At 37.9% G+C, this 284,632-nt stretch overlaps 5 protein-coding genes and 1 long non-coding RNA gene across 15 annotated transcripts; 3 read left to right on the forward strand and 3 right to left on the reverse strand.

Moving 5' to 3' along the window:
• The first annotated feature begins 13,479 nt into the window (after positions 1-13,479).
• Positions 13,480-26,980, forward strand: LDHA (lactate dehydrogenase A). The gene is made up of 8 exons (XM_081281755.1): positions 13,480-13,636; positions 15,809-15,958; positions 17,878-17,995; positions 19,735-19,908; positions 20,362-20,535; positions 21,238-21,355; positions 25,559-25,682; positions 26,281-26,980. Exons 2-8 carry the CDS (start codon positions 15,833-15,835, stop codon positions 26,443-26,445), a joined length of 999 nt encoding a protein of 332 aa, XP_081137881.1. The 5' UTR covers positions 13,480-13,636; positions 15,809-15,832; the 3' UTR covers positions 26,446-26,980.
• A 5,134-nt stretch (positions 26,981-32,114) lies between these two features.
• LOC308642632 (L-lactate dehydrogenase C chain) lies at positions 32,115-68,189 on the forward strand. Of its 2 annotated transcripts, XM_081281756.1 has the most exons (8): positions 32,115-32,442; positions 32,522-32,656; positions 39,183-39,300; positions 50,015-50,188; positions 52,235-52,408; positions 56,784-56,901; positions 60,452-60,575; positions 66,171-68,188. In XM_081281756.1, exons 2-8 carry the CDS (start codon positions 32,531-32,533, stop codon positions 66,333-66,335), a joined length of 999 nt encoding a protein of 332 aa, XP_081137882.1. In that variant the 5' UTR covers positions 32,115-32,442; positions 32,522-32,530; the 3' UTR covers positions 66,336-68,188. The 2 variants fall into 2 exon arrangements, with proteins under 2 accessions (XP_081137882.1, XP_081137883.1); XM_081281757.1 differs by lacking the exon at positions 50,015-50,188 and having other exon boundaries at positions 66,171-68,189.
• Positions 68,190-81,910: 13,721 nt separating this feature from the next.
• Positions 81,911-148,678, reverse strand: TSG101 (tumor susceptibility 101). Of its 2 annotated transcripts, XM_081278743.1 has the most exons (11): positions 148,512-148,678; positions 141,868-141,952; positions 139,553-139,618; positions 137,339-137,502; positions 129,675-129,801; positions 129,493-129,585; positions 125,324-125,390; positions 112,421-112,512; positions 85,374-85,576; positions 83,560-83,799; positions 81,911-82,239 (listed from the first exon to the last, which is right to left on the reverse strand). In XM_081278743.1, exons 1-11 carry the CDS (start codon positions 148,551-148,553, stop codon positions 82,150-82,152), a joined length of 1,269 nt encoding a protein of 422 aa, XP_081134869.1. In that variant the 5' UTR covers positions 148,554-148,678; the 3' UTR covers positions 81,911-82,149. The 2 variants fall into 2 exon arrangements, with proteins under 2 accessions (XP_081134869.1, XP_081134868.1); XM_081278742.1 differs by lacking the exon at positions 129,493-129,585.
• Positions 148,679-148,748: 70 nt separating this feature from the next.
• LOC308640827 lies at positions 148,749-222,152 on the forward strand. Of its 3 annotated transcripts, none has more exons than XR_014020358.1 (5): positions 148,749-148,893; positions 155,220-155,364; positions 214,652-214,740; positions 216,944-216,981; positions 217,824-222,152. It is a non-coding gene; the product is annotated as an uncharacterized lncRNA (long non-coding RNA). The 3 variants fall into 3 exon arrangements; XR_014020359.1 differs by lacking the exon at positions 148,749-148,893 and adding an exon at positions 148,940-149,046; XR_014020360.1 differs by lacking the exons at positions 148,749-148,893; positions 155,220-155,364 and adding an exon at positions 201,564-201,701.
• On the reverse strand, positions 155,237-201,619 carry UEVLD (UEV and lactate/malate dehyrogenase domains; the record flags this gene model as incomplete). Of its 6 annotated transcripts, XM_081278737.1 has the most annotated exons (14): positions 201,459-201,592; positions 197,529-197,641; positions 195,286-195,368; positions 194,119-194,203; positions 191,278-191,343; positions 187,714-187,877; positions 175,916-176,051; positions 174,513-174,631; positions 170,306-170,408; positions 162,782-162,952; positions 161,595-161,768; positions 159,364-159,421; positions 156,030-156,153; positions 155,237-155,404 (listed from the first exon to the last, which is right to left on the reverse strand). In XM_081278737.1, exons 4-14 carry the CDS (start codon positions 194,156-194,158, stop codon positions 155,237-155,239), a joined length of 1,323 nt encoding a protein of 440 aa, XP_081134863.1. In that variant the 5' UTR covers positions 194,159-194,203; positions 195,286-195,368; positions 197,529-197,641; positions 201,459-201,592. The 6 variants fall into 6 exon arrangements, with proteins under 6 accessions (XP_081134863.1, XP_081134862.1, XP_081134864.1 ...); XM_081278736.1 differs by lacking the exon at positions 197,529-197,641 and having other exon boundaries at positions 201,459-201,595; XM_081278738.1 differs by lacking the exon at positions 195,286-195,368.
• SPTY2D1 (SPT2 chromatin protein domain containing 1) lies at positions 222,146-242,057 on the reverse strand. Its single transcript, XM_081278744.1, has 6 exons — positions 241,897-242,057; positions 230,257-230,371; positions 227,611-229,149; positions 225,741-225,912; positions 223,981-224,058; positions 222,146-222,970 (listed from the first exon to the last, which is right to left on the reverse strand). The coding sequence occupies exons 1-6, from the start codon at positions 241,954-241,956 to the stop codon at positions 222,877-222,879; spliced, it is 2,058 nt and encodes a 685-aa protein (XP_081134870.1). The 5' UTR covers positions 241,957-242,057; the 3' UTR covers positions 222,146-222,876.
• Between the last annotated feature and the right edge of the window lie 42,575 nt (positions 242,058-284,632).

Genomic DNA, 284,632 nt, shown 5'->3' on the forward strand with positions numbered 1-284,632 from the left:
AAGATAGTCATTTTTAGTGGGAATAGGAATCTGGGAAGCTGGCATTTCCTAATATTCCTTGCTTCAGCACCTTGCTTACATCCTACCTTCCATAGTGCCTGGTATCCTCCAATTCCTGAGCTGTACAGTGCTCTGCAAGGTAAATCAGCTCACATCTCTTCCCTGTCTCCCTCTGTAGGCCCTTGAATTCACTCTAGTATCAGTCACTGCTGATGCAACTTTTGTAAAGTGTTGTTGACAGAATTCATCTGCTGTTGCCTCCTCTTCCAGTCTCTCCATCTTTATGTGATTATACTACTGTATGTTCTTTTCCAATCACTTTAGTGGGGTTTGGGGAAGAAACTAATTTAAACATGAGTTCAGTCCAGCATATTCACCAGACATCTATTAGCACTGAATTTTGGTGATGTTTTACTTTAGTGTTTAGGTGAATGCTCATCATTTCATGACTGGAGGCCATAGGAAGGTTGGTCTAAACTGATATCACCCAAAGCCTTAGCTAGCTCATGCTTCTTCCCTTAACCTAAGCATGTCACTATGATTCCACTAAGTTTTTAACTAGTCCAGTCTTTCTCTAAGTGTGGTTGTTGGCACACCTTCATGGGGTTGAAAGTATAAATGTCAGATGTATATACATTTTTTATTTGTAAAATCTATGTTTTGACCAGGGTATAGCTCAAGGGTAGACTACATGCCTAGCGGGAACAAGACCCTGGGGGTTCAATCCCCAGCACCAAAAACACATAAATAAATAAATACACACACACACACACACACACACACACATATATATATATATATTTACACACATATACACAACACATACACACGCACATATACACATGTTTAATTTTTTTTAAAATATATAACTGGTTGGTTTGGGGATGTGGCTCAAGCAGTAGCGCGCTCGCCTGGCATGCGTGTGGCCTGGGTTCGATCCTAAGCACCACATACAAACAAAGATGTTGTGTCCGCCAAAAACTAAAACAAATAAATAAATATTAAAATTCTCTTTCTCTCTCTCTCTCTCTCTCTCTCTCTCTCTCTCTCTCTCTTTAAAAATATATATATATGGCATATTAGGGTCATATTTGGCTAAAAATTAACCTAAGTAATTTTTTTAAAGTGTTAGGTTGAATAATGGTATTGGTACTGTTCAGGAATGGCAAACATTATAAAAATGCCTACACTTTGGCAAACACTAATTCTGCTGAGAAGCAGCTACATGATTCAGAAAAGAGACTTTAGAAGCACATTTCTTTCCAAACAGCCCTGGGATTTGTGCTCTTCCTGCCACCTGGTCCCTTAGCCAGAATGGAACCTATAAGGATTAAATGATATAGGCCTCTCTGTTTGTTTCTGTGGAATGAATGTAGAAATGCTCTGCTCTCATCTGAGCTGACTGGTGACAAGAGGTTACTTGTAGATGGTGTGGACTAGAAAGCAATGCCACCTTTCTTAATGCTGCCTGTTCACCTCCAGGGACCTCACTTCCTTTGTACCTTGCACAGCTGCCCTGAGAGGCAGGCTGAGGATTATGGGTGGGACTGGTAATTAATGGTTACCTGGAGTGTTGACTTCTTAGCCTCAGGGAGAGCAGCTGGTTACTCTCCTGAAGCAGAACTGCTCTGACAAGGCAGCTCCAGGCCATCTCTCTTTGGTTGGGCTCCTGAGAGTGTCCAGGGTAGTGTCTTCAATTCAACATTCCAAATTGCCCCAAAGGGACTTTTATATAAGGGAAATAACATTTATGAGCACCTACTGGGAGCCGTGGCCTTCACATTTAAGCCTCACAACAACCTATAAACTACTCCCCGAATTCTCTCAGTGAGTGGCAGAGCCAGGAATCAGACTAAGGGCAATGTAAGGCCAAAGAAATGAACTGTGGTGGGAGAAAGACAATAAGAAGGCCTATTCCTGGAGCCTCCTGGACAGGAACAGCCTTTCTGAATCCACGCAAGGGACAGAGACCAGCCATTGCGTAACACCCATGGGTTTTTTTTGTTTGTTTGTTTGTTTTGTTGTTGTTTGCGTCCTCTCCCCCAGCTCTATACTGAGGATTGAAGCCAGAGGTGCTTTACCACTCACTGAGCTACATCCCCAGCCTTAATAGTTTTTATTTTGAGACAGGGTCTAGCTAAATTGCCCAGACTGGCATTGAACTTGGGATCCTCCTCTCAGCCCCCCAAGTAGCTAGGATTACAAGCATGCACTGCCACATCTAGCAACACCCATGTATTTTACATTGTAGACTAGAATCACCAAAAGGAGCAGAAACTGGTAGCCCCTCCCTGACCAGCCTAATCCTGTGTATAACTGACTGCAGTACTAAGTAATAATGCATTCCTCTTTTAAAAAGTGTGTGTGTAACAAAAAAAAAAAAAAAAAAAAGTATGTGTGTGTGTGTGTGAGCAGACCTCCCTAAGGAGCAAGTCAGGGCTACACTTGGATACAGAGCCAAGAATTCTGCTATCAATTATAATCCAACATAGATGAAACAAGCTGTCAGGACAGTGACCACAAATGCCTCTTCTCTCCAACTCATTTCCTGCAATAGGATATGGTTTATTGAGCAATTACTTTGTGCCAAATGCTTGTTTGCATTAAACATTTCACAGATATGTAAGACATTTAATGTTAAATGAAAATGGTTAAAGTTTGTATGGTTCTCAATTCTAAGGCTTCCATGGTGTGTTGGCTGTTGCCTGGACTCTCTTCCTGAAGGACAAGGCAGTACAGCTGGAGGTCCTGCTGTCTGTTCCTCCTTGTCCCTTGGAGATGTGAGGAGCATCCCTCCAAGTGGTGTGAGAAAAAGGGGGGGGATGTCTATATTCTGAAAGGACTGGACAAAAGACAGAAAGATAGGGCCTCCACAAAGGGATCCCTCTAAGCTCTGTGTCCTCCCAACCTTACAACTGGGACTTGACACGATTGCACATAAACAGGCCTGCAGGAGCTGTCCAGATGGTCACTTGATCCCTGGCACATTCCTGGTGCTCAGTTCAGTGAGAGAGCAGTTCCATGCCATGCAGTGATGCTTCCTGTAAACCTCATTGATTTTCTGCTTGGTCAGATTTGTGAGAGCCCTCTTCAGCAAAGGCCTGGCAGTTTTCTTGGGAGCCTACTGAGAAGCATTGTTCTTGTTATTAGAGACAGTAGCCACCTCTAGTCTCCATAAAAGGAGCCTGCCCAGCTGCCACCTAAATTTCATGTATTTGTGTGTGTGTGTGTGTGTGTGTGTGTGTGTGTGTGGTGTTTTTTGTTTGTTTGGTTTGGTGCTGGACATTCTATCAGTAATTTACATCCCCAGTCCTTTTTATTTTTTTATTTTGAGACAGGGTCTTTCTGAGTTGCTTACAGCCTTGCTAAGTTACTGAGGTTGACCTCAACCTTGTAATCCTCCTACCTCAGCCTCCTAAGTCACTGATATTATACTCTGACAGCAATTCACAGAACTTAAGGCTTTGTTTCCAATGTCCCACTCTCATTGCCCTGCCAAATTCCTTTGCTTTTTATCTCTCTTTGTTTTTATTATGCAGGTTATTATTCTGTAGACACAAATCCTTCTCCCTACTACTGTTCTACAGAGTCTTCCCCAGTTTGACACCATTGATTCTGCATCACAGAAAAAAAAAAAAAAAGTTGAACAAAGACCAACTCCCTTCTGAGATAGGGAAAAGAAGTTGAATGGGAAAAGAGGAAACACCCAGTGAACAGGGAGGCTGTGAACTCTCCCCTGGTACAGGATTTACACAGTTGAATTTTTTTTTTAATGTTTTTCTTTAGTTGTCTATGGACACGATAACTTTATCTATTTATTTTTATGTGGTACTGAGGATCGAACCCAGTGCCTCACACGTGCTAGGTGAGTGCTCTACCGCTGAGCCACAACCCCAGTCCTATCGTTGGAAGCAGAGGAGATGGCATGGAGGAGTAAGAGGAGCAGGAGGTACTACTGCCAGGGCCAGTTTATATTTGGACTGGTTTTTCTCCAGGAAACAGAATCTCTCAGAAGAAGAGATCTCTTTACCCCCACCCTGCCCTGCTCCTCCTTCTCCCTTTGAAGAACCAACAAGGGTGAAGTTTGGCTTATATGCTCTCTCTCTCCCTCCCTCTCTCTCTCTCTGGCTTTTGCTGACCACCCTCCGGCTCTTCAATTCCACATTGACACTGATAAACAGTCCCCCTAGTTGACAGCCTGCCAGCTCCTCAACTACCCCAGGGACTATTATATGGGGGAGGTAGCAAAAAAACTACCATTGATGTCTACTGTTTGCAATCAATTTCCTGTACCCCACCCCCTCTCCCACCAGCCCAAGAGAGCAAAGTCTAAAGCCAACTAACAAAGTGGAATTTTCAACTTTCACCCCTTTACCTGAAAAATTTTTAATGTTGGAGCCCCACAGCCTACCCTCAGGAATCAATTCCACACTGTGGGGACAGGGCAGGCTCCAAAGAAGGAGCTTCCTGGCCTTCCCCATTTTGGACCTTCCTCAAAGAACTCCCACTGGCTCTGAAGCCTTCCAGGGAAGCACATCTGGGCTAGCTCCTTAAACTTGGGGCAGGCCCATAGGATACATTGGGTCTTTTGCAGCAGCCAGCCTTCCTGGGTTCTGCAAGGGAGCCCTGCAAGCTCTGGATCAAAGCAGGAAGGCCGGAAATTGTGGCCTCTTGTTACCATAGAGATGCTGGCATAGCCTGTGCCCATTTGTGGTTGACAGGCAGCCTCCTTTGAGAAAGGGGGAGGTGGAATTTGGGTGCTTGAGAACCAGCTTAGCCTGAGGAGGGGGGCAGTCGGGAACACCATGAACTTACAACCCCAAGGATTAGTGAGGAAGCTGATGCTGGCAGGTTTCCATTGAGTTGGCCTTTGGCTCTTGCTGATACTGCAGCTTTAATGACTGGGGTGTGCCTCAGGCAGAGTGAAGACTCACTGCCAAGCTGCCAACCCCAAGCAAGAGGCTGCTGGAAGAAGCTCCGGTACAGTGGAAAAAACCCAGGAGTCAGAGACTGACAGAAGAGCCACACCCAGAGGGCCAGGGAAGAGCCCAGGCATGTTGAGAAGGGGCAAGGAACAGGGTGCAGAGGAGAGCATAAGACTGGGTGAGAGGGTCTGGTCCCCTAGTCACTATTACTGAAACACTAAAGGACCTAAGAACACTGCCCTTCTCTGAATTCTGGGGTCCCGTCCTGTGTCTAGTGTCTTCCCTATGAAGCAGGGGCAGGTATGATGCTGGCAATCTCCCTCTGATTTGGTGAGTAAAGGGCCTAGGTTTTGAGGACCTCCAAGGCTTCCATCCCTCCTGTGATTAAAACTGGAGACTCAGCTAAGTTTAGACAACCTGATGCTGCCAGTGTGTCTGTCCAAAAGGCCGAGCCCCGCCTTGCACACACATAGGTCATACCAGGCTAACGCCACACCAGGGACAGGAAGGCTGACCAGACAGGGCTCTGAAGCACCCTTGTGGCCAGGTGAGCTGTCTGGAAATCCCTGCCATGTGTGACGGTCCTGGGGAGGTTTGGTCACCTTTGCCCTTAGATATCCTGGGAGCAAAAGGCGAACAGCTTACTATTCTCCCAGGCTGTGAAGAGGAAAGACTAGAAGAGTGGTTTACGGGAAGAAAAGCAAGCCTGGGAACCTGAAATCCACCTGCTTTTCAGCTGTGTGGTCTGTGGAAATTAAATGTTCTGTGCTTTGGTAGTCTTGCCAGTAAAATGCAAAAATTCCTGCTCTGCTTTCCTCTGCTGGCTGGGGTAAAAATGCCATGAAAGAATGGATGGGAAAGTCACCATAAGCCATTCACAAATGAAGGACTCAGTGAGCTTTATGTGGCTTCAGGACGAGTCTTCTCCAGGTCTTTACCAGTCCCCACAACCTGAGGTCCCTGCTGTGGTGGTGTTCTGGGAGCTACCCTTTGCTCCTCTCAGCAGAATTTAAGGCTTCTGGAGCCAGAACCCTTCTGGTCCCAAGAGAAAAAGACAGGGGCCTCTGAGCAGGCTCAAGTAACTGGGCAGAAAGCTTCCTGGTCCAGCAGAACCTGCTTTCTAAGATGAGTATTAGCTAGATGAGTGTTGTATAAATAATCTAAAGGAAATCCAGGGCCCGTAGGCCTGCCAGCCAGCATACACACAGCTCAGACCTCATTCCCTTCCCTTTCCAGCCTCAGGAAATGACAAATAGGCCTCTGTGACTTATTCATACCTTCAATTGGCTTTGATCCTTTCAGAATTTCTCAGGAAATTGCCCTCCTTTCTTTGAGCTAGGGCTTGGGATATAATTCTCCATTTGGTAGGAAAGGTTTTAAAGAATCTACATAGGATTCAAAGAGTGATGGTCTTTGTTATTGGAAATCTGCTTTCTTTTTTTCCCAGGTTTTAAAAATAGATTTTATTTTTTAAAAGTTAATATGTGCATTACAGGAAAAGGAAAAACACAAGCAAAGAAAAAAATTCATCCAGTCACAAGCAGCTTAGTTGGATGTGTTCCTCCAGGTCGTGCATATACACACACAACATCCCATTTTGTGTGATTGAGATCATAGTGCACATCATGCTTTTCTACATATCATGAATATTCACAAATTCAAAATACCAAAGCTACAGAGTATTTTTGATAACAAAGAATACACTACAGCATACATTGCTGATGGGACTGCAAATTGGTGCAACCACTCTGGAAAGCAGTAGTGAGATTCTTTAGAAAACTTGGAATGGAACCACCATTTGACCCAGTTATCCCACTCCTCCTAATATATGCAAAGGACTTAAAAGCAGCATGCTACAGTGACACAGTCACATCAATATTTATAGCAGCTTGATTCACAATAGCTAAGCTCTGAAACCAATCTAGGTGCCCTTCAGTAGACGAATGGCTTCTGGAGCCACAGCCCCTCTAGTCCCAAGAGAAAAAGGCAGGGGCCTCTGAGCAGGCTCAAGTAACTGGGCAGAAAGTTTCCTGTTCCAGCAGAACCTGCTTTCTGAGATGAGTGTTAGCTAGATGAGTGTTTTGTAAACAGTCTAAAGGAAATCCAGGGCCCGTAGGCCCTGCAGCCAGTATACACAGCTCAGACCTCATTCTCTTCCATTTTTTCATGACACCTTTACCCCAGCCAGCAGAGGAAAGCAGAGCAGGATTTTTTGCATTTTACTGGTAAGACTACTAAAGCACAAAGATAAATGTGGTTTATCTACACAATGAAATGTTAGCCATAAAGAAGAATTATGGCATTTGCCAGTAAATGGATGGAACTAGAGACTATCATACTAAGTGAAATAAGCCAATCCCCCCAAAACCAAAGGTCAAATGTCCTCTCTGATATACAGATGCTAACACACAATAGGGAAGGGAGGGAAGAACAGAAGATCATTGGATTAGACAAAGGGAAATGAAGGAAAAGGAGGGGGGATGGGAAGAGGAAAGACAGTAGAATGAATTGGACATAACTTTCCTATGTGCATATATGAATACACTACCAGTGAAACTCCACATCATGTAAAACCACAAGAATGGGATCCTAATTAGAATAAGTTGTACAACTCCATGTATGTATAATATGTGAAAATACACTCATGTATATCTAAGAAGAACAAAAATTTAAAAAATAATACATTATACCAACTCAATCTGTACAAAAAAATGCAATCCTTTCTTGGGTACTTAGAAATCTGCTTTAAAAGCTCTGTGAGATTGTCTTTCTTTCTATTTTTTTCCCCTCCATTTCTGGGGATCAAATCTAGGAATGTTCTACCACTGAGCTATGTCCCTACTTTTTCTTTTCTTTTTTTTTTTTCCACTTTGAGACAGAATCTCCCTAAGTTGCTGAGGCTGGACTTGATCTAGTGATCTTCCTTCCTCAGCCTCCTGAGTCACTGGGATTACAAATGAGTGCCACCATGCCTGTTTTCCTTTCCTTTTCTTTCTTTTTTTTTTTTTGTTTATTTTTTTGGTACTAGGGATTGAACCACTGAGCCATATCCCTAGCATTATTATTATTATTATTATTATTATTATTATTATTATTATTTTGAGACAAGGTCTTACTAAATTGCTTAGAGCCTTGCTAGGTTACTGAGGTTGGCTTTGAACTTGTGAACTTACTCCTGCTTCAGCCTCCTGAGTCACTGAGATTACAGGCATGTGCCATTATGCTTGGCTTTTTTTCTTCTCTCCTTCTCTCTCTCTCTCTCTCTCTCTCTCTCTCTCTCGTTCTAAGGATCAAACCCAGTGCCTCCCATATGCTAGGCAAGGGCCCTACCATTGATCCACATTCCCAGACCACTGTGAGATCATTTATATTTACAAATTTAATACCCCACAGTGTCTTTGGAATTTTGGAAACTGTTTTAGAATTAATGTGGGGAACAAGAAGATGACAGGCATGAGTTCATGTGGCTGTGAGTGGGGACAGCCCTTTGATTGTTTCCCACTATTCCCAGGAATACCCCTAATCATTTTCCAAAATGGGGACAACTTTGCCTTTAAGTCCTGAGCAATTTTAGAAATGAAGGTGAGTGTGGAGGCTTGACTCATAGACTTGGAGCCTTTTTGCAGGTTAGAATTAGAAGGAAAGAGACCCCTTTATGTATACTATGAGGCTACACAGGCAATGTGACTGCCACAATGTTATCCAGGGATCCATGACAAAGCTGGGGCAAGATCCTAGGTCTCCTGACCCCAGGTCAGTGTCCCTTCTCCATCAAGCTGCCTGCTCTTCTTTGTTAAACCATGCCCATCAACTGTCTTGCTACCCAAAGTGTCAGGAAAAAAAAAAAAAAGGCTGTTACAGTTTTCCATGGTCTTCCCCTGCTGTGATCAGACAAGGAACACTCTCTGATATGGGGCCACACTGAGCATTGAAAGGGCCTTAGGACTCCCTCTGCAGCACTGATTTCAGGGGTCCTCAGTTTGGAAGTCACTATGTTCTGGTAACAGTCTTTGCCTGGGAACCTGTCAATGGGATGGGAAGTATGAGATCCAGTACTCCCAGGAAAGGATGGAGAGGAAAGGGCACAGCAATTACTACTTTCCTGGGGTAGGAAGCTTCTGGGAGGGAATCTGAGATGAATTCTCTTAAGGAATGGTGAATGAACTCTCGAGAAAGGACAAAAAGTCCTAGCCCAAAGGGAAGCAGGCAACATCTAGCACCTGAGGATGTGCCCTGCCTGGCGGAGCAGAAGGGGAAGAGGGGAGGTAGCAGGGTACCCAGAGATGTTACCAGGAGAGCTCAAGCGGTTTGGGTGGAGGATTCTGGCCTCATACCCATCATCTGAGGGATGGATGAATTGGGGGTGGGTGTTGGGGTGAAGGTGACATAAAGTAGTTTTCCAGGAACAGATACTGCTCTCTTGCCAGAGAGAGGAACCTCTACTTTGGCAAGTACACAGCACGCCCTGGTCTGTCAAGGACAGAAGGAATGAGGTTATCTGCATCTTGGGTCTTGCAACTCAGAAAACCCATAGGCTTTGTAGCCAAACAAAAGGTGAAATAGAACAGGCTGACTGTGAGTGTTCAGAGGGGCTGTGGACCAGGGAGCACTGGGTCAGTGCAGTGTATGTTCTGTACAGGTGCAGCTGGAGCTGTTTAGGTTTTACACATCACGTATATATATGCTGGGTAATATCACAAAAAAGATGTCCTACTTTCCATGACCTCTCAATCACCCTGCTTTCATCCTTTCTCTCCCATTCTCCAAAAACTTCAGTGACCTCCATAGACCATTAAACACAACACAACAATAACAACAACAAAACCTAACATATAAACAAACAAAAACCTTCACCCGTAAGCCATAGGCTTTGTAGTCAGTCAGCCCTGTTTAAAGTTCCAGCCCAAATCATTTAGTAGTTGGCACAGTCTTGGCAAAATCAGGACTTTCTCTGAGCCTTGGTTTCCTTATCTGGAAAATGGGAATAGTTGTGGCTACTTCAAAGAATTAAGAGAAAGAGGAGTATGGAGATTGCTTGGCTTGCTTCCTGATACATTAAGGGGTGCTTAGCAAATGGTATTTGTTTATTTGTTTGTGGAGTCAAATAGCAGTTGTTTGCATAAGAGGAGGGATGCTGCCCTTGTACTGAACTGTGGTTGGGTATCTTAATTTAGGGGAATGAAGACTCATTGATTAAAAAATTATATATAGGGGCTGGGGATGTGGCTCGAGTGGTAGCGCGCTCGCCTAGCATGCGTGCGGCCCGGGTTCGATCCTCAGCACCACATACCAACAAAGATGTTGTGTCCGCTGAGAACTAAAAAATAAGTATTTAAAATAAATAAATAAAAAAAATAAAAAATTATATATAAAAATGTTTTCTTAAGGAGGCTGGGATTGTGGCTCAGCAGTAGAGTGCTTGCCTAGCAGGTGTGAGGCTCTGGGTTTGATCCTTAGCACCACATAAAAATAAAAAAATAAAATAAAGATATTAAAGAAATGTTTATTAAGTCATTTCTTACTGTTTAAATACCTTTACAGTGTTGGGCCATTCTCTACAATTTAAGGCTAATGATGCTTATATCAACTTTTTCTATAATTTTTTTGGGGGGTACTGGAATTGAACTCAGGATCATTTGGCCACTGAGCCATATCCCCAGCCCTATTTTGTGTTTTATTTAGAGACAGGGTCTCACTGAGTTGCTGAGTGCCTTGCTGTTGCTGAGACTGGCTTTGAACTCTCAATCCTCCTGTCTCAGCCTCCAAGCCGATGGGATTACAGGCGTGTGCCACCATGCCTGGCTTTTTTCTACAATTTAAAAAATTAAAAAAGGGGGAAACAGAACCCCCACCCAACCCCACAAAATCTCACAAAATTATTTTAAAATATTTTAAAAATTGCTATATTAAAAGTCTTGCCAGGGCCTCCAGATATCAGCGTAGTTAGGCTGTGGGCCACAGCATGCACATTGTGTGTATGCTGCTAGATTAATTTGGTCTGCACCTATTGCTTCTGACTACTACTGGAAGTCACAGAGAAAAACAGCTGAAAATGGAATATTGTGCCCTTGATTGTGCCCACCACAAAACTGTCTTCTTGGTCTGCTAAAGGAATGGACTGCACATCAGCATTTGCGATAAGATGGCTCTTGACAAGTATCCTAGTAGTGGCGTTCCAGAACTGCACTTTCTCAGTAGAGCGGCCTAGTGTGTCTTCACAGGACCTCCCAGAGCTGCCCGACCTCCAGGTAAAATTTCTCACCTATCTTTCAGTGTAATTCCACTCTCTTTTTTCGACCAGCCTCCTCCCAGCAACTGTGGTCACAGTTTACAGGTAGGCGGGGCCCGCCCTACTGAATTAGGACATTGTTGCAAAGACTGGGGAACCAAAGATACTGTTAAAATCTGTCTTGTCCTCAAGGGACCTGGAGCCCAGGTCTCAGGGCCTCCTAGAGTGATGAAAACACTGTTGGAACATCCTAGAGAGATACCCTGCTTTCCTGGAGCTGGGGGTAATTATACTTTCAAAGCCAAGAAACCTACAACTACGACTTTTTCTCAGAGATGGCACTGAGCTTCCCGTTGGTGCCATAGAATGCAGGAAAGAAGTAGGCCCATCCACCACCTGGAGGGGCTCACCCTCTGGTAGGGGAGGAGAGCCCCATCCCTCTCTATTGTGAATCTTTTGGAAGGATGTATAACTAGTGCTGGGGGAGCTGAGAGGAGGGAGGTACCAAATCTGTGGGTGCATGGGTGGGTTGGTATAAAGAAAACCCTTTTTCTCCTCTACTCACACTCAACTCAGAACAATCCTATGACCAGATATGTGCTTTCCAACCCCTCCCACACAAAGCAATTCTCTGGTGAATACCAATTAGGTGTTCTATAATTCAATTCATTCTGACATTACCTAGAGATAGCATCTGATCCCACAAGACTTCCCTCTACTTCTGACCCTAATTGCAAGTAGTAGTTTGTGACCTGTACTTCTGACCTGCATGCTGTAAGTTGGGAATGCCCTATATCCCTATTTCAGGATTGATAATTTGCTTGGACACTTCCCAGAACCTAGAGAAACACCTTACTGATTTTTAAATTTACCTTTTTTTTTTTTTTTTTGGTAAAGGGTATTAAACTCAGGGGCACTTGACCACGATGCTACATCCCCAGCCCTATTTTGTATTTTATTTAGAGACAAGGTCTCACTGAATTGCTTAGTGCCTTGCAGTTGCTGAGGGTGGCTTTGAACTCACAATCCTCCTGCTTCAGCCTCCCAAGCTGCTGGGATTACAGGCATGCGCCATTGTGCCTGGCTAATTTACTTTTTTAAGTTTTTTAAAATGTATGTATGTATGTATGTGTGGTTCTGGGGATTGATCTCAGGTCCTGTGCATGCTAGCAAAAGTACTCTTTCACTAGCCATATTCTCAACTGATTTGGTATAAAAGAGATTACAAATGATGCTGATGATAAATTAGATGGAAGAGATGCATAGGGCAAGGTTATGGTGGTGTAAGTATAAGTACCCAGCTTCCTTGCCCTCTCTGGGCACTCTAACCTCCCAGCACTTCCAATGTTCAAGACTTTTTAGAAACTTCGGAGCTGGGGGTGTGGCTCAATGGTAAACCATTCGCCTAGCATGCTGGAAAGCCTGCAAGCCCGAAAGCCAAGTTCACTCCCCAGAAGAATTTTTAAAGCTTTTATAGAGCTTAATCTCCAGCCACCACCCACTTTCCTGGAGGTTAGTGGGTAAGTCTAACAGTACCCTATATTCACTTGGATTTTCTTATCACTAAGGAAATTCTAGAGCTTTATCAAATATGTTTCATATTATACCAAAGTGGGGGAACATTAGAAGATGGGTACCCTGCAAAGAAGAGATGAATGGGGCAGATAAAACACTAGCATGAAAAAAGGCAGAGGTAAAAATGTTTCAAAAGCAAAAATTTGAACTCATAAGTAGCGGGTAGAATAGTGGTTACAGGGGATGGAGAAAGGTGGTGGAGAGATATTAAAATAAAACGCAGCACCAACAGTTCTTGGGTATGGCTGGGACTCATCCTCGTGGGGTGGGGCAATGGGAAGATGCAGACAAGAAGGTAAATTTGACCTCAATCACCCTGCAAGACCAGAAAGGCAAAGTCTCCCTTGTGAGTTTCGGTTTGGCAGTAGGGGAAAAGGAGACGTCCTTTTCCATCAGTCGGACAAACTGACGCTGTGCTAGGTATTTTCCTTCTTTCATTCAACAAATGTTTATGGAGCGTCAGAAGCTGTCCCAGGCATTTGGAAACAGCGATGAAGAAATAGATCAGGGATTTCTTGAGAGTAACGTGCAAATTTTGCGGAAGAGGAAGCTGAGGGTCTGCCTGACTCTGGTTCACGAATATCGCCCGGGCTCCCATGGCCGGAGGGGCAGCGTGGGGCTTTGGGCACTCCCTTAGATGTCCCGGCGCACGTGGTTTGGCCCGCGGGTCCGCTGTCCGGCTGCGCGCGCCGCCAGGGCCTCTCCATTGCCCCTCCCGGCTGGGCGCCCGCCCCCAGCCCAACCCACACGTGGGTTCCCGCACGTCCGCCTGGCTCCACTCCTGACGTCAGCTTCGAGGTTCCATTTAAGGCCCCTCCCGCGCCCAGCCTTGAGTGCTGGAGACTCTGCTGCAGAGTGCGGATTCTATTGCTGCGCGCCCCCGACGCCTTCTCAACGTGCACTCCCGGTACGGTCAACCCCGAGTACTCTGCACCCGGAGGGGAGGGAGAGCAACTGCTTATGGCTCCTCTGGCCCGCGCTGCCCGCGAAGGGGTCCCTGCTGTCGGGGAGAGGCGCCGCTTCCCAGAAGACGTGGGCGGTGGCCTACCATACTTGGGCTTGGCGTCCACCACTCTAGGCTTTTGCCCTAAGCGGCATCTCTGGCCTCTGGCCTCGCTGGGGAGCCGAGCGAGTGACGCCACCCAACCCAGGGTTGATATTCCGGGTGGATGAGGAAGGACAGGAGATCATAGATCTGAGGGTGGAGGATGCCTTCGGGTTTGAAGTTAGCGAACAACGCAAAACTTGTGGTCCGGTTTTGGGAGCTCAGGCTATCCCTAGAGCCTTAGTACGTCTGGGGAAGGGTTCCTGGATGCCGGAGAAACCCTGAGTGCTGTGCGATTTGAATTTTTGCCCTGGGACGCTGGAGAGGTGGAGTCTATGGGGATTGCTGTCGCCTTTAGACTATAAGGTGCTCTTTGCGTAAGTGATATTTATTAAGTTGCTGGGGGATTAGAGGCTGTACTAAACGAGGTGCCTGCAAAGATGAAGCAGGCAGAGTTGCAGTACTTCTGCACCTCAGACGGGTCTATCGAGAATAGTATCGCGTGTACCATCTCTTTTTGGCAAAGGGGAAAACCTAGAGTTGGGAGAGAGGGCATCTCTAAGGTCACAGTGAGTGGGTGGCAGAGGTGGGGAGGGTAGATCCTCGTTCTGCAAGGCTCTTGCCCCTAGACACAGTCTTGCCCTACCATAGAAGGAAGCTGTGGAGCAGAAGACTGAAGGTTTCAGTGAGGCCGGTTCTTTGCAGGAGAATTCCTCCCTTTAGCCAATAAGTTGCAGAAACCATGCAAGGCTATCTAGAAATAGCAGTGATTTGAGACCCGATTCCATCTTGGTGACTCTGGGCTGCCTGCCTAGAGATCCTGTCTGATATTTTTGCCCTTTAGGACCGAGTCAAAACTAGGCGTGGTGTTTGGGGGGATGTAACATGTGATTCCCTCCAATGAGTGCAGTGCAGGGTTGGATGGGCAGAGTGGAAGATTCCCTCCCCAAGCTCTGGAATTCAAGGGTTCCACCAAGTACCTGTTAACCTTAAGGCTTCAAACCCTCTGCAGCCATTTCTGCACTTCCTGTGCTGACAAAATTTCCTCATACCGGGCCTCATGACTTTGCAGCGGGACCACGGCTGAAGCTACACGTGGCTCCTCCTTCCTGCTTGGTTAACAGACGCTAGTCCCTGGTATTGTGATTTGAAGTGTGACTGGCTAACCGCCAGGCCAGGGAGGCTGCCAACCCAGCTTCACGTTGTTCACATGTGCTTCACGGCATTAGTAAGGTCTAAAGTCTGACTGGAGCATGCTCCCTCTGACCCACACAATGGATGGTTGCAGATAGCCTACACTTACTTGAGAGCTGGGCCGGTGGGGCTTACCCACTCCACCACCCAGCGTCCACGATCCAGCCTACTGCCTATTAATGGCACACTGCCACCAAGTTGCTGCTTTCTCTACCCCACCACCTCCGTAAAGCAAAAGCGCATGCGCACTTGCGCAAGTTTTCTGTGTCGGGATTTCCGGATCTGGGCGGGGCGTAAACCCTTGTGCCACTTGGGGAGGAAAGCAAGCAAGTGTGCAGTGTGCGCAGGCGCCGACCTCACAGCACATTCCTTTGCTTTTGGGTTGTGCTTGTGGCCGTTAGTGGCGATTTCTGCTTGTACTTTTGGTCCTTAGTTGGGGCTTTGCACTGTACTTGCTTTAAGGTCCTGAGTGGCCGAAAGATAGCTGCCCAGTGTGGGTGGCTCACTGATTTTGTCTGAAGAGCGGCCTACCCTTCTAAGGGCTAATAAGCCAAGATGAGTGATCCCTCAGGAGGCTATACTTACACCCAAACTTCGATATTATTTTTTCATGCCAAGGTGAGGTCCTTCACATCAGATCCTGGTCAGACCAAACCCTGGCATTAGACTTTTAAACTCTTTTTGCCACCTTTAGGTTGTTCCTTCTCCATTTTTAGTCCTCTCTTGTGAATTTCAGTGGCAAATTCCCAAAAGAAAGTAAAGTAAGCCTTTTTCAAGAACAGCTCTTGGTAAGTAAACAATATTTCAAGAGGATGCAGTAACATTGTTTCTCCCCTATAGATTCCTTTTGGTTCCAAGTCCAAGATGGCAAGTCTCAAGGATCAGCTGATTGTGAATCTTCTTAAGGAAGAACAGGTCCCCCAGAATAAGATTACAGTTGTTGGGGTTGGTGCTGTTGGCATGGCCTGTGCCATCAGTATCTTAATGAAGGTAAGTGAGAGTCCATCACTCTGGAAGCAGATGCCTTGGCTCCATCCTGTCCTCCACCCTCCCCAATAATTGGATTGTCACAGTGTACATTAAAATATGAAGGTTCATGCACTCATTCAAGGAACTTAATGTGAAACAACCTTTGAAACATGGTGAGGTATCAACAGTGTTATCTGAAATAAAAAGTGTCAAAGGTTACATTTTCTAAAATTCATTATATATCCAAATGAAAGGAAGAGTTTATGCCTTTAAATGAGTCAGACTCTCTTAAATTAATTTTTGAATTGAAAATAACAGTTACATATGGTAAAATTAAAATCATCCTATGGGGATTTTTTTTTTTTTTAATTTTTTTTAACAGGCATGAGTTTATTAGAAGAGATAGGGATAGAAAAAGGAAAAGGGACACTCTTAGGGAGAGAGTGTATTGCTAAAAGCTTGGTCCTTGTCCCTGATGCCAATCTTAATAACAAGGACGTGGTTTTTAGAAAAAGGAAAAAGAAGGTTTATTGCCTTGCTAGCAAAGGAGAATCACATGGGAAACACCACTATACCACCACCTTTCTTTAACAATTTTGTTATCAATTATGGGACTAAAAATTAGAAAAAGAATTTGTGAGTAAAGAACACACTTTACAGTATTCAAACCTGATTTATATAAAAAATAATTGAAGCACCTTTCAATATTAAAGTACTTCAGGTTTATAAGAGTGAAATATGACTTCTGTATTCTGAACATTAATGGATTGAAGGAAGAAGGGACTGAAGGCAGAAATGAGCTGTGCAGAGATCTTATAATAGCAAAGCTCACTCTGTGTGCTTTAAAAAAAATTTTTTTTAGGTGTAGTTGGACACAATACCTTAATTTATTTGTTTTTATGTGGTGCTGAGGATCAAACTCAAGCCCTCACACACACATGCTAGGCGAGCACTCTACTGCTGAGCTACAACCCCAGCCCCTCTGTATTTGTTCTTAGAAGAAGCCGCATAACACACCAACTTTTATTCCTTAACCACTTGATCAGAAATTGATCCTGTTTTCTCTATATGTATGAATCACCTGTGGTCTTTTTTTTTTTGGCCTCTGATTCAGGTATGGGTAAGAGTACCCACTGACCACTTGAAGTACCCACTGACCACTTGTTGTTGGTGCTCCTGGTCTAAGATGCACCTATGAATTTTTATAGGTTCAATTGTAAGGATGCTTTTTACCAATATTATGCAAGGCAGAAGTCTTATCTTTGTGCAAAACTGTAAGTATTGGTTCAAATATGAAAAACAACCAGAGAATTACTCAAGACTATCACTTCTTTTTTATGGTGGTGGTAAGGGGGGGACCAAGGATTGAACCCAGGGGCACTTTACCACTGAGCCACATTCCCAGCCATTTTTGTTTTTATTTTGAGACAAGGTCTCGCTAAGTTGCTTTGCTAAGTTCCTGAGACTGGCTTTGAACTTGTGATCCTCCTGCCTCAGCCTCTCAGCCTCCCAGCCTCCCAAACTTCTAGGAATACAAGTGTGCACCAAGTGTTGATACTAGTCCATATCACCTATTTAATGACTAGCAAATTCAATGTAAAACTGAATTTGGGATAGAAAATAAAGCAGTTTTTTATAATTAGAAAGCAGTGTTATTGGAGGTAGTTGAAGTTTTATGACTATTGATTGTTCCATTTCCATACCAGCAGTGGTAGCACTTCTGCAGAGGTTGGTTCAGAGGGGAGATAGTGCTATGTATAGACCATCTGTGAGTCAGCTTAAAAAAATGGCAGTCTGCCTCTACTTTGAAGTATATCCTGACACTTAACACTGATACTAAAATAGCAGAACTCTCCTGTGTCGGAATTAAGAGAAATTTTTCATTCCAAAAATCTTGAGATGACAGTCTCCCATTTAACTAAAAATTTTATGTCTTTTAGGACTTGGCAGATGAACTTGCTCTTGTTGATGTCATGGAAGATAAATTGAAGGGAGAGATGATGGATCTCCAGCATGGCAGCCTTTTCCTTAGAACACCAAAAATTGTCTCTGGCAAAGGTTGATTTCAATAAGTTTTATATTGTAGTCCACATTAGATGTAAACTTTCTTTTTGTACAATATTTTATAATAGAAAGCTACTGACTACATGCTAAGATAGACAATATGACACAAAACCTGGGGGTGGAGAGGTTGGTGGGGAGAGCAGGGCAGAAGCCACAGGCTTAGACTAAGAGACTTTCAATAGACTGATGAATGGACTGGATCTGCAGCTTCAGTTGAGAGACTTCTTTGATTTTGACAGAACACACAATGACAAGCCTGGAGACCTCACAGGTCTGCCTTAGGGCCCACTTGGAGCACACAAACATACAGGGCACATTCTTGTCTTCATAATAGTAGCAAGATGTCCAGGGTGATCTCTAGGGATTCAGCATCTGCAGCCATCACAGGGAACTTGGAGATGCCTTTGTTGAGGGTTTTGGTGGCATGGTTGCAGTCCCTCTTAACAGTCTTCAAGAGCAGGCAACCTTGGATAAATCAGAAAAAAGCAGATGTAAATATTTTTATTCATCTCGAAGTCCTAGCTCTTAGAAGCTTTTCTTTTTCATACAGGATAGGAGAGTCTTATTTTTACATTGGTACCTGTGGATATCAAAGTTCAATCTATACTAAATGGTTTAAAATGGAAATTCAATTAGTGTAATATGTGGAAACCATCTGAACTAGAATGTAATGAATAAAGTTTCAATCTTTAGGTGCATATTTAACCACATTGCTTTAAAAACTTTTTTTCTTTTGTGGTGTTGGAGCATTTAATCTAGGCCTTGCATATGCTTGGCAAGTACTCTATCACTGAGCTACACCCCCAGCTATCAGATATTTAAGTGTTCTTATTCCCCCACTTCCTTTCACACAGTAACACAAGGTTGAGATCAGAATAAATGAGCCTGTTCAGATATTTTTTACTTGACCCTTTCACACTTAACTAGCACCAGCCTGGGAAATGGGATTTGGGCCCAAATAGTGTCTTTTGGTACTTGAAAGTCCTTAGCAACTCCTAGAGTTAATCATCTTATGCCTTCGGGTATCTAGAAGCAAAATATGTTCGTTAAGTGTAAAGGCATCTCTGCCTTTGTTAGTAATCAAGTAGTTAAGTAAACTTAGGAGCAATGAAGAATAAGAACATTGAACGAAGGGGAAGAATTGGGGATATCTGAGAAGTTGATATATGAGAATCATAAACTTGATTTCTTCCTGTTTCTCTCAGTCGTAGTTATATAAAGTTATAATGTAACTAAAACTACACTACAAGGAAGGTATACACTGGTCGTTTTCAGTTCATAAGTGTGATGACTGGGTTTTGCGTTGGGTGAAATATGCCTTTCTCTAAATGTTGTTAGAATATCAGTGCATTACCCATCTGACATAAAAAATAGAAAACCTGAAAACAAAGGGAAATGTCTAGGAGGCAGTAAGGGCATTTATCTGCCATATATATAAAACCTGCATAAAATTACAGAAGCCAGGTGTAGTGATAATACTGTGATCTCAGTGATTCTACAGGCTGAGGCAGGAGGAATAAAAGTTTAAGGTCTGTAAGGGCAATTTAGGGAGACCCTGTCTCCAACCTGAAGAAAAAGGGAGGGACTGGGGGTGCAGTTCAGCAGCAGAGTACTTGCTACATGTGTGTGAGGCCCTGGGTTTAATCCTTAGTACTAAAAAGAGGAACAAATTTTGGTAGCTAGTTAACAGTTCTCTTAAAGGTATTCATCTGATCGTTTTTTTCGTTTTTTAGACTATAATGTGACTGCAAACTCCAAGCTCGTCATTATCACAGCTGGGGCACGTCAGCAAGAGGGAGAAAGCCGTCTTAATTTGGTCCAGCGTAATGTGAACATCTTCAAGTTCATCATTCCCAATGTTGTAAAATACAGCCCACATTGCAAGTTGCTTGTTGTTTCCAATCCAGGTGAGACTTAACAGCATAAAACATGAGCTATAGTAAAATTGATAGTATGTTATATTCTATATGCATGTATATATTCATTTATTTCTTGTTGCATTTCCCTCCTGAGAGTGTTTTTGTAAAATAGTTATTATAAAACATTAAAGGGATAAAACATTAAAGGGACAGAATGCCTCTGAACATAGTTGGAACATAAAATCAGTTATTTACCCAAGATCTTATATATGGAATAAGTTTATGAATAATTGTATTCTCTTAATTGGTGCAGTTTATTCTCATAAAATAATACTTGACTGCTTGGTAGACTTGATATGTAGTACAGAGACTTCAAAATATTAACAAAAATATCAATTAGTCATGAGCAGTATCAAGATCCATATAGAACCATATATCTGTAGTGGCTAATCATTATCTAATGAATTACCTAATGTCTTTGCCTGAATGTTGTCTTCACAGTGGATATCTTGACCTATGTGGCTTGGAAGATAAGTGGCTTTCCCAAAAACCGTGTTATTGGAAGTGGTTGCAATCTGGATTCAGCACGATTCCGTTACCTGATGGGGGAAAGGCTGGGAGTTCACCCATTAAGCTGTCATGGGTGGGTCCTTGGGGAGCATGGAGACTCTAGTGGTAAGCGCGAGTTATTTTTCTGCTTTTATTTACAAAAAGATTGCATTAAAAAATACAGGTATTTTTATTATTAAATTAGACCCTAAGTCAAGTATCCCTTAATCAGGATAGACTGGTTTCTTGGAATCTACCATTTATATAATTATATGCTAAGAATTAGGATTTTATCCATTTTATATGACATTTTATGGCAAGGAGAACAGAATGAAATTTTACTTCTATGGAAGTAAATAACTAGACTTGTTATTTCTTCAGAATTGAACCTAGGTCCTCGTGTATGCTTATCACACACTTTATCCTTGTACATCCCATAACCCCCAACATGTGAAAACCATAGTTCTTATGATAACTTTAGTCATTTATACTTGACTTGAACTGCTTATCCCTGAAAAGGTCAGCCACCCCAAGTGGAGTTCAAGAAAATATTTTGATACTGTGCAGAGTTCTGAGTTCCTTATGCCAATAAAATTTCCCTTATGTTTGTATGCCATCTTTATATTTCAAATATATGAACTAAACATTCCAACAAATGAGGGAAATGGGTTGAAATATATAATTCTTGTTATATAATCTAAATAAATGAAAATCTAATAGTAAGGATATTGGTTTTGACCATTTGTGTGTAATCCCCTTCAGCAGATAGGAGAATTAAAAATAGTATCTTGATGCATAAAAATAATTGTGCTGTACAATTTCTTTTAGTACCTGTGTGGAGTGGAGTGAATGTTGCTGGTGTCTCCTTGAAGAATCTGCACCCAGATTTAGGCACTGATACAGATAAGGAACATTGGAAAGAGGTTCATAAGCAGGTGGTTGACAGGTAATAAGTTTCATAATCTGGCAATATAGGAGGTTAAAATTTATTATTTTTATATAAAAGATTTAATTTTTTTGTGATACTAGAGATTGAACCCAGGGGTACTATACCACTGAGCAACATCCCCTACCCCTTTAAAAATTTTTTTGAGACAGGATCTCACTAAAATAATCTGGCCTTGAACTTGCAATCCTCCTGCCTCAGCCTCCCAAGTTAATGGAATTACAGGTTGTAACATTAAAGTGCTACCCTATGTGTGCAGATGATGAATCTGGCAGGTCAGATCCAAAAGACAATAAAAATATACTCTTTATACAAGATGGCATTTATTTTAGTAATAATACGGAAGTAAAAGAAAAAGTGATAGGCAAGAGAAAAAGAAAGGACAGTATTATCACCGGCATGTGGGAAACACACCTGAAGTCATGGAACAGGAGAGTTCCTGGGCAGCTTTTCAGGTTCCTGACTAGGAAGTCCCCAGCAGAGCATTCTCTCCACTGGTGAGACCCCAGTGGGGCTTCTTAAATACAAATTAGAACAAAGAACACTTCATTCTAACAACTACCCATCCCCTCAAGGACACTTCATCCCCACTAGTACTGGCCAGATTTCCAAGGGAGGGACTGGTGGCCTTGAGGTAAGTGAGTGTCCGAGTGAGCCAGCCAAACCCACTAGGAAGTCAGCATTCTTTAGATGTTCCATCAACGATGTGTGAAGGTCCTGGCAGGCACGTGGACAGGGAAGATCTTTAATATTTTCCTTAGCCCTTTCAGGTGTATGCCACCAGGCCCTGCTATTTTAATAGTGTTTATGTCTGAATACTTTGAGATAACTTGTTTCCTCCCCCCCCCCACCCACCCCCACCCCCCGCTCCTGGTACTAGGAATACCCAGGGCCTTGCACATGCTAAACAAGTACTCTACTGCTGAGCTAAATCCCAGTCATTTTTTAATTCCTTTTTTATTTTGAAATGGTTCAGGCTGGTCTCGAACTTGCCATGGTCTTCTACCTTCGAGTAGCTGGGATCAGAGGCATGTGGGAGCCTGGCAACTCTTGTTTTCTTAAGCTTTGTTAAAGATCATAGTAGAAAGACAAAGGTAAAAACAACAAAAAGAATAGCTAAAATGAAAAATAGAGTACCAAATGCTGGCAAGATTATGCAGAGCAGATATTGGGTTCCTCATACATTGTTGGTTGAAATGTAAAATGGTGCCATCATTCTGGAAAACAGTTGGTTAAAATTAAAAATGAGTTTTTTTATACAACCCAGCAATTTCATATAATGGATCCCAGAGAAATAAAACACCCATAAACAGATAAAAATATTAAAAATTACAGGTATTTTTAATGCTAAAATCTTTTTTAAAATGCCATAATTCTCTGTAATCTGATAAATCTTTGCTTGTATTTTAAACTATTAAAATTCAACAAATAAGTTTGTCTGCCCTACTGGGATATGAGTCTTTACTTCAACATATATGATTTATTCACTTAGAAATAACTTTTTTTTTTTTTTTTTTTTGTGGTACTGGGGATTAAACCCAGGGTGCTCTAAGACCGTGCTACATCCACAGCCCTTTTTATTTTTTAATCTTTTTGGTACTGGGGATTGAACCAAGGATGCTCAGTCACTGACTGAACCACATCCCTAGCCCTTTTCCTTTTTAAAATTTTTTTTCATTTAATATTTTTTAGTTGTCAATGAACCTTTATTTTATTTATTTACATGTGGTGCTGAGAATCAAACCCAGGGCCTCACACATGGTAGACAAGCACTCTATCACTGAGCCACAACCCCAGCCCTTTTTGTATTTTATGCAGAAATAAAGTCTCACTGAGTTGCTCAGGGTTTTTCTAAATTGCTGAGGCTGGAGGCTGGCTTTGAATTCTCTATCCTCTTGCCTTTGTCTCCTGAGCCTCTGGGATTACAGGCATGCACCACAGCACTTGGCTTTTTTTTTAAGGTTTTTTTTTTGTTTTTTTTTTTTAGTGTGTGTGTGTGTGTTGCTGATGATTGAACCCAGGGCCTTGTGCATGCAAGGCAAGCAACACTCTACTAACTGAGCTATATTCCCACCTGCCGTTTTGATACAGAGTGTTGCTAAATTGCTTAGGGCCTTACTAAGGCTGGCTTTGATGTTGTGATCCACTGCCTCACTTAGTCTCCTAAATCCTGGGATTACAAGGGTGCACTACCTTCCTGACTTCTTTATTTTGAGATCAGGTCTCTCCAAGTCACCTAGACTGGCCTCAAACTTGTGATACTCCTGCATTAGCTCCTGAGTAGCTGGGATTACAGGAATGTGCCACTGTACCTGGCAAGAAAAACCTTTAAAAATCCAAGTTATTTTTTTTTGGTACCAGGGATTGAACTCACGGGCACTTGGCCACTGAGTCATATCCCCAGCCATATTTTGTATTTTATTTAGAGAAGAGTCTCATTGAGTTGCTTAGTGCCTTGCCATTGCTGAGGCTGGCTTTGAATTTGCTATCCTCCTGCCTCAGCCTCCTGAGCTGCTGGGATTACAGGCCTGGGCCACCACACCCAGCCCAAGTACTTATTATACTCTTTGAGATTATAAACATAGTTAGCATCTGGGTGTGGTGACACACACCTATATATCAGGAGGCTGAGGCAGAAGAATGGCAAAATTGAGGGTAGTCTGGGCAATTTAGCAAGATCCTGTCTCAAAATAAAATAGAAAAAAGAACTGGGGATACAGCTCAGAGGTAGAGAGCATTTGCCTAGCATGTGCAAGGCCCTGGGTTCCATATCCAGGAAAACACACACACACACACAGAAACAGATAGCTTTTTTATTCAGATGATAATAAAGTTATATGCCCAGGTCTAGAAATGCTAGAAACATGGTACACTAACAAGTATTTACTAACAAATTGTTGAAATAGGGAAGTTTTCTACTTGGCATTATTTACTTGTAAACTGTGGTTATGTGTGGACCTTAGGTCTATCAATTAGTCCTTGGTTCAGGATATATTTTTATACAAGTACTATTTGCTGTTTGTGCCACTAGAGCTCCTTATATTTTCATAATTGGTCTAGCAAGGCTCTCTCATTGTTTAGTTAAATAAAACCTGTGAACTTACCACCCAGCCAAGAGACTTTAACATTAGCTATCATCTGGTATAATATTCCTTGGGTCAGAATTACTAGTCTGCTGGTGTTGGAAAATACTGGAAGTTAATTTTTGCCCCACTCCCTATTCAACTATCTCCCTGTCACTCCCAATTGAAATAATCTTATAGTCAACATGCTGTGTGCAATCTTTTAATCTTTCTATATTTACCGTTTTCATTTGAAATGCTGGCAATTGAATCCTGGTCTTTGTGCATGCTAGGCAAACATTTTACCACTGAGCTACTTCCTCAGCTGCCCCTGGGTGTTCTCTTTTTTATTTTCTATTTTTTCCAGCAATGGAGAATGAACCCAGGGGTTATCACTGAGCTACATCTTCAGCCCATTTTTTTTTATTTTGAGGCAGGATCTTGCTAAATTGACCTCCAACTTGCTATCCTCCTGCCTCGACTTCCTGAGTCACTGGATTACAAGCATGTGCCACCATTCCTCAGCCCTGGATTTACTTTTTAAAATCCAGTAGTACACTTCTTTTTTTCTTTTCTTTGCTACCACCACTCTTTGTACTACATTTTTCACCCCACACAACCCCCCTTGGTACTACTTCTGAGCTACATCCAACCCCAGCCCTTTTTATTTTCTGCGACAAGGTCTTGCTAAGTTGTTGGCTGGCCTTGAACTTCCAACTCTAAAATTCCCGAGTTGCTTGGATTACACATGTACGCCACTATTCCTGGCTCAATATTTCTAATAATCACCAGTTTACCACTATGTTGGTAGCTATAATTGATTAGTTATGACAGTTATGTAATATTCCTTTGTGTCAGAATACCACAATTTATTCATTCTATTGGAGGGCAGTGTTCTTGTTACTTTTTTTTTTTTTTTTTTTTTTTTGCCATTCCTAATAGTATTGTTGTGAACATTCCTGTTCAGTGATGTTCTGGTGTATATGCAAGGGTTACCCTTAGAAGTATAATGCAACTTTTTGGCATTATTTACTATAAAGCATGTGTTCAGTGAAACCTTTGTTTTCCTTTGTTTCTTCCTCCTGTTTTTTTTTTTTTTTTTGCCCTTCCCTATTCTTCCTTACCCTTCCCTATTCTGTAGCGCTTATGAGGTGATCAAACTAAAAGGCTATACATCCTGGGCCATTGGACTGTCTGTGGCAGATTTGGCAGAAAGTATAATGAAGAATCTTAGACGGGTGCATCCAATTTCCACCATGATTAAGGTAGGTCCATGTAGTGATACATTGTATTTGAATACTTACTTCTGTTTTGCTTTTGTTTCTGTTGCTGTTGTGGTTGTAAGGAAAGCCCCCTACCACTAAGCTATATCCCCAGCCCTATTTCCTGGTTTTTTAGAAAAGATTCTTCTGAGAAAGCAATTAGGTTAAGGGAAGTCCTGTTCACTGAAGTGAGATAACTTAATGCACTCGGAACTTTGGAAATAAATGATTGATATACAGGATAAATGTCCACACATATATACTTGATAACTTGACTGAAAAACTTGTTATGTTTAAATAGATAGAAGTCTATAGGAGACAGATTTTGCCATTGGGAAAAGTAGAAATCACTATTACTTACCACAATGTTACATAATAAATATTGGGAAGTACTGTGTATAATAATAGTTTTTCTTTTAATATATATATGTTGTTGGTGTTTTTAGTGGTTTTCTTTTACACTCTTGATTATATAAGTGAACATCTGGAAATAAATTTCTGCTTATTAAGTCAAATAAGCTTCATAAGGGCAAAGAATGTAAGTCTTGGGAAACCTCAGATTGTATAGATAAAATGTAAATTATTTTCTTTTTGTTTTCAGGGTCTCTATGGAATAAAGGATGATGTTTTTCTAAGTGTGCCTTGCATCTTGGGACAAAATGGAATCTCAGATGTTGTGAAGGTGAATTTGACTCCTGAGGAAGAGGCACGTTTGAAGAAGAGTGCAGATACACTTTGGGGAATCCAAAAAGAGCTGCAGTTTTAGAGGCTTCTAATGTCATACCACTTCACTGTCTAGGATACAACAGGATTTTAGTTGGAGGTGTGCATGTTGTCCTTTTTATCTGTTCTGAGATTAAAGCAGATGGCCTGGGAAAAACATCAATTTTCTAAAGTTAGAAATAGGAATGGCGTATAAAACCCTACAGATATCCTGATGCTGGATAGTACTTAACTTGTGTAGTCCTAAAATAGTGTAAAATAGTTCCACCATCTCTGAGATACCACTGCCAATGTTGCACAACATTGTGCATGTTGTGTGATATACCTTCATCAAACATGCCTAGTCCAACTTTGTTTTTTTTTTTTTTTTTTTCATTCAGTCACATCCTGGGATCCAATGTTAAATCCAATATCACATGTCTTATGTATAACTGTTCTAAAGGATTTTATTTTGTGTATTATATGTATCTGTAGTGTACATTTCCATATAATGTAAAAGAAAGATCTACAAATGAACATTGCAACCAGCTATCCAAGTGTCATACCAACTGAGATATCAAATAAACCTTGAACAGTGACTATTCTATTAAATTCTTTTTATTTATTTTTGTGGTGCTGGGGATTGAACCCAGGGCCTGTGCATGTGGGGCAAGCACTGTATCAACTGAGCTACATCCCTAGCCTTTATTTTTATTTTGAGACAGGGTTTTGCTGAGTTGCTGAGGCTGGTCTTGAACGTTGGATCCTCCTGCCTCGGTCTCCCAAGTTGCTGGGATTATAGGCATATGCTACCACTCCTCACCAATTTAAGATATAAAGTCATGAATGTGCCATTTTTTTTGTTGTTATATTACTTGGAAGTAATAGGCTCTTCATGGATAACCCTGCAATAATTTTATTTTATGGGGTACTATTTACTACTGAGTAGACTTGAGTTTAATGTGAATTTATGTGAAGGGTATAATTAGATTGGGTTAGTTTGGTACCATTTCCATTATACTCTATAGTTCCACTATATTAAGCCCAAGGTATTATATATTTGTTATTAAATCAAGTAGTCTTGGTGAGGAGTGGTAGCATATGCCTATAATCCCAGCAACTTGGGAGACCGAGGCAGGAGGAGTCTCTACTCAAATGTCTTTATTAAATTTTCCCTCAAAATAGTTTTGTAAATCACCCTTATTCAGGCCTGAATATTGCCATCATTTCTGACTCAGGCTTTTATTCCCCAAAGTTTTCTTCTTTAGGGCTAGTTAAAAGAAAATTATGGCTTTTTTTCTCTCAAATATAAAATGACAAGCTTGGTCAAGGTGGTCTTGACAGTGCTATTTTAATTGGATTTGCTATCCTGTACACTTTAATTGCAGCCTTGCTAAGATAAAATTTATATACCATAAAATGTACTTTAAAAATTTTTTATTAGTTGTAGATAGACACAATTACCTTTATTTTATTTGATTTTTAGGTGGTGCTGAGGATCAAACCCAGTGCCTCACACATGCTATACAAGTGCTCTGCCACTGAGCTACAACCCTGCCTGCCCAAAATTTGCTCTTAAAATGTACAACTCTTGGGCTGGGGTTGTGGCTCAGTGGTGGAGTGCTTGCTTAGCATGTGTGAGGCAGTGGGTTTGATTCTCAGCCCCACATCTAAATAAAATGAAGGTCCACTGACAACTAAAAGAAATTATTTAAAAAAGTGTACAATTCTTTGGATTTAATTACCCCCAAAAGAAACCAGAATATTTCCATGGGCTTTGTGATCCCTTGAGGTAACTTCAGTTTTATTTTTAAAAAGTTGTTTAGATGTTGATGGACCTTTATTTTATTCATTTATTTATATGTGGTTCTGAGAATCAAATTCATTACCTCACATGCTAGACAAGTACTCTACCACTGGGTCTACAATCCCAGACCCTCAGTTTTATTTTTAAAAAGTCCATATTTTAATGTCATATTTGATACAATAAATTAGACAATATGAACATGATTGAAAAATAAGTGAAATAGACTTAACTCAATCTTTCATGAATTCAGATTTAATCTTGTAAAGTTTCATCATTTTCTGCAACAATAAATGCTCTGGGTTCACCAAGTACCTTCCTGCCCCAGCAAGGAATAGGCCAACTCTACAAGGAGAGCTTTTTTTTTTTTTTTCATATCTTTAGGAAGTGGATTAAGCAGGTCTTAGTCCCATCTCACACAGGGTTTTAGTAGAGAAGAAAATGAGATGCTCAGCACATGGTCCTCGTATTTTTTTTTTCTCCTATAGCCATAAAAATTAAACTATCAGGACTCAAAAGCCACATTCCAGTCTAGGGTTGTAGCTCAGTGGTGGAGCGCTTGCCTCACATGCATGAGGCCCTAGGTTCTATCCTCAGCACCACATAAAGATAAATAAAAATGAAGATGTTGTGTTCATCTACAACTAAATATTAAAAAAATAGATTCAAGATTCTTTACTAAGTGCCTACTATATAATATGATAGATGTTGCAATATACAAGAATAAGTAAAAATAAAATCTTGACTATTTTGACATTACTGCAATAAAAATGTCAATTAAGCTTGGAGAGGTATTAAAAGCCACTTCTCTTCACGATTACCAAGGGGATATATCATTTGGCCACCAGGAACCTGAGGGAAGTATACAGCTTGTTTATTTATTTAGGTACTGGGGATTGAACCAAGGGGCATTAACCACTGAGATAATCCCCAGTCTCACTAAATTGCTGAGGTTGGCCTTGAATTTGTGATTCTCCTACCTTCCTTGTCTGAGCTACTGGGATTACAGGTATGCACCTAGCTAGCTTGATTTTTTTTTGTCTGTGATACCCAGAGTCTTGTGCATGCTAGACAAGTGCTCTACCACTGAGCTACATCTCTAGCCTATTTGCAATTTTTTTATTTTTTATTTTATTTATTTATTTTTAGTTGGAGCTGGTTAAGTTGCCCAGGCTGTTCTGAAACATACTATTATGTTGGGATTGCAGGCATTGTGCCACCAGGCCTGACCACAGCTTGAATTTGCAGGCCATCTAGGTCAACAGTGTTCCTCAGCCCTGAGGTTGCTGGGGAAGCACCTGAGGTTGCTGGGGAAGCACACAAGCAAGTTGTGGTACCAATGTGCCGATGCCACTCTTGTGTGCTACTTATGGGGAGCTTCTAATTTTGGTCTTGTAGTAGGTTGAGAGAAGTGCCATAAGAGAAACAGGAGAGAAATTGGAAATTGTGGTAGTTGACACAATTGTCAAGGAAAGCTGGAAGTGCAGTTTAGTGTGCCAAAACTGAAAATGAGGAATTAGCCTCAAAGGATGGGCAAACAACTTTCCAGATATAGAGAACATTAAAATGTTCTGAGCCCCCACCCCCCGCCAAAAAAAAGGTTGTCCAAAGTCTAATTGGAGAGAGTTTGGTGAGTGTTTTAAAAGTTGGAGGGGTAACAAAGTTACAACTATCTTATATTTGATAAAGGGGCTAAAAGCATGCAATGGAGGAAGGATAGCATCTTCAACAAATGGTGTTGGGAAAACTGGAAATCCATATGCAACAAAATGAAACTGAATCCCTTTCTCTCGCCATGCACAAAAGTTAACTCAAAATGGATCAAGGAGCTTGATATCAAATCAGAGACTCTGCGTCTGACAGAAGAAAAAGTTGGCTCCGATCTACATATTGTGGGGTCGGGCTCCAAATTCCTTAATAGGACACCCATAGCACAAGAGTTAATAACAAGAATCAACAAATGGGACTTTCTTAAACTGAAAAGTTTTTTCTCAGCAAGAGAAACAATAAGAGAGGTAAATAGGGAGCCTACATCCTGGGAACAAATTTTTACTCCTCACACTTCAGATAGAGCCCTAATATCCAGAGTATACAAAGAACTCAAAAAATTAGACAATAAGATAACAAATAACCCAATCAACAAATGGGCCAAGGACCTGAACAGACACTTCTCAGAGGAGGATATACAATCAATCAACAAGTACATGAAAAAATGTTCACCATCTCTAGCAGTCAGAGAAATGCAAATCAAAACCACCCTAAGATATCATCTCACTCCAGTAAGATTGGCAGCCACTATGAAGTCAAACAACAAGTGCTGGCAAGGATGTGGAGAAAAGGGTACACTTGTACATTGTTGGTGGGACTGCCAATTGGTGCGGCCAATTTGGAAAGCAGTTTGGAGATTCCTGGGAAAGCTGGGAATGGAACCACCATTTGACCCTGCTATTGCCCTTCTCGGAATATTCCCTGAAGACCTTAAAAGAGCATGCTACAGGGATACTGCCACATCGATGTTCATAGCAGCACAATTCACAATAGCTAGACTGTGGAACCAACCCAGATGCCCTTCAATAGATGAATGGATAAAAAAAAATGTGGCATCTATACACAATGGAGTACTATGCAGCAATAAAAAATGACAAAATCATAGAATTTGCAGGGAAATGGATGGCACTAGAGCAGATTATGCTTAGTGAAGCTAGCCAATCCCTAAAAAACAAATACCAAATGTCTTCTTTGATATAATGAGAGCAACTAGGAACAGAGCAGGGAGGAAGAGCAGGAAGAAAAGATTAACATTAAACAGAGACATGAGATGGGAGGGAAAGGGAGAGAAAAGGGAAATTGCATGGAAATGAAGGGAGACCCTCATTGCTATACAAAATTACATATAAGAGGTTGTGAGGGGAATGGGAAAATAAACAAGGAGAGAAATGAATTACAGTAGATGGGGTAGAGAGAGAAGATGGGAGGGGAGGGGAGGGGGGATAGTAGGGGATAGGAAAGGTAGCAGAATACAACAATTACTAATAGGGCATTATGTAAAATTTTGGATGTGTAACCGACGTGATTCTGCAATCTGCATTTGGGGTAAAATTGGGGGTTCATAACCCACTTCAATCTAATGTATGAAATATTATATGTCAAGAGCTTTGTAATGTTGTGAACAACCAATAAAAAAAAAAAGTTGGAGGGGTAGAAGGAGGTCAAATCTTAAAGGTCTTTTTGGTTATTCTAAGTATAATGGAAAGCCAAGGAAGTGTTTTAAGCAGAGTTATTGCATGTTCTGCACTACATTACACACACACCCCACAGATCATTACATGGAAAATAGATTATCATTTATATATTGACAGGTTCATATGCAAATACTAGACAAAAAAATGATGGAGGAATTGTGTCCCCTTCTGTGAGTTATAAATTGTTGGTGTTGAACCCTTAGAAAACTAGACATGGCCTTTTCATGTCATTAGTGTTCTCTGTTCTCTCAAGAGAAATCCAAACTTTATTTCAGCACGTGGTCCTAAAGCTACAGAGGTCAATATGTCATAAAGTGACTGCAAGTAAATGCTTGGATAAGGGTGTGACGAGTGCACCATCAAAAAATGTTTCTCAAACTTCGGGATGGTAATTCCCAAGTCCAACTTTAAATTCCTTTCATCCCAGGTGCCCAGATTCGTTCAGCATGTCCTCTCATCTCAGAAAACAGTAAATTAGGCTGGTTCAGGCCATGAGCTCCGCGGCCGAGGCAATTCCCCAGCTGGCTGCCCGTCTTCAGTAGTCTGGCTGCCATCAGCTGTAGCTCAGTTACCTGGTAATAGTTGGGAGACATTGCCCACGCCGAGGACGCCCACCCCTTGCCGATGCGCCTGCGCTTGGGCCTGCCAGGGGCGGGGCTTGCGTGCTGACGTTAAGGGCCGCGCGAGGCAGCCAGCTGTAACGGTTGCTGGGCTTCGCACCTGAACAGTCGTTGGTGTATTTTTCTGGGGTCACTTTTTACTTTCTTAAAGGTGGCGCGTTGTGCTTTGGGGGTCGTATGTACTGAATTGAGCCAAGAAAAGCGTTTGTGAGCGTCTGGTGCTGAGTGAAAATAGTGGCTGGGAACGAGGAGGGTTTAGAAATCGTGTTGGTGCCCCTTTCCCTACCACTGACTATTTATTGAGTGTTCCTTGCTTTACCCCACACTCTTTGACCAGGAATTTTTTTCTTGGGTTTCTTTCCACCTCTGTGTCTTCCATTCTGCGAACTCAAAAGGTAGTTCCTTAGATATCGTAACTGTGAAAGGGATGGATTTAGGGAGTTTGATTCCACGAAATTGCATTCTCTCTGTTAGGTTCTCGAAATGTCAACTGTCAAGGAGCAGCTTATTGAAAATCTAGTTGCAGAAGATGCAGTCTCCCAGAGGAAGATCACCATTATTGGATCTGGTTCTGTAGGCATGGCTTGTGCTATTTGTATCTTACTGAAGGTAAGTCATAAGCCCATCCTGCTGCTGAAAATCAAGTAAGCACTTTTAGGAGTTGTACGCGTTGCGTTCAAAGTTTCAGGACTGTGGCCTTGACAACAAATATGTATCCTATCATATCTGATTTTGACACAATTTAAAAAACATTTACTTTGAGCTAAATGTGTGTCAGGCATTGCTAGACTATTTAAATTTACTTATAGGATTATTCTGTTATTTAACAATTTCTGTAGAAATGATTCAGTATCTTGCATTCCTTGAAGATAAGTCAGTGAAAAATCATATATTCAAAGGGCTTATACTTCAAATCTTTTGCTTTTGCTTTGTCTTTTCTGTTCAGAGCATCTTTTCAAGTGTTTATTGGACATGTGTATATCATCTTTGGATAAATATTCAAATCCTTTGGCCATTTAGAAAACTCAGGGCTTTTTTTTTTTTTTGTGTGTGTGTGTGTGTGTGTGTGTGTAACTCAACCCAGGGGCACTTAATCTCTGAGCCAAATCCCCAGCCTTTTCTTTATTTTATTTTGAGACAGGGTATCACTAAGTTGCTTAGGGCCTTGCTAAATTGCTGAGACTGGCTTTGAACTCAGGATCCTTTTGCCTCAGCCTCATGAGCAGCCAGTATTACAGGCCTGTGCTGAGGCAGCTGGCAGGGATTTTTTTTTTTTTTGGATTGTTGGATTGTTGGAGTTCTTTATATATTCAGATATTAACAACTTATCAGATAGATGATTTGCAAATACTTTCATTCCATGAGTTCCTTTTCCACTCTGTTGCCTGTGTCCTTTGATGCACAGACGTTGTCAAATTTAATGTCTAATTTATTTTTACTTTTGTTGTCTATGCTTTTGTTGTATCCAAAAAAAGCATTGCAAAATTAAATGTCAGGAAGCTTTTCTTCCATGTTTTCTTCTAAGAGTTTTATAGTTTTAGATGTTATGTTTATATTTTTGATCCATTTTGAATTAACTTTGTATTTGGTATAAGGTTAAGGTCCATGTTTGTTCATTGACATGTTAATATCCAGTTCTTTCAATATCTTTTGTTGAAAAGACTATTCCTTCCCCTTTATCTTGGCATCCTTGTTAAAAATTTGAGTCTCATTATGTTCTTCTAGCCTATATTATATCTGTCTTTATGCTGTACCACACTATTTTATATTAAGTTTTGAATTCAGGTAGTATGACACCTCCCACTTTGTTCTTTTTCAAGATTACTTTGACTTTTTGGGTCCTTTTAGATTCAAAGTGAATTTGGGATGAGTTTTTCTATTTCTGAAAAATAACATCTTTGGAATTTTGATAGACTAGCACTGAATCTGTAGATTGCTTTGGGTAATATTGACATCTTAATATTTTAATAATATTGTCTTCCAATCCATAAACATGGGATATCTTTCTGTTTATTTATGTCTTCCTTAATTTTTTTCAGCAACATTTTGTAGTTTTTCTTTTCTTTCTCCTTCTCCTTCTCCTTCTTCTTCAACCAGGGATGCTTTACCTTTGAGCCACATCCCCAGCCCTTTTTAAAAATTTGAGCCAGGGTTTTACTAAATTTTTGGGCCTCACTAATTGCTGAGGCTGACTTTGAACTTGCAATCCTCTTGCCTCACCTCTCAATTTGTTGGGATTACAGGCATGTGCCACTGCACCTGGCTGTAATTTTTAAGTGTGGAATCTTTTACCTCCTTAAGTGTTTTTTAAATGTACTACTTAACCTTTATAACAACTTTTAGAGGTAGGTACCGTTACTTTTTCTATTTGTAAATAAGGATATTAAAGCACAGATGTTAAGTAACTTAGAAATATTGGAACAACTAGTGGGTAGAGAGCTAGGATTGAAATCATGGCAGTTTGAACACAGACCCTGTGTTCTTAAGTCCTTTACAATTTTTAGACAACTTTTAGAAACTTGCAAGGGGAGATTACAAGAAGAAGCAAAGTCAATTTAATTCCAGAATCCTAGAAAGGCTCAGGAATTGGAAGTACCAGTCACCTCATAAGATGGAGGTGAGGGATGGGACTAAAAACATGAGGACTGGTTGAAAGTTTACATGAGGAGAAGGAAAACCAACAGATTCTCTTCCCTAGGTTAATCAACTAGACACCCACCTCTCTCATCCTAGCAGGCAAGAGAAAGGAGGTTATTATTTGGAGAAATTGAATGATGTGGGCTGGGGATGTGGCTCAAGTGGTAGCGAGCTTGCCTGGCATGCGTGCGGCCCGGGTTCGATCCTCAGCACCACATACAAAGATGTTGTGTCCGCCAAATACTAAAAAATAAATATTAAAATATTCTCTCTCTCTCCCCCTCCCTCCTTCCCCCTCTCTCTCTCCCTCCCCCCCTCTCAAAAAAATTAAAAAAAAAATTGATGCTCTGCACCGAAGACATCAAGGACAATAAAGCATTATTGATAATGGGTGTATTACTGAAAGCCATAGGATTAAGTGAAAGTTTATATGTTGAATAATGAGGTGAAAAGATTTTGCTCCCAAGAAATTACTAGAAAGCTGACTGTCAGGGAATAGAATATAGAAAAGAGATGAAATTAGAGGATCAATCAGTAGGTTCAAGAGGTGATTAATTGATGTTTCAGTATGAAACAAGAAAGATAGGTTAATTATTAAGGGGATTAAAAAAAGTTTAATTATTTAAGGAGATAAAAAATTCTAAAACTGAAGGATATGGATTTATAGATACAAAGAATTCACTGAGTTCTATCATTATTATAGATCCAAAAAAGCCTACTCCAATACATATTATTATGAAATTTCAGAACTCCAACTGTGGGAGAATAGCAATTTTTGGAGCCCCCCCCCCCCGCCTTTTTAACAAGAATTCACTATACTGTGGCAGATAGTAAAATGGAACAGAATATTCAAGACCTTTTCTTCAGATTATATTGATGTATTATGTGTGGAAAATAATGAAGGATATTAAAATGCACATATTCATATGCATTAAAATATGCATTAAAATATTCTGGGCTGGGGTTGTGGCTCAGAGGTAAAGCACTTGCCTAGCATGCCTGAGGCCCTGCGTTCAATCCCTGGCACCACATAAAAGTAAACAAATAAAGGTATTGTGTCCATCTATAACTAAAAAAATATTTTAAAAAATATATTCATTTTGATATGAAGGGACAAGGACTGTAATGAGTATCATGCCATCTGCATATGTCATTGAGAAGTGGACTTTAAAGCGTTTTTAAGGTCATGTAGGAGTTGGGGATGTGGCTCAGTGGTAGAACACTTGCCTGGCATGGGTGAGGCCCTGAGTTTGATCCCCAACCCACCAGGGGAAAAAAAAAAGACCTATAAAGTTTTTAGAAGTGACTAGCAGTACATCCTATTTTGTGTCCTATTTAAAGTAATCACAGTAGTTTTCCTTAAACTGGTTTGAATCCTCTGGTTCTCCTGTTCTTTTTATCTTACCATGGTTACTCTGGTACTTCCTGGAGAAAAGATTCTGAGACTATCATAATTTTGTTTTTTCTCCCATCATGCTAAGCAAGTGTTCTACCACTGAGCTACATTCCCAGCCCTTTTGAAAACTTTACGTTGAGGGACTAGGGTTGTGACTTAGCGGTAGGGTGCTTGCCTAGCATGCACAAGGCCCTGGGTTCAATCCTCAGCACCACATAAAAATAAATAAATAAATAAAATAAAGGTATTATGTCCAACTACAACTAAAAAATAAACAAACTTTACGTTGAGACAGGGTCTTACTAATTGACCCAGGCCAGACTTGAATTTGAAATCCTCCAGCCTTAGCCTCCCAAGTAACTGGGACTACAGGTGTGTGCCACTGCACATAATAACTATTCTTATAAATTCTGCCAGGCTAAGCAAGCCCAGGCTCTTTCTTTGAAATTCTTTTTGAGAAATATACTCACAAACATGTAGTTCATGTCCCCCCACCCCCAGGGCTGGGAATCAAACCCAGGGTCTCACACATGCTAGAAAAGCACTTTACCACAGAGCTACACACCCATACCTGTAGCTAACAAAAAATAAGCCAACAATGTTTAAGGATTATTTGAGCATTGTGTTTAACAATCAAGACAAATGGAGCTATTAACATTCCCTTGATAGGATAATTGTCTGGAAACCTGTTCAAGTTTTAAAGGAAAAATGTCCTAATTATTATTGTCACTTAGTTCCCAAACTTTCTATATTTTGCTTTGTGACATTGGCAGTGAGCCTCTGCATATTTTCCTCCTTTTGCAGTTTGCATCTGCCAATAAGGGGTACTGCACAGAAATTGAAAGAGAGGGGGGGGGAAGTAACCTCCTTGTTTGCTTGTTGTTCTGGTCACTGATATTCCAACTAGTGTCCTTTGCCCAAGTATTAGAAGTTGGTTCTAGTCTCGATTCTTTTGGAAGTCCCAGCATTGGCCTCATCTTTCTTCCTCGGTGGGATCGTCAGCAGTCAGGTTTTTTCTCCCACGGGGTCTGAGCATGGCTCCATGAAGCACCTCCTTTGCTTTGTTTCTCTGTTTCCTCAACTTTAGGGATGGTAGGTTCTAACTCATTTGCTATTTCTGGGTTACTCCATATGTTCCCTTTTTACTCTTTCAGCCGTGCAGTATTTGTCTAACCAGTTCCTTATTTAAATTCCCTCTGTTAAAATAAAGTGTTTTCCTGACCAGATACAGAGAGACACAAGCTGATATAAAAATGAATCTATAGATATGATTTGGTTTTCTTAGCATATGTAATCCTTTTGGATGAAACTTCTTATTCTCCTCCCATTCCTGATACATGACATATAATTTAGTAAATTTATTTTTTTACTTTTATTTATTTATTTTTTTGGTACCAGGGATTGAACCCAGGGCATTTACCCACTGAGCCATGTCTCCAGCCCTTTTTGTATTTTATTTAGAGAGAGAGTCTCACTGAGTTACTTAGTGCCTTGCTCTTGCTGAGACTGGCTTTGAAGTCAGCATCCTCCTGCCTCAGCCTTCCCAGCTACTGGGATTACAGATGTGTGCTACCACACCAGGCACCCCAGCCCTTTTTATATTTTATTTTGAGACAAGGTCTCACTAAGTTGCTTAAGGTCTTACTAAATTGCTGAGGCTGGCTTTCAACTCATGATCTTCCTGCCTCAGCCTCCTAAGCCTCTGGGATTACAGGCATGTGCCACCAAGTCTGGCTGCCATTTTCTTTTAGGGGGTTAAGTTTCCTCAAATTTGTATCTGAGGCAGGTTCTGGAACCAATCACCTTGGATTCTGAGGGTCAGACAACTCTATACAATTTTTCAGAAAGGTCAGATGGTGCCTGATCTCAACAGAACAAACAGAAGAATAAACAGTAGGTAGTAGGTAGGGACTTTGAACCTCTTCCCTTACTGTTCATTATTGGACTCTGTTCACCAGAATCTAAGGGAATGCATTTGTTCTATATAGTTCTGTGTTCTGGGCATATGACAAAAAACCCAGTTGAAATTAGAATAAGCATAAAGAGACTATAAATTGTGTATCTAACTGAAAAAATCTTAAGAGCAGAACCTTAACTTCAGGTATTATTGGATCCTAGAATTCAGACATATCCAAGACACAGTCTCTGCATATGTTGGTTTAGATTTCCTCTGTTAATTCTTAGGCCACGTTTTGCTATTTATTTGTAAAGATGGCTGTTCAGTTTGTTATTGGAGTCCTATGTTGTTCTTTGAGCCTGATTCCAAAGAAAAGTGAGACTCAGTCTCCCATCTTCCATGTTCAAACCTCATAGACATTGTTTCATTATGCCTGGGCCATAAGCTCATTTATAAACAAGTTGCTGTGGCTAAAAAGAGAAAATTAAACAATTGGCTGGGCATGGTTTTATTTTGGAGGTCCAACATCAATTATACTGCACTTCACCACCTGTAATGAGTTCCCATTAAAAAGGAATTCTACTACCAGAGAAAGGGATACTGGACAGGTGTGGTGGCACATGCCTATAATCTCAGAAGAATGGGGCAGGAGGATTGCAAGTTTGATATCAGCCTTGGTAAACAAGTGAGATTCTATCTCAAAAGGGCTGGGGATGTAGCTCAGTGGTAGAGTTCCTCTGGATTTTAGGACAAAAAAGAAAAAGAAAAAAAAAAAGAAGGGAAGGAAGAAGAGAAACAGGGAAAGAGAAAAAGTTAAACTGGGGAAAGTATTAGATGTTTACCATAAGTGGCTTCCTGTTTGGCCATAAGGAGGCATACTAAAAGCATCTTCAGTCAACTCAAGAATTAGGCTTAAAGTTAAATATAATAAAACCATTTGAAAGAATTGTATACCTTTTTATTGGGTTTACGTTGATACCTGAAGGGGTAAAAATAAAACCATCCTAAACAATTCTAACAATTAGGTGAAGGCAAAACAGTTTTTCCTACTGGTCACTCTAAGAGCACATTCAGCAACTATTTTTATGTCATTTTTCCAATTAAAAATATGAGACTCCTTTGGTTATAAAGTAGCCATATGAATTATTTTCATTCTCCTAGAACTTAAGTAGGAATATATTATTCAGAACTTTCTTGTATTTTAGGATTTGGCTGATGAACTTGCCCTTGTTGATGTTGCAGAGGACAAATTGAAGGGAGAAACGATGGATCTTCAGCATGGCAGTCTTTTCTTTAGTACTTCAAAGATTGTCTCTGGAAAAGGTTAATTTTAGTTTTATAAAGTTATTTTCAGAGCTTTAAAAAAGTAATGAAGTTTTACTAAATTGATGTCAATAAATATAAAATTAAAAACAACACTGTCATTAGAACATAATTTATAAGTTTTTTAAAAACAATTATAATTAGAGTAAATTTGGAAAACATTTAAAGTATAAAGAATATTTGAATCTTCTGTTAATGGTTTTATTTACTTATTTCCCTTTCTATGCAATTGTTTTTTACTTAACCAACTATAATATACTTTTTAAACCTGTCAGTTTGTCTCACATATTTTGTCAAAATAATGCAGTCTTGAGCAGTTTTTGCAATATTATTGATATGTTTCTTCATATTTTCCACCTGGTTGTCTTTTCTTTTTTTCTTGAGTAGGCTGAAGCCCAAAATAAACTGATGGGTTTTTTTTCTTGGTGCATTGTAGTACATAATGATGGGAATTGTTACATATTCTCACCTTAATGTGATTTAACAGATTACTCTCTACTAGCAACTTAATTTAAAATGTTAGAAACAACCCATCATAATCATTTTATTATATTGACCTAAAATATATAAATTTATTTAGAAGTTCATTTGCTAATTTTCTAATTGTAGGATAAGGTCTTTCAGTATGTCTCAGTTGATTAAAGTTTTGCAGTGTCTTTCTCACACATGTCCCCCACCCCAGGGCACTTCACCATAGAACCATGTCCCCAGCCCTTTTATATATTTTTTAAATTTTGAGACAAGAGTCTCAGTAAGTTGCTTTAGGGCTTCCCTAAATAGCTGAGGCTGGCCTTGAACTTGTGATCATCTTGCCTCAGCTTTCTGAATCACTGGGATTACAGGCATGCCCCATCAGGTCCAGTTGTGGTGTCTTTCTTAGAGCCCACCAATAATGATCAATTTGATTTCTTTTGAAGTACTAAAAGAAATTTAAAGATACTCTTAAAGCAATCAAGTTATAAAACTCTACAAAACTTTTATGATTTTTCTACATTTTAATATTTTATACCTGAAAGGATAGTTTTTGAGCAATGTGCTTTTAATATGTCTCTCCAGAGCATTCAATTTAATTTTCATAGAAATACTTTTAGGTTTAATTTATCATCAAACAGTTGACATGAAAAATGAAATTAAGAATAATATAACAAAGCTAGGTGTGGTGGCACACATCTGTAATCCCAGCGGCTTCAGAGGCTGAGTCAGGAGAATTGTAAATTCAAGCCAGTCTCAGCAGCAGCAAAGTGCTTAGCAACTCATTGAGAGCCTATCTCTAAATAAAATAAAAAAATAGGGATGGGAATGTGGAACAATGGTTGAGTGCTCCTGAGTTAATCCCCAATATCAAACAAAAAAACTTTTGCGTAATTATGAGAGAAAAATTTATCAATCCTTAAGGAAATACCAGGTTACTTAACAGAGTGACATGTTTACAGAACAGGCACAGAGAGTTAAGCAGAGCACTCTAGCTAGTTTTCACCTTGATAGCATTAGCCAAACCTAGTAAACACCAATTTTGATTTTCACTGTCTCAGGATAGAGGAGGTCAGAGGAGTTGAATAGGAGATTACCCCAAAAGTCTGGGACCCTGATGGACTTCACCATGGATCTGTAAATTTTTTCTTTTTCTTTTCTTCCTTTCTTCCTTTTTTTTTTTTTGTACTGGGATTGAACCCAGGGAAACTTTGCCACTGAGCTATACCCCCAGTTCTTTTTGTTTTTATTTTGAGACAGCATCTCACTAAATTGCTGATATTGGCCTCAAATGTGTGATTCTCCTATCTCAGCCTCCTGATTAGCTGGAATAATAGGTATGCACTGTCACACCCAGTCAGTAACTTTTTATGTAAAGAGCCAGACAGTAAATAGTTTAGGCTTTGTCAGCTATATGGTCCATGTCTCAACTATTCAGCTCTGCTGTTGTAATGCAAAAATGATCATAGATAATAAATAAGTGGCTATTGCTATGTTCTTTTTTTAATAATGGTGTTTTTTAAAATTATTTTATTTTTTTAGAGAGAGAGAATTTTTTTAAAATTTTTTTTAGAGAGAGAGAGAGAGAGAATTTTTTAATATTTATTTATTTTTTTTAGTTTTTTCGGCAGACACAATATCGTTGTTTGTATGTGGTGCTGAGGATCGAACCCGGGCTGCACGCATGCCAGGCAGGCGCGCTACCGCTTGAGCCACATCCCCAGCCCTGCTATGTTCTTTTTTTAAAAAAATATTTTTTTAGTTTTAGATTGGACACATTATTAATTATTTTTATATAGTGCTGAGAATCAAACCCAGTGCCTCACACATGCCAGGCAAATGCTGTACCACTGAGCTACAACCTAAGCCCCTATTGCTATGTTCTAATGAAAATGTATGTACAAAACAAGTGATGGGCCAGATATGACTGGCTGGTAGCCATCATCATTTACTAATTCCTGAACTGTGTGTATCCTTAATGTAAGGATGACTTAGAAAGAATTTACTTCTCCCTGCTTATGGGAACCATGGAAGTGAAGTTGTTTCTTAGACACTTTAATAGAAGATGATGACTGTTACTAATTTGGATCAGCAAGCCAGTTCTTCCACAAATAAAGTTCTAGGAAAAATGAATATCTCACAGTTGGAATAATTAAATCTACAAGAAAATGCATGAAGAAGAACCATTAGGGATGACAAGAACAGTTACTGTAGATATCCAGATTATCAAACATAAATTATAAAATATTATTATTTAAAGAAATAAAGGACCAACTTGAAGATAGCATGGTACAGGAAAGTATAAAAACAGATTTAAGGGGCTAGGGTTGTAGTTCAGTGTTAGAGTGTTTTTTTTTTTTTTTTAAAGAGAGAGTGAGAGAGGAGAGAGAGAGAGAGAGAGAATTTTAATATTTTTTTTTTTAGTTTTTGGTGGACACAACATCTTTGTTGGTATGTGGTGCTGAGGATCGAACCCGGGCCGCACGCATGCCAGGCGAGCGTGCTACCGCTTGAGCCACATCCCCAGCCCCAGTGTTAGAGAGTTTGCCTCATGTGTGTGAGGCACTGGGTTTGATCCTCAGCACCACATATAAATAAATAAAGGTATCATGTCCATCTACAACTTTAAAAAATAAAAAACAGATTTTAAAAATAACCAAATAACTTCTAAGTGTGAAATATAATGAAATTAAAAATTAGATACATTTGAAGAGAGAAATAGTAAATACAAAACAGTTACTCAGAAGTCAGTAAGAACTAGATGATACGACAGATTAAGAATCATAGAGGATAGTTGGACTGGGTATGTAATTTAGTTGGTAGAGTGATCGACTAGCATGCTTGAAGCCCTGGGTTCAGTTCCCAGCAAACACACACACACCACACACACACACACACACACACACACACACACACACACACACAGAAACCATGGAGGATAGAATGACAAACTGTAATATATGTCTAATTAGAAAAGTGAATGAAACAGAGGAAAAATTTGAAAATATCCCTAGTGGGCTGGGTTGTGGCTTAGTGATGGAGTGCTTGCCTACCATGTGTGATACACTGGGTTCAATTCTCAGCATCACATATAAACAAATAAAGGTCCATCAACAACTAAAATAATATATTAAAAAAAAGAAATCCCTAGGTGGACACATTGTTAAGGAATTAGACAATACTAAAGGAAAAGAAAGGATTGTAAAAATTGTCAGAGAAACTAGGCACAGTGTGGTACTTCTGTAGTCCCAGTTAGTCACTCGGGAGGCTGAAGCAGGAAGATCACTTGAGCCTAGGAGTTCCAGAGGAGCCTGGGTAACATAGCAAGGCCCTAATTCTTGGAGAAAACAAGCAAACAAAAAAACACAACCCAACAAAAAGACTCTCTTCAAAAACAAGGTCATAGGAACTGCTTTACCATATATCAGGACTCATAAAATTACACTAATTAAGTGCATAGACAAAATATTGGCTATAACACCAATATTATTTAATAAATCAGAAATTTATGAATTTATGAAATTTTAGTTATGGTAATGCCTATCTTTATGGAAAGAAGGAAAGAAAAACCCATACCTGATACCTCCCACAAAGATCAAATCCAATTTAGTTTAAGATCAAAACATGAAAAGCAAACTTTCTGCTCAGACGATAACAATATCTTTATGACCTCAGAGTATGGAAGAATTTCTTAAACACAAACAAAAAGTATAAACAGTGAAGAAAATTAAGAGTTTGTGTTTACAAAAATACACTATAAAAGAGTGGAAAACTGAGACAAGATATTTGAATCATAACTGACAAAGGAATAGAATTCAGAATTTAAAAAATTTGTATTAATAAGATAAATACAGCCGGGGATGGTGGTGCACCCCTGTAATCCCAGTAGCTTGAGAGGCTGAGGCAGGAGGACTGAGAATTCAAAGCCAGCCTCAGCAATTTAGTTAGGCCCTGTCTAACTCAGTGAGATCCCATCTCTAAATAAAACACAAAAAAGGGCTGAGGATGTTGCTCAGTGGTCAAGTGCCCTGGGTTCAATCTCTGATACCCACCTTCAAAAAAAGATGAATGTACATGTACTGTTATGTTGTGTGTACATACAAATATGTAATAACAAATCCCTATGTTATGTGTAATTATAATAAACTAATAAAAAGGAAAAAAGATCAATACACATAGCCCAATAGAAAACAGGGAATGACTTGAATATTTTACAAAAGGAGAAAGTCAAATGGCCTATAAATCTAGGAAAAGACAATCTCATTAGTAAACAAGGAAAGGAAGATAAAAATATCAATATATGATTATACACCAATTATATTGACAAATGTGTGATAACACTGTTTGTTAGAAGGTGGAACAATAGGTGCTGTCAAACATGGCATGGTGAAGTGTCATAGTAAAACTTTTTTTAAAAAATATTTTTATTTTTTTTTTAGTTTTTGGCAGACACAACATCTTTGTATGTGGTGCTGAGGATTGAACCCTTGCTGCACGCATGCCAGGCGAGCGCGCTACCGCTTGAGCCACATCCCCAGCCCAATAAAACTTTTTTTTTTTTTTTTAAAGTTCCTCATTACTTGGAGGAGCTGAACATAAAACCCAGAAATTGCACTCCTAGGTGCACATTTACACTAGGATACATATACAAGAATGTATTATGGTTTAATTTATAGCTTGCTTTGTAAGATTATGTAGCAATGAAAATAAATGAACTATAGGACATTAATGTGGATGACTATCAGATATATAATACTTAGCTAAAGGAATGTATATGGTTCAAAAACTGCTAAAACTAATATTTAAATATGCATAGGTGACTAAAGCTATTTTTTTAAAGGTAAGGTTATGATTTCCAACAGTCCAAAGAGTTGGTAACCTCCAAATATGAAGGATGTTGATGTAATCTATAAGGAGTACACAGGGGCTTTCAAGGGTTTGGCAGTGTTCTATCAATTCTTGTGGTTAACTTTAATGTTTAAAAATAATTTTAATATATTTCTTGGGGCTGGGGATGTGGCTCAAGCAGTAGCAGGCTCGCCTGGCATGCGTGCGGCCCGGGTTCGATCCTCAGCACCACATACCAACAAAGATGTTGTGTCTGCCGAGAACTAAAAAATAAATATTAAAAATTCTCTCTCTCTCTCTCACTCTCTCTCCTCTCTCACTCTCTCTTTAAAAAAATATATTTCTTATACACTCTTCTATATGAATGATTTACAGTAGAACATTTTGGAAACACATCTTTTTAAAAATATTTTTATTTTATTTATTCATATGTGGTGCTGAGGATCGAATCCAGGGCTTCACACATGGTAGGCAAGCGCTCTACCTCTGAGCCATAACCACAGCCCTTGGAAACACATTTTATGAGCTCTAATGTAAGACAGCAGTGGAATATCATTGATTATTGCAGTGTTAATTATATGTACAATGAATGAGTCCATGTGTTGGAAACAGAAGGTGCTAAGATATTTGTGGAAGGAAGAGTGAAATATGAGCTCAGAACCTATTGTGGAGCTTATGATCAAGTTAGGGGTTTAAGACATAGCCATTGGAAGATAATATGGTGTTATAATACCTATTTGAAAATTATAGGCAATAAATGCTTTTAAAAATTCTTTTTTTTTTATTAATGAACATTTATTGTGCATGATAGAACATGTTAGATCCCAAGAGAGATGTAAAGACATACACATCATAGTCTCTGCCCTCAGACTACTCCTAATATAGTTGGGGAAGCAAAACAGAGGTGTGAGAAGCTAAATAAACAAATGTTACATAACTAGGATGATGCCTTGAGTGTCAATGTTGATGTGTAAGGAAAATAATTTGGAATATCTACTGACAGTTCCCTTTCTTATAAATGTTTTTAGAAATTTGAAGTAGAAACATAATTGCTTTTCTGCTGGAGAGAATGTTAATAATAGCTCTTGCAAATTACAAAAGACTCCCAGGCATAAATAAACCTAATTTGTGGGGAGCAAAAAAATCAATTATTTAGACCCTTCAAACGCTGTTTCCTAACTTTTTACACTGTACTCAGGGAAAAATGGTAAGAATGTAGATGCAAGGATTCTAGAATTTTCACTGAATTCTAGTATTGAGAATGACAGAATAGCTGATTTGGTAATTAACTTTTCCACCACAAACGACTATAAAATCTGTGCAAATAAATAATATACATTCTTTCCAAGTGAATATATAACATTAGCCAAAATGAACCATAGAGTACAACAAAGCAATTTTCAATGAATTTCAAAGAACTGAAGTTATGTAGTATATATTTTTTGATCTCTTAGAATTATATTAAGGCTCAGTGATAGAAAAATAACTAAATAGCACTAAAAGTTTACAAATTAAATTGCACAGTTCATCTGGGTAATCCATTAATTCAAGAAAATGTTGCACTGGAAATTAGAAAATATTTAGTTTTTTAAATTTTATTTTATAGTATAATCCATTTTGACATATAGTACACAAATGGAGCACAACTTCTTATTGCTCTGGCTGTACATGGTTCAGAGTTACTCCACTAATGTAATCATACATGTATAAGGATAATAGTGTCTGTCTCTTTCTACCATCCTTCCCATCCCCACAGCCCCACCCCTCCCTTCACTCCCCTTTACACAAACCAAAGTTCCTTCATTCTTCCCCTATCTTCCTCCCCCACTATGGATCAGCATCCGCTTACCAGAGAAAACACTGGGCTTTTGGGTTTTTGGGATTGGCTTATTTCACTTACTATGATATTCTCTAGTTCCATCCATTTACCTGAAGTGCTATAAAAATTCTTTAAAGAGATTGTGAATTATATGATTAAGAGATGCTTAGCAGAGGAATTGGTAATTGAAAAAGTACTTGACTATTATAATAAATAAGCATTATATCACATTGGTATTGGATTCAATAAGTGAAACATTTGTAAGATTGTTTTAAGTACTTGTTCATGGTCTGAAATAAAGTCCCATACAAATAATTTGATGTAAATATATTCTGGCCTTTAGAATGCTAAAGCATATACATAAATATATGCTTGAATTCTCAGAGTTCTAACCTTCTGATTCATTGTGGAGTTTGTTTGTTTTGGGGCTTTTCTGTTGTTACTCAGTATTAAGCCCAGGGGCACTTAAGCACTGAGCCAAATCCCCAGCCCCCCCCCTTTAATATTTTATTTAGTTACAGAGTTTTGTTGAGTTGCTTAGGTCCTCATTAAGTTGCTGAGACTAGCTTTGAACTCAAAATCCTTCTATCCTGCCTCAGCCTCCCCAGCTGCTGATTTTACAGTCATGCACCACCACACTCAGCTCATTATGGTGTTTCTTTTTTTTTAAATTTTTTTTAATATTTATTTTAAGTTTTTTTTTTCATGTTTAATACTTTCTTTTTTTTTTTAATTATTTTATTGTTGGTTGTTCATAACATTACATAGTTCTTAACATACCATATTTCACAGATTGATTCAAGTGGGTTATGAACTCCCATTTTTACCCCGTATACAGATTGCTGTGTCACATCAGTTACATTTCCATTGATTTACAAATTGCCTTTCTAGTGACTGATGTATTCTGCTGTCTATCCCATTCTCCACTGTCCCCTCACCCCTCCCCTCCCCTCCCCTCCCCTACTCTCTCTCCATCCCCTCTACTATAAATCGTTTCTTCCACTTATATAATTTTCCTCCTACTCCTCCTTTCCTCTTATATGTAATTGTGTATAACCCTGAGGCTCACCTTCCAGTTCCATGCAATTTCCCTTAACTCTCACTTTCCCTCCCGCCTATCATCCCTGTTTAATGTTAATCTTCCTCAAGCTCTTCGTCTCTACCCTGTCCTTGGTTACTCCCCTTATATCAAAGAAGACATTTGACATTTGTTTTTTAAGGATTGGCTAGCTTCACTTAGCATAATCTGCTCTAATGCCATCCATTTCCCTCCAAATTCTATGATTTTGTCATTTCTTATTGCAGAGTAATACTCCATTGTGTATAAATGCCACATTTTTTTAATCCATTCATCTATTGAAGGGCTTCTAGGTTGGTTCCACAGTCTTGCTATCGTGAATTGTGCTGCTATGAACATCGATATAGCAGTGTCCCTGTAGCATGCTCTTGTTAGGTCTTTAGGGAATAGACCGAGGAGGGGAATAGCTGGGTCAAATGGTGGTTCCATTCCCAACTTTCCAAGAAATCTCCATACTGCTTTCCAAATTGGCTGCACCATTTTGCAGTCCCACCAACAATGAACAAGTGTACCCATTTCCCCACATCCTCGCCAGCACTTGTTGTTGGATTTTTTAATGGCTGCCAATCTTACTGGAGTGAGATGGTATCTTAGGGTGGTTTTGATTTGCATTTCTCTGACTGCTAGCGATGTTGAGCATTTTTTCATGTACTTGTTGATTGATTGTATGTCCTCCTCTGAGAAGTGTCTGTTCAGGTCCTTGGCCCATTTGTTGATTGGGTTATTTGTTATCTTATTATCTAATTTTTTGAGTTCTTTGTATACTCTGGATATTAGGGCTCTATCTGAAGTGTGTGGGGTAAAGATTTGTTCCCAGGATGTAGGCTCCCTGTTTATCTCTCTTATTGTTTCTTTTGTTGAGAGAAAACTTCTTAGTTTGAGTAAGTCCCATTTGTTGATTCTGGTTGTTAACTCTTGCGCTATGGGTGTCCTATTGAGGAATTTGGGGCCTGACCCCACAGTATGTAGATCATAGCCGACTTTTTCTTCTATCAGACGCCGTGTCTCTGATTTAATATCGAGCTCCTTGATCCATTTTGAGTTAACTTTTGTGCATGGTGAGAGAAAGGGATTCAGTTTCATTTTGATGCAAATGGATTTCCAGTTTTCCCAGCACCATTTGTTGAAGATGCTATCCTTCCTCCATTGCATGCTTTTAGCCCCTTTATTAAATATAAGATAGTTGTAGTTTTGCGGATTGGTTACTGTGTCTTCTATTCTGTACCATTGGTCCGCTCGCCTGTTTTGGTACCAGTACCATGCTGTTTTTGTTACTATTGCTCTGTAGTATAGTTTGAAGTCTGGTATCGCTATACCGCCTGATTCACACTTCCTGCTTAGCATTGTTTTTGCTATTCTGGGTCTTTTATTATTCCATATGAATTTCCTGATTGTTTTATCTATTTCTACAAGAAATGCTGTTGGGATTTTGATTGGGATAGCATTGAACTTATAGAGAACTTTTGGTAATATCGCCATTTTGATGATGTTAGTTCTGCCTATCCATGAGCAGGGTATATTTTTCCATCTTCTGAGGTCTTCTTCTATGTCTCTTTTTAGGGTTCTGTAGTTTTCATTGTATAGGTCTTTCACCTCTTTTGTTAGATTGATTCCCAGGTATTTTATTTTTTTGGGGGATATTGTGAATGGAGTAGTTGTCCTCATTTCTATTTCAGAGGATTTGTCGCTGATATACAGGAATGCATTTGATTTATGCGTGTTGATTTTATATCCCGCCACTTTGCTGAATTCATTTATTAACTCTAATAGTTTCTTTGTAGACCCTTTTGGGTCTGTTAGGTATAGAATCATATCGTCTGCAAATAGTGATAATTTAAGTTCTTCTTTTCCTATTTTTATGCCTTTAATTTCTTTCGTCTGTCTAATTGCTCTGGCCAGTGTTTCGAGGACTATGTTGAACAGAAGTGGTGAGAGAGGGCATCCCTGTCTTGTACCAGATCTTAGAGGGAATGCCTTCAATTTTTCTCCATTTAGGATGATGCTGGCCTGTGGCTTATCATAGATTTTTTTTTAATTTTTTTTAATATTTATTTTTAAGTTTTTTTCAGCAGACACAGCATCTTTGTTCGTATGCGGTGCTGAGGCGGTGCTGAGGATCGAACCCAGGCCGCACGCACACCAGGCGAGCGCGCTACCGCTTGAGCCACATCCCCAGCCCTCGTTATGGTGTTTCTAAGAAGCCAGAGATCTGACTCATTGCTTTGTGCCTTAATATCATCTGGGAATGTAGGCTAAAGAGGATGGTAACTTCTTTTATTATAAAATATTTGGAGGTGTCTGTGTGGAAATTGGCAAGCAGTAATGACAAGACTTCCTTCAGTTTATACAAGATGTTACTGCATAGAAAGTCTCGATTTGTAAATGCCAGACATGAAGGTAGACTCATACTTTAATACCAAGAGCAGATGATAGACTTGAAGAGTTAAGGCACAATAATTGTGGCAATCTTGATCCAAATACTGTTGTTTCTGTTTTAGATTACAAGGTATCTGAAAACTCCAAATTAGTTATTGTCACAGCAGGTGCAAGGCAGAAAGAAGGAGAAAGTCGCCTTGATCTGGTCCAACGTAATGTGACTATCATGAAATCAATCATTCCTTCCATAGTCCGTTATAGTCCTGATTGTAAAATGCTTATTGTTTCAAACCCAGGTGAGTATTTCCTCCTTTCTTTTACTGAGAAGGATGATTGTTCATACCATTCCTTCTTTTTGAAACTTCGTTGAGGTAACATTTATGTATAATAAACTGCACTCATGCAATGAAAGTATACATCACAATGACGTTGGTTTTTTTTTATCAAGGGCGTGACATGGTTCTAGGGATAGAATCCAGGACTTGGCATATGCTAGGCAAGGACTCTACCACAGAGTTACATCCCCAGCCAGTGCAGGAAATTTTGTTAGATATAATCAGTTATGCACCACTGTAATCAAGATTCAGAACATTTCTGTTATTTGAAAATTCTTTTGTGCTCCTTTGCATTTCATCTCTCATTCCATGTCTGGCCTCATTTCCTGGAATTTTATATACTTAGAATCATAGTGACTTAATCTTTCTCCTTCCACCCAACATGACTATTTTGGGATTCATTCATGTTGTTGGGTATACCAGTGATTTGTTCCTTTTTATTGCTGACAAGTATTCTTTTGTTTATACATTTTAAATACTCATTTCACCTGTTGATAGATACTTAGTTTGCAGCTATTATGAATAAAACTAATATGAACATTTGTATGTAAGTATTTACATGGTCATATGCCTTCATTTCTTTTGGGTAAATACCTGAGGCAATCATGGGTGGGTTATGGGGTTAGTGTAAGTTTAATTATTAGAAACTATCAAAGAGTTTTTCAAAATGGTTGTTCCTATTTATATTCCCACCAGTACTGTAAGAGAGTTCTAATTGCTTTGCATCCTTGCCAATATTAGGTATTGTTGGTCTTTTTAATTTTAGCCTCACCATCTTCATTTTTGAAGGAAAAGTTCTGACACATAATGTGTATATTGGTACTCTTGCTACTGTCCCAGAAATCTCTTAAGTGCTGTTCATTTTTCTTCATTTTTAAAAGTTGAAGTGAAGGGCTGGGGTTGTGGCTCAGCGGTAGAGCTCTTGCCTAGCATGTGCGAGGCTCTGGGTTTGATCCTCAGCACTACTAAAAATAAATGAATAAAAAATAAAGGTATTGTGTCTGACTACAATTTAAAAATATATATATTTTAAAAAACTGAAGTGAAATCCACATAACATGCAATTAATTAAAGTGTACAATTTAATGGCATATAGTATGTTCACAATATTGTGCAATTTTGGTTCTTTGTTCTTTTTCCTTTCTGTTCTTCAGACTGTAATATTTCAGTTTACCCATCTTTGAGTCACTGATTCTTTCTTTTGATTTTTCATTCTGCTGTTGAGCTGTTCTTGTGAATTTTCATTTGTTCCTTTTCCTTCTCATAATTTCTACTTATTGATATTCTCTATTTGGTGAGAAAATGTTCTCATGTTTCCTTGGATTTTTTCCTTTAGATCTTTAAACATGCATTCCTTTAGCCCTTTAAGCATATTTTAAATAGTCATTTAAAGTATTTGCCTAGTAAATCTTTGTCTGGATTTCCTCTGGGATAGTTTCTATAGGTTACTCATTTTCCCTGTGTTTCTTTGTGTGCCTCACAATTTTTTTGTTGGGAGTGCCAGGGTTGAACTCAAGGGCACTCGACCACTGAGCCACATCCCAGCCCTATTTTGTATTTTATTTAGAGATAGGGTCTCACTGAGTTGCTTACTCTTCCAAGCTAGATATACTGATTATTAGATGTGCAGACAGACATATTTGGTATCTCAAAAGAGGATTTTTGCATTTTAAAATTCTTGTAGAAAACAATTTAACATTTTAAAAACTATACCTTTTCTTGTTAATTTTCTTCACATTGAACTCTAATGACTCTGTATTTGACTCCAAGATAATGTATCTCTCTATCCAGAAAAGCAAATTGTAAAAAGAAGTTACTAGGGGCTGGGGTTATGGCTCAGTGGTAGAGCGCTTGCCTCACATGTGAGAGACCCTGGGTTTGATTCTCAGCATCACATAAAAATAAATAAACAAAATAAAGATATTGTGTCAATGTATAACTAAAAAAATATCTTTAAAAAAAAGAAGTTACCATGACTCTTTCTCTAACATGAATTGTTCTCCCCAGTGGATATTTTGACATATGTGGTCTGGAAGATAAGTGGTTTACCTGCAAGTCGTGTAATTGGAAGTGGATGCAATCTAGACTCTGCCCGTTTCCGTTACCTCATTGGAGAAAAATTGGGTGTCCATCCCACAAGCTGCCATGGTTGGATTATTGGAGAACATGGTGATTCTAGTGGTAGGTATAAATTTATTGTTATTCTATGACTATCTTTATTATCTTTAATAATGCTTATTTTCTTCAAAATCTATTTTTCTGATGTTTATATAGCTGCATAACCTTTATTTTATTGCTATTTTCCTGGTGTATCTTTTTCTATTTCTTTATTTTACTTTTTTAAAAAAAAGTTTAGTTGAAATAACAATTATATATATTTAGAGGGTATAATGTGATGAATTGATAAATATTAATTATGTAATGATCAAATCAGGATAATTAGCATTATATATCACCTATAAATTTGTAATTTCTTTGTGATGATAGCATTCCAAAACTTTTTTTTTGGCTATTGGAATTGACAGTACATTATTGTTAACTATAGTTGCCTCAATGTGCAATAGAGCACTAGTACTTAATCCTATCATAACTTTGTACCCATGAACCTCCTTTTCCTTTTCTCCTTTCCAGTCTCTGGTAATAACTGTTGTATTCTTCTATGCTGTTAACATTTTTAGATTCCACATTTAAGTGAAATAATACTGCTTTTGTCTTCCTGTGTCTGGCTGATTTTGCTTATTGTTATGTCCTCTAGTTCTATCCATGTTTTTTGAAAATGAAAGAATCTTATCTTTTTTTTTAAAAAAACATTTTTTTAGTTGTTGATGGACTTTTATTTATTTATATGTGGTGCTGAGAATTGAACCCAGTACCTTACACATGCCAGGTAAGCATGGATTACTAGCTATGACCCCAGCCTAGAATCTCATTTTTTGGGAGTGAATACTATTCTAGTGTGTGTATCCATGTGTATCTTCCATTTTTAAAAAATCTATTCATCAGTTCTTGGATATTTGCAAATCTTGGCTACTGTAAATAGTACTGCAATAAACATAAGTTTATTGTTGTGTCCCTGTGTCGATATCCGTACAGTCAAGCTATTTCTTGAGTATGCTTGTGATTCATTTCTTTTGGATATACTATAGGCCCAGTAGTGGGATTGCTGGACTGTATGCAGCAATTATAATTATAATTTTAATTTTTTGAGGCACCACCAGGTAGTTTTCCATAATGGATGTACTAATTTATATTTCATTACCTCGATTTCCTTCTTTATATGTTTTCTTTAACATTTTGTAGTTATGGTTATCATTGTTCATTTTTTTTAAAGAGAGAGAGAGAGATGGAGAGAGAGAGAATTTTAATATTTATTTTTTAGTTACTGGCGGACACAACATCTTTGTTGGTATGTGGTGCTGAGGATCGAACCCGGGCCGCACACATGCCAGGCGAGCGCACTACCACTTGAGCCACATCCCCAGCCCTATTTTTTTCAATATTTATTTTTTAGTTGTAGTTAGACAAAATACCTATATTTTAAAATTTGTTTTAGAGAGAGAGAAAGAGAATTTTTTTTAAGAGAGAGAGAGGAGAGAGAGAGAGAGAGAGAGAGAGAGAGAGAGAATTTTTTTTAATATTTATTTTTTAGTTTTCGGTGGACACAACATCTTTATTTTACTTTTATGTGGTGCTGAATTTCTTTCCAAGTAATTAGTGAATTTTCCTTTCTCTGGGGTTAATTACTGAGAGTTATTGTGATTCTTTGGCAGTGTCATGTTTCCTTGTGTTTTTTCATGCTTATTGTGTCCCTGCACTGTTATCTATACATCTGGTAGAGTGACTTTTCTTGGGAAATATTTTTACCTTTCCTAATATGTCCCAGGGATTGCTAATATGTCAGTTGGGTAGGGTGTGTTGTGTTTGATTCTAGGTAGGCACAGCAGTATAGTTTCTGAACAGTTTCTTCAGCTCTAATCAATATCATTGATGCCTATGAGTGCCTTGGTGGCCAAGGCAGCAGGAGTCTGTGCAGCTATTCTTCTAAGTTGAGTGTGGCCTCCCCACTAGGGATGGGGGCAGGGGCACTATACAGTTGTGTACACAAGGGCTGTTCAAGAATGACCTCCATTTGAGGGGCTGGGTTGGAGGCTAACTGGTCTCTACCAGGTGGCCTGTGGCTTAGTCTGCACTGGGAATGAGATCACTACAAGATCAAGGGTATGAGGGGCTGTCTGGGCTCTAATACAGGGAACATAGCTATTTTGCTGGGCCTAGGTTCTATACATCTGGGGTCGGGGTGCTATACCTACCAGTGTGAGCATAGTACAGTGGCACTGGAGCCTTGATGATGGGATGATATGATGAACTATGGCTCCCAGAGACTGCCATTTTAGGCTTGATGGATGTCTCCTTCCCAGGGATTGTCTTCATCACTGGGAAGGGATGTATTTGGGGAAGGATCAGTGTTATGGATGTTTGGCCTTCTTCCTCACTTCCTCTTCCCAGGCCACACTATTTGGGGTTTGTCATTTTCTATATCTTACACATGACATATATAGCAATTTTTAAAATCAATCTGAATATTTGTCTTCTCTGGAACATTTTAATTTATTGTGACTTTTCAACATCTTTATTAAGATATAATTCACATATTATAAAATTTACTCATTAAAGATGTACAATTCACTGATTATTAGTATATTTGCAGAGTTACATAGCCATCACTACAATATAATTGCAGAATATTTTCATTATTAGGAAAAGAAGCCCTTGTTCTTACCCCCAGCCCCAGGCAACCACCAGTTTGCTTTCTGCCTCTATAGATTTGTTTATTCTGGATTTTTCATATAATTGAAACAATATTGACTTTAACTATTAAGGCACCACCAACCTCTCTTCTGAATTTAAACCTTTAATCTCTGATACATAGTTACAACATTGTACTTCTTACACTATTCTCTAATTGTATCATATGTATAAATCTATTTTTTTCAAAATGACAATGAACCTACTGAAAACAGGGATCATTTGTTCATTCAGTTGTTTAGTCAAAATATTTAATGTACCTAGTTCCAACCACCTGGGAGGCTGAGCAGAAAAATCATTTGATGCTAGCCTGGACAATACAGTGAAACCCTATCTCAAAAAAAAAAAGTGTTCTTCTCTTTTCTTTATACTCCAAGAATTATAATAAATAGTTTTTATTTGAGTTGGGCAGATACTTCTTAGTCCAATTCCTTAATCTGACTCTGTTGCCTGGGTTTATTATTCTAACTCATAACTCAGCTCTTCTTCCTGAAGAGGCAATTAAAAGATAGTTTTACCAGAAATATCTTAATATCTCACATTTAATATTCCATAATTTTATTTTTAGAAAAACGTTTTTGACTGGAATTAATTTCAATATAGTTAGTATTCTATTTGGAATGATTTTCAAATTTAAAACAAAATTTTATTTATTTAATTAATTTGGGAGGGGGTTGTCAATGGACCTTTATTTTATTTATTTATTTACATGTGGTGCTGAGAATTGAACACAGTACCTCACACCTGCCAGGCAAGCTGTCTACCACTGAGCCAAAACCCCAGCTGTAGGGGCCTGGGGAAAAATAAATAAACAAAAATAAAGGTATTGTGTCCAACTACAACTAAAAAATAAATGTTTTTTAAAAAAAAACTCCGTAAAATTTAAAAAAAAAAATTTTTTTTGGTAGTTGTGGATGGATAGAATGCCTTTATTTTATTTGTTTATTTTTATGTGGTGCTGAGGATTGAACCCAGTGCCTCATGCATGCTAGGCTAGTGCTCTGCCACTATTCTACAACCCCAGCCCACCAAAACAAATTTTTAAAGTGTACAATTAGGGTATTTTCTTTGTAACAATACAAAAACCTTAGAAAGCTTTAGGTTTGATTACCATCTTTCTTTATATATGTAGTTATTAATTTCTTATCTGATTCCATCCTACTTTTGTATCCTCTAGTTGTAATTATTATTTTTTGAATAATCAATGTTTGGTTTAATTTATGTACATTTGCTGATTTTTATTGCTTTATGTCCTGCATCTAACTCCTTCCTCTGATTTTTATTTTTCTTCCTGAACTGTGTCCTGTCCTGTCAGTGTTGTTTATATGAATGTGTTTTGGTTTTACCTCATTCCAGAATGATGGTTTAACTGGATATGATATTCTGGATTGGCAGTTATTCCCCCTTAGTTCTTTGTTACTATTGAAAAGCAAGGTGTTAATTTGTTATTTCCCCTCTAATTTCTTATAATATTGTATCTTTCTTATTGGTCCTTATTTTTTGTGGAATCTGCATTTTGTATATTGCTTAAAAATGCCTCCTATCCCACACAGTTACCAATTCTACTATATTTTCTCTAACACTTTTTAATGTTATTTCTTTTAATTCCCTCTTTTGTCTATTTGAAATGTATTTTTTAATATATGGTGTAAGATTGTAATTTAACTTAAAAAAACAGTTAACTAAAATAACTCATGCAATATTGGCCAGAAGAATTTATTCTGAAATACATTTTTTTTTTTTTTTTTAGTGCCCTTGTGGAGTGGAGTGAATGTTGCTGGTGTTCCTCTGAAGTCTCTGCAACCTGACTTAGGAACGGACTCAGACAAGGAACAGTGGAAAACAATCCATAAACAAGTTGTTGAAAGGTAACAGTACTCATTCAATTTTTTAATATAATAATCAACATTAATAAATTTCACAGCTAGGCATGGTGGTGCACGCCTGTAATCCCAGAGGTTTGGGAGGCTGAGATTAGGAGGATCACAAATTCAAAGCCAGCTTCAGCAACAGTGAGGCACTAAGCAACTGGGATTACAGGCATGTGCCACCGTGCCCAGCCCCAGTCCTTTTTATTTATTTATTTTTAAATTTTATTTTGAGACAGAGTCTCACTAAGTTGCCCAGGCTGGAATTCTCCTGTCTCAGCCTCCTAAATAGCTGGGATTACATGTACCACTATGTCTGGCTTCTGGACAAATTTTTCCATAGTTGATTACATTAATCAACTTCCCAAATATCTTTTCACTTTGGTAGTCATTACTGATATGTTTAATTTTCTTTAATTTCTTTAAGGGAATCCGCAAACTCTGGTAAACCACATAGCTTTGAATGAGAGATTAAATTAATGTCTAGCAAACAAAACATTAGTTTTATAGTATTGTTTCCTATAATTTTCAACAAGGTCCTTTTACTGGATATTTTCAGTAGTAAGGACCATTGAAGACCATTTCCCGGTAAATTCAGGAATCTATTTGGCCTGGAGTCATAACTAGACTTCAGCCACTAAGAAACATGTTTTAACCAAGTGTTATGAAACAGCCATTTACTTCCCATAGAGATGTCACAGTGTTGGACTTTTCATCTTTCCATTCCCTAATAATTATACTACAAAGAATGTTAGTCCCTTTTTAGTTTGAAACATTGTTTCTTTTCTATTTATTTATTTTGTACTGGGGAGTGAACCCAGACGCCCTTAACCACTGAGCACATCCCCAGCCACTTTTTGTATTTTATTTACAGACAGGGTCTCTCTGAGAAGAGCCTCGCTAAATTGCTGAGGCTTGCTTTGAATGCTCAATTCTCCTGCCTCAGCCTCCCAAACTGATGGGATTACAGGCCTGTGCCTCACTAAGTTGCTGAGGCTGGCCTTGAACTTGTAATTTCCCTGCCTCAGCCTCCCATGTCTCTGGGATTACAGTTGTATGTCACCACACCTGGTTTGTATTTCTTCTTTTGATAGTGTCAGATCATTTGCTCATTTTTAATTGATTACTTGTTTTTTTTGTTCAGCATTTTGAGTAATATATTCCAGGTATTAGTCCTTTGTTAGATGGATAGTTTCTCCCATTCTGTAGGTTGTCTTTTTACTTTGTTGATTTTTTTTGCTATATAAACTTTTAAAAATACAGTCTCATTTGTTTATTTTTAATTTTTGTTTCCTGTGCTTTGGGGGTCATATCCCAGAAGCCATTGCCTATACCAGTATCTTAAAAGTGTTTCCTCTATTTTTTCTAGTAATTTCATGGTTTCAGGTTTTAAATTCAGATCTTTGATCCATTTTGAGTTGAGTTTTATGTAGGGTGAGAGTCAGGAGTCATGTTTCAGTCTTCTATATTTGCATCAACAGTTTTGTTTTCATCAGTATGATTAACAGCAACAAAAGGATTACATTTTCTTTATCAATTTTCTTCTTTCTTTGAACCGATCTTAGTTATTCCTGAAAGATAGCTGTCATCTAGATCTCACTGGTCTGGATTTGTCCCCAGTTATCTAGTGCATTACTTTGTTCATTTTAATTCATAGACAGTAGGCAATTATCCAACCAATTACTAGGCAAAACATCTGTCCCTTTCCTTTTACTTACCCTACAGAGTCTTAGTCATATTGCATGGAGGGCCTAAAAATGCTTTTGACATGAATCAGCATGGTCTCTAATAGAGGCCCTGGTTTTGGATTGATAGTAAAAGCACAAGACAACACAATAGGCATATGGTCTGTACATACACCAGCTTTATACAACCATGTGTATTATGTGCAGTCCTTTAAAACTTCCTGAGTGGTTATAAGATCTTCTGATATAAATGATGATTCTGTATACTATGTTTCCTGAATCATTTCTTAAAGCTAACTAAATTTAGGGCTAAGTTGAAACCTCTTTGTTCTGTGAGTTTGTTGGTCCAAACCTGAGACCACTGTTGGAGGCAAAGCAAAAATATAATACATGTTTATTGTAGAAAATTTGGAAAAGCATAGAGAAGGCTCACCTGTAAACCTTTCATTTAAAAATAATCATTATTAATAAGTTGGTGCATTGATACCATTCTAAAGTTTTGATAATTTTTTTTTTTTTTTAGCTATAGTTGGACGCAATACTTTGGTTTATTTATTTTTATGTGGTGCTGAGGATCAAACCCAGAGCTTCACATGTGCTAGGTGGGCACTCCACCGCTGAGCCGCAACCCCAACCCCTAAAAATTTGTTTTTCATAAGAGATAAAAAAGTATTAATGTTTAAAAGACTGTTATTTTTTTCTTTTATTTATTTATTTTTTTAGAGAGAGAGAGAGAATTTTTTAATATTTATTTTTTAGTTTTCGGCGGACACAACACCTTTGTTTATATGTGGTGCTGAGGACTGAACCCGGGCCGCACGCATGCCAGGCGAGCGCACTACCACTTGAGCCACATCCCCAGCCCTATTTTTTTCAATATTTATTTTTTAGTTGTAGTTAGACAAAATACCTATATTTTAAAATTTGTTTTAGAGAGAGAGAAAGAGAAATTTTTTTTAAGAGAGAGAGAGGAGAGAGAGAGAGAGAGAGAGAGAGAGAGAGAGAATTTTTTTTTAATATTTATTTTTTAGTTTTCGGTGGACACAACATCTTTATTTTACTTTTATGTGGTGCTGAGGATCGAACCCAGCACCCAGCGCATGCCAGGCAAGTGCGCCACTGCCTGAGCCACATCCCCAGGCCCCTCTTTATTTTGTTTATCTATTTTTATATGGTGCTGGCAGGGCTTCTCACATGCGAGGCAAGTGCTTTACCACTGAGCCACACCCTCAGCCCCAAAAGACTGTTATTTTTTAAAAAATATTTTTTAGTTGTCAATGGATCTTTTATTTTTATTTATTTATTTATTTGTGGTGCTGAGGATCAAACCCAGGGCCTCACACATGCCAGGCAAATGCTCTACCACTGAGCCACAACTCTAGCCCGTGGACTGTGTTATTTTGAAAATATATTATGAAAATTTTTCCATGATCTGTTTAGTGTTGATTTAAGGATATAGTCTTGGGAAAAATATGTATACTTGGTTTACAACTATATAAAGTTTCATTGGTATACCAGTAACAGTTTTAAAGGATCCGATTCTTTCAAGCTGACCAGATTCTTTGTTTGGATATTTAAGTAACAATATAAAAATATTAAAAAATTGTGGCACATATATCCTACTATTTTGCCTTCATAATAGAAGAATGGTGAATTGATTCTTAAAACAGTGAAATTTTATGAGAATATTATATTTTGCAATATTCTAATAGCATAATAATTTATGAATAATTTTTAGAAACCTCTAAAAGTTTTTAGAGTGGCCTTGATATGTATAGTCCCTCAAAATGGATGCTTAAAGGATATTATGTGTTCTCTGAATTGATTTCTTATGAATTTGATTTCCTTCCTTTCTACAACTGCAGTGCCTATGAGGTCCTTAAGCTAAAGGGGTATACGTCTTGGGCTATTGGACTGTCTGTGACAGATCTGGCAGGATCAATTTTGAAGAATCTTAGGAGAGTGCATCCGGTTTCCACTATGGTTAAGGTAGGCTTAAGTTAAAAATTCATTTATCGTTATTTCATTAAATATTTATTGAGCCTACATTATATTCCAGGCATTGTATAAGATGTTGAGAATATAATGATGAATGAAAAAGACAGAGACTGCAACCTACCTGAGTGTAATGACAGAATGTACACATAAAATAACATATTGTTATTATTGCTATGTTATAAAAATAAACATATAATAACAAATTGTGATAAGTGTTATATTGAAAAGCTACAAAGTGCTAAGAATATACCAAAGAAGTTTTAACTAGGGTGAAGGGGCATGGTTAGTAGTTAGGAAAGACCTTCCTAAGCTAATAAAATGTGACCTAATAATGAGCCAGAATTTATTTGGAAGGCTAGACTTAATATTCCAAGCAGGAGGAAAACTTACACAGAAGATCTGAGATAGATGTAAGTAGAAGGAACTTGAGGGTTTGAAAAGAAGTTCAGTTACTGAAGTGTGGGGAGCAAGGGGGAAAAGTACGTGGTGAGGCTGGAGAAACCAGCAGGGTCAGGCTACCAAAAGCCTTATATAAAGAGTTTGAGGGGCTGGGGTTGTGGCTTAGTGGTAGAGTTCTCGCCTAGCACATGTGAGGCCCTGGGTTTGATCCTCAGCACCACATATTAATAAATAAATAAATAAATAAATAAATAAATAAATAAATAAATAAAATAAAGGTATTGTGTCAACTACAACTAAAAAAAAAAAAAAGTTTTGAGTTTTCACTTTAAGAGCAATGCAGTGCAAGGGCCTAGAAATTTTTATTTAAAAAACATTGGTGTTGCTCTGATGGAGAGAACAGATTTAAAGAAGATAAGAATAGATATTGGGAAACTTGTTAAAGAGGCTATGCTGTATTCTAGAATAGATAGAATGGAAGTAGTAGAGATGAAGAGAAGTGGGTAAATTTGAGATGTGAAATTCATAAGACTTGGTAATAGAGAAAGGTCATTCTTAGGTTTGTGTTTTACACAATGAGCATTGATATTGCTCACCAAGAAGGGAGTATTCAGAGGACTAGGCTTGAAGATTGTGTTTGCAGTTTAGACAAGTTGAATTTGAGGAGCCTTTAATATCATGTTATTAGACTCTTTTGGTTAAAAAAAGCAGCTCAAAGTAGCACAAATGAAAAAGAAAATATGTTGGGTCATGTAGCTGAAATGCTAAGGAGGCCTGATTCAGGTGCTCAAAAACTGTGTTACAGAGCTGTCTTTTCTTTCCATTTTCTTGACTCATCCTTTAACTTTATTGGCTTCAGTCTTATGTAGCTTTTTCCATGATAAAACAAAAATAGCTCCCAGTAACTGTGGCTTTAGAGCCTGTAATCTAGTCCTCTTTTTGCCTATATTAATTTCCAGATAATTGGACTTTCTGGAATTATATACCCACTCATGGGATACCTGTCGGGAGGAAGGCAGTTCCCAAAAGGAAAAGAGAGTTTTGGTCAATTAAAAAAGAGGAAGGAGGTATTAGACAGATGAAGATATAGATATCCCTTATATATGGTAACTGAAGCTGTGAATTTTATTTTTCTTTGAGACGAGGGTCTTGCTATGTTGCCCTACTGGTCTTGAATTCCTAATCCTCCTGCCTTAGGCTCCTGAGTACCTGAGATGGGTGCACCATCATGCCCTGCTTGATGCTGACAATTTGAATGACATATATAAAGTAAGAAGAAAGAGATTGAGTCTTGAGAAATTCCAGTATTAACAGCTGAGTTTGTAGTGTGAGACTACAGAAATGTCTAAGAAGTGGTAAACAGAAAATTGATAGATGTAGTGAAGTTTTATAAAAAGAAGATTAAAAATTCTGGCAAGATAAAGTAATAGAGGTCATTGAAAGTCTTAGCAGGAGCTGTTTCATGAAGTAGTACTTGGGATGAAGGCCTGATTGGAGGACACCAGGGTTTATTCAGTCTTGGCATTGTTGACATTTGGGCCACATAATTTTTCATTCTGGGAGTCTGTTCTGTGCAATGTGAGATGTTAGCAGCAACCCATTTTTATGTTCCCATTTGTTTATTCATTTTCTTTTTCACAATCCATCATGGCAGGAATCTTCTCCCCATTTTGATGCCAGTAGCATACCTCCTTTACTAGTTGTGAAAATCAAAACTGTCTCCAGGGGTTGCAGGGATAGCTTAGTGGTAGAACACATGCTTAGTATGTGTGAGGTCCTGAGTTCCATACCCAGCACCAAAACAAAAAACAAACAACTTCAGATATTATTAAATGTCCCCTGATCAGCAAAAATCACTGCTAGTTGAGAGCCATGGGAGCTGTTTTGAGGTGTTTGGCAATGAAGGTAAGGAGAGAGAAAGAGCAGTAAGTAGAAAAGAAATTAAGGGTAAAAGAAGGGCTGGGGATGTGGCTCAAGCGGTAGCGCGCTCGCCTGGCATGCGGGCGGCCTGGGTTCGATCCTCAGCACCACATACCAACAAAGATGTTGTGTCTGCCGAGAACTAAAAAATAAATATTAAAAAATTCTCTCTCTCTCTCTCCTCTCTCACTCTCTCTTTTAAAAAAAAAAAGGGTAAAAGAAGTTTGTTTTGGCACTGGGAACTGATCCTAGGGGTACTGTGTTACATCCCCAGTTCTTTTATCTATCTATAATCTATTTATTTATTGGTACTAGGGATTGAACCCAGGGGTACTTAACCAGTTTCTTTCTTTTTGGATTCTAGGGATTGAACTCAGGGGCACTCGACCCCTGAGCCACATCCCCAGCCCTATTTTGTATTTTATTTAGAGTCAGGGTCTCACTGAGTTGCTCAGCACCTTGCTTTTTTTTTTTTTTTTTTTTCCTGAGGCTGGCTTTGAACTCACGATCCTCTTGCCTCAGCCTCCTGAGCTGCTAGGATTACAGACATGTGCCACCATACGTGGCTCCTTTTTTATATTTAGAGACAGGGTCTCCTTGAGTTGCTTAGGGCCTCACTAAATTGTTGAGGCTGGCTTTGAACTTGTGATCCTCCTGTCTCAGAAAAGGAGCCACAGGGATTACAGGTGGAGTTGGTTTGTTTTTAAAGATAAGGTGCTGATGATAAAGATCAGGTAAAGACCAAGGGAGAGGTCAAAGATAGAAGTAGTAAGCAGAGGGGTCTGGGGTGACTAGAGCATTGGTGAGGGTTTTAGCCCTAGAAGGGAAGAGGGAAGCTAGCTGTTGTAATAGGAGGTAGCGAGGAGAGGATAGGTCTGATGGATGTACATTTGTAAGTTTGTTGTTGGAAGCATTTAATGATTTCTACCTCTTTAGTGAAAGGAGACAAAAATTCTGATTAGGAAAGGCTCAACGAAGTCAGAGTTGAGAATATCTGAAATAATCTTAGGGAATAATAGGAAATACAATTTGATTTTTAAAAAGTCATGGGCAGTACATGACTATAATTCCAGCTACTTGGGAGGCTGATTCTCTTGGACCCAGGAGTTGGAAAACCAGCCTATGTAACATAGTAAGACCCCAACTCAAAAATAAACAAATAAATACCTGTTTTCAAAAACCACAGAATTACTATCAGGGTAGTTTATATATATATATATACATATATATATATACATATATATATATACATATATATATATACATATATATATATATATATATATATGTATATATATATATATTATTTTGAGATAGGGTCTAAGTTGCTTAGGTAGGGCCTCACTAAATTGCTGAAGTTGGCTTTGAACTCATGATCCTCCTGTCTCAGCCTCCTGAGTTGCTGCAATTACTGGTGTGCACCACTGCACCCAGCTAAGGAATATGCTTATTTGAGGTTGGTAAGCATTAACTTGTAATATTAAATTTGTAATGTGAATTAAAGATCATCTTTTATAGTTATTTCCAGTAACTAGAATGCACAAATGGAGAAAGCAGATAGCTAAATTCATCTAGGTTTGAGTTTTACTTATGGAGTGTGAAAGGAATGGGAGAGACAGATACATAGACCTAGGGGGAGAGGAAGATGGGTGGGAGAGATGGAGGGGGGAGAGGGTTTGACCTTCTTCTGAAGGATCACAGACAAATTCAGGACCTTTGTCCTTGAATGTGATCTGTATACACATGAATACATTATAAAAAGCAGAGGCCTTTGACCCTAATGGCACCCAAACTCTGGGAGCTCATATGAAAGCTCCAAAAGTCACAGGAGTCAACAGAATGATCAAGGGAAGGAAAGGCAAGTGTGACTATGACCGGAACCTGGCTGAATGGAATGTGGGCTGGCAGTCTGGCAGGACAGTAGCCTTCCATAGCTAGGCACAGACAAGAGTAGGGGGGAATGTGAGAGGGCCTGGTGGCCAGGGGTCCTCAGGGATGACAGTTGTCTGATCTGATGGAGCTCATGAGGTTGGGTGTAAAGAGGCTACCAAAATGAGAGAGTATTAGAGAAGGTAGCCAGAGTTCCTCTGTAGGGAGAAGCTACCAGAACAAAACAGGAACAAGGGGTACACCATGTGCTCCTGAGAAAGACCTCAGAAAGGGTAGCATGGCTGAATAGTGCCCATGGACTCTAAGCTAGATTAGGCAGCTAGGAGGCACTGCTTCAGAGGCAATGGACCTGTCCTTTCCCTTTTTTTTTCTGTCCTTTCCCTTGATGGAGATCCTAACAGTTGTTCATTGTTAGACCTAGTGGAAGAATAAGGCTTTCCCATCATCTTCCATAAACACAGCCCCAGCTCCAAGAGAGGAGAGGTGACGGTTGGGGGCAGAGAGATGTGAGAGGGTCTAGTCTACTGGGTCTTCTTACCTTCCAGGGGTATGTCTGGTGGGTAATATATAGGTGGCAGAGGCTAGTTTGAATGCCAGGTATATGTGTGGATTGCCTAGCTGCTTCAGTAGCTTTGGCTTTGGTTGCAGGAGTAGAAGGAACATTGCAGCCACTGACTAGAGGTGCCATGGACCCAGGATAGAGCAGTGTGTGAGACTGCATCTGTTTCATGGCCCTATCCATCATGGGAGGTTCTAAGTAGGCATAGGAAGAGATGGTGGTTAACGGTGCAGAAGGGCAGGAATATATTCATTGTAGTTGTTAGGGTGGCGACAGGTCTGCTAGTCCTATAAAATTACCTGTAGGCTCCATCAAGGGCTTCACGTATGGAGGCTTGAGATGCCCACCTATATCATCTGTTGTACAAACTTACTGGTGCCCTTTCCTGAAAAGATAAAAGCAGAGCCTTCCCAGTCACTTTCTGCTTCAGTCTTCTCATTCCTCTCCCCCCACCCCCATTTTGTGCCTAGCCTTGGAAGGCCCCTGTCTTGCCAGAATGTTAGCTCATATCCTATGTACCAACATAGGCTGTTCATTCATTAAATAAAATGACCTCATGAAGGACAGCACAGCATCCTTCCCTTTGGACATAAAGATGATCTAGTGTAGAATAAAGAAAATTGTACCTTTCTTGGTCCTTTTAAAGGATTCTTCCTCATGTCATTAAAGTTCCATATGGTCAAAGGACATAAGAGTGAACTTGGTTTTGTTGATAGTCACTGCTGCCCTTTGAGTAATTCTTGTTGAGTGTCATAATCTCTTATAAAGTTGCTTTCCTATATTAGGTTAGTAATCAATAATCTAACCTTGTCTTTCAGGGCTTATATGGAATAAAGGAAGAAATCTTTCTCAGTATCCCTTGTATCTTGGGGCGGAATGGCATCTCAGATATTGTGAAGGTTAAGTTGAATTCTCAAGAGGAGACCCTTCTCAAGAAGAGTGCAAATACACTTTGGAATATTCAAAAGGATCTGGAATTTTAAAGCCTTTTAATGTTCCATTGTTTTATAAAACAGAAAATAGAAGATTGTATATTTTACATTTTGAGAGTGTTCTTATCTGATCTGTAAAGAAATTTAAAAAAATGGAGAACTATCATTTAATTCAATTGTCTCAATATTAGAAAGAAGAAATAGTGAAGAGATTTTTCCTCTTTATGAATCCCTTATGGCTGTATTCTAATGAGACCCAATCTTTACAGGTGTAAGTTACAACTTTTGAAAAATGTCATACATGTAAGAATTGCCTTTAACTTTAGTAGAAGATGTATAACAACTCTTTTCACACAACAGAAGTATTTTTTCTAGTACTGAAATTTCATCCTGTGCTTTCTTCTGTTTTGGTACCAGCACATTCACTTATAGTGCTTCATTAACTCATTAATCTATTTATGATATTAAGTATGAATTTTTAAGACAATATATATCAGAAAAAAATAGAAATATAATTTTATGATGTAAAAAATTTAAGTGAGATGATACATTCAACTCTGCAAATATTATACCAATTTATATAAATTCAAATAGTTGATTTTGTGACTCTTGAAATATCACATGTGTAGTAGCTTAGACTATCTTCTGGGTCATTTGTTCAGCAAACTACTTCTGTGTTTGCTGTAGTGTGGTTAGGTGGTTATGATCTCTGCTCCCAAGTATCCACAGTATTTAGGGTATATCAACTAATTGATTATTGACTAGTGGTAGATAACAGTCAATTAGTAGGTTATTTTGATGGCCAAGGTAGGAGTGCATGTGCTTTTCCTGATTTATATATATATATATAAATTTCTCATATATATATATATATATATATATATTATACATACAATATATATTATACATACACACACATACTGTGTATACATACATACATAAATATATTTGTGAAATATTTCCTTGATTCCCCAAAGAATTTAGGGCAGCTGTAGGAAATATACAATGAAATAAGAACTAAGAAATCAAGACCAAGTGTTTTAGTTTTTCATTGTAGTGACCAGAATACCTGATACAAACAATCTAAGTTGTTCAGGAGGAAAGATTTATTTTGGATTATGGTTTGAAAGATTTCTGTCCACAGTCAGCCAGCTCCATTGCTTTGGGCCTGAGGTGAGGCAGGGCATCATGATGGAAGGGCATGGTGAAGGGAAAGCTGCTCAGTTTATGGCAACCAGAAAGCATGAAGAAAGAGGGGCAGGCAGGGACAAGATATGGTCTCCAAGGACACCCCCTCAGTAACCTACTTGCTCCAACCATGTCCCATCTGCTTATAGCTTCTCCTATCTCGCCTGTAGTACATTCAACTATGGGTGGATTAATCACTTCCCCAAAGCCCCACCTATGAACATGGCTGTATCTGGGACCAAACCTTCAACACATGAGACTTTGGGGGTGTCAGATCCTAACAATAACACCTAACTTAAAAGTTAAGAGTAGGACAGGAGCAGTAGAAAAAAATAGAAGGCAAATATATAGATCCTGAGGACTTGGGTGATTCTGAAGAGAATACCCGTTTGGCCAGGGATTTATGGTTTGTCTTCATGGTCTGTTATTCCTGCTACCTTCAGTCTAAGTCATCTGTTATTGAATATGGTTAATTTCTCATTATTTTGTCTTTTTTCCTTTTTTTAGTTCTTTATTTGAATGCATAAAATATGGTTACAATTTAGTTTGAATAGGGGGTAAGGAGGAATCCTTTGTGGGTTTGCCTTTTTAAAAAGTCTCTGTTGTACCTTAATTAAAACATCATTTTGAGAAATTCTTATAGAAATTGAAAGGCTGAGAAAATCTATATAATCTACAGGGAATATTCTAGGAAGTAAAACTGCTCTATATCATGTATTCTTGATTGGACAATATTGTCCCAAGGGGATGATAATCCTTGGTGGGTGGGGGATAAATAAAAATCTAAAGATTTGACTTGCTCTAAAAGAATATTTTTAAAAAATTAGTATCAATTTTTAAAATTTGTTCTTATTAGTTATACATGACAATAGAATGCATTTTGACAATCATTCATAAATAACTTCTTATTCTTCTGGTTGTACATGATGTAGAGTTACACAGGTCATGTACCATATATGGACATAGGGTAATAATGTCTCATTCATTCTACTTTCATTCCTACCCCCATCCCCCTACCTCTCTCTTCACTCCCCTCTAACCCAAAGTATTTATTCCCTCTTACTCCCCACATTGTGAATTTGCACACACATATCAGAGAAAACATTTGGCCTTTGATTCTTTGGGATTGGCTTATTTCACTTAGCATGATATTCTCCAGTTCCATCCATTTACTGGCAAATACCATAATTTCATTCTTATTTAAGGCTGAGTAATATTCCATTGTGTATACAGATTGCAGTTTCTTTATTTAGTTCATCTGTTGAAGGGCATCTAGGTTGATTCCATAGTTTAGCTATTGTGAATTGAGCTGCTATAAACATTGATGTGGCTACATCACTGTAGCATGCTGATTTTAGGTCCTTTGGGTATAATCCTAGGAGTGAGATAACAGGGTCAAGTGGTGGTTCCATTTCAAGTTTTCTGAGGAATCACCGTAATGCTTTCCATAGAGGTTGCAGCAATTTGCAGTCCCACCTGTAATGTATAAGCACGTCCTTTTCTCCACTGTTTATTAATATTGCTTGTATTCTTGATAATTGCCATTCTGACTAGAATAAGATGGAATTTCAGTGTAGTTTTGATTTGCATTTTTCTTTTTCTTTTTTTAAAGAGAGAGTGAGAGAGGAGAGAGAGAGAGAGAGAGAGAGAGAGAGAGAGAGAATTTTTAATATTTATTATTAGTTCTCGGCGGACACAACATCTTTGTTGGTATGTGGTGCTGAGGATCGAACCCGGGCCGCACGCATGCCAGGCGAGCACGCATGCCAGGCGAGCGCGCTACCGCTTGAGCCACATCCCCAGCCCTGCATTTTTCTAATTGCTAGAAATGTTGAAAATTTTTCATATATTTGTTGACCCCTTTGTATTTCTTATTCTGTGAAATACCTGTTCAGTTCCTTTGCCCATTTATTTATTTATTTTTTTGGTGCTGAGTTTTATGAGTTCTTTGTAAATTCTGGAGATTAGTGCTCCAAGGTGCATGTGGTAAAAATTTTCTCCCATTCTGTAGGCTCTCTCTTCATGCTCTTGATTGTTTCCTTTGCTGTGAAGAAGCTTTTTCGTTTGAGTCTATGCCATTTATTGATTCTTGATTTTACTTCTTGCACTTTAGGAAGTATCTGACAGAATCTTATTCCTTAGTATTTAATTTCATCATGAGGCAGGAGAGAAGAATGATTAGGGGAAAAATGTCTAGATGCTTTCTTAAATGATTGAGAAACATTGGTACATTTCATGAAAGAAGTTTTTAGATGAGTATTATGTACTGTGATTCACAAATGAATTAGAAAACAATTAGGTAAGACATGACAAAAAGTAGAGACACCTACTAATTAGAACAAACAAAAATCATTTATTTATTTATTTTTTGGGTAGTGCTGGTGATTGAACCCAGGGCCTTATGCATGCGAGGCAAGCACTTTACCAACTGAGCTATATCCCCAGCCCCCCCAAAATTTTTAAAAAGAAGTAGAAACTTTGGTTTATTACAGACGAAGGGACTAGAGTGACATTTTGGATTCTCCATTTAACTACTTCATAAAATAATGAGTTACATTTTCCCTTCCACGTGTAGAAGTGGCTGTCAGCACTGCATTGATAAGAATTTCATGTCTTCTTCAAGCCTGAAGTAGTTAAAAAAAACAGCCATGAGTTTCCTTTTACCTGTAGTGTTGGTGAAAAATTCCCAAAGGAGAGTTAAAGCTTGTACTGGATACATCACGACAAGGCTTGGTTAAGTTAAAATTGGGAGCTCCAGTGAATGAGTTCTGGACAAGGAGTGCTTCTGCAGCCCACACATACCTTTCAGGTCACTGTTCCTGCTGATCTTGAGTGCAGCCTTGGAACATTTCTGATGCCTGCCAAACTCTGAAAACTCAGCACACCAGTTTCAGGGGCAAGGCAGCTGAAGCCCAGGCTGAGGTGTGGTGCCCCAGAGCAGCCTCCCGGCCTGGCACCTGTGCCAGGTGTGCTGGATAACCACGTGGCCCTGTGAGGCCTGCCCTAGCTGCTCAGTGGGAGTAGCAGTGAGGACAGGCCTCAAAAGTTCAGCTGGTTTAGTTCCTTGAGCTTCCATGAGTTTTCCAGCTGTTTTTCCCCCATTCTCTTCTTCCACTAATTGACCAGGCTGCTTTGAGCTTGGCTGCGAGAGTCCTGCAGACCAGCCAGAGAGTAGCAGCTTTGGGACATTTTTCTCTTTTGGTCTGTTTTTTCTACTGCCTGGGGCTGCTTGCCATTCACCTCTGGGAATATGGAGGGGAAGTATCATGTATGTGTGTGTACAAGCTTGAGCTTGGGTCTTGGAGCTAATAGATGAGGGGAGGAAAATGGAGCGGGGGAGATGAAGGAACAGGATCAGGGGTGGGGGGCAGCTGTAGTCTCATTTTGGTGGAGTGGTCCTTTTCCTTCTCTCCCTCTCAACTGTAATCACCTTCCTCCTCATTCCCCCTCCACAGTGGAGCCCAGGAGTTTTCCATAGACTCCCTCTCAGTACAGACCAATTCCAAATTTGGAAATGACTGTGCAGTTTTCATTCACTGTTAGATTTCCAAAATGGTGACCATCAAGAGGGAACTTCTTAAGAATTTCACTTCAGAGGAGGCCATTTATCCAGTAAGATCTCCATTAAAGGAATTGGATTGGTTGGTGTGGCCAGTGCTATCAACCTCTTAATTAAAGGTAAGTTGTATGCTCTGTGCCATAGAGCTGTTTTCCTCAGCTGGTGGTAAGACTACCGCATATAATTTTGCTGTGTCCAGTTCAGGGGGTGAGTGGGGTCCCATACAACCCCTGCTAGGTCAGCCTATAAGCAAGTGCACTTTTCTAATTGTTCCAACCAGAGTGTGCTATTTTCTTGATTTTATGGTGGTATCATGTGTTAGAGGCATTTCTGAAATTATGTTGACAATTCACTTTCATTGGTGTGATGACGATATGAAGTATCTTTTTGGTTGATAAGGAAACAGTTCACTAATTTAAAAAACTGGAGAAAAAGTGGCAAAAGGGAGTGCACAATATGTTGGTGGTAGATGTCCAACTGGACAATCAAACACAAATATCTTTTTCCTTTAAATTTCTTGTTTTCATTTTCTAGTCTCTATTTCCCTTCCTTCCTTAGAATCAAGGTAGTTGATATAGTTCCCAGTTTAATGCCTAGACACAGGACTAAAAAGAGCCTAATGATACTACCTGATCTGAATCCACAAAGTTTTAGTAAATCATAAGAATCTTTGAGCCATACTTGGCTTTTATTCATAGACTATAACATTTCTTTAAGCTATCTTTCTTTATTCTATAGACTTTAATACTGACATTATCAATTGGATTTCAAGGATTGATCCAGGGTTTCACATCTAGATGTTATTAAGTGTCCTTATGGCACTAAGAATAGCAGCTGGCAACTGCTCCCCTGCACATCAAATAAATTCCCCAAGACTCATTTTGTTTTAGTAACTGTAATGCCCTTATCAGCAGTGTCCTCATTGCTAAGAAGATAAATACATTAAAAAGCAGTATATTAGCTGGGCACGGTGGTGCCAAGCCCAGTGGCTCAGGAGGCTGAGGCAGGAGGATTGCAAGTTCAAAGCCAGCCTCAGCAACTTATCAAGGCCCTAAGCAACTCAATGATATCCTGTCTCTAAATAAAATACAAGAAGGGCTGGGGATGTGGTTAAAAGAAAAGCAATTTGGGGGCTGGAGATGGGGCTCAAGCAGTAGCGCGCTCGCCTGGCATGCGTGCGGCCCGGGTTCGATCCTCAGCACCACATACAAACAAAGATGTTGTGTCCACCAAAAACTAAAAAAAAAAATAAATATTAAAATTCTCTCTCGGGGCTGGGGATGTGGCTCAAGCGGTAGCGCGCTCGCCTTGCATGCGTGCGGCCCGGGTTCGATCCTCAGCACCACATACCAACAAAGATGTTGTGTCTGCCGAGAACTAAAAAATAAATATTAAAAAAAAATTTCTCTCTCTTTAAAAAAGAAAAGCAATTTGTTGGATAACATCAATAATAACAATATGCTTTGTTATTCAGCAAAAAGACAGAATATATCAATTTGCATAAATAGGTAAGTATATAGATTATATAAAAGCTTGAAGTAAAAGAATCTTTTACTATGTGTACTTTTTTTTTTTTTTTTTTTGGTACTGGGAATTGAACTCAGGTGCACTCAACCACTAAGCCACATCCCCAGCCCTATTTTGTATTTTATTTAGACAGAAGGTCTCACTAAGTTGCTTAGTGCCTCACTTTTGCAGAGGCTGGCTTTGAACTCACTATCCTCTGTCCTCAGCCTCCTGAGCCGCTGGGATTACAGGCATGCACCACCACACCTGGCTTATTATATATACACTTTGAAGGGCCCATGTATGTGTGTGGGAGTGGGGGACTGAATCCTCTGCCTAAAAAAAAACAAAAAAAAACAAAACAAAAAAAACTTAACACAAGCTCCTAGAACTTGCATTCTCTTACCTTGCAAATTATAGCATTTGTTTATCTCAGAAAATGTGGTTTGTTGCCCTTTACAAAGCCCCAGATTAAAGCTCACTGTACTACCCTCCTGCCCTATCCTTGCCCCAGGAGATACGATAAAAGCTCCTTGCTGATGAAGAAGGAATTGTCAATAGGAATTGTTTAGTAATTAATCATCAGGAATTTATGATACACACCTAGAAGGGAAACAGTATTGTCTCTGGAAATTATTACTGAATTATATCTTAATACATACACTCATTACTATGAAATTCACTTTGTTTCATTTAGTGATGAATCCTGATTCCATAGAGTGCCTAGAATAAGAACACAGTTGAACCAAAGAATTGCTAAAAGCCAAATTCACATTAAAAGGAAAAGAGCACTGGATTATGAATATAAAGATCAAACATTTTACTTGCTTTTATTTTTTAAAAATACCTTTGTTTTGTTTATTTAGTTTTTTTATGTGGTGCTGGAAATCAAACCCAGTGCCTTACACACACTTGGCAAGCGCTCTACCACTGAGCCACAACCCCAGCCCACCTACCTTCATTTTTATAAAGAGGGTGGAGAGATTGAGTTAGAATACATCTTTTATAGTCTTTATTTTTTAATTGTAGTTGTTAATGGACCTTTGTTTTATTTATTTTTATGTGATGCTGAGGATCTAACCCAGTGCATCACGTGTATGCGAGGTAAGCACAATACCCCTCAGCTACATCCTCAACCCCTAGTCTTTATTTTTTAGAACAGTTTTAGATTTACAAAAGATAGGACATGTCTTGGTATGGTGCATTTATTACAATTAAAAAACTAATATTAATATATTATCTTTAAAATCCAGACTTTATTCACACTTCCTTAGTTTTTAACCTAATGTCCTTTTAAAACATAACAATCTAGCATTCGACATTATATTTAGTTACCATGTCTTCTTGGACTTCTCTGGATTGTGTCAGTATGAGAGTCTTTTCTTGTTTTGGATGACTTTGACCATTTTGAGTACTAGCCAGGTTATTTTATAGTATGACCCTCTATTGGAATTTGTCTTTTGCTTTTCTCATGGGTAGACTGTGGTTTGGGGGAAGAGGAGGCAAAGTGTTTTGTATGTGATATGATATTTTCATATTGTTTCTGGGGTATCTATTGTCAACACAATTCATCAGTATTGATGCTGACCTTACCGTAATCAGCTGGCCGATGGTGTTTCTTAGGCTTGGTAAATATTATGGAAGTTACTTTTTCCCCTTTGTTTTGAACTCTTTAGAAGGGAAGTCCCTCTGTGCAGCCCACTTTTTCTTTTTCCTTTTTTGGTACCGGGAATTATACTCAGGGGCATTTAACCACTGAGCCACATCCCCAGCCCTTTTTGTATTTTATTTAGATACAAGGTCTCACTGAGGTGCCTAGTGCCTCACTTTTGCTGAGGTTGACTTTGAACTTGCAATCCTCCCGCCTCAGCCTCTGGCTGCTGGGATTACAGGTGTGCACCACTAAGCCCTGCAGCTCACTTTTAAGTGATGGGGAGTTAATGCTTTTTTTCCTAGAGAGTGGAGCATCTATCCTTCAGAAGTATTGAATTATCATAATTCTTCTCCATGAGAGACTTGTCTCTTCTCAATTCGATCACATTAATATTATGAACTCATGGATCTTATTATCCTTTGGCTGGTAATCTTTTTTTTTTTTTTTTCTCAAATTATTCTAGCTTTGGGGTTTGGGAGCACTCTCAGCCTGTTTCCTTTGACTTCATTACCATAAAGATTTTTTGTTTTTTTTTTTTTAAAGCATTTCTTTACTTTCCAACAATTCAAGATGTTCTTCATTTTGCAAGTTTTCAGCTCCAGTCTTCTTTTATTAAGAGAGTGATATTAGAAACCATGATCTGGGGCTAGGTATGCTCATTGCTACTGGGGGCAAGACACATTTTAAAAACTATAATTCAAAGATAATTTTATCAATACCATATCATTCTGCTTAACACTACTCCAATATCTGAATAATTCAGAATCCAGAAAGAATTGTCTTCTCATTTAAACAACAACCTGTTCTTTGTGACATAGCTCAGGCTAATCAGTTACAGTCTAGTTTAAAATTTAAAGTGATTGATTTTGCACTTGAATAAAGTAAAAAGTTAGAATAAAATAAAACATTTAAGCAATGTAAGGTGTATAAATGCTTAAATTATAGATGATCATTTCTAAGTTCTGTACAAGCATAAAGGCATTGCTTCCCGTGGACCCCAGGGACAAATTGACTATGAAGTAAAAGAATATATAATTAAAACTTTTTCCCCCAGAAGTTACTACATTCACAAGATTTAAAAATAAAATTATGCTGGGTGCAGTGGTACACACCTGCAATCCCAGAGGCTCAGGAGGCTGAGGCAGGAGGATTGTGAGTTTAACGGCAGCCTTAGCAACTTAGTGAGATCCTGTCTCTGAATAAAATTTATAAAAAAGGGCTGGGGATGTGACTCAGTGGTTAAGTGCCTCTGGATTCAATACCTGGTTAAAAAAATTAAAAAACTAATATGCAAAAGTTGTACTCTCATCCAGTTTCCATCCAAACTTTTCCCCAACATCTGTTATTGGCAAACTTTTTTTTTTCCTTAGTACTGTGATTGAACCGGGGTTTCACACATGCTAGACAAGTGCTCTATAGATGAGCTACATCCAAACCCTTTTTTATTTTGAGACAGTCTTTGCTAAATTACCCAGGTTAGTCTTGAAGTTGAGATCCTCCTGCCTTCTCCTCCTAAGTAGCTGCTGGGATTATAGGCACAAACCACCACACCTGGCTTAGGCAACCATTTAGTTTCTTGTGTGTACTCTGGCATTTCTTTTGCAAATACAAATATTTTTTATCTCCTTTCTTATAAATGAAATAGAATGCTAGAAATATATAATTTTCTGCAGGTAATATTATCTGATTATAGATGTTTAAAATTTTAGAGTTGGAAGGATTTATATTTATTTTGTTCTAATTAGTTAAACATGACAGTAGAATGCATTTTGACACACTGTACACAAATGGAGCACAACTACTTCTGGCTGAACATGGTGCAGAGGAAAACCGATAGTGTAATCATACATGTATAAATAATAATAATGTCCATCTGGTTTCATTGTCCCATCCCCACACCCCCTCTCCTCTCCTCACTCCCCTCTGCACAATCCAAAGTTCCCCCCAGCTCCATTATGTATTAGCATTTGCTTCTCAGAGAAAACATTAAGCCTTTTGTTTTTTTGGGTTTGGCTTATTTCACTTAGCATCATATTCTCCAGCTCTATCCATTTACCTGAAAATGCCATAATTTCATTCTTCTTTAAGGCTGAATATATTCCATGTGTATATATACCCACATTTTTTTTTATCCATCGGTTGAAGGGCATCTAGGTTGTTTCCATAGTTTCACTATTGTGAATTGAGCTGGAGCCTTATATTTTAATCACTTATTTGAAAAACTTTTATTGGGCTCCTATATGCCAGGTAGTTGCTAAGCATCAGATGAATGGAGATGAGTAAGACATGATTGAACCAAGGGTCTTTTGCATGCTAGGCAGGTGCTTTAATCCTGAACTACACCCCCAGCCCATAAATGAGACTTCTATTCTCAAAGAGCTGTCTGGTAAGACATTCTTTTGATATAGTCCCTGCTTTATTATTGTGCAACCTTAGCTTAAACTGAAGGTAGTGAATGTGTTTACTACCTTATGAGATAGGTTTCTTAAAGTTTCTGATTTGTTTTCCTAATCATGAGCTGGAACTTTCCTCTTTGTAACTTGCATCCTTTCTTATTTTGACTTCTATATTATGAGGAAATATTAAGGAAATCTATTGTGTCTTCTCTAATAATTCACAATCTAAACATAGATTACCAATTAGATACTCTTCCCTCCCACTTTTTAAAAATATTTTTTTAGATATTGATGGACCTTTATTTTATTCATTTATTTATATGCGATGCTGAAAATCGAACGCAGGGCCTCACACATGCTAGGAAAGTGATCTTACCACTGAGCCACAACTCCAGGCCCTTCCCTCCCACTTTTGACTAATGACTTTAAGGATTTGAATAAGCACTTACCTTTGTGAAGGTTGATGAAGGCAAACTGAAGGGTGAGACAATGGATCTTCAAATGGCAGCCCTTTTATGAAAATTCCAAATATCATCTCCAGCAAAGGATAATGTCATAATTCAATTCTATAGAAATCCTAATACTATAAACAAATATCTAAGAAAATCAACTTTTATTTCTTTTTATGAAGACTTCTTTAGTTTTTGTAGATAATTGGTTGCTTCCTAATCTGTACTCATAACATGTTCACATTTCATTAGGTTGTACTTTGTTTACAAGGTTTTCTATAGCAACAGGCTGAGCTCCTTGTGAGTAGTGGTAATAGTAGTTATCACAGCAGTCAGCATTATTAGATTGCCTATTGTGTGCCAAACACTGACCTAAGCACTTTACATGTATTTTTAAATCCAAACAACTGTTTTACAGATAATGCGTTTGTGACTGAGGGTTAAATGAAAGTGTTGGAGTAGGGATCAGAACCTGTTGTTTGACTTCAAAATCTAAGCACTTAACTATGGTACTTTATTCATTTGGCACGGTTTTCCAAACCTATAATCACAGCAACTGGCTGAGGCAGGAGGATTCCAAGTTTGAGGTCAGCCTGGGCATTTTGCAAGAGCCTGTCTCAAAACTGAGTACCTGATTCAATAACCTGCCATTTCAGTGTTTCACAATTTTACAGGGGGCTGGGGTTGTGGTTCAGTGGTAAAGCAATTGCCTAGCACATGTGAGGCCCTGGGTTTGATTCTCAGCACCACATTATAAATAAATAAAAAATAAAGGTACTGTGCCCAACTACAACTAAAAAATACATTAAAAAAACCAATTTTACAAAGTATTTTGTGGCTCCAAAATCAAATTTAGAGAACTAAAATTATTTGAAGTCAGTTTATCCTTGCCTCTTTTGCCCTTAAAGCCTGCATTCCTTTCTAGGTAATGGCTTAAAATTTTTATTTTATGGTTTATAGTTTCTTGATACTATATGCATTTTCCTCCATCTTTTTAATTTTTTAGTTTTTGAAGTACTGTGGTTTGAACCAGGGTCACTCTACCACTGAGCTACATCTCTATAGTCATTTTTTTTTTTTTTTTTTTTTTTGAGACAGGGTCTTGCTAGGTTGCTGAGGCTGGTTTTGAACTTGTATTCCTCCTGCCTCAGTCTCCTGAATAGTTGGGATTACAGGCATGTGCCACCACACCTGGCTAAGTCTTTAGGTTCTTTCATGAATGTTTTGTAGTTTTCAGTGTATAAATCTTTCACTTCTTTTGTTATATTCTTCAGTATTTTATTCTTGTGTATGCTATCATGAATAAAATTGTTCTCTTAATTTCATTTTTGAATTATGCATGCATTGCAAGTGTATAGAGGTGTTGATTTTTCTATCTTGTGTCTTATTGTGCTGAACACATTAGTTGTAATTTTTATTTATATCCTTAGGATTTTTCATGTACAATATCATATCTGTGAATAAAGCCCTATTTTTCTTTATAATTTAGATGCATAATTGCTGTGGCCAGATTTTCCAGTAACATCTTTCAGAGGTGGTGAATTGGAATCCTTGTCTTGTTCCCAATTTGAGGAGGGAAAGCATTTTTTCACCATTAAGAATTATATTTGCTGTATAAGATTTTCATAAGATTTCTTTATAATGTTACATTCCTGTCTGAGCCACATCCTCAGCCCTTTTTTATATTTTATCAGAGACAGGTTCTCGCTGAATTGATTAGGGCCTTGCTAAGTTGCTGAGGCTGGCTTTGAACTCAAGATCCTCCTGCCTCAGCTTGGAGTCCCTGGGATTAACTGGCACCCAGTGATTTTATATATATATATATATATATATATATATATATATATATATATTTTTTTTTTTTTTTTTTTTTTTTTTTTTTTTACTTATTTTGGTATTGTGGGACTGAACCCAGGGCCTCACGCATGCTGAGCAACCTACCACTGCACTACTACATCCTTATCCTTCCTTTTAATTTTTATTTATTATTTTGTGGTACTGGGGATTGAACCCAGGATTTTGCATATGCTAAAAAAAGTACTGTGCTACATCCCCAGTCCTTTTTGAGAAAGGGTCTTGCTAAGTTGCCCACAGGCTGGCTTCAAACTTACAATCCTCCTTCCTCATCTTTCTGCATAGCTGGGATTATAGGCATGTGCCACTAGGCCAGGCTTATTTTTTGTACTTTATTTGTATATTTTACCAATTGATTTTTGGATGATATCCCAATCTGGGAATCCCATTTAGTCCCTTTTACTGTTGCTGGATTTATTTTGCAAGCATTTTGTTGAGGATGCTCACATCTATATTCTTCACATTTATATTCTTAAAATGTTCTTTCTACCTTCATAGAATGAGTGGTAACCTATTCCCACCTTCTTTTTCCTGGAAGAGTTCATAAAAAATTGTTATTGAGGGGCTGGGGTTGTGACTCAGCGGTAGAGTGCTCGTCTCACATGTGCGAGGTCCTGGGTTTGATCCTCAGCACCACATAAAAATAAATAAAGGTATCATGTCCAACTACAACTAAAAAAAAAAAAAAAAAAAGGAGCTGGGGTTGTGGTTCAGTGGTAGAGCGCTTGCGGAGCATATGTGAGGCACTGGGTTCAATTCTCAGCACCACATATAGATAAATTACAAATAAAGGTCCATGAGCAACCAAAAACAAACAAACAAACAAAAAATGTTATTGTAATGTTTGGTGGAATTCTCCAGTGAATTTACCTGGGCTCAGGTTTTGCTTTTGAGATTTTCAGATTAATGAATTAAATCACTTGTTGTAGGTCCATTTGAACTTTCTAATTGACCCAGTTTCAATAGTTTTTTTCTTCCTAGGAATTCATATATTTTACATAAATTGACTACCTTGTTGGCTTATAGTTCATAGGATTCTATTTGCTTCTCTAAGGTCAGTAACGATGGTGCCCTCTTTCATTCCTGATTTTAGTAATTTGAGTCTTCTGTTCTTATTCTTGGTCAATATAGATTTCTGTTTTATTGATCTTTTCAAAGAATTAATTTTTGGTATAATTTTCTCCTTTGGTTTTCTGTTTCATTGCTAAAAGGTGCTATTGTTGTTTCTTAAGTTAGTCTATAATTTGAGATCTTCCTTGTTTTCTTCTTTCAAAATATTTTTTTAGTTGTAGGTGGACACAATACCTTTATTTTTTATTTTTATGTGGTGCCAGGGATCAATCCCAGTGCCTCACTCATGCTAGGCAAGCACTCTACCACTGAGCCACAACCCCGGCCCCTGAGGATCTTCCTTGTTTTTTGTGGGCATTTACTACTATCATTTGATCATCCATTATCTGAAAAGCTTAGTACCAGAAGTGTTTCAGAATTTTTAGATGCCCATGAAAAAGTGGTTTCTAGTTAATAGGCTTCATGTTTTTGGTACCTTAGAAATTAGTTTTGATACTGAATTCTGCCAAGGGTTAAGATTAGTGCCTCAAGATTATGTTTATATATTTTCTGTACTTTTAGCAGGTGCGCCACCACTCCAGACCTTTTATTTTGAAATAAGTTCTCAAATTGCTTAGGGCCTCACTAAATTGCTGGGGTGGCCTTGAACTTGTGACCCTCCTGTCTCAGCCTCCTGAACCACTGGCATTATGGGAATTCATCACTGCACCTGGATCACCAGATAAATTTAGCATTCAGGGACCAATTTCTGTCTTGCTCACTGCTGAGTCCAACCCAGTGGACTCAATGTATTTTTTTTTAAACAACTTCCATATAGTCTTTACTTTAGTAGTGAAATTGATTTTATGTTATTTTCTGGATCTCTGAACTTACCTTCATAAATCTAGTACTTAAATTAAATAATAACTATAAGGAATTTTTAGGAGAAATTCAGTTCTGTAGCAATGTTAGGTTGCTACAAAATAGCTTTCAGTTATGTTATTTCTCCAACTTACTCCTTAGGTTCATGATTTTAAAATGTAAAAAGCACATACACACAAAAATAATGTAAATGCTACAATCCTAACCCTAAGAAAAACCTTGGTTTAACCTTGGCAGTTTTTATTCTGATCATTTTTATAAGTGGATTTTAATTTTCTAAGAAAATATCTGAACTATAAACCCTTCTGATGTTGCAACTGGTTATTCTTCTCTTGGGCTAGGTATAAATCTCCAAAGGAAAACATTTCACATTGGGATGTTTTCTTCTTCTACCACTCTCATTTCGATGGGGAATAGTTTGTTCTAGTTGGATGAGCTCTGCAGGATATCTACTAGGTATGTAGCTCATTTTTTCATCATAAATTTGGTTACAGCATCACTTCCCATAAAGAGAGAACTTCAAATACCAACAAAGACAAGGATGCTTGTGCATTGTATCTTTCCCTTTTTCTTTAAAAAAAAAAAAGTTTATTTTTTCACTTCAGATAGAAAATGTGCTGACATTATAAAATGATTTGAGGGGGGCACATCTTACACATGGTGTGAAAATCCAATCATGCTTATGAAACAATCAAAGGGAAAGGCACAGATCCTATTATGTCCAGACCATCTTGTCTAGCTAACATAGATCTTGGGTGTATAGCTTGGCACCTGCCATTCTGTTCCTTTCTCTCTGACAGAAACAGTTATGGTTCAGTCAGGCCATAGAAAGGAAACAGATCTAGCAAGGACTGGTGGGAGGGTAAGCTACACATACCTCTCACAAAAAGATCAGTTTTCAAATCCTTCAATATTTAATTCAAATATATTCCATATTAAATAAAATTCTCTTTATATCCTATAGAATAAATAACACTAAATTGTAACAATATTATTGATCAATATTATGTTTTGGTTGCTAAGTGAGAAGATTGCTTCTTATGAAGGTTCATAGATCTTTCCTAAAGAAGTCCAAAAAAGAAGAGAAAAATTTTGCAACAAATTTTATTTAGCATAGTCAGTTCCAACATTCAGCACAAAAAGTTTACAGAGGATAGAAAGTGCATTAATAAAAGCCAGTCTTTACCCAAAGAAAACAGAAAATATATTATTGATTCAAAATATTTTACACTTGAATGATAAACTGAATAACTTATTCTGGGTACCTACTGATAAAAGAAAAGAGAAGAAAAGAATGCTTTAAGAAGAGGTCAAACTCCAGCTGAAGTCAGTAGAGGTCACTAAGACCAGCAGTCTTTCTTGCTTTTTGCATTAGTGCCCTCAACTGGAACTGTTTACGGGACAGCAGACGTACATGCTGGAAGGGGGAAAAATTTCAACAGTTTAGAATGGCTTTGATCCAGGCTCACGCATGAAGTATCAGATAGCTATAACCTAAATGGGATCTAAGAATCCTAAATACATTACCAATATCAACCTGTGTTTGGAATCACTACCTCATTACTTGTGGCTTTTAAAACTTCACCACAGTGAAGCCAGTAGACTACATTAGAGCAAAGTCTTCTGAGGCTTACAGGGAAAGCACCACATTCGAGGATCTGGCTCAGGATTTTGAGCTTTATCCTTTTCTATTCTTTTTTTTTTTTTTTGGGGGGGGGTGGTGGTGATGGGGATCAACCCCAGAACCTCACAGATGCCAGGCAAGTATTCTACCACTGAGTTACACTTCTGATATATAACCAAGATGTCTCACTTTGCCATGAAAACTTGTAGCATGATCCTAATGGAAGTTACCCATTCTTCTCCCTTGGCTATAAAAAGGGGATGGGCAAGGATAAGCAACATGGGGTTAGTTTTTGTCCGTGGTCTAATCCCTACCAAGTAGCATACACCTCTTACCTAACCAGGTGCATCTTTCCCTATGCTATGCCATCAAAGCAGGAGACTGTGTAGAGTTCTCTCTTGGGTCTCTGGTTTATACCAATTCATGTGTTTGCCTCAGACCTAAGGCACATGGCTTATCCTCTCACCCACAGTAAGATCAGTTAAATGACCTGACCAGCCTCACATGTACACTGAGGCACCAACAGCAGCTGGACCAAATATTGAAAGGATGGCTGCTGCTATTCTTAAAGCATATTCTCCATGACCCACCACAGAGCAGTAACCAAACCCAGCTTACTAGATTTTCATATCTGTATAACAGCATTAAGCCTAGGAAAATTTTCATTCAAAAGAGTAGCCCACTTCCTTGGAGAGGGCTGTTGTTTATCAGGGGAAAACCAATCTAAAATTATACAATATTAACAGATAAAAGATGGAGTGAGCAGTCAGTGATCTCAATTTAAATAGTATAACCTGAAAGAACCTATGTAAATTTATGTCCCCTTGATACACTCAGACACAATAGTTATAATAGAAGAGTTACAGCCATCTTGATTCTGCCAGGCAGGTAGGAACTGCAGACCCTAGCCCAATTTCTCCTTACTTGGAGTGATCCTCAGCACTCTTAAGAAGACACTGCTTGTTCATGGTCATATATCTCACCTGCTTGCTCTTGTATGGAAAAATTATCTTAAACTTCCCTACAGAGAAACCCTTTTGGTTTGTGGTTTTCAAGGTCAGTGTCCCTATAGCATAAGATCTAAAAGCCTGGAAAACAGTGAGGAAGACATACCTTTAAGAAGACATCCAGATCTATTACTCCTCGTCTCAAGGCTTCTCCCAGGTAAAAGATAGTGTCTTCAATAGCATTTTCCTCTGCATACAGATTTAGGATCTGTTTATATAGTGGGGCTGTGGGAATGATAACTTCATCAATATCATTATTTTCAGATTGATTTTCCATTTTCTCCAGAGCAGAACTGAGTTCTTCATCCTTCTTTTTCAAAAGTTCTATGTTTTTGTTAACTTCAGCCTGAAAACAGAACAGTACATGCATGAAAGCTTTATACTAATTTATACATAATTATTTGCTTGTCAGACAACTTCACAGGAAGGGACTAATAAAACAATAACACTAGTCAAAAGTAGAGGAAAAGGTGATCTAATAGGCTGAATGAAAACAGGACAGTGGTGGAAATATCCTGAGTTGAGCACATTTAGTAACAGTGACAAGAGTCGCACTTATCAGTTAACAAACGATAATGAAAACTAAGCCATCCACAAGATGCATTCCAGGAGGAAGTCACTTTACATAAAAGAGGTTCTTCCTCTAAACAAGTGGGCATCTGCCACAGAGTAATAATGCAGAGTCCTGAGGAACACTTGGCTTTAGTTTGAGGATACTGTATGTGGTGATTGTAGGCTCTAAATTACATTATTGTCACTTTCCCGAACTTCTGAAAATGGCTGGCCACTACAGAGTTCACTTTATACATATACTAGAACCATTCTCCATGTCTAGGTACAAATCATTTCCTCTAAAGCCTTTGAATTTCAATATTTTTAACCTTTTTTTTTGGCTCTGGGGATTGAATCTAGAGGTGCTTAACCACTGAGCCACATCCCCAGCCCTTTTTATTTTAAGATAGGGTCTAGCTAAGTTGCTTAGGGCCTTGCTAAGTTTCTGATGCTAGCTTTGAACTTGTGATCCTCCTTACCTAGGCCTCCTGAGTCACTGGAGTTATAGGTGTGTGCAACCATGCCTGGTAATAATTCTTTTCTCTCAAATCAAAAGTGCACATTTACTGAAATTAATTCTCCCTTATGGGTATGAAAAATGGACACGTGAAACTGGCTCTCAAGTTATGCTAGTGCCTTTACTTCATTTTCACTAAATAAAGACACAGGATTGATTTACATGCTGACTCTAAAGAAAAACAATCTGTCACAAAGAAACACACCATGTTTATGGGACTCTCTCAAGTTAGAAGAATTCATTGAAGATAACTCTAAAATGGTTTAAACAACATTTGGAAACAGAACTGTCCCTTAAATCTATAACTCACGGTCTGTGGATCCTTATTGTGGCTTCGAACTCTAAAATGGTTTAAACAACATTTGGAAACAGAACTGTCCCTTAAATCTATAACTCACGGTCTGTGGATCTTTATTGTGGCTTTGAACTCTTAACTGTATGGCAACATCACATATTCAAACAGTCCTTTCTTTGGGTGGCAAGCAAAATGCTCTAAATATCAATCACATCCCAAAGAACAAACATGGGCTCTATTTTAAATAATCCTATAAAGAAGCTATAGTCAAATTTCTAAAATTATACACACACACACACACACACACACACACGCACATATATATATAAAAATATTTTTTAGTTGTAAATGGAGCTTTTATTTATTTGAATGTGGTGCTGAGGATTGAACCCAGGGCCTTCCACATGCCAGGCAAGTGCTCTGAGCCACAACTCCAGCCCTAGACACCTATAATTTTCTAAACTCTTTAATCCATGCATACCCATGGTATACACAGAATATTTTGCCATGACTAAACTTCAATTCCCAAATCAAAAGTCTTGGATGAATTACTTACTACTTCTTGATCTAAACGGGTGACCATCTCTTCCAGTTTCTGGTGACCTTTTTTCAGGTCTTCCTCTGTTCGTTTCAAGGCATTGAGCTCAGCCTGAGCGCGATCCATTTCCTCTTTCATTCGCCACCTCAGTTTGTCACTGACTGCTGAGATAAGAGAGGCTCGAATGGTGTCCTCGCTGATTGTGCCATCTCTGCTGGGACCTGCAGGAGACAAAGACAAAAATACATTTGCTTATTTCCCAAGCTCTCTCTGTTCCTCTCACAGGAACCTTCAGAGAACAGGTCAAAATATGACCAGACACTTTCAAAATAGGAGGAAATAAAGAAAATGTTTGCTACAATTCCATAATAAACAACAAAAAATGTGAGCCGATTCAGAAATTTTTGCTCTAAGAAATTACTCTTTTAATCCATATTTACTCAATCTCAATTAGGCAGAGACTATAACCCTAAATATTACAATTATTTCTAAATCTCCAACAAATGAGACCATAAATTTATACCAAAGAAAAATACTTCTTAATTTGAGTCAAGCCCATTCTCTGGTTTTACTGCTAAGCTGAAAGAAGACAGCCAGAACTTGGAAGATGGCGGCGAAGGGAGTGCATCACCCCAGTGCGCGCGTCACTGTGCGGAAGAAAGACGAGGTGAAACAGCTGAAGGCTATCTTGTTGGGAATTTCCAGTGAAATTGAGGTGCTCCAGAATCTAGTGGACGGATTTCCATCGCGTGAGGTTCGGCTGCGGGGGCTCGGACACGGGCAATTTCTCTGCACGGAGGGTCGCATTGCCTGATCGGCGGATTGCCCCACAGCTGGAGTCTGCAGCGCGCGCTGGGAAGCGGCGAGGTGCCGGAGTGGGGGTGCAGCGATGCGGATTCTGGGGGCTCCTGCCAGTGGTGCAATGGCCGGGCTTAGTGCTGAGTTCCGGCTTTGAGATGGAGGAGAGAAGCGGTCCAGTTCGGTTCTAGACACCGGTCGGACCACGGAGGAGGACAGCAGCCGCCATCTTGGAGACCTGATGTAATCATCCCGGTTTTCTACTGATCTCAGCTCATTCAGTGATTTCAGGCTGGTATTTGCCTGCGTCTCGCAGATAGATCACTCAGGCTCGGGGCTGGAGAACCAGTGGAGAATACTCCTAGGGGCTCGCTCCTGGAAAAGCGTGCGCCGGGCTCTGAGCGGCAGGATTCTGGTTCCGGGGGCTGCTTTGGCCCAGGGCTGGGGAACCTGCGGAGACTGCATGTTGAGGCCAGCTCCAAGTGGAGCGTGCGCTGAGCTCGGGGCGGCTGGGTTCTGACTCCCGGAACAGTTTTGGCCCGGGGCTGGGGAGCCTGTGGGGACTGTGTCTTTGAGCCTGCTCCCAGCGGAGCGTGCACTGAGCTCGGAGAGCTTGGAGCGGCCAGGCTCTGGCTCCCGGAGCTGCTTTGGCCTGGGGCAGGGGAACCCGCGGGGGTCGCTCCTTGGAGCCTGCTCCTAGCGGGGCGTGAGCTGGGATCGGAGAGGCCGGGTTCTGGCTCCCGAAGCTGCTTTGGCCCAGGGTTGGGGAACCTGCGGTGACTGCTTCTCGGTCTGGGTCCTGCTGGGTGCTGTGGGGGCCAGGGGGGCAGAGTGGAGCTGCCGCCTGTGCCCAGAGCAGGCCAAGTGACCCGACGGCGTGGTATCACGACACCCCAACTGCAGCTGGGGCCGAAGAGAGTAGCCGCCCACGCCTAGAACAGGACCAGTGACCCGACGGCGCGGTAGCCAAGTCACCCCATTTGGAGTAGGGGTTGTGCAGAGCCGTCGTCTGAGCCTGCAAGGTAGGCAGACCTGCGACCCACTGGCAGGACAGGCCCGGTAGCCTGCCACCGTGGTGGACACGTAGCACCGAGGCAGTCACGTCACACTGGTTGGAGTGGGGGTGGAGCAAAGCCACCGCCCGTGTCCGGAAAAGGCCCAGCGACCCGTTGGAGAGGCAGTCAGGTACCCCCATTGGGAGTGGGGGCTGAGAAGAACTGCCGCCCGAGCCCGCAAGGTAGGCAGACCTGCGACCCACCGGTGGAACAGGCCTAGAGGCCTGCCAGCGTGGTAGACACGTCACACCAATTGGAGTAGGGGCCGAGTAGAGCCGCTGCCCACATCCGGATCAGGACCAATGACCCAAGGGCGTGGTAGTTACGTCACCACAATTGGAGTGCGGGCACAGCAGTGCCGCCACCCGTGCCCGCAGGGTGGGCAGACCTGCGACCGACCAGCGTGGTAGACAGATCACCCTAATTAGAGGAGGAGCACAGCCACTAACCCGCCCTGCAAGGGAGATTTTCTAACTATACAAGAGCAATATAAATAAATAGGGGGAAAATTTCAAAAACAACAGTTTCACCAAACAGAAAGAAACGCGAGCAGTATGAAAAGACAAGGAAAGAAAGGACCACAAGCAATGCAGGTCAACTCAACTTTAGAAGAGGTAATAGCTGCAACAGGTGGAATGTCAGATAAAGAGTTCAGGATATACATGCTTCAGATGATCTGGAGTCTCAAGGACGACATGAGACAGCAAAATCAGACAATGAAAGATCACTTTGACAAGGAACTACATAAACAAATCCAGGAAGTAAAAGATCAATTACACAGGGAGATAGAGATAATAAAAAACAAACAAATAGAAATCCTAGAAATGCAGGAAGCAATAAACCAATTTAAAAACTCAATTGAGAATACTACCAGCAGAGTAGATCACTTAGAAGATAGAACATCAGACAATGAAGACAAAGTATTTCAACTTGAAAAGAACATAGAGAGCTCAGCAAGACTGCTAAGAAACCATGAGCAGAACATCCAAGAAATATGGGATAACATTAAAAGACCAAACTTAAGAGTGATTGGGATACAGGAAGGCACAGAGCTCCAAACCAAAGGAATAAACAATCTATTCAATGAAATAATACGAGAAAACTTCCCAGACTTGAAGAATGAGACAGAATCCCAAATCCTAGAAGCCTACAGGATGCCGAATGTGCAAAATCATAAGAGATCCACACCTAGACACATTATAATGAAGATGCCCAACATACAGAATAAGGAGAGAATTTTAAAAGCTACAAGAGAAAGGGAGCAGATTACATTTAGGGGTAAACCAATCAGGATAACAGCTGATCTCTCAACACAGACTCTGAAAGCTAGAAGATCCTGGAATAACATATTTCAAACACTGAAAGAAAATGGGTTCCAACCAAGAATCGTGTATCCGGCGAAATTAAGCTTCAGGATGGAAGATGAAATTAAAACCTTCCACGATAAACAAAAGTTAAAAGAATTCGCAGCTAGAAAACCATCTCTTCAAAAAATCCTTGGCAAAACATTACAGGAAGAGGAAATGGAAAATAACAATGAAAACCAACAGTGGGAAGTAGGACAGTAAAGGGGGGAAAGTAATCAAAGAGGAAAACAAATCAGGTTTAGTAACATTAATAAACAAATATGGCTGGAAGAACAAACCATATCTCAATAATAATCCTAAATGTTAATGGCTTAAACTCACCAATTAAGAGACACAGGCTAGTTGAATGGATCACAAAACAAGACCCAACAATATGCTGCCTAAAGGAGACACACTTGATAGGAAAAGATATACATAGACTGAAGGTGAAAGGTTGGGAAAAATCATACCACTCATATGGACTGCGGAAACAAGCAGGAGTGTCCATACTCATATCTAATAAAATAGATTTCAAGCCAATGTTAATCAAAAGGGATAAAGAGGGACACTACATACTGCTCAAGGGAACCATACACCAACAAGACATAACAATCATAAATATATATGCCCAAAACAATGGTGCAGCTATGTTCATCAAGCAAACTCTTCTCAAGTTCAAGAGTCTAATAGACCACCATACAATAATCATGGGAGACTTCAACACATCTCTCTCACCACTGGACAGATCTTCCAAACAAAAGTTAAATAAGGAAACTATAGAACTCAATAACACAATTAACAACCTAGACTTAATTGACATATATAGAATATACCACCCAACATCAAGCAGTTACACTTTTTTCTCAGCAGCACATGGATCCTTCTCAAAAATAGATCATATATTATGTCACAGGGCAACTCTTAGACAATATAAAGGAGTAGAGATAATACCATGCATCTTATCTGATCATAATGGAATGAAACTGAAAATCAACGATAAAAGAAGGAAGGAAAAATCATGCATCACTTGGAGAATGAACAATAGGTTACTGAATGATCAATGGGTTTTAGAAGACATCAAGGAGGAAATTAAAAACTTCTTAGAGTTAAATGAAAACACAGACACAACATATCGGAATCTATGGGACACATTGAAAGCACTTCTAAGAGGAAAATTCATTGCTTGGAGTTCATTCCTTAAAAAAAGAAAAAACCAACAAATAAATGATCTCATACTTCATCTCAAAATCCTAGAAAAAGAAGAGAAAAACAACAGCAAAAGAAGTAGAAGGCAAGAAATAATTAAAATCAGAGCTGAAATTAATGAAATTGAAACAAAAGAAACAATTGAAAAAATTGACAAAACTAAAAGTTGGTTCTTTGAAAAAATAAATAAAATCGACAGACCCTTAGCCATGCTAACGAAGAGAAGAAAAGAGAGAACTGAAATTACTAGCATACGGGATGAAAAAGGCAATATCACAACAGACACTTCAGAAATACAGAAGATAATCAGAAATTATTTTGAATCCTTATACTCCAATAAAATAGAAGATAGTGAAGGCATAGATAAATTTCTTAAGTCATATGATCTGCCCAGATTGAGTCAGGAGGATATAGACAACCTAAACAGACCAATAACAATAGAGGAAATAGAAGAAACCATCAAAAGACTACCAACTAAGAAAAGCCCAGGACCGGATGGGTATACAGCAGAGTTTTACAAAACCTTTAAATAGGAACTAACACCAATACTTTTCAAGCTATTTCAGGAAATAGAAAAAGAGGGAGAACTTCCAAATACATTCTACGAGGCCAACATCACCCTGATGCCTAAACCAGAAAGACACTTCAAAGAAAGAAAACTACAGACCAATATCTCTAATGAACCTAGATGCAAAAATCCTCAATAAAATTCTGGTGAATCGGATTCAAAAACATATCAAAAAAATTATACACCATGATCAAGTAGGATTCATCCCTGGGATGCAAGGCTGGTTCAATATACGGAAATCAATAAATGTTATTCACCACATCAATAGACTTAAAAATAAGAACCATATGATCATCTCGATAGATGCAGAAAAAGCATTCGACAAAGTATAGCATCCCTTTATGTTCAAAACTCTAGAAAAATTAGGGATAACAGGATCATACCTCAACATTGTAAAAGCAATGTATGATAAGCCACAGGCCAGCATCATTCTGAATGGAGAAAAATTGAAGGCATTCCCTCTAAGATCTGGTACAAGACAGGGATGCCCTCTCTCACCACTTCTGTTCAACATAGTCCTCGAAACACTGGCCAGAGCAATTAGACAGACGAAAGAAATTAAAGGCATAAAAATAGGAAAAGAAGAACTTAAATTATCACTATTTGCAGATGACATGATTCTATACCTAGCAGACACAAAAGGGTCTACAAAGAAACTATTAGAGCTAATAAATGAATTCAGCAAAGTGGCAGGATATAAAATCAACACGCATAAATCAAATGCATTCCTGTATATCAGCGACAAATCCTCTGAAACGGAAATGAGGACAACTACTCCATTCACAATATCCCCCCCAAAAATAAAATACTTGGGAATCAACCTAACAAAAGAGGTGAAAGAAATATACAATGAAAACTACAGAACCCTAAAGAGAGATATAGAAGAAGACCTTAGAAGATGGAAAAATATACCCTGTTCATGGATAGCCAGAACTAACATCATCAAAATGGCGATATTACCAAAAGTTCTCTATAAGTTCAATGCAATGCCAATCAAAATCCCAACAGCATTTCTTGTAGAAATAGATAAAACAATCAGGAAATTCATATGGAATAATAAAAGACCCAGAATAGCAAAAACAATGCTAAGCAGGAAGTGTGAATCAGGCGGTATAGTGATACCAGACTTCAAACTATACTACAGAGCAATAGTAACAAAAACAGCATGGTACTGGTACCAAAACAGGCAGGTGGACCAATGGTACAGAATAGAGGACACAGTAACCAATCCACAAAACTACAACTATCTTATATTTGATAAAGGGGCTAAAAGCATGCAATGGAGGAAGGATAGTATCTTTAACAAATGGTGCTGGGAAAACTGGAAATCCATTTGCATCAAAATGAAACTGAATCCCTTTCTCTCGCCATGCACAAAAGTTAACTCAAAATGGATCAAGGAGCTTGAGATATTAAATCAGAGACACGGCGTCTGATAGAAGAAAAAGTCGGCTGTGATCTACATACTGTGGGGTCGGGCTCCAAATTCCTCAATAGGACACCCATAACGCAAGAGTTAACAACTAGAATCAACAAATGGGACTTACTCAAACTAAAAAGTTTTTTCTCAGCAAAAGAAACAATAAGAGAGGTAAACAGGGAGCCTACATCCTGGGAACAAATCTTTACTCCACACACTTCAGATAGAGCCCTAATATCAAGAGTATACAAAGAACTCAAAAAATCAGACAATAAGATAACAAATAACCCAATCAACAAATGGGCCAAGGACCTGAACAGACACTTCTCAGAGGAGGACATACAATCAATCAATAAGTACATGAAAAAATGCTCACCATCGCTAGCAGTCAGAGAAATGCAAATCAAAACCACCCTAAGATACTATCTCACTCCAGTAAGATTGGCAGCCATTATGAAGTCAAACAACAACAAGTGCTGGAGAGGATGCGGGGAAAAGGGTACACTTGTTCATTGTTGGTGGGACTGCAAATTGGTGCAGCCAATTTGGAAAGCAGTATGGAGATTTCTTGGAAAGCTGGGAATGGAACCACCATTTGACCCAGCTATTCCCCTTCTCGGTCTATTCCCTAAAGACCTAATAAGAGTATGCTACAGGGACAGTGCTACATCGATGTTCATAGCAGCACAATTCACGATTGACTGTGGAACCAACCTAGATGCCCTTCAATAGATGAATGGATAAAAAAAATGTGGCATTTATACACAATGGAGTTTTACTCTGCATTAAAAAATGACAAAATCATAGAATTTGGAGGGAAATGGATGGCATTAGAGCAGATTATGCTAAATGAAGCTAGCCAATCCTTAAAAAACAAATGCCAAATGACTGCTTTGATATAAGGGGAGTAACCAAGGACAGGGTAGGGACGAAGAGCTTGAGAAGAAGTTTAACATTAAACAGGGATGAGAGGTGGGAGGGAAAGGGAGTGAGAAGGGAAATCGCATGGAAATGGAAGGTGATCCTCAGGGTTTTACAAAATTACATATAAGAGGAAATGAGGGGTAAGAGAAGAATAATACAAGTGGAAGAAATGATTTACAGTAGAGGGGGTAGAGAGAGAAAAGGGGTGGGGAGGGGAGGGGGGATAGTAGAGAATAGGATAGACAGCAGAATACATCATACACTAGAATGGCAATATGTAAATCAATGGAAGTGTAACTGATGTGATACAGCAATCTGTATACGGGGTAAAAATGGGAGGTCATAACCCACTTGAATCAAACTGTGAAATATGATATATTAAGAACTATGTAATGTTTTGAACGACCAACAATAAAAAAAAAAAAAAAAAGACAGCCAGCCAGGAGAGGCCACTCAATGACTAAAATGGGCAGAGTTTACCTAAACTGATGAACAGGTTAGTAAGGCTCCTCAGCTTCTATAAGACTTTTGCTCCTTTACTCCCTATTAAGAGAAGATGGTATAGAACAGGTGAGCAAAAGAGAATGATATCCAAAAAATTTAGCAGTTGATTAAACTTGTGTATTCTCAGACTCCTTACTGTTCTTTTACAAATTCTCTTTCTAATCAGTATAATTTCCTTGCACATTTCAGATCAAAGAACTTATCTTTCAGAATTTTCTCCAGAAAGGCCTTTCCTTTAAAAAAAACTATGGGTACTCTTTATTAATATTAACGTTCTTCAGTTATGGTTCTAAATCAGCAAACATAAATGAGTTTTTTTTCAATTATATTTGACTACAGAATACCATATAGGGACATAAGAAATATATTTAACCTTAACTGCCAATAAGGAATAAGGGATGACTACAGACTAACAAAGTATCACTTCTACCTTGAGTTGAAAATTTTTATCAACTTGACAGAGTTACACTAACCAGGGAAACAGACCTCTTTGGTATGTTTGCAAAAATGTGCCCAACTTTCACCACCCATGTCCTCATTCATTACAGGCCCTTTCCTGGTGCCAAGGCACACTGTCTCCAAAGAAAGTATGCTGTCCAAAATACTCTGCAATTATTACTAGGCATTTTTTTTTTTAATCAGAGATTGAACCTCAGAGGTGCTTAACCACTGAGCCACATCTCTAGCCCTCCCATTCCCCCTTTTTTATTTTTTGAGACAGGGTCTTGCGAAGTTCCTTAGGGCCTTGAGACTGGCTCTGAACTTGTGATCCTCTTGCCTTGGCCTCCCCAGTTGCTGGGATTATAGGCATGTCCCCAGTTCCACACATGCTTTGAATGGGCCATTTGATCACGACTTTCGCAGTTCTAGAAGCTGGTTTGATTTTTGCCTTTTTCAGTTTTTGATTAGTAAAAGTGTCTTCTCATAGAAGCTGATCCTTACCCAGGTTACATTGGGAGACTCTGGAGTTCTCCAGCATCACAGATTTTGAAGGGAAGTGTAGAGTTATTTTTTTTTTCCTTTCTTTTGTTTCCAACCCAGAAGAAAGAGGGTCTCTCTGAGTTGGATTTCTTTATCTAGCAGGTAAAAATAAGTTCAGTGTCCTCCATGACCTGAGGAGTGTTCTAGGGACCTTGGTACAGTGAAAAAGTCCCAACATCACACTGCCTCCCAGTGTTCACTATTTCTCCCTACAAGGGTCTCCTCCTTTCCATCAAGAAACCTCCTGCTGAGGGGAGCCCAAACTATCCATCCTGTAGGGTTCATAGAGGCAAACGGTTGATTATTATTATTTTTTTTAGAGAGAGTGAGAGAGGAGAGAGATTTTTTTTTTAATATTTATTTTTTAGTTCTCGGCGGACACAACATCTTTGTTGGTATGTGGTGCTGAGGATCGAACCTGGGCCGCACGCATGCCAGGCCAGCGCGCTACTGCTTGAGCCACATCCCCAGCCCCAAACGGTTGATTATTAACATATAAATCCATATAGTATATGTGTTTCAGAATTCACTTCTCATTTTACAAAAGCATTTTAGCTTATTATTCCATATTTTTAGAAACAAAAGTATTAACTCTTTCAGACAAACTGTGCTTTGGAATTCAGAGCTGCAAAGCTAGAGGACTAAATTTCCCCTATGAAAATCAAGGTTTTGTTTTCCATACCCTGGCTTCTCTTAATATCTCACTTCCAAAGCTTTTGTATCAATTTATCAGCTATTACCATTACTTCTAAGCTCATTTCCTCATTTTTCTCCGACACTACAGTTTCTTCTACCACCCCTCTATCCATTCCCTCCAATACATACAATGAAGGTACCAGGAAGACTATGGCAACTTTCCTGAACTCACCAATTCATATCTTCACTCACTCACTTCTGGCATCTCTGATGTGTTTGTACTACTACTACTACCAGTAAGCATCTCTTCTCAGCCTGGACTCCTTGTCCATCTCATATATCCCTGGAGATAAGCTGCCCCGAAACGGGGCCTCATATATAGCCACCCAATCGCCCAGGACTTCAAAGGCTCACCTGCCATTAAATCTAACCAAAATCCTCAGTCCTTCTGATCCCTCCCTAAAGCCATAAATCCCTAAATCCTCTTTTAACATGTTCCACAAAGTCAACAATCTGCAGGAGGCTATCATCAGAGAAGACAAAAACCATCATTAGGAGTATTCCACTGTTTTTCTTCCTCTCTGCTTTGGCACAAGAATCCTAACTCCTTTAATTATGTGCCTAGCTCCTCACTGTTCAAAAGAATTTTCTGTTAGATTTGGATATGTGGTATCTCCCAAAAGCTCATGTTATATGTGAGAAAATGCAAGAATGTTCAGAAGTGAAATGACTAAATTGAGAGTAAAAGCAAATCAGTGGGTTCATTTACTGGTACGGATTAACTGGGCGGTAACTATAGTCAGGAAGAGACAGCTGGTCACAGTGGTCACAGTGACATAAAAGCTAACTAAAACACCTTCCTTTCTTAGCAAGAAAACTTACTTCTCCAGATCCCTTTTAAGGACAAAAATGCCTTAAAGTTTGCATCTATCCCTCTTCCTAATTCTATTTAGTCAAAGTACAATGACTACATTTTCTACTTGTTTGTATTCTGTAGTTACAATCCACTCAGACAAGGAAATGTCCATTTATTCACCTCTTACCAGCCACAAAACATGGGTATGAAGCCTGTTCTCTCTAGTTTTAACCTGAGTTCAAGTTTAGTCTTTGATCCATGTACATTCTCAATGGGGGTGAGATCACCCCCATACATGCCAAACAAGGGTAAAAAAATGAATTTAGAAAATGATATATTGCTTTTTTTTAATTCAAAGATACACATATAACATTAATGTGAGGAGAATGGTTAGGGGAAAAAATGTCTAAAAGGGCTGACTGGCTAGGAGAATAAATGAGAAAAAGGTTAAGAACACTGCAGAGGGGCTGGGGATATGGCTCAAGCGGTAGCGCGCTCGCCTGACATGCGTGCGGCCCGGGTTCGATCCTCAGCACCACATACCGACAAAGATGTTGCGTCCGTCAAATACTAAAAAAAATAAATAAATGTTAAAAAAATTCTCTCTCTCACTCTAAAAAAAAAAAAAAAAAAGGAAAACTGCAGAGAGGGGATCGCATTCCTGGACACTCCGTGGCATGAAACCAAGAAACAAAGAAGAGAGGCAGCTTCTCCCAAGGTGGGTGATCAAAAAAGGGGGAGGGTACTTTACTGGAACCTAAAACTGGACATTCAAAGCAGATCAGAAACACAAGACATTGATATAAGAAAAAATTCTCCAGTGGCATAGATGCTGCCATAAGACAGGCCAGAAGCTCCAGCCAGAGAGGTTCCTCCATAAGCACAATAGAGGGATAAGGGAATTAAAGGCCTGCATTTTTGGGAGGCCTGAGATATGTCTGTGTATGACATTGCCCCACAAACCTGAAACACACGCTGCATGACATCTCTGTGCGGGGAAAGAAGCTGCTACCTTTACAGCTTCCGTATAGGGCAGGGCCAGGGCCAGGGCCAGGGCCAGGCCGGCAGCAGAAGAAGCTGACTCCTGGCAAACTCCTGTTTACCCTGAAATACAGGCCCAATTAACACACACTTCACAACATAGAGTGTGCTTAAGTGACCAGAAAAAAATCAAACGTGGAGAGAGATTTTATACAGGGGATAACGGATCTCAGGAAACCATCCAGCTCTATCCCTCCCTTTCCAATACCACTGCTTGAAGGATGGGTTCGGAGAGATGCCTCTGGCTGTGAACTGAGAAGGTGGAGGCAGGAGAAATTGTTTGGAGACTGAACCCAAGACCAGAAAGTGTGGGGTCTGCAGGTGACACAGAGGACTAATAATTGGCTTCCCCACCAGATGAGTGGAATCCAGGGGAACTCTGGGGTAAAGTACTCCAGCATAGACCAGCAAGTACTGGGCCCCGGAGGTTCATTGATTTACAATCTTCAGACCAATTAGCTTTCAGTGAAGAGCCTGGAGCCCACCTAAACCTAAACCCTGCCCCCAGGAACTATGCCTATGGGATTACCTCTCACTCCAGCAATCCAGAGGATGGGATATCACACTCCAGAAGACCCCACCTAAACTGCTAAAAAGAGATGCTGAGAATATTTTGAACTCCAACAGGAAGAATTCTTTAACTTTTCATCAAGATTTTTTTTTTTTTAATTCTTTTCCACTCTTTAATAGTAACCTTAATGGTACACGGACATTTATACAATTTTCTGTTTTTTTCTTTCTCTCCTTATCTCTAGCATTTTTGAAGTCAGTTATTTTACATGGATAAGTTTTTTGTGAACTAGAATGTTTGATTAGTATATTTTATTTTTGTTTTGTATTCTTTTGTTGTAATTTTTATTTAAATTTTTGCTTTACATTTTTTCTCCTGTTTCCCTTTATCCTCTGTTTTCTTCTGTTAACAGCCAATCTCTTTTTAAATTAATTTCTTTTAAAGAGAGAGAGCGAGCGAGAGAGAGAGAAAATTTTTTAAACATTTATTTTTAGTTTTCGGTGGATACAACATCTTTATTTTATTTTTATGTGGTGCTGAGGATCGAACCCAGCACCCCGCGCATGCCAGGCGAGTGCGCTACCGCTTGAGCCACATCCCCAGCCCTTAATTAATTTTTAAATTTATATATGACAGCAGAATGCATTAAAATTCTTATTATACATACAGAGTACAATTTTCATATCTCTGGTTGTATACAAAGTATATTTACATCAATTCATGGATTCATACATGTACTTTGGATAATAATGTCCATCACATTCCACCGCCCTTCAATAGATGAATGGATAAAAAAAATGTGGCATATACACACAATGGAATATTACTCAGCAACAAAAGAGAATAAAATCATGGCACCTGCAGATAAATGGATGGAGTTAGAGAAGACAATGCTAAGTGAAATTAGCCAATCCCCCAAAAAACAAATGCCTAATGTTTTCTCTGATATAAGGAGGCTGATTCATAGTGGGGTAGGGAGGGGGAGTGTGGGAGGGGGCATGGGGTTAGAAATGATGCTGACAGCCAATCTCTATTCTTCTTTCAATTTCCTTTAATCTCTTACTTCTGTCTTCTCTCCTCCTCCCTCATAATCATCACATCCTTTATCACTTCTGTTCTCAGCCTGTCTACCAACTGAAAATGTAAACCCTTTTGCAAACTTGCTGTTTTTTTTAAAAAAAATATTTTTGTAGTTGTCAATTAACTTTTATTTTATTTATTTATATGCAGTGCTGAGAATTGAACCCAGTACCTCACACATGCATTCTACAACTAAGCTACAACCCCAGCCCACAAACTTGCTGTTTTTATTATAGGCATAACTAATTATATAATTTTTGTTTATTGTGTTAATTAACATTATAGATGTCATAATAGGAGCTATTTGATTTAATGCTGTAAATTGTTTGATTGGTTCTTGTTTTTATTTGACTCCCCCTAAACGGTGAGGTACTAGAAACCTTCAGAGACACTCTAAGTCCACAGGGTAGAAATTCTACTGCCTCAGATCCATACTGTTAGATGGGTAGACACTCAAAGAACATGAAAAAACAAGGAAACAAATCTCTCCAAGCAAACCAAGATACTCCAATAATAGAATCCATTGATACCACAGTGGAAGAAATGTCGGAGAAGGAATTTAGAATGAACACAGTTAAACTAAAAGTAAAAGATGATGTAAAAGAGCAAATATAGGTAGCAAAAGATCAGTTCAATAGAGTTAGAGATTGTGGGGAAAAACCAAACAGAAATTCTTAAAATGAAGGAAACAATAAACCAAATTAAAAATAAAATAAAAGCATCACCAACAGAGTAGACCACTTAGAAGATGGAACCTCAGGCAATGAAGACAAATATATAATCTTGAAAATAGAGTTGACCACGGAGAGAAGATGTTAAGAAACCATGAACAGAACTTGCAAGAATTATGGGATAACATGAAAGGACCAAATTATTGGGATAGATGAAGGTGTGGAGATACAAACCAAAGAAATGCACAATCTTTTGAATGAAATAATATCAGAAAATTTCCCAAGTCTAAATAATGAAATAGAAAATCAAATATAAGAGGTTTACAGGACCCTAAATGTGCAAAATTACAACATACACAAATCAAGGCACATTATAATGAAAATGCCCAGCATACAGAACAAGAATAAAAATTTAAATGCTGAGAGAGAAAAATATGAGATTATATATAGGGGTAAAACCAAATTGGATCACAGCTGATTTCTCAACCCAGACTCTCAAAGCTCGGAGGTCCTGGAATAACATATACCAAGCTCTGAAAGAAAACGGATGCCCACCAAGAATCCAGCAAAATTAAGCTTCAGATTTGAAGATGAAATAAAAACCTTCCATGATAATAAAAAAATAAAAGAATTTGCAACGAGAAAGCCTGAACTTCAGAATATTCTCAACAAACATTCCATGAAGATGAAATGAAAAAGTGAAAACCAGTGAAGGGAGGAACTACAACCAGATATTTTGTTGCTATTATTAATGTCTATTTTCTGGCCTTGTCACCATTACCCCAATCTCATTTTTAAACGTATGTTCTACTCCTGCTATATTTAAATTATGCTACCCACAGTCTATGAAAGGCAAACTTTTTGAAGGCCTTGCAAATGACCTGTGTGCTTTAAATACCAGCAAAATGATCCTGCTCTTTTCCTTAACAAGCACTACCTCTCCCTTCAATAAACTCTAAGCCATTCTGAACTAATAGAGTTTAATGCTCTTGAATATCAAATTCCATCTCTACCACGAAGTTATGGTTAAGACTAACTGCTACCCATGATCTTTCTTCCATTAACCCATAATTAATTCTCAAAGCACCAGCACAACAACTGGAACCTACTTTCTTAACAGTTCTTACTACAAACAGTTTAAAAGTTGATAGGGAGGGACCACATACTCCTTACATGCAACCTAAACATGAGTGGCAAACTGCTGAAGGGTTTCCTGAAACCAACAGAATTACTTATCTTCGAGGAGTCCTGGATAAAAGCAATCTCAAGGCCCCAGGAACTAGAAGTCCTTAGGATGTGCTTTACAGGAACCTTCCTTTCTCTTATTTGTGCTGGAATGTAGAAGGTAATTAAAATTGTTAATCAAAATAACAATGCTAAAATGGCAAGGTGTTATAAAACCAAATGAAGAAGAGCTAATCAATATTTCTTCTCTCTGAAAATCAGAAAATAACTTCTGAAGCTCTATTGCTTTGAAGGGCTATAGTTGGAAGGGGTATTGAAAAGTGAATAAAATACTTAACATTATAGATTTCAACACTATCACTGTTTCAACTTACTCAAATAAATATGCCTCAACAGCCACTGCGATTCAGTGGTAAGCCTCTTCATGAGTCAAATAAAAGATACTATTCCTGTCTCCAAGGGGACATACAAATGGTTTAGCAGGTAATATTAGCATGATTCTCTCTCTTTGACTTGCTTTGGTTTGCCATTTTTGCCAGAGAGTTGAAAATTTATTTATAAGTTTGGGTTCTCCAAATAAATTCAAAACATTAGAAAAATGCAACATGCATTAAATCTTTTCTGTGACAATCTCTGCTTTTGCTATACAAACCAAAGTTAAGTTTCCAACCTATTCTCTATTATAAAACCATCCCTCAAAGAATAGGAGTGTGCCATAATTCCTGCTTTGTAACATTCGTAATGGCCCAGCCCATACTTAGGTAAACATGGACTTGTCTTTCATTTAGGGTGCAAGGGACAGAACCCAAGGCCTTGTGCATGACAGGGTACCCTCATTTTCCAGTACTCTTATGTTGCCTTCTCATCTTCAAATTATACTAACAGCAAGAAGTTTTTGACAGATCTTAATGGTGGGAGGTACTTTAGGGTATTTTTAAAAATTTCAAACAAAAACAAGATATTTTATGGTCTGGTTCTGTGTAGTAAGTAATTAGTCTTACCCCAAAAGGGAGAGGACTGGCTTTTACCCTTGGCTCCTGGAGGAGAGCTCTAAGCCCTTGGAATACCCTCCCTGGTATGAATGTCTTTGTTTATTTAACTGGGGGCCTTGGGCCACACAAAATAGTCTAAACAATGGTGGGGGGGTTCAGGCTTTGCTGTAGTAACAGTTCAACTTCTGGAGGGCCTGGAAACTAAAGGTCAGTTCCACCAGGAGTGAACCATCCATGTCTTCATGACTAAGCCCCAATAAAAACTCTTGAATATCAAAGCTCAGGTGGGATTCCTTGGTTGAAAATATTCCGTATATATTGTTATACGTTGTGGTTAGGGAAAGTCAGCAGTGTCTATGACACCATTCGAAGAGGACAACCAGAAGCCTTCAACTTGGAACTTTCTTGATTACCCCATACATCTCTTTCCTTAGATGATTTTAATCTGCATCATTTTGCTGTAGTCTTAGTATAATAGTTTTCAGTGAGTTTGTCCTTCTAGAGAATTATAGAATCTCATCGTGGTCTTGAGAACTCTCGAACTGGCAACTGGTGTCAGAGTAAGGGTGGCCTTGTGGACTTCCAAACTTTACAGGTCCTTACCCGAGGATATTCTCTTACCTAATCAAGAATTCACTATTCATGGCCATGTGTAGAATAAGGCAGTCTACTTCAAATGATGATGTATAAAAAGATAACCATTATTTCTGCAATTGCTAAACATTCATAATACAATATATCAGAGAGTTAGCTGTATTTCTTGAGAACCTTTCACAGACTCAATGACTTAAAGACTTAGCTACTTAGTCATTTGGATGGAATTTAGTCCAAATCAAAACCTCCAATTTCTCACACTGTACTAAATTACTGAAGTCCTTAAAAGAGAACAAAAAAGGATAATTTCTATAAGAGTTTAGTTCAGATTTCAGCGCCCAAAGAGTGGCATATAAAAAGAAAAGTGAAGATGATATCTCATTAAGTCCCCCAGTTTGACAAGGAGGCATTAGAATAGAAAATTATACTTGTTTCTAAAAATCATTTGTCTTATTATAACCTATGTGAAATTTTATTATGGGTCTTGTGAGATGAGAAAATCCTTCTCCCAGAAATTAAGTACCCAAATGATATGAACACATGGTTAGGCATTCAAATTGTAGCTAATCACATGTAATAGTTAAATTCCATTTATCTGTGTAGAAGTTATTTGAACTAATAAAGGCTTGTGGGTCTTCTTATAATCTATTCTGAATTTTTCACAAACACCAACAAACTAAAGTTACCATATCTGAATTAAAGGATCAACTTATACTGATTCTAAATTTTCAAATCCCTATTTTTCTCTTTTAATATCTTTTTTATTTGTTTTTATATGTGGTGCTGAGAATCGAACCCAGTGCCTCACATATGCTAGGAAGTGCTCTATGGCTGAGCTCCAGCCCCAGCCCCTCAAATCCCTATTTTTGAAAACTCACATTTAAATCCTAGGATTTACATTGTTTCTAATGAAAAAGACTGAGGCAAATGCAACCATACAGCACCAAGACTCGTTCAGCCAAAGCCATTAATACTCAAAATAGGAATGAAGCTGAGGTAGCAAACTGCTTTGCCCATAAAAATCATAGTTCATCTGAGGAGGCTAGACCTGCCAAGATTAGACCTAGTCTGGGCTGAGGATGTGGCTCAAGCGGTAGCGCGCTCGTCTGGCATGCATGCGGCCCGAGTTTGATCCTCAGCACCACTACAAACAAAGATGTTGTGTCCGCTGAAAACTGAAAAATAAATATTAAAAAAAAAAAAGATTAGACCTAGTCTTAACCCCCTGTTCATACACAGACCTTAATACAATGTATGTCTAAACTTACTTCAAATCCAACTACCTTCTAAAAAGGTAAGAACTACAAATCAAACCTGAAATAAAAAAGAAACACCCAGAGTTTTTAAAAGTAAAACAAACACACAAACTGTAAAGGTAAAATTTCTAAGCTGATTCTAAGCTGCAAAAGTCTGAGTTAAAGTGTAAAAGACCGGGCATTGTAAAGTCTCTAAATGGCGAGGCCTGGGCTAAAAAGTAAAAGACAAGGCATTGTCACAACTCCTCTGCTACCCCCGGAACCTGTAATCTCTGTAGTTGTTAGGACAATACTGGAACTGCCCAGTAAATATCTCCATTGATTCCCTGGTTGTTTAATAGCTAAGGGCTCCAGGTAGCATGGCATGTAAGCATCTAGGCTCCAAAACCAATCAGTTTAAATGTGTACCCCGCTTAGAAATGACCAATCACCCCTGCCCAGATTGTTCCCGCCAATGAATGGACTAATCATGTATCAGAATTGTTGTTCAATTTCCCCGCGCCTCATGATGATTTGTTCTGGTGTATGCAAAGCCCACCGCCCTCTCCAGAAAGTGTACTTAAGCTCTGCTTGACCACTGCTCTGGGCTCTGGGCTGCTCTCCCTTCTTGAGTGAGCACAGAGTCCCAGCGCGCTAGAATGGATCCCCAATATATCCCCTTTTGCCAATTGCATGGAGCCAGTCTCTTGTGTGGTCTCTTTCTCCGACGCTCCGCCGGACCCTAACAAAACAACAACAAAATCCTCAAAATGTTATGAGCTGCTTAGCACTTTTAAGTTTGTTCACATAAACAAATAAGAAGAAAGATTTGGTGGAAGATTCTCATCTACTTCTTGGACACTTTTCAAATAAGTTTTCCTCTAAATATCTTATAAGAAACTCTAATGTTCTGCATCTTTACTAAGATCAAGAAAAATCTGTGGCAAATTTCCATACCTCAAGTACCCACATACTGACCTTTTACCCAAGCAGAGTCAGATTTCAGAACTGCTCTTCTACAATTCCAGATGAACAACTGAAAAGGTAATAGCCTACTCTGAGAAACAATTCTCAACAAAATGCTGCACCATTTACATGCCAGGTAGCATACAATTACCAACTAATCTTCAGGAAATGATGTAACTTTTCTAGTATTAGGAAACCAACACTATTCAAAAGATAAGACTAATTACTAATGAGTAATTTAGTCTAGCATCTTTAAAAGTATACTCGGAAACAGATACCCTCTACATTTAAAGGTAACTTCCTGATGACTTGTTTTTCTACATGCTGTACTTTCTGAACTTGATAATAAAAACTTTTATGCTGAGGACAGATAACAAGGGAATTAAGACTGACTTGTTCTCTGGTGAACTAAATCTGCATATGCATATTTCCTATTTTGTGTCTCACTTTGCCTTCTTTTATTAAAAAGAGGGCCCCCAACTCAAGATGAAAATTTGAGACAAAAAAGTCTTTTCTCTCTTCCTCAAGGTTGACTTTCAATAAGCCTTGTTTCTTGCCAACCTGACTCCCAAGCAATAGGTAAAGACAGACAAGAGCAGTGGAAACATGAAATTAAGGGAATAATTCTATAAGCTGAGCCCACTGTGCTGACCCCCACACGCTTTCTTTATCTTTTTTTTTTTTTTTTTTTTTTTTTTTTTTTGCTACTGGTATTGAGCCCAGGGGCATTTTACCATCCCCAAAGCTTTTTAGTTTTTTGAGACAGGGTTGTGCAAAGATGCTTAGGGCCGTGAACTTGTGATCCTCCTGCCTCGGCCTCCTTGGATTACAGGTATGCATGCATCACCACATCCCATCCTCTCATGCTTTCTTTTAAAAAGCAATTTACCATAGCCCTGCATTCCTCCACAAATAACCTGTTATCTATAGGAGAAATGCAGGTCCAAAATGCCAATAAGAACACAAGTTACCTTGAAAGAGGGGACTTGTGTGAAATGCACATAGACCAGATTACAGAACTCAGGGAGATAAGAATAACCACAAAACTATAAGAATAAATTCCAGTTTGAATAGGTCAGCATGGGCTAAAGTGACAAAGAGTTGCCCTGGACCTTTACTATGTGTGGTGGGAACTTGGAAAGTCTGATGTTATTGGCTGTCAGTAAAAAAGCCAAGACGTGGACCTGGGCAAGATTCTCTGGAAATTTCCCTGGGATTACAATAAAACTGGAGGGCAGGAAGGGTGTGGGTCCTCTGAGAGGACCCACTTACTCCCTTCAAAGTGTACCCCCCCCCCCTTTTTTTTCCTATCCGTTCTAATAAACTCATGTTTGCTTCTCTGAGTGACATGTCTAAAATATTTCTGGCTTCATGCTAGTAGTATTTGAGAGCTTAAAAAAAACTTTAAGCTTACTTACTAAGCATTATGAAACATGAATGTAAGTTAAAACACATGCTCTCAAATCACAGGGGAAGGAGACAGGAAAGTGGATTCAGGGATGATTAGAAATCAAACATGACTGTCTAATACTATGATGGCCAAAGCTTACATTGGTTATAACTATTATCAGTTAACAACTTCACCAAAAACATCCTGAAATAAGCCCTTGCAAGGTAAATGAATTTAACAGAAGAATAAAAACATCAAAGTGGGATATGGGACCAATGACAAGATAAACCTTTTCCAGTGTCAAACAGAAATTATTAAAAGATAGCATATGTGTCAAGGAAAAAAGGTTTCCAAATTAAAGATTTATGTAGTTCTTTGTATTGAAAATGCCACAAGAATTGTTTATAAAAATATAAGCCTCCTTTTTAAAAAAAAATTTAGGGAGTAATTTTTATTTTTTTTAATAGTTTTATTTTGTTTATTTTTATGTGGTGCTGAGGATCGAACCCAAGTCTTCGAACGGGCTAGGCGAGCACTATACCAGAGCCACAATCCCAGCCCTATAAGCTTCCTTTTTAAAAGCATCTTTTAAAAAATTTTTAACTTTATAGTGAGGATTAAACCAATGATGCTTTACCACTGAGCTATATCCCCAGTCATTTTTAGTTTTTTATTTTAAAACAGTCTCACTGAATTGTCTAGGCTGGCCTAAAACATGCCATCCTCCTGCCTCAGCCTCCGGAGTCTCTGGTCTGTGTCCCCATGCCTGGCTTTGACAGCATCTTTTAAAATAAATTACAAGCTTTACCACATATACATAAGCAGTCTTTCATTTGGAAATGGAATTACACTGGAACAAAGAAAAATTAAAGTTACACATCCCAGAGGCACATGTATCCCTTCATGGGTTTAAAATACTGTCCCTCAAAATGTGAATTAGCTGCATGATTCCTTTTAAGCACTAGAATCCAAACAGCAAATTCAAAGTATCCAAACATTTATAGTGTCAAAATAATACATCTTTCTTATTCAGGGTCAAGTTATAGACCAGAAGCCCCTGATTTTCCCTTCTAACTCCAACCCTAGTTGCCCAATTCCCCTAGTTATCTCAGAGTTTCCAAAACATTAAGTGAATCAAGATTGAACACATCTGTACCACACTCTGATAACAGGACTCTGAGATGAAATAAAACTGAAGATTATGGCACAAGGGAATCATGGCTGATATTATATCATCTGATGAACATCATAAAGGAGCCAGTTAGCCCAATGACTTTTCTTTATATGTATATTCATATCATGTGGAGGTTTCACCAAGTGGCACTATACTTTTTTTCTGGGTACCATATTGAACCATGCTAGAGTAATATTCTTTTCCATTTTTTTGTAGACCCAGGAGTGCTTAACCACTGAACCACATCCTCATCCCTTTTTAATATTTTATTTAGAGAGAGGGCCTCACTGAGTTGCTTAGACTGGTTTAGAACTCGCAATCCTCCTGTCTCAGCCTCCCGAGCAGCTGGGATACAGGAAGAGTCTTCAATATTTGCTTGATAAACTTTAAATCTTTCTTAATATGGTTTATAATATCCAGTATGTTCACCACTTCCAGTTCATTTCTACCCAGGTATACAACTAGCACATCAGGATCTAGCAGGCAGTGCTATGTATGAATCAAGGTAGAAGTTAATTGACCCTACTTTATGCCACTTTTCCCTATCCAGTGGAGTTTGGCATCCTCTGTGGGAATGGCCAGCTGGGGACCAAAGCTTCTAGAGTGCCCATTTTTTAGCTTTGAAAACATTCAAATGACCACATATCCATAACTGCTTCTGTTTTCTTCTGGCATCTTCTACTGAGAGAATATAAATAAATATTAATGTTGTTTCCTAAACAACCTGGTAGTGGACTAGTAGTTTTAAATTTTTTAAATCAGAGTTCAAATTCTCTTGTTTTGGCAATGCTAACCTGGTTGTGTGCCCACTTCTAATAAAAATGTATCACTCTTAAAACACATATGGCTGGACGTGGTGGCACACTCCTAGTAACTTGGGAGGCTGAGGCAGAAGGCTTGTGAGTTCAAGGCTAGCCTAAGGAAAGAAATTCAATAAGTATTACACAGAGGGGCTGGGGATGTGGCTCAAGCGGTAGCGCGCTCGTCCAGCATGCGTGCGGCCTGGGTTCGATCCTCAGCGCCACATACAAACAAAGATGTTTTGTCCGCCGATAACTAGAAAATAAATATTAAAAGAATTCTCTCTCTCTCTTTAAAAAAATATATATATTTAAAAAAAAAGAAAAAAAAGTATTACACAGAAAAAGAAATACCAATGGTCAATAAACGTACTAAAAAATTGTTCAATACCTCTAGCAATTACAAAATGCAAATTAAAACTGCACTGAGATTCCATCTCACTCCAGTCTGAATGGCAACTGTAAAGAATAAAAGTAACAATGTTGGTGAGGATGTGGGGAAAAAGGTTCACTTAAACATTGATGGTGGAACTGGAAATTGGTGCAACTACTCTGGAAATCAGTATTAAGGTTCCTAAGAAAACTTGGAATGGAACGAACCATCATTTGACCCAGCTATCCCACTCCTTGGTATATAACCAAAGGACTTAAAATCAGCATACTACAGTGATGCAGCCACATAATGTTTATAGCAGCTCAATTCACAATAGATGAGCTATGAAATCCCCAACCTAGTGCCCTTCAACAGATGAATAAGAAAATGTGGTATATATACACAGTAGAATATTATTCAGCTATAAAGAAAAATAAAATTATGGCACTTGCCAGTAAATGGATGGAACTGGAGACTATCATGCTAAGTGAAATAAGCCAATCTCAAAAAACCAAAGGCCAATGTTCTCTCTGATTTGTGGATGCTAACACACAATAAGGGGTAGAATAAAAGCTCATTGGATTAGACAAAGGGAACAAAGGGAAGAGAGGAAGAATGGGACTAGCAAAGACAGAATGAATTGGATATAACTTTCCTATGTTCATATGTAAATATACCACCTGTAAAATTTCACACCATGTACACCACAGAATGGGATCTTAAATAGAATAAGTTATACTCCACATATGTGGAATATGTGAAAATACACTCTATTGTCATGTATATCTAAAAAGAATTTTCAAAAAGACTTAAAAAAACAAACATATGCTATTAGTCTAGAGAAATAGCAATTTAACATTTGAAGTCTAAATATTTTTAAGTTTTAGCTGGGCACAATGGCACAACCTGTAATCCCAGTGACTCAGGAGGCTAAGGCCTCCGGATCACAAGTTCAAAGACAGCCTGGACAACAAAGTGAGACCCTGTTTCAAAAAAATAAAAAAGTGTTGGGCAAACTAGGGAACCAGCCTAGGTATCTATCAATGGATGAATGGATAAAGAAAATGTGATATACATACACAACAGAGCCATAAAAAAATGAAATTATGTCATTTTCAGGAAAATGGATGGAACTTGAGTATTAAGTGATATAAGTTAAACTCATGGTTGTATGTGGAAGCTAGAGATGAAAAAGAAAAGAAAGGCTGGGGCAGTGTGTGGGGAGCCTCATGAAAATCAAAGAGATCAGCAGAAGCAGAGAAAACAGACCAGGAACAGGGAAGAGGGAAGGGAAAGGGGAAATTTTGGGGAATGATATAGGCTAAATTATACCGTCATATCGTGTATATGTATTAATATGTAACAAGAAGTCTCACTATTATATACAACTATAACACACCAATTTACAAACTAAATTAAGTATACTAAAAAGTAAATACATAAGGGGCTTGAGATGTAGCTCAGGAGTAAAGTGGCCCTAGGTTTAATCCCCAGTACCATAAGGAAAAAAAAAAAAAAGAGAGAGAGAGAAAAATTTAAGTTTTATCCTCAGATATCCAGAAAAGTTTACCTTTCTTCTGATGTCTTTGTTGGTAAATAATGCCTACAAAGGACAAGAATTTTAAGGAAAATTGTACACATTCCACTTCTTTTCCCAATGATTTTCTAGTGGAAAAGATTTCAGATAATAATTTGCAAAGACAGATTTCAAAAAGCATACCTGGTCTTACAATGACTTCTGGGAAGAATTTAATTTACAGATCACAGCTTCCCTTTCTCCTCTACATAATATAAATAAATTTATTAAAATGTCACTACACTTGCATAGACAATATTTACAATAGATTTTTCCTTTTCTTTTTGTGGTGTTGGAAATCAAACACATGGTCTCATGCATGCTAAGCAAGCACTTTTCCTATGAGCCATCTCTCTAACTCCAAGGTGTTTTTATTATTCAACAGCTACTTTTACTGCTAAGTCATTGCTCTTGGTGAGCTCCATCTTCATGAAGAAATGGTTTTAAGTTAGGCTGGTCAGGAAGCTATCTGGCAAACAAAAAAACCTATAAAATGGGACAACAAAACAAATTCTCATTTTTTTTTTAAATGTTATTCAAAACCAAGCTGAAAGGAGTCAGAGTTATTTTAAGTCTCAAGTTCTGCATCCATCTTCATTCTTCTTTATCATGCTCTCATAAGAGGATGCCATGAATACAATCTCTATTAACTTCACGTTTCTTTATTTTCTTTTTATAATTTTTGTGGTGCTGCAGATCAAACCTAGGTTTTGCAAATGCTAGGCAAATGCTCTACCATTGAGCTACACTTCCTCACCCTATTTCATTTTTAAACATTCCTTTTACTTCCCTAATTGCTGAAGATAGCTGAACTAACACAGAGCTGCGTCAAAAGATGTAATTATTGGTATCTTCAATCAGGTATTTTATATCATTAAATCAAAACCTATAGAGCAAAAGTGCCAAGTTTCAAAGAGAATAAGGAAAATTAATCATACTCATGCTTTTTCATGGCCTTAGTGACAGAATAATTGCACAAATCCTAACCACTGATATACTTAGAAAATACTATTTGTGAATATTAATATTCAAATGATACTCTTGTTTCTGCTTCCCTTTATTACAATTTTGAGGTTCAGCAGCATTCAACAGATTGGAAAAAAAAAAAAAAAAACAAGCAGGTAAGTAACAAAGTGTAAAAAAGATTTACATTAAAGAATACCCATAAAATGATAATTTGCTTCTAGCCTAAAATAGCACTCTTTTTAAAAAATGTGATATTAGTTGATGTGGTTGTCTGTTCTAAAAATCATACACGAGGTCTCACTTTAAATATACTCTTTTCCACGTAAGCCCATTTTGGATATATGGAAATCATCTAAGCTAAAACACTGAAATGAGAGCATTCAAAAGATCTTTATAAGTTCAGCTTCTCTACAGATCAAAAGAATCATACTACCATTGAGAAATAGGGTGACAAATTTTACAATTCCTGTTTTTGTTTTTATTAAGTTTGAGATAGGGTCTTGCTAAATTGCTGAGTAAGGCTGGGCTTAAATTTGTAATCCTCTTGCTTTAGCCTCCCAAGTCACTGGGATTACAGTCATGCATCATCACAGCTGGCACACAAATCCTGAATTATTTATTATGTATGAACTAAATCAGAGAGCTTACCAAGATTTAGTGTGCTTTGCTTATTAGGGACTGATGAACAATCATTCATTTAAGTTTCTTATTCAAATTACTATATTGTAAAAAGAGTAAGGATGAACATATTTTAATATAGCAAAACCACAGAAGAACCCAATAACTAGAGTGTATCAATGACAAAATAGTGGAAATAAACCATGTTTGGAGAAGGAGGGGCATATACATCAGATCTCAGGATGGCTACAAGTTATCAGAATATATAACAGAAAAGCAAATTTCACAGGATCCTCTATATTTGGGTACTCAGAAAAATATTTTAGCAGTGTTGAGAGACTGGAAGGTGGTAGTGGTGGTAGCAGATTGGTGAGGGTAGGGTCTGGCTGATCATGCAAAGGAAATAGGCATTAAACAAATCCTACAATAGGAGAATAACGGGAGGAGGTGAGGTAACAGAAGTAATGGAATAAGATCACATAGGGCCTTCAAGGCCTCAGAACCTTGGATTGAGCTCTTAGTGAAACAGAGAAGGTTTTGAGTAGAAGAGTGACATAATTCATTCACCTTTTAATAGGATCACTCTGTATGCTGTATTAAAAACACAGCAGTATAGGGGACCAATTATCGAAGCAGAGAAATCTTGTAGGAGGCTTTTGAAGTAATTCAAAAGAGAGATAATGGTGACAAATCAGTATTGCATATGAGACTCTAGAACATTTTGAAAACAACAGATTTCTAGATGAGGAATCGAGGATGACTCTAAGTGAGAATACAGGATAGACATCATTGGAGATGGGAAAGCTGTATAAAAATACTTGAGAATTCAGTTTCCCTATATTGCACTTGAGATGTCAACTAAGCACCCAAGTGGAGATACTGAGAAGGCAGTTGGATAGAAAAATCTAGAGTTCAAGATGAAAGCTAGAAACACAAACCTGGGAAATGCAAGTACAGAAATGGAATTTAATGCTATGAGACTTGAGGAAATCAGGAGACTGAGGATAGAGAGTACCAAGGACTTAGCTGTGGGGCATGGGAGAGAAGGCATATGTGGTGGGACAGGTAGGCACACATAGGTATGGCAGTATGTAGAAGTTCTCTTATTGCTTTATTTTTCTCAGTTGAAGAAAACATTTCAGGCAACTCTAATATATAACTCACACACACAAACAAAACTAAAAAAAAAAAAAAAAAAACCAAAACAAAACACAAAACTACTATTCTCAGTTGACCCGCTCATATTAACTACTCATGGTTTTTATTTGTTTAAAAACGTCATCTCTTATATATAATCAGGCCAGAAAAACCTAGGTAACCTGCTAGTAGTTCAACACGCAAAAATTTCACCAATGAAAACATGGCAAATAGAAAAATATGATGAGAATTAATTAGATCTATTTTTTTACGTTTGATAAAGATTCATTTATATAATGATTAATCACTTACTTCAATTTTTAGATAACAGGACACTGACCACAAGTTTTTTCCTCTAAGAAATGAAGAGTACTATAAAATTTTATAGGTAAAAAAGAAATGCACTTATTGTAGTAAGAGACCTTGACTTTCTTATGTGGAGAAGTATTAAAAAGTACTTACCAACTGTGGTCACAGGAGGCTGGGAAGGGTACTGGGCACTTGTTGTGGCAGGGTAAGGACCACCAGGTGGATAAGGACAGCCTGGGTAACCACTAAAGGGGGGGGGAACCCATCACATGTTAATATTATTCATTATTTCTAAAAAACTCTATTACAAAACTTAAATTGAAATATCAAAATATCAACTAATGAATTTACAGTTTTAGAGCTAAAGGTATTTATTCAAGTAACATTTTATGGAAATGCCATTAATGACACTGGATTTAAAGCAAATGATCAAATACTCTAGGTTTGGTCTGATTATCTGAAGGTCACCTTCACAGCAGCAGAAAACAACTACAGTATTTCTAAGGGCAAAAATCCAATAGTAACATAAGCAACAAATCTTTTACAAGAGAAACTTCTGTTCTGATCTCCTCAACTATAAGGAAATGCTAGTATTTTATTTTTGCTTGGGACTTATCAGTAACTTTTACAAATAATCAATATGAAAATACTCTTTAAATAGCATTTAAAATATTTCTTCTTAATCTATGGGTAGTTTGTGTCACTCAAGTATTCATATCAAAGTCAGAAAGAACTTTGCTTAGAGGTATTTTCCTTCAAACACCTAACCTATCTGTAAATATCATTTAGTAATATTCCTGGCATGCTCACCTTTCTCTATTGAACATGAAACATCATTTCTATGTAATTTTAGAATAATGGTCTTAAATTACATTCTGGAAGATCACTTGAATATACGAAGACTCCTAACACTCAAATATTTGAAAACATTTCCCCTTCAGTCTTCTCTTCATTAAGTTAAATATTCTTAATTCCGTCAACAGAATATAATACTCAGATCGAATGGCTTTCCTCTGAATGTGCATTGTGAGTTTTTCCCTTGTAATATGAAAGAAATGTATAATAGAATGATTAGCAGCCTGTTAGTTGGACAACAATCTTGATTATCCTATTTTAGCTACAAGGTCTGTAACATTTGCAATTCTAATCAAGCCCTCAGTAAGTCCATTAAAATTTCTGATTAAATTAGAGATCTAGCCCAGAGCTCATTCAAAATTCATGGCTAATTATCTTTTTTTCTGTGCAGTGTTTCAAAGATGGCATCTATATTATCAGCTCATCTTTTATAACCTGTCTACAATAAAAGTTTTATATAGGCTTGCTGAAGATTCCGTGTGGTCATAATTTTTTTATCAGTATAAAAGCAAAATCAAAATGGAAAAAATTAAGTATTTTTATTCCTGGTGGATGCATGTTGAAGGCTACTGAATAGTACTTTTGTTTCTAGTCTTGTTAGAAACTCAGGATATAAAGGAAATAATGTCATTCCTACTGAAATTACTAAGTCTACTTTTTTAAAAACTGGGATAAACTATTCTTTTTTTCTGGAGTTCCTTTAATTTTACATACTTTTTAATATTATCTGTAATCACATTACTGAATTTCAGCAATTAGGTATAAAATTCTCCTAGGCCTACAGATACTCATTTTGGAGAATTCCTGGCTCTTAGTTTGCTCAACTTCCAATACCTTCATGGTATTCTCCCTGTTCATGGCTAATATGCTTTTTTAAGTTAAAAAACAATTGAGAAGTACTATTTTCTGTCTTTGTAGATTACTAAACATACCCTGGTTTCTCTTCAAACTGTACACATCTTTTGCATTTTACTAAAGCTTTCTGTAGATTAAAAAATTTGCCCTTGAAGCAAATCTTTTTCAAAAATTTTAAGAGCCCTTTTCTGACTTAAGGGTTTTTGAAAAGAATTTTCCAACTCTCTCATATTCCTTTTTTTTTAACCCTTCAATTTTTAAAAATATATTCAAGTACTATTTGTAAGTATTTATTGTAGGAACTAAGTATAAATCCATGACTTCCTCAAAAATGCTAATAACCAAACTTAGGCAAGTTCCCTGTTAGACAATGCAAGTAGAAAGGAAATAATAAATGCTACATAAAAGTTTAAATGATGTACAGTTGAAAATCAATACCAGCTAGGGGAGATCAGGGAAAGTTTGGGCAGACCTGGAATACCTATGAAAGTTGCACCTTTATTCTCTTTTAATTCTACTTGTAATCCTATATTCTTCAGTCCTGGAGTGTCTCCTTATTTTTTCCTGTAATATATTTTGATTTTTACACCGTTTTTTTGCCTTTTACACCACTGTGCTAGGCTTGATAATTAGCAAGTTCCTCCCAGTTATAAATTGTTATGACTCCCTGCTGCTCCCTCCATCTCTAAATTTACAGTTTTCTTCTATAAGGTTATCTGCATAAACCAGATCTTCTATATATGAAGCCATCACTAAGCTCCTACCTCTAAACCAGATGCGACCTCTCCTAAAGAGCTATTTCTTTAGCAAAGAACTTACCATCTTCTAGCTTTTCTAATATCAGGAACTATTTTTTAAAAACTGTTAATAAATATGCCAAAACTAGAACAAGAAGATTTTTAATTTTTGGCAGTATTGGGGATTAAACTTGAGCTCTACCACTAAACTACATTCCCAGCCCTTTTTATTCATTGAGACAGTGTCTCCCTTAATTGCTGAGGCTGGCCTCCAATGTGTGATCCTCTTATCTCAGTTTCCTGAATACCTGAGATTTCAGGCCTTGCCACCCACCATGTCGAGCAAATCACTCTTGATATATCTTTTAGTTTCCTTGTTTGTACACATGCTGCCGGTCCTAAATAAAACTTTAAAAAATCTTGATGACAGGTGAACCTAACTACTATGTTGGGTTCTAATAATAAAAAATAAAAATAAAAATCTTGAGCTTTAAAAGGAACCTTAAAGATCATCTAACTTTTTAAAAAAAATTTGTTCTTTTTAGTTATGCATGACAGCAGAATGTATTTTGACATATCATACACACATGGGAGTATAATTTCCCATTCTTGTAGTTGTAAATGATGTGGGGTTATATTGGTCATCTATTCATATATGAACACAGGAAAGTTATATCTGATTCATTGTACTGTCTTTCCCATTCCCCTTCCCCCCTTCTCCCCCATCCCAATCTGGTGAACCTACCACTCCCTCAAAAAGAACATTTGGTCTTTGGATTTTTGGTATTGGCTTATTTTACTTTGCATGATAGCCTCCAGTTATACCCATTTACTGGCTGTTGAGAGCCACAGCCAAAGGGGTCCCAGTAAACTTCCAGCTGCCAGCTGACGATTGGCTCACAGCGGCCCCAGCAACTTCTAGCTGATTGGCTCCTCTGCGGTGATGCTCATTGGGCTGTTTCCCCGCCCTTTCAGACAACGGAGCTGCCATTGGGGGACTTTTTTGGCTCTGCCCACGCGACCCAGCCAATCGGCCTCAAGAGCAGGAGGAGTGTGGGAGGTTGAGAGACTTGTGGGAAGCCTGTGGTGGCAGTTGGGCTCTGAGGGTTTTTCCTGAGGAGCTGTGTGGTGTGGTGTGTGAGTTCTAAAAATAAAGTTTGTTTCTTTTGACAAGTGGCTCCTGAATTGTGCCCAGCCAGACTGCAGCATTTGGTGGGCCACACAGGGAACGACTGAGGGTAAGTGATAAGGTAAACTGCTCGCCCCTAAGGGTAGGGCGAGAGGATGGGTAGCCATTTTAAGATTCTTCTTTTGTTTTGTTTCGCTTGTTTTAAGTTGCCTGTCCGTGGAGATAAGTGAGATGGAAGAAAAACCGCTCACATCTGAGGAAAAACTATTTGCGTCTGAGGAACAGATAGAGAGAAAGGATGGATGGACATTTCAGGAGGATAGAAAGGCTATAATGATTTTTTTTTTCCCTTATTTGTTTCATTCTGTCTCGGCTTTGTTTGGTGTCATCTTGTTGGGTTGTATTATAGTAGAAATATGGGATCAGAAATTAGTAAAAAACAAACCGAAAGAGTGTTAAGTAAACTGTTAGAGGAAGGAGGCATCCCAGTAAAATCAAGAGCAGTCAGGGCATACGTTGATACAATACAAAAATGTAGCTCATGGCTTTTTAAGGAGTTGTTGTTAAATATATCACAGTGGGACCATCATGGTGAAGATTTAAAAAGAATAGAAAAGAAAAGCCCAGGGACTCTGCCAGTTGGCACATTGCCATTGTGGACGTTTGTATCTTGTTTGCTTAGTCCCAAGCCTTCAGTTCAGACAATGGTGGAGGAAGGAGAAGACATATTGATTCAAGTAAAAGAGAAGGTCTCTCAAGTTAGTCAGACAGAGGAAAAGATTCAAGTAAAAGAGAAGGTCTCGAGCTAGTCAGACAGAGGAAAAGATTCAAGTAAAAGAGAAGGTCTCTCAAGTTAGTCAGAGGAAGAAAGTTTAGAGCAGAAAAAGCCATCAGGGGAAAAGTTACAACAGGAGACTGCTACTAACACCTTTCTATCACCAGAGGGTGTAAGTATCCAACCTACAGTGCCACCTCTACAGGAGACTGCTACTAACACCTTTCTATCACCAGAGGGCGTAAGTGTCCAACCAACAGCACCACCTCCATATGCTGGGAGGCTCCCAACACCTGCAGTTGATAGTTGGGATCCTGAGACAGGATCTCAAATATTAACATGCCCTGTATTTGAGGCAGGAGGGCAGCAAATTCACCATGCTTTAAATTTCAAAACAGTGAAGCAGCTAAAAGAGGCTGTAACAACCTATGGTCCTCAAGCACCCTTCACTGTAAGCATGGTCAAATCCATTACCAACTTGAACATGACGCCAGCAGATTGGGCTAATATGTGTAAAGCTGTGCTAAATGGAGGACAATACCTGTTATGGAAGGTTGCCAATGAGGAATTTTGCAAGGAGATGGCTAGGCAAAATGCAGCAGCTGGTTATCCTCAGAGAAATCTAGATATGTTCTTAGGAAAGGGACCTTATGAGGATCAGCAGCAACAAATTGCATATGATCCTGGTGTATATGCACAAATTGCTGCAGATGTGGTTAGGGCATGGAAGACTTTACAAGGACATGGAGGTTTACAAGGTCAATTATCTAAGGTAATACAAGGAGCTAATGAACCTTACGCTGAATTTGTAGATAGGCTTATTCAAACAGCTACCAGAGTTTTGGGGAATACAGAACAAGCAATGCCATTAATAAAACAACTGGCTTATGAGCAAGTGAATCGTTGGTGCAGAGAAGTCACAGACCATGGAAACATGAAGATTTAAACACATATATTAAATTATGTAGAGACATTAATGAACAAGGGCAAGTCGTAGCAGCTGCAGTACTGTTGAGAGCCACAGCCGAAGGGGCCCCAGCAAACTTCCAGCTGGAGCAAACGTTCAGACTGCCAGCTGATGATTGGCTCACAGCGGCCCCGGCAACATCTAGCTGATTGGTTCCTCTGTGGTGATGCTCATTGGAGATGCTCATTGAGCTGTTTCCCCGCCCTTTCAGACTGCCAGCTGATGATTGGCTCACAGCAGCCCCAGCAACATCTAGCTGATTGGCTCCTCTGCGGTGATGCTCATTGGGCTGTTCCCCTGCCCTTTCAGACCACGGAGCTGCTCATTGGGGGACTTCTTTGGCTCCGCCCACGCGACCCACCCAAAAGGCCTCAAGAGCAGGAGGATTGTGGGAGTGGGAGAGGCTTGTGTGTTTGTGAGAGAGGCTTGTGGGAAGCCGGTGGTGGCAGTTGGGCTCTGAGGGTTTTTCCTGAGGAGCTGTTTTGTTTGGCGTGTGTGGTCCTAAAAATAAAGTTAGATTCTTTTGACAAGTGGCTCCTGAATTGTGCCCAGCCAGACTGCGGCACAGTGCAACAGGTTTTAGATGCCAGAGACATTAATGAATAAGGGCAAATCGTGGCAGCTGCAGTAAAACAGGCTTTAGATGCCAGGTCAAGAACATGCTACAATTATGAACAAACAGGAAATTTTAAAAGGAATTGCACCATAGGAGGAGGGTTTAACAAAACTAGGTATCAAAGGAGTAGCATACTGGGTATTTGCCCACGATGCCGTAGAGGGAAACATTGGGCTAATGAATGCCGTTCTCAAACCACCATAGAGGGTACTCCATTATCAAAAAATGAAGAAGGACCAGGTGTTTATCCATGATATCGTGGAGAAAGGCATCGGGCTCCATTGCCAAAAAATGGACAGGGGGGCCCAATGCTCCGGGGCCCAAAACCACAAATATACAGAGCACTGGAGGAACCTAGCAACCCCATCAGGGTAGTGCCCAGGACACATTGTCCATTAGATCCCTCATCAGACAAAGCAGAGGGAGCGCAAGGTTGGACATCTGCGCCTCCGCCAGATCAGTACTAACTCCAGAGATGGGAGTTCAAATAATTCCCACAGGAGTAAAAGGACCGCTTCCCCAAGGAACAGTAGGCTTATTGTTAGGACGCAGTTCTTCTACTCTAAAAGGACTTATGATAAGTCCCAGGGTAATTGATCTCGATTATGAAGGTGAAATAAAAATTATAGCCAGTTCTCCAAATGGTATATCAGTAATTTCACCAGGAGATAGAATAGCACAGTTACTAATAATACCCAGCCTACATGATAAATTTTCCAGTCGTACTGTAGAAAGAGGCTCCACAGGTGTAGATTGGGCTATGCTTTCTTTAAATTTAGATTCTCGCCCCATGCTAAAATTAAATATTCAAGGACATGAATTTAATGGACTACTGGATACAGGTGCAGAACTTAGCATCATCTCTCATCAAGAATGGCCAAAACATTGGCCATTACAACAAGCCACTCAAATGCTTCGAGGCCTAGAAGTGGCGACTAATCCCCATAGAAGTGCAATGGTATTAGATTCGAAGGATCCTGAAGGATGTGAAGGAACTATACAGCCATATGTATTGGATCATCTTCCCATAAATTTATGGGGACGAGATGTCCTAGATCAATTAGGTTTGACATTAACAAATAACATCAACCAAAATGCACCCACTATTATGACTAGACAAGGTTTTAGGAAAGGAAAAAGATTAGAAAAACAAGAACAAGGTATAGCAGCACCAATACAAATAGATCAAGGAACGGACTGACATGGGTTGGATTTTCAGAAAGGGCCACTGAGAAAATAAAAATTATGTGAAAGACCATTATGGGTTCCTCAGTGGCCCCTGACTAAAGAAAAGATACAAGCAGCCCATGACCTGGTCAAACAACAATTAGCAGAAGGACATATACAAACTTCTGAATCTCCCCATAATACTCCCATTTTTGTCATTAAAAAGAAATCTGGTAAACGGAGATTATTGCAAGATTTAAGAGCCATTAATAATGAGATGGTTATTATGGGACCTGCTCAATCGGGGATTCCTCAATTGTCTGCTTTGCCAAAAACCTGGTATGTTTTAGTTATAGATATTAAAGATTGTTTTGTTTCAATTCCAATTCATCCTGAGGATAGTCCACATTTTGCATTTACTATCCCTGCACTGAATCATGAAGGTCCTGATCAGATATGAATGCAAAGTACTCCCTCAAGGGATGGCTAACAGCCCAACTATGCGTCAAATTTATCTTAACAAAGTAATCCAGCCACCTAGAAATCAAAATCCTGAACTACAAATATTTCACTATATGGATGATGTATTATTAGCACACAAAGATAAAAACACATTGCTAGAATGTTATGCCACACTTACAAACTTATTAAAAAATTATAATCTAGAGATAGCAATAGACAAAGTACAATTAAATTTTCCAATTAATTATTTAGGAGTTCTATTATCCTCAACCATGGTCCGTCCACCAAAAATTCAAATACGAGTAGATCAACTCAAATCACTTAATGACTTTCAAAAGTTATTAGGAGACATAAATTGGATAAGGCCTTATCTAGGTATACCAACAGCAAAGTTGGGACCTTTATTTGATATCCTAAAAGGTCCATCAGATCCAAATTCACCCTGAATGTTAATGCCTGAAGCAAGAAAGGCATTAAAAATCATTGAAACATATATGGAAAATATGCATTTGGATAGAATTGATATGTTTGCCTTTATTATTTATTGTACTACCAACAAAAAATATTCCTACAGGAGTATTTTGGCAAGAAGGTCCATTATTATGGACACATTTATCTTATTCTCCTAACACTATTCTTACTAGGTATCCTGAGGCTGTAGGACAATTAATACTCAAAGGAATAAAAGCAGCAAAGGGAGTGTTTGGAATTTCTCCCAATAAAATTATTACTCCATATACTATGAATCAAATTGATGAGTTAGCTAATGAGTTAAATACTTGGGCAATAATCATGTGCAAATCTAATGTTTCATTTTATAATCACTTACCATCTAATCCTTTATTGTCTTTTTGGTCATCGCATCCTATAATTTTTCCAAAAATGACAAGAAAAACACCTATCATGAATGCTCCAAATATATTCACTGATGGGTCAAATAATGGTACAGCAGCAATAGTTACACCTGATCAAACTTTTACATTTTTAGTACCCAAACAATCAGGTCAAAAGGTAGAGCTTAATGCAGTATTACAAGCTTTTGTGATGTTTAAAGATTCTGTATTTAATCTATTTTCCGATAGTCAGTATATAGTTAATGCTATAGTATCCCTTTGAAGATGCTGGTAGGATTTCCACTTCCTCTGTTTTCTCTTTGCTTCCCACTATACAAAGTCTAATCTGGGACAGAAAAGATCCATTCTTTATAGGACATATCAGGGCACATACAGGATTGCCTGGAGCCCTTAGTTTGGGCAATGATTTAGCAGATAAAACTACACATGACATACATATTTTCTCTACACTAGAAGAAGCTACAAATTTTCATAAAAAGTTCCATGTCAATGCTAATACTTTACAAAAGTGTTTTAAAATAACTAAGGAACAAGCTAGACAAATAATAAAACAATGTCAAAATTGTGTGAACTTTTTACCACAAGTTAATCTTGGAGTCAATCCTAGAGGACTGATACCTAACCATATTTGGCAGATGGACGTCACACACTTGCCAGAATTTGGAAAATTAAAATATTTGCATGTTACAGTTGATACTTCTTCCGAATTTTTGATGGGCTCCCTTCATGCCGGAGAAAAAAACTAAAGATATTATAGCTCATTGCTTACAAAATTTTGCCACTGTGGGCGTGTCAAAACAGTTAAAAACATATAATGCCCCGGTTATACTTCTACCTCTTTTAAACAATTTTGCTCATCATTTGGCATTACTCATATAACAGGAATCCCATACAATCCACAGGGACAAGGCATAGTTTAAAAGAGCTCATAAAACTATTAAAATGTACTTATTAAAGCAAAAAGAGGGAATTGGAAAGGGGTATATATTCCCCAAAGATAAACTTAAAATAACCCTTTTTACTCTAAACTTTTAAAATTTGGATTCATCAGGGCTTAGTGCTGCGGAAAGGCATATGTGTCCAAAAAATGTACATAAGCCCAAGGTACTTTGGAAGGATATTCTAACAGGACAATGGAAAGGTCCTGACCCAGTAATTGTCTGGAGTCAAGGGTCTGTGTGTTTCCACCGGGACAACAACAGCCGATTTAGATTCCAGAGAGATTAACTAAGGTCCTGACTCAGTGATTGTCTGGAGCCGGGGGTCTGTTTATGTGTTTCCACAGGGAGAACAGCAGCCGATCTGGATTCCAGAGAGATTAACTAAAGTGATTTCTACAGACCTAAAAGAAGATGATTTGGCTCAAATCCATAACAGCTGATATCCAAAACTCCAGTTTGGCTACCCTCACATCTGCGACAGAACCAGGATGCTTTTTTCAATATCTATTTTATTATTACCCTTCACCGCATCATGAAGTTCTATTTTGTTTTTTGAGCTCATACAGACCTAGGTTAATGTTTTGCTGATCAGTTCTATTTTTTGACTATAGAGTTTTTAAACATTGCAATGGAGATTTCACCTGTAAAAAGTTATAAGGCCTTTACTATTATGTTATGTGTTGTACGTATTATGTGTGCACACTTGTGTTTTATGTTGTATGTTTGTATGTATGTATATCCATATATCATATATGATGAGCGCTCATGAAAAAATGGACCGCAATAATTTTTTTTATTCACATGATTTAAATGGTTTAATTTAAATTGGGCAAACAGCTGTTGAGGATTGTTTTAAAATGTGAACAAAAAAGGAGGTTAACAGATCTGTTTGTTTACTTTCACCTTTCCTTTTCATTATATTTAATAATTCTGTTCAAGATAATGTAAATTGTTAAGAAAATTGTTTTTTTTTAGTGCCTTCTGGAATGTTACGTAATTTTTTCTTTAGCCATTATTGCCAGAATGCCTATCTTCATCCCAGTGCTGGTGAAGACAAAGATAAAACCAATCTACAGCTTCTGCAATAGCCATCACTGAACTGCTTGCAGAACTTCCCTGGACTATGTATCACTTGTATGCATTGTGAACTCACTTGTATGCATTGTGAACTATCTGTTGGTACAGAGACTTGTGGTAGTGTTGGGGTATTTTTGCTGATGGTGTCATCGGTGGTACAATTTTTCCAAAAGGAGCCGTCAATTGGCTTAGTGTATCTTCCTCCCTTCTGCTTGTCATGGTCGTTCAGCTAAAATTTGGGGGCCAACAGAGGTGAGGCAAAGAACCTCACCCCCACCGCTGGTACAAAGACCTATCCACAGATGTGGCTGTATGCTGAACCGGTAGTCAATAACGGGTAAGATCCAATTGCAATGGTACCAACCTAAGACAGGAGGCTGACACCTTGAGGTCAGCTCATCCAATTACGGGTAAGGACCATATGTACTATTGGACAACCTAAGGCAGGCACGGTCCCTAAGCCACATGCTTGTTGTTTAAACAGAGAGGGGGAGATGTTGAGAGCCACAGCCCAAGGGGCCCCAGCAAACTTCCAGCTGTTTACTGGCAAATGCCATAATTTCATTCTTCTTTATGGTTGAGTAACATTCCATTGTACCACTAGTCCAACTTTCTATAACAACAAAAGGCTCTTACATTCACCATTTTAAGATAAAGTGTCTTGGGGCTGGTAATGTGGTTCTAGTGGAGTGCTTGCTTGGCATATGTAAGGCCCTGGGTTGGATCCCCAGCACCTTAAAAACATAATAAGACAAAAACAAAAAAATTTTCCAGAGTCTTGAGTCACTGATTTATTAATTCTCCTTCAAAATAAAAGTATAAGACAAAGGTTCTGAAGTTCTTCTGCCAAGACCTTTTATATGCAGAAAGATAGAGGTGGCAATTAAAAGTTACCCTTAACAACTCATTAACATATTATGTTTTGAGATTAAAGGTCACATGGGGGGGTAAAGCATTAAATCTTTGAAAATAAATCTCAAAAAGGAATTTCTTACAAATAAACTCAAGTAACAACAAGTAAGATCGACATTTTTGCCAATATTTTCCGTTTCATCTACAAGTTTATTTTAAATGACTTTATTGTTCAGAAGTCCATTTCCTATTGCACTGTAAACAACTAACTGTTCCCTCTAGATCCAATGTTCCTTTTTTATTACCAGCTATAATTACAAAGGTTTATGACTTCAAGGCTCAGGACTGCATTTCTTCAACTCAATCAGAAAATTCATGGGGGGGCTTGAGAAATCTAAAACTTATACATAAAGAAATCATTCTGTTTTGTTCCTGACATTATTTTAGTTTCTGCTTACGTATGTAAAGTGACAAAATACTTACAACCTTATAAAGCTAATCCCTGAAATCAGGAAAGGCCCGATATGTTTGCTAAATTCAACTTTCAAGATCCTGGATGTTATATGGGTACATACATATATTTATGTATGACAGGTGTTTAGGAAATCTGGTTTCGTTTATCTGTGAAGGTTACGAGTTGGTTATGTAAAGCTAAGAAGAGTTGCAGTTTAAAATTTCTTATTCTTCAGAGTAAACTGGAAATGTCATCTAGGCACCAGTAAACGCCAGTCATGCATTTTAAATTACAAAGACCACCTTTGTATTTGTAGATTATCACTGGAATAAACACATTTAAAACATATTAATAATTACTCTTTGAATTTCTTTATTATTCACAGACTGATTTCATTATTAATTTTCATGTTATTACAAATGAATAATAAAGGTTGATAATATAGGTAGACTATCATCTAAATTCATATGAATTATTAATAGATTCCCTGTAATTTATAGAAAAAAATTTAAAGGGTATTAAAATATTTTTATCAGCTGGGTACAGTGGTATGCTTATAATTTGCAGTTACTTGGGAGGCTCAGACAAGAAGTTTGAGACCAACCTAAGAAATTTAGCAAGACCTGTCTCAAAACAAAATAAGGGGTGGAGGATGTAGCTAAGGGGCATAGGGCTTTGCATAGCATGTGTGAGGCCCTGGGTTCAAAGCCTTCTGCTGAAAAAAACATTTTTTTTTGCCCCTGAATTCTTTATAACTACATTACTCCATTAACATTTTGACTATAGGCTGGGAGCTGTGGTACATGCCTGTAATCCCAGTGGCTCTGAAGGCTAAGGCAGGAGGATCATGAGTTCAAAGCCAGCCTCAGCAACTTAGCGAGGCTCTAAGCAACTCAGTGAGACCCTGTCTCTAAATAAAATACAAAAAAAGAGCTGGGGATGTTGCTCAGTGGTTAAGTGCCTGGGTACCAAAAAAAAAAAAACAAACAAACAAACAAAAAAAAACAATTATCTACATTAAATATATAAAGTTCCTAAAAGGGAAGTAGCTAAAATTTCAAGGTCCAAAACCAATTGAGATCATTGTCATTAACCATCCTACCCTTTTCTTCTCTGTAAATAAGATGGAGCTGTTTTTTTCTAAACTGGAAAACTCCTTTCAATATGTATCATAAAATTCTGCCAATAAAACAATTTTTAGCTTAGACTGAATTACAACTAAATTTATTTTAATGCTGTAGTTAGTGACCATTATTTTGATTTTAAGTCCAATAGAATTTTTAACACAATTTTTCAGAAGATAATTTTTCATTACCTGGGATTGGGAGGGTATCCAGATGGGTAGGCAGAGATTCCACTTGGCATGCCTGGCATGTAGGAGGCTAAAAAACAATTTTTAACATTGTAAAATAATATGCACAGCCCTGAATATGGATACAATTTAAAAAGACAGACATCAGTGTTAAACCACAGCAAAATTTCATAGAGTTAAAAAATCCAAATTTCAAATTCAAAATAGAACAAATATCTGGTTCACATTAGTTCAAGTAGTAAAAATTTTGAAGTCACTTAATTCTCAAATCATTAAACATGAGTGAGAACACTCATGAAAACCCCAACAAAAACAATGTTGTAAAGAGGTCAACTTGGTCAGCTCTATAAGTTCTCAAGGACTCTATAAAGTAAGAGGTGGTTTGATTTACACTTTAGAAGAATGAAATTTCTGGCCTCATTTGGTCCAAGATCAGCTTCTTAGAAAGTGAGCTCTTTATTGTATCTAAGAAATCTTTGACATTTCTTTTACTATTATGTTGACCAATTCACACAGCTGATTTTGTTGGATTGCTCGAGAACTTAAAACTTTAAAATACAATGAGAAGTATCATAAAAAACAACAACAACAAAACTTACATTCTGTTCATCCAAACTGGTTAAAAACAAAACAAAAGCTTGGAAATAATAGGAAAAAAATTAAAATCCAGCAATCTTAAAAGAATGCTTTACACATTCTTTAAAGAGAGCACTAACAGCACAGAACTAAGGTCAGTGATATCAACAAGCTAAGCAATGCAGAGGAAGAAAAAGAGAAGATGATTTTAGCCTTAACTGGAAATGACTTGCTCTTAGAATCAATGTTTCCTCAGTAAAACTTTTTCTTTGATGACAATGACAAATCATTCTTTAAGTCAATAAATAAATATTTTAGTGACTTCTATTTTATAGGCACTGGGGATCTGAAGGAGAGGTTAAGAGAAGGTTGAAAGAAAGAAACCCTGGCCTCAAGCTAGGGATACTGCTAGATTCCATAAGAGTTTTTTTCTTTCCCAGGCATAAAGCACAGCTGACCTTTGTAAACATCTTTTTGAGAAGATGAGGCTACTACCAAGTATCAGCAACACATGCAATTACTACCCAACTCCCATGTGAGTTTCTTTTAAGACATTGGTGGGCCTTTATTTTGTTCACTTATTTATATGAGGTGCTGAGAACTGAACCCAGTACCTTGCACATGCTAGGCAAGCACTCTACCACTGAGCCACAACCCCAGCTCCCTCTTTCTCTCTTTAACATACAAACCATATCCCATAAGTGTAAGCAATTTCCTCATAATTTTAAGCAATTTTTCTTTTCTAAATTTATATGAGATAACTCTAAGAATTAAATGAAAATACTGGGCTAAGAATGTAGCTCAATGGTAGAGTGCTTGCCTAGCACGTACAAGGCCCTGGATTTAATCCCCAGTACTACCAAAAAAAGTTATATGAAATATTTAGCTGTAACTCATAATCACTACTAATAAATGTGGATTATTATTCTCAAAAAAGAGGTTAGATTGTAACACTTTTTTTCTTTTAAAGAGACATGGTATTGACATATTAATACCATGACATTGGTAGACCTTGAACTCCTGGGCCCAAGCAATTCTTCTGCCTCAGTCTCCTGAACAGCTGGGACTACAAGCATGGACCACCAGGCCTGAGTAAAACACCTCTACACAGAAACTTTCCCAGGCACCACGCATGCCATAGCCATGGAGTCATGAGGGACCCCAATCTCAGACACTGGTCTCCCAATCACTGTCACCACTCTCCATATAATACATTAAAAAACAACCTTAGAAATTATCCTAAAATAAAAATTTTCTCAGTAATTATAATAATAAAAAAGTACATAATTTCTCAACCATAATGGATGTTTATGTATCTAGCCACACTGCTTGGCTATTCCTTATAGTATGTGTGTGTGAGGTGGATGGAATTCAGACTTTAATTTCTTCTTTTTTGTACCAGGGATTGAATCCAGGGGTGCTTTATTGCTGAACTATACCTTTAGTCCTTTGTATTTCGAGACAGTGTCTCCCTAAGCTGCTTAGGGCCTTGCTAAACTGCTGAGACTGGCCTCAAACTTGCAATCTTCCTAGCTGGGCCTCCCGAGTCACTGGGATTACTGGTATGTGCTATGATGTCTAGCATAGACCTTTACTTATTTATTTTAATACTGGGGATTTAACCCACAAGTGCTTAACCACTGAACTACACTCCCACTCATTTTTATTTTGAGACAGGGTCTTGTTAAGTTGCTTATGGTCTCACTAAATTGCTGAGGCTGCCTTTGAAATTGTGCTCCTCCTGCCTTAGCCATGGCACCTGGTCAACCTTTATTTCTTTATAGTTATATCTAATACTAATACTTGTCTAAATGGGTAAACATATTAAACTGGACCCAATAGTCTAGGCACAGTGGTACACACCTGTAATCCCAGCATCTTAGGAGGCTGAGGCAGAAGGATTTTGAGTTCAAAGCCAGCCTCAGCAACAGTGAGGAGGTAAGCAACTCAGTGAGACACTGTCTCTAAATAAAATACAAAAAGTGTCTGGGGATGTGGCTCAGGGGTCAAGTGCCCCTGAATTCACTCCTCAATACTAGACTGGATAGACAATAAACTGGTCTCTTTTAGCCATTTAATTAGCTCTAGAGTGTTTAATGTAACTTACAGTGAGTACAAAATTAAACTGCAGTAGTGACCATAATAGAGCGGTCCCTTTCTAGACTATTATACTTCCAATGTCAATGTGAAACTGAAAAAACTTTAGAAAGAATAATGTCACTTGGGAAACTACCTAGATTTCTGAAAAGGTTATCTTTGTATTAGTGATAAACTGTCAATGTTATTTGAGCAAATAAATAAGAGTAATGAGATCAGAAAATATTTGCTATTTCAAACTCAAATGATCAAAAATATTTTCCACTCTACGGCACTAAAGTTAACAGGATTTAGTAAGAGGAAAACAAAATTTCTCACCCCAAAGTATCACTACTAGCTTTAATAAAAAAAAAAAAAAAAAAAAAAAAAAAAAAAAAAAAAAAAAAAAAGCTAATCCTAAAACCAAGTTTATTTTGGGAAGGCAGGGAAGGAAAAAGAAATGGGGTTCTATAGTTCTTTGTTAAAAACAGTTTATTTTAAGATACTGTAAATGAGGGCTGGGGTTGTGGCTCAGTGGCAGAGTGCTTGCCTAACATGTGTGAAGCACTGGGTTTGATTCTCAGCACCGTATATAAATGAATAAAAAAAAAAAGTGCAAAATCAACAACTAAATAAATAAAAGATACTATAAATGATAATAATTTTCTGTCCATAAATTGTGTTGTAACAACAACAAAAGTTCTTTGCTAGATTCCTGTTCTGCTTTGTAAGGCAATATGCTCTTCAAGAAAGAATGGATTTGGGCTGGGGATGTGGCTCAAGCAGTAGCGCGCTCGCCTGGCATGCGTGCGGCCCGGGTTCGATCCTCAGCACCACATACCAACAAAGATGTTGTGTCCACCGAGAACTAAAAAATAAATATTAAAAAATTCTCTCTCTCTCTCTCTCTCTCTCCTCTCTCACTCTCTCTTTAAAAAAAAAAAAAAGAAAGAATGGATTAGAAAAGACAATGATTTTCAGCAGAAGAAAACTGAAAGCTCACATAATTGTCTTAAAAGAAATCAATCTGGTTCATTATACTCTTAAATACTTTCATAAAAAAATCAGTTTAGAACACAATTAAATCAATATAGATTTAGTAAAGTCGAAACAAATAAGTACAACCAACTCCCAGTTATTCAGGCTGATCTTTAAGTATCAGTAAGAAAATTTTTAAAAAACCCTGATAATAGGGAAAATATATACCAATTAGGGTATACCCTTCCACACAAGGTTAAATCATGAATTGGCTGTACTAATGAGAAGAAAGCTGAGAGCTAGATATCCAATTGTGTATACCCAGAATAGCTGATTGTGAAGGATTTAGCTGACTTTATAGTAAATTCTTATCTGCAACACTGACCCCCTAGAATGTTGACTATCTTTCAAGTTATATCTGTTTCCAAGCTGATCAAATAAAGCTATTCTGTGGCATGCATAATTTAAAAAATTTAGCTCTATTCCAGCATTTTCTCCTCCATTTTGGAATCCAGCACACCCATACTTAGATTTCTACCCACAAATGGAAGCCCAAATGCCAGTCTTTGGTAGGAATCGGTACATGCAGATGTGGGGCCTCAGAATATCTCCCAAAACTCCACTAACTTGACAGGCTAAAAAAAAGTAAAGTGAATATATTAAATTTCTTAAGTAAGACTTTTTACAAGGCTTTTTTTTAAAATCAAAGCTCAAGTCTACTTACTATTTGGTGGCCCTGTTGCTTGGTATGGTGGATAGGATGCTGAAATAGTAGGACGAGAGAAGACTGGTGGTTCATCTCCAAATACCACAATCATAACCTGAATAAGCCCCAACAAGTCTGACTGTGGCTAAAAGAGAAAAACAAATTCATGTCAAGTTGCTTTTTGGCAAAAAGCTAAAGTTTGGTCATTTCACATCAGTTTTCAATTCAGTTTGACAGTTTTATTTGCAGATTCCCAATCAAAAATATTCCATTTCTTAGTTTATTTTAACAATGTTAGGTGGTTTTAAAATATTATTTCTACACTCATGGCAAGGTTCTTGCTTCAAGTATATAAAAGCAAAATTCAGATAGTATTGTTCTTCTCCTGACTACACAGAGCTTATCAAAACTTATTGTCAATGGAAGATTCAAGCATATTGGAACAAATTCAGGAATGGATATAAACAAGGGCCACAATATTATTTAAGATCTTTAAAAGACAGCAATGATACCTTGGAAATATGTGTTCTTAAAAATGATTTTTAGGGGCTGGGGCTTATGGGCACTGGGTTCGATTCCCAGCACTGCATATAAATAAATAAAGGTCTGTCAACAACTAAAAAGAATTTAAAATAAAGATAAAAATGATTTTTATTAAAGGCAGTATTATGAACTCTGAATTCATAGGTACTTTAGTTTAGAAATTGCTGTATTGTAAAAAAGATAAAAATTGTTAAAGGACCTCTCCTTCCTATAACAGGGTCAGTGCTTGTTTTTCAATAAATGTTGCTAAAATTTTCTCTCATATATTTATTGATAACTGATTTAAGGCAAACTATGTTAGACAAAGGTGTTCAACTGGCTTTTTAATAGTTCTATTTTTACTCCTTAACCTATCTTGTGTATATCTTATCTCAAATACTTTTTCCATGAACTCATCAGTTTTTGATTGATGGTTTAATCATCTCAGTCAGCTAACCTCCTTCATATATATATATATATATATATATATATATATATGTGTGTGTATATATATATATATATATTTTTTTTTTTTTTTTGCAGTGCTGGGGACTGAACTCAGAACCTGTTGCATGATAGCCTCTGTACCACTGAGCCACATCCTCAACCCTTGTAACTTTTTCTTCTCCCGATAGAAGAGTTAGTAGCAATTTATACATTCCAAAGAACCAAATTTATCTCATATTCAATTTTGATCCACCTTATAGAAGACGACAATGAAAACATTTTCCAGTATGTATATGCTGAGGATGGGGGTAAACATGTAGTATCTACCTGTGCAGTACTCAAGAGTATGTGTTGGGGGTGGGAGCTGTTATGTGGTATGGCCACTTAGAACATACATGACCCACTCTCTCCAATTTTTTAGTTCAACAGAACTCCAAAGTGTACAACAGTCTCATGTAAGCTTTTTTTTTAGTTGTAGTTGGACACATTATCTTTATTTTATTTATTTATTTTTAAGTGGTGCTGAGGACCGAACCTAATGCCCCACACGTGCTAGGCGAGGACTCTACCACTTAGCCACCATCCCAGCTCCTCGTGTAAGCTTTTTTAAAAACTAAGATACAATTCACATACCATAAAACATTTCTAAAGCTTACAGTTCAGTGACTTGTAGTTTACTCATAAAACTGTGCAATCATCACTACCATCTAAGTTCAGAATATTTTTATAATCTCAAAAAGAATTCCTGTGCCCTATTAGTAGTCATGTCTCATTTTCTACTCTGCAGTCCTTGGTAATCAGATCTACTTTATCTCTACAGATCTGCCTCTTCTGTATGTTTCATTAAAATGGAATAATATAACAAGTGACCTTTTTGTGTCTGGCCCCTCTCAGCATAATTTCCCAATATTCATCCATATTGTAGTATGAATTAGTTCTTCATTCATATATTCTTAAAACTACAATTTTGTCGAAACAAATTTTAATTCTTTATTACACTTTTTCACACTTAATTCTGTGAAACGAGGATTAATCTAATCTTTAATCTGTTTCTAGGCCTATTATAAAGCAACAGGTTACAGATTCAGAATGACTTGCTGACTATATTGCTATAGGATATGAAAGAAATAACAAAAGTATTGTAGCAACTTTATTTTAATATTTTTGGGGTGCTGGGGATTAAATCCAGGGACTTGTGCATGCTAGGCAAGCATTCTACCACTATATCCCAGTCCTGTAGCAGTTTATTTTGGTTCAAACACCTAAAGACCCATTAAGCAGATAATACCTTTATAAAATTGTTTTCCTATTGAAAACCCCATAAACTTAAGCAACATTCCTTTCTTCTCCATCCCTTTTTACTTGTTTGCTTTTCTAATAAACAATAAAAAGGTCAGATTTTATATCCTAAGCAATATATTAGTCAGGATTAGGATATTTTTTAATATTTATTTTTAAATTGCAGGTGGACACAATATCTTTATTTCACTTTTATGTGGTACTGAGGATTGAACCCAGTCCCTCACGAGTGCAGGCGAACACTCTACCACTGAGCCACAATTCCAGCCCCAGGATTAGGATTAATAAGTAACTTAACTAGATAATGATAAGTGATAGAAGTTTTATATTGTCATGTAAGATTACTACAATGTACACTGAAGCTTTCCCTTATACTTAGTTATAACTAATTGAGAAGTTTTCTACAAATGTCCATGCTCCTTTCATAATAGAGAACTGTTGCTGAGAATAAGCTGATTAAAATTTCCAGTGCTCCTTACAGTAGTGTTTATCAATGGAACATAGCCAAAGTGACTTAATTCCTAAATGCTTAACTCCCATGCTAGGTGGATAAGAAAGGAAATATTCTTTACTGCTTTCTCTGCTCTTCCTGAATGCACAGGACTCTGAAGTCCTAGTAGGACATGGTAGCATCACAAATTAGAGAGAACCTGGGTCTCTAAAGCACAAAATGAGGAAAGCTGCCTGCCACCGAAGGAATACTCCCAGTGAACTATAATGTAGGCAAGAAATTTCTAAGTTAACACTTTAACTCTGTGGGCAAATGAGAATTAACAGACAGGAATTAATATTTTACCAGGATTCTCCATGGTATAACCTCATCTATCACACCAAAGTTTGCCACCATTATTTCTGTTTTTAATCATATTTGTGAAATGTCATACAGAAATATATGAAACATATGTAACTTTAAAAAGTAATGATTAATTACAGTATCTGTGTAGCTATTACCTAAGTTAAGAAACAGAAGACTGCCAAAAATGTAGAAAGAAAATATTTCCCTTCCTGTCTGCATCTACCTCCATCAACTCTAGAGGTAATAACTACTTCTCTGACAGCAGACATTCTTTTGCTTGACTTTAAACATACTACCTTATGATTTCCTAAACCAGATACTGTTTAATTTTGTTTGTTCTTGAACTTCACATTAATTAAACTACGTATTCTATCGGGACTTCTTTTGCTTAGCAATTTTTGCAGGATTCATTCTTCAACAGAGTATTTTTTTTTAATTGCTGTATGTTGTTCCAATGAATGAATATACTATCACTTCTTTATTCTTTCTCTTGCTATTGATACTTTTCTGAGTTATACCCAACCAACCTTTGGCTACTAACCACCACGCCTCTATGAACATTCTTATTTCCTAGTACATGGTTGCAATGGTGATTTTTGTGCAGAGTTGTCAACTGAGGGTGATATTTTTACCTCTCAGGAGATATTTAAAACTCAAGACATTTATGGCTGTTACAACTGCATGTGTGTTATGCTACATCTTGTGGGTAAAGGTTAAATGATCTTCATCCTACATTAAACAAGACAACCTTCTCAGAACAATGAATTATCTGACTCACAGTGGTTAACAATGCTGAGGTTGAAAAACATTTTTCTAAAGTATACACCAAGGGATGGGACAGCTAGTTCATACAGTATGTATTTTTACAACTTCACAGACTATACCAAACTGATTTCCAGAGCAGTTTTGCCAATTTTACTCCTACTAGCAGTATTTATGAGTTCCTTTTTCTTTACATCTTTACTCTTGGTACTGTAACCAACAGTACAAATCTGGTGAATATGCAGTGATATCTTTTTGTGGCTTTAATTTAAAAATCATCAACTACTAAGCAAGGTTAAACATCTTTCCATGTTTACTGCCCATCGATATTTCTTTTTTATCAAGTTATTTGTTCAAATCTTACTTTTACTTTATTATTGTATTTCCTTAACAATTCACAAGTTATTTACATATTTTGGATATTATTCTGTGGGCTCTAAGCATACAAATATTTTCTTCCAGTGTGTGATTAGTTTTTCACTTTTTTCCCCCCCTCACAGTACTGGAGATTTAACCCAAGGGTGCTCTCCCACTGAGCTACATCCCTAGACCTTTAAAAATTTTTTAAAAACTTTGAGACAGGGCCTCCCTAAATTACCCAGGCAGGCCTCGAATTTAGCAACCTTTCTCCCTCAGCCTTCTCAGTAGCTAGGATTATAAGCATGTGCTACTACGCCCAGGTCTTCACACTTTTAAATGTGTTGTTCATGAACATAAGTTCTTAATTTGTATAAACTTTAGGTAAATGGGTAAGTCTTTTAATTCTTTGGCTGTTAGGGGAAAAAAAAAAAAGTCCACCTACTAAAAGATCATAGACAATTTGCTAAATTATCTCCTAAAAGCCTTTTACAATCTACCTGAAATTGATTTATGTCTATTTTTAAGAAGGAATTCAACTGTCACAACTTCATCATTGAAAAATTCATTCTATCCCCCACTGATCTAATATACCATTGTCTTATATCAAGTGTTCTTATATAGTGTGCTTTTTTTAGGTTCTTTATTATGTTCTATCTATTCATTTGTTTATTCCTGTAACAATCATAGTATCTTAAATTATTAGTTTTATACTAAATTTTGCTATCTGTAGAGCAAGTCTCTTTCCCATTCTCCTTATAAAGCACCTTGACTATTGTCAATCTTTTGCATCTCCATATACATTTTAGATTTTGCTTAGAATTTCACAGATTAACAAATATACAAGCAAATAAAAACTCCTCTCAGGATATAGATCAACTGTATAGAAAAAACATTTTTATAATATTAAATCTTCTAATCTATGAATAAGGTTCTCTCTTTTTTGACTCAGGTTTTCTTTAATGTCTTTCAATAAAGTTTAAAATCTTTTCCATAATATAATATACATCATTTGTTAAGTCTATTCTTGTATTAACTACATTAAATAAATATATTTATCTTCCAGTTCATTAACCCTCTATTATTATACTGAATTCAATCTGCTATAAACTCATCTATTGAGTTGTTCTAAGATTTCCACTTGGTTCCTTTTTAATACAATTCTACATCTTCTTTTCTTTTCCTTCCTTTTTTTGTGGTGCTAGCGATTGAACCTAGGGCCTATAACTCTGAGCTAAAAACCCTAGCCTTATATTATTCTATTTTTCAGTTCTAAGTTTTTCTCTTGGTTCCTTTTAAATTCAATTCTCTCGTCATTTTTTTTCTTTCTTGTTTTGTTTTTTGGTACCAGGGACTGAGCCACATCCCTAATCCTTTTTTTATTTAGAGACAGGTCTTGCTAAGTCGCTTAAGGCCTTATTAAGTTGCCAAGTCTGGCTTTGAATTTGCAATCCTCCTGCATCAGCCTTGAGTTGCTGGGATTACAGGAGTGTGCCACCATGCCCAGCTTATCTATTTTGTTGAACACATTAATCACATCCTGATAACTGGGTTACCTGAGGTCGGGGAGTGTCTTGTTTCTACTATCTTTTTTCCCTGCTGATTCGCTTTCTTTATTGATGTATTTAATGATTTAGCATATCTCATGGTATATATACACAGTGGAATATTACTCAGCCATAAAGAAGAATGAAATTATGGCATTTGCCAGTAAATGGATGGAACTAGAGACTATCATGCTAAATGAAATAAGCCAATCCCCCCAAAACAAAATGTACTCTCTGATATATGGATGCCAATTCACAATTGGGGGGCGGGGTTTCGCCGGATTGAACAGGGAGGAACAGGAGCTTTGAAAGAAGAGGGGATGGGAATGGAAAGATAGTAGAATGAATTAGACATAACTTTCCTATGTTAATATATGAATACATGGGGCTGGGGCTCAGTGGTAGAACACTCGCCTGGCATGTGTGAGGCACTGGGTTTGATCCTCAGCATCACATAAAATAAAATAATAATGCCCACCTATAACAAAAAAATATTTAAAAAATAAATATATATATATATGAATACATGACCAGTGTGACTCCACACCAGGTACAACCACATGAATGGGAAGCTATACTCCATGTATGCATGATGTCAAAATACATTCTATTATCATGTATAACTAAAAAGAACAAATAAAAAATAAATATATAAAATGAGGGCTGGGGTTGTGCCCCAGTAGTAGAGCACTCGCCTAGCAAGTGCGAGGCCCTGGGTGATCGTCAGTACCACATACAAATAAATAAATAAATAAAATAAAGATATTAAAAAATATATATTTCTACAATAAATGTAAGTGAAAGAAAAGTCCAAGATTTTAATGCAATCCACTACGTAAAATGCAACAAATGATCCATGAAATTCTCCATAGTCTTTTTTTTTTAAATAATTGTTTTTTAGTTATAGGTGGACACAACATCTTTATTTTATTTTTATGCGGTACTGAGGATGGAACCCAGTGCCTCATGCATGCTAGGCAAACAGTCTATCTCTGAGCCACAACCCCAGCCGCTCTCCACAATCATTTACAATACTTTCTAGACATCTAGTTGGCTAATTGTTGATGCTGAAGATTCTATCAATAACTTAATAAAATTCAACAAAAAGATAAAAAAAAGAATTAATTCAGCATATCTCTTCAGGAGGGAAACTCAAGATCTGACTTATTTCTTTATAGCTTTCTTTTCTCTTAAATCTTTTGTTTTAAAGGCCTGGCTGTCTTGACAGTCAGAATAGCAACTTCTGTCTTTCCATCCACTTTAGGTTGTTTGAAATTCTGAAGGCTTGTGTGGCCCTCCGTCCAGATTCTTTCACCCTGCATCCAGAAACAGTAAATACCACTAAGGGACAGGGCACAGTAGCACATGCCTCTAATTACAGTGACTTGTGGGCCTCATGAGGCAGCAGGATTGCAAGTTCAAGATCAGCCTCAGCAACTTAGCAAGAGACTCTCTCAAAAAATAAAAAGGGCTACAGATGTGGCTCAGTGGTAAAGGGCCCCTGGGTTCAAGCCTCAGTATTTAAAAAAAAAGTATGTACTTATACAAAGCATTATACAAATAAGATGTATTTCTTTCTTTTTTTAAGAGGAGAGGAGAGGAAGAGAGCGGGAGAGAGAGGGAGAGGGGGGAGGGAGGGAGAGAGACAAAGAGAATTTATTTATTTATTTTTTTAGTTTTTTGGCGGACACAACATCTTTGTTTGTACGTGGTGCTGAGGATCGAACTCAGGCCGCACGCATGCCAGGCGAGCGTGCTACTGCTTGAGCCACATCCCCAGCCCCAGATGTATTTCTTTTAGAGGGCCTTTCCTAATTACCTCAGCTCAGTGATTAGTCTCTTATCTGAATTTATCCGCCCTTCTTGGAATCCTTCTTGAGTTTTAATAGAAAGCACACGCTAGTGAGCAAAACATGAAAAACGACTAATTCACAGAACCTATTAATACTTACATGTTTCCATTCATGTAGATAAGGAAGATATATTTTCCCATTTGCATCAACATGCTTTCCTGTCTTAATAGTCATTGAACTAGTAGGTTTAACAAAACATATAGGGGGATTATATGGGTATGTGTCCAGCAGCCACAGGCATATTGGAATGTTGTATGTATTACCTGAAAGAGAAAGAGAAACTTTAGTTATTCTATTTTTATTTTTATTCAAAAACAGTTTAATAGGTAAGGGAGAGCTACAATTAAGGAACACATGTCAAACTTGCAGCAAATATTTTGTTTCAAAGTTCTGTTTAAAATTAGTTTCTCAATTTTTTTGTTTGTAAAACACATAAGTAGGATGAAGGAGCTAACTGATCACTACTCTGCCTATGCCTTCCTGATCCTATAAAACATTCTTTATGAATTATCTTTCGATCCAATCTATTCTTTGCTACCTGACTCTCTTCATTTCAGTTAATAAAGCTTGCTGGGAAGGGAAATGAAAGGAAGAACATGGCTTAACGTGCTACAGGAGAAAGTGATAAATCTGAAATTCCCTTGACAAAACCTAGATTATAAAACTCAATCCAATAGTCAAACAGATGCTAATTGGTTTCCACAGTCTGACAAATGCATATAGCCTTTTCAGTGGTAATTACTCAGAATCATTCATGTCATTCTCTTCTTTTTGCTTTATGAAACAATCTGAGGTGAGAAATCTGACTATATGTAGTCAAAATGAAGCATCTTAAAGAATCTGATAGTTAATATATTAAACAAAAATCACAGTATTTTCTTACTATGCTCAAAGTCCAATGTTCCAAGCAACTATCTGAATCACCTAACATAATTTATATGCATTTTCCCCTTAGAAATAGTTCCCTGCACATAAATGTCATCTGAAGATATTAGATAGTTATAGGACTTCAGATTTGTTGTTTTAGCCCAGAATTACCTAGAGTGAACAGTAATGGGAAGTTCCAATAGGACATAGGGTAATATATAAAACATAAGTTTTTCCCAACACCCAGAATTCTCTGCTTTGTGTAAATGAAGAATTTCCCGGAGTAATGTACATTTGTAAACTATGTTACTTATAACCTATTTCCTTCAACAGAGTTTATTTTCTGAGGGCAAGGGCAGAGTTAGTAATCTTGACTTTCACTGAGTCCTCCCTAAGCTTTCCATATTTGCTTTACACAGTGCTAATGCTTGATTAAGTATCCGCCCCCATCTATAATATGCATCCTATTATAAAAGGTTGACTCGTCTTTTAATAGGAAGCTCAAATGTCATTACCTCTGTGATTTTCCCATGTGGCCTTGTTCTCCTTTGAAATTTCACTGTATCTTAAAAATTTTATTATTCTATAAGCACCTATAGACATGTAAATCTCATTTATTCCCTGTTTTTGTTATTAATGTAGATTGTTCCAGAAAAGATGAACCCATTATTCATCTTTGTGTCCATAACCCCTATCCCTATTACCTCATGCACAGCAAGTACTAAGTGAAATCAATGGGTAAGTTATAGGTCACAGGAATAATTAACAGAGCTGTCCAAAACCAAGTTTCTTTTGAAGCTGAGTGCACTTTTATCACTGTAGGTATTCCACCAGAGGATGACTGACTGGCTAACAGACTAATTATCCATCATCAACATTATTACAAACCTCACATAAATAGTAGCTACTATTTATTGTCTGCTAATTATTACCAGACTCTGTTCTACATCCTTTACCTATATTATCTCAATGAATTCTCAGTTTCCCTGAGTTAGGTACTATTATTCAAATACTAGAGATACTTCTAGTGACAAACCTGAGCAATTAGAGAGTAAGAATTCAAACCTAATTCTGTCTCAACTTTAAATCCTCCTATACAACTATACAATCTGGCATAGTCAGAAAAGACTGAATGGCGTGGAGGCTGAATGAATAGCCATCTGAGATCGCTTTTTAGTTTCAAAATTCTCCTATTCTCTGAAACAATAAATTTCTCCAATGCAATTAGGCACAGGACATCTTGATAAGAAGCCTTATAAAAAGCTGAAATATGAGCTGCTGCTGCCAAATTAAAACAGAAGTTAAAATTAAAGTTAAAACAGAAGTTAAAATCTCAGTCATCATGAAAGCCTTGACAAAGTAGGTTCAATTTACTTCTAACTTTTGGCAACATATTTATTATGTCGTCAAATACATCTGAACTGGAAACATAAATAAGACATTTACCTCTATAAGGCACAGGAATTGTTCCAGTAAGGTTCATTAATTCCCTGGAACTGCCATCATTAAAAACTGAAAGGAAAGAACAAAGATTTTTTAAAAAATATTTATTTTTTAGTTTAGGTGGACGCAATATCTTTATTTTATTTTTATGTGGTGCTGGGGATTGAACCCAGTGCATCAAGCATGGTAGGTCAGTGCTCTACCTCTGAGCCACAACCCCAGCCCCAGAACAAAGATTTAATCATGAGCATTTTTGTAGATACTCTCATACAAGTTATTCTTTTAGAAACAATAGTTAAAATTCACTATTATCCTTGAAAGGGGCTAACTTGTTAATGTATCATCCATTCTGTCCAATAACAAAGAATCCTTTGTTGATTCACTCAAGGGGATCAGCTTTTCAGTGAGTAAAGGAAAGATGCTTTGAATTACTTGCAAAAACTAATGTAAGTACCATAGTCCCAGTAAATATGAGTTCTTGGTATCCAACTAAACGATGTATGCATGAGGCCCTGGGACAGACACACACACACACGCACGCACGCACTCATGTCATCACTTTCAAGTACCATACTAAATGTTAGCCTAGTATCATATTTTAGAAATCCCCAGGTGTTTATCCTGTCATTCTCAATTCTAATATAGTATCAAACACAGTATTAAATGTACAAAAAAGTGTCCACAGTTAACTGTAGATGACATCTTTCAATATGTATTTTTTTAATTTCACATTTTTCTACGCTGATTTATTAGGGTAGTAATCTGTGTTGACTTGGAATGCACACCATGCCATATAGAGAGGACAAGGTTGTAATACATACTACAAGAATACACATTACACTGATGACGTCAGTTGTTTTATTACTGACAATTATAAACCGTGTTGTAATTTATTCTAATTTTGAACATTTTCAAATAAGAATATCTTTGTTTACTTTAAAAGTATTTTGATAACGATGATTTAGATTTGGTCAAGCCATATGAAGTTATACAAGACTTTTTTGATGATGATGGAACCTTCATCAGTTTTGTTCATCAAGGTTATTCTCTCAGCATCAAGTAAAAGCTATACACTTACAGAAAAGTTCAAGCCTCAATCATTTTCTCCAAACTGAAGCTATTGTAAAACCAACTTTAATTTTGGTAAATATGAAGGTTTTGCAGATCAAAATACCATGGGATAGTGTGTGGACAAAAATAAAATTGAAATGAGGAAGAATCTTGTCCTAGGTTTAGGAGAACACAATTGTTTCAGGTACTTGTTGCTTAGGAAAAGCAGAACTGACTGCCTCTCTGCTGCCTCTCACCTCTCTTTCAGGACCTAAAGTTTACAAAGCCATAGGTGTAAGTGGAATTCATAAAGTCTCAGCTACAAAATTCAGTTCACTGCTTTCAGAACAAAAGGCTTCATAATGGATAAAAGCCCTGGCACACTATGAAGCAGGGTTGAAGAGAATGAACTGGATATGATGGAGACAAAAAAGAGAAAAGTTCCAGGTGTTGTCATCTCTTAAATTCCAACTTTATTTTTTTCTCAATAGAAAGTAAAAAAAACAAAAACACCATCTTACCTACTCTACAGAATCAAAAATAATATTAATAAAAATTTTCCTTATTATAAAACACAAGACACAGTTCACAATATAGGTTTGTCAAAAGTGTTCCTATGCTGGGCACAATGATGCATACCTGTAATCCCAGCAACTTGGGAGGCTGAGGCAGTAGGATCATGATTCAAGGCCAGCCTCAGCATCTTAGTGAGGCCCTAAGTAACTCAGTGAAACTGTCTCTAAATAAAACATAAAAAGGGCTGACGATTTGGCTCAGAGAGATGCTGGGGGATGGGGGAATGGGATTAAGCATCAGTAACTTTAAGCTAAGTATCTTTAAGATATACTGTACAATATCTTTTCTTTCCTCTAGGTGATAGACTACATGTTAGAACCAGGTTTGAGGCCAACCACAGCAACTTAAGTGAGATTCTTAGAACCTTTTTTTTTCTTTTAAAAAAAAAGGGTGGGGATAAGAGTCTGTGGTAGGGCCCATAAGCATGAGGCCATGAGTCTGAACCCCAGAATTGCAAAACAAACAAATTTCCTCCTAGGTCTAAACTTACACAGTTCTATATCAATTTTTTGTTGTTGTTTAAACTTAAGAGTTGAACAAATATAATACCCTATTGCTTAACACTTATGTTGGGTGGAGGTTCAATTCTACAACTGAAAAAACAAACTTAACAAGAAAGCAAGAAAACTATAATTATTAATAAAAAGAGAAAGCAAATTCAAAATACAGTAATAGGTATTGATTAAACTCACCATATGAATCCAATACAGGTTTGAGATCTTTGTACAGAGTAATAACATTGACAGTTTCACGTACAGTTAGGTCTCTGTATTTGTACTGAAAAGCAAAATCACAAAATAATTTAGAGTAAAACCAAGCCTTGTTATTTTATTCTAGATTAATTTTTTTTTAAAATCCTGTTTTCTTCATAGCACTCTTCTTAAAGTTAAACTGGCTTTTGTCAATTATTAATATTAATTAAAGCCTGAAAGGGCCTCAGTTACTTTCCTTCCTATCACCTATTTGAAACCTTTACCAAAGCTACCAACCTCCATTTCAGCTCTTCTGTCCAATGTAAAAGGACCTACCAAATAACATCTTAGTCATTTTTGAAGACTTAGCTTACATATCTCTCTCCCTCTTCTTAATGAATTCTTTTCCAGACTTCCCTTTAGCCCATAATTATCTCTCCTTTTACCTTTTATTAAATCTTGTTCCATTCTTCTCCAGATAAGATCAGGGACTCTGATCACAATACTTCCAAGCTCATCAATTGACAAACTGACCATGCACATGAAGTTTTTAGTGCTTCTTTCTTAAAAATGAACAGTTTATTCCAAAAAACAAATACTCCAATAAGCAAGTCGGGGACCAAAACAAACTGAAAACAAGAACATCCAGTTTGGTGGTCCAAGGCAGTAATTCCAGTGCCTCTGGAGGAACTGGGACAGAGAGGGGAAGTGTTGAGGCAAGAGGATCACAAGTTCAAGGCCAGCCTCAGCAACAGATCCTTTCTCAAAACAAACAAAAAAAATCAAAGGGGCTGGGGATGTGCTGTGATAAAGTGCCCCTGGGTTTAATCTTCAGTACCAAAACAAAAACAACAATAAAAAACCCTAACAAGTAATAGGTAAAGCAAGAAAAACTTCATAAACAATAAATATTAATAACTTCAAAGAAGAAAATAATAATATTGTATCCATTAAATAAGAATACTCAAAGAATACGAAATAAAAACCAAAAAAATCTGAGAGCAGACCCAAATCATTCAATAAAAGGATTAGAATACAGTCCAAAAAGTCCCACAGAGACTACTAAAAGAAGAATGATAGATAATAAGGGGGAAAATATTTTTAAAATTAAGAAATAAATCTCATTCTATTCAAAGTCCATTCTTTCCCTCCTCCTACTGTAATACCAATTTTTCCATGCTATGTAACCAGTCCTATTAACATATAAACATGTTCTTAATTCTCCCATCTTAGTTACACAAGTTATGTTCCTAAACTCCCAGTCTCTCTAGCAGTCACATCTCAGTTCCTCTTTATATAAAAAACAAACAAATAAGCAAACAAAAACTCATATAAGGTGCTGAGAGCCATTGCCAAGTAGGAATGATGCATGGCATGACCCAGGTCATTTGCAGTGACATTGCATGTAAAGTGACCTTGCTCAAGGACCAGGGCGGATCAGGGTTTAGGGCGCTCCTTGGGTTTAGGGCAGTTCCAGGTTTAAGGTGTATCCTGCTGGGAATAGGGCGTATCCTGCTGGGAATAGGGCGTATCCTGCTGCCTCAGTGCCGCTCCTTGAGTTCCCCTTGAGTTCTCATGGGATTCAGAAAGTATTTGGGATTCAGAGCCTGGTGGAGTGTGTGGATTTTGCCCAGAACGTGTGTAGAGTGCCGGTGTGAGTTCGGGAATAAAGAGTTGCTGTTTGAATCTATAAGGTGTGAGTGGCTCGTGATTTTGTGCCCAGCCAGACTGCGGCAATAAGGAAGGCTGGAGATTTATCTCAGTAGAGAGTCTGTCTACCATACACAGCAGGCTTCCTTCCCTAGCTCCACAAAACTAAACAAACTCATACAAGTAGCTACCTACATTTGCTGTCTTACATTGCCTTTTCTATGCTTTCTTTCAAAAACTTTCTATAGTGGAAAATTTCAAACATATCCAAAATTAGAAGAGTATAATGTGCACCCTTATATCTAACACACAGAGTCAACAATAATCAATTAACAGCCAATCTCATTTACTCTATAACTCCATTCACTTTTCTTTCAATTTTATTCTGAAGCAAATCATAAATAACATCATATCCTCTCACACATAAATATTTTATATCTTTAAAACAACTTTTAAAAATCATAATACTAGTATCACATTAAATAGTGGCTAATTACTTGATATTATCAAATATTCAATGTTATATCATATTTAATTTTTTGAAAAAGCATCCAAATTAAGTCCACTGCAATTTAAAATCTTAAGTCTCTTTTAAATGTAGATTTTCTCATCTATCTTTTTTATAGCTTTGAGATATAATTCACATATTTAGAGTGTACATTTCAATCGTTTTTAGTATATTTAGAATGGTAAAATCATCATTGCAATCAATTTTTACATTTTCATTATTCTCAAAAGAAATCAATACCCTCCAGAGGCTGAGGCAGGAGGACTGCAAGTTTGAAGTCAGCCTAAGCAATTACCGAGGTCCTATGCAACTTAGTTGAGATCCTATCTCAAAATAAAAAGGGCCAGGGATGTGGCTCAATGGTAAAGCCCTCTGAATTTAATCCCCAGGACCAAACCAAACCAAACAACAATGACAAACAAAACAAAACAAAACAAAAAAAACCCCAATACCCTCTAACAATAACTTTTCATTCTTCTCACCCCCTACTTCACCTAGATGACCAATCACTAATCTACTTTCTATCTCTATAGGTTTGATTATCCTAGATATTTCATATTAACAGAATCACATTATCTTTAATCACTAACTTCTTTTACTTTCCATATTTTAGAGGTTCATCCGTATGTAGAGTGTACCAGTATGTCAGTGTCATTCATTTTAATTGTAGAATAATTCTTATTATATAGATATACCACATTTTACTTATCTACTGTTTAATTGATGAGCTCATCTCTATTTTTATCCCCCCCATTTATTTGTTGAAGATACCTGTTCATTTGTCTTATAGAGGTTCCCATGGTTTGAAATTTGCTAACTGCATCCCTTTGGTATATTTTAATATACATGTTCCTATCAATAAGTATCTGGATCAAGAAGCAACGATCTTCATGATTTAAAAAATTTTTTTTTTAGTTGTCAATGGATCTTTTATTTTTCTTATTTATATGCGGCACTGCGGATCCAACCCAGGGCCTCACACACGCCAGGCAAGCGCTGTACCACCGAGCCACAACTCCAGACCTTCATGATTTTTATATACACATATTTTCTTCCCCTCTCTCTTAAGCAAGATCATTTCACAGGTAATATTTTTCCACTGAGAAGCACACTGATATCTGGGTATCCCTGTGATGTTAGCAACCACTGATGCTCACTGTCTAGACCCATTCTTTTCACACTCACTCCAATTCTGGACATTATGTATCTGTCCAGTGAGAAGTGATCAGATTCTGGATGTACTTTGAAGGTAGAGCTAGCATGATTTTCTGTGGAAGTGAAGGAAAGAGGACTCAAGGAACACTTCAAGGTTTGGGGCCTGAGAAGCTGAGAGGTGTATATATATTTTGTACCTACCACTTCACTGTAAACTTGCTCATCAAGGTCACCAATACCTACAACAGGGTGTGCAAAGGCCAGTTCTACCTTCATCTTACTTAACCTACTGTCGGTATCTGACCAAATTAACTTCTTCCTCTTTTATTTTCTTTTGGTGGCGGGGTAGGGATACTGGGAATTGAACTCAGAGGTGCTTGACTACTGAGCTACATCCCCAGCCCTTTTTAATTTTTTTTTTTTTTTTTTTTTTTTAAGACAGGATCTCACCAAGTTGCTGAGGCTGGTCTTGAACTTGCAATCCTCCTGTCTTAGAATCCCATGCCACAGGGATTTCAGGCATGTGCCACCACACCCAGCTGATCCTCCACCCCACTTTTTAGAGGTTTTTAGTTGTAGATGGACATAGTACCTCTATTTTATTTACTTTTATGTGGTGCTGAGGATCAAACCCAGTGCCTCACATATGCTAGGAAGTGTGTTCTAGCACTGAGATACAACTACAGTGCTGATTACTTCCTCCTAAAACATAATTTCCAGAATGCCAATCAATGCTTAATTTCCTCTTCTCTGTGACTATTCCTCCTTAGTCTCTTTGCTGGTTCTTTCTCTTTCTTCATCAATTAATGTTATTAAGCTGCAGGGCTGAGTCCTTGGTTCTCTTCTCTATCTAGACTCACCCCTGTGGTAGTGTTCCCCTTGTTTTTAAATAACATTTACATGTTGAAAATCTCCAGATTAAAAATTTCCAGTCTGAACCTCTTCCTTGAACTTCAAAAATGTATAGGGGTCGTTCACTTTTCAATTTCAGTCACCCATGGTCAAACTTGGTCTGAAAATATCAAATGGAAAATTCCAAGGGTAAGCAATTGATAAGTTTCAGATTGCATGTAGTTCTGAGTAATGTGAATTCTGTAATAAAATCTCATGCTGTCCCACTCTGTCCCACCCAGGAATTGAATCATCCCTTTCCCCAGCAAATCCAAACTGTTTATGCTATCTGTGTCAGTGGCATCTGTCAAGATCAACTGTCGCAGTGCTGTTCAAGTAACTCTTATTTTAATAACAGCCACAAAGTGCACAAGCAATGAGCCAGCAATTTTATTGAGTATATGTCATGACTGCTCTATTTTATTAATAGTTATTGGTAACTTTACTATGCCTTTCATAAATTAAACTTTATAATAGATATGTATATATAGGAGAAAAACATAACATATACAGTGTTCAGTACTGTCCAGTTTCAGGAATCTACTGTGGGTCTTGGGATCTCTGTAGATAAAAGAGGGAGTACTGTATATCCAGTTACTGGTTTGACAGTTTGCATTTGAATATTCAATGAAAATTATATGAAAGTCAAATTGAACCTGACCAAAAATTATCTCCTTATCTTTCCTCCCAAAGTGACTCTTCCTACATCTATACCCCTCTATCTGTTCAGACCCAAAACTTGAAGTTATCCTTGGTGACTCTCTTTCCTTCACATCCACAGCAAATCTATCAGAAAATTCTGCTAACTCTACTTTCAAAACACTCTAGTTTGATCACTTCTCATTACCTCCACAGGTACAATCCTGGTCATATTGCCAGCATTTCTCATCTAGATTATTTCAAAAGCCTCTTCACAGATGACTGTGCCTCCACTAGTACCACTGAAGTCTAGTTTAAACGCAGTTTTGTTGAACACTACTGTTAAAACACCTGCCATCATTTCCAACTAAATGTCAATCCTTATAACAGCTTGTTAGGCCTCCAAAATCTCCCAACCACTGAAGTTTAATGTCTAAACCTACTCTCTTCCTTTACTCTGATATAAAATTGTAACCTAACCCCATTTTCTACCCACTAGCACTCTATTTCTTGTTCCTGGTTAACTTTTTTTTTCTTCTTTTGTTTGGTACTGTGGATTGAATTTAGGGTCACTTTAACATGGAACCAATCCCCAGTCCTTTATGTTTTTTATTTTGGGACAGGGTTTCACTAAGCTACTTAGGGTACTAGGGGCCTAGCCTGCTTTACTTTTCTCTAAAATATACTATAAATTTCCAAAATACTATTTAATGTACTTTTTGTGTAGGAGACATTCTCTATTTTGAAATTTTCTCTCTCTTTTTGGTACTGGGATTGAATATTTTATTTTGAATCAGGATCTCACTAAGTTACTGAGGCTGGCTTTTGAGCTTGCAATCCTCACGCCTCAGGCCCTCCATGAAACTTTCTCTTTAGAAGTTATTTGGTCTTCAGTTAAGCACTTTTTTTTTTTTAAACAGGGAAAAACAAAAGTGTTATATATAATAGTGTGCTTTATTATAAGTTGAAAACTGCTTAAACCGAGGATAATTGGTAGAAACCAATTCTGCTTTGACCAAACTATCTAAAGCTAAGCCATTGAACTGGGGAAGGCTCAACTCTCGACCACTTTACATGTTATTCCAATTAATTTAAAATTAACACCACCCCCCCCCCCCCCCCCCCGCTAAACAAAACAAAACCGTTCCACTCCGGTCAAGTACCACATTTTGAAGTGATTACCAAATTAAACCACGACTTTAAAATGCAAAATGCCTGATTGTTTTAAAAAAGAAAAAAAAAATACACTAGTTGAGTTGTGTTGACTGTAATTTAAACTCACGCTCCCGAGGTAGCGAAGGACTGGTATTTTGGACGTTTTGACTTAACCAATTCTTAGCCAATTCTACTCTCTCGCCGGCCCGGTGTTGAGTTACCCGGGGGATACAAAACTGCAAAGGCCAGTCTCCCCAGCGAGGGAAGGGCAGACTGACGGGTTTCTGGCACCTTAGATCAGAAACTAAGCACGACCGGCTCTGTTTATACATTTTAAGAGGAAAACTATACCGCCCGACAGACGGCTCCAAACTCTCCCGAAGAGCGAAGGGCTGGCGGCAGGTGGCAGACAGCCTCTGCGCCTTTGTTGACGGTCGCCGCCCCCCATTTTCCCTACCCGGGTATAAACAGATTCCGAGGCCTTTGACGCCTCGGGAGTGGGGGCCGCGAAGGCAGCGGAGGACCGGACTGAGGCTTCCGGCCAGCTCGGGAGACTAGCTGGGCTGGGCTTGGCTGGTCCGGTCCGGGCCAAGCGCGGAAGGGAGTGGTGGGCGCGCGCGGGCCTGAGAGAGCGTCGCGGCCTCACCTTGGACACCATTTTCTTGAGCTGGCTCTCCGACACCGCCATGACGGACGCCTAGCGACTCCGGTCCCCGCAGGCAGAGGGTCAGCCGCTCCCGGGCCGCCCAGGCAGCCCAACACAATCGCACCGCAAGCGGCCAGCCCCCCACCCCCCCGCCTCTAACAACAGGAAGTCAGCACTACCACAGCACTTCCACTTCCGCTACGTCACTTCCGAGGCCGCGTTCCTGCCGAGACTGTTGTACGCGCTAAGCGGCGGAGTTCAGTCATAGTGTGGGTTTATATCAAGTCGCCTCTGGCGTTGCCGTACTCGACCGACCGACTCCCAAAAATGAGGGCAGGTGTACCCCGAGTGTCGAGGCTCTGGGCTTGGATAAGACTGGCAGGTATTTCAGTCACCTTAAGACTTAGGAAGCAGGTGCAGGAAGGGCAAGAAGTATGATGGACTTCAGTGAGCACTAACGACTGATTCATCAAGTGGGAGGGTACTGTACTGGCAGAAATGTTCTGCTACCGACTTACTCTTGTGAGAATAGTAGGCAAGTACACTTCTAGTTTCGCCTTTATTTTTTTTTCTTCCATCTCTAAGATGAGCGGCTTACATTAGAAGACGCCCAAGGTTTCTTTGGTTATCAGGTGTTTTTGTCTTTTTAAAACTTAAAAGTCCTTCATACTACTTTTGCAAGGGCGAAGTGTAGAAAGCCCTTGTTTTTCAGGAAGCCAGACAATAATTTCTTCACCAAGATACCTTTCCTAAGTTAGAACTTTTCTTGTCTGCCTAGACGCAGTTGAAAATACAGGCTGCAGGGCTGGGGATGTGGCTCAAGTGGTAGCGCGCTCACCTGCCATGCGTGCGGCCTGGGTTCGATCCTCAGCACCACATACAAATAAAGATGTTGTGTCTGCCGAAAGTTAAAAAAATAAATATTAAAATTCTCTCTCTCTCTCTTTAAAAAGAAAAAGAAAATACAGGCTGCATTCTACCTTGCTTTGTGTTCAACTACCAGCCTGTCCACCAAATACAAGTCCTTGGGGCAGGCGTATTTTCAGATCTTCATGGTCTTCATAGTGCAAGAATAGGTAGTGAGCCTTTCGGAAGATCACAAGTTCAAGGCCACCCTCAGCAATTTAGCAGAGACCCTGTCTTACAGTAAAATAAAGGGACTGAGGATATAGCTTAGTGGCAGAGCACCCTTGGGGTTATGGTAACTTGTGTTTTTTGTGATACTGGGGATTGAACCCAGGGGTTTGTGCATGCTATGCAAGCACTTTAACCACTGAGCTACATCTCCAGGCCTTATTTTATTTTGATATAGGGTCCTGTTAAGTTGCCTAGGCTTGCCTTGAAATTCCTTTCCTCCTGCCTCAGCCTCGCAGAGTTCTAGTATTACAGACATGTGCCACCAGGCTTGGCTCGTTATAATGAATTATATTAGTCATTATTCCACATCATCACCAGTTTTACAAGCACAGTGTCAAAGTATTGTAAAACTTAGGTTTGATTATGTGAAGTATGATATGATTCATTTGAATGATTTTAATATAGTGCTGATGAGAACAGACTATGGTATTGATTCCCTTCTAAGCTGGCATCTAAGTGAAAGTCACAGACACAGAAGGGCCTAATTGAAAGTATGTGGAGATATTATAAAGTGTTGTCAATACAGACACATAAAGGCAATTTAAGAGATATATATTATTCCTGAACAACCATATGTTAGCTCTAGTCAAACCAAAAGGTCAGTTCTACTGCTCCTGCTCTTTTATGTTGCTTAAAAATATGGTTTTCAAAATGTTCTCAAAGTCACAGCTTGTTCAGAAGTAACTTAAATTAGAACAACAACAAAAAGTTTTGCTAATTCCTGTATATCAGCGACAAATCCTCTGAAATAGAAATGAGGACAACTACTCCATTCACAATATCCCCCCAAAAAATAAAATACCTGGGAATCAACCTAACAAAAGAGGTGAAAGACCTATACAATGAAAACTACAGAACCCTAAAAAGAGACATAGAAGAAGACCTCAGAAGATGGAAAAATATACCCTGCTCATGGATAGGCAGAACTAACATCATCAAAATGGCGATATTACCAAAAGTTCTCTATAAGTTCAATGCTATCCCAATCAAAATCCCAACAGCATTTCTTGTAGAAATAGATAAAACAATCAGGAAATTCATATGGAATAATAAAAGACCCAGAATAGCAAAAACAATGCTAAGCAGGAAGTGTGAATCAGGCAGTATAGCGATACCAGACTTCAAACTATACTACAGAGCAATAGTAACAAAAACAGCATGGTACTGGTACCAAAACAGGCGAGTGGACCAATGGTACAGAATAGAAGACACAGTAACCAATCCGCAAAACTACAACTATCTTATATTTGATAAAGGGGCTAAAAGCATGCAATGGAGGAAGGATAGCATCTTCAACAAATGGTGCTGGGAAAACTGGAAATCCATTTGCATCAAAATGAAACTGAATCCCTTTCTCTAGCCATGCACAAAAGTTAACTCAAAATGGATCAAGGAGCTCGATATTAAATCAGAGACACGGCGTCTGATAGAAGAAAAAGTCGGCTGTGATCTACATACTGTGGGGTCAGGCTCCAAATTCCTCAATAGGACACCCATAGCGCAAGAGTTAACAACCAGAATCAACAAATGGGACTTACTCAAACTAAAAAGTTTTCTCTCAACAAAAGAAACAATAAGAGAGATAAACAGGGAGCCTACATCCTGGGAACAAATCTTTACCCCACACACTTCAGATAGAGCCCTAATAGCCAGAGTATACAAAGAACTCAAAAAATTAGATAATAAGATAACAAATAACCCAATCAACAAATGGGCCAAGGACCTGAACAGACACTTCTCAGAGGAGGACATACAATCAATCAACAAGTACATGAAAAAATGCTCAACATCGCTAGCAGTCAGAGAAATGCAAATCAAAACCACCCTAAGATACCATCTCACTCCAGTAAGATTGGCAGCCATTAAGAAGTCCAACAACAACAAGTGCTGGCGAGGATGCGGGGAAATGGGTACACTTGTTCATTGTTGGTGGGACTGCAAAATGGTGCAGCCAATTTGGAAAGCAGTATGGAGATTTCTTGGAAAGCTGGGAATGGAACCATCATTTGACCCAGCTATTCCCCTTCTCGGTCTATTCCCTAAAGACCTAACAAGAGCATGCTACAGGGACACTGCTATATCGATGTTCATAGCAGCACAATTCACGATAGCAAGATTGTAGAACCAACCTAGAAGCCCTTCAATAGATGAATGGATTTTAAAAATGTGGCATTTATACACAATGGAGTATTACTCTGCAATAAGAAATGACAAAATCATAGAATTTGGAGGGAAATGGATGGCATTAGAGCAGATTATGCTAAGTGAAGCTAGCCAATCCTTAAAAAACAAATGTCAAATGTCTTCTTTGATATAAGGGGAGTAACCAAGGACAGGGTAGAGACGAAGAGCTGGAGAAGAAGATTAACATTAAACAGGGATGATAGGCGGGAGGGAAAGTGAGAGTTAAGGGAAATTGCATGGAATTGGAAGGTGAGCCTCAGGGTTATACAGAATTACATATAAGAGGAAAGGAGGAGTAGGAGAAAAATTATATAAGTGGAAGAAACGATTTATAGTAGAGGGGATGGAGAGAGAGAAGGGGAGGGGAGGGGAGGGGAGGGGAGGGGGGACAGTGGAGAATGGGATAGACAGCAGAATACATCAGTCACTAGAAAGGCAATTTGTAAATCAATGGAAATGTAACTGATGTGACACAGCAATCTGTATACGGGGTAAAAATGGGAGTTCATAACCCACTTGAATCAATCTGTGAAATATGGTATATTAAGAACTATGTAATGTTTTGAACAACCAACAATAAAATAATTAAAAAAAAAGTTTTGCTAAAATAATTTTTAAAACTTTGAAAATAGTTGATAAAATCCAATCTCATTTTAAGAGTCACTTAAGTAACTAAATGTACTGGGTGCTATGTGAATTATATGAAACAAATCTCCAAATCTGAACAAACTTCCTTTAACTTGAATAAATCAGGCATCACATGGTGAATTTAAAAATCAAACTTTATTCATTATTCTTGATATTTAAGGAAAACAATATAAATTGGAAAGTAAAAATATATCTTCTACTATAGTATCACAAAAACATTTTTAATACAAGCCCCACTAAAAATCATAACAAGAAGAGGCACTGCATAATTATGGAAAAACAAAAAAGTGAAAGTTAACAGAAGCACTGAATGTTAAATTATCACCAAATCATAGTGAGGTGGTAGTTGGTGGTAGTTGCTTCTTGACATATATGTGGAACTTAACAACATAATTACTAATACTCAATATTCAAGGGAATGTCTGAAGCAGAATTACTTCTATATTGTGGCCTTCTAGAGGGTAAGGACCATTGTTCATCTTGGAATATTCAAATTCTAACACAATATTTGGAATAACAGTAGGTACTCTAAATGTTGTATTGTCATGTTCCTGTTATAATTAATGTAGTGAACTCTTGGCAATTTATCTAGGAGACAATAATATTTTGCAGTTAGATTGTTGTTCAAGAATATATTAGAGAAAGAAAAGAAAAGAAGTTATAAATTAAGATTTTAGAAATTACCAAATTTTTGATTAATTATCACTTATTATAAAAGGCTAGTTAAAAATATAAGATATGTTTCTTTCAGTTTTACTATTTCATAAAAAAGGATACATTGTTAGAGTAAAACCAAAATAATCAAATCAAATCAAATCTAATGCTTATCTCTTCAAATATCCAAATGGTTTTTGGTCATTGTTTTTATAGTGCTGGGATAGTACCCAGAGTCTGTGTGTGCTAGGTAAATGCTCTACCACTGAACTACACCCCCACCCCAAGTGTCCACAATTTTTATCCAGTTAATCTGGTGGGAATCTTTCCAAGCATATTAAATACTTTTTTACTTTCTTAAATATGGGATACTGAATGTTACCTTAATTACTGAAGTTCACCACTTTTATTAAGTGAGCATTAGAATGACTGTTTACCCTCTACAATGTGTCTACCCTTATAAATCATTTGGCTTCTATCTCTCTGCCCAGATTTGTATGTACCTATTATGTTTACAAGACACTTTGGATTCTTCACGGTACTTACTACAATTGGAATTGTACATATGTAGGATTTGATTTATTGTGTTTCCCACACTAGATTATAAGGATCAGGAATGCTTGTACCTCGTCCAGGCATGTTCACCGTTAGTGCCTGGAGTATAATAAATTCCAAATAAATAACTAGATGACTAAATAAAAGCCTATCTCAGTTCATAGCTGCCTCTGCTGTTTGCTGAGGACAGATTAGGAAGCTAGGGAATTAGTCTTTCTAAAAATTTTTGTTTTTTAAAAGTAAACTTTTAGAGAATGAAAGTAATTTTTCCTAGTATTTAGGACCTCAACTTTAGGGTCTTGTGATCACTATTTTGGCCGTTAAGCATTTTATCCCTATTAGTACCTTAAAAAAGTAAAGACTATAAATTTTAACTTTCTCCTCTATAAGATGATGATAATAGACCCTACCTTAGTGGGTTATTATGAGGATTCAATAAAATAGTAAAGTGCTAATTATAATTCCTGTTATATAGTGTTGATGTTAGCTGTTACTATTAGTTGTGTATCAAAATAGTAATAATATGCTCTATTTAATGCATGAAAACATTATTAATGAGGGGCTGGGGCTGTAGCTCAGTGGTAGAGCACCTGCCTCACAGGTGTGAGGAATGTTCTAGCCTTAGCACCCACATAAGAATAAATATTGTGTCCATCTACAACCAAAAAAAAATTTTAAAAACATTGTTAATGATTCATTTCTAAAGCATATGTACTCTGAATTGTTTCTTCTGGAGTGGTTAAAGGATTTGCTCAGAACCATCAGTCCACTCAGCCTCTATCCCTTAAGACCAATGGTTTTTATGAAGTCTTCATATTTTGGCTTTAAAAGAAAAGGTTTTACTCATAATCTGTTTCTACCAAAACAAACATTTCTTCCATGCTTCTACTACTATCACATGTCATGTGGGGGATCTTATATAGTCCAAGAAGAGGTTATAGACAATTTCAGAAAGGAAATCCTACTGGAAATTAAATTACATATACTTTTTCTTTATATGTTAAAAACTTTACATTTGCCTTTTACTATTTTAAAGTGCATATAAAATTCTTTCCCAGTTCTGGTAGCTAATGAATTTGAAAAGGAAAAGAAAATGTCTTACCATTATTACCAACCGTATTTTGCAAAAGAACATCAACATTAAACTATGAATCTTTTGAATATGCACCTAGCACAGATTTTATAAATAAGGCCAATTCTGGATCTTTAGGTTATCATATTTATTATAAATGTCAAAAAGTAACCTTTAAAGTGATTAGTGTGCTTTGAGTTTGGGGTACACAATTTAAAATATTACACACTGCAGATGCATGTTTGTCCTTGTTGTAACTTAAAGAACAGTATAGATATGTTAAGCATCCTGAATGAAATTAGATTTTTTTCTCCTTCTTTATCTAACTCCTTCAGGATCAAATGACAAAGCTAACCAAGAAACCATCTACCTTAACCAAGCAGTTTGTAAGATAAATAAGACACAGACATACTCAAATCTAATATATGTTGGCAAAATTAAATGATCTTTTCTTTCAGGTAACTGTGTTTGAGAGTCAAAGTTTTAACTGTTGTTGGAGACCATGGATTGAGGATGCACTGCTTTGGAGTTTCTCAGTCACTGTGTCTTCCTTCACTGTGGTTTTAATGACTTCAGATACTCCATTAGTTCCAAGGATGCAAGGTAAACTTAAAAACACTTCATTATTTATATCATAATATCCCTAAAATGAAAAATATAGGGATTATAATAGAAGTGAATCACTGCAAAAAAAAAAAAAAGGTCATATCATAAGAAAAAGATGGACAAAGTAGATTCCTTGGAGAGGGACATCCCATGGAATCTGGGTACAATACAGTAACCTTTTTTAAGTTTTCTTTTCCCTATTGTATTTCGCTCCTGGTATTCTAAGTCTTCATGAAAGTCTGATTAAGTATTTGTGTTTCATCTTAGCTATACTCTAGGGAATTTATGCTCTGTGTAAAAGCAGCAAAAGACAGACAATTGGAGAAACAGACTGATAACTAGCTGAGACAAGCTGGCACATCAGTTTGAGGTGATGTGGCTGGCTGATGTAATAAATCACAACCAGAAGTTGTTTATGGAATATATAAACACTGCTTGGAGATTCCCAAAAATTACATGAGGGTGAGAGGACAACCTGGTAGAGATCCAGACTTCTCACAGTTAAATAGCATAGGGCTTAGGCTGAAGTGCCTCCTCCAACATCTTACACTGAAAGCTGGTGACTTTGAAGACACCTGCATTAGAGTGTGAACAATAGTTTTGCTGGTTTTATATTATTAATATGAAAGTTTAAAATATGAGACAATGAGAATAACCATTACCTTTGCTAAAATTGATACAGAATGTACTTTCTTTTTATTGTTTACAATACTGTCGACCAGGTCAGCTATAGATAGTCCAACAGACCAGGATCTTTGACCTTTTACCTTTAATAGTTCCATGGCTCTAGATTACAAAAAACAAAACGAAACGAAAAAAGACCTTAGAAAATGCAAAAAATATTCACCATTTTGTTTTACATTCTGTTTAAGGCATTAACTAGGTGTTTTTATGCACAGAAATAAGAGTTATACAGCAATGATTTTAGGAAGGCTTTCAGATAATTGAATGATTATTTAAGCTTTCCTTAAAATGTCAGATTCATAGTTCACAGAGAGAACATACAGATGCTTTAAAAGATTCTCACCACCCTGATGATTTAACTAATTAGGAATTAAAACAATAAATACCAGTTTTGCCTATTACCCCTGGCAAAGATTAAAAGTCTGATAACTAAATTTGAAGAAGCTATACATAGGCATTCCTATAACTACTGTTGAGAGTATAAAGTGATCTAAGATTTTAGAAAAATTTGGCAATATCTGATCTAAAAATTATTCTTCTAGGAATTTATCCTATAGTAATATACTCAAATGTGTAAAGATATACACATAAACATGTTTTCTGTATTTGGAAACAACTCGATCAAAAGGGGACCGTTAAATAAATCATTACCGGGCTGGGGTTGTGGCTCAGTGGTAGAGTGCTTGCCTAGCATGCATGAGGCACTGGGTTTGATCCTCAGCACCACATAAAAATAAAATATATCGTGTCCACCTAAAACTAAAAAATAAATATTTAAAAAATAAATAAATAAATTATTACCAAATGTAGTATCATATAGCTTTTATTCTTAAGAATAGGTAGCCAGTGGTATACGCCTGTAATTCCATTGACTCGGGAAGCTGAGGCAGGAGAATTGCAAGTTTGAGGCCAGCCTCAGCAACTTAGCAAGACCCTGTCTCAAAGTAAAAAAAAAAAAAAAATTTAGAAGGGCTGGGAATGTAGCTGAGTGATAAAGCACCCCAGGTTCAGTGCCCAGTACTGGAAAAATAATATCCTACCAAAAAGACCCCTGAAAAATTAGATACTAGATTGTCATGTATAATATGGAAAAATATCACAAATTTATTTTTTAAAATAAATTTCCAAGACAGTGTAAGTAGCATAAGTCTATTATAAAAACAATAATAATATATTTGTAGAAGCATTAAAAAAAACTGGACACTAAAACTTCTCTGGAAGATAGATTTACCCCAGCTTTTTACATTCTACTTTATAAATATCTGTAGTATTTGAAGTTTTATAATAAGCATATGTTATTTTTGTTAAAAGAACCATATAAATTAAACAATCATTTAAATTTATTCCTTTCAAAAGGTATAGGGAGGAGCTGGGCATGGTGGTGCATATCTGTAATATTAGCTACTTGGGAGGCTGAGGCAGGGTGATCATAACTTTGAGGCCAGCATCAGCAACATAGTGAGACTGTGTCTCAAAATAAAATAAATAAATATAAAGGGCTGGATGTAGCTCAACAGTAGTGCACCCCTGCATTCCATCCCCCATACCACAAAAATGATAAACTGCAGTTAATATTGCTTAGTGGTAGTGTAAATAAATGCTTAGCATGCTCGAGGCCCTGGGTTTAATACCCAGAACCACCAAACAAATAAAAATCTATAAATTAAGATTATATAATCAAATTAGAATGAATCATATCACACTAATCTTCTAAATAAGAAGGAAATTCCAGTCGTTATATTCTAAAAAACATAAACTGAAAGTTTAAAAGCTAAAATCCTGCTCAGTGTGGTGGTATAGTTCTGTAATCCCAGCAACTTGGGAGGCTGAGACAGGCAGATCACAAGTTTGAGGCCAGCAACATAGTGAGCTATGTCTCAAAATTAAAAAAAGGGCTGGGAATGTACCCAGTTCAAAAGCACCTCTGGGTTCAATCTTTAGTTACTACAGTACAAAACAAACAAAAAAAAAAAAACAAATAGGGCTGGGGTTGTGGCTCAGTGGTAGAGCACTCACCTAGCACATTCGAAGCGCTGGGTTCGATCCTCAGCATCACATAAAAATAAACAAATAAAATAAAGGTATTGTGCCCAACTATAACTAAAAAATATATTAAAAAAAAAAAAAACTAAAATCCCTTTGTCCCAAGGGAGTCTGTGAAATGGGGGGGGGCGTTGATAAAAATATTAAAAATTAAAAAACAAAAGTCATCACCACTTGGACTTCAGGAAAAATTGTTATTATGTGATGGTATGAAAATATATAGTGTATAAAGTCCAACTTTATGGAGCTTGACTCTCAAAAGGTCTCCAAACAAAAGTGAAAGATACAAGGACCTATACATTATATTTTTTCCTCCTGAACATATTATTTATTCATATTAGACTGATTTTCAAGTGTACTTATGTATGATTAATACATAAAAATTTTTAAGTTATATGAACTCTTGTAAGGAAATTGCTAATATCCTCATATGTTTAGATATGAGAGAAATAAATCACTGTTTACAAATAAGGAATATGTTATACCCTTTAAATGTCAACTGTGTTATCTGGAAGAGTTTGCAAAGTTTGCAAAACACTGTTCAGATAAGAAACCAAAGATTAAAAAAAAAAAAAAAAAAAAGAAAGAAACCAAAAACTATAAAATATTGCTCCGGGGCTCAGGTTGTGGCTCAGCAGTAGAGCGCTCATCTCACACGCGCGGGACCCTGAGTTGGATCCTCAACACCACGTAAAAAATAAATGAGTGAAAAAAAGGTATTGTGTCCAACTATAAAATAAATATTTTTAAAAAATTAAAAAGCAAAATAAAATAAAATACTGCTCCATTATAGTTTTGGGGGGAGGGGCATGACCAGGATTGAACCCAGAGATGTTTAATTACTGAGCCACATCCCCAACCCTTTTTTTTTTAGTTGTAGTTGGACACAATACCTTTATTTAATTTATTTATTTATTTATTTTTATGTGGTGCTGAGGATGGAACCTGGGGCCTCACATGTGCTGAGCTCTACTGCTGAACCACAACTCCAGCACCCCTTTTTATTTTTTATTTTGAGACAAGATCTCGCTAAGTTGCTGAGGCTGGCCTTAAATTTGCAATCCTCCTGCCTCAATCTCCTAAATTGCTGGGATTATAGGTGTGTACCACCACACCAGGGTTCTGCTCCCATATGCTTTTGGATTTGTCCATACTATAGCTAGCTTTGTTTATAGAAGCTTGATAAGTACATGCTATGTAAATAGCTATTATTTTAGCTATGAAGTACATAATTTTTAGTCAGTCAGGTACAGATTTACAGTGTGTTACCTGTTGGACAGCTGCACCTGAGAGCTATGACTCATTTCTTGGTCACTCCACATGGGCACTAAAAATTAAATGAAGAATTAGTTATATTTTGCCAATGCTTGTCTAAGGAGTAAAGTGTACAAATAATCTTTTTTAGGGAAGAGTACCTGTATTAGTCTTTTTAATACAAGTTTTTTCCTTCTCTAGCAATAGCTATTTTTCTATTGATTGCACTGCATTTGCTATACTAATTACAAAGGATGAGAAAAGATTTTGAACTACAATCCCCAAGAAATATGATCTTTAAAGTTTACTTGTAGCCTCCTTACCTCTTCTTTCTTATCAATATCAGCACTAGAATTGCTGTTTTACTGTAGGAGTAGAAAGCACTGTTTCCTCAGAAGTCTGCATATAATAGGCTTCTAAATGTTGCAAGCACTTGCCATTTGTTCTGCTGGGAACTGCACTGAGACTAATTCCTTCCACCTTTGGAAACCTTCTATTTTGGGATTGAATTTCTACAGCTGTTAGAGAGTCAGGGTATATTTTTCCAGAAGTATCTTGTGGATTGCTCACATTAAGGCCAGTAAGTATACTGATCTACAGAATAAATGTCTTTGAAGCAAGAGAGAAGACAGGATTAAAAGTAACCCAAGGGTTAGGGGTGTACCTCAGTGGTGTGAGGTCTTGGGTTCTATTCCTAGTACCATAAAAAGCAAAAGACAAAACCCCAAATAGTGGTCTCATGTTACCACTAGATGGCAAGCAAGGAAGTAGACTAGGGAAAAGTACTTAGGTAGATAGCTTCAGTGGTACTGGTAATGTCTTAACTGAGTACAGATTGATCAGCAAACAAGAGATCAACATGGACCAGAATGTCAATGTTAATGAGTAAAATTCAGGGTCTCGGGTTTGTTTGAATCCCCATACATTCATTACTCAATACATCTACTCCAAGTTCTTGTTTGCTACCCTTTTTGAGGAATCTATCGTTTAGTATTTTGTATCAGGAAGCAACTGTGGAGCCTGAAAATTAATCCATCCTTCCCTTCCTCTTTCTCCTTTTTTTCCCTTTCTTTTTTTTTTCTTTTCTTCCCATTTATTTATTTATTTATTTATTGTGTGTGGTATTAGGAATGGAACCTGGAGCCCCATGCATGCATTCTACCACTGAGCTACATCCCCAGCTCTAAAAACCATTTCTGTTCAATCACACTGTCAGAATTTTTTTTTAAGGTTTATTCTATAGCCTGATTCATTATAGCACTGAACTTTATAGGTAGCTAGTACAGATTTATACAGATTTAAGATACTGCTGTATTTTATTTTTTAATTTTTCTTTAAAATTACATAAATCCTTTATATCTATAATGATTAAATTAGAAAATAAAGAAAAGTATAAATGTTTAAAAGTTACCTCTAACCTAGCTGTCACCACTGTCAGTAATTTTATTTGTTTTAATGGCATCAAAGCAGATACAGAGTTTATATTCCAAGAAAATAGTTTAGAGAAGACAATTTGCTTTATGGCACCATGGTTTAATATCTAACTTTTAACATACATGGTTTTTCTCCAGTTCTTCAGTTAAATGATTGCCTCCCCACAGGAAGAAAGGTTATTTTCTATGCCTTGCTCTACCTACAACACCTCTGCTAAATAGAGTACCATTTCAACATTTCATTCTCATGGTTTCCCTCTGCCAGAGATTCACCTTCCAATTTGTTGATCAGGTATTCAAAGATCTCCAAAATGTGATTTCAACCAGCTTGACCTGGTTAAAATTCTTTGCAACAAATAGTCCAGATTTTTTTTTTTTTAATCCCATGAACATGCCATACTTTATGTGCCTTTGCCTATAGGGAGAAGATTTAAATTTAGGAAACATAAGTAAGATTGGAGGTTGGGATGAGTGATAAAGAAGGGTTTTATAAATGTTTTAAATATATTTAAATGTCTTTTTCTGGAAAATTAAACTTTTAAATTTGTCCTGGGACTCTTAAATGCAATAAAAGAAATTATAAAACCTTACTAACAAACAGATCTTGCCTAATCTTACACTTTAGGAAAAGTAATTAGAAGGACAATGACACACATGAAGAGTCTATTTATAATACTGGGCCCAAAATACAGAAAGCACTCAAATATGAAACAAAAGCCAAAAAAGCTCCACAATTCTAAAGTCCCCAGATATATCCAACTGTCATGACCACTGGTGATTTATCAATGTAACTAATAAAAATGTATTTCTTACCTTTGTCTTCTCCCTGCTCACCAATAACCCAAACTTCTTTGCCTGAAGTCTGTGCTTTCAAGATATTTGTAATAATATAGTGTAATCTCTGTGAATCAAGATTACATCCAATTCCAATCACTCGATATGCAGGAAATGTACTCAGTTTCCATGTCACATAGGTCATGATTTCCACTAAATGTCACATACAAGGTGAAAAATATAAAGATTTAAAACTATGCATTTTGAGTCTAGTTCACAAATAAAATATTTATTATTATAATAACCAAGGTATATTAGAGCTTCTATATATTCTTCTTAGATCCTAAATGCATTGAGGCATAAATATATATTTTCTAAATACACTAACCAGGTTTCAAAAAGACTTTACACAACTTTGTTCTTACATATTAAATTGTTAGAATGGAACATATAATTTCCTAGAATATTTAGGCAAAAAAAAAAAAAAGAAAGAAAAGAAAACTGAATATAGAAAGTAATCATTTCATTTAACTAATAAAATTTTTCTGTATCTATTTTAAGCTGAGTTTCTATTTTTAAATGAAAATATCAATTAAAAAACTACTACTATTCAGTATAGTATTCTAAACAAAAACACAACTCTTTTTTTGTACATGCCAAAAGGATGTCAGAAATCAAAGACACCAATGTCCCTCCACCAACTGCTTTAGAAAAACAAGTGAAATACATACCATAACCCTGTACTGGGAACATTTTAAAGTCTGTTCATCAATTTGAGTTCAATAACACCAAACGCCTTGAAAATATTTCTTTTTCAAGTAAAACACTTTCAAAACAATTTATAAAATATAAAAAGTGAAAAATGCACTCTGAGATGTTACTAACATTTTATAATACTTCAGAGTTATAATGTTTCACATAAGTCACTGCATTTTTCTTGGGGCAAGGGCAGGAGGTTAACCATTTTCTTACTAAGGAAGATATGACTAACAACAGGAACCCAATATCATATTTCATAAAACATTGTTAAGTTGTAATCTTTTGATTAATGATAATCATAACAAATAACTGATAGTATGTAGAAATACTGTATTGTTAACTAAAAGAGCCATTTACTGAATATTCTATCCTTCCCTTTATAATCTAAAGTTTTATGGCTTTTATCAGTAATGGGAGTTCTACTGATATATTAAACCATCAAATTAATTTAAAATAAAACTTTTTACCTGGTTGAGATGCAACGAGCAGAACACCATGTTGACTGTAATGTCCCAGAGCTGGGACAAGGGCTCTGAACATATCCACATTGCTCTGCACAACATCAACATAAGACTCAGAACTACCCAAAGAGTTGACTGTGAAGATCACCACCTTGGAATGAGCAGAGGCAGACAAATCTAATGAATAAAAAGAAACAGTCTGAATTCAAGATAGAGGCTTTAAACGAGTTCTAGTTCATAATAAATTTTTTTTTTCTTTTCTACAAATTCAGAACTTTTAGGCATTGATCTGCCTCCAGACCAATCCTACTTTCCAATCCTTCTGTACAGCATTCAGTACAAAATGCTGAAGGTTAAGAACTAGAGTATATCCCAAGTAGGGAGGAGGGGGGACAGCAATAAAGATAAACAAAATTATAGGACCAAGAACATTCACATAGATTGAGTTTTATATGCAATTCACAAAATTTTAAGGAAACATGCTGTAGACAAAATGAAATTACAACCAGTTAACTGACTTCTAAACTGAGTTTAGAATTTCTTGAAAATGACTCAGAGGCCATCTGGGAGGACTCTAGGCCACTTTCTTTGGCTTCTCCAAGCACAGCAGTGCTGCTTTGATCTGTTTTATTTATTAAGGATTCTACTTTAAAAACAAAAAACCTGGTTTGAAAATCTCTAAATTAAAATATCTCCATTCTTTTTTTTTTCCCCTCCCCAGTTCTGTGAATTAAATCCAGAGGTACTTTACCACTGAATTACATCCCCCAACCCTTTTTAAAAGTTTTTATTTTATCTATCCATCCATCCATCCATCACTGGGGATTGAACCAGGTCATCAGCCCTTTATTTTTCATTCTGAAATAAGATCTTGATAATTGCTAAGGCAGGCCTCCAACTTATGATCCTACTGCCTTAACCTCCAGAGTAGCTGAGATTACAGGTGTGTACCACTGCACCTGGCTTTGGCTCATTTTTAACTTTTTTTTTTATACTTAAATCCAGCTGTTTTTGGGTAACAACTACTTTTAATGGGACCTACAGGTAAGCAACAGTTATGACTTGGGAAAAAGCTGGCCTATGGAGTTCCTTCCTCTGATTCTCAAGCACAAATATGCTATTTTACAACTATATTTTCTACATCACTGTGTATTTTACAGTGAGTGCATGCCAAAACAGTGGCCAGTTGTTATTATCAGAAACAACAGAAAAACAATAAAATAAAAAAGGCATGAGACTAATCAACATTTGTAAATGAATATTAGCATCCAGGGGACAGTAGTTAATTAATAATAATTAATATTCTTTTTTTTTCTTTCTTTTGTGGTGAGAGATTGAACCCAGCGGTGCTAGGTCAATGAGCTATATTCTTAGCAACTTTTTATTTTTTGTTTTGAAAAAGGATCTTTCTCTAAGGCCATCTTTCTAAAGTAGTTTCAGAAGGAAATTCTTATATAATGTGTCCACTGGGAAATACTTTACCCAGTTTAAGCTCAGATTCTGACATAGTTCTGGTGATGGTAGATCCCAAGTCTGAATTTAACTGTGATTCTTCATGAATCCTCTTAAGTAATTCCTGTGTTCTAGGGTTTAGAACGGATACCTGGTCATGAGACAAAACCTAAAGAACTGGAAGGAATACCTTTCATACCATCAACTATGTGCCAGGTAGTGGTCTAACAACTTTCCATACAGTTACTTATTTAATCTAGTCCACAATACAGAATGGGCATTATTACCCTCATTTTATAGATGGGTAATCTGAGGCCCAGAGAAGTTAAGTAATTTGCTTAAAGTTATAAAACTGGTAAGTAGAGGAGCCAGAATTCAAGCCCAGATAATCTGGCTTCAGATGCCAGTAAACAGACTATATTTAAAAATAGTCCTACATTCTCATAAAAGATGAGGAAACTGGTACATGGTAGCTTTCTCCATATTAAAAACCAGCGAGCAGTTCAATTTACAACTTTATAATCTAGCTCCTGAATTATTTTGCCAGAATTATATTTCTTTTCCTCCTTTAGCTTCCTTTATTTTTTTTGTACTAGGGTTTGAACCCAGGGGTACTTACCACTGAGCCACATCCGCAGCCCTTTTTTTTTATTTTGAGACATGGTCTCCCTAAGTTGCTTAGGGCCTCACTAAATTGCTGTCTGGCCTCAAATTTGTAATCCTCTTGCCTCAGCCTCCGAGTCACTAGGATTACAGTCATGTGCCACCCCACCTGGCTGATTCCTCTACTTTAAATAACAGAAATGCCCTCACCCTCATGGTTGACATACGAGTACACAAAAGAGGTTGGTGTCTACAGGATTTGAAAAGGACAAGAAAGGTCTCCTGCTCCATAGATTAAGATCCCAAGCCTTTTAATCTTTTCTTGAGTTTAAAAGACAGTATATTTAAGTATTCTTTATATAACCTTTTGGCTCAAACTCTACTGATCTTATAGTCATTCCTCAAAGCATTTTTTCATTTTCCTGATGTTGGCTTTTGCTCAAATTCTTTCCATCTGGAATGTTTCTCACTGTATTTACCACATGTTTGATGTGCTTTTATGTGACTATTACACCAAACATTGCTATCACTCTGTGAGAACTGAGTTATGTTTAATTTTTGCAACTCTTCAGATCTAGTCGCTTAGCAGTTGGTACAGTTTCCTCTACCTCTCTGTCCAAATCTCCCCAGTCTATGAAATCATAACCTGGCACATATCTCAGTCTTACTCAGGCTAAAGTAATCCTCTCCACTTAACTCCAAGAGTCTTTACTGTCTGGACAGTTCTTTCGGCAATTAATCACATATTGTTTCTTTACTCTTGTTATGAATTACTATTTATTTCTTGCAAGTGTGTCTTTTCATCTAAACTTTAAGCTGCTTTTGACCATGTAGTCTTCCATTTCTGTCAGTTCCCTGCAGCAGTCCTCACATGCTCGACTCGGTGCTTCTAAAGAACCTGGAAAGCTTAATAAAAATGCAGATTATCTCATTTTCTGAGGATTTCATTTAAGTAGATAAAGGGAGCTTCCAGGAATGCAACCTTCCATATGAGTCTGGATACACAGCCAGGTTTTGGTAAACTGCTCCATAGGCAACAAGTTCTTTACTCTTGGAAAGCAGTCCAAGATCTTTATCTGACTCATCAAGTCTTGTCTTAGAAGTTGATGATTTAATAATGGGAAGAAGATCATTAAGAAGAACCTTAAGCATGATTTATAAACCTATGATATAAATTACAAGGTTAAGGATCATAATAAAATTAATTCGAATTCATAACCCCCCCTACAAAAAGCACAGATAGTACTGAGTTCTAAGAACACAAAAGTGAATGAGATATTATTTCTCATTAAGCAACATATAGCACAAATAGTAGAAGGGTTAGGATACCAAGGGACAAGTATATATAAAATATCCAGAAAAGGTAAGTTCATAGGGACAGAAAGCAGATTAGTAGTTGCCAGGGGATAGAGGAGGGGAAATAAGAAGCAATTACTTATTGTGTACTATAGAATTTCCTTTTGTGGGTAATGAAATGTTCTAGAAATTAAATAGTGGTGATAGTTACACAATGTTGTGAATTTACTGAATACACATTATGAATTAGTGTTAAAAGTCACTAATAGTAATTTTATGTTATGTATATTTTAGCACAACAAAACGGATTTAAATATATAAATACACACACACAGACACACACAATTATGTGCAAACAGAGCAGCCAGATTCCGCAGTCTAATTCCTAAAACAACTACTCTTACCAGTTTCTAAGTGTATTTTCTGATTTGGTTCATGCATACATGAGCATAACTATTTGTGTAAGTATGTGTCTACATATTTGTATTACATGATCATATATAATCTCTCCAAAATGTTACAGTAGCTATTTGAAAAAACTAAATGAGGCAAAGTACAACTAATGGATAATCAGTCACTTGCAATCATCTATGAATGTCATGGTGTGGTGTTAATATTGAGCTTTAATTCCCCACATTGTTAATGTACTTCTCCATATATTTATGGGATGTTAGTTACCATTACATTTAAAATTGCTTCATGTATTAGTAATTAAGTTATGTCATCAGAAATGTACAACCAAAATCAATTAGGAAAACATGAAAAACATGCCCCAAGATGATATATATTCATTCAACATTCAATAGATAATTACTGAGTCCCCTCTTGGTGGCATGCACCATCCGTTATCTATTCCATTGTTTCTGTGCTTTCTATTATCTGAGGGAATAGTTATTGATGGTTAATGAGACACACAGAAAGAAATAATTTCCTGAAGTCCTAAATGGCCTCATAACCTCTAGGGATCATGTACTAAACAGTCTCCTAAAATGATTTGGACGAGTTAAGAAGTCTCTTAAGAACTTCACTCCCTGGAAATGATTGACACAAGAGAATACCCTGTTCCCCAAATGATCCTCCACAAGAGGCCTACAAAAGGATTATTAAAGCAGCTACAGTACTTTTTCCAGAGAAGCAAAATGAACTCATTGTCTCCTACAAGGCTCCTACAGGTTTACTAAACTATAACACCCAATTTTTAGAACTCACAAGAACAGAGATTTAAGTTTTTCTGACCATTATTCTTAGTACATTCAGGCTCGTGAGACTATGTGTTTTTATACATTATTTGGAAAACATAGTCAAGAAATACAGGGGACCCAAGTAAAGGCAAAAGCAAGCCAAACAACTATACTATGTACAATCTGATCTGATCTATAAACTGGTAGAAACATTTTAGAAAATGTGTCTTTCAATGACCTTTTTTTTCTTCTTGGTACCAGGGATTGAACCCAGGGGCGCTTAACCACTGAGGTACATTTCCAGCCCTTTTAAAATATTATCGTAGAGGGGATGGAGAGAGAGTAGGGGAGGGGAGGGGAGGGGAGGGGTGAGGGGACAGTGGAGAATGGGATAGACAGCAGAATACATCAGTCACTAGAAAGGCAATTTGTAAATCAATGGAAATGTAACTGATGTGACACAGCAATCTGTATACGGGGTAAAAATGGGAGTTCATAACCCACTTGAATCAATCTGTGAAATATGGTATGTTAAGAACTATGTAATGTTATGAACAACCAACAATAAAATAATTTAAAAAATAAATAAATAAATAAATAAAATAAAATATTTTATTTAGAGAAAGGGTCTTCTTGCTTAGCTGCTTAAGACCTTGATTAAGTTGCTGAGACTAGCTCTGAACTCATGGTCCTCTTGCCTCGGCCTCCTGAGCAACTGGGACTATAGGTGTCCTCTTAAATCATGCATCCCTGGTAGGAAAATATTTTCAAATAAATTATATATATTATTATACATTATATTATATATTATTATATATTATATATTTTTTCAAAAAATTTTCAATCAACAGTGGTCCAGGTTAGTCATCTAACATGACTGTTAGATAAAAATAGAAGGGAAAAGATACCGTGTAAATGACTTAAGCATGTCATACAAAATGAACACATTAGTCCTACTTAAGCATTGCTTTTTGTTGTTGTTGTTATTGTCGTTCTTGTTTTTAACAAAAAGCTGTTAACATTTAACCAAGATAATTTTCAATAAAAAAATTTCAAATACTCCCAAATATAGTATTTATCTATCCAAATGTATCCTATAATTTATAATAGACATTATAAAATAGACTCAATTTTTAAAAATTTAAAATGTGAAAAGTTTCCAGGCACAGTGGTGCATGCTGGTAATCCCAGTGACTCAGGAGGTTGAGGCAGGATTGCAAGTTCAAAGCAAGCCTCAGCAACTTAGTGAGGCTATAAGCAATTTAATGAGACCCTATCTTAAAATTTTAAAAAAGGGCTGGGGATGTGACTCAGTGCTTAAGTGCCCCTGGGTTCAATCCCTGGTACATAAATAAATAAAGTATGAGAAGTCAAGTATTTCCAGCTACTCAAGAGGCTGAGGTAATGCTTCATCCCAGGGGTTCTAGATTAGTCTGGATAACACAGTGAGACCCCCATCTCCAAAGGGGGAAAAATTAGATAGAAAAAAATAACTGTTAAAATTTTTAGTTATTTTTTCAGGGCTAGAGATTGATCTCAGGGCCTTATGCATGCTAGGTAAACATTTTACCACTGAGCTATATTCCTAGTCTCCTACTTCACACATGAGAAAACTGAATTTTTTTGAGAGATTGTATAATCTGACAAACATCAGAGCTCTAATATAGCAGAGCTAAGATGCAAACCACTGTCTAACACTAAGATCAGTGCTTTAAACCAATATGTTCTGAGAAAGGAAGCAATCAAAAGACAAATTCATGTGGAAATATAAGTCAAATAACAAATCCTTATGGCCACTATGAATGAATCTGGATGTTATTTGCCCATTTGACTCTGTTAACATAATCATTTATGATCTGTATGATTTTGTACAAGTTACTTAACTTATCTGAATCTTTGTTTCCCAGTGCATAAAATTGAGGTAGGATAGAAGGAATAGGAAATAGGCAAAAAGTCATAAAGGAAGAACCAGAAAATAAGATTTTGGTTCAAAAGTTCTGCATACTTTTCCAGGCCTATAACTTCCCAAGCCAGTCTTCCTTCCACACCTATGTCTCCTAAATTCCTGGGAAGTCTGTAAATTTACTTGTGCACTGTAATTAAACCCTTAATAATAGAATAAGGAGAGAGGTAAAGATGGGGGATGAGGGAGAGGGTTGGGGGGAGAGAGAAGAGAGAATAAGGAGAAAGGCAAAGGGGAGGGGGAGGAGATATAATGTCTTGAAGAACCCATAATTTAGCACTATTGATCAGATAATAAAGACCATGTCAGCCTAAGGATCCTGATACATATCAGACTACTAGAAACTGTCTTGAGATCACTGGATTGATATCATTCCTATACACTTTTCCATACCCACCCCTCACCAAGTTTCCTTAAAAAGTAGCACCAAAACTTCATTTCTCATCTGTAAAAAGACCTGCATTCTCCCTTGAGGGCATATGCCTTGCTTTACCCACATAAGTGTCTGTCTCTTGAGATTTCCCTTAATTATGTATCTTTCCTAAATAAACCTCTCTCTATGCCCGAGTGGCATGTACTTTAATTCTTTTCCATAACATATGCCCAAAACCCCACTGGTCCTGAGTCAAGTTCCCCTCTTTCTCCATGAACTTCTTGGACCCTTTTTCAGAGACACATCTTGTGACAAAATGAGGAGCTTGTATATATTATAACAAATCCCACTGTTAAAAAGGAAAAAAAATGAGAGACTTATACTAGTTAATCTTGAAGGTATTTTTCAGCTTTAAAATTTCAGAACTTAAGCCAGGTATGGTGGCACATACCTGAAATCACAGCTACTCAAGAGGGTAAGACAAGAAGATCACAAGTTTAATGCCAGCCAGGCAGATGCTGTCTCAAAAATGGAAAAGACTAGAGGTAGAACTCATTGCTTTCCTAGCATATGAGAGGCCTTGAGTTAAATTCCCAGTGCTAATTCTTAGACTCAAATATAAGAGCAAGTAAAGCAAACATTTTTAGGCAGAATAACCATACCTTTGCTGATTTCCACATTAGGCAGGTTGAATATGTCAAGGTCCATGGTTCCACCTTTTGTTCCTTCTGAGAGATCTAAAAGGACTAGCCTGTCTGCAATGCCCTGTAAGGTATAGTAAGAAAGGGAAACATATTACATTGGACAGGACCAATTACTCAATTTAATTAAGAAGTGAGGGCTTGTGTCATCTGAAGAAGAGTAAGTAAAGCCAGGGGTGGTTGCACATGCCTGTAATCCCAATGGCTTGGAAGGCTGAGGCAGGAGGATCGCAAGTTTGAAGACAGCCTCAGCAACTCAATGAGATGCACTTTCAACATTTAAAAAAAAGGGGGAGTGGGGATATGGCTAAAAAAAAATGGATAAGTAACACAATTGTAATAAAAGTGACATGCAATCAAGAAGTTATTATGAACTTCATGTGATCCCTTGGGCATAACTATTGTAAACTAGGATCTAAAAGGAGTAAATTTAGATGCCTTATAGATTGCAGAAGTTTTCTTATGGGATAAATAATAAAGATTACTTGGTTCACTCAGCAAGTTTGATATTGTTCCTGAGTTTGTTTTCATTCTGTATCATAATTTCAATTCTGAAATGTTTAGAATTATTTGGGGGCCTATTTTAGCACTTCATTCCTAGCATGAAAGTCAAAATTATTCCAGCTTTTGCTTAAAAAAAAAAAAATAATAATCAGCTTGGGAGGCTGAGGCAAGAGGATCACAAGTTCAAAGCCAGCCACAGCAACTTAGCAAGGCCCTAAACAACTTAGCAAGACTATGTTTCTAAAATCAAAAATATTTTTTGAAAAAGGATGGGGACGTGGAAGTGGTTGAGTGTCCTGCATTCAATTCCCAGGATCAAAAAGGAAAAAAAAATATCCATAAATCTAAAGTCAAATTGTACTATCATGTGGTACCCTCCTCAGAGAGCTCATGAAATATTCCACATGCCTAATAATGGCTCCCTGGATGGCCTGGTGGGCTGACTATAAATAACAGCATGGAAACTCCAAGAGTTAGTTAATATTTGTGGAAGGGCTTTCTCCAAAGTAGTAGGAAAACCTAAGAGTTCATGGGCAAAAGTATCCAGAGATCTACCAGACTTTCAGGCAAAAAAATGGTTAAGAAAACAACTCTACTATTTTATATGTGAACTTTGTAACACTAGGACAGTCACTGAACTCAAGTCTTACTGCATGTGGTTATAAGATTGATTATATGACTAACTATATGATTGATAATAGGACTGACATACATAGTAGTCCTCTCTAAATTGTAGCTATTAATTTTTTTATTTTTAACCACACTCACAACGAAAATGCCAGGAAAACTAGCATTTCCATTTTTATTTATCAGACACACTAAGGCCCAAAAGTTTAACAATAGAGGTTGTGGGAAAACAGGTATTCTCATACAGTGTAGGTGTGAGAATAAACTAATACAACTGATACAGGGAATAATTTGACAACTTCTTTCAAAAATTTAAAATATTTTAAAATCTAAATTTAACAGTTCCTTTAATCCATCAATCTCATTTATAGGAATTATCCTACAAGTTTATTAGCATATGTAAAAAATTACATATTATGTGTAAGAATATTCAAATGACTAAAAAAAACTAAAATATTCATCATGACTCTTGCCAGGTACTTTGTAATCCCAGAAATTTGGAAGGCTGGGACAGGAGGATCAAAAGTTCAAGGCCAGCCTCAGCAATTTAGTGAGATACCCTCAGCAACTTAATGAGACCCTGTTTCACACTAAAAAAAAGTCTTAAAGAAAAAGGGCTAGAGATGATCTCAGTGGAAAAGCATCCCTGAGTTCAATCCCAGTAGAGGGGGGCAATTATCATAAAGCAGTATAATATAGTGGCTTAGAGAAGAGCTTCTCAAGCTTTATAATGAATCAGTAAAGCATATGGATCACCAGGGGTTTTATTTATTTTTATTTTTTTAAAGAGAGAGAGAGAGAGAATTTTTTTAATATTCATTTTCCAATTCTCGGCAGACACAATATCGTTGTCTGTGGTGCTGAGGATCGAACCCGGGCTGCACGCATGCCAGGCGAGCGCGCTACCGCTTGAGCCACATCCCCAGCCCCACCAGGGGTTTTATTAAAATGCAGAATTAGAAGTAGAATTATGGATTTCTAACAAAATCTTAGGAAATGCCAATATTGCTAGTCTGAAAGCCATATTTTGAGCAGTAAGGATCTAGAATACAGGTTCTGGTATACAGACAACCTGTTTTCAAATCCTGGTGACACCATTTATTAATAGTGTGACTTAGGGCAAGTGGGTAACCTCCCCGAACCTTGGTTTCTTCACTTGTAAAATGGTGAAAACAATAGGGTCACTGTAAAAATGAATTAAGACAAGTGTTTAGACAAGTGCCTGGCATCTAGTAAGCATTTAGTAAAGATTAGTTACTGCTGTTACTGTCACTACTACTACTACTGCCACTATTGGACTGCTATTATTGATATATTATTTAAATATTATACCTTGTATCAAAATGCTGATGTTTAAAAAAGAAAAAATAATGTTATACCTAGACAGTTAACAGACAAATGACTCTTCTAACAGTTAAGGAAACATGACTTTTAAAAGGTGCCTACCTGTATTTAACAAAAAAAGTAAAATTATTACCAAAAAAAAAAAATTAATTACACTTGTTGTAATCCCAGCCACTTGGGATGCTGAAACAGGAGGATCACAAATTCAAGGCCATCCTCAGAAACTTAGTAAGGACCTAAGCAACTTAGCAGGACCCTTATTCAAGATAAATAAAAAATAAAAAGGGCTGGGGATGTAGCTCAGTGCCAAAGTACTCCTGGGTTTGATCCCCAGCAGCTCTGCCCCCTCTCCCAAATTAATAAAACTTAATACCATAGGGATGTCAAAAAGCAGCTGACATATGCATTATTCTTAGCAGCATAAATTAGTTCTGCCTTTCTGAGGAGCAGTCTACTAATATAAGAGTGCCATAAAACAATCCATACCCTCTGACTCACTAGTATTATTTTTGAGATGATGTATACCCAAAAGAAAGTCAGAAAATAAGCAACTTACAAAGTAATGTAAGAAGTATTTTATATATTTATTTTCTTTTACATTACTTTGTAAAATAAATAAAAAGTATTTTATTTAGTAACAAAAGAAGTAAAAACAACTCAAATTCCAATTAAGAGTTAACAGTGTACTCAGATGAGGAAAACAGGTAAGGAAAATGAAACTATAATATGCCAAAATTCAGCATATACTATTCTGAACAGTCAACTTTAAAATTATTCTAACTTGATTATTTGCTGAAATAGAACCTACCTTCAAGATATATGTGAGTCTTAAATGGAAAAGGAGGAATTTAGACATCAAAATAATCAAATTTTAATAGAAAAACTTTTTAGAAAAAGAAAAACAGTCACTAAATAAACATATAGTGACAGCTGTTTTCTAGACTATAGACATGCCATCACCATGATAGTTGTTTTACCTCACTGGGAGGTAGATCTTTATGTAAACAATTAGAAAAGACTTAGAAAAAAGAACTGACAGGAATATAAATAAAACAAAACATAAACTAATGTAACATATTAACTCAGAAAGTCTGATCCCAAAAGAAAGCAATTATATAAGAAAAGGCAGTCCTTTTTTAAAAATGGTAATTTTATAAATAGCTAAAATTAAATATAATTTAATTAAAACACCATGACTCAAAAATCACAAAATAATCTGTGTCTAAGTCGGAGGAATGTCACTTTGAGGTTTCCCTTAGATTAAGAAGACACCATTATTCAAATTACTTTTTCAAAGCCTACCCATGACTGATGAGAACTTTCAGCTATTTTTTTGTCACAAAATATATTTTCAGGCAAAATGAGGTTTTCCTACATAACAAAACGAAGCCATTACTTTTTAAAATTTTTATTTATTTATTTGTGTGGTATAGGATTGAATCTAGGAGCATTTTACCACTGAGCTACACCCCAGACCTTTTTATTTTTTATTTTGAGACAGGATCTCAATAAGTTGCTTAGGGCCTCACAAAGTTGCTGAGCTGGCCTTGAACTTGTGATCCTCCTGCCTCAGCCTCCCCAGTTGCTTGATTACAACTGTGCCGAGCCAACCCATTATTTTTTGAATGTTAATAAAACTGCCTAAAAGTGTAGCACTATGATATATGTATTTATAACCACTATGCTTACATACCTTTGCTGAAATTGCTAAGATGCAGGCAATACCCAGCTCTCCATTTCCAACCACGGTAATTTTATTGACTGGTTTAATCTCATAATTTGTCCAACTCTTTGAATTTATGTCTGAGACACCTATCAAGAAAAGTGGATGATGCTGAGAATGAAAAAAAAAAAAAAAAATCACATCAACTCCCCCAGCTATCCCTTGGGCAATCCTGAATCACTGGGATTACAAATGTGCACCTCCATACACAGATAACATAAAAACAACAACAACAAAAAAAAACTTCAGTCACTCGGGAGGCTGAGGCAGGAGGATTGCAAGTTCAAAGCCAGCCTCAGCAACTGAGTGAGGCCTTAAGCAACTTGTCAAGACCCTGTCTCAAAATAAATATTAAAAAGATTGGGGATGTGGCTCAGTGGTAAAGTGATTCTGATTCAATTCCCATTACTAAACAAACAAACAAAAAACCCAAAATTTAAAAAACGCCAAACTTCAGTTACTTAGAAAACATGCTGTTAGTCCACAATAAGCACTTAAAAATACTTGTTGAAGGGTGGGATTGTAGTTCAGCAGGAGAGCACTTGTCTTGCATGCATAAGGCACTGGGTTCAATCCTCAGTACTACATAAAAATAAATAAATAAAGATATTGTGTACCTCTACAACTAAAAAAAATTTTTAAAAATACTTATTGAAAAAAATAAATACATGAAAGAAGACTTATAAAAATCAGAGTTTCTTGTAGAAGAGGAGCTATTAACTAAAAATGTAAGAATGGATTTTACATATTGTTTTTGGTGATAGCTACAAAGGTAAATCAAACAGTCAAATTTTATCACACATTTAAAGTATATGCATTTCTAATGTAAATTGTACATTTACATTAAATTAGTAACACTTGTACTGATAAAAAAGATGAGTCTTATTTTAAATATTCTAGTAAATGGAGGCTATCCTTTTAAAAAGAAAGTGTCTTTCCAAATATTTAAAAAAATATTGTATAAGACTAAAAAAAAATACAAAAGTTTAGTACCCTACTGAAATTTTCCAATCATGAATATGTGACTTTATTCTCAATAAGAAACATTGAGAATTACAGATCTTCTGATCTAGTATTCTGAATGAAACAAGAACTACATAAACACATAACAAAAAAGGTTTGGGATGATTATTATATATCAAGTGTTTTTGAATGAAACAAAAACTATTTTACCTGTTCATAAAAGAGTAAATTTCTTTTTTATATTTTAAGAAACAGTATGGAACTTTATTATATATATATATGGGATTTTTAATTGAACACAAAAATATACATATAAATGTCCATATGTATTTAAAATAGCAGAGAGTAAAGGTCATTAGTAAGAAATTGTAAACTCATAACTTTTAAGACAATCTGACAGAAATACAAACCTTCAGTGATTTTTGCAATATAGGCTAGCATGTCTACCTGCCGCGCTTCATCAGATGATGATAGAGAATATAGGGGAAGTTCCTCTTGAAACTTGGCAATCATTTCTTTAATTAATCCAACAATGACAGACTTGGGCTGTAGAATACACACAAAGGTAACAGTTACTAAAAAATTTGCTAAGTAATACTACCATTTCAACCTAACATTGCGTAGAATTAGCCAAAGTAAATACAGTTGACCCTTGAGCAACACTGGAATAGGGACCCCAACCCATGAACAGTTAAAAATTCAAATATAACTTGACTCCCCCTAAACTTAACTACTTCCAGGCATGGTGGTGCATGCATGTAATCTCAGCTGCTCATGAGGCTGAGGGAGAAGGATTAGAAATTCAAGATCATACTGGACAATTTAGGAGATCCTATCTTAAAAAATAAAAAGGATTAGGGATGTAGCTCAGTGATAGAGAGTTTGCCTAGCATTCATGAGGCCCTGAGTTCAATTCCCAACACCAAATACAAAAAAAATCCTTAACTGCTAATACCTCCTGTTCACTGGAAGCCATACCAATGACATAAACTCAATTAATGTTTATTTTGCATGCTATAGTTAATATATACAATGAAAAATTACACAAGATCCATGAGAGATCAATTTTTACTATAATGTACAATTTATTGGAGAGACAAACTAAAATTTTTAACATAATTCAGCATTTCAAGTGGATAATCAGATAACCGTGACATGAATGTACCTTAATAGCACCAAGAGGAGGTTACCATAATACAGTAATACATAAGGTACCACAGTTAACTTCATACAGTTATGATTTAAAACTACATATTTATGTCTGTTTATTGTCATTACGTACAGTGGTACCATGTATGATCTGGATGGCACCATGTATGATCTGTATGTGCACATAAGTAAGTTTTCACAAATTTTTAACTTTTTTTGTTTTGGTTTTGGTGGGGATTGAACCCAGGGGTGCTTTACCACTGAGCTACATATCCATCCCTTTATTTTTTTATTTTGAGTCAGGGTCTAAGTTGCTGGTTCTCCACTAAGTTGCCCAGGCTGGCCTTGAACTTGAAAACCTCCTGCTTTAGCCTCCTGAGTTGTTGGGATTATAGACATGTACCACTGCACCCAGCTTGATAAATTTTAACCTTTTATAATAGATTGGCGTAAATTTAACATTAATAAATAATAAAACAGATTATTACCTATGTATATTTTATGTATTATTGACACATCTTTTTCTTAACCTTTTCAATATTTCCAGTCTATAGGATTCATATGAAAGTTTTTTTCAAATTGGTGCAAGTTAAAAAAAGAGAGACAACTCTGAGTGAACCCATATAGTTCAAACGTATGTTGTTCAAAGATCAACTGTATTGTCATGTTTTAATTTTTCCAAAAATATGTACAAATTATGTTACAATTTAACTATTTTAATGCTTTTAACTGAAAAAAGCAAAGTCTCTTATCATGCAGTATCCTCCCAGAGATCTCATGGAAAACACTCTATGTGTTTATAAAATAAAAGGCAAAAAAAAAAAAAAAAAAGTTAAATTGACAACTCTCAAAACATAGGAAAATAGCATGAATATACTAGCAGCAAAATACCTAGGTTTGGGAAGTATCTTTTTTAACTGTTTATTTCAAAATAATTTCAGGCTTACAGAAAAGTTGAAAAAATAGTACATACACTCTTCTGCCAGGTTACTCAAATGTTAACATTTTATCACATATATTTTCTTAATATCTTTCTCTTTTTTCGGGACCAAATGAAAATAAACTGCAGATGTGATATCTCCTTATCCCTAAAACCTTTAGAGTGTATTTCTTAAAAGGAAAAAAGACATTCTTCTACAAAGCCATTATCAAATCAGAAAATTAATTTGATAATGTTTTCTTTGAGTTTAACTAGTTAAATAGCCTTAGTATCATTCACTAACTGTTCTGAGCTTCAGCATCATCAGTAAGATAATATGAATAGGGGGGATCCAACATGGCCGCCGGCGAGGAAGCAGCGATTCCAATGTCTCCTCATTAACGGGATCAGAAAGACCCATTGGAACAGCGGCAGTCTACCTACTGAGGAACTTTTAGCAAAATTCCGTTAACAGGGGACCTGCCGGGAATTGGTAGGTTTATTAGAAGTGTCAATTTGTCCCAGACAAGTGGATCTTGGCTGGCCACGCGGGCGCGGAGTTCCAGTCCCGCAGCCACCAGCTGCTTCTGCAAGCGGCCGGCGGCCCACAGCGGCGCAGCCCGCCCGAACCCGCAGACGGCACCCGCCATACCGCCGTCCCAGGGAGGCCCTGCTCTCGCTCTGCGAACGGCCACCACGCCTGCCAGGCTCATAGCCACGCGGCCGCAGCTGCCCGGCTCTACAGGCGGCCCCCCGGCGGGTGCAGAGACAATCCCGCGGCCACCAGCCACTTCAGAAAGCGGCCGGCGGCCCAGAGCGGCGCGGCCCGCCCGAACCCGCAGACGGCACCCGCCATCTCGCCGTCCCGGGGTGGCCCTGCTCTCGCTCAGCGAACGGCCACCCCGCCCGCCCGGATCTTAGCCACACGGCCGCAGCTGCCCGGCTCTACAGGCAGCCCCCAGCGGCCCAGCCCAGCGAAAAGTGTCCCTGCCTGGCCCAGCAGAAAGCGTGTGCCCTCCCAGCTCTACTAACAGCCCCGCCCATCCGGCGAACAACCCCCGCCCCCCGAGACAGCGTGAAGGGAATCTAACCAACCCTTTACGAAATAGCGAACTGGGAATTAAAACCAGAGATTGTGTCAGACCAGAGACAAGCCAGTTCCACCCCTCCCTTCGGACACTCCGGCAAGGAGCCAGGGGCCCGCCATAGCAGAGAGGGGAAGTCACCAAAGTTCGGCCAAAGAGATTCCTTCCCAGCGGAATCTACTTTAGCAGGTGTGTGACTCCCACCCACAGCAGATACAAACAACCGGGAAACTTCAAAATCTCTCCGTGGGCGTGACAGTAAGGGCCAAAGGACTCTCGACCCCCAAATCCCCCTACTGCCAGTGACGAGGGCGTGACTGTAGGGGCAGAGGGAAGCAGAGAAGACTCCCCACCCCCAAATCCCCCAACCACGAAATGAGAGGGTGTGACGGTAGGGGCGGAGGGAAACAGAGGACACTCCAGACCCCCAACTCCTCCTACCGCCAGCAGTGTGGTTGTGACTGTAGGGGCTGAGGGAAGTAGAGGGGATTCTCGACCCCCTACTCCTATTACCACCAGCAGCAACACCAATGGTCTTAGCTGCCAGATTCCGAAGGTGTGCCCACCAAAGGGGTCCGGAAAAATTAAACAATTGACTCCCAGACTACAGCTCCACAGCACTGGGGCTTAGATGAATGACAGCGAGAGTGCTCAGTGGTTAGGGAAATAGAGCACTCAGTGGGGCTGAAAGTGTAACCAAATCCTTGGGGAACTGCCTCCGGTTAGCAGGACCTGGCTGGCTGGCAGGAGGAAGGGGAGGAGGGGCCGTAGAAGTGAAACGGCTCTGGACCAACAGGATTGAGAGACTCCCAGGAACCGCCTTAAAGGGATTGCTGTTGACACATTGAGGGCAAAACAGCCCGGAGGGCACAGCTTTACCTACGGGAAGAGAAGAAAATGGATCTCTAAGACCTAATTTTATTTCCTATTTCATTTTAATTTTTTCTCTCCCTTTTCCCTCTCTCTCTCCCCTTCCAAGTTTTACTGCTCTTTCCATCCTCCTCTATGCTATCTATCTCCCTCTCCTTCTTTCTTTTCAAGAGGATCTACCTTCCCCTTCCCCCCAACTTTCATCCCAAGCATTACATCCTCCATTTTGAGTAACTGTCTAAATACAAATAGGTGTGCGCCCTCCCCCCGTGCCTGCAAGGTAGCCGGACCTGCAACCCACCAGCAGGTCAGGCCCAGCAACCTGGGAGTGGCAGAGCCGCCCCATGCGCCTGCAAGGTAGGCGCACCTGCTACCAACCAGCAGAACAGGCGCAGTGGCCTGCCGATGTGGTAGGCACAGTGCCCCAATTGGAGGAGGAGCAGAGCCCCTGGGAGATTCTGCAACTATGCAAGAGTAATACAAATATATAGGGGGAAAATTCAACAACACAACAGTCTCAGTAAGCAGAAAGAAACGCGAACAGTATGAAGAGACAAGGAAAGAAAGGACCACAAGCAATGCAGGTCAACTCAACGTTAGAAGAGGTAATATCTGCAGCAGATGGAATGTCAGATAAAGAATTCAGGAGATACATGCTTCAGATGATCTGGAGTCTCAAGGAAGACATTAGACAGCAAAATCAGACAATGAAAGATCTCTTCAACAATGAAATACATAAACAAATCCAGGAAGCAAAATATCAACTATACAGGGAGATAGAGGTTATAAAAAACAAACAAACAGAAATCCTAGAAAGGCAGGAAGCAATAAACCAACTTAAAAACTCAACTGAGAATACTACCAGCAGAGTAGAACACTTAGAAGATAGAACATCAGACAATGAAGACAAAGTATTTCAACTTGAAAAGAACATAGACAGCCCAGCAAGACTGTTAAGAAACCATGAGCAGAACATCCAAGAAATATGGGATAACATTAAAAGACCAAACTTAAGAGTCATTGGGATACAGGAAGGCACAGAGCTCCAAAGCAAAGGAATAAACAATCTATTCAATGAAATAATTCGAGAAAACTTCCCAGACTTGAAGAACGAGACAGAATCCCAAATCCGAGAAGCCTACAGGACGCCGAATGTGCATAATCATAAGAGATCCACACCTAGACACATTATAATGAAGATGCCCAACATACAGAATAAGGAGAGAATTTTAAAAGCTACAAGAGAAAGGAAGCAAATCACATTTAGGGGTAAACCAATCAGGATAACAGCTGATCTCTCAACACAGACTTTGAAAGCTAGAAGATCCTGGAATAACATATTTCAAACACTGAAAGAAAATGGGTTCCAACCAAGAATTGTGTATCCAGCAAAATTAAGCTTCAAGATGGAAGATGAACTTAAAACCTTCCACGATAAACAAAAGTTAAAAGAATTTGCAGCTAGAAAACCATCTCTCCAAAAAATCCACAGCAAAACATTACAGGAAGAGGAAATGGAAAATAACAATGAAAACCAACAGTGGGAGGTAGGACAGTAAAGGGGGGAAAATAATCAAAGAGGAAAACAAACCATATTCAGTAACATAAATAAACAAATATGGCTGGAAGAATAACCCATATCTCAATAATAACCCTAAATGTTAATGGCTTAAACTCATCAATTAAGAAACACAGGCTAGTAGAATGGATCACAAAACATGACCCAACAATATGCTGCCTACAGGAGACGCATTTGATAGGAAAAGACATACATAGACTGAAGGGGAAAGATTGGGAAAAATCATATCACTCATATGGACTTCGGAAACAAGCAGGAGTGTCCATACTCATATCAAATAAAATAGATTTCAAGCCAAAGTTAATCAAAAGGGATAAAGAGGGACACTACATACTGCTCAAGGGAACCATACACCAACAAGACATAACAATCATAAATATATATGCCCCAAACAATGGTGCAGCTATGTTCATCAAACAAACTCTTCTCAAGTTCAAGAGTCTAATAGACCACCATACAATAATCATGGGAGACTTCAACACACCTCTCTCACCACTGGACAGATCTTCCAAACAAAAGTTGAATAAGGAAACTATAGAACTCAATAACACAATTAACAACCTAGACTTAATTGACATATATAGAATATACCACCCAACATCAAGCAGTTACACATTTTTCTCAGCAGCACATGGATCCTTCTCAAAAATAGATCATATATTATGTCACAGGGCAACTCTTAGACAATATAAAGGAGTAGAGATAATACCATGCATCTTATCTGACCATAATGGAATGAAACTGAAAATCAATGATAAAAGAAGGAAGGAAAAATCATGCATCACTTGGAGAATGAACAATAGGTTACTGAATGATCAATGGGTTATAGAAGACATTAAGGAGGAAATTAAAAAATTCTTAGAGATAAATGAAAACACAGACACAACATATTGGAATCTATGGAACACATTGAAAGCAGTTCTAAGAGGAAAATTCATTGCATGGAGTTCATTTCTTAAAAAAAGAAAAAACCAACAAATAAATGATCTCATACTTCATCTCAAAATCCTAGAAAAAGAAGAGCAAAATAACACCAAAAGTAGTAGAAGGCAAGAAATAATTAAAATCAGAGCTGAAATTAATGAAATCGAAACAAAAGAAACAATTGAAAAAATTGATAAAACTAAAAGTTGGTTCTTTGAAAAAATAAATAAAATCGACAGACCCTTAGCAATGCTAATGAAGAGAAGAAGAGAGAGAACTCAAATTACTAGCATACAGGATGAAAAAGGCAATATCACAACAGACACTTCAGAAATACAGAAGATAATCAGAAATTATTTTGAATCCTTATACTCCAATAAAATAGAAGATAGTGAAGGCATCGATAAATTTATTAAATCATATGATCTGCCCAGATTGAGACAGGAAGATATAGACAACCTAAACAGACCAATATCAATTGAGGAAATAGAAGAAACCATCAAAAGATTACCAAGTAAGAAAAGCCCAGGACTGGATGGGTATACAGCAGAGTTTTACAAAACCTTTAAAGAGGAACTAATACCAATACTTTTCAAGCTATTTCAGGAAATAGAAAAAGAGGGAGAACTTCCAAATTCATTCTATGAGGCCAACATCACACTGATTCCTAAACCAGACAAAGATACTTCAAAGAAAGAAAACTACAGACCTATATCTCTAATGAACCTAGACGCAAAAATCCTCAATAAAATTCTGGCGAATCGGATACAAAAACATATCAAAAAAATTGTGCACCATGATCAAGTAGGATTCATCCCTGGGATGCAAGGCTGGTTCAATATACGGAAATCAATAAATGTTATCCACCACATCAATAGACTTAAAAATAAGAACCATATGATTATCTCGATAGATGCGGAAAAAGCATTCGACAAAGTACAGCATCCCTTTTTGTTCAAAACTCTCGAAAAAATAGGGATAACAGGAACATACCTCAACATTGTAAAAGCAATCTACGCTAAGCCCCAGGCTAGCATCATTCTGAATGGAGAAAAATTGAAGGCATTCCCTCTAAAATCTGGAACAAGGCAGGGATGCCCTCTCTCACCACTTCTGTTCAACATAGTTCTCGAAACACTGGCCAGAGCAATTAGACAGACGAAAGAAATTAAAGGCATAAAAATAGGAAAAGAAGAACTTAAATTATCACTATTTGCAGATGACATGATTCTATACCTAGCAGACCCAAAAGGGTCTACAAAGAAACTATTAGAGCTAATAAATGAATTCAGCAAAGTGGCAAGATATAAAATCAACACGCATAAATCAAAGGCATTCCTGTATATCAGCGACAAACCCTCTGAAATGGAAATGAGGACAACCACTCCATTCACAATATCCTCAAAAATAATAAAATACTTGGGAATCAACCTAACAAAAGAGGTAAAAGACTTATACAATGAAAACTACAGAACCCTAAAGAGAGATATAGAAGAAGACCTTAGAAGATGGAAAAATATACCCTGTTCATGGATAGGCAGAACTAACATCATCAAAATGGCGATATTACCAAAAGTTCTCTATAGGTTTAATGCAATGCCAATCAAAATCCCAATGGCATTTCTTGTAGAAATAGAGAAAGCAATCATGAAATTCATATGGAAAAACAAAAGACCCAGAATAGCAAAAACAATGCTAAGCAGGAAGTGTGAATCAGGTGGTATAGCAATACCAGACTTCAAACTATACTACAGAGCAACAGTAACAAAAACAGCATGGTATTGGTACCAAAACAGGTGGGTGGACCAATGGTACAGAATAGAGGACACAGAAACCAACCCACAAAACTACAACTTTCTTATATTTGATAAAGGGGCTAAAAGCATGCAATGGAGGAAGGATAGCATCTTCAACAAATGGTTCTGGGAAAACTGGAAATCCATATGCAACAAAATGAAACTGAATCCCTTTCTCTAGCCATGCACAAAAGTTAACTCAAAATGGATCAAGGAGCTTGATATCAAACCAGAGACAAGGCATCTGATAGAAGAAAAAGTTGGCTACGACCTACACACTGTGGGGTCGGGCTCCAAATTCCTCAATAGGACACCCATAGCACAAGAATTAATATCTACAATCAACAAATGGGACTTGCTCAAACTAAAAAGTTTTTTTTCTCAGCAAAAGAAACAATAAGAGAGGTAAATAGGGAGCCTACATCATGGGAACAAATCTTTACTCCTCACACTTCAGATAGAGCCCTAATATCCAGAGTATATAAAGAACTCAAAAAATTAGACAATAAGATAACAAATAACCCAATCAACAAATGGGCCAAGGACCTAAACAGACACTTCTCAGAGGAGGACATACAATCAATCAACAAGTACATGAAAAAATGCTCACCATTGCTAGCAGTCAGAGAAATGCAAATCAAAACCACCCTAAGATATCATCTCACTCCAGTAAGATTGGCAGCCATTATGAAGTCAAACAACAACAAGTGCTGGCGAGGATGTGGGGAAAAGGGTACACTTGTACATTGTTGGTGGGACTGCAAATTGGTGCAACCAATTTGGAAAGCAGTATGGAGATTTCTTGGAAAGCTGGGAATGGAACCACCATTTGATCCAGCTATTCCCCTTCTGGGTCTATTCCCTAAAGACCTAAAAAGAGCATGCTACAGGGACACTGCTACATCGATGTTCATAGCAGCACAATTCACAATAGCAAGACTGTGGAAGCAACCTAGATGCCCTTCAATAGACGAATGGATAAAAAAAATGTGGCATTTATACACAATGGAGTATTACTCTGCATTAAAAAATGACAAAAATTATAGAATTTGGAGGGAAATGGATGGCATTAGAGCAGATTATGCTAAGTGAAGCTAGCCAATCCCTAAAAAACAAATGCCAAATGTCTTCTTTGATATAAGGAGAGTAACTAAGAACAGAGTAGGGAAGAAGAGCATGAGAAGATGACTAACATTAAACAGGGATGAGAGGTGGGAGGGACAGGGAGAGAGAAGGGAAATTGCTTGGAAATGGAAGGAGACCCTTAGGGTTATACAAAATTACATAAAAGAGGAAGTGAGGGGAAAGGGAAAAATAATACAAGGGGGAGAAATGAATTACAGTAGAGGGGGTAGAGAGAGAAGAGGGGAGGGGAGGGGAGGGGAGGGGGGATAGTAGAGGATAGGAAAAGCAGCAAAATACAACAGACATGAGTATGTCAATATGTAAATCAGTGGAAGTGTAACTGATGTGACTCTGCAATCTGTTTACGGGGTAAAAATGGGAGTTCATAACCCACTTGAATCAAAGTGTGAAATATGATATATCAAGAACTATGTAATGTTTTGAACAACCAATAAAAATAAATAAATAAATAAAGATAATATGAATAATAAATTCAAGTGGCTATTAGGAGATATAAATTAGCTAATGCTTAGAAACTGTAACCTAAGAGAGTAAAATAGATGTTTACTATTATTATTAGGAATATTTAGTAGAATGCTCATTTAAAAAGTGCTTAATTTCTCAGAGACTTGAGTTTCACTGTTTATAAATTAACAAGAGCCCATTAGGGTAAAAAATTCAAATACCTTCAAGGACCAACCAGATAACATTAAATGTGTGAAGCTGCCAAGTAAAAGAAAACCTGGAGAGATTGTTATTATAGCAAACTAGAAGCAGCCTGCCTATATAAATTCAAATTTATATGCAGAACAAAAACAAACAAAGTAAAAGAAAACCAGTGTGCTCTTCAAATAAAATTCTGTAGGCTTGCTGTAGTCCTCTGAATCTCTTTGGGGAAACTGTCTGCAATCCTTCTAGATTCCTTCTATCTCCAAAATTCTACAAAAAGTATACTCCATAGTTAAAATTCCAAATGCATACAGAACTCAAAGTTACTATAGTACTTTTAAGCAGGGCGATTTAAATAATGTAATATATTTTAAAGACAAGTTTTAATTTATAATAAAGAGACTCAAAATAGTAAAATGAAATAAATTCCACCTAAACTGAAATCAAGCATAACCTCAACTAACTTATAGGACCATTACTGAGCACTTATTAAGCAATTATTAAGCAAAACTATGAAAAGATGTCAAAGAAAATCAGAAGAAGCAGGATACATAAATTCTTGCAATAGGGTACAGATGTCCAAATATGGTTTGAAGACAGTTTTTTTTTTTTAAAGAGAGAGTGAGAGAGGAGAGAGAGAGAGAGAATTTTAATATTTAGTTAGTTAGTTTTCAGCAGACACAACATCTTTGTATGTGGTGCTGAGGATCGAACCCAGGCCGCACGCATGCTAGGCGAGCGCGCTACCGCTTGAGCCACATCCCCAGCCGTAAAAAAATTTTTTAGTTGTAGATGGACACAATACCTTTATTTTATTTATTTATCTTTATGTGGTGCTGAGGATTGAACCCAGTGCCTCACACATGTGAGATAAGCACTACCACTGAGCTACAACCCCAGCCTCCCAAATGACGTTTTTTACTATAACCTCATTCAACTCTGATCCTAAAATTCTACAACTTTCTGGGTACATATAAATATATTACAAACCATTCTTTCATAAAATTTTTAGTTATAAGTGACAGCATACTGTACATCTATCTGCCTAACCCAATATATAGAGATAAGCAAAGGTTTATTTTGTTTTAATGATAATATCTCCTATTAGAGCAAGGATAAAACGAAATTGGTGCCCTTCTACACTCATTGCTATTGATAGCAGAAAACCAACATTTTGTTTACTTTTTTGAAGGCCAATTTGGCAATATAGAAGAAATCCTTTAAAATATTTAAAAATTTTCACCAATAATTCTACTCCTAGAGATTATCATTAGGAAATTTTTAAATATATATATTATATTTAAGTATATTCATCATTAAATTTCTTGTAATATGGCAATTTTGAAATGTGTTATGTAAATATCTTCATGCTGGATCATCAAAGAACCATTAAAAACCATGTACTTTGAAAAGATAAACATGGGAGAAATGTTCAATATAATGATTAATGAAAAATGGAGAATACAAAACTGCATAATGTGAGGACTTGCAAAACATAAATAAGCTACAATTATATATCAATAAAGATGAAGTTTAAAACCTCATACTCAAGTCATGGATGTAATTCAGTGGTACAGCACTTGCCTAACATGTACTGGAGTCAGTCCCCAGCACTATAAAACAAAAACACAAAACAACAACAACAAAATTATTGCTCAATTAAAACAAAGCATGTCACAGAAGATTACATATGGTATGATTCAAACATACATAAAGGTTAAAAACAGGCAAAATCACAAATAAATATATATATATTACATAAAAATCTTTAATAGGGTGGGGGTAGGAATAAGTCTCCAACATCCTGCTAGAAGCTTTTCATGTGCTTTCTCAATTAGCAAACAGCTATAAAAAGACAAGGGGTAAATGACAGCTGGCTCCTGGACATGGAGACAGCAGCTTTGTATAGGCTGTTATCATCAGTATTCTGGGACTTGGCTGATCCTAGAGAACTCAATTTTAAATTACTTTAAAGATCATATGAAGAATGTAATTGAAGTAAATACAGTAGTATGCTTATTTTTACTATCAGAATCAAAGGCAAATATTCAGAAAAAATAAAAACTTTGAAGAAAATCCAAATTGATCTTACATGGCTCCAGTTTTGGAGATAGGGCAAGTATATTCTGCCTTGTGCATCCACATGTTTTCCAATGGAAATTCCCATATTTGCAGTTGGCTTCAAGAAGCAAATGGGGGGAGCAAAAGGGTGAGAATCCAAAATCCAGAAACGGATTGGTATATTATATGTATGACCTATTTGAGATAAAATAAGCAAAAATAATAAGCATACACATCATATTTATGATACAACAAGGTGGCATTTTTAAGAAATAGGTAGTTAAGTCAAGTTTACATACAAAGGATTAAAATAAATCAAGATCTGTTTCCCTCATTTCATGCACATTGGGAATATGTTCCTGTTAAAGCACTAACATAACATGAGGAAATTAAGACAATGGCCAGCTCATCCAATTTAATTCAATCAATATTTACAGGTTCTACTATACAAGAAGTTTGGGATACATCTTTTCTATGTAATTTTCTTTGTCCAACCAAAACAGATATTGTACCTTCCTTGAAAGGTATTGGAGGGCTGGGGATGTGGCTCAAGCGGTAGCGCGCCCGCCTGGAATGCGTGCGGCCCGGGTTTGATCCTCCAGCACCACATACAAACAAAGATGTTGTGTCCGCCAATAACTAATAAATAAATAAATATTTTTTTAAAAAAAAGAAAGGTATTGGATATCTCTCTTTGTATTTATTCTATACTGAGATTATTCACTTACCAGGCTGTATTTATTACATTGTAAACTTCTAGAAAGAATTCATGTTTCATTCATTTCTATATCCCCAGCACCAAGTACAGTATATAACATACTACCTGCTTAATAAATGTTTCTTATGAATCAGAATGAACAAATGAAAAAAATTAATGAATGACTAACTGGAGTTTGATATTTGCCCTCAATGAGCTAAAAAATTGCAGATATAATAACCCATACGCTGAGTTAGACATATAGAACATAGAGCTGAAAATAATCTGAAGAGTCACCTTACCCAGTGATTCTTAAATTTTAGTGAACATAAGAATTATCTGAAGAACTTGGAAAATATGCATATTCTTGGGACTTATCTCCAGAGATTGAGATTTATTTAGACATGGGATCAGGCCCCAAAGTGTGTGCGTTTTAAATAATATCCATGTCCACACATACATACTCCAAATATTTTGATGCAAATGGCCTATGCATTTGTTGGAAAACTAAAAAAACAAAAACAAAACAAAAACCCCAAAACCAAACAAACAAAAAAACATCCCTTTTGCAGTATTCTTTACAGAAGGAGAAAGGTCTGTAAATGATAACTACAATGAGATTTAAAAAAAAAAATCTACTTAATTGGTCATGGAGCACAGCTCAATAGTACAGAGCTTGCTTAGCATCAATAAGGCCCTGGGTTCAACTCCCAGCACTTGGATTAAAGAAAATAAACTATTTAATACAAGGGGGAAGCTGGGTACAATGGTTCATGCCTGTAATCCCAGCAACTTGGGAGGCTAAGGGCAGGAGGATCAAAGCCAGCTTCAGCAATTTAGCAAGGCCCTGAGCAACTCAGTGGACTCTTGTCTCTAAATAAAATACAAAAAAACTGGGGATGTGGCTCAGTGGTTAAGTGCCCCTGGGTTCAATCTCTCCTTCATCCCCCGACTCCGCCACTCAAAAGGGTGAGACAGATACTTGAACATATGCTCTTCCAACATAGAACATGTCTACCAAGAGCCAAATAACCCTTACTGCCTTAGTTGCCAGGAAGCTCAAAGCTAAACTCAGTGTAAGTGAAAACTAAACTTAGACTAGAAATCTAATAAATTACCTTAGCCAGCATAGAACATTATTATATCTCAATATTTATTCCTGTATTCTTTTTTTATTGATTTTATTATTTTTAAAAAATTTATTCCTGTTTTAATAGTCCTATTGCACATATCTTTCACTGTACTTGAACATGCTGCTCAGGACAAGAATGGCTACTTTCACTTATTACTAGCTATGCATTAAAACAAACTGAATTCCTATCCATTTCCTGAATGCCTACCCAGTGCCAAAGGAAATGTCAATGGTGAAACATACACAGAGGAAGAACAAAATATGAATGTACCTCTTGGTCATCATAGAGGAAGAGGGTAATTAAGGAATTATGATCGTCTAGGAGCTACAAGTACCAACCTTGAAAGAAGTCTCCCAAAATTGTCTTTTGGGAAATATATTCCCTTCTTACAATGCTGAACCCTTTCCAGAGACAGTAAGCTCCACTGTTCTGTCCTTATTTGGTTTCCATTTCCTTCTCTGTTCAGTGCACCTCCTCTTTCAAATGCCACTAAGCTCATTTATTCCTAAACCCTTTAGTCAGTAATCAAGTAAACTAACTCAATCATTCCACAAGTATTTACTGAATTTCTAATAACCACAGCACTGTACATTAGTACTTTGGGATATTTTTCTTATTGTGATGATTTGCATTTTAAAATTATTAATTTTTTAATGATGGAATTTTGGGTGCCACTTCAGAGAAATATTTTGGAACTAAAGCTTCATTGCTGTTATTCAAAGCACATATATAAGCAACCTCCAATGATACTAAAAGGTTAGCCATTTTGAACAGAGTAGGTCTAGACAAACAACAGTTAACTATAGAAGTTAGTGATTTTTTTTTTTTTCCTTTTCTTTTTGGGCAAATACTTAACTATTTTAGCCTGTCAGGTCATCCTAAAATGTTTACCCCTGTGTTTCAAAAACATTGGAGTCTGTATAACAGTACCAAGTGGTTTTAGGTAAGATTCAGTTTCACCTATGGAGTGGGAATAATGCTACAGCATATAAAAGGAGGAGGAGGAGAGGAAAAAACAAACAAACAAAAAACACAGAGTTATAAGGAGAAGAAGGTGAGATTCCTGCATTTTCTTATGGAAAACAGAAATCACTCATCCCAAGGGCAGATCCATGACTGTCTAAATTCTCTTTTCATTGTTTTTTCTTCTTCTTTTTTTTTTTTTCATAATGAGATATTGAACTCAGGAACCCTGTACCACAGGATTTTCATGTCCCTAGCCTCTTTTAAGATTTTTTTTTTTTTTTTTTTTGAGACAGGGTCTTGCTAAATTGCTGAGGCTAGCCTCAAACCTGCAATCCTCCTGCCTCAGTTTCCCCAGTTGCTGGCATTACAGGTATGTACCATCACCCCTAGCTATCTTGCTCTGTTCTGTAACCCAGAACCTACTAGAGTCATGGGCACATAGTTGACAATAAATAATTGTTGAATTAAAGTTTAATTTATGGCGCTGGGGTTGTGACTCAAGTGGTAGAGTGCTCACGTAACACATGTGAGGCACTGGGTTTGATCCTCAGCATCACATAAAAATAAAATAAGATATTGTATCTACTTAAAACGAAAAAATAAATATTAAAAAAAAAAAGTTTAATCTAGGTCTTCCTTGACTAGGACAGAATCCTGACAGATCCAGTAAGGTTCTAAATAGATCTCTTATGTGGAAATACTTTGAGAATGTTATGGCATGAACAAATGTAAGTTTGTGTGAGTTTAAATGAACTGCTCTTTTAGAAAACTCCCACATTTTCTTTCTTCCCATACTTACCCTGATACATCACAGGAATAGTACCAGTAAAATTCAGCAGGTCTTTCTGGGAACTATCTTTAAAAACTGGAAGAAAAAAAGTGCCAAAATGTAAAATCAGAAGTAGAAAGAATTATATTAAAGTATATAAATGCACATCCACACACATCCACAATCTCTAAACACCAGGATCAGTACATATATGACAACAAGGGGATAATCACTAGATATTATTTACTTAGCAGTGAGGGCAACTGAAAAAAAAAAAAAACCAGAACTTTGATACTAAAATCCCAAGTTCTAGACCCACCTCCCCTCTTAGAGGCCTGTGTGACTTTTAGCTACTTTAATCTCTCTGATCTTCAGTTTTATCATCTATAAAATAAAGATATCTGCATCATGAAGCTGTCATAAGGCTCATGTAAGATGTGAAAACCCTTAATAAGAATCAAAGTATTATAAAATGTAGGGATGGATGGGCACAGTGGTGCATACCTGTAGTCCCACAACTCAGGGGGCTGAGGAAGATTGTAACTTCAAGGCAGCCTCAGCAACTCAGCCCCTAAACAACTTAGTGAAAGCCTGTCTCAAAATAAAAAAGGACTGGGGATGTATCTCAGTGGTAAAATGTCCCTGGGTTTAATCCCCAGTGCCAAAAACAAACATTAAATTTTATTATTTAAAGTAATAAATTAAATAATTGTCACATGTAACAAATCAGTTATAATCACTTTTATAATCAATGTTAGCTTTACTTTTCAAAGCAACCTTTTAGAAAAATCAATAATTATCTCTCTTAGTTTCTTTAAATCCATTATTCTCAACCTTTTTTCAATATTTATGTCCCTGAAATTTCAACTTTCCCATCAATAACTGGGACACGTGAAGAATCAATGTCCTAATCTCAGGACTAAATACCAAGACCACTCTCTAGGGTTTCAAACAATCAAACTGCACTGGAAAGCAATACTTTTAACATCTCAATAGTAACTGTACTGTTTCCATAGAGGAAGAAAAACTTCTAGATAGACTTTGATGACTTATAAGAAAATGGAAAGAGGGGAATAGGAAGAGTAGCAGAATACAATAGACACTAATATGGCTGTATGTATAAACGTGGCTGTAAAACCAATGTGATACTACAATCTGTACATGTGGAAAAAAAAAAGAATTCATACCCCACTTGAATCAAATGTATGATATGTCAAGATCATTGTAATGTTTTGAGCAACTAATAAAAAAAATTTAAAAAAAAAGAAAAGGGAAAGAGAAAACCAGGCTCTCTTAGTCTGTTTTGACTGCTATACCAAACTACTATAAACTGGGAAGCTTCTAAAGAACAAAATTTATTTCTCACAATTCTAGAGGTTGGGAAATCCAAAATCAAGGTGCTGGCAGATTTGGTTTCTGGGGAAAGCCTGCTTCTTGATTCACAGACAGCAGTCTTTTTACTGTGCCCATATATAGGGGAAGGGTAAGAGTCTTTCTCAGGCTGCTTTTAATAAGGGCAATAATCCTATTTATGAGGACTTTTGCAAAGAGCCTACCAAAGGCCCCACCTCCTAATGCTATCACCTGGTGATCAGAACTTAACATATGAATTGGAGGGTTACAAACATTTAGACTATAACACAGGCTGTCAGAAAACTCAAGGACAAGACAGCATGTAAGTACAAATGTAACCCTGAACTATATAAGTGAAAGTAACAATGGGTGAAGGCATCAATCCATGAAAAACTAAAATGGAAAGAGGAATGGAACAGGGATTATTACTCAAGGACACAGAATAATCTAGAAATGCATTAGAGGAAATGTGTGAATATTCATTCTTCAAATTATTAAATGTGATTAAAATAGGGACTCTGAGAAGGTTCAATTATCCTGCATTATTGGGGTAGGTCTAATCTAATCACATTGGTCCTTAAAAACAGAGAACCTCTACCAGCTGCAGTTAGAGGGAGATTTGCCTACGGAAGAATGCTGGCTTTGCAACATTGCTGGCTTTGAAGATGGAGAAAGGAGACCAAGAGTCAAGGAATTTGGGTTACCTCTAGAAACTGAAAAAGGGAAAGAAAAAGTAGCCCCCACCCACATTGTTCATGAAGGAAAAAGACCTGCTGACTCATTTGTTGGAACTCAGTTAAACTTATAAGCTACAGAAAATTTTAATGGACTTCTAGCCTACAAACTGTAATATAGTAAACTTGTGTTTTTTAAAAACCAGTAAGTTTTAATTTGTTATAGTAGCAATAAAAATATAACACACAGGTACAGTGGTGCACAGCTGTAATCCCAGTGACTTGGGAGGCTGAGGTAGAAGAATCAAAAGTTCATGGCCAGCCTCAGCAACTTATCAAGGCCCTAAGTAATTTATTTTAGCAAGACTCTAAGCAACTTAGGGAGATCTCTTCTCAAACTGAAAAATAAAAAGGGTTGGGGATGCAGCTCAGTGGTAAAGTACCCCTGGGTTCAATCCCCAGTACCAACCATTCCTCCACCTCACCCCCCAAAAAACCTCAAAGCTAGGCCTATGGGCAATTCTGTAATCCCAGCAATCCAGAGGCTGGTTTTGGCAGAAGGATCCCAAATTGAAGGCCAACCTTGACAGCTTAACAAGACCCTATCTCAAAGAGCTGGGTATGTGGCTCAGTGGTAAAGTGCTCCTGGATCCAATCCCCAGTTTTGGGGGGCGGAAAACTAATACAAAATAATATTGAATTAACTTAAATTTCCTCAGACCTCAAATCACAAGTGGTTAAAAATCAGAAAAAGAAATTAAAAATTATGATTTTTACTGTTCTTTAGGATCAAGAAATTAATAGTTCAAAGAAGGCAGCAAAAATTAGAGAATATTATTCTTACCGTAGGTATCCATGGAATATTTGAAATGTGGGAAAAACATATTTACATTCTTTAGTTCTTCCACAGTTAGATCCCTGAACTTGTACTGAGAAGAAAAAAATGAGCATGGAATAAAAATTAATCTATGAGTAAGAAAACAATTACAACTAACACTTAACTGAACATTTACTATACGCTAGGCCCTAGAACATTATAAACATGAATGCTGATCCAGTCATGACCCTAAGAAGTAGTTGGGCTTACAACTGCTCTTTTTCCCTGCCTTTTCTTTTGCAGTACTGTGGATTAAACCCAGGGGCACTTTACCACTAAGCTACATCCCAGCCCTTTTTATTTTTTGTTTTGAGACAGGGTCTTGGTAAATTGCCAAGGCTGGTGTCTAGGGATTCTCTTGCAGCAGCCTCCCAAATCACTGGGATTACAGGTGTGCACCAATGCACCCAGCACAACTGCTCTATTTTATAGAAGAAAGGGAAATCTAGAGAAGTAAAGTAATTTGCCGAGTCAGATAGCAAGTAAAATATTGAAGCCAGAGCTCAAAGCCGGGACTTGGGCCTTTAATTATTAAATCAAACCGCTTCCAAATATCTTCTGAAGTCTAAAAGAGATAGGGCAGAAAGAATTACCTATCACCACTATTCAAGATCCAGTTGTCAGCCAGGCAGAATATCACATGCCTATAATCCCAGCAACTCAGGAGTCTGAGGGAGGAGGATTAGAAATCCCAGGCTAGCCTGGGTGATTTAGAAAGACCCTGTTTCAAAATAAAAAGGGCTAGAGATACAGCTCAGAGGTAAAGTGCTCCTGGGTTCATTCTCCTGTACTGCAAGATCCACTTCTCTTTTCTGAATACTTCATTCACTTGAGACATGATTTTGCATCCCATACTTCTTGACCTGCATCCTGGGTTTCAAGGGAAAACAAGCCAGCATGATATCACATGTTTGTAATCCCAGCAATTTAGGAGGCTAAGGCAGGAGGATTGCAAATTCATGGCCAGCCTGACTTAAAAGGGGCCCTGTCTCAAAATAAAAAGAAATGGAGATCTAGCTTAGTGGTAAAGCACCCCAGTGTTCAATCTCTAATATCAAATATAAAAGAAAACAAAACAAAAACAAAGGGAAAACAAAAGCATGCAAGCATTTACTGTTATGTTAAGTGAACTACCTCCTCATTTATGAAGAAGTCCTCCCAGAAATACTATCTTGGTTACCTTGTGGGCAAAATCATTTCATTTCTTTGAACTTATTCTGCAAAGAGAAATAATACCCACTCCTGAGACTTGTGAAAGGATTAAGTGAAAGGAAAAAAGAGAGGATATATTAATATTCTGTAAATAAAATACTTAGAAATAAATTCAACATGGTACAAAATTGAAACACAAAACCTTGTTGAAAGAAATAAAATAGAACTATATAAATAGAAAGACATCCCATGTTTGTGGATTAGATTATTATTAAAATGGCAATATTCTCCAACAGATTCAACACAATCCCTATCAAAATATAAGCTAGCTTTTTAAAATAAAAATTTGCAAACTGATTCTAAAATGCATATGGAAATTTAAGGGGCTCAGAATGGTCAAATCAGTCTTGAAAAAGAACAAGAAAGCTGAAGGATTCATGCTCTTATCAAGATAGGCTATAATCCAAATGAGACAGTAACAAGCATTGGAGAAGATATGGAGAAATCAGAACTTCCATACAAATACACCTCTGCTAGTGATAAAATGGTGTTGCTACTTTAGAAAAGCAGTGAGAACTGCTCTTCAAAATATTAAATATTGAGTTTTCAAATGATCCAGAAATTCCACTCCTAGGTATGTACTCAAGAAAAATGTAACCATATCCACATAAATAATGGAATATAATTGATCATACCAGCTTCATTCATAATAGCAAAAACAATCCAAATGCCCATCAACTGATGGATTTATCCAACAAAATGTGTCATATTCATAAAGTGGAATACTCAGTCATTAAAGGAACAAAGTACTGATACATGGATGAACCTTGAAAACATTATGCTAAGCGAAGGAAATCCAGTGCAAAAGATCAAACATCATATGATCTATGTATATGAAATATTCAGATTAGTCAAATCCATAGAAACTGAAAATAGATTAGTGGATGTTTAGGATTGGGGGAGATTGAGAGAAAATGGGGAATGACTGTTAATGGATCTTGTTTCTTCTCAGAGCCTTAAATTTTTCATTAGTAAAAAAGATCTCTAGCAGTTACAGGGTTTTGGGTCTAATGTCTAGGTCTTTGATGCACTTTGAGTTGACTTTTGTGCAGGGTGAGAGATAGGCGTTAAATTGCATTCTTCTACATATTGATTTCTAGTTTTCCCAGCACTGGTTGTTAAAAAGACTCTCTTTTCTCCACTGTATGTTTATGGTGCTTTTGTCTAGTATCAAGAAAATTGTATATATGTGGGTGTACCTTTATGTCTTCTATTCTATTGATCTTCATGCCTGTTATGGTGCCAATGTCATGCTATTTTTGTTACTATAGCTCTGAAGAATAATTTGAGGTCCAGTATTGTGACGCCTCCTGCTTCACTCTTTTTGTAAGGATTGCTCTGGCTATACTGGGTTCTTTCATTTTTCTAAATTAATTTCAGAACTTCCTTTTCTAGTTCTGTGAAGAATGTCATTGGAATTTTGATTGGGACTGTGTTGCATCAGTGTAGTACTTTTGGTACTGTAGCCATTTTGACAATATTAATTTTACCTAACAACATGGGAAGGCTTCCTATCTTTTAAGGTCTTCTTCAATTTCTTTCTTTATGTTCTATAGTTTTCACTGTGGAGATCCTTCACTCTTGTGTTAGATTGATTCCCAAGAGGTTTTTTTTTTTAGGTTTTTGTGAAGGGAGGATTATTTTCCTAATTTCTTTTTCTGCAGATTCCTCATTGGAGTACAGAAATGCGACTGATTTATGAGTGTTGACCTTGTATCCTGTTACTTTGCTGAATTCACTTATGAGCTCTAGAATTCTTTTGGTGGAGTTTTTTGGATCTTCTAAATATAGGATCATGTTGTCAGCAAACAAAGAAAATTGAACTCTTTTTTTTCCATTTGTATCCTTCTCTGCCTGAATTTCAAGGACCATCTTGAATAGCAGTGGTGAAAGTGGGTATTCTTTTCTTGTTCCTATTTTTAGAGGAAATACTTTCAGTTTTTTTCTATTCAGTATGAGGTTGGCCTTAGGTTTATCATTTTATAGTCTTTACAATGTTGAGGTAAGTTCTTTCTATGCCTCATTTCTCTAGTGTTTTAAACACGAATGGATTCTGTACTTTGTCAAATGCTTTTTCTGCATCTACTTAGGTAATTATGTGATTCTTGAGGTTGATATGTTTATGTGGTGAATTACATTTACTGATTACCATATGTTGAACCAACCTTGCATCCCTGGGATGAAACCCAAAATTAGACCAGAAACCCTGCAGCTGCTAAAGATGTAGGCCCAACACTCCAGTATGTTGGCACAGGAACTGACTTCCTTAACAAGACTCCTAAAGTGCAAGAAATAAAATTAAAAATCAATAAGTGGGATTGTGTCATATTGAAAAGCTTCTGAACAGCAAAGGTAACAAAAGCATGAAAAGAGAGCCTAGAGAATGGTAGAAGATTTTTGCTGCCTACTCCTCAGATAGGACATTAACATTCAAAATATACAACAGCCACCTACTCCTCAGATAGGACATTAACATTCAAAATATACAACAAACTAAAAAAGTAACACACAAAAATAAATAAATAAATCAATAAAGGGACAAAATAACTAAACAAATACTTCTCAAAAAGAGAAATACAAATGGTCAACAAAATATGAAAAAATGTTCTACATCTCTAGCAATTAGGAAATTCAACTCAAAACTATCTCACTCAAGTCAGAATTGCAGTTATCAAGAATAATAAATGTTGGCAAGGATGTAAGGAAAAAGATGCACTCATACATTGCTGGTGGGACTGCAAACTGGTGCACGGGAAAGCAGTATGGAGATTCCTCTAAAAACCTGGAATGGAACCACTATTTGCCCCAGTTAGCCCACTCCTCAGTATATACCCAAAGGACTTAAAATCAGCATACTACAATGATGCAGCCACATTAATTCACAAGAGCCAAGCTATGGAACAAACCTAGGTGCCTTTCAGCAAATGAATGGATAAAGAAAATGTGGAACATATACACAATGGAATATTACTCAGTCATAAAGAAGAATGGAACTATGGCATTTGCCAGTAAATGGATGGATCTAGAGACTATCGTGCTAAGTAAAATAAGCCAATCCCTAAAAACCAAGGCAAATGTCCTCTCAGATATGTGGATGCTAACACACAATAAGGTGAGGGTAGAGAACAGAAGTTCATTGGATTAGACAAAGGGGAATAAAGGGAAGGAAGTAAGGAGGAGAGTAGGAAAAAGACAGTATAATGAATCAGACATAACTTTCCTATGTTCAGTATGAATATACGTGACCAGTGAAACTTCATATCATGTACAATCACAAGAATGAGATCCTAATTAGAATAAGTTATATTCCATGTATGTATGTCAAAATGCACTCTACTGTCATGTATATCTAAAAAGAACAAATAAAAAAGTGAAAAAAAGAATACAAATAACAATGTTGGTGAGGATGTGGGGAAAAAGGTATACTCATACACTGTTGATGGGAGAGCAAATCAGTGCAACCACTCTGGAAGCATTATGGAGATTCTTTAGAAAACTAGTAATGGAACCAGCAATATGAACCAGCTATCCCACTCCTTGGTATATATCCCAAAGATTTAAAATCAGCATACTGCAGTTGCAGCCACATCAATGTTTTAGCAATTTTTAAAAGTCCTAGGTTGAATGTTTTCTCTGATATGCAGAAGGGAATTCAAAATAAGGGATCAGAGAGAGATTAAAAAGAAAAGAGAAAAAAAGAAAAAGGGAGAGGGAATTTCATCAAAATGAGGAAATATCATTAGAATAGATGAAGGGGATTGAAAGAAGAAAAGGGAAGAACAGTGGAATGTGAAAAGGAAAAGGGAAGAACAGTGGAATGAATCTGACTGAACTTTTATATATGCATGCATGGATGTGGCACAGTGGGTCCCAGCATTGGGTATATCCACAGGACACTAATTAAAAAAAAAAAAAAAAGTAAACCGTAAATAGTTTAAAGAGAGATTTCTGGAGTGGAGGGAAGACAGGGGAAGGCAGTGCTGGGGACTGAATTGGAGTGGGTTGTATTACATGCTTTTGTGATTATGTCAGGGTGTCCTCTGGCGTTGTATATAACTAAAAAGAATTTTTTTTTTAATTTAAAAAAGATATAGCTTGGCCAGGCATGGTGGCACGTGCCTGAATACCAGTGGCTCAGGAGGCTGAGGCAGGATTGCAAGTTTGAAGCTAGCCTAAGCAAAAGCGAGGAGCTAAGCAACTCAGTGAGACCCTGTCTCTAAAGAAAATACACAATTGGGCTGGGGATGTGGCTCAGTGATTGAGTGACCTTGAGTTCAATCCCAGTATCAAGAAAAAAAAAAAAGATATAACTTAACTGCCTATCAGCTTCTTCAATAGTATGCATGAAGATCTCATAATTAACATGTAAAAATTAGATATTAAAAAAATACGAATGCAAATAGTAAGTAGAGGCAGGAAATTATCAGTCAACATAAAGGATATCCAAATTACAGAAAGGCCTTCTTGAGGAGCTGAGTCTAATAATAATAATAATAATAATAATAATAAATTCCTCTATTCTACTTCCATCCTAAGAAAATCTTTGTCTCCATTTTCCTTTGTTCCAGTTCAACCAAAGCTTTTTTTTTTAAACAATTCTTCCCATAGAAGATATTGATCATCCTCCCCACATTAACACTTGGTAGTACCAGGCATGGTGTTGTACCCTTATAATTCCAGCTACTGCAGAGGCCTAGGCAGGAGGATCCCAAGTTAGAGGTCAACCAGGGCAACTTAGCCAGACTCTGTCTTAAAATAAAAAGTAAAAAGAAGCCAGCTGTGGTGTCTCTCCTGTAATTCCTGCAACCTGAGAGGCTGAAGCAGGAGCCTGATGGTAAGTTTTGAGGCCAACCTCAGCGACTTGGCAAGGTCCTAAAACAACTTAGAAAGACCCTGTCTCAAAAATAAAAAGTAAAAAGGACTGGGGATGTGGCCCAATGGTCAAAATCCCCTGGGTTCAATTCCCAGTACCCCAAAAGAATAAACAAACAAAAAGGGGCTAGGGAAGTAGCTCGGGGTTAAAGCACCTTGGGTTCAATCCTCCAGTATGGGGGAGGAAGGGAACCAACCAAACAGAATAACTTGGTAGACTGGTTCTTTTAATTTAACATTCTCCAAAGAGGGGACAGAAGGGGTAGTAATTTTAAGAATGATGATACTTCTCTTCCTACAAGATTTACATCTTTCACAATAAATAAACTCATTTAAATCAATTATATAAATAATTTTAGTCTTGGGGCTTCAAAACCTCCCTGAGGTGTGCAAAATGCCCCCGCAAAAGAGAAGTCAGGCAGGTTCAACGAAATAGCTTATGTGTATGACTTCTGCACAGGGAAATATTAAGAATCACTTACGGAGGAAACTCCTGAAAATGAGAATTTTCTCAGACTGCTAACTGGTGGGGTATAAGAGGTCAGAGGTGCCTTTAATCTTCTCACTGGAAACTCACACTAGTCAGGCACCAGATTTCTGGATCACTCCTCCCATCCTCAACCTTTCAATATTAAAAGGATCTTTCCTGGGCTCTGTTTTCATACTTGTATCTACTCAGGTCTATCATTCAGCTATTCAGCATCTATGCTGCTGTCAGGCATAGCGCTAGGTGAAGGGCATACAGAAAAGCGCAGTGCCTGCCTTCAAAAGAGCTCACAACAGTAGAAAAAATTGTAAATAATTACTCCACAAAGTGGTAACATGTTTTTGAAAGCAGATGAGAGGAAGAAGTGAGTCAGACTTCCAGCAGTGCCTGAGTCTTAAAAAGGATGAGGAAAAAGAGCAGGCCATTTCAGAAAAAAGGCGTGATCACAGGGACAGTGTGTGCTGGGACTGTTTGAGGCCAGCAAAGACCGTGGCTGAGAAGCACTCTTGCGGGTAGAAACTGGGGAGCAGTGAGTAGAGTGAAAGCCCAGGCCTCGGTGGGGCAAGGTGGCCTCAGATCCCGTGGCCTCCCAGGGGTCGCTGCTCACAGCCGGCTTCAGACCAGTGGGTCTCAGCTCCAAACCGAGTAACGCGAGGCGCGGCAGCCCGTTCAGGGGAGGTGACACCCTCCCTCCCGATCCCCGCGTCCCAGACTCAGCCCAGCAGGCTGCCCACACCTTGCCTAGCAGCCGTCTCACACTCTCGCAGTCGAACTCCATCTCTGGCCAGATCCCGGAGCACGGTTCCAGGACCCCAGCCCCAGTACCTTCTTCCGCAACCTCTCCAAGACGGAAGCCGCGGAGGTCCAACCCTGCCTAGCAATCTAAGGGCCCGCCCCTTCCCAGACGAAATTCCAGCAGCATTCAACGCCGCAGGCTCAGCTGGGACTCCGCCCAGAGGCTGAATCGCTGAGCAGTCAGGTAAGGAAAGGGCGGCTAGAACCGCGTGGGCAGAAAGCGAACCTCCCGCAGCTTGCTGGAAGGAAACCCAGACAGTTCTGAAAAGAGGAGTAGGAAGGACTTGTGTAGAGGTAGCAAAAGACGTAGAAGCAACACGCGATTTTGTAGAAATGTGTTTAATTCAACCGAGTACCAGAAAAAAAATCAAGACCGAAAATTGTAGTAGGAGGGCTGGGGATATAGCTCAGTTGGTAGAGTGCTTGCCTTGTAAGCACAAGGCCCTGAGTTCGGTACCCAGCACCAAAAAAAAGAAAATTGTAGTAGGATATGGGGAGGAAGAGGTAGTGGAAATTTAAAAGCTAAATTTCAAAGAGTAGAAAGGGAAAACAGGAGGAGTCTTGTCAGGTAACAGATAAGAGTGAAGGTGATGCAGCATGAGGGAAAGAGTTTGTAGTAGTTCCTTTTTTTTTTTTTTTTTTTTTTGGACTTTTGCCAAAACTGTTAGTGGTTGAGAGAGAAAAAACCCTGTTGGAGGGAGGGCAAAAGTTTGAAAACTAGAGAGGGAGGAGATTAGTGGATACAGTCGTCTGGAAGAGGAAGGTGAAGAATAGATGGAGAATACTATAATTTTCTGGTGTTATTCAGTCTCCTTGACTTGTGAGGCGACTTATTTACTCTGAACCCCTGACTTGAGGCGCTGGGGCTAAAAAGTTGTAGTAGCTGGCTATTGTAGTTATCAAGAGGTTTGTCAGTCAGGAAGGTGATTGTATTTATAGGAAGAGCCAAAAGTAGGGATGCTGTGACTCAATAAGGAGAAGACAGTGAAAAGCTGGAAGGAGCATTTCTTAACCCATTTAGTGCCAACTTTTCAGTTCTGTGAGTATGCCAATGAAATTGACACAAGTGCATTGACACAAAGGTTATTTCCCCAGCAACGGGGGGGGGGGGGGGGGGGGAATAAGTCATGTTGGGACTGATTAAGTGTGGTGAAGAATAAAAATTTTAAATGATAGGATAAAGAAGACCAGGGTATATATCATTGAGAGGTGAGGAGATGAGTGTTCAATTAGAGGGCAACCAAAGCAAAGTCCTATGACAGGAATGTGTTTGGGGAGGCTCAAAACAACAAGGAGGCCCAAATGGCTGGAATAAAATGAAGTAAGAAGTGAGCAAGCAGAGATGGAAGTCAGAGAAAAAAAGCAGGAAGGAGAGATGGTTTACATAAGTGATTCTTCAGTGTGGTCTGATAACAACCTCTGTATCACCTGGAATGTGTTAGAAATGCAGTTCTTTTTTAAAAAAATCAATTTTATCAATAGACACAAACATTATATATATTTATTGTATACAACATTTTGTTTTGAAATATGCATGCATTGTATATTTCAGTGTATATTCTTAGAAATTAATGGTTAAGTCATTTCTAAGACCCCACTCCTACTCCTGATTTATTTAATCAGAAACTCTGGGGATCCCCAGCTATCTGTTTTAAACAGATTTCCAGGTGATTCTGAGGTCATATCAAAGAGCTACTGTGGGGCTTTGTAGACAATTTTCAGGACTGTGTTTTTTCCCTCCAGCCAGAGACCATCAGGAACACACCTGTGTTTAAACAAAGTGGATTTATTACTCCTTGAAATAAGGGGGAAAGTATTGTGGGGAACCATTGGGACAGCTCAGTAAGAGTGTTAGAAAGAAACTATTACAGGATCTGGGTAACTTGGGGAAGGTTTTAAGGAAACAAATCTTCACTCTGGATTGTATCCTGTCAGAAAGCAGGGACATTTCTGTGACTGGAATATCTCAATAAATATTATCTGTAAGATGAACAAAATAGGGTGAGGATAAAGCCACAATTGGTAAAGAAACATCAGTCAATTTTATTAGAGAGAGGAGAATGTTTGGTATTTCATAGATTACACAGTGACCTTGTTCTTGTCTTTGTTCAGACAAAATTAAGTGGCCCTGCTGTGTCTCACTTTCTCATGATCTGAGTGATTATGTTTGGGTTGGTGTTCTGTGAAATGGTTTATGTGCAACAAAAGAATAACCTGGCAGCTGGGTGCAGTGGTACATGCTTGTAATCCCAGTGGCGCGGGAGGCTGAGGCAGGAGGATCACAAGTTCAAAGCCAAGTTCAGCAAAGTAGCAAGGCCCTAAGCAACTTAGTAGGACCGTGTTTCAAAATTAAAAATTAAAAAACGGTTGGAAATGTGACTTATTTTTTAAGTGCCTCTGGGTTAAATCCCCAGTACCAAAAAAAGAAGACGAAAGAACAACCTGACCTCTCTATGAGTGCCAGGCCAGCTTCTAGCAATACTGAGGTCTACCTATTGTCAGACCAGCTCCCTTAAGTTAAGGTTTTTTTTTTTTTTCTTTCTCGGGCTTTCATTTTGACAGAAAGAAAAGCCACTGGAAGGTTTTGAACACAATGGTTTGATTTAATTAAGTTTTTGTTTCTGTTTTTGTTTTCTGTATGTGTTATGCTGGGGATCATACCTCAGTGCCTTGCACATGCTAGGCAAGCACTTGACCACTGAACTACATCCCCAGCCCTTCTGATTGTATAAAAGTGCACTCAGCCAGATCAGATACACCTTAGAAATAGTAGGACTTCCAGGGGCTCCACAGTTTAACGAATCCTGTCAGAAATCTATTAATCAAGGAAAAGGTTAGCAGCAAGACCTGAACAAGTTTCTTTCATCTTTTATGAAACAGCCTTTTATGGAAGTGGCCTTCCATCCAAAACACCAGTTCTCTTCTAATATAGTCACTATGAATACTGTTTGTGTGTATGTGTGATTTCCTTTGTGGAAAGTACAAGAGTTTAATGGGTTTTATCTTAGTTAATCTTTATAAAAACTTATGACCTGGATAGAATTAGTACATCAGTTTTACTGATGATGAAACTGAGGATTAGTGTTATATTAACTGTTTTTTGTTTCTGAGATCCATTTTTTTTTTCCAAAGGCACCAGGGATGTTTAAGCACCGAGCCATATCCCCAGCCCTTTTTGTTAAAATTCTGATTTGTTATACATGATGGCTGAATGCAATTCATTTCATATTACACACACAGAACACAATTTTTCAAGACACTGGTTTGTACACAAAGTATTTTCACACCATATGTGTCTTTTACATGTACATAGGGTAATGATGTCTAACTCATTCCACCTCCTTACCCCCTCCTTTCCCCTCTCTCCCCTTTGTCCTATCTAAAGTTCCTCTATTCCTCCCATGCTCCCACACCCCAGTCGCCATTATGCATCTGCATCCTCATATCAAAGACATCATTCTGCCTTTGTTTTTTTTAAACCCAGCCTTTTTTTTTTTTAAAGAGAGGGAGAGAGAGAGAGAGAGAGAGAGAGAGAGAGAGAGAATTTTTAATATTTATTTATTTAGTTAGTTAGTTTTTGGCGGACACAACATCTTTCTTTGTATGTGGTGCTGAGGATCGAACCCGGGCCGCATGCATGCCAGGCGAGCGCGCTACCGCTTGAGCCACATCCCCAGCCCCTATCCCCAGCCTTTTTTATATTTTATTTAAAGACAGGGTATCACTGAGTTGCTTAGGGCCTTGCTAAGTTGCTGAGGCTAGCTTTGATCTCACGATCCTCCTGCCTCAGCCTCCCGAGCTGCTGGGATTACAGGTGTGTGCCACCATGCCCGGGCTCTGAGATCCATCCTTATAAGTAAAAGGTGTATTAATATGATAGCTTTGGGGTGGGAGAAAAAAAACTACAAAATTAAATATGAATACTGACTTTAATATGTATATTTATTTCAAAAGAGCTTGAGTATGAAAAAGTGTGCATCTTAAAATAGAATATATGTAGTGTAATAAGCTTCATTTTACAGACAGGGAAGCCAAAGACTCAGGTTAAATTATTGTATGTAATGTCAAAAAACATATTCCTAATCTATGTATTATACTGCCTTTTATTGTGTGAAACTGTGATGAGATTGTGATTGGTAATAATTTAGAGTATAGTACCTGTCTACCGTACACAAGGCCCTGGGTGGGTTCAGTCCCTACCACTGCAAATAATAATTTAGGAAGTCTGAACTGTGTGCCTGTTTACATTTAGTTACAAAAGGAAGGTATATAATACAAATTTATGCTTTTTGAAGCCACCCTCTGACTTCTAGACTGGCCACCCTCTCTCCTGAAACTGGTGCTATTAGATCTCAGCACGCTGAAACATTCAGTCTTCCCCAATTACATTTTATTCTTCCTTGCCTCATGCCTTAGTGCCTGCTAGAATATTTGATTGTACTAGAGTACCTGTCTACCTTCATTTCCACTTTCTTTCACTTTCTTTCTATCCACAAAGACTGTGAGGCCCTGTAGAATAGAAGTCACATTTCATTCATCTCTATGTTCCCAGTGCCTTATATGTTTGAATATATGCATTTATTAATTCTACTAATATTTAGTAAGCCAGATATAAAGAGAACTTCAATAGAAAGTTTGCTGAATGAAAGAAAGCGTAGGGAAATAAATGTATATTGTATTAGTTCTCTTTTATATTTATTTTTTAGTTGTAGTTGGACACAATAACTTTATTTATTTTTATGTGGTGCTTGCTGAAGATTAAACCCATGGCCTCACACGTGCTAGGTGAGTGTTCTACCACTGAGCCACAACCCTAGCCCTATAGTGTATTAGTTCTCAGCCTTGTCTGGGCTTCACACTTTTAAGAAATCTGTTGGAGGGCTGGGGATGTGGCTCAAGCGGTAGCGCGCTCGCCTGGCAGCATGTGGCCCGGGTTTGATCCTCAGCACCACATACAAACAAAGATGTTGTGTCCGCCGAAAACTAAAAAAGAAATATTAAAAAATTCTCTCTCTCTTAAAAAAAAAAAAAGTCCAAAGTACCTCCAGACATTTGGGGAGAACTATTAAAAAAAAAAAAAAGAAATCTGTTGGAAAATATAGACTTGCCCTAAAATTGTTTATGTTTATGTATACCATTAATTTTGTGTCTAATTTCTGAAATATTCATGATTTCACAGAAGGCCACTAGACCCAGCTTTAAGAAATTCAAGTGTAGTTGGTGGGGAGTCTAATTGGTTCATAATTTTTTGGCATAGTAGTCTGAAGTACCTTTAACTCCATAACCTCACTTTGGGGAATCTGTCTTATGGAAATAAAAATAACCAGGATATATGTATAAAAATGTTAATTATGTTAAAAGAAAATAAGTCCTCAAACTAAAAAATGGGAAATTTTTTGACATTCTCTGTCTTTCTTTGAAGATTTAGAAAAATCACAAGAATGGCTTGTTTAAAATTAGAATTTGTTTATTGATACTATGCTTTTTAAAATTTTTTTTAGTTGTTGATAGACCTTTTATTTATTTATATGCTGTGCTGAGAGTTGAACCCAGTACCTCACACATGCCAGGTAAGTGTGCTACTGCTGAGCCATGGCCACAGTCCCTTGATACTATTCTTTTGGTCTCAGTTACTTGCATAATTATTGGCCTTGTGAAGACATATCTATAGGGGATGAGACCTTGTTACTGCAAATATCACAGGTGTATCCATATCATATTATGCTTCTTAGGTGTTTGGAGCTTGTTATTCTTTCATTGATTAGCATATTCTTCACCTCAGGCTATCCTTTCAAAAATATCCTTTATTACAACCTCTGTGGCTTTGTTTTTATACTTTGTGAAATGACATACTGCAATCTTTCTTGCTTTTCTTAACCTGTTTCTTTTTGTAAGGTTTTATGCAGCCTCTCCATGCTTTGTCTGAATTGGCCATACTCTTTATTACTATGTTGCTTCTTTGCTAAGGAAAAAAAATGAAAATGTTAAGAGAAATTCAACTAAGAAATTTTGTTTTTAATAATCATAGCAAAAATTGGAAAAATGTAAATGCATATGATATTAGTTATTAATGTATTACCTTTTGATCCAAATCCACCATTTGCTTCTTGCTCTGCCATAATGGAGCTGGACCCTATAAGCAATTCTGTTTTGATAAGTGGACATGATTTGGAGTTTTGTCAGTAGAGGGCCCTAGGGAAAATGCTGAAGGAGACAGGGCTTTCTCTTCCTAGATCTAGCATGCTTGTTTTCTTCTTGGTTCAACTATGTGGCTGACAGTGGCATTTATGGGAACATCTAGTGGTTCTCATCCCCAACGAGTGTCATGGCCCTCTGTGAACAGCTTCCACGTCCCTGAAACAGATTGCCAGTGAGTTCCATGAGCTCACCCCAGGGCAGCTTCCTGGTACATTCTACTGGCACATCCCCAGTTTCTCAATGATGCTCAGTAATTCTGACAGAACCCACTCTGGAGGCTTCCTGAAAATTCTACCATCACCTCAAAGAGTGAGTAGTTCCCTCCTTCCTGGATTTGGCTTGCAGCAGCTCATTGGACCTCTCTACCATTTCATTGGTCATGGCCACTATGACTTCTCAAATTTTAGATCCCAGCTCCAGAAGAGAGGGGACTCTTCCAAATTTATTTCTCAGATGAGTACTATACACTAGAGATAATGGCTGCTCTCTCTATGCTGTTCTTGTAATAAGTCCATAGTTAATCTCTTACTCCTAGTTAATATTTCTTTTTATTAAACATCCCTGTTCAAATTACTGTGTGCTTTATTAAACATTTTCTTTTCAAATTACTGTCCTGTCTCCTGGCTGATCCTTAACAGAGTAAATCATTGAAAAAAGATGAAATAAACTAGAATACTATGCAGGAATTAAAAAAGAATAAATCAGGCTTTTGTGAAAGACGAACTGCTATAGGAATTGCCTCTCTCCATAAATATATATAAAATTTTACAAAACGTATGAAATAATTATTTACAGACCTTGTACTTGAAGCAACACAAGACTGTGATCTCTGAAAGATACAAATGAAGCTAGCTCTACAATTTCCCCAGCCTGGAGGCAGTTTTCAGAGTATAGTACAGAGAGGGATACTCAAAATGAGAGTCTTGCTGAGTTGAAGAGAAAGATAGAAGAATACAAATGAGGCCAGAGTGCCAGAAATTTGCAGAATGGAGTTCTGAAAAGAGGGAGCTCCACAAAGAACTCTGGAGATTTTTACAGGGGCCTTCAAGAGGCTTTGGCTGAGTTCTGTCTGCACATACATGGAATAAAATACAATTAGTCCTGGAAAAGAATCACCAAAAGCAGTAGGCCAAACACTTCTTAGAATTCCTTAAGTTCTGAGAGTTGTAGAAAATTCCACAGAATGGAAGATCTAATATAATAGGCTTCAGAGAGAAGAACAGTCATATCTCAGTAGTGTAGGTAATTAATCCTAGAGTAAGACTGCTCTTGGCTTTCCATAACAAAGCTTACAAACAAGCCTCAGAAGATCTTAGAACAAAATCCAACACTCTTGTAAGGAATACAACAGAATCCAGTAAAATTCAACATGTTCAAAAGTTAACAGGTATTTTAAAAAGCAGGAACTATCCCATCAAGAACCTTTTTTTTTTCTTTTTGGTTTTTAAGTTTTGTATGCTGAACAGTCCATGGACATTTGTACATATATATATTTGTCTCAATCTTCTCATTTCTAGCATTTCTTGAAGGTAACTATTTTCTTGACTCTTTTTTTAAGGACTAGGGTTTTTGATTAGTATACCTTGATTTTATTTTTTGTTTTGTTTCATATTATTTTTCTCCTAATTCCCTTGATTATCTTCTTTTCTTTCCCTAACAGTCAAATCCTACTGTTCTCTCTTTCACTCTTCCTTTTACTCTTTACTACTATTCTGTCTCATCCTCTCTCTTAATTATTACATCCTACATGTCTGCATTCTCTTCACCTTTTGAAATAGCAAACCCTTTTTGTAAACATAATATCTGTGACCATGAACCGAAATTTCAAGAAACAATGGATAACTTCTATACCATTTCTGTTTATATTGCCAGCTAACATTGTAGATGCCAAAAAAGGAAATAAATATTTAGTTTAATGCTGAATATTGATTGCATTGCTTGTTATTATTATTTGTCTTCCCCTAAGGTATTAGAAAACTTCAGGAACACTATAAATTCACAGGGTAGAAGCTCTGCCACATCAGATTCTTATTGATAAACGGGTAGACATACAAAAAGCTCAAAAAGCAAGGGAACAACAACCCATCCCCCAAAAATAAAAATACCTCATTAACAATCCAATGAGATCACAGTGGAGGAAATATCAGAGAAGGAATTTAGAAAGTTCATAGTTAAACTGATATGTGAAGTAAAAGAGAAATAAGGAGTGAAATCAGAGAGAAAAATCCAAAAAGTGAAAGATCTCTTCAATAAGGAGATAGAAATCCTAAAGAATAATCAATTGGAAATTCTCAAAATGAAGGAATCAGTACATCAAATTAAAAACTCAGTGGAGGGGGCTGGGGTTGTGGCTCAGCAGTAGAGTGCTTTCCTAGCACATGCAAGGGTGTTGGTTCAATCCTTAGTATCACATAAAAATAAAATAAAGGAATTGTGTCTAACTACAATGAAAACAAAATTTTAATTAAAAAAATCAGTGGAAAGCATCACTAGCAGACTAGACTACTTAGAAGATAGAGTTTCAGGCAATGAAGAAAAAATATATAATCTGGAAAATAAAGTTGACCATGGAAAAAAGACGCTAAGTGACCATGAACAGAAATTTCAAGAAACATTGGATAACATGAAAAAGAGCATCAAGATTTATCAGAATGGATGAAAGCTTAGAAATAAACCAATGAAGAAATATCACAAAATTTCCCAGACGTTAAGAATGAAATGGAAAATCAAATACAGGAGGCTTACAGGACTCCAAACATACAAAATTACAACAGACCTACACCAAGGCACATCATTATAAAAATGCCCCAATTTTTTTGTTTTTTTAAAGAGAGAGTGAGAGAGGAGAGAGAGAATTTTTAATATTTATTTTTTAGTTTTTTGGCGGACACAACATCTTTGTATGTGGTGCTGAGGATCGAACCTGGGCCGCATGCTTGCCAGGCGAGCGCGCTACCACTTGAGCCACATCCCCAGCCCAAAAAATGCCCAAATTTTAAAGACTGCTAGAGAAAAACAACAGGTCACATTCAGAGGGAAAACAGTCCAGATATCAGCTGATTTCTCAATCCAGACCCTAAAAGGTAGGAGGCCTTAGAATTACATATACCAAGCCCTCAAAGAAAATGGATGCCAACTAAGAATACTATTAAAATACTATATCCAGCAAAATTAAGCTTCAGATTTCATGATGAAATAAAAAATTCCAAGATAAACAAAAGTTAAAAAGAATTCACAACTGGAAAGCCTGCACTACAGAACATATTCAATAAAATATTTCATAAAGAAGAAATGAAAAATAAAATTGAAAACTAGAAAAGGGAGAAACTACACTAGAAGAGTAGTTAATCAAAGGAGAAATTAATTGAAATTAAAAACCAGAAATAAAATGGCAGAGAATAAAAATTATTTCTCAATAGTAACATTGAATATAAATGGCCAAAATTCATCAATCAAAAGTCATAGCTGGGCTAATCGCATTAAAAAACAAGACCCATCAACATGCTGTCTCTAAGAGACTCACCTCATAGGCAAAGACTAAAGGTAAAAAGGTGGGGAAAAAAAACATATCATTCCCTTGGATTTCGTGAACAAGCAGGGGTTTCTATCCTCATATCAGATAAAGTGGGCTTCAAGCCAAAGTTAATCAGAAATGCCAAAGAAGGTTATTTCATACTGCCTATGGGGATTATACATCAACAAGATAAACAATCATAAATTTTTATGCCCCAAACAATGGAACATTTATGTACATCAAACAAACCCTTCTCAATTTCAAGAATCAAATAGACCACAACATAGTATTACTGAATGACTTTAACACTCCTCCATCATGACTGGATTGATTGTCCAAACAAAAACTAACCAAAGAAGATATAGAACTAGAAAATACGATTAATAAAATAGACCTAACAGACATATATAGAATATTTCATTCATCAATGAATGAATACACTTTCTTCTCAGCAGTACACAGATCATTTTCTAAAATAGACCACATCTTAGGCCACAGAACAATGCCTAGCAAATACAAAAAAAAATAGAGATAATACCCTTGGATTCTATCAGATTATAATGGAATGAAATTAGAAATCAATGATATAATAAAAAAATAGTACCTACTCTAACATCTGGAGACTAAATAATGTGTTACTTAATGATTAATGCATAGCAGAAGAAATCAGGGATGAAATAAAAAAAATACTTAGAGGTAAATGAGAATAGCAACAAAACATCAAAATCTCTGGCACACTATGAAGGTGGTTCTAAGAGGAAAGATCATAGCATTGAGCTCATTCATAAAAAAAAAATTGAAAGTCACCAAATAAATAACCTAACATTATATCTCAAGGCCCTGGAAAAAGACCAAATCAACACTAAAAGCAGTAGAAGACAGGAAATAATTAAAATCAGAGACAAAATCAAGGAAATTGAAATCAAAAAATGCAAAAATATCAACAAAACAAAAAATTGGTTCTTTGAAAAAATAAACAAAATTGATAAGCCCTTATCCATGCTAATCAAGAGAAAGAGGAAAAAACTCAAATTTCTAAAATTTGTGAAGAAAAGGGAAATATCACCACAGATACCAGTGAAATACAGAGGATAATCAGAAACTATTTTGAAAATTTATACTCCAATATGTTGAATAGAAGTGGTGAAAGAGGGCATCCTTGTCTTGTTCCAGTTTTTAGAGGTAATGCTTTCAGTTTTTCTCCATTTAGAATAATGTTGGCCTTGAGTTTAATGTGTATACCTTTTACAATATTGAGGTGTTTTCCTACTATCCCTAGTTTTTTTTAGTATTTTGAACCCAATGGATGCTGTATATTGTCAAATGCTTTTTATGCATCTACTCAGGTAATCATTTGATTCTTGTCTTAAGTCTGTTGATGTGGTGGATTACATTTATTGATTTCCATATGCATTCCTAGAATGAAACCTGCTTGGACGTGGTACAGTCCAAGAATGTTTAGAATGTTTTATATCCGATTGCCAGTATTTTATTAAGAATTTTTACATCTATGTTCATCAACATAGTCCTTGAAACTCTAGCCAGGGCAATTAGGCAAAAGTATGAAATTAAAGGGATACAGTAGAAAAAAAAAAGAACTCAAACTATCCCTATTTGTTAACAACTTGAATCCTATAAACTTTATCAGAAAACTTCTAAAACTCATAAATGAATTCAGTGAAGTAGCAGGGTATGAAATTGACACCCATAAGTCAGTTGTGTTCCTATACACCAATGATAAATCAGCTGAAAGAGAAATTAAGAAAATCATCCCATTCACAGTAGCCTCAAAAAAAGAAAAAAAAACACCTGGGAATCAGTCTAACAAAAGAGATGAAAGACCTGTACAATGAAAATTACAGAACACTAAAGAAAGAAATTGAAAACCTTAAAAGATAGAAAGACTTCTCATGTTCTGAGATAGGCAAAATAGTATAATCAAAATGGCCATACTACTACCACAAGTGCTATACAGATTTAATGCAATTCATATTTAAATCACAGTGAAGTTCTTCATAGAAATAGAGAAAGCAATCATTAATTCATTTGGAAAAATTAGAGCCCCAGAATAGCCAAAACAGTCCTTAGTGAGAAAATTGAAGCTGGAGGCATAATAATACCAGACCTTAAATTATAATACCAAGCTATAGTAACTAAAGCAGCATGGTATTGGTACCAAAACAGACATGAAGACCAATGGAACAGAATAGAAGACACAGAGACAAACCCACATAAATACAGTTATCTCATACTAGACAAAGGCACCATAAACCTACATTGGAGAAAAGACCTTCCAAGATGGGAAGGAGATGTTGTGGTGACAGAAAATAGATCTATCATATACGTAGAACTCATTTTGTTTCATTCACAGGCATCATGGATCAGGCAATACACCTTTCCAAATCCCTAGGATTAGAATGTAGGGGTTGCACAGCTAGGCAAATGTTGTACCACTGAGCTATACCTCCAGCTCTGTCTCTAATATTAAGACACACCCCCCCCGCCCTGACTTCCTCACAAGCAGCTGTGTCCTAAGTCTTGGCAGGATCTTAAGCACCAGCTGTATACCCTAGTGCAAGTCATATAGGCTCTCTACACCTCAGTTTTCTCATTAGCAAAATGGGGTTAATAGTAATAATTACCTCATAGTGCTTCTATGAGATAATGTATACAAAGAGATTAGTTTGCTGCTTAGCTACTGGTTAGGGGAAGCATCTCTGGTGTGTTTTGAGTCTGGTCCATGTGATTAATGATGTCACAATGCCCTACTAGACTCCGACTTCTCCATTAGGGAGTTGCGGATCCTTTGGAGCCAAGGAATGGAACTGACATGCAAGATCTCTATCAACTGAAGGTTTCATGAGCACGCTTCTTTGCCAAGATCTTGGTGAATAGTCTCTCACTGTGCGATTATATTTTAGAAATTATTTTCCTTTTTATCATGATTGTACTTGGCTGGATGCTTTTTGTTGGACTTGCATGTTACATGGGCACATTTCCAGAGTTTGTGGTAAGTAATGACTTTATGTGTAAATCCCTGGTAGCCACCTCTGGCTCTGCCTCACACTTCCATCTGGAATTTCTGACCAAATTGGAGAGAGCTGAGGTCTCACCACTAATTAGAAATCAGGATGTGATGGGAACAAAGTTAGTTTCCCAGGCTCCTCCTAATCTCATTGGGACACTCTTCTTTTAAGTCCTTTTTTGTTTCCCCTTCTTTCTTGAAATGTATAAGGGGTCTGCTGGAGACAGTGCCTAGCTTCTGGATTTTAAGACAAGTAAATCATGAGTTGCTGGTAGGAATGGGAACCATAAGGACTTGGGGGACCATTCAGCAGTACTTCCAGTCACCACCCAGAGTTACTTACCTACAAGGCCAACAAGTAGAGCCATCTTGACCTTTAAATTTCTTTCTGACTCAGCCTCCACCTCTAAAGTGGAAACAGAAGTGGCCCATTCGTGAGAGCAAGGCACGACGGAGGAGCCGAGCTTTGGAGGAAGATCTGTCACTGTAAGTAGGTGATCAGATTTGTTGGGCTGGGTTTCCAGAGAACTCTAGCACTGGAGTCTCCTCAGAGAGAGTTTGATCTCCTGGAAAATAGAGTAAACCATAGAAGGGGAGATGATTTGAGGTGTATGGTGGGGAAAGAGGACTTGGGGAATACTATGAGGCCAAAATTCAGGATAAGTATCCTTTTGTTTTGTTGTGATTTTTTGCTATTCTGGAGATAGAATCCAGGCCTTTCACATACTAGGCAAGTGCTCTGCCACTGAGCTGCATCCCAGCCCTATAGGTATTGCTTTTGAAGATGATTCCCATTTATTTATTTTCTCCTCACATATACTGTACTATCTTGTACCAACTCACCCCTCCTCCCTTCCTTCCTCGTTCTTTGCCTTATGCTCCCTTCCCTTTCTTTCCCTTCCTCACCCCTCCCCTCCCCTCTTCTTCCTTCCTTCCTTAGGATCAGACCCAGGGATGCCCTTTTTATTTTATTTTTGAGATAGGGTCTCACTAAGTTTCTGAGGCTAGCCTCAATCTTGCTGTTCTACTGCCTCAGCCTCCTGAATTGCTGGGATTACCGGCATGCACCACTGTGCCTAGCTTGTACCAACATTTTAAACCACCTTTTTGGCAGATCATAAAACTAAAGAACAAGAACTTGAGTTCAAGTTCTAACTTTGCCACTTATTAGCTATGCGACCTTGGGGAAGTTTAATTTCCTTGAACCTCAGTTTCATCATCTGTACAATGGGAGATATCTCAGTATCTTAACTATTTTTGTAAAAATTACATATGGGAATTCATGTAAGGTATTTAATGCAAAACCAGACAATTAACATTTAGTAAAATACTAACTTAACAACTAAGTAAAATAATGAATTAGTAAACAAAGATTTACTGATGATAGTGTCCTCAGGCATTTACCCAAGGCCAGCTCAATGATGAGGGTAGGATTCAAGCCTAGGGGCCTCTCATATTCATTCCACTAGACCAGACTGCCTACAGATAATATTAAATGGACATATTGCTTTCAGCAAACCATCTCCTAAGTTTCTTGCATCCTATTGTTTGTTTGTTTTTTTGTTGTTGGTGTTGTTGTTGTTTTATTTTTTTATGCCTCTCAAGAGTGGTTCCATTGTTAGATAAACTTAACTCTTTGTAGTCTTATTATCCTGATCACACAGGAGCAGTGTTTTTGGAAGCCCCCTGCCACCTTTTTTTTTTTTTTTTTTTAAGAAGGAAGAGGTGTCAAGCCCTAATCTTAGGTATATTAAGAGCAGGACACTTGGTAATTGGTTTTTCTTCTTGTTGTTGGTTTTTTTGCTTGTTTATTTTGTTTTTTAATCCATCTGCCCCAGGATTTCCAAGAGAGCATTGGCCCAAAGGAGTCAGACCTTTGTGAGGAGCGTGGGGATGTGGATGGAAGAACTGAAAACATATTTAGCTGAGACATTGCCACATTGTGTAATCCTGACCAAATCACTTAAACAACTCTATGCCTATTTCTTCAGCTGTGAAATGAACATAATAGTCCATCTTTCTTGTTTTCTTTTCCCATGGTAGTTGTAAGGTTTATGCTGCATGATGAAAATTGCATTTCACAAAATGCAAGAATTTTCCTTTTTGAACAGCCTAACAATAGCATTAAAGTTAATTGCTCATAGTATACCTAACCAGTTAATTCCCTCAATAAATCCAGGATGGTTTTGTTTTTTTGAATAGCGATTTTTTTTTTTTTGTTTCAGATTGTTTAAAGCCACTAGTTATATATTTTAGTATGCAATGAGTTGTTATTAAGGATGTGATGTTACTGAGATCCTAAACAGTCACTAGAGTATAAGGGCCCTTTTGATAAGGTTTCTTTAGCTCCAACATATGTGGCATCCTGGCCAACCATCCCATAGCTGTGCACTGTGATTTTTTTTTTCCATAGTGTCACAGGGGCTGATGTCACAATTGGTATCTGAGCCCTGCCCCCCAAAATGGCCATGGAGAGCCATTTTAGTTTAGAGTAGACCCCAGAGACCCTCAACCAGGAGCTGTCATGCTGGGCCATCCATCCTGTAGTCTCTAATGAAGACAGCCCAGTTCCCAGAACTCAGGGAATAGAACACTACCTTCCAGAACCACCCATTTCCCTAGGCACACACCACCAGCTGAGCAAGAAGCCCCACAATGATCGTTATCTTATGGTTGCTTCTCATTGCAGGAACGATGTGGAAGGGATTTAAATATCCCCCAGGAGGGGTAAGTGTACCTTTGACTTTGTTTCTACTTTGAAGTGTATACCCCTAAGTAACAAACTAAGCATGAAAATCCAACTCTAGTAACTTTAGAAACAAATACTCTCTTCTTGTATTTAAAAAAAAAAAAAAGTTAGCCAGGCACGGTGGCACATGCCTGTAAATCTCAGTGGCTCGGGAGGCTGAGGCAGGAAGACCGCAAATTCAAAGCCAACCTCAGCAACTTAGTGAAATCCTAAGCAACTTAGTGAGACCCTGTCTGAAAATAATTTTTTTTTAAAGGGGAAAGGGGCTGGGGATGTGGCTCAGTGGTTAAGCACCCTGGGTTCAATCCCTGGTACCAAAAAAAAAAAAAAAATTACCTACTTCTGTTACTAGTCACACTCAGAATTCGGAGTTCCCACTTTCTTTCATGTGCTCTTTTATACATATTTTCTTAAAGGAGTTTATTAATTTTTTTAAAGTTCTTCATTTAGAGGTAAGGGGATGGATATTTCTGGCCCAGAGCCAAAGGTATCTGACATGGGTGATCTAATCTATAGTATGCTAACAGCATATTTTTAAATGAACAACCTTCATAGGATTTTCCTAAATCAGCCCATTTCAGCAACCCAGACTTAACCCATCTTTGCATAAATACTTGTTGACAAAGGGTTCTGGTAGCTGATGTTTCTTTCCTTTCTACCTCTCCCACATTGTTGAGCCCCCTGGCAGCCAGCATCAGAGGTCTTAGGTGAGACAGAATTGGACACAACTACCCTTGCCGCCCTTGGCAAGAAGAGCAATTGCTTGAGCCCTTCACCCTAGCAACCGCTGGACCCACCTGACATACTTTTTTCCCCCCAGACCCCTGTGGAAGTAAGCAAGGATGATCCTGGTGAAGTAATGCAGCTCTGAAGCTCACCTGACTAGCTGTACAGTTCCTGTTGTTGGTTTCTCATAAAGTAATTGCACATTATTTTGTCATATTTTATGTCCAGTTCCACACTTTTTAAGATGAACAAAGACGGTATTATTATTTTATAACAGGAAGGTAGAGGGTAAGAAGGTGGTAGGAGATGATTGGGTCCCTTCCAAGGCAATTTTGTGTCCCCTACTCAATTTCCTTAAGGATAGAAATTTCTAGAGCTTTTTAGACCTACTTTCCAAATAATATCTACTCCTAAGTACTGTTAACAAAAAAAAAAGGCTAGAGGGTACAGCAACTTTAAGCCTGTTCTTTGTAGGCATTTCTCTGTAGCCTTTTTAGTTATTACTAAGAACACAAAGTTTACCCCATGTGGGGAAAGGAACTCATTTTAAAATTGAGAACAGATACTAAAATATGTATATTAGCCTTCCGAAACTGGGTGTTAACTTTGCAATGTGGCAGAAATTGAGAGGCTTAAATATCTTTCCAACACAGCTCTAGGCCGAAGTCAAGATTAAGACCCAGGCCTTGTCCAGTACTTGCTTTTATGTGCTAAGGCAAGTCCAATGAGAAGGACTGGGATATCTGAGATTTTACTACCTAAATGTCTATCACCTGAAGACAAGAAGCTGCCTGATAATTCCTCAAAGCCAGTATATGCAGACATGAAAGCTAACGGCTCAGACCTCCATATGGTACAGCGTAGTTTATGAAACCGGGATGGAAACTGAGTAAGAAACCTATTTTATTAATAAATTTAAGTGTAGGAACACTAGAATTTTTTTGTGATGCTGGGGATTGACTACAGGGTCTCTCACATGCCAGGCTAGCATTTTACCACTGAGCTACGTCCCTAGCCCTGAACCCTAGGATCTTTATAAGCCCTCTGAAAGTGGTTTGAGGATTTCAATTAACACTCAGGAAGTGGGAACACAGATTAGGGATTGTAATTCCAATGCTCTAGAGAACTGCATCCTTTCCAGCAAAGCAGATGTTTTGGTTATATAGTCTCAATGGTTTGGATGTGAGATGTCCCCAAAAGGTTCATATGAAAAATGCAGGAATGCTCAGAGGTTAAATGATCAGATTATAAGAGCTTTAACCTAATCAGCGGCTTACTGGTTTAATTAATCTGAGTGGATTACTAGGTTAGGTAACTAATAGGCAGGTGAGATGTGGCTAGAGGAAGCAGGTCATTGGGGTGCCTTTGGGGATTATATATTTTGTCCCTGGCTCCTCTCTTCTTCCTTCTGAGTTGCCATGAGCTTAGCAGCTTTTCTCTGCCCACCTTTTTGTCATGTTATTCTGCCTCACTATGGTCCCAGAACAATGGAATCAGCTGACCATGGACTGAGACTTAATGAAACTGTGAGTCCAAAATAAACTAGTCAGTTTGGTTATAGTGACAAAAAGCTCACACAAGATTACTTGGTACATGTTTACTAAACTATTTGTAAGTGGCTCTTCACAATGAATGGATTTTCCTTTTTATGAAAAATAAAATGAATTTGAAATCCATAAACACAACTACTATAATTTCTGAATGTATTATTCTAGCCACTTTACAGTTCTCTTAACTTGGGTATCTGAGAGCACAACAGGACTTAAGCTGGTAAAAGAGAGATCAGTGGTAGGGGCTGAAGAGACATGAATGTATGACAGAGAACAAGCAGAGAAGTGTGTACAGGAGACAAACCCAACCCCTAAAGTCTGAAAAATCTATGGAGATTTTAGCTAGAAAATTGTTTAATATGATAAGGAATAACTCAAAGTTTTGATCAATAAATGCAAATCACTAAAAATATCAATAAAATATCTTTAATGCCTACAATTTCTTGTATACATAAATTGCAAAACATTCACCTGTATATGCAAAAGTATTTTCTCTTGCAGGTCAACAGCACCAGAAAACAAGCTAAGCTATGTAAAGGTTGTTTTTTTGTTGTTGTTGTTTGTTTTTTTAAACTTGATTTGTCCATTATGTAAAAGACATGATGGATTTAACAACTTCAAAGAATCTATATTCCACTCTTAATCATATACTAAACACCTGAATATTTATTTCATCACATCCACTCACAAAATAAATAGTCTAATATATTCAGCACACTGAAAATAAAACAACCAGTCTCTCTTCATATATTTATTCTCTTTTCAAAAATGTTTTGGTCTCCTGCTATATCTCAGAAATGTACTAATAGCTGCTTTTAAGTTACAAAATACAAAATAACAATTTATTTCTTGGAGAAAATCTTGGGGATTACCATTAAAAAATGAAATTTTGAGTTCCCATAGACTTTCTTTTTGTTAACAGTCTTTGAACTTTCTCATGGCACACATGTAAGGCTGCCTGTGACATGTGGTACCCTGGCCTCCAAATGGACATAATTGCATTTATAGTTTATAGAGAAAATACAAAGACAAGTTCTGAAAGTAGCCTTAAAAGAAAGTGCCCTTTGCTTTGACATAGAAACATCACAAGCAAAATGGACTGTGCAATCAGAGCCATGAGTTTTATGAAAACTACTTTCTTTTCACATCTTTTGTGTTAGAGAATGCCACACCCATGATCATGTAACATTATTATAATTGTGAAATAACATTATTACATTCGTGAATTAACATTACCCAATAAAAGGCACATCTTCAAATATTAAGAAAATCTAAAAATCAAAATAGTAGAGAATACATTAAAAATCAATCACTTAATTTGTAAACCTTGAGAAAATAACAGCCTATTCCAGTTTCTTCAGAGGCTTGTAAGCTTTTTGTAAGAGTGGTCAGGAAGTGTAGAACAACAAAATGGAAGACAGGACTTGAAAACAAGGCCAACATTAATTTACAACTTTTTTTTAATGAGCCAGAAGTATTCTTTTATAATGTTGATGCAGGTCAACATCTTATTATGAAAGAATACTTCTCGCTCAAAAGTGATAGATTTACAACCTGACTCTTCCTACTAATCTAGCACAATGGTTTCTTTCAGTAATAAGTGCACCATTCATTCAGTGCTAGTAAATTTTAAGCCACCAGAAATCTTTCAGCTATAAGTATTTGATTGTAATTACAAATTTCAGAGTCTGAATATTGAAAAAAAAAATTCCAAGAAAAAAACTTTTTTGAGGGAGGGCCTATGGTAGAGAAAATGTTCTAAACCTATTTTATTAAACAGAATATCCCACTACCCTTAAATCAATTTCACTGAAGGTGTTTGAGATGGGTGAGAGGAAGTCAATAGGATTTTCTACTACTAGTGTAACATCTATGTGAAGAGTTATGGTGTTACTCCTAATGAAGAAAACACATTTCATGGGATTCCAACTTTAAAATTGAATCCCTGCACTTTCAAAGTTTGAAACTCAATTCAAAATAAGTTTTAAAGGACTTGGTCATATGGTCCCATTAATGAAAGCTAACAATGGTACTCTGTAATACTATAATACCCAAACTCGAAGAATAAAGACTTCATGGGTAAAAAGGAATATATGAAAATGTCTGTGTCTGCTGAAGAGTGAGTAAGGATTCTTTGTAGGACAATTCCCCTTCTACTTCCTTTCCCCCACTGTCCAGTGGCTTAAGCCAGAACAATTATTGAAGTACTGTCCTACAAGCTTATTTCTGACTGCCTCCAATCCTCCATATTTGGAGTTAAGGACAAATGCTCTGTAATATCCTGTCTCATTTTCTGTTGCTAACTGTCCTTGAGACTTGGCTTCCTTCCAGACAGATCTCAGGTCAGCCTGACTGGAACTGCTTAGACTTGAGGCTTAAGTGATATAATGTCTATAGATATGACTTTAAGAGTGAAAATGAAGAAAGTTCCACAGCCCAATAAAATACCAGTAACAGGAAACACCCTTTTCTACCTGGGGATTAGGGGTTGGGGGGTGGGAATCTCTTCACAGTGCATAGTTTGAAAGAAAAGTGCAATATGGGCAAAAAGAGAAGGTGATGCTTTTAATACACAACAAATTTAGTTTTTGGTTTTTTGTCATTGATATTTTCTAAGGAATTTAAGCTAAAAATGCAGTCATTAACATCAAGAGGTACAGGGGAACCTTGGGATTCCAAAATATCTTTGTACTGGGGGAGCCTCTCATGTCACTTTCTTGTTTTTAAACACTCTCTCAAATCCAACATTTGAATAAAATAATTTTTTCTTCAATATAAAAATGAACTTCTTTAGAAAAAAATAAATCAGCACAGTGACCTTGTCTGTTTTACGCTAAAGCCAACATAACAATAAATCTAAAAAAAAAAAAACAAAAAACAAACAAAAAATAACCCAATAAATCTGAAAGGAAAACTCAGAAAAGAACATTCTTATATTGGCCTAACTTGTATTTTTAACTGGAAAACTTTTATTTGCCTAACCACCTAAATTAATAAGAATGTTCAGTAATGCAATCCATGTATAATGCAGAATACAATATAATTCCTTCTACTTTGTACTTTAAAGTCACAAGGATGACATCCATGTGATAATTATAAAATTTACTCTACATTTTTGAGTTCTCAATCCAAACATATAGATTAGGACAGGTCACTTTATTGCTGGAAACATTCATGGAAGGGCCAGGTTCCTCATAAAGACAATAAGTTTGATTTGGAGTTGGGCAGTGCCCTACTCACATCAGCAGAATTATAAGGAGTCAAGAGGCAATCCTTTCTTTCCTTTTAAAATAGCAAAGGAACAACAGAAGATTGGCTGACTTGTCAGTGGCCCCATATTAGAGTGCATAGCTCATCAGGATCAAGGCTGGCATCTGTGTGAACAGTTAACTTCATAAGAGCACACTGTGGGCATTACAGATTTCACCCTGGAGTATTTGCAAATACTTTATGCTCAGTTGACAGCCTGCAAATAACAGTATGCATTCCTTCCCTTGAGTACCCAAGTATAAATCTAAAATGAAGGGGGCTTATTCAGTCTGAAGGCAGAAACTCCTTGCAGCAGTGTTTCCAGAATTTTTCAAAAATAAAGAGCAGCTAACGTCTCTTCAGCTTCTTGGCTTTTCGACGTTTCATTTCTTCTTCTTCACGTCTCATTTCCTCTAAGTCCTCTTGCATACCTAGTCTTAAACTGTTGGAAAAAAAGTTTAAATGGTATTTGTCAATATACATGAGATTACCACTTTAAAAATCAAAAAGTGCAATTTCACCTGGAAGCTCACATGAACCCTGCTGATGTTCTCAAAAAGCCTCAAGATTTTATCTCTGAAAACATTTTTTTTTAATATTTTTTTTAAAGAGAGAGTGAGAGAGGTGAGAGAGAGAGAGAGAGAAAGAGAGAGAGAGAGAGAATTTTTAATATTTATTTTTTAGTTCTCGGCGGACACAACATCTTTGTTGGTATGTGGTGCTGAGGATCGAACCCGGGCCGCACGCATGCCAGGTGAGCGCGCTACCGCTTGAGCCACATCCCCAGCCCTGAAAACATTTTTTTTAACAAACCCAAATTGTAGAAGAAAAAAATCTTACAACAACAAAATGCCTTAATATTTCTGTCAAAGTAATAAAATATAAATTTATTTCAAAACTTTTTAAAAATAAAGAACAAAGATAATTTACTCAATAACAACATTCAAAAGAACACTTTGTCTGACATTTTATCTAGTTACAGAAGGGGGAAAGAGTTTTAGTTTTGTGGGTTGAGACTGAAATGAATTATTTACTAATAATAGGTAATAATAATAATTATTAATTAACACTATAAGCAAAGTAATCACAAGTTACCCTTACTGAAAAATTATCATTAGTTTACTATTTGGTAGCCAAACAGGAACCAGGTAGAGGGAATCTAATTTACTGCTACTGGGTCCTCAAAGCCAACAAAGTTAGAAGTTAGTGAGAATGAATCTGATGGAGGAAGAAAAGCACAGCATTTCCCTCATAATATGCGAAGCCACTAATATTTACTGTATGTTACATATGTGAGGCATGGTTAAGCACCTTATACTCATTGTCTTAATATTCGTAATACCTCAATGAGTAAAATAGTGTATTCAAATTTTACAAATGAGAAAACATTTTAAAAGGTTGTGGGAAAGTTTTAGGATATTTTTGCACAAATGTGTTAAGTTTTATGCTTACCTCTTTGCTTCTTCCTTCTGCTGCTCTTTCCAACTACTCTCCATGTAACGTAAGGCATAATCACTTTCATCTTTGTATCTGAAGAAAGTTGTTAAAAAAAATTAAAATTTCTTAAAAAATTACATCCTCTCACTTGAAAAAAATCAAACCTTTATAACTAAATCAAACACATTTAGGATCATTCCTCCTTGCTTAGCACTTCTACAATAGGTAGAAGTAAGTTTCTACTGCAAAAACAAATTAAATGAGCACTTATTATTCTTAGAAAGCAGCTATTCCCAACTCTAATGTTAATGAAGGTACCAATCCAACAATGCTTCCTCAATTCACTCAATTTATATTAAAATCCTGAAAGCACAATATGAAAATTATTTTATATATGTGAATCTCATTTAGTTTCATGACCATAATGAGGTGGCACAGGACTTTAGGACAGAAGAAACTAGTTTTATTAATCTTCCTGCCTCAGTCTTTTAATACCAGGGACTACAGGCTTATGTCACTGCACATGGCTCAGATTAGATTTTTAGATCTGATTTTTAATCTAATTCTTCCACTCTAGTAATTTTTTATTTTAACTTTTCTCATCTAGGGTTCTAAAGAGGTAGCAAGTACTAATGTAAGGATTGTGCTAGGCTTTATACCCAGCTTCTCAAACTTTAATGTAATTATATATATATGGATGATCTGCAGACCTTATAAAGTAGATTTGGATTCAGTAAGACTGAGGTGAATCCTTAGAGCTCATATTTATAACAAGCTCTCAGGTGTATCAATGTTATTGGTCCCACACTACTGTCCATGGATCACACTGAGTAGTAAAAAAAAAAAAAAAATTTAATATTTTGTTTTAGTTGTAGTTGGCTGGACACAATACCTTTATTTTATTTTTATGTGGTGCTGGGGCTTGAACCCAGTGCCCCACACGTACGTGCTAGGCAAGTGCTCTACCACTGAATCACAATCCTAGCCCCTAGAAGTAAAACTTTTTACACAAAAGAAAAAAGCAGGTGGCAGATCAGGGTGGATTTCTGACTTCAAAGCCAATTTGTTTTCTTTTTTAAAAAAAGTCTTAGCCATCTTTGTCTACAACCTGAGATATGAAAAATTGTGCTGTATGTGTAATATGAATTGTAATGCATTCTGCGGTCATATATAACAAATTTTTTTAAAAAATGAAAAAAAAATCTTAGCCATTTCTTCTTTATTTCCTTCTTTTTTCTTTTCCCTTCTTTCTTGGCATTTTGAAAACCAGGGTGCTTTACCATTAAGCTACATCCCCCCAACCCTTCATTTAATCTTCTCTTGAGATAGGGTCTCACTAAGTTGCTGAGGCTGGCCTGAAGCCTGCTATCCTCCTGCCTCAGTCTACTGAATCATTGGGATTAAGCCATGCACCACCACACCTGGCTTTAGTTGGGGAAGAGAAATTTAAAGGCTGAGATTAAAGTCCTGTACTTTGGGCTCAGCCCAAAGCCAATCTATTTCTACTACATGTTCCATTTTCCTTAAATATATATAAAATAACAGATTGAAAAGAGTATTTTTTTTTTTTTTTTGGTCCTCATGAAAATAACTAAACTATTCTGGATTCTAAAATATTAAGTGCCCAAAGGGTAATTCTATTCAAAATAACTATCACCCAAGGCTTTCCAATTAAGCATTACACTCAGTGAATCTACTATTTATTTCTCCCTTATAACATGAATTATTAAAAATAAAAAGTATATCACATTTATCTAAATCTTCTTTAGCCTTACTTTTTTCGGTCATAGCCAAAGATTTCTCGAATGTGCTTGGATATTTCTTCCTGAGGTTCTCCTTCATCTTCAATGAAATCATCCATTTCAGAATCATATTCATCATCATCATCTTCCTCCTCATATCCTCGCTGCCTTTTGTAACTAGTAGGGAAAGGAAGTCTTTGAGGACCTAAGAAGAGAAACCATTATTTAAAGGAACATTAAAACTTTAAATATTAAAATATTACCACCCAAGTTCTATGTAATTTGAGATTCTGAGAAATCATTAAGACAGTATTCTTAAAAACTAGAGCAAACAGGCTGTCCTTCAGCATGGTATCCTGAAGGAATAGAATTTGCTTGTCCCAAGTTTTTTGCCACTATGGATCAAACCCCAGCCCTTTTTCTTATTTTTAATTTTGAGATAGGGTCTTGCTAAATTGCTGACGCTGCCCTCAAATTTATCGTTCTCCTGCCTTAACCTCCTGAGTCACTGGGTTTACAGGTATGCACACCATGCCTGAATTATCCCAGATTTTATCAGAAATGTCTAACTATATTTTCTAGCTTAGCAGTGTCCATACGTCTGGGATTTAAAAGATCAGTGAAATACCTAAAGATGAATAAATAAAAGTTACAAACTGTCACAGAATCATTAACTTTTATTTTTGCCAAATAAGATAAAAGGAAGCACCCTTCTATTTTTGATCACCATAATTTCATTAAAAAATTTTAAGTCCCATATGTACCTATAATCTCACAGGGCAGAGGATTTCTTGAATCCAGGAGCTTGAGGCCAGCATGGGCAACAGACCAAGACTCCATAGCAAAAAACAAAAATTCAACAAAGTATAAAAGATTCTCAAAATAATTTTTCAAACTGAGTGACTAAACTGACTATAGGAAAAACTCACTCCATTACCTCTTTATGTCATTTTGCCAAAAGACTCATTAACATCTCTCCTGTCTCCAGATGTAAAAATAAAAAATGTCTCCAGACAATGTGAAATGTCTCCTTGGGGGAAAAGTCACCTGTTGAAAAATCAATGACCTAGCTGAATGAGGAAAAAAATATATATTTTTTTCCTGGTATTAAGGACTGAGCCCAGTAGCACTCTACCACTATGTTACATCCCCAGTCATTTTTATTGAGTCAGGATCTTGCCAATTTGCAGAAACTGGCCTTGAACTTGTGATCCTTTTGCCTCAGCCTCCAGAATAGCTGGGATTACAAGCATGTGCTACTGTGCCCAGTTGAATTAGAAAATTTAAAGGAATTTCATCATTGTTTTCTTTTTCTAGTCTCCACAGTGCCTAACAAATGCTTTAAAGTAATGCCTGTTAGCATGAAGCAGCTATAACCTAGTAGCTAACAGATGCAACCAATGATTCTGCACCTTGGGACAGCAGATTCCTAAAGCACCAGTGGTTAAGACTTTGATACTACTCATTATAGGGAGAAGAAACACAAGGACAGTCTAAAATAGCTCCACATAATAGGCTCTTAACAAACTTTGACTCAATGAACAATACACCAAAAGGTTTCAAGATTACAATTACCCTTGATCCCCTGAAGACAGGTCTCTTCAGTGTTCATGAAAAGATTAATTTAACCACTGGAGCATATAAGGCATGTGCAGCCCCCTATCTCACAAATCATAAAGCAAGTTTACTGTAGCAGTTAACACAGATAAGTCTCTTTTCTAAAGACTTTTCCATATCACTATCATTAAAGGAACAGGGCAGGCAGACACAGGACAGACAAAACATTAGGATTCCATCACTACCAGAGTACATTAAAGGGCACATGGAAGGATTTGCAAGGTCCTTGATTATATAACACCAAGTACTCTTTCCAATTTCCTGGGGAATTGAGAGGCAATTTTACCTTGGGCAGATCTGTAGCCAGAGAGAGCAGGTTTCATTCCATTTATCTGTCCATTGCTGGTTCGGCTAATAATATTCTTGGAAGATATTGTTTCTGACACAACAGTACACTTGGGCTTTAAAGGGGGACCTGGGCTACTAACTGTTCGCCCAGGTCCTAAGCCGCTTACTGGTCTTCCAGGGCCTGAACTACTGATAGTACGTCCAGCTGGAACCGAGCCACTTATGGATCGTCCAAGCCCACTGACCGACCGCCCAGGGGGTCCTGAGCTAGTCACCGGTTGTCGAAGGTCATGTGGACTGCTTGTAGGCCGCCCAGGGCCTCCAGAACTGCCTACAAGTCTCCCAGAACTACCTGAGACATTGATGGGTCGCCCAGGGCCACTTGAAATGGTTGCAGGTCGTCCAGGGCCATTTGTATCAGTGACTGTCCGCCCAGAAGGATTTGAGTCACTGACTAGCTTCTTGGTCCCACTGGCCGAGCGCTCAGGTCCTGAGCTGGAGCTGCCATTCTGGCGTCTAGGCACAGGGCCAGAACTAAGTATGGACCTAGCAGTCCCTGGGCTGGGTCTCCCAGGGGCTGAGTTGGAGTTGCTGCCTGGCTGCCTGGTACCTGGACTCTTAGCCTTATTGTGTGGGGTGACTGTGGGCCCAGGCTTGGAATGGCTAGGATGAAAAGGGGGAAATTTTTTGGCTTTGTGCTCAGTAGCAGATTTCTGAGTCCCACTGGCAGAAGTCTTTGGGACACTTGGTGAATAGGTGCTAGAGTGGGGCTTTCCAGCCCCATTGAAAACAGGTCTGTCATGACCCTCACGAAGCGAGGGTTGGGAACTACAGCCAGATCCTGCCTTGGTCCTCTCTCCTGGCATGGATTTGGATGAAGACATTGATAAGTGTTTCTCATGGGCTGTGCTGGGTTTGGATTTCTTCTCACTATGAGGAAAGGGCATTCCTTTAGAAGAAAGACGCCTGTCCCCAGAACCTTTGCTAAGTTTTGTGCCCACACTTTCTTTCTGAGAGGGTGCCTTTTTGGACACAGTTGGAGGTAGTTTTGCATCTGTCTCAAGTTTCTTTTTCCTATGCTTTCGTTCCAGGAATTCTCGCTCCCTAAGTTCTTCCGCAGTCATAGGCCGCTCTTCTGATTTCTTCACTACCTTGATCTCCACTGGTTCAAACTGCTTTTTCTCAGCCAGCCTCAGTAAATCAGTGAAGTTCATAGGTGGTGGGGCACTTTTAAGGGGGACCTTTGGTTTGCTTTCAACTTTGGGAGGTACTTGCTCTTCTTCATACTCCTGTTCTGACTCTGCTTGATTGTATTCTAAAAATTCATCCTCTTCTTCCATCTCATACTCTTGTTGTACTGCCTGGCTGGTGTGGCTTTCCACTGCCTGCCTCTTCTTTGACTTTTCCTCAACAGGAATCCCATTGTAACCATGGAAATTATCCTTTGTCCTCTTGGCCATAGCTCTTGCTTTCTTGTCATGTTTGAGCTCAATTCGTTTTTTCACTAGTTCTTCTTTTCTCCTTTTCTCTTCTAAGGCTAAAAAGCACAAAACAAGAACATATTATTTCAAGGTCTCAAGACATCAGTGTGCTCATCTGAAATCAGTAGTTGGCCAAAACAATGTTCAAGTTACAAACTGAAGATATCTAGGAATCAAATGTGGAAGTCATTTGAAAAGCAGCAATTGAGTCATCTTTACATAATGAGTAGATAACATATGGGTTTTTCTATATGATTCAGTAAGTGGGAAATTTGGTTTTCTGCTTTAAATACAGAAAACAGGACCAGGCACATGGCACACACTTAAAATCTCAGTGACTTCCAGAAACTCCCAGAGACTCAGGAGGCCAAGGCAGGAAGATTTCAAGTTCAAGGACAGCCTTGGCAATTTAGCAAGACCACTTTCAAAATAAAAAAATAAAATAAAAAGGGCTGGAGATATAGTTCATTGGTATAGCACCTCTGGTTCAACCCCCAGTACTGCAAAAAATACATATATACAAGAAAATGGTTCGTACCAAATAATATACCAAGTTAGGGGAACAATTGGTACCCACTTGTTAATTATAAATCAATAAATACTTATTTAATCTTTTCTTTGTCATTTAAACTACTACTTGAGTTTCATGGTTTTAAAAAGTCCATGATTAAATTTTTTAGATAACACTCTTTTTGAAAATATACCATCCTTATTAATTTAATAAAATACAAAATAAGTAGAAACAGTTTTAGAACCAAGATTAAATAAGTTAAAGAATGAAGAACTTATTAGGGATTCACTATGGCCAATTAGAAGACATGATCACTAATCCTCAAAAGTTCCTTTTTTTTTTTTTTTTAAGAGACAAGGTCTCATAATGTTGTCCAAACTGGTCCCAAACTTCCTGGTTCTAGCTATCTGTCTCCCTCCGCTTCCCAAATAGGTGGGACTCCAGGGCATGCTACTGCACCTGGCTCCAAAAAGCTTTTAAGTAGTAGTAAAAGAAAATTTATAAGTTACCAACATATGAACAAAAGGAAAGCTATAAATAAATTTAATACATACAAACATCCACCCCAAATCCACTAGTCTGCTGTTTTTATGAACATCCAGTGTTGCAAATAATATATGAAAGTAGAAGACCTTAATATTAAGACACTTGCCTTTTTGTCTGAGTTCCTCTTCTTTCCTTCTAAGAAAAGCTTGTACGGCTGCTGACTGGACACCTTTAACTTTTGGGTCTTTCTTGGGAGGTCCCACTGCTAAACTATATCTTTTCTAAACATAAGAACAGAGAGTAAAAGTTATAAACAACGCAACTTTAATAGTATAATGTCTAGGGATTGGGGTGTAGCTCAGTGGTAGAGCACTTGCCTCCCATGTACCAGGCATTTGGTTCAATCCCCAGAACCTCAAGAACAAATAAACAAAAGCTTTCCTTCAGAGGTAAGCATTCCAAAGTCTAACTTTTCAAACAAACAGAAAAAATTACTACTTTACTGTCTCTCTTGACTTTGCTATTCCAGATGATTTTCTAGTAGGGAGTTATAGCTATGTAGACTATTTTGCTTAGAACATTGAAAACACTGACATTTTTATTTGACTATAGGCAAAAGCCAGGGGAAAAAACCCATAAATAAAAAACATTTCAAAGAATTTTAGGGGGACTAGAGTGTAGCTCAGTGGTAGAGCACTTGACTAGCATGTGTAAGGGCCTGGGTTCAATCCCCCTGCACAAGAAAAGAAAGGAAGAAATAAATCTAAACAGAGAAGGACCTGATTCTTTATAACCTTTAACCATAGTGCTACCTCCATTGTCATACTATACAAACTCAGGACAGGAGACCAATTCCATCCTAACCCAAGAAAGTGCTAATATTATCCTGGCACAGATGGTATTTCTCTAGACTTCAGTTTTTATGTAACTGCATAAAGAAATGACTAAAAGTAGAATATTAATTTGAATTATGAAAGGAAAAATTTTCATTTTATAAGCATTATTATTATAAAAGTACTATAAACACAGAACTAATAATTCAGACCAGGGATGAGTCATCTTTAGGACCATTCCACATTATAATTATGGGCCAGGAAATAAGTTTGTTTTTACAGTGCTGGGGGTAGAACCCAGGGCCTCTCATATGTTAGACAAGCACTCTACTACTTAGATATACTCCCAGCACTTGGATTAAGAATTTAAAGTACCCTCCTTTTGTCTTGTTAGGCAGATGCCAGTTCAAGTTTCTCCTGAACCTATTGCTATGCTAGTAGAAAAAGAAACATTAATCTCCTAGAACAAAGTGAGCAATTTATAAACCAAAAAAGTATTCCCACAACGTGTATGAAATTCTTAGAGGAAAGCCAAAGGATCTGTTCTTACTATAAAGGCTGCCAAATACAAAGTATCTTGAAACAGGCTGAAGTTGCAACTAAATTAGTCTACCAACAAAGCTACTGGTCAAGGAGGCGCAGGCCCTAATCCAACCTGAAAATCCTGCATGATAGCAATGCTGAGAACTGACACATCCCTGACAGAAATCCCAAAACAGCACCCCAATTTTTTTCCCCCGTCACCTTGGCTGAGACATAATGAGTTCCTTTACTAAGATCCTATTTTTGTAAATTGAATTGTAGACTCTTTCTTTCCCAACATTTAAAGATGGAAAAAAGAGGGAAAGGAAGACTAAAGAGAAAGATGAGTAATAATGCTAATCTAACTAGATAATATAAAATTGCCCTACTTTACGAAAAGAGAACCTCAAACCCAGGCCCTATCCACAAGCAGCTAACATTTTCATTATGGAAATACTACCACAAATGAGATGCCTGATTTAAACTGATTTAAGACAGAAAGTCACTCATTAACTCCACTCCAACCTACCAGGAAGGTTTGGAAGAAGAGGATAATTTGATTTTTGTTGCCAAAACTTAAGATTTTCCTGTTCTTGCCCAATTTTTATACATATATATATATATATATCATAGATTCACCTGCCAAATCCATACTAGGATTTCCCCAGAAAAATGTGAACACATAACTGATGTTACATATTTAAAATAGGGCTGGTTTGTCATCTATGTATCATAGCACTGAGCACAACTTAACATGATTCTGAGAAAGACATCATTTGCCCTAATCTGGGAATGCCGAGAGACAGAAACTTAAGAAATGACTAGCAGAAAAGCTGTTCTTGATTGAATACTGATACCCAAAGGTGGGGAGGTATGAGATATAGTTTAAAGCAATGTTAACCAAAATACATTCATGATTTTTACCTTTTAGTATACTACCTATATTATTATTGACTAATTTTAAAAAACAATGTAGACCTAATACCACAACCTAATACCTTTACCTCAGCAATAATACTCATGAAATGGCTGGCTTGAAAAGCTACTTATATTTTTCCAATTCATATCAAAATATATAACTATTAAAATAAAAGTATTTGTGTATCACCTAAAATCATAGTACAATCAAATCTATATGCAGAAGAACAAGGAAGGGGGTATTCAAGAATTCAGCTTTGGGCTGGCACAGTGGTACAAAACTGCTTTGATAAAGTTTAATTTTATTTACTGATGTAATCTTATTTACATGAACTGAGTCATAATGAATAGTTTCCTATATTCTCTGAAACTTGAAAATGCATTCAAAGGTATGAGATACCTAGAAAATAGTTTAGGTCACAACCTATAAATCTACAGGTGGCCAGAGAGAACTGGGTCACCACAGATCATCTCTATTTTAAAACATCTTTGAGATATAATTCACGTACCATAAAAACAATTTAACACATACAATTAATGACTTTTCTTATATTCACAGAATTGTACAACTATCACTACTGACTCCAGAACATTTTCATCATTTTGAAAAGAAACCCATAAAAAGCAGTCACTCCTCCTTCCTCTCTCCTTGTCAACCCCTGGCCACCACACAAGTGTACTCTCTCTATGGATTGTCCCATTCTAGACTTTCATATAAATGAAATTGGACATTATGTGACTATGATAGTTAATTTTGTTTGTTAACTTGACTGGACTATAGAAATCAGTTAATTAATGTAGGTGGTCTCATCCAATCAGTTGAAGGCCTTAAGAGTAGGTCTCTAAGGTTTATCTGAACTGAAAAGGATGAATTATACCTTAAGACTACAGTAACTCCTGTCTCATTTTCCAGCCTGCTGGCTTTTTCTACAAATTCTGGGCTTGCCAGGCTCCATAATAAATTCCCTAAAATAAATCCTACTGGTTCTGTTTCTCTGGAGAACACTGACTGATAACAGTAGCCTTTTGTATTTAGCTTCTTTTATTTGGCATAATGTCTTCAAGGTTCATGTTGTTGCATCTATCAATATTTCACATCTTTAAGGGATGAATAATATTCCATTTTATAGATATTCAACATATTACTTGTCCACTCATCAGTTAGACATTTGGATTGGCTCTACTATTATGAACAATGCTGCTGGTGAACATTTGTGTAGGTTTATGTGAATGTGTTTAAATTTATCTTGGGTATATGACGACAGATCTTAATATTGAGCTGGAAAGAGCTTTTGAAGGAAGGTTACACTCAAAAGATTTATAGTAATGGAATACTTTATAAGATAGCTTCCCACAGGGGTAGAAGAGAACGATTTCTTTTCTTTTTTTCCTCCCTCTCTCCTCCTCTCTTTCTTTGGTACTGGGGGTTGATTTCAAGAGTACTTTACCACTGAGCTATTTTCCCAGCCCGTTCTATTTTTTATTTTGAGACAGGGTCTCACTAAATTGCAGAGGCTGGATTTGTACTTGTGATCCTCCTGCCTCAGCATCCCAAATCACTGGGATTACAGGTGTGTGCCACTGTGCCTAATAAGAGTGATGTTTAAAAAAAAAAAAAATCTTAGGCTGAGAGTATATTATATTCTGTTTAATAAGGGAGAAGAACTATTTGGCACTTTACCCTGCATCAGATGGTCATATGTAGCTCTAGCAGCAGTACATCAAGATGTACCCATCAATTCTGAATCTGATTCAAGGCAAAAGGCTGCTTCATTGTCTGAGCTTCAGGAAAAGCAGCTGGACAGAGTTTCTTTTATTCTAAGAATATCTATTCTATTACACTGCAAGCCAACTCTGTCACTCTGCTGAACCCAATGAATAATCCACAATAGTGGCACTTCTGCCATTTAAATATAGAATCAGAGATTTTGCCAAAATTTGTAATCCTAAAAGCCAAACTAGAAAATATTATGCCACTTTAAAAAATCATATGTGGGGGCTGGGGATGTGGCTCAAGCAGTAGCGCGCTCGCCTGGCATGCGTGTGGCCAACAAAGATGTTGTGTCCGCCGAGAACTAAAAAATAAATATTAAAAATTCTCTCTCACTCTCTCACTCTCTCTTTAAGAAAAAAAAATCATATGTGTTTATATAGAAACTATACTGTCAGGTCAGGTTATGAAAATAAGGAGCACTCAGTTGGGCATGGTGGTGCATGCCTGTAATTCCAGTGGCGTGGGAGGCTAAGGCAGGAGCATCACAAGTTCAAAGCCAGTCTCATCAACTTAGCAAGGCCCTACACAACTTTGTGAGACCCTGTCAAAAAATAAATAATAAGAAGGGCTGGAAATGTGTCTCAGTGGTTAAGAGCCCCTGGGTTCAATCCCAGGTACCAAAAAGAGAGAGGAGAAAAGAAAAGAAGGAGCTTTCAGTCTAGAAATATGTAGTTATAGAATGTGTTATATTGGAACCAGTAATCAATCCCCTCTTGAAAGCTGTAATTTACCAGGAGATAATGTAGTGTTATAATTGTAGAAAATAAAAATTTTGTGATGATTTTACATAAATCAGAGTGTTACTGGTTAGAATCAAAGAATACATCATATATATATATATATATATATATATATATATATATATATATAATTTTTTTTGAATTTTTAATATTTATTTTTTAGTTCTGGGCGGACACAACATCTTTGTTGGTATGTGGTGCTGAGGATCGAACCCGGGCCACACACATGCCAGGCGAGCGCGCTACCGCTTGAGCCACATCCCCAGCCCCAACATCCTTAACTTTAATAAACACCACATAATTTCAAACATCTTCTCAAAACATCACAACCAGGGAACAAATATAAGAAAACAATTGTTGGGGCTGGGGATGTGGCTCAAGCGGTAGCACGCTCGCCTGGCATGCGCGCGGCCCGGGTTCGATCCTCAGCACCACATACAAATAAAAAGATGTTGTATCCGCCAAAAACTAAAAAAAATAAATAAATCTCTCTCTTTAAAAAAAAAAAAGAAAAAGAAAACAATTGTTTTCATTAGGCTAGCTTAGCCAGATGACTAAAAAGGGTAAAATGAAAACACCCCCAATACATACTATTCAAAATTGCTATGGGGTTATATGTAAAATTTACTGTTGTTGGATTTACAAAACATAACTGATTATAAAATGTAATAATATCAAGTAGATACTTCGGAGTTTCTAGTCCAACTCTGTTAGAAATGGTCCAAAAAAGATAAATGAGAAGCTGGGGTATGGCCCAGCACATGCAAGGCCCTCAGTTCAATCCTCAGCACATAAATAAACAAAATAAAGGTACTGGGCCCAACTACAACTAAGCTGGGCATAGTGACACATGCCTGAAATCCCAACAGCTCAAGAAGCTGAGGCAGGAGAATCAAGAGTTCAAAGCCAGCCTCAGAAAAAGTGAGGCACTAAGCAACTCAAGTGAGACCCAGTATCTAACTAAAATACAAAATAGGGCACTCAATGGTTGAGTGCTCCTGAGTTCAATCCCTGGTTCCCCCCACTCCAAAAAAAAAAAAAAAAAGATAAACTGTCTTTACAAGCAATTACACAGTTTGTAGCAGGTCTCCTGACTAAGGTCCAAATTGTTCTCATTATAACATGCTTCACTTCTCATTAACTCCAACACTTTCATCTTAACTCTAACCTTAGTCTTAAGTGACTTTCCTTAATTTCCTCTGGCCTCTTGAATTTCATTACCTCAGACAGGTCTACAACTGAACTTTTATCTTATCTTCCTTCACTATCAGACTCACTTCTATTTATCAAGATGGCACTGATAACAAGGCCAAAAAGGCCATGAGTACTCCTCTATCCACCAGTTTTGTGGTGCTAAGGATTGAACCCAGGGCCTTGTGCATATGAGGCAAGCACTCTACCAACTGAGTTATATCCCCAGCCCTATCCACCAGTTTTTAAATGGTGTTAGTTTGGCATTTAAATGTCTCTCCCCTCAGACTTTACTATACACTAAGAATGTCATTTTTTAAAAAACCACGGGTGCTGGGCATGGTGATGCACACCTGCCTCAAGAGGCTGAGGTAGGAAGATCATGAGTGTGAGGCCAGCCTTGGCAACTTAGTGAGATCCTGTCTCAAAATAAAAAAGGATAGGGGATGCAGCTCATTGGGAGAGCACCTGTGGGTTCAACCCCCAGTATCAAAACAATAAAACAAAACAAAACACCAAGAGTTATTGTCAAAAGCAATATTAGATAAGAGTTGAGACAGGGAGCTGGATGAGTTCAGGCTATATAGATGTCAATCTTTCTTACCACCAATACACTTCTTTTCATTCAACTCAAGGTCATGATTAAGAGCAAGAACTCTGGAGCCAGACTGCCTGGATTAGACTCTCTGCTTGTCATAATAGACCTATCAATATTAGCTCTGTGACCTTGAGCAAGTTCCTTCACCTCTCTGGGCCTCAGTTATCTTCTCAGTAAAATAACCTCCTTTATATGGTTATTATGGTGATTAAGTTAATACAGAAAATGCTTAGAACAATGCCTGGCACAAAGTAAATACTATAAATATTGGACAGTAGTTAAGAGAACTTCTCCCTAAAACACTGGTTGAGAAGTGTGGTTCGAAGTTAGAGACCCAAAACTGCCCCAGGTAGTGGACAAGTCATATTCAGATCCAGGAAGGGAGTCATCTAGTTATAATCCATTATAGATCAAATGTTACCCACTGGAAAGTTTCCTGCAGAGACTTTTTTTGCTGGCCCATACTGTTCTTTAAAAGGAAACACTACTATAAAAAAATCATAAGCTGGGTACAGTGGCACATACCTGTAATCCCAGCAGCTCAGGAGGCTAAGACAGGAGGATGGCCAGTTCAAAGCTAGCCTCAGCAAAAGCAAGAGGCTGGGCAACTCAGTGAGAACCTGTCTCTAAATAGAATACAAAATAGGTCTGGGGATGTGGCTTAGTGGGTGAGTGCCCCTGGGTTCAATCCCGGATTCCCCCTACCCCTTGCAAGAAAAAAAAAAATCAAAGACTTTCTTTTGAATACATAGAGCTTGGAGCCCATTATTTTATATCCACTACTTCAAGAAGTTACATCAAGGCTGGAGTTAGCAAGCACTTGCCTAGCATACACAAGGCCCTGGTTTGATCCCCAGAGTTATAGGAGCTGCGGTGGGGGAGGGGAGAGGTGTTACATGCAGAATCTGTCTGGCCCCTAAAAATATCTGAAATCTGTCAGCTCAGTTAAAAGTTCCTGAACTCCATTTCTAGTACATGGTTCTTGTACTGGAGGGACAAAACTGGACCCCCAAATTCTCATAAATCTGGTTTCACATGAAGACTTGCTCTTTACCTTTTGGTTTGGGGTGGGGTGCACACCAGATTTTCCATGAGAAGGACCATATAACTTGTCTCATGTATTATAATGAAACTTACAAGAATCCATATTCTAAGCTGTACTATTCTATCATAATGAGACAACTACATTTTGCTATTGAAACCCAGAGAAAAATCAAGTGTAAGGATACCAAAAGTATCCTTTAAATAAACACAGAGCCAGTGACAATGACTAGTTACATCACCTTGATCAGCTGTTATTTTGTATTCAGTTTCCACTGGGAAATGACATCGATGCATGATGCAATTTTACCTATATTATGAACGTAAGTATTTCTCTTTTTTTTTTTTTTTATTGGTTGTTCAAAACATTACAAAGCTCTTGACATAGCATATTTCTTACATAAGCTTTGAGTGAGTTATGAGCTCCCATTTTTACCCCCAACGCAGATTTCAAAATCATATCAGTTACATATCCCCATTTTTACAAAATGCCATATTAGTAACTGTTGTATTCTGCTACCTTTCCTATCCTATACTATCCCCCCCCCCCTCCCCTCCCCTCCCATCCTCTCTATCTACCCCATCCACTGTAATTTATTTCTCTCCTTATTTATTTTCCCATTCCCCTCACAGCCTCTTATATGTATTTTTGTATAACAATGCGGCTCTCCCTCCATTTCCATGTAATTCCCATTTTCTTTCCCTTTCCCTCCCCCTTCATGTCTCTGTTTATTGCTAGTCTTTTCTTCCTGCTCTTCCTCCCTTCTCTAATCTTAATTGCTCTCATTATATCAAAGAAGTCATTTTGTATTTGTTTTTTAGGGATTGGCTAGCTTCACTAAGCATAATCTGCTCTAGTGCCATCCATTTCCCTGCGAATTCCATGATTTTGTCATTTTTTAGTGCTGCGTAAGAAATGAGGGACTAGGGATGTAGCTCAGTGGTAGAGAGCTTGCGTAGTATACACGAGGCACTGCCAAAAAAAAATTTAAAAAAGAAGGAAGGAAATGATTCAGGAAATATTAGTACAAGTTGAGCATCCCTAAATTGAAAATCTAAAATGCTTCAAGATTTCTAAGCACTGACATAACACCATACATATAAAATTCTACCCCTGACTTCATGTGAAAGGTTGAAGTCAAAACACAGGCATACTAAAAGTATGTATAAAAATACGAGTCCAAAGTTGATGTATAGTTGATTTAGATTTTAGTCTAATCACTGCTAGTCATCAGACTTCCTATCTGTAGCAAAGATCTGACCTAAGAATCCTGAAAACTAAAATAAATGCCAACTCTAATAGGATCCACATAAAAGATGAGGGAAGAAGATGGCTAAAAGGAGGAAGAGGACTAAACACTAGAATGGGATGTAGGCCTTGTTGTCAGTTACTACAAAGCATCTGTGGTTCTCAGACCATTAGTCAATTAAATTTAGGTCAAGCAGGTTATATGTATGCCACAGAGGTGTTGTGTGTGCATCTATCTTAAAATGCTTCTTGACTTGGATGGTATTTTATTTATAAGGTTACTTATTTTACAATAATTTGTTACACTGTATAATCTGTTATATTTTTTTAAAGCAGGGAGTGTAAAGACTTCTGTCATCAATTTTTCTTTACTTCTTTAGAGCTATATGGGGGGCTAGGGGTAGAGCTCGGTGATAGAGCACTTGCCTAGTATATGAGACCCTGGTTTGATCTCCAGCACTTCAACAACAGTATGTGTGGGGTGTGTGTGTGTGTATACATATATACATATATATGCACACATATATAGTATTCAATACATATCCTTGGGGCTGGGGATGTGGCTCAAGTGGTAGCGCGCTCGCCTGGCATGCGTGCAGCCCGGGTTCGATCCTCAGCACCACATACCAACAAAGATGTTGTGTCAGCCAACTAAAAAATAAATATTAAACATTCTCTCTCCTCTCTCTCTTTAAAAAAAAAAAAATACATATCCATACAATGTATATAAAACATATACACACATACATACAAAAAATTATAAACATAAATATAGATTTTGTTAATATATATTAAATATGAGGGATATATGGCATGGACACATGGCAATATCTTAATATTCTGTATGTTTGTAGGTGCCCAAATTATTTTGAGCTGACAAAGTAAAAGCAAACAGATGAATGAAGTTAAAACAAAATCATGGATTAGCCAGGTGCAGTGGCACATGCCTGTAATCCCAGCTACTTGGAGGCTGAGGCAGGAGGACTGCAAATTTGGGGCCAGACTCAGCAACTTATTAAGACCCTGCCTTGAAATTAAAAAAATAATAATAAAAACAAAAGATGTAGCTTAGTGGTAGGACACCCATGGGTTCAATCCCCAGCCCAGGGCAGAGCAGGGTGGGGGGCAGAGGGAGATGGATTAAATTTAATTTGTTCTGTTAGTTTCTTTTTTGTGACTTTCATTTCATGTAAAAGGACAGGGATTTTAATGCTAACAAAATCAAACTTCTAGGTTGACTAATTTGGGGGGGGGGACAAAACGGGAGTATGATTCATAAAATATACAACTGCTACTCATCTATTAAAGTTAAAATTACTTCAACAGTTTATCCTTTTTCACTTTGTGATTGCAATTATAGATGGATTACATATACACATATACCCATATACACACACAAACACCACACATATATATCCTCAAATGTACACATATTTTGAAGTTTTCTGCTCTAGAATTATTTACCAGCTTTTCTCCCAGCAGCCATTGGCTTTTAAAATAAGAAATGACTAACTTGATTCTTGATTCTTAGAACACTCCTAAAGTTAGTATTATCAATCTTTGACCTCAATTGAAATTCTGGAGGATCTAGAATAATGGACCAAATTATGCAAAGAAGAATAGTTACCAGACCCAAAACTGATTTGTCTAGAAAATTTACGTGCACATATAGCATTTCTGTTGTTCAAGGTTAGATCCCATAACTTCAACATGCTGGTTTATGGTTCACATCTTAGGGGACTGATTACTCTTGAGTACTTGGGATGGGGAATGACTAAGAAAAAATATAATTCATACGTACAATATGTGATATTATACATGTATACATATATTGTACATATGTGTATGATATTACATGTTATATATGTATTATAATATCACAATATATATTATACGGCTCTATTCATTATTTTGTTATGTCAGATCAATATTTTCGAAAGGGTAAAAGAAAACGGCCAGATTCAACAAGACAAGTGGCTGAAGATTAAAAAAAAATCATTATATTTTATAAATCTAGGAAATACATATTACATAGTAAGAGGTTAATTAATTCCAGTTGAACTGACTTTGAAAGTAATGATTTAAGTTCCACACCTCACTGCTCAAACCGCAGGTATCACAAAGCAATTTATCGGTTTACAGCTGTGCTGCGGGTACCATCTGAAGATCCAGAAATGATTAGTTTATGCAAAACAGCTACAACCCCACAAACTAGGCACTCCACCAATTTAGTCTTTGGCTTTTCCACTATAACCGGTCTGCGAATTTCAGTGAATTGGCAAACATGTACTAAGTAAATGGGAACTAGATTTCAAACAAAGACTGAGTGTGGAAGGGCACAGGTAAACGGAAGCTGAAACTATCTCGCCCTTCTGTTGGCCCAGATTTCGCGGAATCTGCTCAAGCTCTCTTCCAAAACATAGAAGGTAATACTCCCCCGGCTTAGCAAGCGATAAGTGGGTGGGGCTCAGTGGTGGGGGCCACGAACGAAAAGACTCCGTTCAAGAAAACATTAAATGTTTAACCCGAAGATCGTCGAGAAGTCAGTCAAAAGGCTATCAAGCCAACACCCTAAAGCCCCTTAAGTCCCTTACATACATTCTTCCTCCTCAACCTTTGCTCTTAAAAGTTATACCGAAGCCTGAAACTACTATCGCTAGATTCCACTAAGCGCCAGGCGTGCATCACTCCCAGGCTTTCCAGCAACTCCAAAGCACACAAACTGCAAAGTCCTTGTTGCAGGGGTAACTAACCTGGCGAAACCCCATCACGGGGAGGCTTTCTCCGCATCGCAAGCTTCTCTTTACCCCGAAAAAAAGGAAGTAAGACATTCAAGTCTTTCCTCTCCCGGGCAGAGAGGCAGCTGCCTGAAGTTCCACGGGCCACCATTCCGAACTTGAAGACTAGGGTCTCCTACATAGCACCCCGCCTGCTACTTACCGGCACATTGTTGACACCTTGTCCTTTGGAAGCTATCAAGAGAATTTCTCTGAAGTCCATGTTTGGCCGAGGAGCAGAGACCGGGCCAAGCACTCGGAAAGGGGCGAAAGCACGCCTTCCCGAGGCGGCCGCTACACCGAGGGCTCTACCTCGGCAACCCCTTTCCCACCCCTCCCGAAAGCACCCACTTCCGGCGCCTTCCAATGCCGTCTGCCCTCCCCCTTCGCTCCAGCGGCCTATATCCTCTGAACGGCCTCAGAGCTCGCGAGTCTGGCGTAACTTCCGCTTTCAGGATGAGACACGTAGAAACGTGATACGTGGCTGCTGGGGTGGGCTCAAAGGGGAGGGATTAAACCCGTAGCCGACCTAGGAGATGCGGCCTGGGTGTGGCTAAAAGACAGAATGCTTCCCTGGCGGCCAGGAAGAGCAGCCTGGTAATGTTGTGCTTTGTGGGTACCCGTAGTGGAAGCGAGGGGGTGGGGTGTTTCTTGCCAGGCCTGGGCGCTCACGTCCGAAACCGTGGCGTTCAGACAGTAGAGCCGATAGGTCTCGAGACAGGGATTTCAGTTACCTGTTAATGGGTGCTTGCAAAGCTGCGCAGGCGCACACGGCTTTGGTTGGTGGTCTTAGATACACGTTACTCTTCTAAGTCCTGGCAGCTACGGTGAGCTCAAGTCCTCGCTGGGTGCAGAGGCGGTGCTTACAGCTGTTGACCCATTTAGATCAAAAAAAGTAGCCAGACTCTGTTTTGCTCAGGGAATGAAGCGATTCTTCGCACACAGACAGCCTCAACATACTAAGATGCACTGATGAATATATATTCTGCATATTCATTGCGAGCCCAGTTCTGGCTTTCATTTGAGAGTTAACTTGGGTCTGTAAAGTCATTTCGACTCAATTAACTCAGGTAAATGACTAGGTAAGACTGGGTCTGAGTGGAAACAGGCCAGGGATTGATAGCAGATGGGCACAAGGGAATCTTTCAATATGGTAGAAATGTCCCCAAACAGGATCGTGGGGATGGTTTTAACAAAAAATCATTGAACACTTGAAAGGGATGAATTTTAAAATAAAGTTATATGTAAATAAAGGTATTTTAAAAATAGGCAAAGCTGCCGGGCCTTACTTTTTCAATTGATGTTTTAATGCTGAATTGGACATTCTCCAGTTTCTCTTCAGGCTGCCCGAGTAACAGACCAAGGTTAAACCTTTATCCTAAGAACTGAAAATTGTGAACTTTCCTATTGCCACTGTGGAGCCCAGCATGGCATACAGCTCACATGTTCCATTCTTACCATAGAAATACATACCCATCTGTTTTTTTTTTTTTTTTAAAGAGAGAGAGAAAATTTTAATATTTATTTTTTAGTATTTGGCGGACACAACATCTTTGTATGTGGTGCTGAGGATCGAACCCAGGCCACACGCATGCCGGGGGAGCGCGCTACCGCTTGAGCCACATCCCCAGCCCCCCCATCTGTTTTAAGTAGTTCACACTTGTGGGGACTCCATCCCTACACATATCTTACCTTCAAGATACTGTATCTCCAACACAGAAATGGGAGGTTATAATCCATGTATGTATAATTTGTCAAAATACACTTCACTGTCATGTATAACTAAAAAGAACAAATAAAAATTTTTAAAAAGATACTGTATGTCAGTTTTATTCTCCATAAAAATAAAATAACAGTAGGATTACTATCAAATATTGCATATGAGCATAGATTAGTACCTGATTCTAATGAGCAGAGTTGTGCCCCCACAAAATTCTTACATTGAAATCTTAACCTCCAGCACCCCAGAGTATGACTGTATTTAGAGATAGGGTCTTAAGTTGTAAGGGTCCGGCGAAACGTCGGAGGAAGAGACCACCAAGAGACTGACTCATGCAATTGCAGAAGGGGATTTATTGAGGATCCAATTCAGCGCACTGAGGCTCCAGGCTCACTCAAGAAGGGAGAGCAGCCCAGAGCCCCGGGGGAGGGGTTGAGCAGTGCTTAAGTACACTTTTTGGGGAGGGCGGGGACTTTACACACATCACTGTCACCTTTGACAAATCACCTTACACTGCGGGAAAATCAAACAACAATTCTTAGACTTGATTAGTACATTCATTGGCGGGAACAGGGCGGGCTGGAGTGAGTGATAGGTCATTCCTAAGGAGGGGGTTACATTTAAACTGATTGGTTCGGGCCCTGAATGCCTACGTGACAACTGCACAGGGTCCTAGGCTATTAATCAACTAAATGGCCAGTAGGGCATTGTCTTAACTGCCTCAGGAATTTCAGGTTCTGTGTGCAGTTCAGAAACTTTACAATACCTAGTCCTTTACTTTTTAACCCAGGCTTTGCAGTTTAGAAGCAGCTTTACAATGCCTGGCCCTTTACATGCCAGGCGAGCGCGCTACCGCTTGAGCCACATCCCCAGCCCTAAATTTGTCTCTTAACAGTAGTAGGGATCAAACCCAGGATCTTTGCACATGCTAGGCAAGTGAACCAGACTAGCTCAATATCCCTTTTACACATTCATAAGGCCTTCACTCTTGGGCTGGGGATGTGGCTCAAGCCGTAGTGCGCTCGCCTGGCATGCGTGCGGCCCAGGTTCGATCCTCAGCACCACATACAAACAAAGATGTTGTGTCCGCCAAATACTAAAAAATAAATATTAAAATTCTCTCTCTCTAAAAAAAAAAAAAAAGGACTTCACTCTTTTCCTTCACACAACCTTTCCCAGTTTGAAATTACATATTTATGTGTGTTTTTTCTAATAACCAGTATCTCTTGTGGTAGACAGTAAAATCTATTACAGAGATGAGCCTATTTTACCCTCATCACCACCGCAGTTCTCTGCTCATGCACATAAAAGCAGCAATAAATAACTTTAACTAAAGAAATGATAAATGAAAAGTTCCCAGTATTCAGTATCATGCTAGCTACCATATATTGAGCCCTTATATGCCAAATGTTTGACATGGATTGTCTGGTTTAATCATAAGTGCCTAGAAGCTATTACCAAACTCGGGTCCAAAGGCTCATCTCGTGGAAAAAGCAGTGTCTGAGAGACACATGCTGGGGGGAAAGAAAGGCTTTATTCAGTGGCCAAAGAATGTAGAAGAGGGAACTTTGCTTAAAAATCAGCATCTTAACTCCAGGGACTTGAGGAGGTACAGACAGTATAATAATGATGAGGGTGAGAGAGATAGCCTAATAAAAGGGAGAGAATGTTCACATATTTTTGGAGGGATTAGGTGAAGATCTTCCAGGAACTTGGGTGCCATCTCTTTTCATTCCTTTCATGGTCTGGTATTTCTGATATGGTAGCTGGTAGGTGTCTTTAAAGAGTGGAGGGAGGGCTGGGGATGTGGCTCAAGCGGTAGTGCGCTCGCCTGGCATGCATGCGGCCCGGGTTCGATCCTCAGCACCACATACCAACAAAGATGTTGTGTCCGCCGAAAACTAAAAAATAAATATTAAATATTAAATATTAAAATTCTCTCTCTCTCTCTCTCTCTCTCTCTCTCTCTCTCTCTCTTTAAAAAAAAAAGAGTGGAGGGAGAGAGACTAGGCAAGTCTAGTTCAAATTAACTTGTGTGATGGTTTTGAGCAAAATATTTCTGAAATGATCGACATGTCTACATACAGTGCTGAGTAGAATTTGACTCAAAGGTTAAGGCAATAAAGGAGACAGACACAATGTGAAGACAGAGGTGCCAAGCCTTTTCATCCCATTCCAGTCACCCATTGGACATCGGTAGGCCCAAATGGAATCAGCGTTTTTATCAAAATCAGCCTTCAGGTCTCTAAAGAGTAATCCAGGCAACTGTTAAAATCCTCACTTAAGGGCTGGGGATGTGGCTCAAGCGGTAGCGCGCTCGCCTGGTATGTGTGCGGCCTGGGTTCGATCCTCAGCACCACATACCAACAAAGATGTTGTGTCCGCCGAGAACTAAAAAAAATAAATATTAAAAATTCTCTCTCTCTCTCTCTCTCTCCCCTCTCTCTAAAAATATATATATATATATTAAAAAAAAAAATCCACACTTAAGTGGTATTATCTATAGCAGAACTTAGTGGGAGACTAATGTATTGAACAGCTGTATGACATCCCATTTTAAATTTTTCAGTTGTAGTTGGACACATTGCCTTTATTTATTTTTATGTGGTGCTGAGGATCAAACCCAGGGCCTCACATGAGCTAGGCAAGCGCTCCATCGCTGAGCCCCGGCCCCAGCCCCCAAATTAGTGATCTTTATGACAACTAAGAGCAAATAAAGCTAGAGGGTTTATTTAGGCTTTTCCTCAGTAACAAAGGCACTACTTAGCACTATTTTATATATGAAGAAACTGGACTAGTCAAAATGAACATGAAGGAGATTAGTCAGATTAGACTGCCTTTGTTTTGTTTTGTTTTTGCTGTGCTGGAAATCAAACTCAGGAGTGCTCTACCACTGAACTACATTCCTAGCTCCCTGTGCTCACCGCCCTCCCCCCAACAATCTTTTTTTTAAATTTTGAGACAGGGCCTCCTTAAGTTGCCCAGGCTGGTCTCAAACTTGAGATCCTCCTGCCTCAGCCTCCTAAGTAGCTGGGATTACAGGGATGTGCCACCAAACCCAACTAGAATGCCTCTTGACATTTTTTTTTTTTTTTAGTTGTTGATAGACCTTTATTTTATAGTTTATTTATTGGCGGTGCTGAGAATCGAACCCAGTGCCTCACCCAGGCAAATGCGATACTGCTGAGCCATAGCCCCAGCCCCACATCTTGACATTTTAATAACCCATTTGACCTGGTATAGATGAAACAAGAATTAGAGACAGAGAGTCTGTGTAGATAGAGTCGGATGGCAGAAAAGCAGGTTTGGGTCTGGGTAGTTGGAGACTTTGATTACCAAGATTGCCTGTCTATACTGCTCCTCTCAGAAGGTTGTTAGTGAAGAACCCCCTGAGCAGACAGGGAGCTGCCAATTAATGCCCCCTGGGCTGCTTCCCTTCCTGCTTTGATCACTCCACTTTGACCTTGCAGCCTACCAGCTTCTCACCTTTTGGCCATCCCTCTGGCATCTCCTGGGCCTAGTCACCATAGGTACATAGGAAGGAGAGAGATAAGGGGGAAGAGAACAGGAGAACAAAGAAAACCTAAATGTGTAAGCAGGACGCTCCTACTTCTTGGGTTACCAGGATACCAGGTATAGCCCTCTTCTCCCTCCTGGGAGAAATCTGTTACTATTTTTCAAATAAAACTTGCTTTCTACCCTTACCTCAGCCACTTCTCTAATGTTCAAACTTCAACATTTGAGGAAGCAGAACTTGTCACTGATAACTGATGGTATCATAGATATTTACACATGAAGTTATAATTTAAAAGGGCTTGGATTAGGAAGCTAATACATAGTTAATCAAAATCTCCAAGAACAACTGTTAGAGGCGGGAGTGAGTAATAGGGAAAAGAAGAAAATTTCCAGTACTCTTATAAAATTTAATATTGAATTCGGCAAATATTTCCTGAAAAAATACTGTGTTCTCAGCCCAATGGACAATACAAAGAAAGGGAAGATCCAACCCCTGCCTAATCAAGGCATTCATTTTTTTTTTAAAGGAGAGAAAGAGAATCTTTTTTTTTTTTTAAGATTGACACAACACAATGCCTTTATTTTTTTTATGTGGTGCTGAGAATCAAACCAGGGTCCCACCCCGTGCTAGGCGAGTGCTTTACCCCTGAGCCACATTCCCAGCCCCACGGCATTCATTTTTTGTATGAACATAACAATGATGTAAGAGGACTAACTGCATTGGGGGTACAAAGTGCAGGGAGTAGGGTTACCAGTTCAGAAATAAAAACACAGATACCCAGTTAAATTTAAAAGGCAAACTTAAACCAAAAACAATGTTGTTTCTCTGAAATTCAAATTTATGTGTCCTATCTTTCATCTGGAAACTTTTAATAAAAGTGATGGAGGGCTGGGGATGTGGCTCAAGCCGTAACGCACTCGCCTGGCATGCATGGGGCGCTGGGTTCGATCCTCAGCACCACATAAAAATAAAATAAAGATGTTGTATCCACCAAAATCTAAAAAATAAATATTAAAAAATTCTCTCTCTCTCTCTCTCTCTCTCTCTCTCTCCTTAAAAAAAAAAGTGATGGAATATCAGTTAAAACATGAGCAAAGACAGAGTCAGAAAAGTCAGGGTATTGAGAAAAGTAGTACATTTATTTAGGAAAATGGTAGGAAATAAGGTCAGAAAAGTAGATGAAAGCCCAGAGCAAGGGTGAAGGAAAGAGCAAAGTCTGTGAAAGATCGGTCAGAGAAGTAAGAACATTAAAATCACAATGAGATATTCTTTTTGCCTATCAGATTAGAAAAGTTTAAAATGTTAGGAACCAAGCAATGCTGATAAAAATCAAGGAAATAAGATCCTACAGTGGGAAATTAAGTTACTTTAACCTATTTGAAGACAATTTGGCAAAATAATAATATAATAAAATCTAACACTGTGTATTGTGTGCTATTCTTTTTTTTTTAATATTTATTTATTTTTTCTTAGTTCTCGGCGGACACAACATCTTTGTTGGTATGTGGTGCTGAGGATCGAACCCGGGCCGCACGCACGCCAGGCGAGCGCGCTACCGCTTGAGCCACATCCCCAGCCCCTGTGTGCTATTCTTCTAAGCAATTTTTATATATTAACTAGTTGAATTTTCACATCAACCCTAGTGGTTGATCTACCACTTGGCTTCAGTCTGTGTTCTATGGTATATTCTTATCCATCAAAAATCTAAAATGCAACTACTCCAATGTAGAAATTGCTTGTCTAGAAATATGTCCTATCAACATATTCACGTGAATGCAAAGACAATTGAACAGAGTTATACATTATAGCATGATTTGAAAAAGCAGAAGACTGAAAATAATGTTCATTATTAGGGAGACAAATTAAATACATTTTGGTATAATCTCAGGAAAACTATTCAACCCTTAAAAAAAGTGAAATGGAGCCTTATATATGCATATGGAATGATCTCCAGATATATTGTTAGATGAAAAAAAGCAAGATATAGGACGATATGTTCTAGTAGGGTTTTAAAAAAGGTGACTATAAGGGGCTAGGGTTGTGGCTCCCTGGTAGAGCAAGCTTAGCATGAGCAAGGGTTATTTTTGTAACCAACATAGTTTCGGCACCATAATGAAAACACAAATAACTGGGACAGAAACTGACCTCAAAGGAGCAAGAGGAGTCAATCAGGCAGATACTGGAGGGGCTCATTTCCTGGGTAGAAATATGGCCTGCCAGTTATAGAAGTGCACTGATTTTGTAGTTTACAATGAGGGTGAATTAATTATAGGAGACAGAGGCAGAAGTTGTCTGTCTGGGCAGTCAGGAAAAAAAGTTCTAAAAAGCCTGGGACTCATTGTCACTGTGAGAAGCTCAGAACTTGGTGTTAAAGGCTCTGGGACCCTTTGTTACCCAGAGCTTTCCTCCTTCCAGGCCTCATCAGCAATGAGAAAGGGTCAAAGTCCAAGGCCCAGCATTTCAGTATCTGCCTCCTCCCTTCAGCACCTGTTATGGTTGGGAAGAGATAAATGTTTGCTTTTGGTGGAGGTGCTAGAGATGAACCCAGGAAGGGATGAAAGTTTGCTTTTTCCCTCGGGGCCCCTTGTTACTGGGAAAGGATTTCCTGGGAGAGGTTTAATGTTTGGTTAATTTCCCTTCTTCCTTTGGGACTACAACATCTTTCTGTTTTTCCCAGGGGCTGTCTTGTAGGAATATTATTTTCTATAACATTTCAGGATCAATGCCCAGTACACACAACAACAAAAAAAGTGAGAAAAAAGTGAACTTAGAGGGCTGGGGTTGTGGCTCAGTGGTATAGCACTTGCCTAGCATGCCAACTGGATTCCATTCTCAGTACTGCATATGAATAAATGAATAAAATAAAGGTCAATCAACAACTAAAAAAATTTTTTTAAGTGAACTTAAGAGTATGTGCACTTGTATATGCTTGTATATATTAAAGTTGTATCCCAAAATAATGGGGTCAAGAAGATGATCTACAGGATAGTTGCCTCATAAAGGAGAGAATCAGTCACAGGGCCACCTCTTACTGCATCTTTGATGTTGTTTGAATGCTTTTCCTTGTGTGTCTACTGCCATTTCAAAATTTTTTTCTTTCTTCCCTTAAAAAAAAAAAAAGTAGGAGAACCAGCAGTTTTGTAGTCTCCACTTTATAATGGATTCTCACATGAATTTTTTTGATCCTTAAACAGTCTTCAAAGAAAGCCATATTTGCCCCTTTTCTGAGAGTAATTTTACAGATTGTAAAATAGTCTGTCAGAGATTTCTTCCCAAAAAGGACTGCATGGGGAACTTATCTGCTGCAGTGGCACTTTTATTACTATGAGTGAGAGGAAGAGGCTTGGGCAGAGCAGAGCAAGCCCTGCGTGTTTAGCTGTCTCAGCACCCAGTTCCCTGGTAATTAAGCAACCTCAACCTGACAGAGTTTTATAAGCAGCTTCAGCAATCTGGTGAGGGGAGAACTGAGGACTCAGGTTAATGGGATGTGAAGAAGAACAGGTGAATATATAATTCAAGCCATATGGTAATAAAAGAAAGGTGAGTGTGGCTGGTTGGGGTCATTAGGAGAAAGGCAAAAAGAGGTAATGTAAACAGAAAATAATGGAGTGAGCTGGGTTTTGCCAATCACAGGTCCTTTCCTAGCTCTGCTGTGGAAAGGTTGTATGTCTTTAGGCAAATAACTTTCTTGTATATTTTAGTGTATGTATGACAAAGTATTTGAATACAATGTTCAATGTAAAAACTTTTCAAATAACATAGAAATCCCCATCAGCCTCAATCTCACTTCCCTCCCCCAGAAGAAACTACCATATTAGGTTGCTGGTCTCTAACTTGGCTCAAGTGATCCTTTGGCCTCAGCCTCCAAGTAGTTGGAATCATAGGCATTTGTTACCATGCTCAGTTCTGAGATTTTTTATATGCACAATTATGCCTCAAGTACAATATTTGTATTGTATATATATAGATGTATTATATTTATGTAAGATATGTGGAATATATCTGTTGTTTTCATATTGATGTCAAACAAGAGCTGCTGTCTGCCCCATATAGAAGCCAGCCTATGTAGGTCAGACAGCAGTTTTTGCAAAAAGAAAAAGTTTTATTGAACAATCAACATCCAAGAAGGCCAGGATCCAGTAAAGCTCAAATCTGCCTCCTTGATCAGTTGGTAGAGGGGGAATTTATAGGAAGGGAGAGTGGAAATGTTGCCTATTGATTGGATGGAGAGAAGGGGGAGTTTTAAGATTCTTTTGTAAAGGTATAAATTGTTATTATGCCTCTTCATAAGTTGTATGTTTCTTTTTGGGGAGAGTTACCATGTTCTACATGTAGGATTTTAATATTATAACTTCAAAAGGTCATTAAGCTGGCTTCTTTTGTGTACCTTGAAAGGCTGATTCCATACCATTCTTTTTTTTTTTTTTCCTTCTAGGATTGAACCCAGGGGTGCTTAACCACTGAGCCACACTCCCAACACTTTTTTATTTTGTTTTATTTATTTTTTTTTAGAGTCTCACTAAGTTGCTTAGGGCCCTGCTAAGTTGCTAGGACTTGCCTTGAATTTGTGATCCTCCTGCCTCAGCCTCCCAGGCCTCTGGGATTACAGGTGTGCACCACCATGCCCAGCCAATATAGGACTCTTATAATAAAAGGAAACCACACCAGAGATGCACACAGAAAGAAGACCAAACGATCACACAAGAAGATGATAGCCATCTGCAAGCCAAGGATAAAAACCTCAGAAGAAATCAACTTGAGGTAGGATAGAAGACATAAGGATAGGTAGAAAGGTGACAGGTGGAACAAAACAAGAGTGTCTATGATTTAAAGTCCAGATTTAAATTCTACTTTCCCATGATATTAAGTCCACATTTAAATTTTACTTCTACATATTTTAGTCACAAACAACACTATTAAATTGATTATCAGACCTTTTACACAATGACCTCTCTTTTAATCAGAACCTAAACAAAAACAGGTCTGAGAATGCTTTTACTCAGCATATAGATTTCTCTGTAACTTATTGTTAAGATCTGGTTATTTCATCTCCATATCATACTCTCCATCAAACCCTTAATGGTTCATAGATGTAGTTCTGTGTAAATTCACAAAGTAGAACGATGAAACCCCTAGATGGGGAAATTAATAAAAATTGTTCACCAATAATAAAGAAGGAAACAAATCCTGATAGGTAATGATTAACATGTCCAGTGACCAACACAAAGAAGAATTAAAACTGCCCTCTTGGAATTTGCCTTGCTGAGGGGTAGCTAGTGTATTCTCTCCAGTGTTGCTACTCTGTTTCTCACAGTGTGTGTGATAGAATTTTTGGTAGAAGCCAGCGTGGTGACACATGCTTATAATCCCAGTGGCTCAGGTGGCTGAGGCAGGAGGATTGCAAGTTCAAAGCCATTCTCAGCAAAGGCAAGATGCTAAGCAACTCTGTGAGATCCTGTCTCTAAATAAAATACAATTTAAGGGGCTGGGGATGTGGTGCTCGCCTGGCATGCGTGCGGCCCGGGTTCGATCCTCAGCACCACATACCAACAAAGATGTTGTGTCCGCCGAGAACTAAAAAATAAATATTAAAAATTCTCTCTCTCTCTCTCTCTCTCTCTCTCTCTCTCCCCTCTCTCACTCTCTCTTTAAAAAAAAAATACAGGGGCTGGGGATGTGGCTCAAGCGGTAGCACGCTCGCCTGGCATGCGTGCGGCCCGGGTTCAATCCTCAGCACCGCATACAAGCAAAGATGGTTGTGTCTGCCAAAAAACTAAAATAAATAAATAAATAAATTCTCTCTCCCTCTCCCCCCTCTCCCGCTCTCTTCCTCTCCTCTCTCTTTAAAAAAAAAAAAAAAAAAAATACAATTTAGGGTTGGGGACGTGGCTCAGTGGTTGAGTGCCCCTGAGTTCAATCCCCAGTAACCTCCCCCACCCCCCAAAAAAGAAAATTCTTGGTAAAGCCAACATGCACGAGTTGCTGGGTTGGATCCCTAACACTGTAAAATAAATAAATAAAATAACACTGTAAAATAAATAAATAAAATAAATTTTATTTTCCTGTCAGTACAAATTGACCTACTGGTTTTTAATATAGATGTTGATTCATATTCCTTGTTATGTACTTAATATGGTTTATTTAACCATACTGCTATTTAATGTTTATACTTTAATTTTTTTATTTGTTCTAATTAGTTACACATGACAGGAGAATGCATTTTGACCCATTGTACACAAATGGAGCACAACTTCTCATTCTTCTGGCTGCACATGGTGCAGAGTCACACCAGTAGTGTAATCATACATGCATATAGGGTAATAATGTCTGTCTCATCCTACCATCCTTCCCATCCCCACAGCCTCACCCCTCCCCTCACTCCCCTCTGCACAAACCAAATTCCTCCATTCTTCCCTTTCCTCCCCCCACCCTACTATGGAACCATATTTTTATTAATTAGTTATAAGATGTCTCACAAAAGCTTACTATCATGAATAGTGTTGTAGTGAAAAGCCTTGGATTTGCTTTTTTGTACAATGATCCTGTTTCCCTGTTAGTTATTTAGATATTTAGAGATTGGGTTGCTAGGATGAAGGAATGCTTTTTTAGATTTTGATAACTACTACCAATTTGTCCTCCAAAAAGGGCATACCAATTTATTTTTTTTTTAGAGAGAGTGAGAGAGAGAGAGAATTTTTAATATTTATTTTTTAGTTATCAGCGGACACAACATCGTTGTTTGTATGTAGTGCTGAGGCTCGAACCAGGCCGCACGCATGCCAGACGAGCACGCTACAGCTTGAGCCACATCCCCAGCCCTAAAGGGCATACCAATTTAGAGCCCTATCAGCAATATATTGGAGCACACTTTTCTCTATACCTCATCAGATCTGGATATTATCAAACTTTTGCCAATTTGATGGGTGAAAAAATATCTCATTGTCTTATTTTGCATATCCTCAATTATTAGCCAGCATCTTTTCATATGCTAATTGATGATTTGTTTTTCCTTTTCTTCTTCTATAAATTGCTCACATCTGCAGTGCATAGTTTGATTATTTCTCTGGCAGCATTACCATTTTCTCTCCCATTGTAGAAATTCCATCAGGGTGGGATAGGCCCCACTCCCAACTCTAGGGTAGTCCCCTGAACCCCATTGCCTTAATCAAATCATTAAACTTTACCCTCATTTTCCCAATAGTTAAATCAAAGAATAATTCCATGCAGGTCTTTATTAATCAAGAATGAACAGTGTCTCTTCGCGTTACAGTACACATAGTGCCTAGGGCTCACAGTCCCTTTAAGAACACATGAAAATATTTTAACTTCTTGGGGGCTGGGGATGTGGCTCAAGCGGTAGCGTGCTTGCCTGGTATGCGTGCGGCCCGGGTTCGATCCTCAGCACCACATACCAACAAAGATGTTGTGTCTGCCGAGAACTAAAAAATAAGTATTAAAAATTCTCTCTCTCTCCTCTCTCACTCTCTTTAAAAACAAAAAAATATTTTAACTTATTTTAAATTCAAGCCGGAAAAAAAAGAACTTTTGGGCTGAAGAAGTTTTATTTTTATTTTTATTTCTGTGGTGTGGGGATCAGTGTGGTGCTGAGCACTCTGCCACTGAGCTACATCCCCACTTAGAAAATGTTTTAATATATAATATTAGTATATTTGTCTTTACCAGCAATGTATTTACAAAATATAACTTAAAAAAACTTTTATGGAAGCCAGGTGTAGTGGCACACACCTGTGATCCTAGTGACTGGAGGCGGTGCTGAGGCAGGGGGATCACAAGTTCAAAGCCAGCATCAGCAACTTACGGAGGCCTTAAGCTACTTAGCAAAACCTTGTATCAAAATTAAAACTAAAAGGGCTGGTATTGTGGCTCAGTAGTAAAGCACCTCTGGATTAAATCCCTATAAAGGGGTGGAATGGGTGAGGGAGTGGGATAAGACTGTACCTGAAATAAGATCTTATGGCAGATTGCATATATTTTCAGCTCTTACGTCTTGCATGAGAGTATTTTGAGCAAACATAAGACAGTTTTAAAAAAATAGCAATATTTATTAGGAGAGAAAGAAGAAGGATGAAAAACACCATCAAGGGAGAGAGTCCTCTGTGAGAACTCATTTTGTGTCCCAGCATTTGCCTTTTTTGGATGAGATTTATCAGAAGGTCCCACCCAAGTCAGTCTCTCTCTCTCTCTCTCTCTCTCTCTCTCTCTCTCTCTCTCTCTCAGCTCTAGATTGATGGACTACATTAGTTAACCAGCCTAAAGGCATTCTTGGTTATCTTGGCTCACAGGTCCTAATTGGAACTCGTTTTACAGAATTTATAATTGATGGGCTCCAGTCTTAATCATCCTGCTGTCCTAGATCTGGAATCTCTGGTCTGGGTATAAGGCCATGCTTAAGATGTTTTAGCAATTAGACTCTTGTGAGTGAACATATCCTTGTCCTTTGGTTCTTGCCTCCTGATTTTATCAATCTTCCTCCTTTTTGTAAAAGCGATGGTTTGTAATGCTCAGATCAGGCAAGGGTCCTGAAATAGCTATCTTTGTGGTGCTACTGAGGCAGAACTGTTGAGATTAACCAACCGATTTACTATGCAGTAGATATTTTCTTAAATTTCTGACCCACTGCTCATGTGTAATTGCTACCTAACACCCTGCTCACACTGTTTTTTCTAAAGTGCACATTGTAATAGCTTCTGACATTAGGTACAGATGGTTATTTTGAGGTGTTTTCCTCTTTGCAGTGCTGGGGATCAAACCCAGAGCTTTTCACATCCTAGGCAAGTGTTCTACTGATGAGCCACACCCCCACCCCTTTTGTTAGTTCTTAAATGTTTGACAACATCTCTATTTGCTTTCCTCAAGTCTGCTGAATAAGAATTTAAAGTTAATTTTTTTTAATCAAACATATACCTACTATGTAGTTTAGCTACAGATAGGCATCTACTTAAGGAAAATGAATACGTATTTCCAACAAAGATGTGTACATGAATGTTCATAACTATTAGTCCCCAAATTGGAAATGCCCAAAAGTTCACCAATAAAGTGAATGGACAAATGATTATGGTATACCCATACAATGAAATGCTAAGCAAAAAAATTCATAGGCTATCAATGTTCAAATATCACACATGATTCTCAAAATCTTTACGTTGATTGAAATAAGATAGGAAAATATGATTGCATATTGTAAGATTCCATTAATATAAAATACCTATAAAAACCAAAACTAATCTATAATGACAGAAAGCAGATCAAAGTTTGCCTAGGGAAATAGAGATATAGATTACAAAGTGGGTTAAGGAAACTTTCTATGCATCATGAAAATATTGAGTATGGTTGAAGGAGAATCTTGTCACTGACCTAACCAACTCTATTTTGTCCCTTTCTGAATTTATTTGCCTATTAAACATATTTTCTTCCTGAGACATTTTCTTTTGTAGTTACCTTGGATTCCAGGAACTACAGGCCTAACTGATGATCATCTTTATAACGAGGGACTGAAGCTAACCTTGAGCTACAGCAAGCCTCACAGCACAGATCACCCCATGATGAGGTTGCCCCCATAAGTGGGAGCAATAACTGCATGATGAACGAAGCTGCTTCCCTAGGCTGGAGCAATCATCACAGGATGGGAACCAAATTACCCTTTCATGTGATGATGACTTCAGAGCCTCATAGAACCAGTCTGCTTGATAATTATCAACCAGAAACCTGACCAGGATGACTTACTCTACCATCTATACAACACCCCAAGCCATATGAGCCCACAACTGTTGTCTTTGTTCCCCTTTTCTACAAAACCTCAAAGTTTCTGTTAGTCCTTGAAGACAAATCTTTAATAACTATTAGACAAGAAGATAGACCACCCATAGTCACCCAGGAAAAGGGTCTCAAAGAAGAAAGAGGATAAGAGAATGGGAAATCAGTCTTCTGACTCCAGCTGGTCCTAGCCACAAGGACACAAGGACAATTCCTTAACAGTCCCTAGACATGACCAAAATGTTCTCTAAAGCGCTTCCTCTTGCACCAACAAACCAAGGACAAAAGTGATGTCCCTTCCTTTGCTCTGAGGTAGAGGCTGGTTTTTCAACTGAGAGTGGAAAACAGTCTCCCTTATCGGAGACTAGTAACTGAGGCTGCACTGAGCCTGAATAAAGAAACTCTTTGAAGGAACCCTTATCTCCCACTTATCTCTATATCCTTCCTTCCCCCAAATCTCTTATTAATATCCCTAGAATTTACTAGTCCTGACGATACCAATTTCCCTGTCATTTCTTCACAAATGTATTTTTCTTTGTGTGACATATGTAAAAGTATCATATTTTGGTTAGTCCTTCAGACTTCACTCTCTTATGAAGATCCCCATGCACATGTAAAATTAATAACATTTTAGGCTTTTTTGTTGTTGTTAATCAGCTCTTATATAAATTAGTTTCCTGAATCCAGTCAAAGAGCCTACATTGGAACCAAAAGTGGTAGAGGGGAGATCTCTCCCCTACAAAGTCAACACTTATGTACTAATCCCAATCCAAAGGTTATTTCATGCTTCATGGTGCTCAGCATCTCTGCATTTCAGTATTACTGGACAACTTCTCCTCTTCCTCCTCCTTTTTTTTTTATTGGTTGTTCAAAACATTACAAAGCTCTTGACATATCATATTTCATACATTTGATTCAAATGGGTTATGAACTCTCATTTTTACCCCGTATACAGATTGCAGAATCACATCGGTTACACATCCATGTTTTTACATATTGCCAAACTAGTGACTGTTGTATTCTGCTACCTTTCCTATCCTATACTATCCCCCCTCCCGTCCCCTCCCCCTCCTCCTCCTTTTCCTGAAAATTATCATCCTTGTTTTACCTGCAAGCAACAAAAAATTTTACTCAAGCCAGTTTAAGCATAATAATACAGTGTGAAGCAAAAATATGAACACATGCATGGGAATGATAAAAACTACACCTAGGATGATTATTATCTCTTCTGTGGAGTGAGGAGACTGATTTGAGATGGTACACAGGATTTCAACTATGTTTGTAATGGTTTGGGTCGTAACTGGGCAGTGACTACACAGGTTATTTTTATATTCTTTTTTTTTTTTCCAGTACTGGACATTGAGCCCAGGTGTACTCTACCACTGGGATACATTACTAGCCCTTTTTAAATTTATTATGAGACAAGGTTTCTCTAAGTTGCCCAGACTGGCCTCAAATTTGCAATCCTCCAGACCCAGTCTCCCGTATTGCTGGGATTACAGGCATGCACCACCATACCCAGTGTTACATTTGAGAGTGATATGGCCAGTAAAATGGCCAGCAAAGGGTATGCCTACACATTTTTGTGATGTTTTAGAACAATAGAAACAGAAACTATTAGGAGTTTTGTTATTTGAGAACACACACACACACACACACACACACACTCCAATAGCAAGCAATAGCAGCAGAGACAAAAAAAAATAAGTCCCACACAATGGACTTAGAATCAATGGCATCAGACTTTTCAACAAAAATACAAGCTAAAAGACAGTGGAACAATACCTTCAAAATACTGAGCGAAAAATATTTAGAACAAGTTTATTGATATATCAACCTTTCCTGGCCTTCACAGAGCACTCCTAGGCACATTCCCACCCTGCTAAATTGTTTATCTACAAATAACAGGAGAGATCTGCTGCGCCAGGTGTCCCTGACTCAGTCAGGCTAGGTGGGGGTCCATAGCAACCCCCTAACAGCCACCAATCAGCATGAGACAGGGAAATACCTGGGATGCCAGATGACCCTCCCAATAGTTTATGGTGGTTGATAACGTGTTGGGAAACCGTGTAGTTTAGCAAGAACACCCCTTTTGGCTTAAACCAATCAGTTCAAACGAATCTCTCTCTTGTAGTAACCAATCAACCTACCCAACTTGTTCCCGCCAGTGAATGTGCTAATCATGTTTTAGAGTTGTTATTTGATTTTTCCGCGGTGTGTGATGATTTGCTAAGAGATGCTATGATGTATGTGGGGGTCCTTGCCTTCTCCAAAGAGTGTATAAAACTGCTGCAAACCCTGGGCTCGGGGCCTCTCAGCGTCACCAGTTGCTGTGTGCACGTGGAGGACCGAGCTAGCTTGCAATAAACACCTCTTTGCTGTTTACATCGATCTTGGTCTCTGGTGGTCTTTTGGGGGTCCCGAATTTGAGCAAAACACAGTATGTGGAGGACATCCCTCCAGGAAGAATCTTATTTATGGTTCATTGCATATAGGGAAAGACAGTGTTACCGCTGTTGACCGGTGATGAGTTCTTGCTTCCCCAATGTTGAAGAATAACACCAGAAAAGCACACGGCGAGGCAAGTTCAGAGTAGAAATTAGAAGTTTATTAAAGGACAGCAGAAAAGACTTCTCCCGGAGGAAGAAGGGGACCCAAGAGGTGGAATCCGTGGAAGGGCGGTTGTTTCCCCTTTTTATAGTTTTGGTGATGGAATGTAGGTTGAAAGGCCCGAAGGGTGGGACACAGGTGGGCCTAATTATCACCTTTTGGGATGGGATTATCACTTCTCTGGGATGGGCTATTTCCAAATCTGTTGGGGCTGTTGGTTAACACTTCTTTGAGGTGGACTTTGGCCTAGGGCCTTTTCAAGGACTTCATTAACATTCCATGAGTTGTCCTGCGTTTCCCTGAGTCATTCTCAGCATGGTCTCCATTTTAGATTTCACTCGATATTAGACCCGATTTACCTAACTACACTGACTACCTAACTTTAAATCTGGCTTCAACAGGACAAATGACTCTTCCTGTGGTTACAGTTCCTCGAGGGATTTCAGCTTCATATAATATAACAAGTTGTTATGTTTTTTTTTTTTTTTTTTTTTTAACTCCTAACTTGCTAGATTGTTCTTTGATTGACTATGATAGGGGACGTTTAGAGCTCAGATAACACAGGGCAGAAGGGCAAGTGAGGTGATAGAAAATAGGGTTGGGGCCACTACTGGGAAGTTTGGCAGTAAGAAGAACATGTGAGGACAGTAGTGTAAAAGGGAATATGGGTCCAGAGAGATTATTTTAAGGGCAATCACATTAGGTAGGATGTGTTTGAAGAGATAAGAGAGGGTTCATAAAAAAGAATAAACTTGGGCTGGGGTTGTGGTCAATGCATGCGTGAGGCATTGGGGTTGATCCTCAGCACCACATAAAAAGTAAGTAAACAAAATATGTACACTCAGAAATTATATCCCATCTGATTCAAATGTATGATATGTCAAAATCATCGTACTGTGTAACTAATTAAAGCAAATTTTAAAAAAGAAAAAAAAAACAAAATAAAGATACTGTGTTTGAAGCCAGATTTAAAATTAGGTAGTCAGTGTAGTTAGGTAAATCGGGTCTAATATCCAGTGAAATCTAAAATGGAGGCCATGCTGAGAATGAATTCCCCAGAAACACAGGACAACTCATGGAATGTTAATGAAGTCCCCAGAAAAGCCCAATGTCCATCCCAAAGAAATGTTAATGAACATCCCCAGCAGATTTGAAGATAGCCCATCCCAAAGAAATGTTAATGAAGTCCTTCCTGCCCAGATTACTTCTTTGGCCCACCTGTGTCCCACCCCTCAGGCCTTCCAACCTACATCCCATCACTGAAAGAACTATAAAAAGGGGAAACAACCACACTTCCACGGATTCCGCCTCTTGAGTCCCCTTCTTCCTCCGGGAGAAGTCTTTTCCGCTGTCCTGTAATAAACTTCTAATTTCTACCCTGACCTTGCCTTGGCGTGCTTCTCTGGTGTTATTCTTCTGAAAGACCCCCGGACCCTCAAATCCCCCGTCCAAAAGAACTAGCGTCACACTGGCTGCAAAAGCAAGAGGCAAGTTTATTAATACACAGGCGCCTGCGGGTGCACAGCAAAACCTCAGCCGAAGCTTTGGTGAACTGGCACACCGGGCTTTGGGGTACAGATCTTTTATAGGGAAAAAGGAGTTGTTTTCCACCTAGTACAATAACAGATGTTTTTGAATCCAGCATACACGTCACTTAAAGGGTAAACTTGTTTTTCACTATGGTAAACTTGTTTTTCACTATAGGTTCCCGAAAAACTCATAAATCTCACAGGTTTACATTGTGTTTCCTCCCTGTTCCCGCTTATGATCCCAGTTTGCTCAAGCATGTCCTGTGATGTGGTCAGGGTGCCCTTTCTAACAGGTCATGTGGTGAGCTCACCTGTTTACTACATACTTTCTACTTTTCATAATCAGGCCTTAGGTTATGGGGCTGGGGTCTTTCATTTCAACACTGGGGAAGCAAGGACTCGTCACCGGTCAACAGCGGTAACATGTTCATCTATAATCTATAACTTTTTTAAAAAACAAACTCCATGGGCTGGGGATGTGGCTCAAGCGGTAGCGCGCTCGCCTGGCATGCGTGCAAAGATGTTGTGTCCGCCGTGTAAGGGTCCAACGAAACGTCGGAGAAAGAGACCACGAGACTAGCTTCATGCAATTGCAAGGGGGATTTATTGGATCCATTCCAGCGCGCTGGGACTCCATGCTAACTCAAGAAGGGAGAGCAGCCCGGAGCCCAGAGCAGAGGTCAAGCAGAGCTTAAGTACACTTTTTGGAGAGGGTGGGGGGGCTTTGCATACATCAGAACAAATCATCATGAGGCGCGGGAAAATTGAACAACAACTCTGATACATGATTAGTCCATTCATTGGCGGGAACAGGCTGGGCAGGGGTGATTGGTCACTTCTAAACTGGGTACACATTCAAACTGATTGGTTCGGGCCCTGTGACGAACTGCACAGGGCCCTAGGCTGAATGGCCAGTAGGGCATTGTCTTAACTATCTCAGGAATCTGGGTGTAACAGAGGAACTTAATAGTACCTAATCTTTTACATTTCAATTCAAGGTTTCCAGCTTAGAAACTTTACCCTTTCACGCCGAGAACTAAAAAATAAATATTAAAAATTCTCTCTCTCTCTCTCTCTCACTCTCTCTTTAAAAAAATAAAAAATAAAAAAATAAACTCCAAAAAGACAAGCAAAGGGCACTGTGAGTGCATGGACCATGTCTTGTTTATCTCCATATCCCCAGCCCCTAGCACAGAGCCTGCTTATAGAAGGAACTCACTAAATGCTAGTTTGATGAGTGGGTGGATAAAACCCAGAGGCAGTTAGCCTTGGAGTTGAGGAGGGACACCTTTCCTTAGAAAAAAGAATAAAGGAAGAGGGAGGATAAAACCCAAAACACTGAAAGAGATAATTTGCCATTTATCAGTCAAGTAAAAGACAAGGCCATTTGCTAAAAACAAGCAGTGGGCAGAATGGTTTTGGCAGGTGGTGATCTGAAGGTCTTTCACTAACATGAATCAACCGAGGATTCTTGGTGCCTATGAAGCAGTGATCCCAATTTGGGAAGGAACCCACAGATATAAAACTTCAAGTATACAAGGATATTAATTGCAGGTTTATGTGTATTGGCAAAAATCTAGAAATAACCTGGATACTCTCAGTAGGAGAAGGAAAAACAAACAGTAACAAACATATACATTCAAGCCATGGTAGTTATTATGTTAGTCTGAGTCTAAAAGAGAGGGAAGTTTCATATGTTAATGAATCATAACAGGGGATTAGCATAAAGAGGGATTGGCTAGAAAGAAGTAAAGAGACTTCTAGCTGGACACAATGGTGCATGCTTGCAATCCCAGCTCCTTAGGAGTCTGAGGCAGAAAGATTGTCAAGTTCAAGGCCAGTCTGGGCAACTAAGTGAGACCTTGTCTCAAAAATAAAGACTAAAAAGGGCCAGGGTTCAATCTCCAGTACATGCACTCTCTTCCAGAAGTAAAGAGAATTCTAGAGACTATAGAAAGCAACCACTACCTCTATAATTGAGATAGAACATCCAGAGAGTAATCCCCTGTACTACAGCTCACATCCAGACTTGTTGGAGAAGACATTACTATGGCTCACTGAGTGGCAGAGAAATTAATGGAACTTGTTGGAAATCTGATCTCTGGAACTTGATATCTGCCTTCTAGGAAGCTGGGGAAAGCTGTTCTCAGGGAGATGTCTTACTGAAGGTGCTCTTCTACAAAACTACTCAAGAGTGTGGGGTGGAAGTCATTGCTGATACTGTCGGCCATGCACTGCAAGAACTATGTCTCTCTAGCACCCTCTACTGACATGACTTCAGCAGAGGAAACGTTTAAAGGGCCCAGACTCTTTTTCACAGAGCTGTCAAAAAGGGTGAATTTGCACAAATAACTGGCACAGTAAAGTTATATATACAAGGAAATTTATTTCAGGATTATTTTTAATGACTAAGACCTAGAAACGACCTGTATGTTCTCAGTAGGAGAATGATCAACTAATATCATGGTGCAGCTACATTTAAAACATTTTAAATCTGTATCTATTCTTTTAGAGGGATTTCTATGTTCTTTGGACAAAAACAAATTTAAAGATTATTTCAGAGCAAAGCATGTGATTCTGTTTTTGTGATATGAACAAGGATTTCACACTTACATAGATAAATATGGTGAAATAAGTATGGTGAAATAATGCGGGGAATGGGTGGGAGGAAAGAAGGAATGAGATTTAAAAAAAAAATCTCCAGGGCTGGGGCTGTAGCTCAGTGACAGAGCGCTTGCCTGGTATGTGTGAAGCACTGATTCCATCCTTAACACCATATAAAAATAAACAAATAAAATAAGGGAATCCTGTCCATCTACAACTACAAAAAAAAATCTTCATCTGGTCACAGTGGTGCATGCCTTAATTCCAGAGCCTCAGGAGGTTGAGGAAGGAGGATCACAAGTTCAAAGCCAGCCTCAGCAAGGAGCAACTCAGTGAGACCCTGTCTCTAGATAAAATATTACAAAAGGGCTGGGGATGTGGCTGAATGGTTAAGTGTCCCTGGGTTAAATTTCAAGTACCAAAAAACAAACAACAACAAAAAAAAACCAGACAAACAAAAAACAACTCCAAAGTAATGAGAAAAAAATACAAAGATGAAATAAGCATGTTTATTGCCAAGTTCTCTTTATACTGGCAGAAAAGTAGAGCATAAATGTTCTACTATGGAGAGTTTATTAAATTAATTATGATATTCACATGTAATAAACACTCTATACCCACTTAAAGTGATATTGTGTATGAAATAGTGTTTAAAATGCATGCTGATAAGTGATAATGAAAAAACATGAGCTCATCTACTTATATGTTTGTATATGTGTAGAATAATCTTTTAATTGAATCACAACAAACATGCTGAAAAATTATCAAATCACAAATGTACAGATCAATGAATTGTCACAAGTCAGTATATTCCAGCAGGTAAATCAAAAACATTTCAGTTTCCCAGAACCCTCCTCTGGTCACTATCTATCCCCGAAGGGACACCACTATCTTGATTTCTAACAGCATAGAATAGTAGTATGCACCAAGCCCTGGGTTCAATTCTCAATACTGCAAAAACAAACAAACAAACAAAAACCCGAAACTAACAGCATAGATTAGTTTTGACTATTTTTGAATTTTATATAAATGACTCAAAGTATATAGACTGTTGTGGCTTCTTTTGCTCAATATTATGTTCATGATATTCATCTATATTTTTGTGTGTACTTATAGTTTATTCATTTTTATCATTGTATAGTATCCATTGCATGGATATGTCTCAATTTATTCTGTGTTGATGGATATTTGGGTCGTTTCTAGTCTGGATCTACTGTGAGCTGTGTTGCTATGAATCTTCTTGAACTTGTATTTTGGTGAATATATGTAAAAATTTGGGTCTATCTCCCCCATTATTAAGTTTAATTGATTAATCTGGGTACAATGGTGCATGCTTCTAATCCAAGCTACTCAGGAGGCTGAAGCAGGATGATCACAAGTTTGAACCCTTGTTTTATTTTTTTTAATTTTTTTTAAGAGAGAGGGAGAGGGATAGAGAGAGAGAATTTTTAATATTTAATTTTTAGTTTTCAGCGGACACAACATCTTTGTTGTATGTGGCGCTGAGGATCAAACCCGGCCGCACGCATGCCAGGCGAGAGCCACATCCCCAGCCCAAACCCTTGTTTTAAATTAAAATAAAAGGGTCTGGGTTGAAACTCAGTGATAGAGCTCTTGCCTATCATGTGCAAGGCCCTGGGTTCAAGGCCAAGTACCATAAAGATTTTAATTGATTAATTAATAAATTAATTAATTTTGTGTTGGGAATTGACCTAGGGTCTTGCAGAGAGACAGGGTCTCCATAAGTTGCTTAGAGTCTCACTAAGTTGCTGAGACTGGCTTTGAACTTGAAGTCCTCCTGACTCAGCTTCCCAGCTGCTAGGATTACAGGAGTGCACCACCAGGCCCAGCTTCTTCTGTCTTTTTTTTTTTTTTTTAGAGAGAGAGAGAGAGAGAGAGAGAGAGAGAGAGAGAGAGAGAGAATTTTTTTTTTTAATATTTATTTTTTTTTAGTTCTCGGCAGACACAACATCTTTGTATGTGGTGCTGAGGATCAAACCGGGCCGCATGCATGCCAGGTGAGCGTGCTACCGTCTGAGCCACATCCCCAGCCCCCCTTCTGTCTTTTTTTGATAATAGCCATTCTTATTGGTGGGGGGTGATATTTTGTGGTTTTGACTGTTATTTCTCCAATGATTAATGATATTGAGCACTTTTTCATGCACCCACTAAAGACTTGTATGTCTTTTGTGAAATAGTTATTATTTTGTTTATTTTTAAAAAGGTTTTTTTTTTTTGGTACTGGGGGTTGAACCCAGGGGTGCTTAATTTCTGAGCCACATCCCCAGCCTCTTTTTTTTTTAAAGAGAGAGTGAGAGAGGAGAGAGAGAGAGAGAGAGAGAGAGAGAATTTTTAATATTTATTTATTTTTTTTTAGTTCTCGGCGGACACAACATCTTTGTTGTATGTGGTGCTGAGGATCGAACCCGGGCCGCATGCATGCCAGGCGAGCGTGCTACCGCTTGAGCCACATCCCCAGCCCCTCCCCAGCCCTTTTTTATATTTTATTTTGAGACAGGGTCTTGCTAAGATGCTGAGGCTGGTGTTGAACTCACAATCCTCTTGCCTCAGCCTTCCAATCTGCTGGGATAACAGGCATGTGCCTTTTTTTTTTTTTTTTTTTGGCAGCACTGAGGATTGAACTCAGGGGCACTCTACCACTGAGCCACATCCCATTTTTATTTTTTATTTTGAGCTGCCAAAGCTAATCTCAAACTTGAAATTCTCCTGCCTCTGCTTTAGAGTTGCTGGGATTACTGATGTGCATCACTATGCCCAGCTTTCTTTATGTACTCTGGATATTATCCTCTTGTTAGAGGTGTAGTTTGAAAAATTTTCTCCTATTCTTTAGGTTGTTTCTTCTCTCTGATGATCATTCCATTTGCTGTGCAGAAGGTTTTTAGTTTGGTGCAATCCTATTTGTCTATTTTTATTTTGTTTTCTGTTTGTTTGGGGTCTTATCCAAAAGGACCCATTTTAAGTTGATTTTTGTCTCTGGTGAGAAATAGGGGTCTACTTTTCTTCTTTTTTTTTTTTTTTAAGAGAGAGTGAAAGAGGGGAGACAGTGAGAGAGAGAGAGAGAGAGAGAATTTTTTTTTTAATATTTATTTTCTAGTTCTCGGCGGACACAACATCTTTGTTGGTATGTGGTGCTGAGGATCGAACCCGGGCCGCACGCATGCCAGGCGAGCGCGCTACCGCTTGAGCCACATCCCCAGCCCCATTCTTTTGAGTGTGGATATTTATTGAAAAGCAATAAATTTTTCTCCAATGTGTTTTTTGTTTGTTTGTTTGTTTTAATTAGTTACACATGACAGTACAATGACCTTGACATATCATACATTTGAATCAAATGGGGCATAATTTCTCATTTTTCTGAGTGTACAGTTTGTAGAATCACATTGGTCATGCAGTCACATATATACATACAGCAATAATTGGCAATGTCTTGGCTGGGCACAAGATCACGAGCCACTCACAGCTTTGTAGATTCAAACAGCAATTCTTTATTCCCGAATTCACACTGGCCTCTACACATGTTCTGGGGAAATCTCAGTTCTGCCGCCGCCCAATTCACCTACTCCACGAGGCTTTCTTTTCCAATACTTTCTTTTTGAATCTCACGAGAACTCAACGGGAGCTCAGGTAGCAGGAACGCCCTATTTCCAGCAGCAATAATCTTCAACCTCCAACTTCCCTAAAACCCATATTGTCTTAAACCAGAACGCCTTAAACTTGTCTTAAACCGGGAACGCCCTAAACCCAAGGACCGGGATACTTCCTCAAACCTGATCAGCTCTAAACCCGGATCCGCCCTGGTCCTTGAGCAAGGTCACCTTACATGCAATGTCAACAGCGAAATTCTGAGGCAAGTCCATTTAACATGGGGTACGCTGGCAAGGAAATTTCGATGCGTCATTCCTACTTGGCAATGGCCCTCAGCAAATAATAATGTCTATTTCATTCTACTATCCTTCCTATCCCCCGTCCCCTTCCCTCCCCTCCCATCACTTCTCTCTACCTAATCTAAGGTAACACTATTTTTTTCTCACATCTTCATACATATATTTTGTATAACGATGAGGGTCTCCTTTCACCATCCATGCAATTCCCCTTCTCCCTCACTTTCCCTCCCATCTCTCTTCCCTATGTAGAGGTAATCTTCTTCCCATGCTCTTCCTTTCTACCCCATTTTCAGTCACCCCCCTTATATCAGAGAAGACATTCGACATTTTTTTTAGGGATTAGCCAACTTCACTTAGCATAATCTGCTCTAATGCCATCCATTTCCCTGTAAATGCCATGATCTTATTATTTTTTAGTGCTGAGTAATATTTCATTGGGTATAAATGCCACATTTTATTTATTCATTCATCTATTGAAGGGCATCTAGGTTGGTTCCACAGTCTAGCTATTGTGAATTGTGCTTCTATAAAGATTGATGTGGCTGTGTCCCTGTAGTATGCTATTTTTAGGTCCTTTGGGTATAGTCTGAGAAGAGAAATGGGTCAAATGGTGGTTCCATTCCCAACTTTCCAAGGAATCTCCATACTGCTTTCCAAATTGGCTGCACCAATTTGCAGTCCCACCAGCAGTGTATGAATGTACCTTTTTCCCCCACATTCTCGCCAGCACTTGTTTTTGTATGTCTTCATCATGGCTGCCATTCTTACTGTAGTGAGATGGTATCTTTGAGTAGTTTTAATTTACATTTCTCTGATTTCTAGAGATGATGAGCATTTTTTCATATATTTGTTGGTTGTTTGTATATCCTCTTCTGAGAAGTGTCTGTTCAGGTCCTTGGCCCATTTGTTGATTGGGTTATTTATTTATTTATTTTTTTGGTGTTTAGCTTTTTGAGTTCTTTGTATACCCTAGAGATTAGAGCTCTATCTGATGTGTGAGGGGTAAAAATTTGTTCCCAGGATGTAAGCTTCCTATTCACCTCACGTATTATTTCTCTTGCTGAGAAAAAACTTTTTAGTTTGAATTCATCCCATTTGTTGATTCTTAGTTTTAATTCTTGTCCTATAGGTGTCTTATTAAGGAAATTGGGGCCTAGCCCCACGTGATGGAGATTAGGGCCTACTTTTTCTTCTATTAGATGCAGAGTCTCTGGTTTAATTCCTAGATTCTTGATTCATTTTGAGTTAACTTTTGTGCATGGTGAGAGATAGGGGTTCAACTTCATTTTGTTGCATATGGATTTTCAGTTTTCCCAGCACCATTTGTTGAGGATGCTATCCTTTCTCCATTGCATGCTTTTAGCACCTTTGTCTAATATAAGGTAGTTGTAATTGCCTTAGTCTCTGTCCTCTATTCTGTACCATTGGTCTACCAGCCTGTTTTGGTGCCAGTACCAGGCTGTTTTTGTTACTATTGCTTTGTAGTATAGTATAAGATCTTGTATAGCGATACCACCTTTTCACTCTTCCGGCTTAGAATTGCTTTAGCTATTCTGGGTTTCTTATTTTTCCATATGTATTTCATAATTGCTTTTTCTATGTCTATGAGGAATGCCATTGGGATTTTGATTGGAATTGCATTGAATCTGTATAGTGCTTTTGATAATATGGTCATTTAATAATATTAATTCTGCCTATCCATGAGCAAGGTAGATCTTTCCATCTTCTAAGGTCTTCCTTTATTTCTCTCTTTAGGGTTCTGTAGTTTTCATTGTATAGATCTTTCACCTTTTTTATTAAGTTGATTCCCAAGTATTTTATTTTATTTTATTTTATTTAGGCTATTCTGAAATGGGGTAGTTTTCCTCATTTCCTTTTCAGAGGATTTGTCACTGATATACAGGAATGCCTTTGATTTATGGGTGTTGATTTTATATCCTGCCACTTTGCTGAATTCATTTACTAGTTATAGAATTTTCTTGGTAGAGTTTTTTGGGTCTTCTAGGTATAGAATCATATCATCAGCAAATTGTGCTAGTTTAAGTTCTTCTTTTCCTATAGTTAATCCTTTAATTTCTTTCATCTGTCTTAATTGCTCTGGCCAGTCTTCAAGAACTATGTTGAATAGAAGTGGTGAGAGAGGGCATCCCTGTCTTGTTCCAAATTTTAGAGGGAATTCCTTCAGTTTTTCTCTGTTTAGAATGATCCTGGCCTAAGGCTTAGCATAGATATCTCTTTTACAATGCTGAGGTAAGTTCCTGTTATCCCTAGTTTTTTCTAGTTTTTTTGAACATAAAGGGGTGCTGTATTTTGTCAAATGCTTTTTCTGTGTCTATTGAGATGATCATATGGTTCTTTAAGTCTATTGATGTGATGAATTACATTTATTTATTGATTTCCGTATGTTGAACCAACCTTGCATCCCAGGGATGAATCCCACTTGATCATGGCGCACGATCTTTTTGATATGTTTTTGTATCTGATTTGCCAGAATTTTTTGAGGATTTTTGCATCTATATTCATTAGAGATATTGGTCTGAAGTTTTCTTTCTTTGAAGTGTCTTTGTCTGGTTTTGGAATCAGGATGATATTGGCCTCATAGAATGAATTTGGAACTACTCCCTCTTTTCTATTTCCTGAAATAGATTGAAGAGTATTGGTATTAGTTCTTCTTTAAATGTCTTGTAAAACTCTGCTGTATATCTGTCCATTCCTGGGCTTTTCTTGGTTGGTAATCTTTTGATGGCTTCTTCTATTTCCTCACTTGATATTGGTCTGTTTAAGTTGTGTGTATCCTCCTGACTCAATCTGGGCAGATCATATGACTAAGGAATTTATCGATGCCTTCATTATCTTCTATTTTATTGGAGCATAAGTTCTCAAAATAATTTCTAATTATCTTCTGTATTTCTGTAGTGTCTGTTGTGAAACTACCTTTTTCATCCTGTATGCTAGTAATTTGGGTTCTCTTCTTCTCTTTATTAGCATGGCTAAGGATCTGTCAATCTTATTTATTTTTTCAAAGAACCAACTTTTAGTTTTGTCAATTTTTAAAATTGTTTCTTTTGTTTCAATTTCATTGATTTCAGCTCTGATTTTAATTATTTCTTGCCTTTTACTGCATTTGCTGCTTATTTGTTCTTCTTTTTCTAGGGCTTTGAGAGGTAGTGTGAGGTCATTTATTAGTTGGCTTTTTCTTCTTTTAAGGAATGAACTCCATGCAATGAATTTTCCTCTTAGTACTGCTCATAGTGTCCCAGAGATTTTGATATGTTGTGTTTGTGTTTTCATTTATCTCTAAGAATTTTTAAAATTTCCTTCTTTATGTCTTCTGTAACCCTTTGTTCATTCAGTAGTATATTGTTCATTCTCCATGTGATGTAGGAATTTTTCTTCCTTATTTTATCGTTGATTTCCAATTTCATTCCATTATGATTGGATAAAATGCATGGTAATATCTCTACTCCTTTGTATTTTCTAAGAGTTGCCCTATGGCATAATATCTGGTCTATTTTTTAGAAGGATCCATGTGCTGCTGAGAACAAAGTGTATCCGCTTGATGTTGGGTTGTATATTCTTTATATGTCAATTAAGTCTAAGTTATTAATTGTATTATTGAGCTCTATAGTTTCTTTATTCAACTTTTGTTTGGAATATCTGTCCAGTGGTGAGAGAGGTGTGTTAAAATCTCCCATGATTATAGTGTTGTGGTCTATTCGTCTCTTGAACTTGAGAAGAGTTTGATTGATGAACATAGCTGCACCATTATTTGGGGCATATATATTAATGATTGTTATGTCTTGTTGGTGAATGGTTCCCTTTACCAGTATAGTGTCCTTCTTTATCCCTTTTGATTAACTTTGGCTTGAAATCTATTTTATTTGATATGAGTATGGACACCCCTGCTTCCGAGGACCATGTGAGAGGTATGATTTTTCCCAACCTTTCACCTTCAGTCTGTGTATGTCTTTTCCTATCATATGAGTCTCCTGTAGGCAGCATATTGTTGGATCTTTTTTTTTAATCCAGTCTACTAGTGTATGTCTTTTGATTGGTGAGTTTAAGCCATTAACATTTAGGGTTACTATTGAGATATGGTTTGTACTTCCAGCCATGTTTGTTTATTTTTGTTATTTAACTTGATTTGTTTTTCCTCTTTGATTAGCTTTTCCTTTACTGTACTACCTCCCACTGTTGATTTTCATTGTTATTTTTCATTTCGTCTTCATGTAATGTTTTGCCAGGTTGTTTTGAAACACCAGTTTTCTAGCTGCAAATTCTTTTAACTTTTGTTTATCGTGGAAGGTTTTTATTTTATCTTCAAATCTGAAGCTTAATTTTGCTGGATACAAGATTCTTGGTTGGAACCCATTATCTTTCAGCATTTGAAATATGTTGTTCCAGGATCTTCTAGCTTTCAGAGTCTGTATTGTAAAATCAGCTGTTAACCTAATTGGTGTACCTCTAAATGTAATCTGCTTCCTTTCTCTTGTGGCTTTTAAAATTCTCTCCTTGTTCTGTATGTTGGGCATTTTCATTATAATATGTCTTGGTGTGGATCTCTTGTGGTTTTTTACATTCAACGTCATATAGGCTTCTAGGATTTGGATTTCCATTTCATTCTTCATGTCTTGAAAGTTTTCTAAAATTATTTCATTGAACAGATTGCTCATTCCTTTGGTTTTGACCTCTATACCTTCCTCTATCCCAATAACTCTTAAATTTGTTCTCTTTATGTTATCCCAAATTTCTTGAATATTCTTCTTGTGGTTTCTTTTTTTTTTTTAAAGAGAGAGTGAGAGAGGAGAGAGAGAGAGAGAGAGAGAGAGAGAGAGAGAGAGAATTTTTAATATTTATTTTTTAGTTCTCGGCGGACACAACATCTTTGTTGGTATGTGGTGCTGAGGATCGAACCCAGGCCGCACGCATGCCAGGCGAGCGCGCTACCACTTGAGCCACATCCTCAGCCCTCTTTTTTTTTTTTAAAGAGAGAGTGAGAGAGGAGAGAGAGTGAGAGAGAGAGAGAATTTTTAATATTTATTTTTTAGTTCTCGGCGGACACAACATCTTTGTTGGTATGTGGTGCTGAGGATTGAACCCGGGCCACACGCATGCCAGGCGAGCGCGCTACCGCTTGAGCCACATCCCCAGCCCCTCTTCTTGTGGTTTCTTATCAGCCTTTTCTGAGCTGTCTACACTCTTTTCGAGATGATATACTTTGTCTTCGTTGTCAGATGTTCTGACTTCTAAGTGTTCTACTCTGCTGGTGATACTCTCATTTGAGTTTTTAATTTGGTTTATTATTTCCTTCATTTCCATATTTTATATATATATATATATATATATATATATATAAAACCTCTATCTCCCTGTAGAGTTAATCTTTTGCTTCTTGAATTTGTTTATGTAATTCATTGTCAAAGTGTTCTTTCAATGTCTGCATTTGCTGTCTAAAGTCTTCCTTCAGACTCTAGGTCATCTGAACCATGTATATCTTGAAATCTTTATCTGATATTCTTTCTGCTATAGCTATTATCTCCTCTATTGTTGAGTTGTCCCGCATTGTTTGTGGTCCTTTCTTTCCTTGTTTTTTTCATGTTGCTCACATTTTTTTCCAGCTCTGTGTGACTGTTATATTGTTATTTTTCTCCTATAAATTTGTATTGCTCTTGTATAGTTCTGAGATCTCTCCTTTGTGATGGGAAACAATGTCTGTTAAGACACCAATCGCGCTGTTACATCCGCCAAAAGCTGATGAGGAAGATTTTCCACGATCTCCAATCTGTGTTTTGGCACCTTTTGTGTGTGTGTGTGTGTGGGTGTGTGTGGGTGGGTACTGGGGATTTAACCCAGTGTGCTCTACCACTGAGCCACATCCCCACCCCTTTTTATTTTTTGTTTTGAGATATGGTCTTGCTAAAATGCTAAGGCAGGCCTCAAACTTACAATTCTCCTGCCTCAGCCTCCTGAGTCAATGGTATTACAGATGAGCACCTGGGTGCCCATTTTAGCACCTTCGTTGAAAATCAGTTGGCTTCTATTCCAATACCATGCTCTTTTGATTTCAGCTTTGTAGTAGTAGTGAAGTCAGGAAGTATAATGCCTTCTACTTTGTTCTTTTTTGTTTACATACAATAAATTATTGTTAACTATAGTCATCCTACTGTGCTATAAAACACTAGAACTTCTGTCTGATAGTGGTTTTTAATACCTGCCAACCGACCCTTCTCCATCTCCTACCCTGCCTCCCAAAAAGAAATTTTTTTTTTACTCTAACAACAACAGGAACTGACATACACAAGTGTTTAGTGCTCAATATATGGTAGCTTTAATGTTCAAATGATAATCCAGAGAAGAAAATACTATTGTCAAATGCAGTATGAGAAGGAAGAAATTCTCTATTATTCTTATTTTCTCGATGAGGCAATAGAGGTGGCAGACAGGGATTGATTACCTTTTGTGAGCTTTCACATGTTGTGACTGAAGCCAGGATTCAAATCCAGAATCATGATCTTGACTGCTGAAGTTCATGTACCACCGAAAGCTACCATTTTAGAAGTCACAGGAGCGGAATATAGCACCGTGGAATTTGCTGAGTATAAAGGAGGTAAGGCATGATGGGGCTGAGAACCTGAATGAGGTGGGAAGCCTTGGAATAAAGTTGCCAACTGAATTACAGGACACAGGTGAAATCTGAATTTCAGATATATAAAAAATTTTTTTACAATAAGTATGTTTCAACTAAAATGTTATTGTTTATCTGAAGTTCAAATTTTCTGCATTTTGATTTGACAAATCAAATTCTAGCAGGAAATTTAGCACAAGGGAGGGGGAGGCAATTAGTGAGGGCCTGTGGTAAATCTAACCTGTCACTAGGCGGCGACAGAGAACTGAACAGAACTGGGGAGGGACCTGTGGTGGGGAAAGAAGAGCAGAGCAGTGGGGCTCCCCTAGATCCTCCTGTGGAACCTCAAATCAATCCAGCAAAAGACAAGGCCAGGCAACTCACAGAAAAATAACAGTGTGTATACGACTAATAAGCATGAAAAGATGCTTAGTCCCACTCATTCCCTTAATAAACCTACAATAAAATGAGATATTTTCTCTCAGATTGGCAAAAATTAAAATATTAGAAACAATTGTGATACTCAGTGTTGCCAAAAATGTAAGAAAATAATATGTTAAGTGTGTGCTGCATCATCTTTGCATTAATATCAAAATGAGAAATACATGTATCCTTTAATCAACGATTTAACTCTCCCTTATATAGAGAGACATATAATGATACTTATTGTAGTTTGCACTTGGAAAAAACAAAGAAAACATTCTGAACATCATCCAAAGTGGACTAGTTAAATAAATGATGACATGTCTAGACAGTGGAATACATGTGCTCCTTTAAGGAATGATGTGAATCTGTGAAGGGAAAAAACAAAGTGGAGCAGCACTGGTTCTGGGCACTTACTGTGGAGTCAGGAGACCATTGTTAATCAGATCTCAGGAATGTTCACAATTGAACTTTTGCCCTGGGCTGCCCACCCCAGATTTGATTTCCTGAAACTCTGTTAACTCTTGCTGAACCTCTCTGCACTAGGGACCCCTTTCCTCAAACTACCCAGTGAGTCCATACCGAATACCTTTCTTACAAAATGGATTAACTTTTGCCAGAACCAATCATAATTTCTGGCTAACTCCTATGAGGGTTAAAGCTAATAAACACAGCCACCATTTTGTAAACCTTATATAGAGACACATATAATGATATGACATATAATTATATATTTTTAAACCATATATAAGTATTAAGTTTAGGAATTTACATTAAATTTCAAAACTGCTTAAATCTGTGTTTTCCAGGATTGCAATCCTAATTAGTCTCAAATAAATGTAATTTCCTTGGCTTTTGACTAAGTTGATTTTATTCTTAGTTCCCAGATCTATACCATATGTTGATATGGAAAGAATTCTAAGACAATTGTTTTTATAAAAAGAGAGAGAGAGAGAGAGAGAGAGAGAGAGAGAGAGAGAGAGAGAGAGAGAGAGAGAGAGAGAATTTTTTAATATTTATTTTTTAGTTTTTGGCAGACACAACATCTTTGTATGTGGACCTGAGGATCGAACCCGGGTTGCACGCATGCCAGGTGAGCACGCTACCGCTTGAGCCACACCCCTAGCCCTCTAAGACATTTTGTAAAGTGAAAAAAAGTAAGGTGCAGACCAATACATACAGCTTTCTTCAATTTATGTGTAACAGAGAAAGATGAGAGACTGAGACATATTTATAAATTCATAGGTCATTTCTGAAAGGGTATCTAAGAAATCATTCATATGGAAGAGAGAGATTTTTCTTGTTAATTTTTTTAAACCATATAAAAGTATTAACTTTAGGAATTTTCATTAAAAAAGAAATGTGAAAAAAACAAAGAATGTCAGAGTCAGACTGAGGTAGAAGGAAATGTGTCCAAAATTGAGGTGGGAAAAGTGGAATTTGGTCTGGCCTCTGGGTAATGGTGTGATTCCTGAAGCAATACCTGGCTACCCCTGGGGTAAGCTGGGAACCTGCCCACAATCTCTGTATTGTGCATGGGCCTGGCTCCTTCTGGGCAATGTGAGTATGACATTCAGACAAACTGGATCAGCGAGGTCAACAGAGCACAGGGTACGTTATTGCTTAAGCTTGTGGTCAGGTTAGTTAACCACTAGAACTTTTTTTTTTAATACCTTTGTTTTTATTTATTTATTTTTATGTGGTGCTGAGGGTCGAACCCAGGGCTTCACACGTGCTGGGTGAGCCCTCTAGTGCTGAACCACAATCCCAGCTCTCCACTAGAGTTTTTAATTTTACTGATAGGAGGGGCTCAGAAGATTAACAATAGCAGCTGGGCTCAGTGGTATGTAATCCCAGCTAACTAGGAGGCGAGGCAGAAGGATCTCAAGTTTGAGGCCAGCCTCAGCTACTTAATGAGTCCTGAGCAACTTAGTGAGATCCTATCTCTAAATAAAAAATAATTTTAAAAAAGGACTGGGGTTATGTGGCTCAGTGGTTAAACAACAGTGAGAAATTCAAGATGGAAGAAAATATTTGGGGATTTAATTAATTAATACCTCAGCCTGAGGCAGTGAGGACAATGTGGTCATCAAAACACCAGACAATGGTCAAATGCATACTTAGAACAACATATTTGGCCACTCTTCATCAGATAGTTCTAAGATGCAATTGTAAAATGCCTTAGGAAACTTGGCTCTGGGGCTGCCTAGCTCTTGCCTCCTTAAAAAAAATTCTACCACCTGCAGTGCTTTTCCTGAGGTATCTTCAAATTTTTTTTTTTAAACTGGGGATTGAACCCAGCTGTGCTTTACCACTGAGCGGCACTCCCAGCCCTTTTTATTATTATTTTGAGACAGAATCTTGCTAAATTGCTTAGGGCCTCGAGAAGTTGCTGAGGCTGGTTTTGAACTTTGTGATCTTCCTTTGCCTCAGCCTCCGAATTGTTGGAATTGCAGACATGCGCCACTGTCCCTAGACTCAGGTATCTTCAAACAGACTCAGTGGTCTTGTTATTTGTAGACTTTTGTTTTTGTTTTTTCAGTACTTGGGATTGAATCCAGGGGCATTACCACTGAGCTACAGCCCCTTTTATTCTTATTTTGAGATAGGTCTTGCTAATTGTTGAAGCTGGCCTTGAACTTGTGATCCTCTTGCTTCAGCCTGCTGAATTGCTGGGATTAAGGGTATGTGACACCATGCTCAGCTATTTGTAAACTTTTTGTAGTATTGACATACATATTAATTTTAACTATTTATTACATAACATGCCATAACATACTAGGTCTTTGTATAGAGAACAAGTGTCAAAGGGTTAATAAATAATACATGAAATAAAAATTTAACATTGAGAAAATTAAAATTGAGAACAACCCTAGGATTCTCTTATTATAGTGGTACAAATCTGTTTTCAGACCAATTTACAGAATAAGGAGATTTTAAAGTCTTGCAGGAATGTGGTTTGAAAATTGCCATTTTACCACTCAACCATTTCCCTTCTTAACCCCTTAACTGCCCTATTACCAGTGAACTTTTTCTTTGCCACAACATCAACTTTCTCCACCTCTCCCTCTTTATCTTTTCTAGCTCTCTTCCCTCAATGGGATTCTTCTTGGCTCTATAGCATGTATAATCAGGTATGCACTCATTTTCTTAGCAAGTATTGAGGGTCTATTGCCAGGCTCTATATTAAATACTAGCAGTACAGTGTTGACCAGAAACAAGCACAATCTCATCTCTTATGGGATTTGTAATCTCACGTATATGCTCATAATTACAAATTGAGATGACATGTGGAAAAGAGCAAATTGATATACATGTCTTGAAAGTAAATATTAAAGGCAGTGGTTTGGTGCTGTCCAAAAACTAGTGACATCACTAGTACAGTGACTTAATGAAGTCAGAGAACTCATAGGAAGTTAATTATAACTTATGGCTAAATTCAAATTCTTAAGGAAACCTGACATACAGGTAAGTCCTTTGCCATTCCTAGTAAACAAACAGTCTTAGTCAGTTTCCATGACAAAATACTATAGACTCTGTGGCTTAAACAATATATATATATATATATATATATATATATATATATATTTTTTTTTTTTTTTTTTTTTTTTTTTTTCCCCAAATTTCTGGGAACTGTAAGTCTGAGACCAGGGACCAGGGTGCCACCATGATTGGTTTCTGGTGAGGGCCTCCTTTCTGGCTTGCAGATAGCTGCCTTCTTGTTCCTTCACATGGCAGAGAGAAGCAGCTCTGGTATATTTTTCTTTACTTATAAGGTCAGCGGTTCCATAATAGGTTTTCTACCCTTATGACTTGATTTGTCCTAACTATCTCCCCAAAGCATCATTTCCTAATACTATCACATTGGGGATTAGGGCTTCAACATATGAATTTTGGTGAGATACATTTAGTCCTGAACAAAAACTCAACTTTATAATTATAGGATATAGAATAAAAGTAGATTTAACACAAATTTAGTGGTAACTGATATGTAAGTATTCTCCATTCTTTTCAATATTGTCCAAGATGTAATGACTAGCTGATAAGTAACAATATCAACAGTTTTCTTTTCAAGATTCCTCATTAAGTGGGCAATTAAGGCTTGTGGTCTCTGGCTTCAGATATTATTTCTGACAAAAGCTGATTAATGAGTTATTTGGGCTTTATAATTTTCCATTTCCTCATATTTGACCTAGGGCAAGTCTTTCAGCCTGCTTTTTTAAGCCTCAAGTTCCTCATCTATAAAATGAAGATAATAATAGTCCCTATTCATATTGTGAGAATTAAAAGAGAAATTATAGGTAAAGCACCCATCACAGTGTCTCTGGCATATAGAAAACACTAGAAAATACTTGCTGGGCTGGGGATGTGGCTCAAGTGGTAGCGTGCTCGCCTAGCACGCGTGAGGTGAGGCACTGGGTTCAATTCTCAGAACCACATAAAAATAAAATAAGATATTGTGTCTTCCTAAAACTAAAAAATAAAAAGAAAATATTTGCTATTATTAATATAGGAAGTACAAAACTATAGAAAATTAATTGAAACAGAAACATAATCGTCATATGCTGCTTAAGTAAAGGACTTACAGAGTTACTTATCAGATGAATTAAGGTTCTTCATAGCTGTTGCAGAAGCTGAGAGTAATTAGGCAATTTATCTGGAGAGCAATTTGTGAATCATAAATATAATAATTTCCTTTGGTTTAAGCACTCTACTTAAATCTATCCTATGAAAATAGTAAAAAATATGTACAAAGATTTATGAAGTTGATGCTCATTATAGCATTTTAATAGTAGGAAAACAACTTACATATCCAAAAATATGGGAAGATTAAATAACTTATGATAAATTTACATTTTAAAACCTGAAATAGGGGCTGGAGATGTGGCTCAAGCGGTAGCGTGCTCGCCTAGTGGACCTGAGGCCTGGGTTCGATCATCAGCACCACATACAAATAAAGATGTTGTGTCCTCTGAAAAACTAAAAAATAAATAATAAAAATTCTCTCTCTCTCAAAAAAAAAAAAAAAAAACCCTGAAATACACATGCAAAAGAATTAGAAGCAAATATACTATAACATCCCATTGATTATCTCTGGACTATGATATTATAGGGAGTTCCTATTATATTATTTATACTTTTCTACAGTTTCTGAAGTTTTCATGATGATTATGTGTTATGGTCACAATCAATATTAATAGCTTTATTGACAAAATTTTTACCCTAATTTTTGTTTTGTTTGTGTGGTACTGGGGATTGAACTCAGAGCCTTGTGCATGTCAGGCAAGTACTCTACCCCTGAGCTACATTCTCAGCCATTTAAAATAAAAAATTAAAGAATTTTTTTTTAAGATCTGGCTAAGTTGCCTAGGTCTGGTTCACTCTAGACCTTTAAAAGGGCCACACAGGGATGAGAGAATCCCAAGTTTATGTAGGAGAGGGTTTGCTCCTGCCCTCCTCAGTTCTTATTTATTTATTAATTTGTTTTGTACCAGGGATTGAACCCATGGAGTGCTTAACCACTGAGTTACATCCCCAGCCCTTTTTATTTATTTTGAGACAGGGTCTTACTAAACAGCCTCAGTAAGTTGTTAAGGTTGGCTTTGAACATGTGATCTCCCTGCCTCAGCTTCCTGAGCTGCTGGGATTATAGGTGAGCACCAAAATGCTCAGCCTTTAGTTCTTATGTGAGATCTTTGGCTACATCTAGGAACACAATTTATATAAGAGCTGATTAACAAGAGAAAAGAATGCACATTTTGTTAATTTTACATGTACATAGGATCTTCACAAAAGAGTGAAGTCTGAAGAAATGAACAAAATGTGATGCTTTTATGCTTCTTTTAAAAAAATATTTATTTTTCAGTTGTAGTTGGACACAATACCCTTATTCTACTTATTTATTTTGATGTGGTGGTGACCATCGAACCCAGGTCCTTCCACATGCTAGGTGAGGGCTCTACCGCTGAGCCACAACCCCAGCCCGCTTTTATGCTTCTTAAAGAACAACAAATTTGTGAATAAATGGCAGGAAAAATGGATATCATTAGGACTGATACATTCATGAACGTTAATAAGAGACTTTTGGGTGGGGAGGATGGATGTAGAAGCTAGTGGCAGATAAAGTTTCCTCCAGAGAGTTGGTTTATTCAGGTTCACTGCAGCCTCATTTAAGTCAGTCTTTGATGATCAAAACCATTTTCAGCATTGGTGTGTGAGGACAATCCTTCTGAAAGTATCTTTTTATGTCTTGCTATATGTAGGGAAACACGAATCAAATGGCCTTTCTTGCACTTAAAATTCCTCAAATTGAAGCCAGATTTACAGATAAGGTAGTTAGTATAGTTAGGTAAATCAGGTCTAATAGCCAATAAGATAAAGAAAATGGAGGCCTTTACCAAGAATGGTGTCCAGGAAAGCAGAGCAGCACTTGGGGAAAGGGAAATTGCACGGAAATGGAGGGAGACCCTCATTGTTATACAAAATTACACATAAGAGGTTGTGAGGGGAACGGGAAAATAAACAAGGAGAGAAATGAATTACAGCAGATGGGGTAGAGAGAGAAGATGGGAGGGGAGGGGAGGGGGGATAGTAGGGGATAGGAAAGGTAGCAGAATACAACAATTACTAATAGGGCATTATGTAAAAATGTGGATGTGTAACCATGTGATTCTGCAATCTGTATATGGGGTAAAATTGGGTGTTCATAACCAACTTGAATCTAATGTATGAAATATGATATGTCAAGTGTTTTGAACAACCAATTAAAAAAAAAAAAGGGGGAAAGTGAAATGTTAATGTCCTCAAGGCCCGGATCCCATCCTAAGGAACTATTAATGAAACAGCTCCCAGCAAACAGGGAAGTGCTAATCAAAAGCCGCCCCAGGCCCTTCCTGCCCAAATTACTTCTTTAGCCCACCCATCTCCCATCTTTTGGGCCTTCCCACCTGCATTCTATCACTGCAAGATAAAGGGAAACAAAGGACAGGAGTGTGGGAAAGCCGGAAGAAGACCTTAGCTATAAAAGAGGGAAGACCTTGCCCTTCCACGGATTCCACCTTTTGGGTCCCCTTCTTCCTCCAGGGAGAAGTCTTTTCTGCTGTCCTTTAATAAAGCTTTCTACTTGACATTTGCCTCATCGAGCTTCTCTGGTGTTATACTTCAGGAAAGCAAGGACTCGTCACCAGTAAACAGTGGTAACAAAATGACTTCAGCCTCGAATAATCAATAAAATAATTTGGCCTCTTTTGAGAAGGCATGTAAGTCTTTTAAGCTTTACTGGAAGGAAATACTTAAAAATTTTTAGATTTGGTTTCTCCACATTCTACTGCCATTACTCCAGCTTGGATCATCTCCAATATTCTCTGGGCTAGTGTAACAACTTCCTGATTGTAAGCAAAAATCCCCCCAAATGGGAGCAGACCTTGAATCAACAAGCTGTCTTTATCAAGCAGAGGCGGAACGGCACATTTTCAGGGGAGAAAATGGCAACCGGTTACAAGAGGGGTCTGTATTTTATAGGTTTTAATGAGAGTTAATCATAGCAGAATGTTTAATGTGATTTAATCACTTGAGACTTGGGATGTGCCAGGTGGGGAGACAGGAAACTAGTTGTGCAGGTTAAAAATCTAACTCAGAAAAACAGGTGTAAAAACTCAACTTGTAACTCAGGGAAATAGTTGTGAAAGCTTGAAACTAAATTTGTTACTGGGATAAAAATCCAGAGCCCAGAGCCCATTTGTTTGCCTTCCCCTCCAGGACTCAGTGTTACTGGGAAAGGATGAAAGCCCAGAGTCCAGGGCCTAATGTTTACCTTCTCTCTCCCAGGATCCATTGTCCTCCCTCCTCCCTGGAGGCTGTCATTCCCCTTTTCTTGGGGGCTGTTATTTTCCGTATCCTTCCCTGATGATTCTGCTTTCCTTCAGTATGGACCCTGTCACCCCACTGTCCACACAGGTCACTGCTAGTTGTAACATGGATTTAGACTCTTCACTTTTCACCTGCAAATGTCTATTGGTGCAACTAAAAGCAGGATTAAAAACTTGGCATCTCTGCTTCTATTTTGCATCTGTCTCTTTTGCTTAGAGTCACCTAGGTTTTCAGGAACAGGTCTAATGATAAATATCTTGTGATAAGTGGAAACTACCTCCAGGCAACAGCAACTTTCTTATCTTCAAGGCCCTGCCTGACCAATTCTGAGATAATGATGGACAGACCGCACCTGATCAAAGTTGCCTGCGTGAGCAGCTGTGCAAACCCTTCAGCTTTGCGAACCCTCAACCCTTACCCTCATTTTCCTTTATGTAAAACCTCAAGGTCATTTTTAGGCCCTCAAAGTCAGGGCTAAAGCCAAGGATTCCCTCTGTCCTCCTATTGTAGCTACACTGATTAAAGCTACTTCCTTTTTCCTTGTACTATTTATTTTTAATTTTGGGGGCAAGTAGCCAGACCTGATATATTGGGCCCCAGAGTCAGGCCTTGGCCTAGGCCTCCACTAACAGTGATATCTCTACATGAAAATCTGTTCACTCCCTATTTGAAAACCTCACTGGTTCCCTATGGACTTCATCACAAAGTTGAAACTCCTTAGCAGGGTAAGGAGTTCATCACAATCTAGTCCTCAAATCCACATACCTCTTCCTGCTTCTTTTCCTACCATTCTTCCTGGTATCTTAAAATCTAGACTCTCATATCCCTTCTTTGACACAACTTTAAATCTTTGCAAAATCTACTACTCTGGTAGGCAAACGCTACTCTTTAAGCTATCATATGCCCCCTCCCCTAGGAAGCCTTTTCTGCCATCTCCCTCTGCAGGCAGGATATTTTTTTCCTTGGTGCCAATTTATTGATTGATTCATACTTTTGTCTCCCTCATAAGATGCACCCCTTTGAAGACTTATTTGATAACCATTTAATAAGTGCCATTATGTGCCAGGCTCTGTGCTAGGCATTGGTATTTCAAAAATTATGTTTTGTTCTTTGTGTCTGCTTAGCACCAGGTACATGCTTACTGGATGAATGGGGCAGTGAGTTATATAATACAGAGTTTCTCAAAGTTCCATGTGCATATGAATCACTTGGGGGAGCTTGTTAAAATACAGATGTTAGGGCCCCACCCTAAAGCCCTTGAATCAGAACTCCTGGGTAAAGTCTGGTCATCCATATGTTTACCAAGCTTCCCAGGTGATTATGATGCTACTTCACAGTTTGAGCACACTGAGAAGGTCACAATGTTTGTGAACATTGAGAAGCCCCAGAAAAGAACACACTTAAGTCATTCCAGGCAGATAGATAGTAACCCACTCTGAAGTTCAGTTTCTTTAAAAGAAGGAAGTTACACTCTACTGTCATGTATATCTAAAAAGAACAAATTTGAAAAAAATAAAAGAAGGAAGATACTATTTATTAAATACTATTTCAGGTGCCTTATATTTAGGTGCCTTACATACTTCTTTCATTTAGTTCCCATGAAAACTGTTGGAGGGGACTACTCATCTCTCCATTTCAAAAGAAACTGAGGCTCAGAAAGATTGTCACTTGCCTGGGAGAAATTGTTGGTGCTAGATCTTACCAGAAACTTCTGGCCTCTGAGGTTGTTTCCATGACCAGGCTGCTTCCTCACACTTGTCACAAGGAATGCCTCTTATTCCCACCCAAAAACAGGTGCTGTCCCTGATAATGGTTTCACGAGGCCTAGGAGAAATGAGAAAAGGAAATTCAATTCTTTTCAGTAAAGTCTATTTAAAGAATTGACCTCAATTCTGTGATTATTTTCTTCATTTATTTTCTTTCTTTTTTTTTTTTTTTTTTTTTTTAGGAAGGAAGAAAAGTGTAACAGTGGTTCACTTTATGCTTTGACTATATCTTTGTTGGTCTAAAACTGACATGTTTTTTATTTTTTGCAACTTCTTCCTGAACTTCTCCTCCCTGATCTTCTCCTCCCTAATCTCAGGGAAATGGGATTTCCCTGAATCAATCCCCTCTTTAAAAGAAACCCTGTTCCCTGTGATGGGGAGAATCACAGCCTCTAGGCAGGAGTGCCTGTGTTTCTCCTCTGCTAGCAAAGCAAAGCAAAGCAAAGCAATAAAACTTCTTTTTCTTTTTGCTTAAAACAGTGTCCTCATTACTGGATTGGCACTGGGGACAAGGACTGAACTTTCATAACAGAAAGGACTCTATTTTCTTCATTTCT

Source organism: Spermophilus citellus, assembly GCF_964194105.1.
Source record: "Spermophilus citellus genome assembly, chromosome: 2".
In the NCBI taxonomy this organism is placed as follows: domain Eukaryota; kingdom Metazoa; phylum Chordata; class Mammalia; order Rodentia; family Sciuridae; genus Spermophilus; species Spermophilus citellus.

Bases quoted from the DNA above. Each gene is read 5' to 3' on its own strand.
- TSG101 (XM_081278743.1), bottom strand. From the start codon at position 148,553: ATGGCGGTGTCGGAGAGCCAGCTCAAGAAAATGGTGTCCAAG. The intron at 112,513-125,323 runs GTAATGAAAAAT...CCCCCCCTTTAG, and splicing joins GGATACCCTCCCAATCCCAG to TGGTTACCCAGGCTGTCCTT. The intron at 83,800-85,373 runs GTAAGTAATTCA...TTCTGTTTTCAG, and splicing joins CCCGTTTAGATCAAGAAGTA to GCTGAAGTTAACAAAAACAT.
- SPTY2D1 (XM_081278744.1), bottom strand. From the start codon at position 241,956: ATGGACTTCAGAGAAATTCTCTTGATAGCTTCCAAAGGACAAGGTGTC. The intron at 230,372-241,896 runs GTAAGTAGCAGG...TCTTATGTTTAG, and splicing joins AAGGTGTCAACAATGTGCCG to AAAAGATATAGTTTAGCAGT. The intron at 225,913-227,610 runs GTAAAATTGCCT...TTCTCTTCTTAG, and splicing joins TGGCTACAGATCTGCCCAAG to GTCCTCAAAGACTTCCTTTC.
- LDHA (XM_081281755.1), top strand. From the start codon at position 15,833: ATGGCAAGTCTCAAGGATCAGCTGATTGTGAATCTTCTTAAGGAAGAA. The intron at 15,959-17,877 runs GTAAGTGAGAGT...TATGTCTTTTAG, and splicing joins CCATCAGTATCTTAATGAAG to GACTTGGCAGATGAACTTGC. The intron at 19,909-20,361 runs GTGAGACTTAAC...TTGTCTTCACAG, and splicing joins GCTTGTTGTTTCCAATCCAG to TGGATATCTTGACCTATGTG.
- LOC308642632 (XM_081281756.1), top strand. From the start codon at position 32,531: ATGTCAACTGTCAAGGAGCAGCTTATTGAAAATCTAGTTGCAGAAGAT. The intron at 39,301-50,014 runs GTTAATTTTAGT...TTTCTGTTTTAG, and splicing joins AAAGATTGTCTCTGGAAAAG to ATTACAAGGTATCTGAAAAC. The intron at 56,902-60,451 runs GTAACAGTACTC...CTACAACTGCAG, and splicing joins CATAAACAAGTTGTTGAAAG to TGCCTATGAGGTCCTTAAGC.